Here is a 288358-nt window from a genome sequence, read left to right as displayed (position 1 = left end):
GCCTGATCCCTCTTCTCTGGCACCTGGAAACAGCAAACAGCACCCACAGGGGAAATAACAGCCTTAATATACCTGGGGAAAGGTGATCGCTGCTCCTCAACACCCAAGGAGCAGATGGAGACAGGTCAGCAAGCCCCGATTGTCATCCCAGAGATGTTCTGGGCGGCGCAGGCTGTAGGCCCCAAAACCGCGGCCTCGAGTAAGCCTCCGGCGCCGCTCGGCAGCTCCAGCACACTCGCGGACGGCGCGATCGGCGCCCAAACAGCGCTGACACCCCCAATCCAGCAGGCACAGCAGCAGGCACAGTCCCTGAGCCTGGCAGACCTACAGGCTAATCTGCAGGCAGTCGCCATGGACATTAAAGCGTCCTTTACTGCAGCCATAACAGACATCAGAGCTGACATCCAGGGCATAGCTGCAAGGACTGGAGTCATTGAACAGGCCTCAGCACGCCACTCAGAGGCAATCAAGCAAGTACAAAAAAATGCTGACATGCACCTTTCCCATATCATTGAAATGTACCGCCACTTAGAGGACCTCGAGAATAGGGGGAGGCGCCATAATATGCGGATAAGGGGGGACCCAAAAATGCCGGACCAAATACCTGTAGAACGTACTGCAGAAACTATATTTAATGACATTCTAGAAAGACCCCCTGACTCCCCGATCGAGTTTGAGAGAGTCCACAGAGCCCTAAGACCCAGTGGGAGAGAAAATGACCCCCCCAGAGATATAATTTGCTGCCTGGTAAACTTCCCTATTAAGGAAGCGATCCTGAGAAAAGCCAGGGAGAAAAACAGGGTCATCTTTAATGGCACAGAAATAAAACTCTATCAAGACCTCTCAAAAATAACTTTGCAGCAACGCAGGGCTTTGCGCCCGATCACAGAGCAACTGCTATCGAGAGGGATACCATACAGGTGGAAGTTCCCCTTCTGCCTTTCGGCTACTTCAAGGGGTCACACAGCGCTGCTTAGAACACCCGATGACCTCCGATCTTTCTGTGAAGCCATGAACATACTTAGAACAGAGGTCCCAGAATGGTACAACTCATTTAAAATGAACGAGCCTTGGGTTGCAGTTTCCAACAATCTCACCCCTAGAGCACAGAGACAGAGAGATCGACGCCGTAGATCTCCGTCTCCTCTACGCAACAGAAGAGTAGAAGCCCAAGGAGACCCAGGAATCTCTCCACCCAGACGTAGAGACCGAATGGACCACCAGGACCACATGGACACCTAAATCCGGTTCCAAATTCTGGAAGATTGAAAGCCGAAGACCAGCCCATTCAAAGCTCCGAACATATAAATCCAGCCGCCGCAGATTTACAGTTTCTCTGCACATCTCTCTTTAAATTGTATTAGAGACTGGATTCTGATCTACGCAGGCCCTAGCCTAACCTGACAGACTTATTTTTATTTTTTTACCCCTTTTTTTTCCCCCATGTCTTTCTTTCTTTATCTCCTGCAGAAACTCTTTTCACCTTCAACAAAGAGAATAGAGCTGCATCCCTCCAAGGAGATCCGACCGGCTAACAAAGAACCAGACAAACTTTCTACAAAAAGGTTTGATGTCTTAGATCGTCACGAACTAGACGCATGTAAGTAAGGCTCCCTTTTTCACACAGTTCAAAAAGCAAGAGACAACCGTTTATTCCTTATGCTATACAGTCCATTTGCTTTTACGGTCGGTCATCTACTTTATGTCAGACAGCCTATCTCTTAGTATAACTTTACCATATTATGACTGTTTGATACGCAGACACCCTACTGGGATATACCGAGACACTTTTGGGAGATAATAGTGGACTTCTGGTACCTATAAGGGGTGAATTGCTTAATAGCTATCTCAGCCCAAAGTTGTTTCCGCTTTTTCTGTTAGAAGGGCTTAAAAATGTTCAGACGACTTCCAGTCATACATAGAAAGTATATTAGAACTTAGATGATCTGCATAGGTGTTAAAGACATATGTTACACCTTTGTCTGTTTGTTATGTTTTCTTATTGGGTTGTGTATCCATGCTCGCATCACAAGATTTAATGAGACATGGCAGTGATCAATACCTATTTAGTCCATACACCAGCGCCCTAAAGTGCTGGTGCACGATTAATCTGCTCACCTCAATATTATTGATGACAATGATACCATTTTAATAGACAAACGGCTTTGCGGGCGACGCAATACATGGAATGTAAACCAAATACACAGTTCATACGCTTGATCACTGCGATGCCTCACACAGGTGCTAAAATGTTTTCTTATTTTTGTCCAGTTACAATAGTTGAATAACTTATTTGGTTCTGTTCTGGGTTTTTTTCTTCACTATTCACCCCTTGGGGTATCATGCTGATATAAACTTACACAAGGAAACTGCTCAAACTCTTAATGTTAGACAAGTAATCTATATAATACTAAAGCAACACTCCCACCTAGTGGTCGAAAGTAAAATGGTCATTAATGATCTTTCAAGCTTGATATTTTCGATACCCTCCAAATGCTAAACCATTGGGTGTCTTCCCCTGGCCATAAGCCCTCTTTGCGGTTGTATTTATATGCTTAATCCAGTCAACCACCAATTTAACACATGAGACTCAACACCGTCATTTTGTTTTTTTATTTTTTCCTCAACTTTCCACAAATATCCCCGTGCCATTAGGTTTTTATTAGCATTTTTGCTGTTCCAGAATGCTACTTTCACTGGTTTATAGAACAGAGTAGAGAGATAGGAAGACTGTAGGTAAGAAAGAGTTAAATAGAATACGACTAAGTACAAGAATCTACATTAGATAAGAGTGCCTACTCTGACTGTATACTATTGCTCACAATCAAAAACTAAAAATCCATTTCGAGACTGATTATAGCCACGAACCCACACAAGGGGCAGATTATTTATCCGTCCTTTGACCCATCCGGTATTTTACACACTAGGGTAGACCAGCAGGTCTAAGCCTACCCCCGGAGTTATATCCTTCTAACCTCTTCCTTCCCCCCACCAACCCCCCCCTTTTTTTTTTTGCACAACTCTCATAACACTGTTCATTGACGAGACTTTAGGGTAACTCTCGCTTTAGTTCTCGTGGCATTTTTTTTTACGCTTTAAAGACAGACACAAAAAACTATCCACACACGATCTGCAGCAATGACTTTGAGTAATCAACAGACCATCCCACTATCTGTTAAACTTCTATCTGTAAATGCTAAAGGCCTCAACATACCTGAAAAACGAACCAAATTCCTTAATGAGTTTCACAAACAAAAAGCCAACATCGTTTGCGTACAAGAGACCCACTTCAAAACTGATAGAATCCCGAAATTTCAAGATAGGAGATACCCTCTAGCTTTTCATGCCTCAAACTCAGAAGGGAAAACGAAAGGGATCTCTATACTAATTTCTAATCAGACTCCTTTCCAAGTGCATGACACCCTGCTAGACCCCAGTGGTAGATATTTATTTATTAAAGGAAAATTAGAAAACCATCCAATGACAATTGCCAATGTCTATGCCCCAAACTCGGGACAAGTTACTTTTTTCCGCAAGATTAAGGATTTGCTGACAACCTTTGCCGCAGGCATTTTAATTCTAGGGGGGGACTTCGACATTCCCTTGAATCCCCTCATAGACACATCGAATGGAGCATTGAGCCTTCCTTACAGAGCATTAAGACAAATCAAGCTACAATTGAAAGATTTGTCACTACATGACACCTGGAGAACTCTGTATCCTCAAACCAAAGACTTCACTTACTTTTCCACCAACCATCAAAAATATTCTAGAATCGATTACTTCTTTATATCACAATCTGACCTAACCTTTTTAAAAAACTCGACAATTGAGCCCATGACACTTTCTGACCACCATCCTATAACCACTACACTGACTTTCCCTGAAAAAAAAATAGTGACAAAAATGTGGAGACTCAATTCTGCAATACTAAAAGACCCTGCAGATGTAATCGAGATACAAGATAAGCTGTCGGACTATTTTGTAAGGAACGAAAATGATGAAACCTCTTCTCTAATCCAATGGGAAGCGCACAAATGTGTCATCAGGGGTGAATTCATTAAAAAACTAGCAAGGCTAAAAAAGGAGCGCCAATCGAGAATTAAAATTCTCACAGATCAGATCCACAAACTGGAAATGTCACACAAAAGAAACATAGCTGTTTCATCACTCGAAGAGCTAACCAAGACAAGGGCACTTTTAACAGAGGAATTAAACTTGAAAATAAAAAGACAATACGTACTGAGACACAAGATATACTATGAGCAGGGTAATAAGAGTGGAAAGTTATTGGCCAAGGCAGTTCAAAGTAAAAAAAATATCTTCAACTATACACCAAATTAGAGACAATCAAGGGAAATCACATTCCACAAACGAGGAGATCGCCAAGCAGTTTGAAACATACTATCAATCCCTCTATGACCTTCCGTCAAACCCAAAATGCCCCCAAAATTCAGAGAAAAGAGCAAAAATTATCCAGGATTTCCTAAGAAAATATAGCCCACGAAAGCTAGCTGAAGACAAAGCACAGGAACTTGAAACCCCTATATCAGGTCCAGAATATGACAAAGCCATCAAAGAGATGAAAATTGGTAAAGCACCTGGACCTGATGGTTTACCCCTACAATATTACAAAACGTTCAATGAAATTTTAAAACCAAGGTTCCTGAAAACCTTCCAATCCCTCAAGTCTGAACGCCAACCTCCCAAACAACTACTTGAGGCACACATTACAGTAATTCCTAAAGAGGGTAAGGATACATCACAAGTCACAAACTATAGGCCTATATCCTTAATTAACGTCGATGTCAAGATTTACGCCAAAATCTTAGCCAACAGATTGGTACCACTACTCAATTCCTTTATTACTTTAGATCAGGTGGGATTCATCCCAGGTAGAGAGGGGCGTGACAATACTATTAAAGCCCTTAACATTAATCACTGGTTAACCACTAACAAGAAACAAGGGTTCTTCCTATCCCTGGATGCTGAAAATGCGTTCGATAGAGTGGCCTGGGACTTTATCAATGCAGTACTTGATCACATAGGCATTTTACCTCAAATGAAGGCCTATATCACTGCACTTTACACTAATCCAACAGCTAGAGTACGAGTTAATGGCCACCTATCGAACGCCTTCAATCTATGTAATGGAACAAAACAGGGATGCCCCCTATCCCCTCTACTCTTTGTTCTGACCCTTGAGCCACTTCTAAATAAAATTAGAGCCAACCAGAACATAAAAGGAATTGAGATTCAGAAAAACACCTATAAAATTGCGGCATTCGCCGACGACATGCTCATGTTCCTCTCTGAACCTCACATTTCCATACCAAACCTCTTACAAGACTTGGATCATTTTAATTTATTATCCAACTTAAAAATTAATCATTCAAAGTCTAACGCCCTAAACATCACGTTACCCTCAAGGGTAGTAGATCAGTGTAAAACAAACTTCCTGTTCACATGGGCCAAACATAGTATAACCTACCTAGGAATAGAAATCCCTTCAAATCTAGAAGACCTCTTTAAACTCAATTTCTTGCCTGTACTAAAAGAAACACATGAAGATCTAAAAAGATGGAACTCTCTGAACATTTCTTGGTTCGGCAGAGCCTCCCTAATCAAAATGACAATACTGCCTCGTTTCCTTTACATTATGCAGACAATACCCATCTTCTTACCTCTGTCCTTCTTCTCTTCTTTTCGCAAGGCCTGCTCTAAATTTGTCTGGAGAGGCAAATCCCCTAGGATTAAATTTACCAGATTACACTTACCCAAAAACAGGGGTGGAATAGCATTACCTGATCTTAAAAAATATCACCAGGCAACTCTTCTAACACGCATTGTAGATTGGAATTTACATAAATCCGTCAAGGACTGGGTCTCATTGGAACATATACAGTTCACCCAAGATCTCAGCACCCTACCATGGATCCACCCTAAATACCACTTGAAGATTATTAAGAAGCACCCCCTCGTTGGACCTACTCTAAAAATCTTCCACAGCACATTTAAACCCACAAACACTACCCCATGGCTTAGCCCTCTAACAACTTTGAGAAACAATCCAGATTTTCCCCCAGGACTGGAGAATAACTTTTTAAAACATCACTGGCCTCACAAGCGAATTCTATCCAGACACTTCTTTAAAAACAAGAAGATATTATCTAGAGAGGACCTGAACAAGGACATTAAGCCCTTCTTAATTCCTTTTTGGAATTATATCCAAATTAGACATTACTTGACCAAGACCGACACAGCACATTGCTGGACAAGACCACTCACAAAATTGGAAGACCTTTGCACAAAAAAAACCCCACACAGACATATCATATCATCTTTGTACAACTCACTGTTCGAGGATAAGACGGATTTCTCCAGCTCCTCATGTCAGAATTGGGAAAAATATATAAATACCTCTCTGACTGATGAGAACTGGGAAAAAATCTTCACGTATGCTCATAAGGGGTCACTAAACGTAGCCACACAAGAATGCAGTTTTAAAATCATCACCAATTGGTACAGAACACCCTCTACTCTTCACAAATTCTCGCCAATACTCTCCGACCGATGTTGGAGGTGTAAACAAGAAGAAGGCTCGATGCTCCACATATGGTGGACCTGCCCATTGATACAAAACTTTTGGAAATCAGTCCACGAGACCATTTCCTTAGTCACATCGGAAAACTTTGATTTTACACCAGCACAATATCTCTTACACTTCAACTCCCTCCCAAAGAAACGTTATCTGAAATCGCTCCCAATGTTTATGATCAATGCTGCACGACAATGTATCCCCGCTCATTGGCGCACAAATATTACTCCTTCCAAAATAGAATGGTTCAGAAGAATAAACAACATAGAAAAAATAGAAGAACTCATAAGTATTTCTCAGGAGAGAATAACGAATTTCTCGACAACATGGTATAATTGGATGGTTTTCAAAGAGTCACAGACATACAAAACAATCATTCAGTAAAATTGAAAAGCACCCTCTGCAAGGCTATTAAACATCTTGATAAAGTGGATGGAATATACTGGTAAATTACCCTAAGTCAGACAACTCTCAATAAGCTCCCCCTCCCCATTTTTATTTTTTTCCCCCTTTTTCTCCTCCCCCTCCCCCCTCCCCCCAACCCCTTCTCTACTTATCTTGACCACAAAATAAATATATAACTGAATAACCTGTTTACTGGTCGAGATGGGTTCAACAAAAAAAAAAAAATTCTCTTTGGTGAAATATTTTCTTTCCTTTTATGCTATTTAATGTTCTCTCATTTACGACTCTCTCTCTTCAATTATTTTGTCCGATTAATGACTATATTTTGGCATAAGAGTGTAATCTGCGACACCACATTTTCGGATATTTATAACTATTGTTAACATATACAGTTATATGATGTATCTATACGATGCTATGTTTGATTTCATATTCACCTAATAAAACTTTATGAAACAAAAAAAAATATATATGGTAAGTTGTATTGTGTGTTGCCAAATATGCATAGGTGTGAAGCATGAATTAGACCTAGCACAGTATTATTTGTAAGGAAAAAAGAAAAAAAAGAAAAATATGGAAACAGGATTTTTATTCATCTCAAATTGCGTTAAGCTAAATATAGTCCACACTTCATAAGTAAAGAAGCTTACTATTGTAATAAAAAAGAAAAGTGATCTCATAAGGTATTCAAATGACAAATTTTCTATATGTAGCATCAAATGTTTTTTTTTCACACAGGAAAACAGAGGTGTCAAAGTGAGAAAATGTTATGTAACCTAAGCAACTGTGTTTTATCTGAAATATATTTTTTGACTATAAAGGTCACAATTTGCAAATTAGCAAACTATCAAAAACAACCCAGCCAGTGTATAAAATAAAAAACTTTGCTAGCTGCAATGTTCACCTCTCTGGTGCTGTCTCATTCTAATCTACACGGCTGGTGATATTCTTTGAGTGCAGAGGACTGACCACTACCAGAAGAAGATCCAAATAAATAGTATTTATTATAAAAATCTAATTTGTTCCCATGTAGACCAATTGGGTTTATTTACTAAAACTAAAGAGTGCAAAATCTGGTGCAGTTGTGTATGGTGTATGGTAGTCAATCAGCTTCTAACTTTAGTTTGTTCATTTAAGCTTTGACGATAAAACCTGGAAGCCAATTGTTTTTTATGCAGAGCTGCATCAGATTTTGCAACCTCCAATTTTAGTAAATCAACCTCTGTGTTAGACATGTGCACTGCCGACAAAAGTATTTGTTTTCGTTTTGTTTTTCATTTTTTTTTTCATTTTTTGGGTCAATCGTTATGATCACAATTTGAAAATTTGTAAATTCGAAAGTCCGAAAATCCAAAACTAAGAAAGAAAATCCGAAAATTCTAAACAACAAAAATTCTAAAGAATAACTAACTAACAATAACTAACTATTAAATTATAGGTATTAGAATTGTGTTACGTTCATTAACAGCCAAATTTGAAAGGAAATTCCAATACCTATAATTTAATAGTTAGTTAATATTTTAGATTTTCAAATTTTCGGGTTTTCAAATTTTCGAACTTCGAATTTCCGAATTTATGATTTTCCAAATTTCCAAATTTTCTAATTTCCGAATTTACAAATTAGTGAATTTTCGATTTTATACATTTTCGAATATTCAAATTTGCGAATATTTGGAAAAATGTGTTAAATGGGTTTTCGTTTATTCGGAACAAAACAAATTGCACATGTCTACTCTGTGTGTTCTGAAGGTTTGCCACAGAAATTTAAAGGCCAAATCCACTTTTTTCACAGTGTTAGATGTTACACCCGTATATATATATATATATATATATATATATATATATATTTTTTTTTTTAAAGGGCCCAGAGATCCCCAGTGGCCCTAAGGTCCCCGGGGGCCCTGGATGGCAATCCCCCTTTTTTTTTATAACATTTTTATTTTTTTATATATATATTTTTATTAAAGGGCCCAGTGGTCCCCAGGGCCCCGGATGGCAACCCCCCCTTTTTTTTTTATAAAAAATATTTTTAATTTTGTATATATATATATATATTTTTTTTCATTTTTTATTAAAGGGCCCAGAGGTCCCCAGGGCTCCAGATGGCAACCCCCCCTTTTTTTTTTATAAAAGTGTTTTTTATATATATATATATATATATATATATATATATATATATATATATATATATATATATATATATATATATATATGTGTGTGTGTGTGTGTGTGTGTGTTTTTATTAAAGGGCCCAGAGGTCCCCCAGGGCCCCGGACGGCAACCCCCTTTTATTTCATTTAATATATATTTTTTTTCTTTTTTTTTTTTCTTTTTTCTTTTTATTAAAGGGCCCAGAGGTCCCCAGGGCCCCGGATGGCTACCCCCTTTTTTGGCAACTCCCCAATTCGTGACACCCCCTAGCTTCTCAATTCGCAGCCCCCCCACTTCTCAATTTTCTCAATTAGCGGCGGCACCCCCTGCTTCTCAATTTGAGGCGGAAGCACCCCCCCCAGTTTTCTGCTCCAGGGGGCCCATTCCTGAAGCTGTGTAAGGGGCCCCATAATTCCTGATGGCGACCTTGCAAGTTCTACTGATTGGGTATATCCCCTATAGAAAAAAACAGAAGAAGTAGCAGCAGAAGCAATCTGACAGAGTAAGTGATCTGTTAACTGTTAATTTTTGAACTGTGGTTGGGCAGTGTGTCATGGTGTAGTGGTTAGCAAGCTGGACCACCAGTGCTGACGGCCAATAGGTTCAAACCACCATGGGGCTGCTACAAGAGCAGGGCACAGAGAGATGGACCAGTCATTTATTTATTTATTTTTGTTGTAAAAAAAAAGTTGAAGGTATATTACAAGTGTTACCTTTCTGGACGTTTCGCACAATATGCTTTTTTGGTGGCTAGGTAACCACCCTTAAATGTGGTGGGATTCCTTGATATGGGTTTGCTCTTGGGTTTTTGTGGTCCTCATGGGTTGGCTGCTTAATGGTTGCTATGCAACCGTTGAATTCAGATTACACAACACGGATTCCCGCACATGCGCGGCATATCTGTAACTTACTAGGAGGTCTGTGATGACGTAGTACGCTGAATGTCTGACCTCTCAGGGCTCTGTGTTCTATATCCGACTTCCGTTTTGGTTGCTATGCAACCGTCGAATCCTGTAGAGTTTACGGACCTCCGCACATGCGTAGTATACCCGCAATAGAAGGGGAGGTCCGTGATGACGGCATATGTCGGACGTAATGACATCACGATGATACGTGCCATTCTCGGATCCCTATTTAAAGTCAGAGCTGGATGCAGGTGATTTGTCACTATACCAGACGGCAAATAGGAGCAGTTCCTGCTCTACACTGCACGCAGAAAGGTTAATCCACAGAGGTATGCTGTTACTCTCTGGACCCTTACAGAAGAATCTAACCTTGACACATAGCCTCCTTTATTCCTGTTTGATAGACAGAACCTCTTTTTGGCTTGTGTTAACTAGGTGTATTCTCCGCTTTTGCAGAGATCATAGCCTTAACCAGCAAGGAGGTTAATCTGAGTGGTGTTAAGCACCTACATGATCTGACCGCCAAATCCTCTTGATATATCTGGGATGTGGATCTTATGGAGGTATGATGTATATGTGCATATATATCAATGTAATAAGGTTGTTTTTATACATGTAGAAACCATGTCTGTTAGAGGAAGTTTTTCTTTTAGACACAAAGTGATCCAATAACATTATAATTCTAAATTATACACCCATGTCCCCCAATAGATAACATTTCAATGAGATCTTGCGACAAGACTTTTCTGTGCAACAACCTTCGGCAGTATTGGACTCTTGTGGATGAATGCGGACCCACCTGGTGCAATTCTGTCCTTTGGACTGAGGGGGTATCCTTCCATGATGCAGTTGCCGCCACTGTTCTAGCAGCGTTTATCATATTGATTAACTAGGTATGTTTCCTGCTGTGCAGATACTATGCCATGTGTTTCATCTTTTAAATAAGTGACTGCAATTAATATTAGACCTATTACTCATTAATGTACGGTATTTGATGTCTGTTATATAGTGTGATTACTTCCGGATGAAGCCTCTGACTAAGGGATGGATTTTGAGTCCCGAAACTCGTTGGGTCATCTGGACTGTAACATGTTAATCTTTACTACTGCCATCATTGCTTTTATTGGTTTATGATTATGTTATGTATACTATATTTTAATAACATTTTATTGTAGTTTTACTGAACTTTGTTGCCTCTAAAGTCCCATTTATATGGGGGGTACTACCTTTCTGATTAAATTCTAACAGGAATGTTGGCAACGCTATTAGGTTAATTGGATGTTCTTTCTTATTCTACTTTTCTTCAGCAGGGCCAGAGAAAATGGTCAGAGTTGAATGGGAAGATGGAGCCAAATACAGGGCAATCTTATAAGAAAACCTGTTAAGCTGTGTAACACGATCGGTTTGTGCGATGAAAACAGACCAGTGGACTGTTTTCATCTGACAAACCGATCGTGTGTGGGCCCCATTGGTAAAAAAAAATAGAACATGTTTTACATTTTTCCTATGGATAAAAAACTGATAGAAAATTCCAATTGTCTGTGTGGAACTTCATCGGAGAAAAATCCACGCATGCTCAGAATCAAGTCGACGCATGCTCGGAAGCATTGAACTTAATTTTTTTGGCTTGTCGTAGTGTTGTACGTCAGTGCGTTTTGGCACGGTCTGATTTTTGACTGATGGTGTGTAGGAAAGACTGATGAAAGTCAGCTTCATCGGATATCTGATGAAAAAATCCATCGGATTAGATTCCATCAGATATCCGATCGTGTGTACAGGGCTTTAGAGTCTGCAAATGACTTGAGACTGGGGCAGAGGTTCCCCTTCCTGCAGGACAAGGACTGTAAACATACAGCCAGAGCTAAAATTGAATGGTTTAGATCAAAGTATATTCATGTGTTAGAATGGCCCAGTCAAAGTCCAAACTTATATCAAATTGAAAATCTGTGGCAAGGCTTGAAAATTGCTGTTCACAGACACTCTCATCCAGTCTGATAAAGCGTGAGCTATTTTTCAAAGAAGAATGGGCAAAAATGTCACTCTCTACTGTAGATGTGCAAAGCTAGTAGAGACATCCCCAAAAAGACTTGGAACTATAATTGCAGCAAAAGGTGGTTCTACAAAGTATTGACTCAGGGGGGCTGAATACAAAGGCACACCACACTTTTCAGATATATTTTTGTAAAAAAAATTAAAACCATTTATCATTTTCCTTTCCTTCCACTTCACAATTATGTTCCACTTTGTGTTGGTCTATCACATAAAATCCCAATCAAATACACTTACGATTTCATTTGTAACATGACAAAATGTAGAACATTTCAAGGGGTATGAATACTTTTTTAAGGCACTGTAAATGGGTTTCATTCAACAGGCAGTACTGCCCCACTTAATGCAATAGGGGGAGGGAGGTCCAAGGAAGCATATTTGTAAAATCATATGCTAACCACCTGTTTTTACCAACCCCCCCACAACCACAAGTCTAAACATGCCAGTAAAAGCAGTCAGTTGAGCCATGGCTTTATCACCTTGACCATGTATGCATGTGAAAAATAGCATGTCACCATGAATGGAGCTGAACCAAAACTGGCCTTCACACAGCAATGCACATGGTTACGGCACAGTAGGTCAGCATTTTCAGGGTTAAAACATGCAGTGAGATGGTGACATACTGTATCACTCCCTCAGAGCCTGTCAAACACCAGCAATGACGGATCAACATATCAGTGAGCCCTTTAGAGCCCTTTTAGCCCAACCCTAGATCCCTTTATTTCCATGCACCAGATCATTCCTAAGTGGGGAATGTGTTTTCTCAGTCCCTTTCTCTGTCTCAAAAGTGAGACTTCAGGGACTTGTTTAGACCCCCTGATATTATACCAAAGACTCCCCACCAGCGTTGTGTAAAAAATGATTTTCTTTTTTCTCTTTTTTCCCATTTGCATTTTTCCTGCAGCTATGAAAGGTTCATATAGAGGTGTAATTTCATACATATTTTTTCTTAGTGTTTTTCGTAACACTTGTATTTAAAACTGTTATAGATATTTTTGTTTTTAATATGCATCTAGGTGGGCTGTATTTGTTTGTCTTTTTTCAAATTCTTGTTTTGGTTGTTATTTTTTGGAATCTTTGAAATTAATAAACAGATGTTGACTGCAAAAGTTATTTTTAAAAAGTAAAAAAAAAAAGTTAAAATTAGACTACAAGTTTTAATCAGACATCGGATGGGGCACCGAACTGAGTTTTTGCCCCGGGTGAAAGAATGTCTAGCTTTGCCACTGCCAACAGTTTAAAATTAAAGAGATTGTAAAGGTAAAAATGTTTTTTCCTAAATAGCTTCCTTTTCCTTAGTGCAGTCCTCCTTCACTTACCTCATCCTTCCATTTTGCTTTTAAACGTCTCTTATTTCTTCTGAGAAATCCTCACTTCCTGTTCTTCTGTCTGTAACTCCACACAGTAATGCAAGGCTTTCTCCTTGGTGTGGAGTGTCGAAGGATGAGGTAAGTGAAGGAGGACTGCACTAAGGTAAAGGAAGCTATTTAGGAAAAAAAATGTTTTACCTTTACAACCCCTTTAACAGACAGACTTTGCCATATGACTACATGTTCTATCTCAGCTAATCAGCAATGGTGGAAATCATAGTAGTCACTTTCTTTATATAAACAGGGTAGTTCTGGTAAACTGCCATGAAAACATACAAATCAAAGTATATCTAGACTTCAGAACAAAAATGTCACATATTGCAACCTACTATTCCTTAGATGTGGTGGTTGCATTCGTTTTCATTTGCTAGGTTTCTCTTTTATTTTTTTACCTTGTGATAATGCCAGTAGCTTACTTTCATTCCAAAGGGGGGGATTCTCTCTTACTGTTATACCGTATCTATGAACAATGTGTTCTGTAGAGAAAGTAAATTAGGCAGAGCTGAGAACACTACATCAGAGTTGAGATGATTAGTCCAACAACAGTTGTCACTGTAATTTAAAGAGCTGAGATGTAATAAAAAAAAAGTATTACGTAGAATGCAGTTTATAGTATATATTGTTTGCCTGTGATAGCAGAAGTGGGATAAAAACTGATGAACCTGGACATCCAACAACAATGGTCTGGTTCTGGATCTACTTCTGGAATACAGTTTAAAAACACCCATTGAGCCATTCAACATAGATTATTCACATTTGCAGTTCACAAAGGGAAATGTGAAGATTTCTAATGTTGTGTTCTACAAACTATCTAAATCAAATCTCTGTACAGAGACAATAATATTAGTCTCAGAAGGAGAGCCTGTTATCAAAAGATCATCTCGCTGTCAGAATCACAGGTCACAGCTCAAGAGCAAAGCAAAAGTAGCAGCCATGCTAGGCTGGCGTTGGATACATTTACAGAGCAAGACCTAGCCAGGAGACTGATTTATTCCTGCTTGTGCCACTAGACGCAGCTCTTATTTCACAAGCGCGACATAAGTGTCCAAGCAAATTACTCTCATGGTATTGGAAAAGAAATAACACATGGAAGAATGGCTTATTTTCCAGCCAGCTAGGGCATGATAATACAGTGTATATCTTCAAACAGGGCTGTATTTAAAGCTGACCTTCTGAGGAAAAATGTATGTTCCACCACCGTACTCCTCCCCTCTTCACAACATAAAAAAGTAGACCTTTTTTTGCAAATTTGTTTCAACTTACCTTTTTTTTACGTTATACCTGCCCATAGCTCCCAACTTACCCTGATTTGACTGAGGGAGCTATGGGCAGGTATACCCTGATTTGGAACAAAGTCCCTCTGTCCCTCTTTTCTCCTCAGTTGTCCCTAATTTTGGTGTGATCCATATTGTTGTATATAAAATGTACTTTTTATCTTTAAAAAAGTGTTTCCCAATGCTAAACCTTTCATCAAATTTTAAATTACTACATTTGCAAATTTCATAATCCAGTATAAAGGAATAGTAAAAAAAAAAAAAAGTACTTGTGGGTTTTGGTACATAGTGGCCCAGATTCAAGAAGCACTTGCGCCCGCGCAACCATAGGTTGCGCGGGTGTAACGAGTGCTCCTGATTCAGGAACCTCGTTACACCGACTGCAGCCTAGGATGTGACAGACATAAGCCTCCTTATGCCTTCACATCCCAGGCTGCATTCTTGCGTTGGCCGCTAGGGGGCGCGGCCATTGTGATCGGCGTATAGTATGCAAATTGCATACTACCACCGATTCACAAAAGTTGCGCGGGCCCTGCGCACGCAAGGTACGGAGTTTCCGTACGGCGACTTTAGCATAAGGTTGCTCCTGCTATAGCAGGGGCAACCTATGCTAAAGTATAGCTGCGCCTCCCGCCCGTGAAATTTGAATTTCACGTTGTTTACGTAAGTGATTCGTGAATGGCGCTGGACGCCATTCACGTTCACTTAGAAGCAAATGACGTCCTTGCGACGTCATTTGCCGCAATGCACGTCGGGAAAGTTTCCCGACGGAGCATGCGCTGTTCGCTCGGCGCGGGAGCGCGCCTAATTTAAATAATTCCCGCCCCCGGCGGGATCATTTACATTAGGCAGCCTTACGCCCGGCTGTTTAGCATATCGCCCGCACAATTTACGGAGCTACTGCTCCGTGAATCGCTGGGCAAATGGAAATATTTGCGTGGGCGCAGAGAAAAATCTTTGCTCTTTGCCCACGCAAATATTGCTCCATTCTACCTGAATCTGGGCCAGTATATATAGTACATAGTACATAGTAGGTGAGGTTGAAAAAAGAAACATGTCCATCAAGTCCAACCTATGTGTGTAATTATATGTCAGTATTACCTTGTATATCCCTGTATGTTGTGGTCGTTCAGGTGCTTATCTAAATATTTCTTGAAACTATTGATGTCCTCTGCTGAGACCACTGCCTGTGGAAGGGAATTCCACATATTTGCCGCTCTTACTGTAAAGAACCCTCTATGTAGTTTAAGGTTAAACCCCTTTTCTAATTTTAATGAGTGGCCACGTGTCTTGTTAAACTATTGTTTTATCTCTGGGGTTAATCTCCTTTTTAATGCATGCCAATATTCGATTTGCTTTGTTAGCAGCAGCTTGGCATTGCATGCCATCATCTACTAGGACCCCCAGGTCCTATTCCATCCTAGATTCCACCAGAGGTTCTCCCCCCAGTGTATAAATTGCATTTGTATTTTTTCCACCCAATGCATTTTTTTCCATTTTTCTACATTGAACCTCATTTGCCATATAGTTGCCCACCCCATTAATTTGTTTAGATCTTTTTGAAAGGTTTCCAAATCCTGCGGAGAAGTTATTGCCCTGCTTAGCTTAGTATCACCCGCAAATACAGAGATTGCACTGCTTACTCCATCCTCCAGGTAGTTTATGAACAAATTAAACAGGATTGGTCCCAGCAAAGAACCTGGGGGACACCACTACCAACCCCTGACCATTCAGAGTACTCCCTATTTATCACCACCCTCTGAACTCACCCTTGTAGCCAGTTTTCAATCCATGTCCTCCCCCTTTGGTCAATGCTAATGGAGCTTATTTTGTACAGTGAACATTTATGGGGAACTGTGTCAAATGCTTATGCAAAATCCAGATACACCACGTCTACGGGCCTTCTTTTATCTAGTTGGCAACTCACCTCCTCATAAAAGGTTAATAGATTGGTTTGGCAAGAACGAGTCTTCATGAATCCATGCTGATTACTGCTAATGATACCGTTCTCATTACTAAAATCTTGTATATAGTCCTTTATCATCCCCTCCATGAGCTTACATACTATTGATGTTAGGCTAACTGGTCTGTAATTCCCATGGATGTATTTTGGGCCCTTTTTAAATATTGGTGCTACATTGGCTTTTCTCCAATCAGCTGGTACCATTGCAGTCAGTAGACTGTCAGCTCTGATCTCTGTACAAATGTCAATGGTCCCAAAAAAGTGTCAAAAGTGTCCGATCTGTCTGCTGCTATGTCATAGTCCTGCTAAAAATCACAGATTGCCGCCATTACTAGTAAAAAATAAATAAATAATAAAAATGCAATAAACCTATCCCCTATTTTGTATACGCTATAACTTTTGCGCAAACCAATCAATATACGCTTATTGCGATTTTTTTACCAAAAATATGTAGAAGAATACATATTGGCCTAAACCGATGAAGAAATTATTATATTTTGGGGATATTTATTATAGAAAAAAAGTTGGTGATACAGTAATACCACGGATTGCGAGTAATGTGGTTTAGGAGAGGTGTCTCGCAAGACGAGCAGGATTCAAGCCTCTGGGGTGTGCAGTACCGCATTTGGATATAGAAAAGTGAAGCGCTGTTTATACTTAAAATTGCTTATCAATACAAAAACACCTCTAATAAATAAACAAGTGAAAGAACAGTGAAATGATATTGAACAATTCACCTATTGCGAACAATGCAGTGAATGTTATGCTAACACCTCAGTAAATAAGTGAGCATTAAAATGAGAAGAGCAACAATAACAAGTGGCAAATAAAGTCCAAACGAGTGAAAGCATGTGATCCTGCAAACAGGATATGGAGTATCCAACCACAGGTGTGACCCTCAAGGAAAAAAGACAGCTGAAGACACCACCACCAATGATATGGGGAGGCTTACCAGATGTTGTTGACTTAGAGAGGCATATACCACCCAAGTCAAACAGGGCTTATTGGTCAGTAGACTCAATGGGAACAGCTAGTCCTGGATCCAAACTGGTCACTCAGCATCGACGGGCCCAGACATCAATGGAAAGCAGGAGGTGTATAGAACAGTTTCATATAGAGGACAGAGGCTCGGTATCCACGTAACATGCGTAATATAATGAAAAAACTTGCATAGCATGATACCGTTTAAAAGTAGTATTTAAAAATAAGTTTTAGAAATGAACACTCACATTTGGATGATCATAGGTAGGCTTGACAAATATAAATGCAGGTACATGAGCGATGCTTGTAAATAGGTCAACCCGACATGTTTCGACTAACAGATTATCATCTTGGGTATGGACCCAATTTTGATGGTGACGCCAAGGTTCATAATTTTTTTTATGTATTCAAAATGTTAATTATGAATATTGTTTATTGTTTTAATATTGAATTAACTTATTTATATTTCTGGCCCGCATTTAATAAAGTGAGGCTTGTTTTATTTAGATTATGTTTATTATAGCCCATACAGCCCATACAGCCAAAACTACCTCTTCTTGGGTGGCGGGGGCAGTGCTTTGTGTAGGCAGCCAAATCGTGGATGAATCCTCACTGGCTGCCCTCTACTGACCCTCAAATTCTGACACTGAAACTGCTAAAAGCTTCAAGTCTTCAGGTCAGGGGCCACCCGTCCATTAAGGGCGCACAGGCGTCACCCCCCCCCCCATCCATGCATCCGGCCCCCATGCAGGATTCCAGAGGTTCTAATAGGCTTTAAAATAGGGTGGCCTTGGTGCACAAGCTCTGCAAATCAAACCTATTGGATGCCTAGAAGGAGGTGAGGAGACTCATAGGTAGATTCACAAAGAGTTAGCTGACCTATGTTTAAGTGTATTCTCTAACAGAGATACACTTAAACATATCTAAGATAGGACGGCGCAAGCTGTCCTATCTTAGATTGCAATGTTTTGGCTTACCGCTAGGTGGCGCTTACATTGCGGCCGGCCTAGATTATGTAAATGAGAATTTACGACGATTCCCGAACGAACGCGAGCCCGCCGCAGTCGATTAACGTCGTTTCCGTACGTGATAGGCCACCTAAAGTTATTCCACCTATGAGGTGGAATAACAATGTTAAGTATGGTCGGCGTTCCCGCCGCAAGGTTCGAATTTTTTACGTCGTTTGCGCAAGTCAACCGCAAATCGGGATTTACGTCGTTTACGTACGCGTCAAAATCAATAGGCCCGTACGGTCTACTTAGCTGCAATGCGCACTGGGAAATGTAGTCGCCCGGCGCATGCGCAGTGACAAAAAACGTAAAAAAACGCGAGGTCAAGCCTCATTTCCATACAACACGCCCCCTCCAAGTCATTTGAATTAGGCGCGCTTATGCACGCTCGTTTATGGCTACACCGCTGAAAATTAGCAGGTAAGTGGTTTGAGAATCACTACTAGCCTAAATAATTTACGGCGGTGTAGCCTAAAAAGACTAGGCTAGGCCGTCCTAATTTTAGGCCAACCTACGTGAATCTACCTATCACGGCGGAAGCCGCCGTGATGAAGGAGAGGACACAGGAGCCACTGCCCGATGCCGCCACCTAGATGGGGTAAGTGCTGGACTGGCTGGCAGACAGCAAGCGGGTGGGAGCCAATGGCTGTGCTGCTATCAATCTATCCAATCTGGACCCAAGACCCTGGCTGAAGCTGGTGCGCTCGTCCCCGTCGCTGGAAAGACTGGGTTCAGGTAAGTAAAATGGGGGCTCTGGGGGGCAGCTGCATCACAGGAGGTTTTTCACCTTAATCAAAGATTGATAAATTCACTTGCAATGTGCCTTAGTGCTTGCTAGAAATATTGACTAGTCAATTTCCCAGCACAGCCCCCTTTCTTTTTGCATGTGTAGCACTGGTATTTTTGCCATGTATGCTAAAGACTGCATACCACTAGAGGGAGCCAAATACCAATGTGAACTTTAACTTACACATGCAGAGCAGAAAATGTTTATTTTGTCAAGACTCACTTACCCATAATGCTCACTCACTTACCCATGGACACTAGATGGCTGAACTGCATGCTGGGTGGGTAATAAAAGGCAGAGTGCAGCCATTTTCTGTCTCTTCTGGACGCATGGTCTGCCTGTGAGGATCTGTGAAGGAGTGTTCAGAGAGGGCCTACATCGTGCAGAGCAGAACAACATCCATTGACTCTGCCTTACCACAGTGTGCTGGAGAGGCAGTGTGATCGGGTCTGAAGATCCAGGACCCTTGACGGAGACAAGTGGATGTCCGGTTTGCTTGCGGAGCGGAGCAGCGTGACAGTGCTGACTGGCAGCAGGACTGAGACAGCCGGAGCGGAGGTTCACAACTTTCCAGACCTGGTGTGGTGAGAGGGCTGTCGCCCAGAAGTTATTTAACACCCTTAACACACTTAGACTCATTTCACAGTGTTGCTGGGACCTGTAGTCCTACAGGGAGGCCTCATTCAAATAGACTGAGTTCAATCAGGTTTAAAAGCCTATGCTTCATTGAGGGCTGACTGATGATTAAGGTATACCTACACCGAATGCATCTACAAGTGTGCTGTATAGCAGGAATTGTTATCACTCTTCAGTTATGTTACTTCATTACTTGTTAAACCATTGGATTACAAACACTGCAGTATAATTGCTAGCCGAAGAAAAGAAGACCAGCGACCACACTTCTCACTGGGAGGGTTTGTGCTTTGGATACAGTAAGACAAAAGGCTGCCTTATACCTCAGGGGAAGCTCTTGACAAATTGTATTGTGCTGTGTTGATATCTTTGCATTGGTATGTTTGGTGCGGCCGTACTGGAAGTGGGAAGGTGACCAGTGTCAAGGCATTGTCACTCTGAGCACTAGTCCCACTTGGAGACGCGCCGCAGTAGAGGCTAAAGGGACCTTTAACCTCCCTGGCGGTATGATTCTGTCTGGAATTACGTACCAAAAGCGGTACATTTATTTTGCAAGGAAATTTGGCGTTTTATACTGTAGGCCTGTAATTTTTAGAAATAACTCACTTAAATCTGACCAAGCAAGAGTCTTGTAGGCATCCCGGGTATGATTTTTTTTTTAAAACAAAATTATAAATTATAATATAATAAATAATTATAAATAATTATAACAAATAATAATATAATTATAATAAAAATTATTCAATAATGTAATCAACTCAAAATCACTGAAATTTGCTCAGTTGCAGAATTGTCGCTGCCATTATTTATTTTTTTTTATGACGAATTTCCCCACAAATCGCTATCGCACATTTCTGCAAGTGATTATAATTTATTATCGCTGTTTTCTAGCTGATCTAAAACCATTTTTGACATAAAGGGACACTTTTGGACAATCTACAGTTTTTAGGCAGAAATGACATTTTTTATTTTTATAAAAGTACATGCAGGACACTGGGCAGACCACTGGGGACAAGGGGGTGTGTATTTTTTACATACAGTACTGTAATCTATAAGATTACAGTATACTGTATGTAAAGTGTTTGTTTACTTTTTTGAATTTGGCGCCGTTCTCCGTCCCCGTGCGTCGTAACGTCGCAGGGAACGGAGATCGGCGGCACACGGGGACTGTGAATCGAGCGAAGAGGTCCCGCTCGCTCACACAGCGGGGTGGCATTGCTGGATCCAGGGACAAGGTGAGTAATTTGCCTGTGGATCCAGCGAAAGGTAAGCCGCGCCGCTGCACGTCCACCCCGAGCGTGACTCGGGAATACCGATTTTAGCATTGAAAACCAACCCCGAGTCACGCTCGGGTTTACCGTCAGGGGGGTTATGTGTTAATAATTTGTGTACACTCTTTGCACTATTATAGTAAGTTTGTATGTTGATACAGTTATTATAAAACTACTGTCTCTATACTAGTTCCAGTAAACTTACATTTTGGTTGATCACAATTGGTGTGAGGCTTGTTCATTATTCTAACAGGTGGAACAACGGATGCCCAGATAGCGATAAAGGTACACTATATACACATTTTTATGTGGGATTGTTCTGTTTAGTGAAAGTTTCACATCCACACTGTTACACAGCTGTGTCAAGCGGGTTGAGACAAATTATTTGGGGGTAGGAGAGCAGAGTACAGGCCCAATCAATTACCAGCAGCTCCTTCCGGGGTAAGTGCTATACATGTAATTACCCTCACTTTTTCCAGGAGTGTCCACTGTCTGTGTTGACCCTTCATTAACTTTCTACGTAGTTGCCAGGGGAAGATTTAAAGTAAGTGACAGGTCTGAGTCCATCCAGGATGGCAGCACCTAGGAACAGTTTTAGGGCTTTGGATGTCTACACCAGGGGAGCTTTTACAGGTATATTTCATGTATAATATATGTTAAATGGACACATAATATGGGAATTTTTTTGTTGAAATTAATGGTCTGGTGACATGTTCAGTGTAACAGCTATCTATACTGTCAGCACAATTTTTTTACGATACCATGATAATACCAGACAAAGCATTTTTACAGGCATGCATATTTCTAGGTAGAAATAAAAAGCTCTAACCACAATCAATTGTAAGTATGCAATATAAACAGTACTGACAAGTACATAAATACGGTCTTGGGTGCATTCTTTTTTACTGGATAAGTCACAATTAACAACATTTCTGCATGTGTCTGACTAAACAATAGATGCTTTAAGTCGTTTGGTTGACCTGATGTTCCTAGCCCAGTGTTTTCTTATTTTTGGAGTTATCCCAGTTAGATAAGAGAAAAGAAAAAAAGAAAAATAAAGACAGAGTCTCTGGTAGTAGTTTACAGATAGTTCAATATAATGTATTAAGAGAGGATAAAACACAATGTATTTACTTACAATTGTGAGGTTACTGAGCTCCCCTATGGGGGATCAGACAACCTGGGGTGAAAGTCTGCAGGGAATATAGATGTCCCTGTATGTAAAGTGCTCAGCCGGGTTATCCAGTCAATCCAATGCACTGCAGTTTCTGGATTTTGGTGTATTTACAGCAAGAAATCTTTGAGCTCCAAAAGATAGGAAATGGTGGCAGCACTGCCACCCAAATGTACAGAGATGCCAAGAATTGGATTCTTCGTAAAGTTGATATTTAAAGCGGCTAAATATTACAAAAAACTATCAACATGTTCCGTGGCTCTACACCAGCCCTCAAAATTTGTACTCGCCTGCTAGCATATAACGAGTACATATTAACTGGTTGCGAAAAGCAGAAAAGGTGCCCAATTACGTGGAACTACTGTCTTTCTCCTGTTGTCTCCCAAGTCCCGCCTATCAAAGCGATTGGTTGCTAGCATCCTAACAACCAATCAGGTGCTTGGAGGTCCCGGCATTCAGAGGAGGAATAACTTCCCAGGTTCCGAGTCCGACCTGCTGACAATGGAAAGGAACAGCAGAGGAGTCGGCATTTAGAGCAGGGGGAGGGGTCAGGGATCACACTGAACAAGTGTAGAGGAATGCATTCCAGTGTGTTTTTAATCTGCATCAAAAATTCATGCACAGTTTTTCCATGTATTCCTGCATTATTTTTTCTGTATGGAATGCATCCGGAACATGGCAAAATGCACCAAAAGCACACTGTCCTGCACATGTCCTGAACTACGAGGAAGAAGAAAGAGGGAGAAAATGCACTGTACACACGATAGGTTAGTCTGATGAAAACAGTCTGATGGATTTTTCCATCAGTTATCCGATGAAGCTGACTGATGATTGGTCGTGCCTACACACCATCAGTTAAAAAACCGATCGTGTCAGAACGCGGTGACGTAAAACCCCACGACGTGCTGAAAAAAATGAAGTTCAATGCTTCCAAACATGCGTCGACTTGATTCTGAGCATGCGTCGATTTTTAACCGATGGACGTACCCACAGACGATCGTTTTTTTTTATAGGTTTTTTATCCATCAGATAATTTTAAGTTCCTATTTTTTTAACCTATGGGTAAATAACCGATGGGGCCCACACACGATCGGTTTGGTCTGATGAAAACGGTCCATCAGACCGTTTTCATCAGACTAACCTATCGTGTGTACGCAGCATTAGTGAGGTCATAGCGTTAAGTGTGGGCTGCCTGGGGATTAACCACTTGAGGCCCGCGCTATAGCCGAATGACGGCTACAGCTCAGACCTGAAAATCCAAGTGGGCGTCAATTGACGTCCGTCCCTTTGCTCGCTCCCAAGCGCGCAGCGGGGAAACTCTGTGCTGGCTGTGTCCCTTGGACTAAGCCAATCACAGATCGCCGTGAACGGACAATCTGAGTGGCCATTCGGTAGGCGATCTGTGCAGCCAATGAGAGATGATCTCATATGTAAGCATCCTGTCAGGGAGAGAGGAGACCGATCTGTGTCTCTTGTACATAGGGACACAGATCGGTCACCTCCCCCAGTCACCCCCCTTCCCCCACAGTTAGAACACTAAGCAGTATACACATTTAACCCCTTCCTCACCCCCTAGTGTTAACCCCTTTAATGCCAGTCACATTTATACAGTAATTAGTACATATTTATAGCACTGATCGCAGTATAAATGTGAATGGTGCCAAAAATGTGTCAAAAGTGTCCGATGTGCAGACCAGCGGCTTTCTTGTTATTTGACATTCCCATATCACTGGAAAACTATAAGCAATCCCTACTACGTCATTTAATAACAGCTGCAAAGGCATGCATTCCAATTTTATGGAAGAATACTGCCCCCCCAACAAAATTACAATGGCTTAGCAGAATAAACGAGATACAGATGATGGAAAACCTTACAATGGGAATGCAGGAACGAGAGGAGACTTATTGGAGGACCTGGACTCCATACATAGAATATAGGGAACGTAACCCTTAGGGGGGTGAGGGGGAGAGACTGGGGATGACGCGGTGCGGGATTTTTTTTTGTTTTTGTTTTTTTTTCTGGGGGGTGGGGAGGGGGGACGCAGGGTGAGTGACCAACACTCCCTCGAGACCAAGGTACTGCTCCGAAGGTGGTAGATGAACGCCTCGGGGCCATGAAGGAGATAGCACCCTGGCCAGTATAGGGGAGATCAGAAATGGAACAGGAGGTAGTAACATAGAGATTGTAAGATGTTTAGGTGGTGATATAAATGAAGGTTACAATACTGAAGATATTGAAAGAGTTGTACATGTTATCTTTCTTGTATGTGAAAAGAGAAAAGACACAAAAATAAAGAATTATAAAAAAAAAAAAAAAGTGTCCGATGTGTCCGCCATAATGTCGCCGTCCCAATAAAAATCGCAGATCACCGCCATTACTAGTAAAAAAAAAATAATACAAAATAATAATTCTGTCCCCTGTTTTGTAGGCGCTATAATTTTTCGCAAACCAGTCGCTTATTGCGATTTTTTTTTTTTACCAAAAATATGTAGAAGAATACGTATCGGCCTAGACTGAAATTTAAAAAAAAAATGGGATATTTATTATAGCAACAAGTAAAAAAATATTGTATTTTTTTTAAAATTGTCGTTCTTTTTTGTTTATAGCGCAAAAAATTAAAACCGCAGAGGTGATCAAATACCACCAAAAGAAAGCTCTACTTGTGGGGAAAAAAGGACGTCAATTTTGTTTGGGGGCCACGTCGCACGACCGCGCAATTGTCAGTTAATGCGACGCAGTGCCGGAAGCTGAAATTTCACCTGGGCAGGAGGGGGGTATATGTGCCCAGTAAGCAAGTGGTTAAGAGAGTGTTTGCTGAGCTTTTGCAGCCATTGAACCCTGAAGCAGAACCCTAAAACCTAGTGTGAGACGGGTGTACTAGTAGTGAGCCATCTTGTTGTTTTTAATGATGCCTGAATTATGTACTGTTTACATTCATTTTTGATGAAGAAAGCTTTTTGTTTGCTTGATTTGTTTAAAAAAAAACTTTTACAAGCAGCTGGCTGATGGTCCCAGGCTCCCCATATTACAATCTATAGTACATGACCTACGTGACAGATTGATATACAAGCAGAAGATGGTGATAGAAGTCAAATGCTATTGTGTGTGATTCAGGACGGCCATCACTACTCTTGAGCATAATAGTCTGTGCAATTAGCATAACATTTACTTTACCGCTTAATCAACCAATGACATTTATTTCTTTCTGAGAGAAATAACAAAAATAACAGCATTTAGCTAGAATGCTGAAAGTTATTAATAGTTAATGTTGAACGACATTAATTAAGATGCTTAGCTTTACAGCCAGCCTGCCAGGTTTCCAGCACATCTAAGCTCCTCTCCAGTTATGACTGACAAAGGAGATCTGTCTTTGAATGTAGCTGAGATAAACATTCTACATGACAGGTATTGTCAAATAGACAAAAGGCATGGCATATGACGTATGATGAAGAATTAAAGACGAGGCTGTTTCCACATTGATAATTAGCCAATTTGCATGAATAATTCAGTTCAATGTGGTATCTAGTTACAAAGTCCTGGTGCCATGGGTGCGTGCTGTTTTTGTTCCCCTCTCTGCAGACCAGTTCACATTACCACACTTCGATATTCCACTCTCCTCGGCATGGAGATGAGGTTCTAAAACATTTAATTTGTTTGCTAATAAACTTCTCTATGCAGACGCTTCTAAGCCGGCAGGTAATGGGAAAACAGTCTGATCGCTAATAAAAGCTGATGGACTGTGGCAATTACTAAGAGCTACTGTTCCTGAAGACACAACCTGCAGAAAAGCTTCTCTTGTTCACAAGCCACTCATTTATTGGAAGCGGCTGCCAATCTGACCAGCAGACAAAAGAAGGGAAACAATACAGTGGTAAGTTGGTAACCATTCAATACAGTTTAATAAAAGTTTGATCATTTTACAATTAATATACCAAGTACTAGATAACAGTCATGTTGTGAAACTCCAGCATTCAATAAAATGTAAAAAGCTTTAATGCAATCTTAGGCAGGTGTTAATTCTTCATGACTACCAGCCAGCTCAGGACTGGGTTTTCCATAATTTCTTTTTAAACTTTATGGCCAGGATTCACGTACCTCGGTGCATAGTTATGCCGGCATAGCGTAGCGTATCGAATATACGTAGCACAGAGCGGCGAGCACAGTATTCACAAAGCACTTGCTCCCAACATTGCGCCAGCGTAACGTAAATTCTTCGGCGTAAGCCGGCCTAATTCAAAGTAGGTGGAAGTGGGCGTGATCCATTTAAATGATGCGTGATCCCATGCAAATGATGGGCCAAATGAACGGCGCATGCGCCGTCCCATGGATCGCATCCCAGTGCGCATGCTCAGAATCACATCGGAAATACTCCTTAAGATACGTCGAATCACTGCCTACGACCTGAACGTAACCTATGCCCATCCCTATTCACGTACTACACGTAAATGACGTAAAATATGACGGCTGTTCCCTGGTCCATACCTTAACATGACTTACCCCTGCTTTATGAGGCTTAACTTTACGCCGGACGTAAGCCTTACGCAAACCGCGTATATGATGCGCCGGGCGCAACTACGTTCGTGAATCACCGTATCTCCCTCATTTGGATATTTTCAATGAGGCGGCCAGCGTAAATATGCGCCAAAGATACGCCAGCGTAGGAAAGTCATGTCGGTCGGAGGAAGCCTATATTCAGGCGTATCTAGTTCTATGGGTACGGCGCAGAGATACGACGGCGCACATTGACACTTACGATGCATATCTCGAGATACGCCAGCGTATGTGCTACGTGAATCCGGGCCTATATCTTTATTAAGCATTTTCCATAATACAACTTATCATACAAAACCCACATTACCCTCCCATCCGTCCCTCTCCCTCCAGTATAAGGCAAGGGAAACAGAAGTATCATACGTCTATACATGTAATAAGGACAGGGGGGGAAGATCCCCCTCACCTAATCGGTTTCCTTCAATCCCTGCATACCCCTTCCTTCCTGTTCTTGTTCCTAGACCATCAAGCCGACACAGTTTCACTTCACTCCTTTCATTCATTCCCTCAGCACCTGTCATTCCTCAGGTGACCACTCATCTTTTATCTACTTTCCTGCCCTTCTTTAGCGGTTTATGTTTCCAATCCCCCCCTCCCCCCCACAGTTTTCAGATCTTATCAAATTTCTTGAGTGCACCTTGTCTAATATATGGCGTTCTTTCCTTTAAAATCACCACATTCATGCCTTGTTCCCACTCCCTACTGGATGGAGGTGTCAAAGATTGCCAACTTTGCGCTATAAGTTTCCTTGCCTGAAATAGGCATCTCAAAATTGCAAGTTGGGTATTTCCTGGTTTGCCTTCTCCCTCTACCCAGCCCAGCATGCATAGTATGGGTTCCATATTTATAGAGACTTCAAATACCTGATCTATGATTCCCACTATCTCCCTCCAATAGCGGAATAGTTTCGGGCATCTCCAAAACATGTGTATCACGTCTCCCTCTACCTTTCTGCACCTAGGGCAGCTAGCGTCTAATCTTCGGCCGAACAGGAAAAGTAATGCACACAGTATAGTAAGCTCTGTATAGTAGGAATAAGGGTGACAATAAGACTAATGGAGAAAGTTCCAGAATTCTTTCCCATTGTATTTCAGATATACTTCCCACATCTTTTTCCCATTTCTTCCTATATAGTGAAGCTTTTGTTACTCCCAGACTCCCCTTATATATGCTTGGATAGAGTTTTGATATTAAACCTCTCAGTGTTTTTGCTCTGATAATCTTCTGAAGCAGTGGTATCTTACTCCATTCTATTGTCCTTCCATGAACTGCTCTATCAATGAGTGTTCCACCTGCAAGTATCTAAAGAAGGATTTATTCGAGATTGCGTATTCTTCTCTCAATTCCTGAAAGGATTTCAAATTTTCGTCTTGGTAGAGCTGGGTAATGTAATTTTATTCCTCGTCTTACCCATTCCTTAATTGTCCCCAACTTCTGCCCTTCCCCCAAATAGATTTTTTTCCCATAGGGGAGTATACTCTGTGAGTCCCATATACCCCAATATTTTCTTTACTGCCTCCCAAACTCTTATCATTAAATCTAAGGTAAGTGGCCCATGTGGGAAGGACCCAGCTTCCATTTTTTCCACTAATGAATTATGCGGAGTAATTTGTAGGAGCATCTTCCCCTCCCATTGTCCCTCCTCCTTTTTACAGCCTCCCACATGCTGGAGCTGCGATGCCAAGAAGTAACTAAAGGGATGTGGGAGTGCAACTCCCCCTTCCTGTTTTTGTAATTGTAAAGTGTCTAAGCGGATTCTTGCCGAGCCCCCCTTCCATATTAATTCTCTAAATATAGTGTCTATATTTTGAAACCATTTTTTGTACACCCACACTGGTGAATTGTGTAGAATGTACAACAGCTGGTTATCATTGTAGGTGTCCCTTTAACACAAGTGGGTTATCGGCTTTCTTCTCCCATACTCATGCTGTCAGCGTGAGAAAAGGAAAGCCGATAACCGGCTTGTGTTTACATTGTGATCATCTGTAATTTTTTGCACTTAGCTGATCTCATTGTGAGGGCCTCCGTGATTGGCCCTTTACCTCAATCTGTAATCAGCTGAGTCCAAAGGACTCATCGATTATAGAGCGTGTTGCCCGCATGCTGCAGGTGTTGCGCAGGATGTGCGATCACAGGTTGACATCCATAGACGCCCTCCTGGCAAAGTAAGCCCACGCTGTAGCCCTCTTACGACTATAACATGGGCAGGAAGGGGTTAATAATAAAAACAGCCATAGGAAACCAATGCATTTCAGCTGTCAGGCCTTAGTCATGGAGGTTTACAGAGACCTTTGAGTCTAAGTGATGTGGCTTTGAAGCTGAGGATGATTCATGGAGGTGGTAGCTCATATAAACCTGTTTCAGTGGTGTTGATCCTGCCTGGAAGGATTTGGTACAGTGAAACGAGAAGGGGTAAAAACCCATCCTTTTATACCTTTTATACCAACAGCATAAAGAAAATTTACATGTGCTTAATACATTTTATTTAGACCTATCCTTAAAGTGAGACTGCGGATGCTAAACGAATTATAAATGTTGTGTTCCCTTCTTCAAGCTGATTTAGAATATATTGTTTGTTTTGTCTACAATAAAAAAAAAAAAAAGTTAAATGTATCTTCCTTAATGGTCCTTTGGCAGCTGCTCCTCTGGTTCTTTAAGCTCCTGCCCCAGAATTTGGTGGCCATGTTGTAAGTGGTGACTTCAGTGAGAATGGGGGTAACATCACAAAATAAATACCTTGTTCTTTTATTCACATAGGTAACAGGCATAACAAGTCAACATTCTCCGACATCACAGGACCCCCAATGTAGAGAGAGGTCCCTAAACGTTGGCTTGTGATACCTGATAAAGACCATGATTATCATTATACCAAGGTGTGCTGGGGAAGATCCTTAATTTATGAGGATTGGTGCCACCAACCACTAAATCATCCCCCACCCTACACAAGCCATGGGTGAGCCTGTAAGGAGTGCAAAAAAAAATACATTAAACTTCTCTAGGGACGGTGACATAATTAGACCTGAGACCTACAGAAATAGAGGCTTTGTAGGCTTGGTCGTCACTACCACAACTGGAAGCCACAAAGCTAATTTTTTGGTGCCTGGATGTGGGCTTTAATTTACAGAATAGCTTATCTATCTTATTTTTTAAGTAAACTTCAGACCAATTGCAGTAACATTGAATGTTTGTACCTGAAGGTGCAAACATTCACAGCACTTCTTGCATCCTCTATGCTCTTTTGCAGCTTCTTAGATATGCTATGCATGACAGACTTTATGACCGTAGAATGGGAAGGAAGTGTGAATGTTTGCAATACATCTGGAAGGGACGCAGCAATCTGGGAGTGAAAGTAGGATATGACATCTTAGCTAATGTATACTGCTAAACTACAGTGTAGCATTGCTTGCTCTGAAATTATTACATAATGTAAAAATCTTTTTAACTCAGTTATCATTTCAATGCACTTTAAGTGAACCTGTCTTGTTTTTAAGTTTTATGTATGCTCTTCAATCACAGAAAAGTAATAAACCGGAAAAAGGAGAAAGGTAATTATATTGAGCTGATAAAAAAACATTATATGGTACATAAATCTAATACAATGTTATGTTATCTATTGAAAACATTATAAACGTGAGCTTGAAAAGTAAGTTTACCTTATTAAGAATTTACCTTAAAAGAAAAATGCTTACATGACGCACACATGCCAATGCCTGTGTTTTTATATATACAGTAGTGTTGGCTGAACGGTTTGGCCCAAGCATTAGTTCGGGCCATACATTTGCCTGGTCGACCATTCACCGAACACCCAAATTTGCAGGGTGTTTGGCAGATGTTCACCCCGCCAAACACCCTGACTGCACAGTGCATTCTGCTCCCCGATTGGGCACATTTTTGCCCAATCAGGGCACAGTGTAAGCTGGTTGTTACGGAGCTGAGCCGGAAAGCCAGCCGCGAGTGAGTGAGTGAGTAACTTGTATAGCGCTACAAATGCGAACTAAATCGCCTGAAGCGCTTTTTGCATCCAGTGCCGTCCTGTGTCTTCAGAAGAGGTGGGTCTTAAGTTTTTTTCTGAAGGCCCGATGGTTTTCTTCCATGCGGATATCCATGGGTAGAGCGTTCCATACCCGTGGTCCTTGGACTGCAAATCTTCGTTCTCCCTTAGATTTGTAGTGGGTCTTGGGAATGTGGAGGAGGTTTTGGTTAGTTGACCGGAGGGCGCAGTGTAGGGGTGTAGTGTTTTATTTTCTCGCATAAGTATTGAGGAGCGTTTCCTTGTGTGCATTTGTGAGTGAGGCAGAGGGTCTTGGATGTAACCCGATCCTTCACGGCTAGCCAATGGAGGGTCCTCAGGGACGGGGTGATTGATTCCCAGGTTTTTTTTTCCCATTACCAGTCTGGCTGCTGTGTTCTGGACGCAAAATTTGGTATTTGGGGAGTCCGAGGTAGTTTGCGTAGTCGAGTCGGGAATTGATGATTGTTCCAACTACTACTGCTGTTTCCTCTTCCTGGGATGAAGGGGATGAGTCTACGCAGCAGGCAGAGAAGGTAGTGAGATCCGCTAACTACTGATCCTATTTGTGCTTCCATAGTGGAAACAGCGCCCAGAAGCGATTTAGTTTGCATGTATTGCGCTTTACAAATTTCTCACTCACTCACTCATAGTCATGTTTGAGTCAAAGTTGACTCCGAGGCTTTTGACTTTGGTGCTTGGGTGATGATTTGTCCAAGGATGGTGGGTGGTGTGCATGTTGTCCTAGAGTTTTTCTTTCGGTTTGCGTGGAGAAAGAGAAGTTCTGTTTTGGATCCATTAAGTTTGAGGGAGCTCTCCGTCATCCAATTATCGATCAATAAGAGGCAATTTTCTAGTGTGTGGTTTTGGTCCTTTTTGTCGTGATGTGAAGGTAAATTTGAGTGTCATCAGCATAGAAGTGATAGAGCAGGTCCTGTTTGCTGATGATTTTGAGGAGTGGACGGAGGTAGATGTTGAAAAGCACGGGCAATAGGGGTGATCCTTGAGGGACTCTGCATGTAATAGTACGTTCTTCCTAAGTGAAAGCTCCTAGTTTCACTGTCTGGGATCGATTTTCTAGGAAGGATGCGAACCAGGGTAGATCAGAGTCTGCGACTCCGGCTACTTCTGTGAGATGAGTGAGTAGAGTTTTGTGGTCTACTGTGTCGAAAGCTGCGCTGAGGTCCAGCAGCACCAGGAAACATGATTCTCCATCATCTGCTACTTCAAGGGTGTCATCCCATATTTTGAGAAGTGCAGTTTCTGTCCCGAGGCCTGGGCGGAAACCTGATTGTAGTGGGTCCAGGAGTTTGTAGGTGTCCAAATGGAGTTGTAGCTGTTGTACTACTGCTTTCTCAATGATCTTGGAGATAGTGTTAAGGTGTGTTACTGGTTTGCAGTGATTTAGGTCTTTGGGGTCGAGGTTGGGTTTCTTTACGAGGGATTTGATTATGCCTTGCTTGAGGGAGATCGGAACAATACCTTCTTTGAATTATTGATTTATGAAGTGTGTTATGGTGGGTGCCAAGATGTCGGTACATTCTTTCAGAAATTTTGTAGAAATAATGTCATTTGGTGATGTGCTGTCTTGGAGACTTTTGATGACGATTTTGGTGCTGTCTATGGTGATTAGGACTAGAGTAAATTTCGTTGATTGTAGAGTATTTATGTGGCTTTTTTCTTCTTGCTCTGGCCGAGTGAGGTTGATTGTTTTTTCTGCTGAATTATTTCACGAATGCTTGTGATTTTGTCAATAAACAAATTAGATAGTTCATTGCAGAATTCTTGTGTTTCATTTGCTGGAGGCTCTAGGCAGGTGAGGTTCATAGTCTGAGCGACTAGTTTGAAAAGTTCGCTGGGACGGTTTATGGCTTTTGAGATGGTGTTAGAGAAGTGTTCTTTTTTTGCTTTGAAGATTGCTTTGTGGTATTTCTTGGTGAGTAATTTGCAGTTTCTGTTGTGCAACGTCCTTAACAACTGATGAGTCATCAGTTGTCAATGGGTTTCCTGCTGACAGTTAAATAATTTTAAAAAGTGCTAGTTATTTTTTTTTTGCTGCAGCATGTTCTATGCATGCTACAGATGCACTACTTTACAGGCAGACTAAGGGGAGTGTTTGGCTTGTGTCTGTTTCTATTGACTTCCTACTGTGTGTGTGATCTCAGTTACCCCTGGATTTACTAGCTGTGGTCCTGATTGGTTTTGGGGAGACCTATATCCCTGAGCTTGGTGAGACTGGTTCAAAACAGTCGCCCTTTCTGGTAAGCAGCCAACCACATTAATGGGTGTTTGAAGACACTTTTTTTTTTTTTGGGGAAGATTGGTGTTCTTCACTTTTTTTCTTTGGAATCACCTGGATATACTCTGGAAGTTAACCCTTCACACAAACCTTTTTCATACTATTATGAATGGGACTTTGCCTTAGTTTTTCATTCACCACACTCATTTTTTCTTTTTAACTTTTTTTTTCTTTTTTTGAGTGTTCATTATTATTATTCATATTTGTTTTGCATAGATTACTGTGTTTGATATTTTGATTCAGGGTTCATTACCTATTTGCTTCATATGTATTTATTTTATTTCACAATTAGCGCTGCACTCTTTTGAATTTTAGACTAAGGGGACCCCCAGGCAATATAATTAAAGGGATTTTTAATTTTTATTGTTGCACTGTAAGCATAATTAAAATAATTGCTTCTGAAAAACAATACATTTTGCATTGATGCATGTCCCCCAGGGCAGTACTCAGACCCCAGACCCTTTTTATGGCCAATTACTTGCATATACAGGTAAGCCTTAAAAATGGTCACTTTGAAATTTTCCTGTTCGGCTCTCATAGACTTCAATGGGGTTTGCCGTTCAGGTTAGAACTTTTTCCTTGTTTGGGAGTTCATTCATTGGATTGGATTCAATCATAAATGTAAAAAAATAAAAAATTGAACTGAAGAAATCATACCAATGTATTATAGCTTACAAGTCAATAGATATGATGTCTGCATCAGTTTTCCTTTTTTTTTACTTTTTTCCTCTGTTATCACCTGGTGATCCAGCCAGTAACACACCTCTACTATGGATGAACAAACACAGGGGGCACCTTTGGACAGCAGCATTGTTAAACCGGGGGGGGGGGGGGGGTGTTAGATGCACTAGCACATTTAAATACACTAACAAATTAAACCAAACGCCACCTAATACTTTATATGTAGTTACGGCAAACCGTTTTTTTTTTGTTTTTTTTGTCTTTTGGGGGGGAAAGGTTTAACATGAATAAAGTTTATCATTGTAAGCACCCCTGCTAGTGTTAAATGGTTTGTCTCATCTCTGTAACTGATGCATTCTGTCAGGGAGCTTGTTCTTTTGAAAAACTACAATCTTGCTGACAGAATCACAAGATAGAAGAAAGAGAGGCTAAAAAAAAATGAATGTAGCCATCACGTAAATGGAAAGCTGCAATATAATAAATGTCTGCTCTTGGGTTTACTACTAAAGGAAAATCGACTTTGCTCTACAAGTGCAAACTACAAGTGTAAAGTGCACTTAAAATTGCACTGAAAGTGCACTTGGAAGTGCAGTCGCTGTAGATCCGAGGGGGACATGCAAGGAAAATAAAAAACAGCATTTTAGCTCGCACATGATTAGATGATAAAATCAGCAGAGCTTCCCCTCATTACAGATCTACCCCTCAGATATACAGCGACTGCACTTCCAAGTACACTTTCAGTGCAATTTCAAGTGCACTTTGCACTTGTAGTGCAAAGTGGATTTGTCTTTCGTAAATAACCCCCACTCAACCAGGTATGATATTTGTAAAGATCTCTCCAAAGTGTGGGGAATTCTCATCTTATTCAGGTGTCATTAAAGTGGTTGTAAAGTGCCATTGCTTCAGTTAGACCTGCCATCGCAAGCGGCTCCTGCACGCATGCGCAGGGGTGACATCATCGCGGCTCCGGCCAATCACAGCATCGGAGCCGCGATACCCAGAAGTAAGCTCTGGGAGAGATGTCTGCGGCCGGAGGGGGGTTGAGGATGGCTGCGGGGGCTTCAATCTAAGGTAAGTAATACATAATGAGCTAGTATGCTATGCATACTAGCTCATTATGCCTTTGTCTTGCAGGTATATTTTTTAAGGGTTTACAACCACTTTGAAACATTTTTTCCCTTCAGATAATTAACCCTCACTTCTTACTGTAGTGACAACTCCAAAATGTTTCACTTTCTGCCTCAATAACAATGGTCCTCAGGTACAAATAGAGGGGGAATGATTTATGGATCATGGTCACCAATTATGAGATTCCCATATAATTAGGGGTAGGTCCACCCAGAAAGTGGGTGTATTTGTGGGTAGGATGCCTGGACCATGGGGTTGATCTGGGTGGGACAACTCAAAAGGCAAGGTGGCAGTGTTAAGTGTCTGGGTTCCTACAATGAATATGTTGGCAAGTGTGTGGTAGTAGATCAGTTGGAAGGGTTGGGGCAAATGTTTGCACAAGACCTTAATTATATGTGTATATGTACATGTGTGTGTATATGATGGGACCTCTAAATATAAAAATAAATACTTGAAGACCGGCATGTTAAACCTCTTTCCTGCCCAGACCATTTATCAGTTTTCAGAGCACTGTATCCACATGATTTTTTAAAAAAAATTAAGACAGACAGACCAGCAACCCTCTTCTTGACCAATTATCAGATTTCAGCTCTCTCATTCCTTGAATGACAATTGGTCATGCAACATTGTACCCATATTAAATTTGTATATTTTTTTTAGACAGATAGATCTTTCTTTTGGTGGTATTTAAAGAGGAGTTCCCCCATGAAAAAAAATTAAGTTAGATACTGTAGCCCCTGACTTTTAATATTAGATGGGGGCGTAGATTCTTAAGATTAGTAAGAGCTTTTTAAGTATAGGATGACTAGTGCATGTTTTAGAGAGTTTGAGAAGATGCCAGAAGAGAGGGAGAGATTGAATATGTGAGGTAGATGGGTGTAGGATAGAGCCAGAGGGTGACCGTAGCACTTGAGAGGGAACAGGGTCCAGGGGGCAAGTGGTTAAGCGGACGTTAGAACAAAGTTTAGCAACCTCATCTATAGTGGCAGGTTGAATGAGGGAAGTAATGATCGTACCTGTGGATGTGGAGTGCTAAGTGGAGAAGGTATCTGTACAGTGGAGATCTCCTCATAATTTGTGAGAGTGATTGGTGATCTCCTGGGCAAAAAGTGGAGAGTTAAATGTGGAGAAGAGTTGACAGAGGCGGAATGATAAGTTGTAAATGAGAGTGATAAAATAGGTATGCTTGCCAGTGAGGAGGCAGGAATTGTATTTTTGGAGCACAGATTTATATTGGTTGGAATCTTTCTGAGACTAAATGCCTCGTACACACGATCAGTTTTCCAGACAAGAAAAGTGTGATGTGAGCTTTTTGTCAGGAATTCCGACCGTGTGTATGCTCCATCACACTTTTTATGTGAGAATTCCTGCCAAGAAAAGATTGAGAGCAGGATCTAAATTTTCATGACAGAAAAAATTCCTATCGGGAATCGCGGTCGTCTGTATGCAATTACGACGCCAAAAAACCCACACATGCTCAGAATCAAGCAGAAGAGCCGAACTGCCTATTGAACTTCATTGATCTCAGCTCATCGTACGTGTTGTACATCAACGCGTTCTTGACGTTCGGAATTTCAGACAAGATTAGTATGACCGTGTGTATGCAAGACAAATTTCACCTGTTTTCCTTCTGAAAAAAAAACACGGTTTTCCTGTCGGAAAAACTGATCGTGTGTACAGGGCATTCGTGTTATGCCACAGGCACTCAAGAGCGTGACTTGCTTTTTTTTACTTCTGGTGTCATCTGTTTGGCAAGGTTGTAGGAGTTGGGCCTGATTTTGTGTGTAGTGAGGGGGGCAAGATTGTCCAGTGTGGAGAACAGGGATATATTATAGACACAAGTGGCTCAATTGGGGGCAGGACAGGGGTGAGATTTTGTCATAGAGGTGGTCAGTAGAAGAAGAGAGAAGAGGAGGGTTTAAGGGGGCAAAGGTTTCTATGGGTTCTATAACTAAAACAAGGTCAAGGGTGTTGCCATCAAAGTGAGTAGAAGCATGTATCCATTGCTTCAGGTTAAAGAAGGAGGCTAGACTGAAACATTTGGAAATAGTAGGAGTGTTAGTATTAACAGGGATGTTAAAGTCACTGAGAATTATTGTGGGGAAAATAGGGTAGCCAGGCAGAGAAATCATCAAGAAAGGCTTATACCGGTCCAGGGGGCCGGTAGATTACAGCCATCCTTAGAGAAACTGGAGAGAAAAGACAAATGCAACGTGCCTCAAATGAGGAGAGTGACTGAGAGGGAGGTAGATGAAGTACCTGAAAGGTGCTATGTGGGGCTAGAAGGATTCCCACTCCCCCTCCCTTCCATCCACTGGGTGGGGGGAGTGAGGCCACCATGGGAGAGAGCAGCAGGGAAACAATGTCGGATTCATGAAGCTAGGTTTCAGTAATGGAGAATAGATTAAATGAGTTAGCAATGGTGGTATTTTGGTTTGGTAGGCATGTTTGGTTCCACTCCTGCATTTCTTTTTCTTTTGCTTTTCCAGTGCTCTTTTTTGCCAGACCAACTATAGGTAGGGGCGGGTTTAGGTTATCACCTGCCCCCTATCTATTGATTAGCACGCCTGTGCTCCTTTTTAGGAGGCTTTAAAAATCATAGCTAGGACTGCAGTACACGGAGTGCCTTGACGTTGGCCTACAGCTTACCCAGGTATTTGCAAATATATGCAACTAAACCTCTGTTTTTAATTGCATACAGTTAGACAGATTAATTTGGTTTAGTGCTTTTTTGGTTGGTAACTTTGAGCCTGGCTATTATGGAAACATTTTTTATATTCCATATATATACTTACTTGCATACTGCTAAAAACGCATCTCATTCAAAGTCCCAACTCTCCCCCCTTTTTATACATTTTCAGGGATGGAGGCCTGTGGTAGTGTCTATCACATGCCTCATTCAAAGTCCCAACCCTATTCCCCCCTTTTTAAATGAGTTAGCGATAAAAAGGTCGTGAAGCGAGGCGAGTTTGTTACAGACATTTGCTGCTCTGTAAGGAAGGGCTTTCTAACAGAGCCTTGAAACACATGTAAAGCAAAAGGAAGTATGTAAAGAAACAGGAAAAAGTCAAAAATAAAGAACAAAATGGTGCACGGTGCCACAACTTGGTGATTTTTTTTTCCCCTAATGACCTATTTGACTATCAATTACAATTTAGGCAAATTCAGTTGTTCATTACTGGTGGTTATCCTGATAGGGTGATCTGTCAAAATTTTAAAAGGCTGTCTTGTGACAGAAAGCTATAGAAAACAGAAAAAAAAAAGATAAAGACTGCATTGCAAATATGTTACAGATAGAAAAGGTTCATTATAAATAGGAACTTGTACTTGAACTATTGGCCTAATGTTTTAAAGTCAGTGGCAAAGATCTTATGTTAGACCAGTTAGCAGAATTGACAGCTGTAGTGATACAGAACGGCAGGCAGGCTTTTTTTCCGTTTAATCCACTTCTATATAAGACCCTTGTTACATTGCATACAATATACATTGACAGTTACCCCATCATTAGCATAGGAATTTACTTTTCATTGTAAAGTTCTTGTATAAAACTAAAGTACACAAGAACGTTTCTAGAGAATGTCATTATGGACTATAATTTAAGGGCAGTTGACATCTTAGACAGTTTTCCTGCTGCTGCCAACATATTGTAAAAAGATAAACATAGTGATTGAAACTGCCCATAAAGCACACAATAGTGGTTCGCTGTTAAAACAGCCATTAAATACTTATGGGTTAGAATGCAAACCCCATTGGGAATTAGTTTACTCTTTGTTCCAGTGGAACTATAATCCTTGCTTTGTGAGATTGTATTTAACATAAAACATAACAAGATATTTTCAGTGATCTATATCTGCTTGATTTTTGGCCCCAGTGAACATGCCATAAAACTGCAATTTAAACAAACTTCAAGAAAATTATCTAAACTTTTTCTTGCTGTCAGCTGAAGCTTGTAAATATATATTTGTCTATTAAATTCATAGAGGATAAAGGATTGTACATTTTGCCAATAGTTGAACATTTCCTCGTGTATACAGCCCAATAATATGCATTGTTTCCAAATTTAGATCAAGCTGGTTCTGCTATCTTTAGAAGTGATCAAATGCCTCCGCTGGGTCACTGCTTAATTAAAATTACCAATGTAGGTCTCAGTTAACCAACAATTAATTCCAGCATGAAAAGATTATTTTCCCTCCATAATTCATCTATTTGCCTCTCCATGGGCAGTTCAGCTATAAACATACGTAGAGTTGATTAAACTTAATGTATTTATTGGGAAATTAAATAAACATGTTCTGAACATGGACAATTCAAATGTGAGCATAAGCTGGGATTACATTAATTGAAAATTGCATGCCAATACAATTAGTAGACCCTCTGTTCAAGCTACCATTTACCCCATTAGGGAGAGTACACCTAAATACTCATAAAGCCTCAGAATTTGTTTAATAATGTAATAAACAGATTCATGACTAGGGATGAGCTTTATGTTTGGGTCGAACATGAGTTTGACTCAAACATTGGCTGTTCGCCGGTTTCGCCGAATAGCGAACAATTTGGGGTGCTCGCGGCAAATTCGCAAGTCGCGAAACACCCTTTAAAAGTCTATGGGAGAAATCAAAGTGCTTTTTTTAAAGGTTAATATGCAAGTAGGTAGGTGCTAGATGTGAGATTTTTGAGTAAAGCTGCCAGTGCAGATAAATGTAAGCAGGCCTATGCTGCGAGCTAGGACTGTTTGTTTTTGATCTGGGGGTTTAGTGAAGCAGTGGGTGTGACTGACATGTACTTCAGATTTTGGGCACCTCCCCTGTTTCCAGTAAAAATGTTCTGGAAAGGGCTGAGAGTTCGAGTGGCATGGGGTATATGTAGGAGCTCTGGCCAATCCCCAACTAGGATTGGCAGGGGGCAGGCCACTTTTATGCTTTAGAAACACCCCCATCTGGGGAGGAGCTCGAGAGCTGGGAGGGAGCCTCTCCTTACACGGTCATGGAGAGGTGTCCTGGAATAGGACCTGGAGAAGCAGTTGGTCAGCATGTCCGGATAAATGTTTCAGGAAGGACTCAGGGCAGGAGTTGGTGAGTGAAGCACAGTGGAGATCTGGAAGAGCCATGCCATGGTGAGCTGGGAAGGAGCTTTTCCTGACACGGTCATGGAAAGGTGTCCTGGAACAGGAGCTGGGTGTAGAGCCAGAGGAGAGACTGTGAAGTTTGTGTCAAATCGAGTATTGTTTATGGCCACAAAAAGGGGTACTGCAGTCCCCTGGCCTATTCAGAATCATCAATTGAAACTACTAGGACTTATACAGAGTAAGGCCTAGTGGGCTGAAGATGGCGGGACAGGAGTACTAATCTGTGACAGAAAAGTGATGTGCAGGAGAAGTATCCTGAGGTAAAAGTCTGCAGGGAGAGTGCAGAGGCGGTAAAAGTTCTGAGGTGAAAAGTCAGGATTAGGCTCCAGAATTTTATCTCATCGGAGAAGTGTAAAGTATGAACCGCTATAACATTTCCAGTAATAGCATGAATCGCTATAACATTAACGTAATAATTCATTCTCTGGGCATGTCCCTATTCCCCATCCAAGTTAACCCCCTAATAAAAAAATAACAAAGACAAGCAAAATAATTTTCATTGCCTGAAAGAGTGTGTCTAATGGATGTCTGTGAGCAGGGTGATATCAGTGGATGTAGTAACTCCTAGCAACCACCCGCTTCACTAGGAACACACTATATGTCTCCTCTCCCCTGCCAAAACCTGAATTTGTGTGTTTACACAGATCCTTGTTCTGGCTCTTTATGGAGCGATCGCAGGTGCCTAGCATTGGCATTGACTGCTCAGTACCATGTGGGGACGTGCATGCGTCCTCTATACCCCTTAAAGCGGCCATGGTACAGCTACAGCGATTCACGGAGGGGAGCCATTCTGCCGCCGTCAAACGACAGCAGGCGGTTAAAGAGTAAAAAATATGACAAAGTTGTCAGGACACCGTCCCTCCCTCCCTAACCGTGACAACAAGGCTCAAAGTTCAGCACAACTACTTGGAAATCCGGAGAGTGGTGAGCTAGACCTGGGCTTCTCCATACCCAATTAATACAATTTTGCTTCCCATTCTCCTCTTCCCTTTCCATCAATATATGCCGCTTTGCTGGCCCCTGCTGCCAGTGTCATACGGGTTTGGATTGTATATCCATGGGAGTGGAGGCTGCTTCAATGGTATCTGGTTGACCACTTTATTTGGATACCTACAGTTCTGATGTCTGTTAGACTTCCAAACAGTTTCTCACTACACCACTGTGAACTAATCACATTGATTTCCGTTCCACCCCACAATTGAACACTAGGGTCTGCCAACATTTCCTCAGTGAGATAACTACTGTACTAGTAATTCCCCCAGATTACCAGGGAGTGTCAATGTCTGAATCACACCTTTCAAATCCATCTTACATACAGCTGTGGAGTTGCTCTTACCCTCTAGTGGAAATTCCTTACTAACTAGTTAACAAGTGGATAGCCATCTCAGTATTGTGAATAGTTTGCCCAACAAGATTGGCACACCATCCAGCTGGTCTATGTATAGTGTGAAAGTTGAATGTCTGTGGTAGTTTCCTGTGTCACAACAACTTTGTTATATTTTTAACTCTTAAATGTAATGGAGGATACAGTTTTTATGTTGTATGTGGAATTTTAAAATAAAGGACATGATTTTTTAATAATACTGGTTGCTCCAGATTGAAGAATCCCTTTTTGGACTTTCTCCTTCCCTCTTTTCTGTAACTGTGTGCTTGTGTACTATGTGGGAGGTGCTTTGACTAGGAGAAAGCATTGATCCATGTCCCTGCTTTGCAGAAATACAGGATCAATGTCTCCCCTACTGAGAGAATGGCAGTCTGTCTTGTTTACTTAGGCAGATCGCTATTCTGGCCCTCTGCCTAATGATTGGTGGGTGCCTTGCTGCCATATGTCATTTATATGGTCGGCAAGCGGTTAAATTACATCCTAATCCTGCCTGTGAAGGGGCGCAGCTCTGTAATGTACAGTAAGCACTGCAGCAGCATTGACATTTATAAAAGAAAACATTTCCTAAAAAATAACATTCATGTGGCAGCGTCTTGCAAAAAAAAAAACAGCACACAAACCCTGCCAATGGTCTGCTATGTATTTCGTTTTTTGGGGACCTTGTGGAGGAGTCTATACGCTTTCTTTTTTTTAAGAAGCTGCCAATGTCATTTGTCACCAATTTAAACAAATGTCACTTTTCCTGTAGGACATCCTACAACAAGAATGGAAAGACAAATTGTGAGTTTCCCACCTCCCCCTCAAAATGCATACTAGTCACTTTAAAGAAACCATGGGTTCTTGTCCCCACATTGTCCCTAGGAATGACTAAAGTCATGGTAAATCGCCGCTCCTTTGAACTAAAGGGGCGGGGACAGCAGTGACATCACTGTGCAAATTTGGCCACTGGGGAGCTGTCATTGGATTACCTGGGGGATCGCACACATATTTTTTGCATGAGTTACCACACTCGAAGTGTCTGGTATAAATTTTGGGGGGACTCTACACAATGTATTCTTTCTATAGGATGTGCTACAACAAAAATTAAGTTTCCATGTTTAAATTGCTAACAAATTATTAAAAAATGATAAACAGTACCCAAACGCCTCTTATGTCGCGTACACACGATTGGAAATTCCGACAAGAAAAACGTTGATTTTTTCAGACTAAATTTTGGCTCAAACTTGTGTTGCATACACACGGTCACACCAAATTACGACCATTAAGAACGCGGTGACGTACAACACTACAATGAGCCGAGAAAAATAAAGTTCAATGTTTCCAAGCATGCGTCAAATTGATTCCAAGCATGCATTTTTTTTGCGCTTTGGAATACAGACGATCAGAATTTCCGACAATAACTTTTGCCATCGGAAAATTTGAGAACCAGCTCTCAAATTTTTGCAGTCGGAAATTCCGACAGAAAAAAGTCAGATGGAACCTACACACGGTCGGAATTTTCAGCCAAAAGCTCACATCAATCTTTTGTTACTGGAAATTCAGACCGTTTACGCGGCATTAGGCTGGGTTCACATCTCTGTCCAGAGCGTCTCACAGCAGGGGTCTGATACGTTCCTGTTCACCATTTCAGGTCCGATTTCAGCACAAATTCAGACCTGAAATGGATCAGAAGACGCACAGGACTCCAGTGCAATTCACTCCGCAGCCGCCCAGGAGCTGTGTGAACCGACTCCATTGAGAGCCGGTCTCAGTCTCTTAACATGAAAACTGGATGTGGGGAAATCCGCCTTTCATTTGCAATAGTGTGAACCCAGCCTACAGGTCCCTAAAATACATAGAAGAATCTTGGAGGAGGTCTGTGTGCTATCTATTAACCCAGAATCATTGGCATTTTAATTGGACATATTCAGCCCCCCATTGATTCTTTGTAGTTTGAAGAACCCCTGCTGAACACAACCCAGGGCAGTTTGGCTTCCACTCAGTTTCTTGCAGCATAAAAACAACTGTACCAGTGGCAGTGTGTTCATAAGGTGCACAGGCGCTGCCCCCTTTCTCCTGCCACCCTCTCTATCACCAATAGATAGATTCATGCATTGCGTGTACCTATTTATGGCCGCCGCTGCCACCTCCTATGCAGGTAAACAGCGAGCACCATGCTTGGCGCTCGCAGTTCACCCAGCTGTGTTTGAAAAGTGAATAAATATTCACTTTCCTGACACTGAACCGCAAATCAGGTGCTCGGGTCTGATTGGCTGAAACGACAGGCATCCAATCATAGTAGAGGATGGGAAGAGAGGACGGGAGAAGACATCGAAAAGCATGGAGGAGCATGGAGGACACCGCTCGCCGCCAGTAAGGGCAAGGCATTTGATGATTGATAGGCACAGTGGCTGCGTTTGATAGGCACAGTGGCTGCATTTTATAGGTACAGTGGCTGCGTTTGATGGCACAGTGAGGCTGCAATTTATGTTTTTTTTTTCATAATTTTTCAGTTTGTTTGCACCCCCCCAAAAAATTTGATTTGAGCACCAGCCGCCACTGAGCTGTACCTTGGTTTAATTTCTGCTGCAATTGAGAGCAATAGGAAAAGAGCTAAGATTTCTGTGTCTTTTGTGATTTTTGAAGATGAATTTCCCCAAAAAGACTATTGCCTTGTACACATGACGTTTTTTTCTTGGCAGGAAAAAAAACAAAGTTTTTCCCGACAGGATTCCTCTTAAGCCTGCCTTGCATACACACGTTCAGGCCAAATACCGCCCGTCCAAAGCGCAGTGATGTACACCACGTACGCCGGGACTATAAAGGGGAAGTTTCTTTCAAACTGCGCCACCCTTTGGGCTGCTTTTGCTGATCTTCGTGTTAGTAAAAGTTTGGTGAGAGTCTTCATGCTTTTCAGTGCATTACACGACGAATGTGCTATCTCCATTACGAACGCTAGTTTTATCAGAACAAGCTCTCCCGTCTCATACTTCTGAGCATGTGCATTTTTTCCTCTCGGAAAAGCATACACACGACCAGTTTTCCCCGACTGGAAAAGGTCCGCCGGGAATCTCGGCGGGAAAAAAGAAAACATGTTCTCTTTTTTTCCCCCACAGTTTTCCTGTCGGGAAAACTGCGATGGAGCATACACATGGCCAAAAGCTCTCATGGAAGTTTTACTGCCGGGAAATCCGGTTGTGTGTATGAGGCATAAGGCTACAAAGGTGAATGGATGCATGTTTTAAGTTGGGTTCACACTGCAAATTATATTTGGATTCCACACATCCAATTCGCATGACAGGAGAGTGTGACCGGCTCCCAATAGAACTGGTTAACACACCTCCAGGGTGGCCACAGAGCACACTGGAAAAGGGTCCTGTGAGTCTTTGACTCCATTTCAGGTACAAATTCAGGCAGAAATTCAGACCTGATTCTCCACTGAAACAGAGAACAGGGACGCACTGGACCTTCTGCTGCAAGCTGCGGCCGCAGCTAGCATGAACCTGGTCATAAGGTGTTTTTGTTGCTTACTATGTTGAATATGTGTGCTTAATCTGGCTACATATTCATTTTAAAATAATGCAGCCAGGATCAGGAGGACACATATTAATGGCTTTCTGACTAATACAAATAAAAGCAAGCACTGTGTGATACACAGCAGATGCAAACACAATCAAACACAATCAAGAAAACACACAGTGCCCCAGAGATATGGTGGTTAGGAATCTGAGCAGTGGCCTGAAGCTTATGCATTACACTGATAAATATGACCACATGAACATTTCAAAAGAGATCAATCTAGTACATATGAGCTTCAATTTCTTCAGCCTCTTTCTTTTTAATTTAAACAAACTTTCAGAAGCTTACTTTTAAGACCACCAAGCAATATGTGTAATTACTTTACAGGAGAGTGATTGATCCCCCAAGCAAAAGTTACAAATAACAGACTGCAATAAGTCTAAGACTTCCACAAGAGATAAGAGTAACATATCCATGCAGGCAAAATATCAACAATCTATGGTCCTACATATGTAAATACAATACACTTTTATGTAATGTCTGATCCCATTGTTAAGCCCCCATGGTACACTTTATAGTTATAGTAATATTATTATGGTATGTATGTTGTTTTTGATTAATACCCCTTTCACACTGAGGCGCTTTTCAGGCATTTTAGCGCTAAAAATAGCACCTGTAAAGCGCCTAAAAATCATTTTATGATTGTTATTATTTTCTGATTCTGATTTGAAGGAGAAGCAGGTCCCAACTCTGTAGACCCTTCTTCTCCTATGGGTAACAGGAATGCAATCCTGTGACCCATTTTCAACCAACAGCTGGCTAAAGCATGCTGTCGGCTGACATCACAAGGCCAGTTCAGGCTTTGGAGAGATCCCGACTTTAATGTTGGGATCCACCCAGGTGTCTAGACCAGCATCTCACTCAGCCTCTCAGAGAGCTGATGAGAGCCTGAGCAAGCCGCTTCGCCTCCTCCACAGCCTAGGGTGCAGTGACTGCTGAAGGGGTAGAGCAGGGAGTCAGTGGCTGACAGTGGTCTTTGTTTGCTCAGTTCTTGGTCTAGAGGTGGTGGGGGACAGCTGCAGCTAGGATCGGTGCTGAAGCCATCTAGGTAAGTCTGATTGTTCAAACTTGCAATATCTGTATGTATGTATGTATTTTTGGTAATACAATAAAGATTTTTTTTTCAAGATTCACAGGTATGCAGCCTCCTGGTATTGCAAGTTTGGATTGGCACAGGGACAAACTGGGCTAGCACCCTGCCTCATATTGGAGAAGCAGCTTGTCATTGCTGGCTTACCTGGAGCCAGGGCCGATCTGCCCTATAGGCTCACTATGCAAGGCGCTTAGGGCCCCCCAAATTACTAGAGGCCCTTCCTGGTGAGAAGTCATTTTCGCCCCCTCACCCCGCTTCTCAACTCGCTGGCTGCATGGGAGAAGAGGTAAGAAGTCAGCACCCCCTGCTTCTCAATTTAATGTAAGATGTAATTTCCGACAGCAGAACACCCCCTCCCCCCGCTTCTCAACTTTCTTTCTTTAATGTGACATGTCACTGTCGTCAGCGCCCCCCGCTTCTCATTTTTAATGTGCCATGTCATTTTGCTTAGGGCCCCAGGGAGGTCAGGATCGGCACTGCCTGGAGCAGTAGATGTATGTGCACTTCTCTTTTCTTGTTCAATATTTTTATTGAAGTTTACATAAGAAGAACAGATAGAAAAGCATATAAGCTCATACATGGCAGACATTCGTAACCATTAATCACATATTTAAGCGCACTTCTCTTTTAGGCCCCTTTCACACTGGGGCATTATTTGAGCGTTATTCGAGCGTTATTCGAGCGAAGCCTAATCTGCCATCCCAATGTGAAAGCCTGAGTGCTTTCAGAGCCCTTTCACACTGCCAGTGCCCGAAAATGTGGTAAAGCACCGCTAAGACCCTAACGTTTCAGGGCTTTTTTACAGTGCCTCAGTGTGAAAGGGCAAGGCATTTTTTCAGCGCTTTCAATTCATTTCAATGGAGAGGGGCGTTTTTGGAGCGTTTTTTTCAGCACACAAAAGCTGCTCCAAAGATGCTGCTTGTAGGACTTTTCTCAACGCCCCGCCAGTGCAACGCCTCAGTGTGAAAGGGCAAGGCGTTTTTCCAGTGCTTTCATTTCAATGGAGAGGGGCGTTTTTCCAAAGATGCTTCTTTGCTTCTTGCAGGACTCAGTGTGAAAGGGTCCATTGAGATGCATGGAGAGCATTTTATGAGCGTTTTAATAGTGCTATTTTTAACACTAAACGCTGTAAAAATGCCCCAGGGTAAAAGGGGCCTAAATGTGTTAACCCAATGATCACTCATCTTTATACATCTGTACAGTTCTGTATGTGTGTGCATTTCTGTGAAATATTCTGTTAAATGTAATATTATTTTTATTTGTTGTCTCAAAATATAATGCCATCAGATAATAAGGCACAATTAGTCCCTACTAATGTGAATTTTTTATACTGTAGGCCTGTACCATTGTGACCTTTCAACAAATCTAGGCCTGACTGGATAACTGACATGTACTTTATTTTAATATGAAGAATGAGTAAATCAATTTTCACAAAAGAGAAAATAATGCAAATCTGTTCATTTGACAAACATTCTGGTGATCCTATTTGTCTAATGTTGTCTAGTAAGGTGGACTGAAATACCACTTTTCCCTTTCTCAGTGTAAAGAAAATAAGAGCCTGCTTTAAGGCCATTGGACTTAATAGATTAGAATCCCAATCCCCTGGACAACAATGAACTGATAAAAAGGTAGTGTAATTTTTTTTATTAGGTGTGATAATAAAAAATAGGGCTGCGGAAATGATTGATTAATTCCTTGATTAATCGTTAATTTTTTGATCGATCAAAATTCTTTTGATCGGTACTCACCTCTCTATCGGCTTCCGGGTCTTCAGGAAGTTCCGTCGGAGATCCAGTAACGTCATGGACACCGGCAGGGCTTGCCGTGTCCATCTGAAGGGCTCCTTTGCTGTGCCTTCATATCTGCATGCCGGCGGGACCTTACTATCTGCCGCACGCAAGGGCTGTTACACTTCCCTCTATCACTTCCCTCTATCAACCTGGGATTCTACAACCATCCACTGGGAGTTGTGATAGTTCCCTTCACGGGACATCTACATGCCGATGGTCTGATGTTAGCCCCTCCTCATCTGGATTCAGCTGTGGTATCGTTGTACACATTTTTATACTAGTATCATACTTAGCTACATGTTTTTATGACTGCTTTTGCTACCGTTTGGTATTACTCGCACCATTTTTACAGTTTATGTAGCTTACATCGATTTTATCTCCAGTGCAATATTTATTTTGTTACCTACTTGAAGACTATTAAAGATTTAATGCTATTCCCATAAAGCGCTGCCTTTGTGTGTTTTTGTATCCTGCTATCCATTTTTCCATTGGTTGGTAGCTGCACTGGGAATCAGCCTGCAAGGAGATCAGCCAAAAGTAGTTGGATCTGTATGTGCGTTATAATTAATTGAAATTAGTCGATTAATCGATTTTAAAAAAATCGATTAATCGAACACGAAAATTTGAATCAGTCGCAGCCCTAATAAAAAATAATATATTTTCTTAAAAGGATAGTGGTGTCCCACTCTTCTCCACAATGCATTGATAGGTGGTCGTTGGGCCACTTTTTACCAGTCCATTTTTATGTCAGACACAACAGAATGCACATAGGGTCTGCTCTGCAGAATCACTGATAAGGCAGATTTTATGTTATTCACTCATCTCTAAAGTATATACCCTTTAGGATATCTATACAGTTATTTGCATAAAATAATGGTAAATAAAGCCCATATAAACTTTGCAATTGTTACATGTATTCAAAGATACACGCTGGAATCAGGATAATTACCAACCAGGAGAACATTTCATGAGTTTTCAAAGTTCAACAGTGAGCCAGCTTATAGTATAATATTAATTACATGTTATATATTGCCCTTGTCTTTTTTTCTCAGAATTCATAAGAAAACCTATTTACACGTTAATATTTCTAAATGTGAAGACTGATATAGCATGGCATGAGGAGATAATTGAGGCTTTCCAAGCAGAGCATAAAGGATTTTAGTGTCATCCAGGAGATGCTGTAATTGGCCTCAGAAGGACTTGTTTCTAACACCTCGCTATGTCCTCAACATCCTGTACTGGGAAAGTGACCTGTCCTTGACTTCATGTATAGTGACATGTAATAGCAGCAGGAGACAAAGTATTAACTTGTAGTTCTGGCTAGAATGACACACACACCGCTTCAGTCATACATGATTATTAGGCATGAGAAACCTAATGGCAAGCTGAAGATTTAACTAGGATTAGGCTTAATTAAAACCTTAGGGTATTTGTGAATATAGTGTCACTAGCATTTATTTAATTCACTAGCTTTTTTTCTTTTTTGAAAAATGTTAAAACAGCTTAACTCCACCCTTGACATACAATTACAAATTGGTCACTCAATCAATGTGAAAAACAAACAAACACATTGTTGCATAGGTACTGTACAGAGTTGGGGTATGTGTATATAGATTTTTTTTAAGTTGTTTTTAAGGATTAGCGTGGCAAACTAAATGAAAAATAGCAGGCAAAATACCAGCAGTTTAGCAGAAGAGAACCAAGTGGATGGTATAATGAAAGACAACAAGGCAAATTGCCAGAAGAGTTTGGTTACAATGTATGATTATTTTCTAAATATTAATTATTATAAAATAGAAGACAATTTTGTTATTCCAGAACAGCCAACATTGGTAACGTTACATACAATGATAAAGAATTTGTGGGAAAAAAAAAAAATATTTTAGTGGGCACTATGTTCAGTGAGGGTGAAGGAAATCACAGTTGGCATCAAGTAATGGGGGTATGACAGCTAACAGCAGGGGAAGAGTATAGAGGGTATGACAGCTGTCAGAATGAGCAAGAGAGAAGTGCAGAGGTTTTGTCAGAAGTATGTGCAGAAGAAGAGTGCAAAGAATATGACAGTGGGCAATATGGGAAGAGGAGGGCTGCTGAGGGTATGTAGCAGGCAGTATGCGAGGGAGAAGATTGATGAAAGTTTGATGGTGGGCACTACAGTATGTGCAAACAATTAAAATATGATCTACAGTGAAGCTATAAAGTTTGTTTTATTTTTTATATTTGTAATATTTCTGCATAAGTATGATCAGACCTAACACTAGATAATGGAAGCCCAATTTGTTCAACTACAGGCAAATATTTCCACTAACTGTTGATCAGTCCTGCACTTTAGTCCATTCCTTTTTACAGGACAACTTTAGCTTAGGCATGTTGGTAGGCTTACATGAACGTCTACTTTAGATTCTGACACAGAATTTAAAGGTCAAAGGTCATGACTTTAACTTTCTTCTGCTTTAACTGTTCTTTGGCTGACTGACTTGTGTGTTTAGGGTTTTTGTCTTGCTGTATGACCCACTTCCTCTAGAGCTTTAGTTCATGGAAGGGGAAACTGATATTTCCCTGTGGAATTTGCTTTTACATTTCAGAATTCACAGTTCTAACAACAAAAAGCAAGCGGATCTGGTTCAGAAGCAGCAAAACAGGAAACAGGAAACTGCATTTCACAGATAGGATAAAGTCCTTATGCCAGAATGCAATATGTGCCTTTCATTAAACATGACCAGGGTAGATCAGAGTTCACCTTCTATATTGCTCAGATTGGGCCACCTTCCTAACTCCAATTTCCAATAGCCCCCAAAAAACATAGTACAAGACATACTACTCCATACTACTCTAGGGTGGAGTTAAAATGGCAATAGCAGCCTTTTATTATAAACAGCCCACAACAAAACATAACACAACAAATCAAATAAGGTTGCAGGTCATTGGAGACACCAAATAACCATATATTTGTGGTACCAGTTAGCTAAGTTTTGCCCCCAGCCACAAAACACTCCCTCAGGGACTATTTCAGTTTACCTCAGACACGTACTGTTCTACAGCTATCTGGTAACTGTAAGTTGACTAGACTAACCAGAGGACAGCACAGCCAAGAGAGGTCCCCAACTGTTTTCCAAAAATAACCAGATTTACACAACCTTCAAGGATATCCCAACAGTCTATGTCTACTATTACATAAATCCAGACCAACCAAGGTCAATAAAGAGGGTCATGTAAACCCTGTGCTTATTTAACTACCCTCATAGATATGGGCCTGTCGCAATGCTCCTAACTCAAGCCAAAAAGTTCTATGTTGTTGTCATACATCCACAGAACATTTTTCCAGTAGCTCTCTGACTTTATCAAGCAGTAGATGAGCAGCAAGGTTCTTTTTGTATAATAATGGCTTTCTCTTTCCAACCCTGACATGCACACCATTGTTGTTTATTGTTTTTCTGATGGCAGACTTATAAACACTTACATTCCCCAATTGTGTGTTAAAGTGATTGTAAAGAATTTTCTGTACAATGAAACTGCAGAGAGCAGCCCTGAACCTCCTCTTCTAGGGTACCCCGCCAGCACTCCAGGCTCTTCTACTTCTTGATGTGCCACCATAGGAAACAACTTCCTATTGTGGTAAATCTGCAGGCTCCATCCCCGGCCATGCTAGCCATGTCCATAGAGAGGCTCTGACCTGCCCCACTCCCCCACCACAGGAGATCTTCTTTGTTTGACCCATACCAAATTTCTACAAACCTATGTTGTTAAGATCAGGCTAAGTGAAGACCCATATTTATGTTCCTAAAATAACACAGAGCTTCCCACACTGATTATCATTCAGTTGGCTGAAACTTCTTCCTCCAATTTCCAGTTTAGATTCCCTAAAAATCACAGAGGTTCACATACTTTTGTTACACAACAATATATAAAGTGTAGTTGATACAATAATAGTGCCTACAATTCAAATTCTTCAATTTAGAGATTTCCACTACAGGAATTTTTCCTGTCATTAGATGTCCTTGATTTTTAAAAACAACATTATTAAACCCAATTTCTTTGAGCCCAGGTCCTCTTTGACCATCCCCAGCTTGTGATTGGACAGCAAATATTTCTAAATATAAATCATACAATCATAAAATTAAATTTCAAAACTTTACCATGGAACCATGCTGAAATCTGCTCACTGTCCTTTTCCATGCCAGCACGCAGTGGCATCTGCTCCTCTTTAAACCAACGGATGATGACTTCCCTTGATATTGGCCGAGCTGGTCGTTCCCATACATTTCTTAAAGAAAAACACAGATATTTTACTGCTTATCATATATCCGAGTATCTTCAACACCAAAATGGATATCACACAAATAATTTTGAAAGGCCGAGCCAGCTGCTCCCCCCCCCCCCCTATCGTTCCTATGAGTGGGAGGGGGAAGAGCAGGCAGTGAGCGATTCAGTTCGCATGCGCCGCGCTTTATAAGTTTTTCATTCATTCATTCATTTTCATTCAGTGATGACTGGTAGTCACCAGCTCTCTGCTCACGGAGCTCTGGGAACGGAGTGATCAGCAGTGTTTAATGGCTTGGTTTTCAGTCTTAGAGCAGGAGGGTAGGTATGTTTCTAAAAAAAAAAAAAAAAGTCCCATACTTCTCTTTTAAGCCTCCAAACAGCGACATACAGACTTTATCGAAAACGGGGAAAAAAAGGTTGGTGCTGGAGTTTCACTTGTCTTTTTGAATCAGAAGTGCTATCTCATTACAAAGCCTTTCATCTTTATTTTGTGTAATAGAGTTACTGAAATCTATACAGTTGGACAATATCACAATTTAAAAAGAAAGCTAATTTCCGAGCCAAATAATTTTGTACAAGGACAAGCAACTTAAAACCGATACTGGCAGGTTGATGTATTGACTCACCAGCCTATTTCTTATTTCTCTAAAGATCTCTGCGTCTGAGTTAAGTTTCCTGTAATTTGTTGTCATATTGTTTTAATACAGCTTAGTTCTATTAACACAATATTAGAGTATCTGCTCTGTTAGCTATCAGTCTGGAGGAGGAGTAATTGGATGAGCTTAAGGAAGGGAGAAATTTCAAGGAAAGAAGGGTGGGAAAGACCATAAGCAATATATCAATTTTCACTGTCTAAAGCTGGATACATACTATACAATTTTCTTTAGATCTTTTCCTTTAGATTTACCAAAACTATATAATATGAGTTCAAACTTTTATGCCGCGTACACACCATCACTTTATGTGATGAAAAAAAATGACGTTTTTAAAAACGTCACTTTAATTGACTGTGTGTGGGGGAAAACGTCGTTTTATGTCTTGTAAAAAACGACCAAAAAAAATTGAAGCATGCTTCAATTTTATGTGTCGTTTTTCAAAAGTGCACTTTTTACTTCACAGAAATTGACCGTGTGTAGCAAAAAACGTCGTTTTCTAAGACGTTTTTTCATCCACGCATGCCCAGAAGCTACTTATGAAGCAAGCTTCAATGGTAAAACGTGGTGGAACGTAACCTCACTTTGCAAGATCATTGTGAGAAAACGATGGTGTGTAGGCAACTTCGTCTTTGAAAATTGAAGTTTCAAAAACGTCGTTTTTTACTTCACAGAAAGTGTCGTTTTTTTTCATCACATAAAGTGATGGTGTGTACGCGGCATAAGAGTTTCAAATTGTATGCCATCAGGCAGTCCCTTGCACTACATGGTTTTGGTAAATCTAAAGGAAATCAGACAACAACATTTGTATAGTGTGTATGGGGTCTAAGAAGAAAAAAGGGCAGTCTATGGAATGGGGTCTGCAGAAATTGAGGCTCTAAAACGCATTGTAACCCTCCTTATAATATGCAACTATTGACAGAGCAAGCTTTTCTGGATCACAAGAATATGGCACCCACTTAAAGCTGCACCCCAGGAAAAAATATATGGTAATCACAAAGATGAAATACTATATATGTAAGGAAGTGTTTAACCACTTAAGACCCGGACCAATATGCAGGTACTTATACATACTGTTTGCATCAACATGCATCTCATTTAAACCCTTTCTTTCTTTCAATTTTCAGGGATGGAGGCATGTGTCATCCACATGACTCATTCAAAGTCCCAAAGCCAGTTCCATGTTTATCAATAGGGATGGAGATGCGATTTTGATGCTTATACATTTACCCTTATGCGTTTTTTCCAGTGCTCTTTATTGCTACACCTATTTTAGATGGAGGCTGGCTGGTGACACACACCCCTAGTCACCTGCTCTCCATCTACTCATTAGCACTTGTATGCCTCTACTGAGGAAACTAGAAAAGTTGAGTTAGGACCACAGGAATGCAGAGTGCCTTGTAAGCGGCCTGTGGCTTATCCATATATTTGAAAATGTGTGCAACCAATCCTCTGCTTTTAACATACTAAGTTAGACAGTTGAATTCGGCTTGCAATTTGGTTGGTAAGTTTGAGCCTGGTTATTACGCTATTCTACTTTATTTACTTATACATACTGTTTTCATCAACACGCGCCTCATTTAAAGTCCCAACCCTTTCTTTCTTTCAATTTTCAGGGATGGAGGCATGTGTCATCCACATGCCTCACTCAAAGTCCCAAACCCAGTTCCATGTTTATCAATAGGGATGGAGATGCGATTTTGATGCTTATACATTTACCCTTATGCGTTTTTTCCAGTGCTCTTTATTGCTACACCTATTTTAGATGGAGGCTGGCTGGTGACACACACCCCTAGTCACCTGCTCTCCATCTACTCATTAGCACTTGTATGCCTCTACTGAGGAAACTAGAAAAGTTTAGTTAGGACCACATGAATGCAGAGAGCCTTGTAAGCGGCCTGTGGCTTATCCATATATTTGCAAATGTGTGCAACCAATCTTCTGCTTTTAACATACTAAGTTAGACAGTTGAATTTGGCTTGCAATTTGGTTGGTAAGTTTGAGCCTGGTTATTATGCTATACTACTTTATTTATTTACTTATACATACTGTTTGCATCAACACACATCTCATTTAAAGTCCCAACCCTTTCTTTCTTTCAATTTTCAGGGATGGAGGCATGTGTCATCCACATGCCTCATTCAAAGTTCCAAACCCAGTTCCATGTTTATCAATAGGGATGGAGATGCGATTTTGATGCTTATACATTTACCCTTATGTGTTTTTTCCAGTGCTCTTTATTGCTACATCTATTTTAGATGGAGGCTGGCGACACACACCCCTAGTCACCTGCTCTCCATCTACTCATTAGCACTTGTATGCCTCTACTGAGGAAACTAGAAAAGTTTAGTTAGGACCACAGGAATGCAGAGAGCCTTGTAAGCGGCCTGTGGCTTATCCATATATTTGCAAATGTGTGCAACCAATCCTCTGCTTTTAACATACTAAGTTAGACAGTTGAATTCAGCTTGCAATTTGGTTGGTAAGTTTGAGCCTGGTTATTACGCTATACTACTTTATTTATTTACTTATACATACTGTTTGCATCAACATGCATCTCATTTAAAGTCCCAACCCTTTCTTTCTTTAAATTTTCAGGGATGGAGGCATGTGTCATCCACATGCCTCATTCAAAGTCCCAAACCCAGTCCCATGAATATTCAGGTAAAGGACCAGGCCACTTTTTGTGATTCGGCACTGCGTCGCTTTAACTGACAATTGTGCGGTCGCCCGACGTGGCTCCCAAACAAAATTGGAGTCCTTTTTTTCCCACAAATAGAGCTTTCTTTTGGTGGTATTTGATCACCTCTGTGGTTTTTATTTTGTGCGCTATAAATAAAAATAGAGCGACAATTTTGAAAAAAAATCAATATTTTTTAGTTTTTGCTATAATAAATATCTCCCAAAAATATAAAAAAAACTTTTTTTTTCCTCAGTTTAGGCCGATATATATTCTTCTACCTATTTTTGGTAAAAAAAAATCACAATAAGTGTTTATCGATTGGTTTGCGCAAAATTTATAGCGTTTACAAAATAGGGGATAGTTTTATTGCATTTTTAAAAACATTTTTTTACAACTAATGGCGGTGATCAGCGATTTTTTTCATGACTGCGACATTATGGCGGACACATCGGACAATTTTGACACATTTTGGGGACCATTGTCATTTTCACAGCAAAAGGTGCTATAAAAATGCATTGTTTACTGTGAAAATGTCAATTGCAGTTTGGGAGTTAACCACTAGGGGGCGCTGAAGGGGTTAAGCATGACCTCATATGTGTTTCTAACTGTAGGGGGCGGAACTGGACGTGTGACATCATTGATCGCCTTTTCCTATATCAGGGAACAGACGATCAACGACAGCACCACTGTGAAGAACGGGGAAGTTGTGTCTACACACACCTCTCCCCGTTCTTCAGCTCCTGTGACCGATCGCGGGACTCCGGCGGTGAACGGGTCCCGCAGCCGCGGTCACGAAACTTCGGCTGGGCACTTAAAGAGGACGTACATGTACGTGATTGTGCCCAGCCGTGCCATTCTGACGACGTATATGGGCGTTAGGCGGGCCTTAAGTGGTTAACCTGCTAAAGGATTGGCCTGTGTATACATTCAGTCTTCAGATTTACACATTTCCATAACACAGAACAGTGTGACAGGTGACACCAATTAAGAAATATACTGCAACCCCAGCCTGCTGATTGGACAGTGAAGAAGCAGTAAGAGAGCAATGATGCTTTCCCTGGATTCTCTCTGCTTTTTCCTATTGTCAGCTCCTTTTCAGTATTGACTGACGCTCCCAGTTCTGTCCCTCCCTCTGCCAGTCAGACTTCTGCTGTGCATGTAATTAGAACCCAGAACAGGTACTTTTACCCTAATTGCATTGAAAATGATTGACGGTATTTTAAAGTTAAAGGGGTAATTATTTTTTCCCCTAAATAGCTTCCTTTACCATAGTGCAGTCCTACTTCACTTACCTCAATCTTCGATTTTACTTTTAAATGTCCTTATTTCTTCTGAGAAATCCTCACTTCCTGTTCTTCTGTCTTTAACTACACAACGTAATGCAAGGCTTTCTCCCTGGTGTGGAGAAAGCCTCTTGAGGGGGGAGGGGGTGAGCAGGAGTGTCAGAACACCCCCTAACACACAGCTCCTTTTTTATCTGCAAAGTAGAGAGTGTCCTGACACTCCTGCTCGCCCCCATCTCCCCTCAAGAGGCTTTCTCCACACCTTGCATTACTGTGTGTAGTTACAGACAGAAGAACAGGAAGTGAGGATTTCTCAGAAGAAATAAGGACATTTAAAAGCAAAATCAAAGGATGAGGTAAGTGAAGGAGGACTGCACTAAGGTAAAGGAAGCTATTTAGGGAATTTTTTGTTTACCTTTACAACCCCTTTAATTTATTTTAAATTTCAAACATGTCATACTTACCTGCTCTGTGCAAAGATTTTGCATACAACATTCCTCCTCTTCTCTGGTTCCTGCTGGTGCTCTTGGCTCCTCCTCTGCTCTGCTTATCACTAGACATGTGCACACTGAAATATTTTGTTTTGGAATTTCATTTTCGTCCGAAAAATACATTTATTTAGTTATTTCTGAAATTTGTTTTTATTTATTTTGTTTCGTTAAAAAACGCATTAGTCCGAAAATCCAAATTAATTAAGGTCGAATCTGTCATTGAAGGCTTAATGTGTCCATTGAATGTTCTAAGAGGTTTCGATTAATGCCACAATCGTACATTTACGGTCGAATGCTCCACCCACAAGCTATAGTAGAATTCTAATGTTGTATGACTAGTAGTAGTAATAATTATATTTATTAATTATTATTACTAGTCAACCAACATTAGAATTCTTCTATAGCCTATGGGTGGAGCATCTGACCATAAATGTCAGTTTTTGGTGATCGTAAGTTTTTAGCTGCTTTGTCGAATCTTCATGTCTCTATAATGTCAAATCTTTTCTCTCTATGTCGAATAATCTTGGACTAATAGAGTTAGGTTAGGCGCATTCGACCGCAAGTTCAATAGACACAGATAGCTATTGTCACCGTCATGTCAAATCTTCTATCTATATCATATATTACACCTACGAGTAAGCATCACAGGATGCGAAACATGTCAGCTCTTTTTTCCTAATCCACTTCTTGTTTGACTGCATGAATTTTGGCTGTTTTTTCCATTTGAATTTTTGTTGTTTTTTCATGTTTTGAATAAAGACATCGTTTTTTGAGGAGTGCGGCGATCCAGGATTTTTCTTTCATCTCATGGTAATTGAGCACAGCCAGCACCCTCTTGGTTTGTTGGGACGGAAGCAATGGGGATTGATTGTTTTTAGAGCGGTATACTTTTCTTTTCTATATGAAACTGTTGTCGCATCGAAACGAAAATAAACCATTTTTTATGTCGAATCTTTCGGATTTCCGATTCTGCACGTTCATTATCATTTGTTAAAACGAACACGGAAATACCAGAATTTCGGATGAAAATGACTGCACATGTCTATGTATCACCATAGGAAGCCTTTTCCTATGGTGGCACTCATGTTGGCCAGATCCCAAGCTGGGCTGTGTGCGTCTTTTGACACACATAGTGTGACTCAGCATTGCCACACACTCCCTACTCACTGGATTTGATTGACAGCAGCAGGAGCCAATGACTCTAGCTGCTGTCTCCATGTCCAGTGAGGAGAAAGAGCAGCCCCGCTGTATTGAGATCTTACTCAGGTAAATAATTTGGGGAAGCTGGGGGAAAGAGAGCTGAACATAAAAAAAAACTAAGCCTTTACAACCACTTTAAAATGAAATTATGTATTAATAAATACAAAGCTACATTAAAGGAGCTGTAAAGGCAGATTTTTTTTAATCCTAATGCATTCTATGCATTAATATAAAATGCCTTCTGTGTGTAGCAGCCTTCCCTGCACCCCCTAATTACTTACCTGAGCCACATCTCTGTCCAGTGATGTCCATGAGTCCCTCAAATGTCCGGGACTCTCCCTCCTTATTGGCTGAGACACAGCAGCAGCACCATTTGCTCCTGCAGCTGTCACACAAAGTCAGTTAGCCAATCAGGAGAGAGAGTGGTGGGGCCGAATGACAGCTCCGTGTCTGATTGGACACATGGTGCTACAGCTCGGCTCGGGTGCCTCTATAGCAAGCTGCTTGCTGTGGGGGTACTTGACAGGAGAGAGGGAACAGGAGCACAGAAGAGGGACTCGAGAAGAGGAGGATTCAGGCTGCCAGTGTTTAAAGGCTCAGGATTACTGCTTGAGAATGTGGAGGAAGTGGATAGAGAGGCGTGTCCAGATTCTGAGGATATGTGCTTTTGTGGTTGAGAGAGTAGAGGAGGAGGGCAGATGGGAGTGTCCAGAGGCTCCCATTCATGGTTGGATAGGTGAACTGGGACTTTTATCCAGCGATACACAGGGCACAACAAGGAGGATTGAAACAATACATTTACTGGCAAGGTGTGTTTTTGTGTCTATGTCTGTCTATGTGATTGTGTGTGTGTGTCTATGTCTATGTGAGTGAGTGAGTGTGTCTGTTATCCATATCCCGGAAGAAACAGATGCTAGCTTCATCTGCCCATACTTAAAATGGATGCCCACACACCAGTGTGGGTGTTGTACTAATAAATAATTCCATAGCAAATATAGTCTCTTGTTAAAAATGAACTCCCTAAATCTCATCAACAATGTCTTTGGCTGCAGGATTTTTTTTCTTGTTTTTTTGATTATATACGACTATACTGTATATCTTTCATATATGTATTTGGTTGTTTATCTGGGGTTTAAAAAACTTTAATGCAGTTGCTAAACAGGGGTTATACCTTAAAAATCTAAAATCTGAAAATCATTATGCATTACTTACTCGACAGGTAGTTGAAGTTTGATTGGGGGTGTACTGCAAATTTCTTGAGTAGGCTCCTGCCCATTGTTTAGAGTAGTATTCTGAAAAAGATTACTAAGCCCAGCTACCTTTCCTTTCTGGATGGCCCGAAGAGATTGCCGGTGATATTCAGCTCGTGCTCTGCGGGCTTTATGCTTGCGCTCTTCATCGGCTGCCTTTGACTTGCGTACTGCAACAAGAAGTTAGGTCATTATACATAATTGTTCCTCCAGTGCTATGCAATATACATAATAACACTGCAATCATGGATACATAATCCTACAAAGAAAAATATGAGACTTCCCAATGAATTGTAATACTTGTTTGTTTTAGTAGAAAGGTAAACAAACTATTGATATTTCTTAAATCAAATGAATTTAAAGTTATGAAATGATTCCTCTGCTTATGCTTATATTGGCCACTCATCAGCTGGGTGCTTGATCATCAGTCTCCCATTTGTTATTCTGAACCCATCTGCACATCCATTACAATAGTGCTTTAAGAAGAATTCCAGTTATGGATATTTTTTATTATTACATTGGGCCAGCTTAGATTTATGTAGGACCATACCTGTGGGATCCCTCTAGAAGCTAAAAATCACTGTTAGATACTGATACTACTGTGATCGCCACTAGATTCCAGGTCCTGTGCTTAACATAGGTACCATTCCGAGATAGCTTTGCAGTTTCTCAAAGATTGCAAAGTGTTCTCCAATTAAAAGAGGTGGAGAAATGGGGGTGGTGACATCAGGCTCTCCATCTCATCAGAAAGCCAGTGGAGATCACTGTAGTAATGGTGTCTTCTATAGTGATTTCCAGCTTCAAGGGGTATCCCACAGGTATGGTATATGCATAATTACATTGGTAGAACAATTGGCTGGACAAATGGACTTATGTAAAAATATCCACATCTAGATTTTTTTTAAAGTGGTTGTAAACCTAGTTACACCACTTGTACCTACAGGTAAGCCTGTAATAAGGATTACCTGTAGGTACTGGAAATATCTCCTAAACCTGTACAGTTCAGGAGATATTTAACATGTACGCTTGCGCTGACCTCATCTGCGCATACACACTTAAGAAAGGGCATGGTCGTGCCGTTTCTAAAGGACCCGTGCCGTCACGTGACTCCGGACAGTCACAGAGCCGGAGTCCAGGACCCCGGAAGAAAGAGGGGTGAAGATGGATGTGGCCACCAGCGGGGACATTGTGGGCTTCATTTGCAGGTAAGCGGTGGTCTATGCGATGCATACTAGGCCATTATGCTTTTACTTTGCAGGGCAAAAGAGGAAGTAAAACCCATCATGGTTTACTTCCCTCTTTAGGTAAGGTCTTCCCTGGTGCCTTATTCTGGTGTCCATATTGAGCTCCTTAGATCTCAGGCTTAGGTTGTATGTGAATCCATAGCTTTTCCTCAATTTGAGATTAAAATGACTGTAAAGGTAAAGGTAAACAGCCCGGAACCTCCTCCTCTTCAGTCCCCCACTGGTGATCAATCTTGGCTCCTACTTCTCCAAGTGCCTTCATAAAAAGCCACTTGCTATGGGGGGCATTCATGCGGTCTCAATCCTGATCCGGGATGTGTGTCTATAGACACACACTTTGCAGCTCAGCCCCATGTCTGCTCCTGCCTCACAGCATTTGTTTGACAGCAGCAGGAGCCAATGACTCCTGCTGCTGTCATGCCTGTAGTGAAAAGAGAGACAGCAGGGAAGAGTTGCAGCAGATTGGCACACTGCCAGATCGAGATTGGGCTCAAGTAAGTGTTTAACCATTTGCTGACTGGCTCACGCCGATATACGTTGGCAAAGTGGTAAGTTCCCAACAAAACAACATATGAATGCGTTGTGCCCTTTAAGAGCCAGTGTGTGCCCGCTGCACAGCGGGGGACCCGATGCATGTGGCCGGCAGGCGCATTCGCTGCCGGCCCCCCACGTTTGTGGGCACGAGAGCCAGAATGGGGATCTGTGTGTGTAAACATACGAATCCCTGTTCTGTCAGGATAGAGGAGACAGATTGTTTGTTCCTAGTAAGTAGGAACAGCGATATGTATCATCCCCCAGTCAGTCCCATCCCCCCACAGTAAGAAACACTCACAAGGGAACACATTTAACTCCTTGATAGCCCCCTAGTGTTAACTCATTCGCTACCAGTGACATTTACACAGTAATTGCCCCAGTTGTGCAAAACATGTCGGGTACATAGCCTGCTTCAAGCTCTACTATGCCCTAATTGAATTTTTTTTGTGATCACTATTTACAAGAGTTTTTACGACGCCTGTACCATTTTATATATTTTTTATTTGAATAAACAAATCCATTTTTACATCAAACTATTCTATTTATCTGCACTATGTGGAGGCCTTTCTTGTTTTCTTCTATGGTCTGTATCGGTGTCTGGATTTCCGAAGTTCCGCTATATTAGAATTGGTGACGCCATGGCCTTCAACATCTATCTGATCTGGAGCGGATACAGGAAGTTTTCCTTCACAGGAGTTCTGACCTGTACGTGTGCCTGAGAGGATCTGTCACTGCCTTTTTGACCCACCGCCGCTGGCGTGTGTGTCCATTATATGGGGTAAGAGTATTCATTTCCGTCCCTCCCTGGTATTGGAATCACTCTCCCGGGTGTCGTGTTTGCTGAACATCTCCCACATCCACAGGAATGTTAACATCTTACTGTCTTATATTGGATAATTGGGACACTGAATATCTATATGAACTTGTGAAGTGTTTATTTTCTCCTTCCAAGGATCCTTGATATACAGAACTGTCTATGGACTATACACACTCACTTTTTTCACATTTATGAACAATTTTTTGTATTTCGTATATGTATGCTTTTCATTTGAACACTAGATTACATACATCAGCATTGTATGTATTGGTGCACAGGAATTGTGGTCGAGTTTAGATACATACACCTTATATGCTTTTCTCCTATTGTCACATTTTTAGATTTGGCTTCAATTCACAGCGCTGCATCTGTTTGTTTTTTACACAGTAATTAGTGCATTTTTATAGCACTGATCGCTGTATAAATGTCAATGGTCCCAAAAAATGTGTCAAAAGTGTCCAATCCGTCCGCCATAATGTTGCAGTACCGCTAAAAATTGCAGATCACCGCCATTACTAGTTAAAAAATTATAATAATAAAAATGCCATAAAACTTTCTTGTTTGTAGATGATATAGCTTTTGTGCAAACCAATCAAGTATTTACCAAAAATACGTAGAAGAATATATATTGGCCTAAACTGATGAAGAAATGTGTTTTTTAAAAACATTTTTGGGGATATTTATTATAGCAAAAAGTTAGAAATAATGTTGTTGTTTTTTCAAAATAGTTGCTTTTTTTTGTTTCCATGCAAAAAATAAAAACTGCAGAGGTAATCAAATACCACCAAAAGAAAGCTGTATTTGTGGGAAAAAAGGACAATTGTCAGTTAAAACAACGCCGTGCTGTATCACAAAAAATGGCCTGTGAGGCCTCGTACACATGACCGAGTTCCTCTGCAAAAACCAGCAAGAAACTTGCTGGGATTTTTTTTTTGCAGAGGAAACCGGGCGTGTGTACATTTTTCGACGAGGAAACTGACGAGGATCTTGTTGAGCCAAAAAGAGAGCATGTCTTCTTTTTCCTCGACGGGAATAGGGAAATTTGGCTCGCCGAGATCCTCGACAGCCTAACAAGGAACTGGACAAGCAAAACGATGTGTTTCGCCCGTCGAGTTTCTCGGTCGTGTGTACGAGGCTTGAGTGGTTATGGGGGGGGGGAGGGGGCTGGGGGAAGCTGCTTTTTGAAAGTTTTTTACCTTTTTGCCTTTATAACCACTTTAAATCCCACCTCTAAAGCTAAGCCCCTTCCCTGTCATTCAACTGTCAAATGCATGAGCAATAGAGGTTCTGGGATTTAGCACTTGAACAATAAGGAGCAGAACCTAGAGACAGGAAATTTAGGGCCTTAGGCTTTATGTAAAGTTAAAGCCTTATGTTTCAATTGACCCTAAAATATAAGGAGCTCCACAGAACCCATTTAGTGACTAAAATAGATATTTTCAGGAACCTACACTTCACCAAAGTTTTTACTTGAAGTGGGGTTCCGGGCATAATTTTTATTTTTTTGCAAGCTAAAATTAATCACAATAAATAGTCCCTAAAACGTATTAATAGCTCCCCAATCGTTCCAGAAATCCTTGCAAACACTTCCCTTATATCCTCTAGCTAATGTTGTGGAATTATCCATCATATGTGTGGGCATGTGAAGCCCAGTTCCCTTTTCTTCCTGGTTTTCAGGGAGAGGTGCATGCTGGGCGATTTTTAGTAATGCTCAGAGACTCCTGGGAAATGAGTGTCATGATTCCCCAGGAGGCAATGGGGTCTTAGGACAGGAAGCTGAACCACCTAGGACCAGGAACTAGGCACATTACGAAATCTGCCTAGTAACAGCCAGAGGTGAGTATATTTTCTAGGGTGGAACTCCACTTTCAGGCATTTTTAGTCAAGGTCAGGTTTGCATTAACAAATACAGCTCACAGGCATGTTTTTTTTTTTAACAAAGGTAAGAGCTGCCAATTAGATTTTAGCAAATATCAGTTTAGAACAGACAAAGCTAAGGTTTCTTCTGATTTGTTGGTATTGGAGTTAAAACACTCTAAGCATGTTTCCTAATCTGTTTCTTTTTTTGTTTGTTTGTTTGTTGTTTGTTTGTTTTTTTGTTAAACTTGGTGCAGATGCTTCAGTATAATTTAAGACTGACCAAATAAACTTTAACACCAATTAACAAATTACTTCTCTAGGGATGAGTAATTTGCTGTTTAATTTTAGAGGCAGAGCAAGGTCTGGTTTCAATGCTCAAGGCTAAGATATGCTGGGAAAGACAACTGCATACCCTGCATGGTGCTAATTAGAGGGTATTTTGAACAGAAAAATAACAAAATACCAGCTTTGTTTGGAGGTAGCCTTGAAGTAAAATAATTTAATTACAGGATCAAGCAAATTAGTATAAATGATTTTATGATATTTTTATTAAAATAGAAATAAAAACAAAAACTAGGTGTAAAGCGTGTATATGGATATACTGTATATGTTGTACGTTTGTGTATATACATATAGAGAGAGCGAGAGATAGAGAATAAGATGCTATTCCGTGAAGCCTACAGCTATGCTTTTCCAGAACAGCCTTGAGGGCAAACTAGTACCCCGGGATTTAATGTGTCACTGCTGAGCTAATTAGAGAATTTGTTGGAACATCTATTAAAATCGGTCTGGTCTATGCATCTTTTACAGGAAGAGTATAAGGCTTTTCCATTGAGCATACATTTTGAGCTTTTTTGTCGTGTTTTTTGTGAGTTTCACATTTTACACGCTTGCTTAAAGTATATATAAACCTTCATCTTGTAAAATAACCCATTCAGTTTAACAACATTTGTGTGTAGATATAAAAAAATATAAACACCATTTTTTTCCCCTGTCAGAACTTTTATAAAAAAAAATAAAAAATATGTATTACAAAAGGGGGGTTTGGAACTTTAAATGAGACATACGGCTACAGTAATCAAGTAGAAAAGCAATAATGACAATGCACGTACAAATCGCAGAGCCATTCAAGCTATGGGACTTCTTCCCAACGTTTAACACCATCTTTTACCTCTTTCTACCAAGATTTGTAAGAATTCAAAAGAAAGAAACTGTATTTTTTATGTAAAAATGGTCTATGTTTGAATCAAACTTTATGCATTTTTTTTTCATTCCTAAATAAGGAGACATTTATTTTTGAATGTCAAAATAAACAGAATATATTTTGGAAATATAATGTGTTTGTCATTTTTTTTAAATGCTACAGAACAACTTATACAATTATACAGTATTTAAACAATGATTAGACATATACAATCACTGCATTTTTTTCTTTGGTTGAAAAATCAAAACTGTGACAGAAAGTCAGGTAAATCTGTGGGTGTTGTCACAGATGGGAGATACATTTCTGCCTTGTTTAGACAATACACCAATTATTATCAGGTGTCGGCTGCAGAAGTAGCCAGAAAGGTTTAAGGGTGTTGGAAAACTTCAGCTGTTCAGAATGAGGTAATTAAGGCCTCTATAAATAATCCAGAGGATTACTACTGATTGCTGCATCCTGAGGCTTTTTGAGTGAAGGAGAGCAGTGAACAGAAATACTTCTGAAGAGGTGCTGTTGATTTTTTTGTGTGATAAAAATCAAAAAGACTATTTGTTTTTCTGCTGTAGGACCAGCAGTGTCAGCCCAGCAGTAGGATGTGCCAGACTCCATAGATAGGTTCACGTGGGGTGAAGGTAGACGCCCCAAGTGGCCAGGGTTTATTTTATGTTTGATTTTGTTTATGCTTTTTGGATGCTTGCACTTGTTTCCAGCAAGATGAAAGAATAAACCAAATTCTTTGTTTTCAAACATCTTCGGCTGTTTCTGTATCAGTCCGTGTGTAGTGAACCTATCCAGGGGGTCACACCCCCCGCTACCGAGCTAACCCCTTACAATACACAAATACCAAATTTGTACTTTTTCCCAGATATACTGCAGGGGAACCTCTCCTGCTGGGAATGGTCAGGAAAACATTTCCCTCATGGCAATATGTACATGAGCTGCTTGATTGCACTCTGTAATAACATAGGGAGGGTAGGGAGAACTCTTCTTCTTCAAGATTCATGCCCTCCTTTTCATAAATAATGTTATGTATGTAGGACCAAGCCAGCCTGGATTCTTAACTCAGCGTTCTCAAGGCTACTTTGTATTGTGGTTTGAAAAATACACCATTTGTTTGCCATGAGTCCAAAAGAACATTTGATTAGGTGCTTGGCATGGTTCAGACAGTAGTTGATTTTATTGTTCTTATTATCTAGATTTGTTTTAGCATAAGGCCTATGCAGATTCCCTAAAAGCGCAAAGGCCTCATCAATGACAAGTACACAAGGGAGCTCTGATGTCCACAGCAATAAGTTTATAATTGATGTCACAGATGGTCACCAGAACTAGTGATAAAAAAAAAAAAATGATAATTATAAAATTGAGATCCAGACCCTGGAGGCATTTTGAATGTGAACATGCTTCCTCTCAAGGGCTCCAATGCAGTTAGGAAGGTTGGTCCAGGTTCAAAATACTGCTGCTATTTGTTGCCATACGTTCTCATTCAGTACTGGCATCACTGATGGACACAGTTCTTCTCATATGGCTGTACATGTATTGTGCACAATTTCTGAAATGGTTGAAATTCCAAGTAGGAAGTAATTTTTCAAGGAGGTGTAAGACTGGTCAGTTGCAGGAAACCTATAAAAAGAGTGCAAAAATAATTAGCAACATATGGATTATATAAGTATGATAATGAGCTAAAATCAAAATGACCACATCTATTTAAAAAAATGCATTATGTTTACGTGGAGTAGAAAATTCACAAGAAAATTACATTAAATAATGCATACATAAAAAAAAAAATTGTATGAAAACATAGCCAAATATTTTTTGTAATATTAGGGGGTATGTTATTTATTTCACAGATAAACACTTGGGAATGGTGTTGAGGCTTTGCAAACAGGAAAGTCGGAGTCCGTGCAGAAGCACCAAATATTTGTCTGTGTTCTCATATCATATCATAGAAAATAATAGTTATATAAAAAAAGAATAATCATTTTATATAAAAAAATATATATTATAAAGATTTTAATAATACAGTAGATATGAAATATAAAATAAAAGCTATATTTTGGAGGCCTGAAGGGAGAAAAGAAAGATTAGCCTTCTTACCTCAGGGTCAGTAAATTCAGTTTATTCGGAGGCACACACCTTCTCATGTTAGTGTTCATTCACTGCAGCTGTGGATGCAGCTTGTCCAATAAGTTGTCAAACATGGATGCCTCTTTCTTGTGAAGTTGAACTTCATTGGGTATTGTCTCAAATAAGTATAGTGCAGCTCCACAAAACCTTCACAGGGCCTCTTCAGCAGCACAGGATGAGTCCAGTAGCTGAGACATCTCCTCTCCAAAATCTTCCTCTTTTCATGCTCTCCCATCTACTCACATAGGCAAACATGACAAAGGATGTTCACCATCCTAAAAGTTTGTAGGCAGGTGCAGTCTACTTTCTCCACTGTAGACAGTGCTCTTCCACAGTGCCAGCTGGAGTATAAGTCAAGAGGAAAGTGGTTCCTCTATGACTTCCTGGATCACTGGGGAACGTAACCAATTGGATGCTGCCACCCCATGTGACTCTAGCCATCTTGGGTCAAGCAGAGCCCATTTAAGGTTCTGGCTTCCAAGATTGGTATGCATTTTGCGAATGGGTAGAATAGGGCTAGGTACCTGTCTGTTAGGGACAGAACTAGTGGCAAGGAAAGGTTCTTGACAAGGAAGGAAAATGTAGGGCTTGCAACTTCTTTTGTACAAGATGGCTAGGCTGCATTTTTCCCATCCTATCAGGCGCTGTCAGTGTGGCTGAAACCTGCTCTGTACACGCTGCTGGACCCATGAGTGTTCCAGGCTGAGCTGTCTTCCTACCGGGTTATTGTTAAATGTCTTTGCATTATTTCAATACAAGTTCTTTCATCGCACCTGGACTGTGTGTATTATTGCTGCCGCACCGCGCTGCACCCTACCTACAAGTTGGCAGAGGCTGTCGCTATAGTAGCTCCCAACTGTCCCTGATTTCGAGGGACTGTCCCTGATTTGGAGAAATATCCCTCTGTCCCTCATTCCTCCTCATTTGTCCCTAATTTTGGTCTGATCTATATAGATGTATATAAAATGCACTTTTTATCTACCGGTATCAAAAAGTGTTTTCCAGCGCTAAACCTTTCATTCTGATTTCAAAATTGTTGCATTTATAAATCCCAAAAGCCAATATAAAGGAATAGTAGTGGTAAAAAAGCACTTGTGGGTTTAACCAATCTTGTTTTTTTTGTACAGTTCACTAGACATGTGCACACTGAAATATTTTGTTTTGGAATTTCGTTTTCATCCAAAAAATAAATTTATTTAGTTACTCCCGAAATTCGTTTTTATTTATTTTCATTTTCGTTAAAAATTGCATTCATCCGACAATCCGAATTGGTAGAATCGGTCATTGAAGGTGTCTGTCGAATGTTTAAAGAAAATTTGACGGAGCAGCTAAACTGTTCGACGCCGCAATCGTACATTTCACGTCCAATGTTCCGCCTACAAGCTAGCTATAGTAGAATTCTAATGTTGTATGACTAGCAATAATTATTATAACAAGTCAACGAACATTAAAAAATGTCTATAGCCTATGGACGGATGCATTTTACCTGAAATGTACGATTGCAGCGTCATACAGTTTAGCTGCTCCGTCAAATCTTCTTAGAACTTTCGACAGACACCATAAGCCTTCAATGACAGATTTGTTTGTATGTTTTTCGCTGCTTTGTCGAATCTTCGTCTTTCATGTTGAAGTGTCTACTCCAACAGTCAGCCGACTTTCACATTTGTTTCTCCAAGTGCAAACTTCTAACTATTTTACTGCTCCTCCTCTTTGGTCACAATCAGCCAATAACATTCATCATCATCATCATTTTTATTTTACTTACTCCGCCCAATTCCAGCATCGATCTTTTCTCTCTATAATGTCAAATCTTTTCTCTCTATAATGTTGAATCTTTTCTATCTATAATGTCAAATCTTTTCTCTCTATGTAGAATAATCTCGGACTAATAGAGTTGGGTTAGGCACATTCGACCACAGGTTCGATAGATACAGATTGTTATTGTCAGCGTCATGTCAAATCTCCTATCTATATCGAACTGTTGTTGCAACAAACAAAAACAAAGCATTTGTTTATGTTGGATCTTTCGGTTTTCGGACTCTGCGCTTTTGTTATCGTTTGTTAAAACGATAACCAAAATACCTGAAATTCGGACGAAAATGCATTCGGCCGAAAACAAATGCACATGTCTACAATTCCCCTTTAAGGGGCGTGGAAAGGGGTGTGTCCTATGCCTGCATACTTTTGCTGATAGGTGTCCCTCATTCTCATCTCAAAAAGTTGGGAGGTATGGTCGCAATTAAGCCTAAAACAAGACACAGCAAGAACACTGCAAAACACACTGGGGTTCATTTGCTAAAACTGAAGAGTACAACATCTGGTGAAGTTCTGCATGATAATTAATCAGCTTCTAACTGCAGCTTGTTCAATTAACCCCTTCCCAACCAGCCACTGCAGTTACACTGCGACAGGTTGGCACTGCTGCGCAAGCCATTGTAGCTGTATGTCGGCTCTTTAGGAGACCCTGCACAAATACCGTGTGACATAAAAAAATTGCAACAATTGCTATTTTATTCCCTAGGGGCTCTGCTTAAAACAATATATAATGTTTAGGGGATTTAAGTAGTTTTCTAACAAAAAATATTGATTTAATCTTGTAAACAAAAAGTGCCAGAAAAGGCTTGGTCCTCAAGTAAATATGTAATTTCACTGATTATTTATGTCCTGGCTGCAGTTTTCTCTTATAGTAATGCAAGTAATATTTGTTTTAGAAACATGAAAAACATTCATTTTATTGGCCCTGCATGTTTACTAGAAGAACACTGAATGCAATTTCTAGACAGGAAGCAATGGCTCATGGATGCAGAGCCATTTTTTTCACATCCACTTACATTGCTCTTGCCACTCCTCCTCGTCGTTCTCATTGCGTTGATGTTGCTGCTGAGCTCTCTTCAGACTCAAGTATAATTCTTTTGCACGTAGCTCTTCCCGTTGGCGAATCTGTTCCTCACCCTTCCTCCTCTCCTCCTCCTCTCTTTTCTAGAATGGGTTAAAATGAGTCACAAAAATGTGTTAAAAATATAATACACCCCCGATCTTTCCATACATTTTTCTTGGCTTTCTAGACCCTAATAGGCTCTGGTATTAACTACTTGTATTTTATGATTGTCCTAGGTAGGGATGGGACAAACGGACCCCTGTTCGGTTAGCACCAGAACTTTCGAACACCGCAAAAGTTTAGACCTGAATAGCGAACCCCATTAAAGTCAATGGGACCTGAACATCAAAAATCAAGGCTTAAATGCAAGTAATTGGGCATACAATGGTTATAGGGGTCCGGGTCCTGCCCTGGGGGACATGCATCAATAAAAAAACAGTTTGTGAAAAACATAATTTTTAAAGGAGCAGAGATTTTTATAAAAATTTCATAAAAATAAAAGATTAGAGATTTCATAAAAATAAAAAAATCCTTCCAATATAGTGCCTGGGGGGTCCTCTTAGTCTACCTGCAAAGTGGCAGATTTGTACCATGTCTAGAATCTGCTGCAACAATAACTTCATTTATTCATTAAAAAAAATAATCCCCTGCAAGCTGCCTTTATTTTGCTCAGCAACAGCTGGGGAGCCAGAGTGTATGAGGAGGCCACAATGTAGTGCACTGGAAACGAGATTAGAGATTTTAGGGATACATTCTGGTGTCACTTTGACTTTGGGTGGAAGAAAAATTGGTATGTGGGTGTCGGAGGCACCTTCCCATCGTAACCCTATAGAGATAATCTTGATGAAAGCAAGAATTGGCCTTGCTGTAAAAAATTGCAATGATATACACCTGTCAAACAGTTGCTTAAAAAGTGGTCTTTGGGTGTTAATTGTGCCCATGAAACCTATACCAAAAACATTCTTCCAGATGTAATGATTGACCACCCTCAAAGCTAGGCAGTCTCGAAGTCCTGCAGAGATTCTACATCCCAAAAAGACTTAATTAGTGACATCGGCATCAGGGGCATCATAGCTGGTAATCCAGGACTGATTCATTTTTATAAAAGTCGAACTGTCCACAGAGTCTGTGGACAGATGCGTTCTACCAACATCTGAATCCAATAATGGCTGGGCATCATCAAGAAGCAAGTGGCTGACGCTGTGGTCAAATAACTCAGCTGACTCCTTCATGGCTAATGTTGGGGCTATGACAGGAATAGATGTGGTCATTACACTTACACTATCTCTAGACTGACACTAAACGAATATTCTACACCAGGGGTGTCAAACTGGCGGCCCTCCAGCTGTTGCAAAACTACAAGTCCCATGAGGCATTGCAAGGCTAACAGTTACAAGCATGACTTTCACAGGCAGAGGCATGATGGGACTTGTAGTTTTGGAACAGCTGGAGGGCCTCCAGTTTGACACCCCTGTTCTACACTGACAATTGAAGCAAGATAGCACAGTATAGCACACTAACTAACTAATAGCACTGAACAGAGCCCTGTTCTATCTCTCTCCACACTGAAATCACACTGAAAATGGCTGCCATTAAATACATATTTTATACTGTGGGACAGGAATGAGCCATGATTGGATAAAGTCATGATGACAGTGTCCAATCATGACTCTGACAGGGCTCTGTGAGCAGTGAAATCAGTGAGAGCTTCAACCAATCAGGGCTTGCAATGCACTGTTCAGTGCTGCAATGCATCGTGGTCAGTTTGGGGTACAAACAAAGGGTCAAACCACCCGTTTGTTCGGATGTTGGCCAAATGTCCGAACAATGAAAGTTTGGCCCGAACTTATGCTCAGGCTGAACCGTTTGCCCATTCCTAGGCCTAAATACTAAAATGCTGAGATTATCTTTGTGATACTACACTGGGGTTGCACTGGATATTTGACTTTTTGGGGGCAATATGTTTATGAGACATACAGTACCATTTTTAATGTAACTGGATGTTTATTAGAATTATCTGTTCTTATTTACTTACTGCTATGTTTTCTATATATACATAAATAAATATTTTAAAAAGAAATGTACAAAAAATGTTTAACAGTTAATGTACATCTTCGTAAAATAGTTAATAGATGTTAAATAGGATTTTATTCATGATATATACAGGTGCTTGCCTTCATGTCAAAATTACAACAAATTACGCAGATGTTTCATATACAGCAAATAATTATCCAAGGGCATAACTATAACAACCGCAGGCTGTGTGACTACAATGAAGCCAATAAGCCCTGGGGATCCAGGATAAGATAACTGCAGTTTTATTTTTCCTGGCAGAAGAAAACAATTTGGATAAAATGAACCCAAATACACTTTTTATTTTTGAGATGATTATATAGACATTTATAGTGTGATTGTTTTTACAGTAAATAGAGACAGGTATTGCTTGGAATTTATATAGGGATGCTATTTTGGTGAAATGTAGTATACTGATAGATTCCAGTTAAAAAATATAAGGCACTGTATGATTCACTAAATAACTTGCACATATAGGTCATTCTGTTTGTTTGCCCACATCAATAATCCTGTGTGGATCCAGAACTGTTGTTTATTCAAGCCATAATTTGTGGAAAGCTAGTAAGAGGAGGACTATAGAAAATTCTTAAAGAGATTTGTAGATTTAGGCATCTCAGACTGGTCTCTGCTTTAATATGTGATGTTATGTGTCTTTTTTAATGTGAGCATGGAAAAAGATGCTAGGTCACAGTAGTACCACCTGTTCTTGTACTGATATTTGCCATTCAGCTGTTTGATGTTAATATAGGCTGAGAGGCGCAAAGAGAGACTCGGGTGTTTCAAAATTGTATGTATAAAGGAAACATTGTGGCTAAGCCAATCTAAGTGTCATACAAGCAAGGATATCTTAAACAATATTTTGTGATCTGCAGGTTGCATAAAAAACATATGCAGGGGTAGAACATTGTAACTCTACCCCAAAGGAGCCTCTGTATTTAACTAGTTCTTTCTCAAAAAGTGCAAAGGCTACAAGTCACACAAGCAACAGTCCATTTACCCCGGCTCCACTTTTTTAGATTTATTGGTTGCTCAGGAGAGGAAAAAAAGGGCATGGGATACTCAAAAATTCAATTAGCAGAGGGCACTATTCTCTTGGTAAAGGTAACACAGTCTAGCTATCACAGCTGGGAACCATGAGGTAGTTTACAGAACAGTCTATTTTCTCATATCTGGGGACCATGAGATAACTCCAATATAGCTGGGGACTATGAGGCAGATCTCTCTAAATAAGCTGTTTAAGAGCCGGTTCACACAGGCGGCACGACTTTGGGGGCGACTCGGCAAGGCGATCTCAAGGTGACTTGAGAGGCAACTTGCAAAATGACTTCTGTATTGAAGTCAATGCAAGTCGCCCCGAGTTGCCCCCAAAGTCGTACAGGAACCTTTTTCTAAGTCGGAGCGACTTGCATCGCTCCTATTAGAACGGTTCCATTGACTACTGCTGACCGCGACTTGTCAGGCGGCTGAGTCGCCTGACAGGTCGCCCCTGTGTGAACCGGCTCTTAGGGAGTGAGTAAGGGTCTCTACTCAAGTCCTAGAGCAGCTACATTCTCAAACACAATCACTTGATAGAGAGATCTAGCATTCAGTCCAGAGGTGCTTCAGAGGCAAGCAGCCCCCTGAAACCCACAGATCTATCCCTTTCAGGGGAAAGACATTCTCCTCAAAGCCTCAGGCTATTTGCTGCCTCCCAGAACACCGTATGGGCACACCTCCACCGTGGTTGGCTAGGAAGCTTCTCTCAGAGGCAGGGTGAAACAATCAAACTAGCTTGTGAAACCATGAACAGACCAATACAAATGATAACTGCTTCTCTGATTACAGAGAAAAAAAAATGTGCCCAGCATCCTTTACTCAGAGGGCACTACATCAGCAACCGGGTTCTAATCATGTTCTTTCTTTATTGCAACAGGCAAAGAAACAAGTTTCAATCAAAACTCAATTTGCATCCTCTCTATAACAAAGTGACATTAATCAGGATACTTCAGGCTAAAAAAAATAAAGTTCATCTTGAGAGAAGAAATAATCCTCCCTGCAAGGGTTAAATGCTAGGGAAACAGGAACGGCTGTTGCATTTACATCCCCTCATAGCCGACACTCTCCTTCCCTCATTCACCAATGCTCCGGCATCCTCACTTTCAATACAGGGCTACTCTGCTTTGGTATTGAAGATTTCAGAGGATCTGTGACCACTGAAGGATCAGGGAGAAGTGGCTGCAGTGAGTCTTACACACCGGAGGGAGTCTGCAGGAATGGAAGATTGGGTAAATAAAATTTATTTTTGTGGCCCGTTAGAACTAAATGAGCACTGCACCCTTGCAGTGCAAGGGCATCCCCCACTGCAAGGGAACATATTTCCTTTCCAGGGGGTCCAGCTTTAATATTCCTTGTATCTCATATGAGGGAATATATTCAATTGCACCACTTTAAAAGGGTCCAGTAGGATTTTTTTGGGAAGCTCTTCTTCTACATAGATTGTTCACAAAGCCAATGTGTTTCGGGGGCTTTAGCTCAGCCTCATGCATCAGGGCTTTAAAAAAACACATTAAAACAATGGGCCTGATTTACCAAGCCTTTACTCCATGACTCATGGAGTAAAAGCAGGAGTAGCAGCCGTTTTGCCATTTACTAAAGAAATACGCTGCTAGTGCAGTGTATTTCCCTAGTTACTAATGTGCTCCGTGCGCCCAGGAGAGGGTGCATTGTGCACCAGTACAGACCTGGCGCACGGCACATTAAACGCACATTAAACTATAAATTGCGGGGGTTTGGGCGGGAGTTTATTAAGGGGGGAGGTGGGGGGATGCAGGGGAAGTGAAGTGACATGTGTTTTGAAGTGTTTGGCGGGCCGAATTGAAAGGGAAAGTGTTTTTTGAAAACAGATCCCCGTACGCTTGCACAGTGCGCCTGAACCTCGGGAGGTTCATTTGCATACTGGGCATGTGCAGAGAGAAAAGTCAGGGATTCCCGTGCGCCTTGTCAGTACGCCGTGAAAATCTTGGTAAATACCAAGCGGCGTACCCGTGAATGCGCTGCGTGACGCGGCGCACGGGAATCTCCGAGCTGTTTTCAGCCCTGAAGGGGAACTCGGCGCCAAATTTCAAACTTTAAATCGGCGCGGGTCCCCCTTCAGGGCTACATTAGGCTCTTAGGCTTGGTCCGGAACGTGAGGGGTTAAACCCGCGCCGATTCGGCGCGGGGGTCCCCCCCAGATCCAAACCAAGCCCTCATCCCAAGCATGCAGTCTGGCCCGGACAGGAATGGGGGAGGGGACGAGCGAGCGGCCCCCCCCCTCCTGAGCCGTACCAGACCGCATGCCCTCAACATGGGGGAGTGTGTGCTGTGGGGGAGGGGGGCACTGCCCCCCCACCCCACAGCACTCTTGCCCCCATGTCGATAGGGACAAGAGCCTCTTCCCGACAACCCTTGCCATTGGTTGTCGGGGTATGCGGGCGGGGCTAATCGGAATCTGTGAGCTCCCTTTAATAAGGGGGCCCCCAGATGCCGGCCCCCCACCCTATGTGAATGAGTATGGGGTACATCGTACCTCTACCCATTCACATGGGGGAAATGTAAAGTAAAAAAAAAACACCACACAGAATAAAATATTTTATTAATCTGCTCCGGAGCCCCCCCTTTCTTCTTTAGCTCTCTTAGAAGGGGGGGTTTCTTCTCTCCCGATCTTCCGCCGGGACCCTGGGCTTCGGTGATTTCTGCCGGGGGAGGGCGCCATCCCTCGGTCCTCTCCGGAGCCTTCCGCCGGATGCCCCCACCCCATTTAAGCTCTTTTTCATTAGGGAGGGGCATCCGGACTTCGGGGTCTTCTGCCGGGGGATGGCGCCTATCCCCCGGTCTTTCCGGTGCCTTCCGCCAGGGTTCCGGTCTTCCTGGTCTTCTGCCGGGGGTGCGCCAACTCCCCGGTCTTTTCTCTTCTGTCTTCTCTGCTCCCTCTTCTGCCTGGCTCCCCCGCGGAGCCAGGGCTTTCTTCCGTCTTCTTTCTTCTCTCTTCCTTCTTCTGCCTGTCTCCTCCGGGAGCCCAGGGCTTGTCTCCGCTGTCTTCTCCCTTCTCTTCCATTGGATGTTGACACGACGAGGTCCGGCGCTGGAATGCCGTCTGAGCAGTGGGCATGGACTTATATAGGGCAATGCCACCATGTGACCTCAACCCATGTGACATCACATTCCCATCATGCCCAGGGAATGTGATGTCACATGGGTTGAGGTCACATGGTGGCATTACCCTATATAAGTCCATGCCCGCCGCTGACACGGCATGTCAGCGCGGAACCTCGTCGTGTCAACATCGAATGGAAGAGAAGGGAGAAGACAGCGGAGACAAGCCCTGTGCTCCCGGAGGAGACAGGCAGAAGAAGGAAGAGAGAAGAAAGAAGACGGAAGAAAGCCCTGGCTCCGCGGGGGAGCCAGGCAGAAGAGGGAGCAGAGAAGACAGAAGAGAAAAGACCGGGGAGTTGGCGCACCCCCGGCAGAAGACCAGGAAGACCGGAACCCTGGCGGAAGGCACCGGAAAGACCGGGGGATAGGCGCCATCCCCCGGCAGAAGACCCCGAAGTCCGGATGCCCCTCCCTAATGAAAAAGAGCTTAAATGGGGTGGGGGCATCCGGCGGAAGGCTCCGGAGAGGACCGAGGGATGGCGCCCTCCCCCGGCAGAAATCACCGAAGCCCAGGGTCCCGGCGGAAGATCGGGAGAGAAGAAACCCCCCCTTCTAAGAGAGCTAAAGAAGAAAGGGGGGGCTCCGGAGCAGATTAATAAAATATTTTATTCTGTGTGGTGTGTTTTTTTTACTTTACATTTCCCCCATGTGAATGGGTAGAGGTACGATGTACCCCATACTCATTCACATAGGGTGGGGGGCCGGAATCTGGGGACCCCTTTATTAAAGGGGTCTCTCAGATTCTGATAAGCTCTCCGCCCGCATACCCCGACAACCAACGGCCAGGGTTGTCGGGAAGAGGCTCTTGTCCCTATCGACATGGGGGCAAGAGTGCTTTGGGGTGGGGGGGCAGTGCCCCCCTCCCCCACAGCACACACTCCCCCATGTTGAGGGCATGTGGTCTGGTATGGCTCAGGAGGGAGGGGGGCGCTCGCTCGTCCCCACCCCCATTCCTGTCTGACCAGACTGCGTGCCTGGGATAAGGGCTTGGTTTGGATCTTGGGGGGGGGGGGCACGCTATTTTTTTGGGCCCCGGTTTAACCCCTTATGTTCCAGACCAAGCCTAAGAGCCTGGTATGCACCTGGAGGGAACCCACCTTATTTTTTTTGGGGGGGTCTGGAGTTCCCCTTCATGAACAGCGATCTGTCATTTACACATGTCAGTCCCATCCCCCCCCCCCTACAGTTAGAACACACCCAGGGAACATATTTAACCCCTCCCTCGCACCTAGTGTTAACCCCTTCCCTGCCAGTGGCATTTTTTGAGTAAGCAATGCATTTTTTACAGCACTGATTGCTAGAAAAATGCCAATGGTTCCAAAAAAGTGTTCGATGTGTCCGCCATAATGTCGCAGTACCGATAAAAATCGCTGATCGCCCCAATAACTAGTTAAAACAAAAAAAAAAAAATTTGTAGACGCTATACCTTTTGCAAAAACCAAACACTAAACGCTATTTGCGATTTTTTGGAACCAAAAAGATGTAGAATACGTATCGGCCTAAACTGAGGGGTTTTTTAGTTTTTTGAATATATATTTTTGGGGATATTTATTATAGCAAAAAGTAAAAATAATTTTTACATATGTGGGCGGGACTTACGCAAGTCCCGCCCACATATATAAACATCGTTCAAACCACACATGTGAGGTATTGACGCGTGCGTTAGAGCGAGAGCAATACTTTTACCACTAGACTTTCTTTGTAACTATAAACTGGTAACCTGGAAAAAAAAATAAAAGGTCGCCTATGGGGATATTCACGGAATTCATTTTGGCCCCATTGCAGGAGTGTTTCCAATAGTAAAGCGTGACATGTAAGGTATCTATTTACTCAGTGTAACATCATCTTTCACATTATCCCCAAAAATTGGGCTCACTTTTGTGTTTTGTTAATTTTTAACCACTTGAGCCCGGACCATATTTCTGGTCAATGACCGGGCAAGTTTTTGTGATTCGGCGCGGCGTCGCTTTAACTGACAATTGCGCAGTCGTGCGACGTGGCTCCCAAACAAAATTGGCAACCTTTTTTTTCACACAAATAGATTATTAAATGTGCGTGTTTACTTCTGTCTTTAACACCTCCCCTTCAGGCTGGAAAGCATCAGATCAGGGGAAACAAAAAAAAAAAGCTCTCATTCCATTGCAGCTTGGTTCCTACATGTGTGATGAACTGAGCATGCTCAAACACTTAGAAAAAAAATATCCTTTCTTTTTAAAAGGTGAAAAACACTCATTGGATGCTCATAGAGCGTGGTTTGGGTTAATTGCAGGTGTGCCCAATTACAAGCTCACCCAAACTAGAGACTGCAATTTGTTCATGTGATTTCAATTGCTTCATTACTAGCACTGTTATAAAAAGCTTGGATCGATCAGTCCTCAGCTGCCCTCAGAAGGGGCAGGCTGGCAGAAATGCTGTTGCTAAACACAAATGTGGTTTGTTGCATGGGTTTTGTTTTATTTTGCCAATGGTTTTGGTTTATTTTTAAATAATGTTCACTTTGATGTATTTGTCTATGTGGCCTTATTTTATGAAAAATGTGTAAAGCTATGGTTAATTAGTATTTTGAAATGTATTTTTGTTTGTTTGTCTTTTTTTGCTTTCCTTGTTTTGTTGACCAATAAAAATTACTTTAAAATTGTTAAGTTTGTCTTTTGTTACTTTTTCATGCTACATATGTTGACAGCTGCAGCTGAACTAGGTTTGGGCCTAACAAATTATGTGTGATTTTTGTCTAAGCTTCTTTCCTGGTGTGTAATCATGAAATGTTTGCCATGTTTATTCTCCCTGACTTTAAAGACATAAACTGGTAAGTATTTTATTTATTCTGCAGTGGTCCTCAGCCCTCAAGTACCCCCGACAGGACATGTTTTGGGGATTTCTCTTATCAAGAATTGCTGTCCAGACTATTTTAAAGCACATGTGCAAGATGAAGGAAAACCTGCAAACATGGCCTGTGGGGGGGGGGGGGGGTTTGCTATTGGTGGACAGGCTTGACGTGCTGATTTACAGCACTGTGCTTAAATCTAGCGCAAGGCAATCCTATTCAAATTGTGGGTGTTTGAGGGAAGCCAAGTGAGTGTTAGAACCCCTGCTTTGTGTTTTTTTATTTTTGTGTTGAGTTTGTGTCCCTTTTCTTAAAATTGGCTTCACTTCCTGTCACACAGCTGAACAGGAAGTGAGGTTAAAACCCTACCAGTGTCATTTCTTGGGGACACCGGTCAATCTAACTAGTGTCCCCATTAAGCAAATTGCACTCCAGCACTGCTGTGTACACCCCAAATCATGGGTCTTCAAACTACGGCCCTCCAGTTGTTCAGGAACTACAATTCCCATCATGCCTAGTCATGTCTGTGAATGTCAGTGCATTACAAGGCCTCATGGGATGTGTAGTTCTACAACAGCTGGAGGGCCGTAGTTTGAGGATCCCTGCCCCAAATGATTATTTAGTTTGGGGTTTAGTAAAGGCAAAGCCACTCTGCAGTACAAGCATAGTTGCTGAAAATCTGAGAGGAAGCACTGATGGTTTTAACATCCAATCCTGTAGAAGCAAAGTTGTTTTGTTTTCTTCCTTGCTTTGCACTTGTAGGAGTGGATTTGCCTTTAGTAAATGGACCCCAAAGTCCAAGATCCCTAATAATTTGGGGTGTACACAGCAAAATGCTAGAGTGCAATTTACATAATGGGAAACTATTTAGATTGATCTCTGTGTCCACAAGAAAATATATTAGTAAGGTTTTACCCTCACTTCCTGTTTGGCTATGTGACAGGAAGTGAATGAATTAGAAAGGGTGAAGACACCTCACAAATGTTGTCACTATCAGGGGTGCAGACATCCCCCAAAAAATGAGCAGATAATACTTATTTGCAAATTAATAATTTTTTAGTTAACATTGGGTGGGGTGCTCTAACACACACATTCCTACATATTAGCAACGCTCTATCCTGGCCTATTGGCATGGTTATATTTTCTTAGGGCTCTCAATAAAACTCTATGAAATTTGTGCTTAAACTAGAACCAGGGGCGGACTGACAACTCATGGGGCCCCCGGGCAATAGAAGATTATGGGGCCCCTCTGGCTTACAGATGACCACCACGCCAGGAGGTAGTGCAGAGGCGGGCAGCTAAAATCTTGGGATATTCACATTAAAAGCATGTCATTTTCGGACATATCAGGGACAGATCTAAAAAAAAAACAGATTTTTACATACTGTCCCTGGTTTTACTGAGCCTGGCAACCCGGATGGGGCCCCCTAGTGGCATGGGGCCCTCGGGCAGTGCCCAAGTGACTCAATGGTCAGTCCGCCCCTGACAAGAACTATAATCAACAAGTTTTATTTTCTTTCATTTTGGATAGAGTGAGGGAGGGTTATAGGCCCTGTCAGTTTATTTTGTATTATCTGTGTCCAATTGGGGAGATTTGCCTTCACTTCCTGCCCCATAGCCAAACAGGAAGTGAGAGAAAAACTATGCAAATTAACCACTTCCCGCCCAGCCTATGGCCGATTTACGTCCGGGAAGTGGTTACACAATCCTGACAGGACGTCCTGCAGGATTTCATGCCGCACGCGCCTGTGGGGGCACGCAGCGCGGCGATCGGTGATGCGGGGTGTCAGTCTGACACCCTGCATCTCCGATCTCGGTAAAGAGTCTCTCACGGAGACGGAGACTCTTTACCACGTGATCAGCCGTGTCCAATCACGGCTGATCACGATGTAAACAGGAAGAGCCATCGATGGCTCTTCCTCACTCGCGTCTTACAGACGCCAGTATAGGAGAGCCGATCGGCGGCTCTCCTGACAGGGGGCGTTCGCGCTGATTGTTTATCAGCGCAGCCCCCCCTCGGATCACCACACTGGACCACCAGGGATGCCCACCCTGGACCACCAGGGTGTGCAAAAACAAAAAAAATATAGAACAAAAAAACAAAAAGCATTAAAAAATAAGAAAAAAGATGCCAATCAGTGCCCACAAATGGGCACTGACTGGGAAAATCAGTGCCACCCCACAGTGCCCATCCATGCACAGTGCCCACCTATCAGTGCCCACCTGTGCCACCCATAAGTATCCATCAGTGCCACCCATAAGTGCCGCCCATAAGTATCCATCAGTGCCACCCATAAGTGCCGCCCATCTGTGCCGCCCATGAGTGCCCATCAGTGCCGCCTATGAGTGCCCATCAGTGCCGCATAGCAGCGCCGCCAATCAATGCCACCTCATCTGTGCCGTCAGTACTACCTCATCGATGTCCATCAGTGCCATCTCATCGGGGCCCATCAGTGCCGCCATATCAGTGCCCGTAATTGAAAGAGAAAAACTTATTTACAAAAAAATTAACCTAAAAAAAGAAAAAGGTTTTTTTGTTTCAAAATTTGCAGTCTTTTTTTAGTTGTTGCGCAAAAAAAAAACGCAGAGGTGATCAAATAACAACAAAAGAAAGCTCTATTTGTGGGGAAAAAAGGACGCCAATTTTGTTTGGGTACAGTGTTGTATGACCGCGCAATTGCCATTCAAAGTGCGACAGTGTTGAAAGCTGAAAATTGGCTTGGGCGGGAAGGTGCGTAAGTGCCTGGTATGGAAGTGGTTAAGGGAATCCAGTGCCCCCCCAGAACTAGTGTGTGGGTCCCCTGAAAATTACTGGGCGGGGTTATACAAAAACAGGGTGTGACCTTGACAGGAAGGGGTTGGTCATTTTTCTATTAGGAGGTGCAGATATGTAGTCAGGCCTAGGGCAGAACCAAACCTTAATATACTACTGCATATTAGGGCTTATTTAGACCGGAACCGATTTACAGCGTGTTTTTATATTGTGGGAGGAAACCCACGCAGGCACAGGGAGAACATGCAAACTCCATGCAGATGCTGTCACGGGCGGGATTCGAACCAACGACTCTTTTGCTGCTAGGTCAAAGTGCTATACACTACACCACTGTGGTGAACGAACATGATTGCAGCTGAAAGCATGAGATCTTTTTTTTTTTTTTTCAATACCATGCTTTCCAGCCTTATTGACCCCGCCTCTCTCCATAAAGAGGACCTGTCACACACTAGTCCTATTACAAGGGATGTTTACATTCCTTGTAATAGGAAGAAAACTGATCATTTTTTTTTTATTTTTTTATTTCAGTGTAAAACATTATAAAACTAAATAAAAATAAATAAGAAAACCCCAAAAAAAAATTTAAAGCGCCCCGTCGCGACGAGCTCGCGCACAGAAGCAAACGCATACGCGAGTAGCGCCCGCATATGAAAACAGTATTCAAACCACACAAGTGAGGTATCGCCGCGATCGTTAGAGTGAGAGCAATAATTCTAGCCCTAGACCTACTCTGCAACTCAAAAAATGCAACCTGTAGAATTTTTTAAACGTCGCCTATCGAGTTTTTTAAAGGGTAAAAGTTTGACGCCATGCCACGAGCGGGCGCAATTTTTAAGCGTGACATGTTGGGTATCATTTTACTCGGCGTAACATTATCTTTCACAATATAGAAAAAAATTGGGCAAAATGTATTGTTGTCCTATTTTTTAATTCAAAAAAGTGATTTTTATCCAAAAAAAGTGCGCTTGTAAGACCGCTGCGCAAATACGGTGTGACAAAAAGTATTGCAATGACTGCCATTTTATTCCCTAGGATGTCTGCTAAAAAAAAATATATAATGTTTGGGGGTTCTGATTAATTTTCTAGCCAAAAAATTGTGATTTTCACATGAAGGAGAGAAGTGCCAGAATTAACCCGGTGGGCAAGTGGTTAAAGTACTCATGGCTATAAAGAATAGAGGCATTGCTCATTAAAAAAAAGGGGGTCCCTCCAAATTAAATTACCATGCCCTTCAGGTCTGGAATGGATATTAAGGGGAACCCCGCCGTAAAAACCAAAAAAAAAAAAGACGTGCGGTTCCCGGCAAATATCCATTCCAGACCCTTCAGGTCTGGTGTGGATTTTAAGGGGAACTCCACCCCAAATTGAAAAAAAAAATGGCGTGGAGTCCCCCTAAAAATCCACACCAGACCCTTATCCGAGCACGTTGACCTGGCCGGCCGCAGAAAAGAGGGGGGGACAGAGTGCGGCCCCCCCCCTCTCCTGAACCGCACCAGGCCACATGCCCTCAACATGGGGAGGATGTCCCCATGTTGATGGGGACAAGGGTCTCATCCCCACAACCCTTGCCCGGTGGTTGTGGGGGTATGCGGGCGGGAGGTTTATCAGAATCTGGAAGACCCCTTTAACAAAGGGGACCCCCAGATCCTGACCCCCCCCCTGTGTGAAATGGTAATGGGGTACATTGTACCTCTACCATTTCACCCCAAAAAAAATGTCAAAGTGATAAAAATGACAGTAGCCGGTTTTTGACAAATCTTTTAATAAAGTCTTCTTTTCTTCTTTCCTTCGGGGTTCTTCCGCTGCTTCATTCTTCTCGTCCACATCTTGCCCGACGTCTTCTTCTATCTTCTCCGTCCGTCCTTCCGCCTTCTGGTCCCGCATCTTGCCCGTTGTCTTGTCCTGTCGCCTCCTCGTCCGCATCTTGGGTCTTCTGCGGTCTTCTTCTCGGTCCGCCGCCTTCTCGTCCCCTGCGTTTGAATTGTAATTGGCCGCCGTTTTCCCGCTCCTGGGACCCGCCCCCCTCTGACGCCACAAGTAAACTCCTTAGAAGGTCATGTGCGTCAGAGGGGGGCGGGGTCACATGAGTGTGACACGGCGGGAACTTCTTCTCCGGGCGGCGCGATTGAAATTGAATTCCCCCGCTGTGTGACGCTCTGCGACCCCGCCCCCCTCTGACGCACATGACCTTCTAAGGAGTTTACTTGTGGCGTCAGAGGGGGGCGGGTCCCAGGAGCGGGAAAACGGCGGCCAATTACAATTCAAACGCAGGGGACGAGAAGGCGGCGGACCGAGAAGAAGACCGCAGAAGACCCAAGATGCGGACGAGGAGGCGACAGGACAAGACAACGGGCAAGATGCGGGACCAGAAGGCGGAAGGACGGACGGAGAAGATAGAAGAAGACGTCGGGCAAGATGTGGACGAGAAGAATGAAGCAGCGGAAGAACCCCGAAGGAAAGAAGAAAAGAAGACTTTATTAAAAGATTTGTCAAAAACCGGCTACTGTCATTTTTATCACTTTGACATTTTTTTTGGGGTGAAATGGTAGAGGTACAATGTACCCCATTACCATTTCACACAGGGGGGGGGTCAGGATCTGGGGGTCCCCTTTGTTAAAGGGGTCTTCCAGATTCTGATAAACCTCCCGCCCGCATACCCCCACAACCACCGGGCAAGGGTTGTGGGGATGAGACCCTTGTCCCCATCAACATGGGGACATCCTCCCCATGTTGAGGGCATGTGGCCTGGTGCGGTTCAGGAGAGGGGGGGGGCCGCACTCTGTCCCCCCCTCTTTTCTGCGGCCGGCCAGGTCAACGTGCTCGGATAAGGGTCTGGTGTGGATTTTTAGGGGGACTCCACGCCATTTTTTTTTTCAATTTGGGGTGGAGTTCCCCTTAAAATCCACACCAGACCTGAAGGGTCTGGAATGGATATTTGCCGGGAACCGCACGTCTTTTTTTTTTTTGGTTTTTACGGCGGGGTTCCCCTTAATATCCATTCCAGACCTGAAGGGCCTGGTAATTTAATTTGGGGGAACCCCTACACATTTTTTTGTTTGTTTTATGAATGAATCCCTTTAGAATTGTCAGAGCCGACAATTCATTATAGCCGCGTGTGAATTTTTAAATGACTTTTTTCCTTCAGAATGTCACTTTGTGCAGGGGGAGTTCTAAGTGCGGGAAAAATGCGCTATTTCACATGCTGACATTACACCCCCCCTAGGTACGAAATTTAAAGGAATATTTCACTTTTATTGTTTCACTTTAAGAATTATTAATTTCACTGCTCCCGAAAAAACGGCCGTTTTAAAAAATAAAAAAATCATTGATACATGTTCCCTGGGGCAGGACTGAGGTCCCCAAACACTTTTTAGGACAAAACTTGCAGATTAGCCTTTAAAATGAACACTTTTGATTTCTCCCATAGACTTCTATAGGGAGTTCGGCGCGGCTTTACATATTAGTTTCAATGCGCCGGCTGCTACGCTGGTTCATGCGCCTGATTAAGCCTCCACCCGGAGTACTAATTAATGCATGAACCAGCGCAGCGCACATAGCTTAGTAAATCAGGCCCACTGTGTGCTGATTCAGTAGTAAAAGTATTGAGAAATATAACAGTGTGGTATCTTTGGGCAGGAAAGCATCCATGCTGCCAATCTTTTAGTGTGTTTCAGTATGATAGCATTCTATGTACATTGCAAGACACTGTAGGCATGTTCAGGTGTGGGTCCACTCATTTTCTGAGATTTCCCTATCGCGCAATGCCCACAGTCTTTTTTTATTGGTCACTTACAGCGCCTTGAAAAAATATTCATACCCTTTGAGAGAGACTAAGACAAAGTGGCACATAATTGTGAAGTGAAAGGAAAATAATAAATGGTTTTCAATTTTTTTACAAAAAAATATCTGAAAAGTGTGGTGTGCATTTGTATTCAGCCCCCATTACTCTGATACCCCTAACTAAAATCTAGTGGAACCAATTGACTTCAGAAGCCCCCTAATTAGTAAATGGAGTTCACTTGTGTGTAATTTAATTACAGTATACAGCTTTACTGTGAAGCCCTCAGAGGTTTGTTAGAGCACTTTAGTTAACAAACAGCATCATGAAGACCAAGGAACACACCAGACAGACCAGGGATAAAGTTGTAAAGAAGTTTAATTTATTTGTATTTATTTATTAAAATGCTTAACCTACACAGTCTTACACGAAGCCCTCGATGCGCAAAATAAAAGACATTGACCATAGGTGTGCGCAGCCTATTGTATTAGGGTGTGCACCCCAAAGCTCAAACGCCTGGTACCAGTCACTGTGTTCATTCACAAAGGTAAGGGGTCGGTAAATGACATTATCACTTCCCCCACTAATCCTGAAACATCATCTGTGTTTGCCCACAGCAGCAGCCGTAGGAGAGGAGAAAATCTGGCAGCCCTGCAGTAAGAACCACACAGGGTGATTAGGGTGTGCCTGGGCACACCTGGCACATCCTGTGCGCACGCCTATGACATTGACATTAAAAGACCCTAGAAAAAAACAACCTACCAGAATGACAACGCACAGAGTAAAAACCTGGGGGTCTATCTGTCACACCCCATTAAAATTAGGTGACTCCAAAAGCTTGTACAAAAGGTACGGTTTTCAAATCCTTTCGTAATTTCAATGAGTAATTCTCAAGTCTCAGTTTGAATTTCAGAATCTTCAATTTGGCCAGATTCGCCGATCTCAAGGACCGGGTAGGTGCATACTTGATGAATTTTTCCTTCAGGTACTCTGGGCCACTTCCATGCAATGCCTTATGGACAAGACATTTGAAAAGAACCCATTCTTTAACGGGCAGCCAATGTAGGGCTCTAAGATATGGAGTGATGTGGTCACGGCGACCAACACCCATCAGTAACCTTGCTGCGGTATTCGGATTCTCCTGGGCATACAGCTTAAGAAAAAGGCCTCTAACATAAGCCTTATGGGCATTCCATAATGTAGATTTGTTGACAACTGACCATGCATTAATGACAAAATATGTCTATATTTCCCTCTTAACCTGTTCCTGGTACTTTGGATTGGAAAGAATGGCTGTATTCATGTGCCATATGGTGTTTTTAGTAGCCCTAGGCCCATGTTAAAGCAAAATGGTAACCGGGGCATGGTTTGACCATATTATAAGTCCTTTGGTTACCTGCAATATGGATTGGAAGATGGATCTGTGTACCAGGAAGAGGTAAATCCTGGAATAGGAATTTTGAGATTCCAAGTAGTGTAATCTCTCTCTGTGCCGTGTAGGCAATGCCAGGGGTCATAGAGGTCTTCAGATAGGATCATGGAGGACAGAGTGGTGGATCGTTGCCTGAGGGGGCTGGAGTCCAAGGCTCTTTCAGCTATGTCACTAAAGTCCCCACATAGAATGATTTTCTCTTTAGAGAATGGTTGCAATCTGGCCATAACGGATTTGAAGAAGGTCTTATGTTTCGTATTAGGGGCATATATGTTGGCTATCGCCAATGTGGAGTTATTAAAAGAAGCAGAAGGGATGAGATATCTGCCCATCGGGTCAATTTCTATGTTATGAAGTTGGAATTCTATGGAGTTGCGTATAGAAATCATAACACCCTTGGATTTTTTAGGTGCATTAGCAAAGAATTGATGGGGGAAGAGCCTGTGCTGGTATGTTGGAGCTCTGTTTTGCGCAAAATGCGTCTCTTGAACACATACTATATCCGATTTTTGGGATATTGCTTTCGTCTGGATCGTTTGAATGGGCTGTTCAATCCCTTTGTATTACTATTAGTAATAGTAAGTGGCATTGTAAACAGGAACTGGAGTTGCTTACTAGGTTCAGGGAAGGAGCCCTGAGGGTACGGGTAAGTTAAATAACTGTGCAGATTAACAAGTTACAGATATCACAGAGCCTTAACAATTCTATAGTTTAAGAAAAGTATAAACTATGCATTGAATATGCAGTATAACAGAAACTGAACAACAAGCACTGGAGCATGTGCTTAGCACACTTTGTATTCGGGTGTGTGAAGAGATGTATTTGATGGTTTTTCCACTGTAGTAAGTCCACCGGTATAGCTAACAATAAAGGCTATGGTGGAGAAGATCTTTGGTTTCCTCCCTCAGGCAGCTCTCGAGCATGTTGTGGGTTTTGTGGCAGGCATTTGATGAGGGGATAGGAACAAGTCCCCAGTTGTGGAGCTGTTTATACCCCTCTTTCGGTGAGGTGATAGCCACCTTCTGACCTTGATGCGTGACAAGTAACTTGGTTGGGAAGTCCTATCTATTGATCAACTAATTATCTTGCAAGACTTTAGTGACCAAGGTGAATTCCTTCCTTCTTTGTGTGGTAGCTGGTGATATATCCTAATAGAGTTTTACCCCTGCACATGAGATCCTCCAGGAGCTCATCTAGTCCTAGCCACAAATCCACAGCTGTGGGTCAGCGGTGGCAAGGTTTCCCTCTCTCTGCTTCAAAGGTCTTCTCCCATCACCCTGGCAGTTTAGCCCTGTAGATGGTCCTTTAGTTCAGCTCCTGCTCAGCACTACATCTCTGCAGATCAGGGGTGTCCAGCTCCGAAACTCCAAGTGCACAGGGCCCCACCCACAGCTGGCATTTAAAGAGGAACTATCTCTACCCATTACATCACTACAGGAGGGGCAACAACTAAAAGGGCACTAAGACCTGCCAACAGACTGAACTGCCCAATATGACCTAGCACAGCTCCACTACATGGATCTGTGCAGCTTCTAATAAGTTGGTGTATCAGCACTTTAGTCAGGGGTCCCTACTCCCCCTTGTAAGTCACACCCTCTTTACTTTATAAAGATTAAGAATATCAGCAGGGCAACATTTACATGTATTGCCTGCCTTCTCTTTTTCTGTACCAGCAAAAAAAAAATAACAGATCCCAGGAAAACTGGAAGAACACGAGGCTACATTTTCCACTTCCCCTGCATGCAACCTGTCCATGTATACTGTCTCCCGGATCCTTGCACTCCCCCACAACCTAAGGCCCATACACACAATAAGAAAATCGGACAATAATGGCTATACAACGAATGGTCGGCCAACTATCTGATCGTTAGTATAGTGCTTTTAACAGCTGATTTTGACTTTTCCAATAACAAAACCTAAAGGTGCATGCTAGATTTTTTTTATCAGAAGTGAATACAACGTCCGATTTTCATTTAAATAGTACAGTTTTCATCCCAAAAAAATTGTAAGAGCAAGACTATGCATGCTCGGAAATGAAAGAAAGCATTACAAAACAATTCAACACATTACATCACTTCCGAAGTTGTATTCTGTCTTCCGAGAATTTTCATAAGTAGAGTAACATCTTCATTTTTGATATTAGACTGACATGCAAAAAACGTACGATTATGTTTCCGATATTCTCATGTGTACCAATCTTTAGTAAGCATGAATGAAATAAGGAGTAGAAGTCTAGGACAGTGTTTCTCAACTCCAGTTCTCAAGGCGCCCCAACAGGTCATGTTTTCAGGATGTCCCTCAAATGAAACGGCTGTGGTAATTACTAAGGCAGTGAAACTGATCAAATCACCTGTGCAAAATAATGGAATGCCTGAAAACATGACCTATTGGGCAGGGGCGTAACTAGAAATCTCAGGGCCCCATAGCAAAATGCTGTATGGGGCCCCCCCCCTCCAAAAAAAATTAACTAATGCCATTGAACAACACATCTGGGGTAAAAACTGCACATACACTGACCTACCCGACTAATACACTGACCTACTGTACCTGATTCCTACACTGACCACTACACTGACCTTCCTGATCCCTACACTGACCTAATTGATTGCTGCATTGAAATACCTGACACTAACCTGATCCCTACACTGACCTACCTGATCCCTACACTGACCTACCTGATCACTACATTGACCTACCTGATCCCTACACTGACCTACCTGATCACTACATTGACCTACCTGATCACTACACTGACCTACCTGATCACTACACTGACCTACCCGATTCCTACTCCCCCATTGGGGGAGCATGTCACATCTTCAGCTCTGAGGGGCCAATGCTGGGACCTGTAGTCCTTCATTAGGAGGATGAGGTCAGTGGCAGACTGGCAGTGCTGGGGGCATGGGTTAAGTGGCAGTGCTTAGGAAGGGATGGGATCACTAACTCCCACTTGCTGTCACTAAGGATGAGCTCCAGCGTGTTTGCATGGTGCAGAGCCCGCCAGGAAGTCTGCACAGCACTGCGCTAATCACAGCCAGGGAGACATTGTCCCGATGCTCGGCTGCAGAGATCGGGGAATATCTCCCTGGCTGTGATTAGCACAGTGCCGTGCAGACTTCCTGGCGGGCTCCGCACGTGTAGCATGCGAACACGCTGGAGCTCATGCTTAGCTGTCACCTGTAAGTCAGTGTCCACTTGGCAGGGGAGAGGGGCTTGGTGATGGTGAGAGAGAAGGGGGGTAGGAGAGAGAGAGAGAGAGAGAAGGGGTGGGAGAGAATGAGAGAGAGAGAGAAGGGGTGAGAGAGAGAAGGGGTGAGTTGGTAGAGAGAGGGGGTGGATGGGAGAGAGAGGGGCTGGATGAGAGAGAGAGGGCTGGATGAGAGAGAGAGGGCTGGATGAGAGAGAGAGGGGCTGGATGGGAGAGAGAGGGGCTGGATGGGAGAGAGAGGGGCTGGATGGGAGAGAGAGAGGGGCTGAATGAGAGAGATAGAGGGGCTGGATGAGAGAGAGAGAGAGGGGCTTGATGAGAGAGAGAGAGAGAGAGGGGCTGGATGAGAGAGAGAGAGGGGCTGGATGAGAGAGAGAGGGGCTGGATGGGAGAGAGAGGGGCTGGATGGGAGAGAGAGGGGCTGGATGGGAGAGAGAGAGAGGGGCTGGATGGGAGAGAGAGAGAGGGGCTAGATGAGAGAGAGAGGGGCTGGATGGGAGAGAGAGGGGCTGGATGGGAGAGAGAGGGGCTGGATGAGAGAGAGAGGGGCTGGATGGGAGAGAGAGGGGCTGGATGGGAGAGAGAGGGGCTGGATGGGAGAGAGAGGGGCTGGATGAGAGAGAGAGGGGCTGGATGGGAGAGAGAGGGGCTGGATGAGAGAGAGAGGGGCTGGATGGGAGAGAGAGGGGCTGGATGGGAGAGAGAGGGGCTGGATGAGAGAGAGAGGGGCTGGATTGGAGAGAGAGGGGCTGGATGAGAGAGAGAGATGGGCTGGATGAGAGAGAGAGGGGCTGGATGGGAGAGAGAGGGGCTGGATGAGAGAGAGAGGGGCTGGATGAGAGAGAGAGGGGCTGGATGGGAGAGAGAGGGGCTGGATGAGAGAGCGAGGGGCTGGATGAGAGAGAGAGGGGCTGGATGAGAGAGAGAGGGGCTGGATGAGAGAGAGAGGGGCTGGATGGGAGAGAGAGGGGCTGGATGGGAGAGAGAGAGGGGCTGGATGAGAGAGAGAGGGGCTGGATGAGAGAGAGAGGGGCTGGATGAGAGAGAGAGGGGCTGGATGGGAGAGAGAGGGGCTGGATGAGAGAGCGAGGGGCTGGATGAGAGAGAGAGGGGCTGGATGAGAGAGAGAGGGGGCTGGATGAGAGAGAGAGGGGCTGGATGGGAGAGAGAGGGGCTGGATGGGAGAGAGAGAGGGGCTGGATGAGAGAGAAAGGGGCTGGATGGGAGAGAGAGGGGCTGGATGAGAGAGAGAGGGGCTGGATGGGAGAGAGAGGGGCTGGATGGGAGAGAGGGGCTGGAAGGGAGAGAGAGGGGCTGGATGAGAGAGAGAGGGGCTGGATGAGAGAGAGAGGGGCTGGATGAGAGAGAGAGGGGCTGGATGGGAGAGAGAGGGGCTGGATGGGAGAGAGAGGGGCTGGATGAGAGAGAGAGGGGCTGGATGGGAGAGAGAGGGGCTGGATGAGAGAGCGAGGGGCTGGATGAGAGAGAGAGGGGCTGGATGAGAGAGAGAGGGGCTGGATGGGAGAGAGAGGGGCTGGATGGGAGAGAGAGGGGCTGGATGAGAGAGAGAGGGGCTGGATGGGAGAGAGAGGGGCTGGATGAGAGAGAGAGGGCTGGATGGGAGAGAGAGGGGCTGGATGAGAGAGAGAGGGGCTGGATGAGAGAGAGAGGGGCTGGATGAGAGAGAGAGGGGCTGGATGAGAGAAAGAGGGGCTGGAAGGGATGGGAGAGAGAGGGGCTGGATGGGAGAGAGAGGGGGCTGGATGAGAGAGAGAGGGGCTGGATGGGAGAGAGAGGGGCTGGATGAGAGAGAGAGGGGCTGGATGGGAGAGAGAGGGGCTGAATGGGAGAGAGAGGGGCTGGATGGGAGAGAGCGGGGCTGGATGAGAGAGGGGCTGGATGAGAGAGAGAGGGGCTGGATGAGAGAGAGAGGGGCTGGATGGGAGAGAGAGGGGCTGGATGGGAGAGAGAGGGGCTGGATGGGAGAGAGAGGGGCTGGATGGGAGGGAGAGGGGCTGGATGAGAGAGAGAGGGGCTGGATGGGAGAGAGAGGGGCTGGATGAGAGAGAGAGAGGGGCTGGATGGGAGAGAGAGGGGCTGGATGGGAGAGAGAGGGGCTGGATGAGAGAGAGAGGGGCTGGATGAGAGAGAGAGGGGCTGGATGGGAGAGAGAGGGGCTGGATGAGAGAGAGAGGGGCTGGATGGGAGAGAGAGGGGATGGAAGAGAGGGGGGGTGGAAGAGAGAGAGAAATTGACCCCCTAAGCTGGCCTGCAGTCCTTCCTGTACACCCTGTCCCAGCCCCTGTCTGTGGGTAGGTGTGTGTGATGCACCTACCTCCAGACCATCCTTGTCCTCTGTCCTCGGTCAGCCTGTTTTTTCTTGCTGACAGGCACAGCTGGAGCAGACGTTGGGGGAAGGTGTGCAGGCTCTGGGACTGGGAGGATGTCACTGCTGCTCAGGTCAGGTCTTCTCTCTCACTCCCTCTCGCGCTGTTCCTTCCAGTCAGCCTCCTGCTGCTCACCGGGGCCACCACTCTCTGTTGTTGGCTGCTGTTCTCAGATGCTGTTGCTCTCCCTCACAGTTGCTGCAAATGTGTCCCTCTCTGCTATGTCAGGGGGCGGCCTCGGTCGGAGCTCAGCTTTGTTGGGCCCCAGGAGACAGAGCTGTAGCGCGGAGGTTGGAGGAGGAGGAGGAGGAAGTGAAATCCTCCCGCGCTTTCAGCACTGAACACGGAGGGGTGCACTGCAGCCGTGATGTCACTAGTTGCTACACGCCAAGCGGCACAGGCGTTAGCAACCAGTGCAGCAACCACCTCCTCCCTCCAGCGCAGCGTAATGACCAGAGTCTCTCTCTCACCACCACTGATTATACCGATGTGAGAGAGAGAGACTCGGTCGGGACTGCAGTCAGATTTTCGGGCCGGGCCCCACTCGGCTGCGGGCCCCATAGCGCCCGCGTGGGTCGCTATGGCGGTAGTTCCGCCACTGCTATTGGGGCACCTCAAGGACTGGAGAAACACTGGTCTAGGACATGCAGCTGTGGGAGTGTCTAATGATAGACTGGTTTCTTTAAATGTATCTAACTACACATGGGCATATCCCCTGGTTTGGATGGTGATTGGTATTTGTGTGTCCATTCAAAGCAATTGGTTGTGAGTGACATCACCCTTAGGTGCAAATGTTTTTTTGGAAAGTGAGTATAGAATGCCTAAAAATTGGTTATACAATTTTTGTGCCTTTTCAAATGTTCCCTGTGTAATCTTTCCTAACGTGAGTATTTCACTCTTTAGCTTTTTATATCTAATATGGGGGCTTACAACTTGGTTCACAGGAAAAATACTGGAATCATTTGTAATACGCTGTGTTACAGTCTTACTCAGGCTGGCCCTTAGCTCAAAAAAGTTTAAGCTGAAAAAAGGTTGGGCACTTTGCTTTTGCAGGCAGTGTACGTCCAATGGGAAAAAGTATTGCATGCATGCGGTCACAGCAATAAAAAGTATTAAAGCTCCACATCATTATGTAGGGATTACTTGACCCACATATGACTATTTTGAAAGTATGGTTCTTCTTGCACTTGGAGTATAAGGGTCAATCATGTTAGCAGGCTGAAGAAGTGCCTAGTGCTGTACTTGAGCTGTTTATATACACCAAATGTTATTGAATTTTTGGGCCTTCTCCAAGGGTAATTGTTGTTGAGAACCACGGCTGGCTTCATAGCCCCAGCTGGAATTATTTGCAACCTAACCATGTTGGAACTCTTCTCAATAATAGTTGTCATAGGGTTATAGGAAAAAAAATGCAAATCAAGTGTTTGGACAGATATCAGTCTTCTATCTCTCCATCGATGCTATCCTTGCTACTACAGGCCCCGTTCCCAGACGAATCCTAATATGGGGAAATGCGTAGGGTTAAGCTACAAGTCCTTGACGTCATCACGTTCCAGCCAGCTGGTGCGAACCACAGCTGAGTTTGAAAAATGTGTCTGTTCCTATGGATGTCAATATTTGTTGAAATTTGAGCAAATGCATTTTTAAGAAGACATACTGCACCATGAGGATTTTTTCTTCTTCCCTCCATTAATTATTGATCATGGGATACCATCTCTGCATTCGATATTGGGTGCAATACGAGACAACACCTGTTTTCACTGTTGGTGAAGGATCGATAAAGCTGATTGCGTCAGAGATTGGGTACATACCTAGGATTGCCTGTAGGAGTCTAGGATCGATCCATGTGTGGGGAGCACTGCGGATAGATTGACCATTGGCAGATCGGCCTGGTTCTGAGCATTATATCTTCTGGATCTGGTAAGCAGCCATTGTCTTACTAATAGCTCGCTGGATTTATTTTATTACATCATCCATTCAGCATACCTGTTGCTGTATTTCTATTCCCATTCTGTGGTTGTTTGATGGACTTATCAAGTTTTTTGGACTTTTTATTTCACAGATTCACAGTATATAAATGCCATGTATGGTTTATTTGCACAAGACCAGTGTCATTTCACATATGTTCTTTTGTGTCGATATTTGTTTAGGATATTGGTATAATTTCTAATAACACATTATTTGTATGATATAATTGGTATTTATCTTCTTGTTTATTGATTAATAATGTTGCGCATTTTTTTATGTTTCTTTTCCACTGTTTATGAGTCTTATTCAGGTTAATTCAATTGCAGCACCTAGTTCACGTATTTATTTAGTCCAGGTTCAACCCTTAATCACCTGGTCATCTTAGCACATTTTAGTTCATTCAGCGCACCAATTTCACTTAGAATTTTGGTGGGCAGTGCAGATTTTTTCCTTTTTTCCATTTGTCCTTGCTACTTTACCTGGTTCATAAATGTCCTTACTTATATCTTGTTTAAGTCAAAAGATTTATAGAGGTACTAATGTTATTTCTGATACCTTTTTGCACAACATTCTATCATCACCCTAGCTTGTCTACTGATAAATATGGTGTGAGTGGTTATCGTTGACTCAAGGGGCCAGATTCACGTAGCTCAGCGGATCTATAGATCCGCTCGATCTACGTGAATTAAGATCCGCTCCCGCAAGTTTAGGAGGCAAGTGGCTAATTCACAAACCACTTACCTCCAAACTTGCGACGGCGGATCCTAAATCCCCCAGCGGAATTCAAATTCCGCGGCTAGGGGAGTGTCATATTTAAATCAGGTGCGTTCCCGCGCCGATTTAAATGCGCAGGCGCCGTCCGCGAAATTTCCCGGCGTGCATTGCTCCCACTGACGTCGCTAGGACGTCAGTGGTTGCGACGCTTACGTAAACGACGTCCGTCTGTATTCGAGAACGACTTACGCAAACGACATTAAAAAATTCAAATTCGACGCGGGAACGCCGGCTATACTTAACATTGGCTGCGCCTGATAAAAGAAAGGGTAAGTATACGACGGGTACGCCGCTACGGAAACGTCGTAAGAAGACTGCGTCGGGTCCGCGTACGTTCGTGAATTTGCGTATCTCGCTGATTTACATATTATTTCTTGTAAATCAGCGGGAACGCCCCCGGCGCCATTTTTAAATTTAAAAATAGATCCGACAGTGTAACACAGTGTAACACTGTCGGATCTAGCCCTATCTATGCGTATCTGATTCTATGAATCAGGCGCATAGATAGGACCAGTTTACGTCAGAGATACGATGGTGTATCTGTAGATACACCGTCGTATCTCTTTGTGAATCTGGCCCAAGGTCTTGTTTAGGTCTTGGTACTCACCAAAACAGATCTACTTTTCTTACAGAGAAAATACAACAATGGGTCTGAATCTAGAATGCAGTAGAAAAAAAAATATGAATTCCTTTTCTGCCAGGCTTTGCTTTACACTTTTGACCAAAGTTGACTACATCATTTTTGTGAATTTTCACTTTATCATGTTTGCTATTTTTTATTTTCAGCTTTGATAGTTTATAAAATACCCCACAAATAATATATTTTCTGAAAACACAGAAGCTGTAAAATAAAATGAAGGTGCAGCTGATTTTGTAAATTCTGTGATAGTTACAGGTATATTAACATTTCTGGAAAAATACGCTGAAATCAATATTAGCCCATGAAAAAACATCATAGCTTACAAAAATTTCTAAATCGAAATTATACATTTGGATTGATTTAAATAAAAAACAAATATGTTTATATTTTAAATTGTGCTTTTTATGAAATAGTAAAAAGCAAAGGTACAAAAACTGTAAATTAGCACCGTCCACTGAAAAGCTAAAGGTTGGCTTCAAACCTATGCCTTGTGTTAACATTTGATCCCCAGTGCTGTGTATGCACTGTGTTGATGTGCATTATGATAAGATGGTCCGTGTGTACGGTGTGTGTATGTGGGGGGGGGTGGGGGTGTTTAAGTCTAGGGTCACATCTATGCACTGTAGAAATGCACATGCATTGATGCTTGTTTTTACATGTGTTAACATCCTTTGCATTAGGAATGTCAAACCATTTGCGTGGACTGACCAAACCACAGAAAACTGGACCAACATGGTGAAATATTGCATGTGTTCCCAAAATTGCAAATGCAAGTGTAGCACTACCCCCGGAGGAGCTGCTGGTTTGTTTTGGGTGGCAAATTTACCTTGTGGCTCTCCGAATTCCTAGGGGTATATGGTGCATATAGCAGAAGTAAAGGAATGTCCGCAACAGGTGTCTTTTGCTGTGCTCTTTATTACCCAGCCGGGTAAAAACAATAAAACTTGTGGTGAAGAAGGTAGAGTTGAAGGGAGAAGGAGAATAGCAAATTCAGGCGTAGCAATAGGGACAGTCCTGCTCCCACCTGTAACACTTCTTGCACCACTCCTGCTTGAGTGGGAATAGCGTACCTGGACAGGCCTCTCTCACTGACCTGGCAGCCAGAGTATCGCTCGAACCTTTGTGGAAAGGTCTCTGCCACAGACCCTCCTGGATATGAATTCAGTGAGAAACCTCTGCCACAGGCCCTCCTGATTGTGATTGCGGAGATAAACCTCCTTGGTAGAATTATGCCTTGATCTCCTTCAAATTGCCTTCAGGTACCGACTGACAGGTGACCAGCCTCTCAATGTCCGGATACCTTGATCCTCGGTGGATTGTCGAGACCCTATTGGATCGCCAGCCTCTCATTGGCTCTCCTCAGATGGACTCCCCAACAGCTATACCGCTTGGGATCTTCAGGATTGGGAACCCAGTCGACCACTGGGCTCCCGGCCACGACTTAAAGCAGGAGTTCAGCCGAATTTTTTTTTTTAAATCAATGCCGTGCTTACCGTTGTAGAGATAGATGTTCTCCCGCCGCTTCCGGGTATGATCTTCAGGACTGGGCATTCCTATTTGATTGCCTTCCGACGGTCGCATACAGCGCGTCACCAGTTGCCGAAAGAAGCCGAACGTCGGTGCGGCTCTATACGGCGCCTACGCACCGACGCTCGGCTACTTTCGGAAACTCGTAACACGCTGTATGCGACGGTCGGAAGCATGTCAATCAAATAGGAACGCCCAGTCCCGCAGCCCATACCCGGAAGCGGCAGGAGAACATCTATCTCTACAACAGTAAGTACGGCATTGATTTAAAAAAAATACCCGTTTCTGCTCCCCTTAATTAGCCTAAATCTAATGTTAAAAATTTATATTTTGGGTGAACCTCCACTTTAAATGTTCCGGACCAGCCTGGTCCCAGAACCAGGAACTCCGCGTGGCACACACGCCCTGGCCTGGTAGGCCATAACGCCGGGGCGCCGTGGTGCAGACACCCTAAAGGTGGATGCCGCACTTGAAGAAGAACCCAGAACGAATGGTGTCTGCCCCATAAATACCCTCCCCCAGCATGCACAGCGAGGCTCAACCATCCTGATTGGCTGCTGGGAAAGAGCACCCAAACCTTGACTCCACTGCTGCCATCTACTGCACTGGGGTGGGAAGAACACCCCAGCACAACAGAATGTGCCCACAGCACAGGCAATCTGAGACAGAGACCCAATTTGAACATTTTAACCAGATCAGAGTTTAACTACACTCTGATCTCCCTCTAAATTTAAATAGCACCGGTACTTTGAAGTAGCCAGGCGCTACACAAGCATATTTATTTATTATTTTTACTGTCATGGAGAGGGGCTTTGGAGAGTCATTCAGACCTCTGAAATTTCACTTTTGAGACAGATTTTTTTTTCTCTGTAGCCCTGTACTAACATTAAACAGGAAGTGTTCTGTACGGATCGCTTTCTATTCATTTGTAAATGGAAGAGATAGTAAACATGCTAACTGCGTCTGGTGTGAACTGGTCCTAAATGTCATTTTCTAGTGAATGTTTGAGCATGACTGGTGGCTATGGGGCAGTGCAGAAAGTTCTTGCTTATGACACATTAATATATAAGCCAGTATGTTATGGAGGCTTTTCCCATCTTTCTCATACATTAGGGATTTTTTTTATTTGGTTTTGTGTGTATTATCCTCCCACTGTCTACAGATTTAACATATTCAAGACTATTGAAAATGAACTGATGTCTTAGCTCGCCTGCATTTTATGGAAACGTTTTAAAATAATGGAAGGTGCATTACTGAATAGGTAAATTATAACAGAATTCTGGGAAAAGTGCTACTTTAGCAGCGCATTAGTTCAACATGATTAACATGGTTATAATGAACACTAAATGAGATTCTAATGATGTGAAGGAGTAAGGAGTCGCTGAGAAAGAAAAGGAGAGGGCGGGCTGGCAGTTTTATGAGAACAGTTCATGTGAGCAGGAGAATATGAACTGCATTGTTGAAGAAATAATAATCCAGATATAATGTGGCCTGCAGTACCGCACTATTCATTGTCTGATCCTTTCACTAAAACCTAAAACCTTATGTAACAAAGGGCGCCTCCACCAGGTCACAGGGTTAACACTGAATGAAATAATAATTCTGAAATATATGATAAAAAAAACTGTCAAATAGCTCAATTTTCTGGACAAAGCGTCTTTAATACTGGACAATATAATAAGGTGATTTGGTGTCAAACAGTTTAAAGAAGTGATATCCATACCTATCCTTAGATACCACTAACACACTTTCTATCTCTCCCCAAAGTCAATGGTAAAAAAAATAATGAGATTCTTTAGAAATGTTTTGATTACCGACTGTACTCTTATCTGAACATGACCTGAGCTATATGAGAAAAGGCTTGGAAAAACTGCAGTCTGCCCAAAGCGACTCTACTGGCTGAAAAATCCACATAATCTGAAGTGTCGGATGCCTGTTTGTTCCCCCTCCTAAGAACTCATACACACGGTCGGTTTGGTCCGATGAGAATGAACCGAAGTTAATTTTCATCGGACCAAACCGACCGTGTGTATAGGCTATCGGTCTGGTTTCCTTCGGTCCAAAATTTCTAAACATGCTTCAAAACCCAACCGATGGACTGCTGCCCCATCGGACCAAACTGATGGTTAGTACAGAAAAGCATCGGTTCAAAACCCGCACATGCTCAGAATCAAGTCGACGCATGCTTGGAAGCATTGAACTTCGTTTTATTCAGCATGTCGTGTGTTTGACGTCACCGCGTTCTGACCCGATCGGATTTTGGACTGATGGTGTGTACACATATCAGGCCGTACGGCCACTTCAGAGGTGAACCGATGAAAGCGGTCCGACGGGCCAGTCTCATCGGTTTGGTCCGACCGTGTGTACGGGGCCTTAGTGCTTTGGGATTTCTTCCTTTGACCTCTCTGTCACAACAGGGCCCAGCGGACGACTAGGAAACCAACAAACTCAGAGTCTGTCTAGTTGCTGAATGTCAGAGCGTCTAAAGACAGCAGGCACTGGTGGTATCGGCAGTGGTAAATATGAATTATTTCTTTGCAGGTAGGGCTTTCATTTGGAAATTTTAAAAAGCTGTCACTGTAAGCAGGCAATTTCTTAGGGCGCGTTCACACGATCGGTTAAACGGATGAAAACGGTCTGATGGACCGTTTTCATCGGTCCAAACCAATCGTGTGTGGGCCCCAGAGGTTATTTAACCTTCGGTTGAAAAAAAGCAAACTTGCTTTAAAATTTAACCGATGGATTGCTAACCGATAGGTCCAAACCGATCGTTAGTATGCAAAACCATTGGTTAAAAACCCGCACATGCTCAGAATCAAGTTGACGCGTGCTTGGAAGCATTGAACTTCGTTGTGTGTTTTACGTCACCGCGTTCTGACATGATCGTTTTTTTAACCTATGGTGTGTAGGCGCAACGGACCATCAGTCAGCTTCATCGGTTAACCTAAGACAACCTAAGATAACCTAAGACAGCTTTAAAGTGTTACTAAACCCAGAACAGTAAAATCATGCTTGATACACTCACTGTGGAACTTAAAGCTGAGCTCCACCCTAAAGTGGAACTTCCGCTCATCGGAACCCTCCCCCCTCCGGTGTCACATTTGACACCTTTCAGGGGGGAGGGGGTGCAGATACCTGTCTAAGACAGGTATTTGCACCCACTTCCGGCCACACAGTCTGTGGGTAGACTGCGGGCAGAACATCAGATCCCGCCCCCACGGCTCCCAAAACATAGCGGGAACCAGTGAGCATGGCGCAGCGTGACTCGCGCATGCGCCGTAGGAAACCGGGCTTCCTACGGCTTCCTTGGTTCCCTTACCAAGGATGGCGGTGGGGGCAGCAGAGTGACGAGTGATTGCTTGTCTTCTGCTGCCGACGTCGCTGGACTCCAGGACAGGTAGGTCTCCTAATATAAAATATCAGCAGGCTGTAAAAAGGCTGTTTGATCCTGTTTTCTCCGATCCTCCGCTTCTTCCACTGTCCCCAACCAATATCCTGACAGAACAGAGGCTTGGGGACAAGCTGCACATGCTCTGGTGTGTATTGCTAGAGAGCTTTTTCATTGACAGATCCCTGTCGATTTTAAATGTGGCTGCGGGCGAGAGCAACCCAACTTGCATTCACAGTGAGGTCTCAGGGGGTGGGGGGTGCTAGAACATCCTAAATACGGGTGTAACATGTCTTAACAGTGAACTTATCCTTTTTACTGCTGTTCATCAAGGCCTTCAGAGCACGATTAAACATATTTAAAAAAAAAATTATTTTGTCTTAACCACTTCAGCTCCAGAAAAATTGGCTGCTCAATGACCAGGCCATTTTTTGCGATTTGGCTCTGCATCACTTTAACTGACAATTGTGCGGTCATGCGACACTGTACCCAAACACAACAGACGTCCTTTTTTTCCCACAAATAGAGCTTTCTTTGTGTGGTATTTGCTTATCTCTGCAATTTTTTTTTTTTTGTGCTATAAACAAAAAAAGAGCGACAATTTGGAAAAAATTTTTAATGTTGTACGTTTCGCTATAAAAAGTATCCTCAATTTTTTTTTTAAAAAAGCATTTTTTTCCTCAGTTTCAGCTGATATGTATTCTTCTACATATTTTTGGTAATAAAAATCACAATAAGCGTATATTGGTTGGTTTGCACAAAAGTTAAGGGGCCAGATCCACATAGCGAGTACGCCTTTCAAATTACCTGCATCGTATCTTTAGTTTGAATCCTCAAACCAAGATACGACGGCTTCTGGATTCTATCAGACAGGCGTACGGCTTTGTACGCCTTCGGATTGTAGGTGCAATACTTTGGCGCCCGCTGGGTGGAGTTTGCGTTGTTTTCCGCATCGGGTATGCAAATGAGCTTTTTCAGACGATCCACGAACGTACGCGTGGCCGTCGCATTCTCTTACGTCGTCTCTAGTCGGCTTTTTCCGGCGTATAGTTAAAGCTGCTATTTTGCGGCGTATAGTTAGACTTGCCATGTTAAAGTATGGCCGTCGTTCCCGCGTCAAAATTTGAATTTTTTTTTTTTGCGTAAGTCGTCCGCCGATTTGAATTCCGCCGCCAGAAATACACTACGCCGCCGTAACTTACAGCACAAAATCTTCCTGGATTTGACTTAAAGCCAGGTAAGATACGGCGGCATAGCGTATCTCTGATACGCTGCGCCTATCCAATTATATGTGGATCTGGCCCATAGCGCCTACAATATAGGGGATAGATTTATAGCATTTTTATTATTATTATTTTACTAGTAATGGTGGCGATCTGCGATTTTTATCAGGACTGCAACATTATGGCGGACCCATCGGACACTTTTGACACATTTTTGGAACCACTGGCATTTTTACAGCGATCAGTGCTATAAAAATGCACTGACGCTGTAAAAATGTCACTAGCAAAGAAGGGGTTAACACTAGGGGGCGATCAAGGGGTTAATTGTGTTCCCTCATGTGTTTCTAACTGTAGGGGGAGGGGACTGGCCTAGAGGAAATGATAGATTGTGGTTCCTAGCTATTAGGAACTCACAATCTATCTTTCCGAACAGAACAGGGATGTGTATGTTTACACACACACGTTCCTGTTCTGCCTCTCGTGCCCGCGATTGCTCGTGGCCGCCGGAGGCACGTGCGCCCGCTATCCTGCTTAAAGGAGCCAACGTACAGCTACGCCAGCTCGTGTGAACTTTCCAATCTGCCGCAGTATAATGACGGCGGCTGGTCGGAAAGTGGTAAATCTGTCCCTTTATTTATCTTACATTGGAACTGAACTCTGCCTTCTGCTTGCTTTTTATGGCCACAGCTTTCAAAAGACTAATCACTGGAGATGGGCCTCAGGTTAGGGCTGAACCTATATCCAGTTAAAATGATACCTGTTCAGAGTTTGAGCAAACTAATGGCATGTTTAGTCATTCACTGAGCCCCAAAACCCTGACTGTGCAGGAAAAAAATATTTGGTAGTGGTATTACTAATGATCCTAAATATTACAGCATGGGCAGGGCACCTGGTTGTTAGAGAGCTGTGAATGTTACGGAATCGGGACTGCAAGTTTCCGAACAACCTTGACTCATCGTCCGAGTCCATTCAGAAGATGGGGATGAATGTCTGACATGGAAATTAATCCATGGACCATAATTGGTCGATGGTCATGGCAATATTTGGCCAATGGTATTAACCAAATATGGATGTGTCCATATTTCATGAATGACATCAGCAACCATCCCTGCTCATTTGCTGATACTTCAGCTCGTAGCCAGGAAACAATCAGTCGGAGAGCATAGCAACAGGGAGTGGACAGGTCGTACAGGTATCAGTGTTTTTTATTTGGTGGCGATGTTTATTGTGATGACAAGGCTCTGCATCACTGGATGACATGATTGAAAATAGATTTACGGGGACCTTAGTGTTGGTGGGACAATTTCATTTTTATTTATTAATAGATTATTTATAAAGTGTGTTTACATACATCTCTTTTTTGTGCATAAGCAGGGGTATCTGTGGGTCTCCTTATTTTTAAAGGGGGTTTTCAGATTCTGATAAACCTGCCATGCAGACTCCCCACAACCATGGGGGGCAAGGATGTGGTGAAGAAACCCTTATCCTCATTAACATGGGGAACCTACTTTGTTGCCCCTTGACATCCATACCAGACCCTATTCAAGGATAAGGGTCAAGTATGTATTTTTAGAGAAAACGTCATGCCATTTTTTGTGGGGCCCCGGATTAACATCAACACCCGACTCTCATCTAATATAAGGGTCTGGTATAGATAAAGTGAATTCCTGGCCACTTTGTTTACAAACAGAATTAAGCAGCTAAGAGCAGTCATTTAACTGCTTTATTAAGCATTTATTAAGCATTATTAAAAAAGATATATAAAGTTACTTAGGGCAGCGACCCACCCCATGCCAATTTCATACCTCCCAACCCGCCCGGATTCTGCGGGAACTTCACGCAAAGACTGCATCCTCCCGCAGTCCCGCAAAGTGGTTAACTTTCCCGCACAGGAAGGAGAAGCAAACTTTCTGAGGGGAGACATGCGAGGAGAGGAGAACTGACAGGCTGTGCAGTGGTGAGTGGCAAGAATTTCACATCCATCCACGGCAACCCCCCCGCTCACCACCCGCGATCATCGCCCCCCCGCGACATAGTCGCCCCCCACCATCGTCCATGCCCCCCTCACTCAACAACTTTGATCGGCCACCCCCCCGCTCAACAACTTTGAGATTGGCCCCCCTCTGCTCAACAACATCTATTGGCGACCCCCCCCGCTCAACAACTTTGATTGGCCACCCCCCACCCCCCCCTGCTCAACAACCCCCCCCTTTCAACAACTTTATATATAATTTCATAATTGCTCACATTCTTGCATAAATCTAGTTCTAACTAGTTAACAGGAGAACTCCAACCAAAAATGTCTTCCCTACTAAGTCTCCTGAGACATCTTGGCCTTTTATGATGTGGGCACTGTTATAGAAAACTATTCAGAATTTAAATATTATTGGCATCAAAAGAGTTTTTTTGGTAAGAGCGTTGCTTAATTGTTTTTTTATTTTTAAAATACTTTATTTGTGGGGTATTCTACTGATGACACTGGAGATATAACCTAACAGAATGTTGTTCTCTTTGGTATACCAGCAGCAAAGCTGTTAAATAAGGTTGCATTTCTATGGTTTGCAAAAGCAAGCAATTGGCAGATCTTTCTGACCTCTGCTTAGTGCACTTAAACTGCCAGGTGGGACTGTGTGCACTGAGCTAAACACTTCTGTGTTCACTGAGCATTACATTTCTTTATATTAAACAGAACAGGCTGCCATAGGCTATTTATTCACAGCCAGAGGCCTTAGGACTAGACCAGTCACACACCATGGATGCAGAATGTTCTGCTTTGCATCCATCTCCTTTGCAGATCTAAATTTAAGTAAACATTTAGTATGAAAATAGCACCAGCTATTTGTCGAAATAGTAAATTGTCGGTATACAGTGGGGATCGAAAGTTTGGGCACCCCAGGTAAAAAATTGTATTAATGTGCCTAACAAAGCCAAGGAAAGATGGAAAAATCTCCAAAAGGCATCAAATTACAGATTAGACATTCTTATCAAAAAAAGTTAGATTTTATTTCCATCATTTACACTTTCAAAATGAGAGAAAACAAAAAATGGTGTCTGCAAAAGTTTGGACACCCTGCAGAATTTATATCATGCACTGCCCCTTTTGCAAAGCTGAGACCTGCCAGTGTCATGGATTGTTCTCAATCATCATCTGGGAAGACCAGGTGATGTCAATCTCAAAGGTTTTAAATGCCCAGACTCATCTGACCTTGCCCCAACAATCAGCTTGTTGGGGCAAGGTCAGATGAGTCTGGGCATTTAAAACCTTCTCCAGCTTTGTGAGCATCGACTATTTTCAGTTTCAGTTTTTGGGTTCTTCTAAGCAGTTGTCTAGAAAACTGAAACTGAAAATAGTCGATGCTCACAAAGCTGGAGAAGGCTATAAGAAGATAACAAAGCGTTTTCAGATGTCAATATCCTCTGTCCGGAATGTAATTAAGAAATGGCAGTCATCAGGAACAGTGGAAGTTAAAGCAAGATCAGGAAGACCAAGAAAAATATCAGACAATACATCTCGCAGGATTGTGAGAAAAGCAATTCAAAACCCACGTTTGACTGCACGATCCCTCCAGAAAGATCTGGCAGACACTGGAGTTGTGGTACACTATTCCACTATAAAGAGATACTTGTAAAAATATAGTCTTCATGCACGAGTCATCGGAAGAAAACCTCTTCTACGTCCTCACCACAAAAATCAGCATTTGAACTTTGCAAATGAACATATAGACAAGCCTGATGCATTTTGGAAACAAGTTCTGTGGACCGATGAGGTTAAAATATAACTTTTTGTCGGAATGAGCAAAGGTACGTTTGGCGAAGAAAGGGCACAGAATTTAATGAAAAGAACCTCTGTCCAACTGTTAAGCATGGAGGTGGATCAATCATGCTTTGGGGTTGTATTGCAGCCAGTGGCACAGGGAACATTACACGAGTAGAAGGAAATTTTGGATGGTAACTTGATGCCATCTGTGAAAAAGCTGAAGTTAAAGAGAGGATGGCTTCTACAAATGGATAATGATCCTAAACACACCTCAACATCCACGGGGGATTACATCAAGAGGCGTAAACTGAAGGTTTTGCCATGGCCTTCACAATCTCCTGACCTCAACATAATTGAAAATCTATGAATAGACCTTAAAAGAGCAGTGCGTGACAGACAGCCCAGAAATCTCAAAGAACTGGAAGACTTTTGTAAGGAAGAATGGGCAAAGATACCTCAAACAAGCTTTGAAAGACTCTTGGCTGGCTACAAAAAGCGTTTACAAGCTGTGTTACTTGCCAAAGGGGGCAGTACAAGATATTAACTCTGCATGGTGCCCAAACTTTTACAGACGCCATTTTTTTATTTTCTGTAATTTTGAAAGTGTAAATGATGGAAATAAAATCTAACTTTTTTTGACATATTATAAGAATGTCTAATCTGTGATTTGATGCCTTTTGGAGATTTTTCCATCTTTCCTTGGCTTCGTTATGCACATTAATACAAATTTTTACCTGGGGTGCCCAAACTTCCGATCCCCACTGTAAGCTAAAGCAGAACAAAATTCAGTAAATTGGAAAGGTGAACAGACATATTTGAAAATAAATAACTTGTTGAAGGATAGAAAGAAGTTCTACAGTATAAGGCAAACTGGGCCACTTTCGACTACTGAACCATCATTTCAGTTGCCTAAAAGGGAACAGGTATAATGACTATCTTTGAAAAAGCCCACTTATTAGGCAGTTGGAACTGGATCTCATAAAAGAGATACGACAGCGTATCTCCTGATACGCCATCGTATCTCTGAGATACGACTGTCGTATCTATGTGCCTGATTCATAGAATCAGGGGGCCAGATTCATGAAGCACTTACACCGTTTTTTTGGTAGATGCGCGGCGTAAGTGCAGATTTGCGCCGGCGGATCGCTGCGCTGTACCCAGAGAACCAGATTACGCCTTCAAATAGACTTCATCGCCTCGGTGTAACCTTTCCACGCCGGTGCGGCGTTGGCGCAGATTTAAAGGGGTAACTTTGCACCAAACTTGCAGAGGTCAGCTGGAGTGCAGCTAAAGCAGCAGCGTTACAAACAAACTGAGCAACAACACTTGCTGGACAACACATCTGTGTGCCAACATGCCAGGGGCAGCCACTCTGTGGCCCATAGAGGCGGTCCCCATGTTGGGAGAGGCCCTCAATAATTACAGCCCTCTCCTCTGGGCTGAAATTGGTCATCCGCCCACCTGAGGATTCCTCATCAGCCATAACTGCCCCACCACAATGCAAACGACCTAGCTTGGAAAAAAAAAGCTTCAGTACATTTGCACCTGCAGGGCGGAAGTCTGGGCTGATTTATGGACTGCGCGTTGGTAGTGGGCCGGCGTAGCTCAGGGGTCACGCCAGGGCGCAGTTCTGAGCATGTGCAGATTGGGGCATTTATCCCTGGATGTCACTGAGCATGTGCGGTCTAAGATGCGCCCCGGCGTGACCCCTGCACCACGGTCGGCACTTCATTAGCATAGGGTGACTCCCATTTGGCCTTAGCCCGCCTTACGCCGTCTAAAATCCGCCCCGCTGGGGCATCGTAGACAAAAAAAGTTTCTTGAATCACCTAACTGCCGCTCCGCGCTGGACCGGTGTAGTCTAAAAATGATGCACCACGCCGGTGCAAATCTGCACCATTGTACATGAATCTGGCCCAGGTTACGCATAGATCTCCCTAAGATCCAACAGGTGTAAGTGACTTACACCGTCGGATCTTAGGCTAGAAAAATTCTAGGCCGGCCGCTAGGTGGCGATTCCATTGCGGTCGGCGTAGAATAAGCAAATGACTAGTTACGCCGATTCACAAACGTACGCTTTGCCTGTCGCTGTAAATTTACGTTGTTTCCGTAGAGATACGCAGCGTAAAGATAAACATGCCCTCTAGGTGGTCTAGCCAATGTTAAGTATGGCCGTCGTTCCCGTGTCGAAATTTGAAATTTTACGTTGTTTGCGTAAGTCGTCCGTGAATGGCGCTGGACGCCATTTACGTTAACGTCAAAACCAATGACGTCCTTGCGACGTCATTTAGCGCAATGCACGTCGGGAAATTTTAGGGACGGAGCATGCGCAGTACGTTTGGCGCAGGAACGCGCCTAATTTAAATGGTCCCCGCCCCATTTGAATTAGGCGGGCTTGCGCCGAGCAGATTTACGCTACGCCGCCGCAACTTTACAGGCAAGTGCTTTGTGAATCAAGCACTTGCCCGTAAAACTTGCGGCGGTGTAACGTAAATTTAATATGTTACGCCGCCGCAGAGTAAGCCGATTCTACCTGAATCTGGGCATTAGTTCCTATTGGATTAGTTCCTTGCTTGGTCAATACATTTTGATGAACAGCCATCTCTAGATCATGATTAATCAATTTTACATTTTTAAATAATGGATTTACCTTCTCCTCTAAAGGATCTTCGATGTTTGGTGTGTTTTTCTTTATAACCTAACCCTGTCTGGTTATTCTTTTCATTTGTTTTGATATTTATTTATGATGCTTTTTGTGTCGTATCCTAGAATCCAACTATAGCAAATATATTTTTTGGGTTTTGGCTAGAATGTAGAAGAGTTATGTCTGTATAACTGATGCCCCGACCAAATGTCACAGACCCCCATACTCAAGAGGACTATGTCCACCATATACGCTTCCTTTGTCCAGTACCAGCACGATCCAACACCTCTTAGCCCACCCAGTTACTAGCCATAACTCAGTGAAAGAAAACATAAGACTGTTTATTCAAACACATGAACCAACAGATATACACTCAGGGATATACACTCAGGGACAATCCCCTCTCTTTGCATAATGACACAGAGCTACATTCAGTAATAATAGACACACACAGGTGTATTCAAACGCTCCTCGATAGATTGTCTTATCAGCAGGGAGGACTGTTGGAGGAATTCCCCCTCCCTCCTCCTTGCTTTTCCGGTCTACATGGTAGGAACACAAATACATCCCATAATAGGTTGCTCCCAAGGCAGACTCAAATAATAAAACAATGGGATACAGACACGTAGAAAACACATAACAACAACCACCTCAAAAGATGTAGTAGACAAAGGTGAAACCATCCATCGTCATACATTTCTTGAAGGATATTGCTCACAAACATTAATGTCCCAAGTGAATGAACCCCTTCCTTTTTTTGACCCAAACACAACGGCCCAGATTCACGTAGATCGGCGTATCTTTATGCCAGCGTAGCGCATCTCATATGCGCTACGCCGACATAACTGTGAGAGGCAAGTACAGTATTCACAAAGCACTCGCTCCCAAACTTGCGCCGGCGTAACGTAAATTGGCCGGTGTAAGCCCGCCTAATTAAAAGTAGGAAGGTAGTGGGCATGTTACATTTAAATTAACCGTGACCCCATGTAAATGAAGGGCCGAACGAACGGCGCATGCGCGCGCATGCTCAGAATCACGTTGCATATACTCCCTAAGATACGACAGCCCAATGCCTTCGACGTGAACGTAACCTACGCCCAGCCCCATTCACGTACGACTTACGCAAACAATGTAAAATCCGACGGCTGTACCCTAACATGACTTGCCCCTGCTTTATGAGGCTTAACTTTATGCCGGACGTACGCCTTACGGCGTAGATTACAGCGACGGGTGTAAGTACTTTCTTGAATCGGCATATCTAGCTCATTTACATATTTGACGCGTAATTCAATGGAAGCGCCCCTTGCGGCCAGCGTAAATATGCGCCCAAGATACGACAGCATAGGAGACTAACGTCGGTCGTATCAAGCCAAAATTCAGGCGTATCTTGTTTCCTGAATAAGGCGCATAGATACGACGGCGCATCCGTGGGCTTACGCGGCGTATGTGAAGATACGTCGGCGTAAGTCCTTTCTGAATCCGGGCCAACATATAGAACCCTGTATAACACGGTTAAAGTGAAATTCTGAGTCCGGTGTGATTGTATGGTGAGTCTGGTAATGACAGACTCAACTGGGTTCTCAGCCCACCATGTTAATGTCAAAAAGTACATATGTTTATTGACAATTAAATTTTTTTTATTATTGAGTAGGGGTACTTGTCTAAACCACCTAAATATATATACCGTATTTATCGGGGTATTGCGCGCTCTGGCGTATAGCGCGCACCCCTAAAGTGGACCCGCATTCCTGTAAAAAAAAACATTTTAGTACTTACAGTTTTGGTGTCTTGCACGGCGTCCATCGGCGGCCTCGTCGGGTCCGGCGTCCGTTCTTTGGCTTCGGTGGTTTCCTCCTCGTCGGGTCCGGCGTCCTTCTGTGGTGTCCTCCCCGCTCGATCCCCGCTTCCCGCGCTGTACGTCCAGGACGTGACCGCTAGAGGAGCCGAGCCTGCCCGACTATACACGAGTGTACTGAGCTCGGTATATGCCGGCACAGTAGTTCAAACTCGGCGCGGGAAGCAGGTATCGGCGTATATCGCGCACCCACGATTTTGCCCTGAATTTCAGGGCAAAAAAGTGCGCTGTATACGCCGATAAATATGGTATATATATATATATATATATATATATATATATATATGTGTATATATATATATATATATATATATATACACACACACACTTCCCTTTGGAGTAAAATTTACCCCACCTGTATGTGCATATATAAAAACATTGTCCCCTATGACAATGAGTATTCAACGGGAAACTCAACTCGAAATATGCCTTAGGCCCCGTACACACGAGAGGATCCATCCGCTGGAATTGATCCGCGGACCGGCTCCAGCGGATAGATCCCCTGGTGTGTACAATCCAGCGGATCTGTTTCCGCGGATTTTTATCCCCTGGGATGGATTTCAAGCGGATAAAAATTTGAAGACATGCTTTCAAATCTATCCGCTTGAATCCATCCCAACGGATTGATCCGCTGGTCTGTACAGACTCACCGGATCAATACGTCCGAAGGGATCCCCCGCATGCGTCGTAATGATTCGACGCATGCGTGGAATTCCTTATATGACAGCGTCGCGCTCGTCGCCGCGTCATCATCGCGGCGACGGCAAGACACGTCATCGCGAGGGGATTTTGGCGCGGATTTCGATCCGATGGTGAGTACACTCCATCGGATCCAAATCCGTGGAAATCCTCTTGTGTGTACTAGGCCTAACAGAGGGGGGCGGGGTTTCCCGTCACGTCACTGGGAAAGCCCAGGTTTTTTACCTAATGTCAGAGGGGGGCGGGTCTCACGTGACGGGTGGCCCTGTCCTCAGCTACATAAGAGACCTGTCAGGCTGCCGCAACGTTATTCCCGGGTTGTCTCCGGTGGAGACAGGATGCTGTTCCTCGCTGCACTGGACATCATTGCTGGAGCCTGGAGAAGAGATCATCCATCGCAGAATACCGACAGCGCTGAAGTGGAGACTGAGAGTGGATTATCACAATCTTTTTTTTATTTTAATTTATTTTATTTTAATAAAGGACTTATCCCAACGGTGTCTGTGTGTTTTTTTTACAATTTTTTACACTTTCATTGTGGAATGGTAGGGGTACAATGTACCCCTTACCAATCCTCATGGGGGGGGCGGGATCTGGGGTCCCCTTTGTTAAAGGGGTCTTCCATATTCCGATAAGCCCCCCGCCTGCAGACCCCCACAACCACCGGGCAAGGGTTGTGGGGGTGAGGCCCTTGTCCCCATCAACATGGGGACATGGTGCTTTGAGGGGTCACAGACCCCCAAAGGATCCTCCCCATGTTGAGGGCATGTGGCCTGAAACGGTTCAGGAGGAGGGCGCTCTCTCATCCCCCCCTATTTTCCTGCAGCCTGCCTGGTTGCATGCTCGGATAAAGGGTCTGGTATGGATTTTTGAGGGGAACTCCACACCATTTCTTTTTATTTGGTGCAGAGTTCCCCTTAAAATCCACACCAGACTGGATATTTGGGGGGAACCTCACGTAATTTTCTTTAAAGTTTGACGCAGGGTTCCCCTTAATATACATACCAGACCTGAAGGGCCTGGTAATTGAATTTGGGGAGACCCCCACACTTTTTTTTTTATATCAATGACTTTTCTCTGTATTGCCGGGAGCCGACAATTCATTATAGCCGTGAGTACTTTTAAATTACTTGTTCTGCTAATATTTGCTCATAGCTGAGCTCCTCCAAGCCTCTTATCAGTTTGGTTGCCCTTTGATGAACTTGTTTAAGTTCCCCAATATCCTTTGTGCGAACTTGTGACCAAAACTGAACTGAATATTCCAGATGAGGTATTATTAGTGCTTTACAAAGGGGGAATATTATGTCTCACTTCCTGTAGTCTGTACTCCTTTTTACAATTTATTTTTTTTGCTTGGTTTAGAAGCTGCAGCTTGGCATTACATGCTGTTTTAAATCTATTATCTACCAGAACATACAGATCAGTGGGGGGGGCGCAAACAAACTGAAAAAAACAAACAAACATCAATTGCAGCCATTGTACCCATCAAATGCAGCTACTGCCCATCAATTGCCGCCACTGTGCCAATCAAGCGCAGCAACTGTGCCCATCAAACGCAGCCACTGTGCCATCAAACACATCCACTGTGCCATCAAAAACAACAGTCACTGTGCCATCAAATGCAGCCACTGTGCCCATCAAATGCTGCCACTGTGCCATCAAATGCAGCTACTGTACCCATCAATTGCTGCCAGGGTGCCCATCAATTGCTGTCAATTGCTGTCAGTGTGCCCATCAATTGCTGCTTCTGTGCCCATAAATTGCTGCCAGTGTGCCCATAAATTGCTGCCAGTGTGCCCATCAATTGCTGCCAGTGTGCCCCATCAAATGCTGCCAGTGTGCCCATCAATTGCCGCTACTGTGCCTTATCAAATGCACTTGCCTGTCTCGCATCGTGTCAGCGGTGATTTCCTGCACGTCCTCCATGTCTTCTTCCGTCCTCTCTATCAGGCGTCCAATCACAGGACCTGATGTTTCAGCCAATCAGGTTACAGGTAACAGACCCGAGCACCTGATTGGCTGAGAGGCGGTTCAGTGTTAGCAAAGAAAATTCCTTTGCTTTGCTAACACAATGCTGAGTGAACAGCGAACGCACAGCATGGTGCCGCTGTTCACCTTTTTGGACGCCTATGGCTCTAATCAGGTGCTTCCAAAAAACACCCTCGTCGCTGTAATTCAGGTGCCCAACGCCAGAAAAGGGTTCGGACACCTGAATAGGGGGTGTCAGCAGCAACCATGCAATGCAATGCATGAATCTATCTATGGTGATAGAGCGGTGCCAGGAAAGAGGGGGCGGCGCTCATGCTGCCCAACAAACAGAGCATTAAGGTCTGTTTATAAGTTGTTGACATCTTTTTAAGGACATTTCTTCCACTGCATAGTTGGGTGTCATCTGCAAACACAGTATCTGAATTCAGTTTTCCATCTGTTGTATTTAATCCAGACATTTCTCAGTCACAGATAATATGTCTTGATGTTTTGGTCACTGTCCAAGTGGAAGAGAAAATTTAATCTAACCTGTACTATAAAACAGCTGAAAGTGCCCACCCTAGGTGCATGATTATTAATATTCCAGTCTCACAGTTTATGCAAGTTTTTCATATTTGCAGTGAACTTAATAACTGTGATGCTCAGATTCAGAGAATGAAACAGAGATTTAGAATGGGTATATTCTAACGATGTAATAGAGATGGCCTTAACTATTGCAATTAAAGAAAATGGGTATGCAGTTTCCTTCTGACCCTGGGTGCAATATGCTTCCATTCTCTCAACACGATGTGTTCTACTTGCGTTCTACTTCCCATTATTTTTCCCTTGTTAATGTCAGTTTTTCTGTAGTAGGTTATACACCATACACCTCTAGGATGTACTTGTCGCTGCCTGTGGGAGATTGTGTAACTGATGCAAATATATTTCTTTACAGAAGCTTAAGGCTCCATGCACACTAACGCTGATAAAAGCTATAAAAAAAAAAAACAGCAGCTTTTTAGGGGGCCTTTCAACGTTTTTTAGCGTTTTTGCAATAGCTTTAATCAGCGTTTTTCAGTGTAGCTTTTTTTTTTTTTTTACTTTTTTTTTTTCAATGGATTAAAAAATGCTAAAAAACGCTGGCACTTGCGTTTTTCAGAGTTTTTCAGCCTTTTTTCCGCCAAAAAACAACACTTTGAACGTAAATTTCGGGCATTCAGAAAAAAGCCAATAAACTCCAAAGCTCATTAACACTAAAAAACGCCCAGGTGTGCATGGGCACATAGGCTAACATAGAGTTCAGTTTATGGCCTATAGGAAAAAAAAGCCAAAACGCCAATAAACTGCAGTTTATCAGCTTCAGTGTGCATGGAACCTTATCATTGAAGAATAAAACACTTTAAATAATAGTACAGAAAGACCTTTCCAAAATAAACAACGTAGTTGACATTTTCTACCCAACAACAGCAACAAATTATCATTTAATGATTTTATATTCTAATTTAGTAGACCAATATTTTTTGAAAATTAGTACTAGTAATAATACATTTGAAGTGGAATAGAAGCCTTTAAAGTGTCTCTTTCAATAAATTCCTGAAATCTCACAGAATACAGCAACTTTATAATTTTTCAGTAAAGCTCTAACTTACCTTTAAAGTGCCATTAAAGCCATTGTAGCAATTTTGTATGTAAAATCAGGAAATCTAACATTGAAAGCAAAAATCTATAGCAAACATGTAAAATGTTTCCCAATTTTTTTTTTGTTCATATGACATAAACTTGTTTCTCCCTAATTCTGTGTGAGACCAGGGGATGGAGCAAGCCAAAATGCTCTGCCAAAGCTTGCAAACGTCACTCTTTATTCTATCAATAATCGCATTCTGCCTCCTTTCAGCTCCAGTTTTGTTTAATTTATTCCTTCCCCAGTCACCTCCTATTCTTCCTTTTCTCCTAATGTTCAATAGTCAACTGTCCATGATCATCTGTAATCAGTTGCATTTCCAGCTAGATGGAAAGATAAAGCCTCTATCAATCATTCCTGCTGGAGTTGCCCTACAGGCACACATAGACGATCATGTGGGCAGAGAACAGAGGGGATGGAGCAGATGCCCTTCATCCTCCTTGGGCTTCCCCTCAGTCACGTTGGGTGGCTTCCATAGTAGAAGAAATGATGTGAAAGGCTTCTCCCTGGGAACTGGAACAGCAATGCATAATGAGAGGATTGGCTGCTTCTGAGCAGTGCATTCTAAGCCCAGATTGGCTTAAGCTGGGCTGGTCAGGTGCAAAGCTTTGCCCAATCAGGGCACAGTGAATAGCTGGTTGTTAAGGAGCGGGCCAGGAGGCTGCCTGCTGCATCCTTAACAATGGATGAGTTATCAGCTGTCAACGGCTTCCCCGCTGACAGCTGAATGAAGAAAAAAAAACATTGCTGGCCATACAAAAACATGAAAAAAAGTGGCGTGGGGGTCCCCCCCAATCCATACCAGGTCTGTTGGGTACATTTATGAAGGATAATTATTTACATAGAAAAATGTGTGGTGGTTTTTTTTCAACATTTTTTGTCTTTTTCTGTTTACTTAGTAAAAAATAAAAAACCCGGTGGTGATTAAAAAAAACAAAAAGAAAGCTTTGTTTGTGTGAACAAAATTATAAAAATATGGCTACAGTGTTTTATGACCACGCAACCATCATTCAAAGTGTGACAGTGCTGAAAGGGGAGGAAGGGGGTGAAAGTGCTTGGTATTGAAGTGGTTAAACTGAAAGAATTTACCATTTTAACCACTTCAGCCTTGGAAGGATTTACCCCCTTCCTGACCAGGCCATTTTTTGCAATACAGCACTGCGTTACTTTAACTGACAATTGCGCGGTTATGCGATGCTGTATCCGAATAAAATTGATGTCCTTTTCCCCCACAAATAGAGCTTTATTTTGGCAATATTTTATCACCTCTGAATTTTAAATTTTTTCACTATAAACAAAAAAAGAATGAAAATTTTGAAAAAAATAAAAAACAATATTTTTTACTTTCTGGTCCTCCAATCAGTTCCTCCCAGTTCAGCGGTGCAGCAGGACGCTCTCACCTTAGTCTGCTCACTTCAGGGCTAGAGAGAGCTGGACGCTCTCAAACGAGTCGGCTCTCCCCAGGGACAGATCAGCCAGGCAGGGTCCTACCAGCTCTCTGCTGCAGCACTCAGTACAAACACCTTCCCCGTTGGCTTCCCTCTTCCTCCGCCGCCGCCTCCTCCCGCAGGCCTCCCTGCCCGGCAGCCTCACAGGTAAGGCAGTTTCTCCCCACCTCCATCCTCCTCCGTTGGGACAGTCCGCCGCCGTCCTTTTCAGGATAAGCCACGGCTGCGGCCCAACAAGAACGGAGCAATGGCCTGAGGTACCTGCCTGACCGGTACTCCCCCACACCCCCCAGCCCACCCGTAGCAGCTCCACGCCACCGCTCCCGACAACCGCAACCCCCGGCCCGGACAATTCCGGCAATAGTTTTGCGGTGGCCGCAGCTAGGAAAGCCCCCGGCTTCAGCCGGGGCCTAGCGACGCGCCACGCATACACCATTGAAACCCCCCCTAAACATCATCAAACTCACTAATCCCGCACAAAGACCTCCACCATCTCCCCGGTGCCCCAGGAGGATCTCCACCACCTCACCTCGCCCCCCCCCCCAGAACCTCAGTTACCGGCTCGGGCCTAGTTCCACATTTTGCTACACCCAAACAATAGTGTTACCCATTCCAATCACCCCCACTCACCCTCCTCAGCCCTATTGCTGGGGTTTTCGTTCTCACCCGCCAACTTAGGGGTGTGTATACCCCAAGCCCACCCTCCATTAGCTCTTTCAGCTATAAATCTAGGGACGCCCACCATTCACTACTTGATCCAGGCTTTGCTCGATCGCCCTTGAGGGATCAGGAATGAATTTTTTCCCTATCGCTGCAGATTGGCACAGCACGGCCAGGGGTTTTCGCCTTTCTCTGGATCAATGGGGAGGGAAGGTTTAGCGAGTGGAGGCCCACTTGGAAATCTTCCTCCCATTAATCATCAAATACCCCCCCGATCAATATCACTTCCCCACGTTTCTGCGAATATGGCTAATCTGAAATACACCGCAGAAACCATCCAGGATCTAAAACCATTTGCCTCAATATTACCAGAGGTCACCATAAAAGCTCTAAGGAGTATGCAACTGTTAAGAATCGATCGACGATTGACAGCCAAACATTATACCCATTCACCCCAGCCTAAGCGCATATCATGCGCTTTGGTCAACACAAGATCGGCAGTAAAACACAGACAAGAAATCCATGATTTCATCCTACAATATGACTTAGACTGCCTCTTTATCACAGAAAGCTGGCTTACAGCCTACTGTAACACCATTCTAGGAGAATTGGTGCCAGCAAATTACCGCATTCAAACGCAAAACGGATTGGGGCAAAGAGGGGAAGGCCTGGCGGTGAACCACAAGATTCACCTCTCGATCACCAAACCAGTCCTTCAAAACTCGCTTCCATTCATGGAAACCCTCACTCTGCAACTGCATACAAATCCCCAAGACACTGTCCATATTCTACTCTGCTATAGACCACCAGGTCCAAAAATGCACCTTCTTATGTCATTGACTGAGTTCATCGCCACTTATACCCTAAACATCAAACACCTCTTGATGCTTGGGGATTTCAACCTGTGGGCTAACTCCTCAATGGACCCCGTCGCCGACGCCTGCATCGACCATCTGGAAGGATTAGGTCTGCAGCAACTAGTACATGGGCCCACTTATACCTCAGGACAGATCACCATGCTATTAAATTCACAATTACCAAAAACGCCCCCCTCAAAAAATAAGATAAAACCGGTGACAACTCACTGGACTAGATCTCAGAAGAAGCTCCACTCGGAACTCTTCAAAACAATACTAGGGAACAAAATAAAAACAATCCAACAATAGCAAACAGCCACAGAAACACTCTACACCATCAACAAGGCTCTACTACAGTCAGCTGACTTAGTAGCACCAAAACGCAAAACTTGCATCCGGAAAAACAACTCCAGCTGGTTTAATGACCAGCTGTTGTTGCTAAAGCAAGAGCGTAAAAGAGCAGAAGCTGCTTGGAAAAGAAGCTCTTCAGAGGTAAACTACATCACCTATAAGATAATTACCAAGAAATACCACAAAGAAATCTTTATGGCCAAAAAAAATCATATCTCCAACATCATCACAAATGCCCAAAACCGCCCCCACGAACTCTTCAAACTGGTCACTCAGACTATGAACCCAACTTGTTTAGAGGCCCCCAATTCCAACTCACAAGAATTTTGCAACGAATTATCGGATTATTTCATTAATAAAATTTTAAAAATCTGGGTAAGCATTCAGTAAAATAGACCCCTCATCAACCCCTCCCCAAAGCTCAAACCAAACACCCACATAAAACCACCACAATCAAGTAATTTCTCTCTAAAGCCCATTTCCATCGAGGCCACAAAAAATATCATCGGTACTCTGCAAAATAGCACAGCGCCCAATTATATCATCCCCACCAAACTGCTGAAAGAATGTGCCGATATATTGGCACCAGCTATCTTGCAGCTCTTAAACCAATCATTCAAGGAGGGCACGGTGCCCACCTAGCTGAAACAAGGTATAATAAAACCAATTCTAAAAAAAAACACCCTCGACCCCAAAGATCCAAACAACCGTCGACCCATAACAGGCCTAAATGTCTTCTCCAAGGTAATGGAGAAATAAGTTGTACAACAGTTACAACATCATTTAGACACTCATAAATTACTCGATCCGTTTCAATCGGGTTTCCGTCCTGGTCACGGAACAGAAACAGCGCTGCTCAAAATATGGGATGATGCCCTCGAGGCAGCAGACGAAGGAGAATCTTGTCTCCTGGTACTGTTGGACCTAAGCGCTGCTTTCGACACTGTAGACCATGGATTACTACTGACTCGGCTAGCTGAAGTAGCCAGAGTTGCGGAATGTGATTTAGCATGGTTCTCCTCCTTCTTGGAAAACCGATCACAAATAGTGAAACTGGGGCCTTTCACTTCTGAAAAATGGACGGTATCATGTGGAGTCCCTCAGGGATCCCCTTTGTTGCCGGTTCTGTTCAATATTTATCTCCGCCCTCTTTTGGAAATCATCAGTAACCAGAAGTTACTTTATCATTCTTATGCAGATGACACACAACTATTTTTTCGCATATGCAACAAAAAGGATCATTATCTCGGATTAGAGAAATGTCTTACTTTGATAGAAAACTGGATGACAAAGAGTTATCTTAAACTCAACGGTTCGAAAAACAGAACGTCTCCTGTTTCACGCCAACCGGAAAAATCATCCCACGACAACATGGACACCCCCCTCCCCATTCTGGGAAAAACTATCACCCCTAGCACCAAAGTCAAAAGTCTTGGAGTAATTTTTGACACCAACATGACAATGGATGCACAAATAGGGTCAGTAGTCAGCGGATCGCACCATCTGCTGCGCCTACTATGCAGACTCACCCCCTTTATTCCGAAAGAAGACGTTGCAGTCGTGGTGGGAACAATTATCAATTCCATCAAAAAGAGAAATGCATCCTCACATGTAGTGCGCATGTGGATGCATAATGATAACACGCATGCCACGTCCTAAACACATTTTGTAAAGAGAAAATGGACTGGGGCTAGTCATGGACTTTGCGGGCATTATATGTTGGTAAAAATACAAGTCAGCACCAAAGTGGATTTTATATAAAAATACTATTTATTACAAAAATATATTTTTTAAACAAATTAAAAAATATTCTCTTTCGGAGAATATTTTTTAATTTGTTTAAAAAATATATTTTTGTAATAAATAGTATTTTTATATAAAATCCACTTTGGTGCTGACTTGTATTTTTACCAACATATAATGCCCGCAAAGTCCATGACTAGCCCCTAGTCCATTTTCTCTTTACAAAAAATTATCAATTCCAGACTTGACTATGCAAATGCCCTCTATCTCGGACTCCCCAAATACCAAATCGCTCGTCTGCAAGTCGTTCAAAATACGGCCGCTCCACTTGTGACTGGGAAAAAAACATGGGAATCAATCTCACCTTCACTGAGATCCTTTCATTGGTTGCCAGTAAAAGACAGAATCACTTTCAAGGCACTCTGTCTAATGCATAAGTGCATTCATGGAAACGCCCCCCAATATCTATGCGAAAAAATAAAAGCTCACAACCCCAATCGTATTCTGTGATCCACCAATCAAAACCTTGTCCAGATACCCATAGCCAGATACAAGTCCAAAGGAGATCGAAGGTTTGCAGTCCAGGGACCTCGACTATGGAACGCTCTACCAACCACCACTCGATTGGAGTTGGACCACTTGGCCTTCAGGAGAAGGATTAAAACCCATCTCTTCTGAGGTCAAAGGGTTTGACTCACTGAATGGATACAGCGCCCAGAGGCGATTCAGTTCGCATGTGTTGCGCTATATACGTTTTTTTTAACTCACTCACTCACGCTATAAAACATACCCAATAAAAAAATAATAAAAGTCAAATATTTTCATAAATGTATACCAATATGTATTCTGCTACATGTTTTTGGTAAAAATAAATAAAAAATAAGCATATATTGATTGGTTTGCGCAAAGGTTATAGCGTCTACAAAATAGGGGAAAGATTTATGGCATTTTTTTTATTATTATTATTTATTTTTACTAGTAATGGTGGTTATCTGTGATTTTTAGCAGGACTGCAATATTGCAGCGGACAGATCAGACACCTAGCTGATTTTTTTTGAGTATTTTTTGAGTATTTCATAGTGAGCTAGCATGCTATGCATACTAGCTCATTATGCCTTTGTCTTGCAGGTTTTTAAATTTTTATTTAGAGGGTTTACAACCACTTTAATGCATATGGAATAGGCAGCTTGCACATCTGAAAAAACACCATCAATTCTGAAAGATCTATCCAGGTTTTGAAGCAGCATATGTTCCCGCCCAGACCATGTATTTTTCAGGGAAGGCACTGCATATTTCTGCAGAATAATGCTAAACTGCATACCTCACCTATGACAATGGTAAGGCTTCATAATAGAAGAGCACAGGTGCTTATAACTGGCCTGCCTGCAGTCCAGACCTTTCACCAATTGAAGATATTTGGTGCATCTTAAAAGGAAAAATACAACAAAAAAGACCGGCAACAAAACTCCGGCAACTGGTCTCCTCAGTTCTAATTTTTTTTCTCGAAATGGTACATTTTCTCAGTTTAAACATGTGTTATGTTTTCTACTTTCTATTGTGAATAACGTCCCAGCTTTTTTGAAATTGGGGTTGTATTCCTAATTACAGTACCAGAACTGACAGCCTCACAAAAACAAATAAACCTCGAGACTGAGGCTCATTTTCTAAAAATGTAAAAAAAAAAATATGTATGCTTTCATGCACACACAAACAGTATCATTTTGTCTGACTGACCTACACTAAAGAGGAGCAACTTTAAGACATCAAACCCCTTGGTCAGGACTATGAAATGTATAGCATAATGTAGTGCAGGGTCAAAATCCCCAGGAGCCCCCCATTACATCAAAGTCCCTAGTATTCTCTTATATATCAGGGGTTATCAGGGTTCCGAGAGACCCTCCTTACATTAGTTCCCCTTTAAATCACAGCATCTCCAGAATTCCCTCCAAAGTCCACGGTGTTCACCATTACACAAGAGTCCTTAATGTTCCCGTTTGCATCAGTCAGGAGAGCTGGCCTTTACATCAGAATCCACAGACTTCCCCCTTACATTAGAGTCCTCCTTACATCAGAGTTTCCAGTATTCCCAAAGCCCCCCTTACATCAGAGCCCACAGAGTATCCTCTTACATTAGAGCCCACAGAGTTCCCCCTTACATTATAGTCCACAGAGTTGCCTCTTCCATAAGAGTCTATAGAGTTCCACCTTACATCAGGGTCCACAGCATTCCCCCTTACATTAGAGCCCCCTTACATCAGACTTCCCAGCATTCCCAGAGCTCCCCTCACATCGATGTCCCCAGAGTTTCCCCTTACATCAGAGTCCCCAGAGTTTCGCTTTACATCAAAGTCTGCAGGGTTCCCCCTTACAGTAAGGCCCCGTACAGACGACCGAACATGTCTGCTGAAACTGACCAGTTTCAGCAGACATGTTCGGTCGTGTGTAGGCCCGAGTGGGCAGGATTCCAGCAAACATTTGCCCGCCGGGCCTTTTCCCAGCGGGCAAATATTTCTGGACTTGTTTTAAAACAGCCCGCTGAAATCCTTGCCTCTCGGACATGTTCGGTCGTCTGTACAGACCTACCGTACATGTCCGAGCGCCCGCCATCCCTCGCATGCGTCGAATGACTTTGACGCATGCGTGGAAGCATTTAACTGGCAGGGCCGCCCACGTCACCGCGTCATCGTCGCGGCGACGGCGCGGACAAGCCCAGCGTATTGTTTACACGCGGATTTCTGTATGATGGTGAGTACAGCCACCATACAGAAATCCCCGGGCATACATGTATGGTGAAAACGGTCCGGCGGACCGGTTTCATCGTACATGTATGCTCGTCTGTACGCGGCCTTAGGTGACCAGATTTTTAAAATGAAATCCGGGGACATATTTTTTCTTCACTAGTAATGGCAACAATCAGCGACTCTCTACCCGCCTCCGCCCGCCTCACAGCCTCTCAAGTCTTACTCTTCGGGCCTCGGCTACTACTGGATGGGGAGCAGAGGAAGATCACTCCGCCAGGGAAGGCAAGGAGATAGGCAGGTGGCTGGCCAGGATTTGAGCCAAAGCAGAAGAACATGTGAGCGGAGCTGAATGGGCATGCGTCCGAAACTGCAGAAATATTCCCTCCGCTTCGACCAGCACATGATCATCAGAAGGGGCACAGATAACGGGGAAAAATACAACCCCTCTATGCTAGTAGACATGGCGGAGTGGGGGTGTGTAATTCTAACTTTTTTATTTTAATTCTGCACTGATTGCCTTTGAAATTGCCCCTGTTCCCTATTAAATCCAATCTGGGGACAAAGCCAGGGACAGACTTGGCCCGGGGACAGTGTTCTCAATCAGGGGACTGTCCCCTGAAACTGGGGATGTCTGGTCACCCTACTTACAGTGCAAGGGGAAACTCTGTGGACCCTGATGTAAACAACAATGTGGACCCTACAGTAAAGGGGAATGCTGTGGACTGTGATGTAATTGGGAATGCTGCAGACTCTAAAGGTAAACTCTGATGTAAAGAGGCCTCTTATCACTAGAGCCCTCCTTACATCAGAGTTGCTACTTACATTAACATTTGCAGATTTCCTCCTTATATCAGAGTCCGCCCTTTCACTGTAATGGGGAACCCTGCGGACTCTGATGCAAAGGGGAACTCTGAGGACTCTGATGTAAGGGGAAATTCTGGAAGCTCTGATTAAAGGGGAAACACTTAAAAATTCTAATGTGCGGGGGGGGGGGGGGTGTTGCTCTGGTGACCAGAGAATGATACATCAGAGTTCCCATTTACACCAGAGACTGCAGAGTGAATACACTAAGGTAATGGGGGTCACTGATGTAAGAGGGAACTGGAGTCTCTGATATATGTCTGAGCACCTTCTGGGTGAAGTGGGATCTGGGACTAATTACCTGGAGAAGGATTATGAGGGGCTCAGTTCCTCCTGATTTGACTGTGCTACTTGGTCTGGACAGATGCTGGGAAGGCAAAGAGTCTAAAGTGTCCAGCGCCTCTTGGGAGTGGCATCCTGGAGGTTCTGGAGTAGTTCAGGAGTAGTGTTATGGGTGTAGGACCCCACTGTAAAACAACACTAGGCCACATGACCTCAGGGTTTTATTTCTAAACTTTCTTTTGACTGAGACCAGGGCAACTTTTGGCACTGGCAGCTTTTTATTTTAGTTTATTTATTCTTCTTACATGTATGTCACTTTGCATTTATATGTGTTTTCTTCTCTTTTTTTTTACCTGGATTGTAGGGCATGGATCTTCGGCATACCCTAAAAGCCTATGGGGCAGATTCACAGAGATCGGCGTATCTCTGTGCGGGCGTAATGTATCTCATTTACGTTACGCCGCTGCAAGTTTTTCAGGCAAGTGCTTTATTCACAAAGCACTTGCCTGTAAAGTTGCGGTGGTGTAGCGTAAATCACCCAGCGGAATTCAAATTCGGCGGGTAGGGGGCGTGTTTCATTTAAATGAAGTGCGTCCCCACGCTGAATGAACTGCGCATGCGCCGTCCCTAAAATATCCCAGTGTGCATTGCTCCAAATGACGTCGCAAGGACGTCATTGGTTTCGACGTGAACGTAAATGACGTCCAGCCCCATTCACGGACGACTTACACAAACAACGTAAATTTTTACATTTTCGACGCGGGAACGACGGCCATACTTAACATTGGCTGCGCCTCATAGACCCAGGGGCAACTTTATGCCGGGAAAAGTCTAACGTAAACGTTGTAACTTTACTGCGTCGGCCGTGCGTACGTTCGGGAATTTGCGTATCTAGCTAATTTGCATACTCAACTGGGAAATCGACAGAAGCGCCACCTAGCGGGCAAAAGAAAAGTTGCATTTAAGATCCGATGGCGTAAGAGACTTACGCCTGTCGGATCTAATAAATATCTATGCGGAACTGATTCTGAGAATCAGTCGCATAGATACGATGGCACTAGGCAGAGATACGACGACGTATCTGGAGATGCGCCGTCATATCTCTTTTGAGAATCTGGGCCTATAAGTCTAGAAGGAGGATGCATGGCCATTAGTTTTCTTTCCTTCCCTGCCTCAGAGTGACTTTCTTTAGAAGAGAGGATCAGGATTTTGTGGGGTATTCTGGCTAAGTGTGCCTTGCCCCAGCCTGGAGTCTTACACACCGGAGGGTCAGGGAAGGGTCCTTCTTCTTCAGGAGGGGACTATTTGATATACCTTAAGTGCGCTTTTTAGTTTAGTTTACATTTTGTCTACCACAGGCTTGAATAAGGAAAAACAAACTGCAATATACACACAAAGTGGGGAGATGCTCTCAATTTATATTCATTTTAACACCTGTCAGATAGACAGGAGATAAAAAATCTCCAAAATGGGGGAAAGATACTAATAAAAAGTTAACACAGGTTAAAACCCACTATCCAAAATCCAGTGAGCTGCAGAAGGGTTTTAGAATACATTTTAGTCCAAGTCCTCACTGAAGATGGGCACAAAACAACAGAAGATCAGAGTTTGTAATGTTAAGACAAATAATCAGGCCCGTCTTTAAGGCAGGGCAAAAGGGAAAGCTGTCCTGGGCCCTGTCATTGTTGTGGGGCCCATGCTTCATACTTTCCAACTATCTCAGTTTAAATTCCCTTGAAGTTTTAGTCCTGTGCTGTGTCCTGATATCTCAGTGTGAAGTGCTGCTACAAATGCTGCCCAGCTCTGCCCTATTGTTGTGTACAGAAGACTCACCTGCAGACTCTGTTTATATGTAAATAACCGTCATTCATATGTAAATAACGGGAGCATTCATATGTAAATAGCGCCAGGATTCATATGTAAATAGCTGAGGTCGGCAGCATGCATATGTAAATCAAGGCGACATTCATATGTATATCATGCCCCTCTGCAGTGAAGAGCTGATGTGCTGTAACCTCTAGCAACCAATCAGTGAGCAGTATTACTGTACAGTAATCTCTAACAACCAATTAACAAGAAGAAATCATGTGCTGTAACTTCTAGCAACTAATCAGTTAGCCGTAATGTGTGCTGTAACCTCTAGCATCCAGTCAGTAAGTGGTAATGATATGCTGTAACCTCTGGCAACCAATTGCAGTCACTGCCTGATCTGATACAGTAAACTGGTTTTAAAGCGGAGCTCCACCCTAAAGTGGAACTATTTGCACCCACTTCCGGTCACACAGTCTGCGGGTAGACTACGGGCAGGACGAACCCCCCCCCCCCCGTTGTGTTCTGGGAAACACACAGCTCCCAGAACACAGCGAGAATCAGTCAGCACAGTGCAGTGCAACTCGCGCATGCGCCGTAGGGGACCGGGCAGTGAACCTGGAGCGCTTCACTTCCTGGTTCCCTCACCGAGGATGCCGGTGAGGGCAGCAGAGTGACGAACCATCGCTCATCCTCTGCTGCGGACGGTGCTGGACTCCAGGAGAGGTAGGTGTGCTAATATTAACCACTTGCTTACTGGGCACATATACCCCCCTCCTGCCCAGGTGAAATTTAAGCTTTCGGCACTGCGTCGCTTTAACTAACAATTGCACGGTCGTGCGACGTGGCTCCCAAACAAAATTGACGTCCTTTTTTCCCCACAAGTAGAGCTTTCTTTTGGTGGTATTTGATCGCCTGTGCGGGAATTTTTTTTTTTTTAACAGAAATGTTTTTATTAATAAAAAAAAAAAAAAAAAAAACAGAAAGCAAATCAACAAAACTGTGGTACAGCAAGGTTCAATATCCTAAGGAGTAGTACATACAGATAATCATCATGATAGGTACAGAGTAACACACTAGAGGTAGATCTGCACGGGTCTAGGTCGGGTTGTTGGGCAGGATGAAGGTCAGCTAGTTAGGCTGCAGGGCGGTAAGCCTTGTTTCAAACGAGGGGGGAGTGTATGCCCTCCACATAGCTAGAGGAGAAGCACTATGGATCCATGGGTCATACAAAAAACAGTTACTAAACAGAAATTGCCCTAGCCGCCACCCACGACCCCCAGACTTTGTCAAATTTTTGGGGGCACTTGCGGCCCATATAGGTCAATTTGTAGAGAGGCAGTAAGGAGTCCACCAATGTAAGCCATTGAGCCACCGTGGGGGGGGGGGTCGCCAGCTTCCACTGACGTAGCAGCGTTTTCCTGGCATAGAGACAGAGAAAGAATATTAGCAAACCTGCGTGAGTAGACTGTGTCACACCCTCTGTGATACCGAGAAGGAGAATCTTGGGATCCAGTGGTACCCGGAGTCCAGTAGCAGCGTTAATTTTCTCCACCACCCCCTCCCAGTATCCTCGGATGACCAGACAATCCCATATGACACGATAAAACGTTCCCGTCTCCCTCTGACATTTAGGGCACCGGTCTGACTGGGTGCGGAATATCCTGGCAAGGCGCTGGGGGGTGTAATAGGCCCTGTGTAAGAACTTCAATTGGACAAACCTGTCTCTAGCAGATATGACCGTCGGTATGTATTGGACCAGCGCAGACTCCCAGTCCTCTTCTGAGAGGTCGGGGATGTCCGCTTTCCAGACTCGGTGGAGGGGAGAGTCCCCCTTTGAGTCTTCACATGTGAGTCGGAGGTAGGTGGAGGATACTATTCTATCAATTCCGCGGGATATAAGGAACCTCTCTATCCTATGTGGTTCAACTATGGTTGTCCTGGAGAACTGTGCCTGTGCCGCGTGTTTCAGCTGTAGGTACCTGAACAGCATCCATGAGGGGAGCCCAAACGTTGCGCGTAGCTCCGGAAAGGGGAGCAGCGCCCCAGCAGGCATAATATGTTGTATTTTCACTATTCCGTATCTGGCCCAGACACTAGGGTCCGGTATGGATCTGAAATGTGAAAGTCTTGGGTTGCCCCAGAGCGGGGCGTGAGGTGAGATGGAGTCAGGGCTCGCGACCGCTGCAGTGACCTTCTCCCAAACCTGAATCGTGGTGCGCATCGGGAGAGTAACCTGTGGGGCTGCCCTGGGTCCTCTATAGACCAGGTTGGTGAGGGCTGAGTAGGAGCCCATAACCGCGGCCTCCAGGTTTACTGCTGGATTGGACCTAGTCTGCTTGAACCACCACCGGACCGTGACTAATACTGCCGCCCAGTAGTATTTTTTGAAGGAGGGTAAGGCCAGTCCCCCTGATGACAGAGGAAGCTGAAGCTTGCGTTGTGCTATTCTGGGAGCTCCCCCACCCCAGATAAATGAGGAGACTACGCCATCTAATTTAGCAAAGAAAGAGGCAGGGATAGGGACCGGAGTATTACGGAATATGTAGAGCAACTTGGGAAGGAACACCATCTTCAACAGGTTCACCCGCCCCACCGGAGTGAGGGGTAGTGTCTTCCAGGCCTGGCATTTTGCAATTAGGGTTTGTAGGACCGGGTACAAGTTATCCTGTAGGTATTGACCTAGGTTGTTGCCAATGTCTACTCCAAGATAGCGGAATTTTGAAACCCTACTCAGCGGCGTCAGGGCCGCCGAGGGGGGGGGCGAGGTCAGACAGGCGGAATAAACTAGATTTGCCCCAGTTAACCCAAATCCCGGAGAACCCGCCGAACCTATCGACAATCTCGAGGGCTGCCACTAGGGACTGAGAGTCATCACCAAGGTACAAAAGGGTGTCATCCGCGTACAGCGACACCCTTTCAGTCAGTGGTCCCACCTCCAGGCCCCTCACCTCGTGCGTCGAGCGAAGCATGATAGCCATGGGCTCGATGGCCAAGGCGAAGAGCCCCGGAGACATTGGGCAGCCCTGTCGCGTCCCCCTGTTTAGGCGGAATGGGGCTGAGATGTTACCCCCCGTGCGCACCCTGGCCATGGGTGACCCATACAGCAATCTGATCCAGTCAATGAACTTAGGGCCAAACCCAAACTTAGTCAACACTCGCCACAGGAAGGCCCACTCAACCGAGTCGAAGGCCTTCTCTGCGTCGAGTGAGGCCACCGCCCCAGTAGTATTCTGCTCGCGGAAGATTGCAATATTGGTGTGGAGCCTGCGGATATTTATATCCGTGCCCTTTCCCAGCATGAATCCCGTCTGGTCACCATGCACCAGCGTGAGAATCACTGTGTTCAGCCCATTGGCCAGGATCTTGGTCAGGATTTTGGCATCCACATTGAGCAAGGAGATAGGCTGATAGGATGAACACAGCTCCGGGTCTTTCCCAGGTTTAGGTATAACAACGATCACCGCCTCCATCATGGAAGCCGGGAGGCTGTGGCGCTCCAACGCTGCAGTGAGCGTGGAATAGAAGTGGGGGCCTATCACCTCACGGTTAGACTTGTAGAACTCTGTGGGGAGTCCGTCGGGACCAGGGGTCTTACCTGCCTGCAGAGACTTAATAGCACCCTGAACCTCCTTTAGCGTGATGGGGGCTTCAAGCGCTCGGCTAGCCGCCGAAGTCAGGGAAGGAAAGTCCAGGGAGATCAGGAATGTATCCAACTCATCCAGGGTATATGCTGCCCTGGATGTGTAGAGTTCCTGGTAGTATCTTTCAAATCTGGCATTAATCAATAGTGGGTCCGAAATTAAGACACCATCCTCATCCCTTATATTAGCTATACACGAGCTACCCGACCTTTCAGTTGCCAGCCAGGCCAGCAGTCTACCTGCTCGTTCCCCCTGCTCAAATATTCGCTGAGTCTGAGCGAGAAGGAAGCAACGGCATGAGGCAGCACGGATGAGTGCCAACTCCCTGTAGGCAGTAAGCATGTCAGCGTGCGAGCCTTGGTCAGGTGAGTTTGCGTATCTATTTTCCAATCGCGTAGCCCGTCTCTCAGCCTCTGATAGTTCCAACTTGGACTCCTTCCGTACTTTGGATATATTAAATTGATACCTGCCCCTGGCGTAAGCCTTAAAAGCGTCCCATGTCACCTCAGGGGGGGCCGAGTGGTCATTGTGGGCCCAATAGTCCTTAAGCTCAGAGAGCATTAGAGGTTCCAGTCTGTCGTCAGTGATCCAGTATCTGGATAGACTCCACAGGCCCTGCGCGGCGGCAGAATCGGTGGAGAGGTCCAACATAACCGGTGCATGGTCCGATATCCCCCGTGGCAGATGAGACACCGCCACCACCCTGGACAAGACCGGATCGGTAACATAGATCAGGTCTATCCGAGACATGGTCGCATGGGTCGCAGAGTGACACGTATAGTATTTGTCGTACGGGTACCTCCACCTCCACACATCGCTCAAGCCATACATCTCCGCCCAGCGAGAGAGCGCCGAGCAGTGGCGGTTCGTCCATAGAGGGCGCTGGAGCGCCGCCCCCTCTGGCTCTCACCGCCACTGAGTCAAATAACATAGATTCATGCATTGCACGAATCTATGTTATTTTCGCCGCTGCAGCTGTTATTCAGATGGTCGGCGCTCAATTTCCGGCCATCTGAATAACGCCAGCTGGTTGGCTGTAGGGAAATGTCTATCAAAGCCAGCGGCTCTGACAGGCTTTCCCAATACTGCCCGGAAGCTTATTCTCGGAGCGCACAGACTGTACGCCCCTTGAATAAGATGACAGGCGTCTCAGCCAATCAGGTTGACCGGTTCTGGCTACCAGGGTTTCTTTAGCGCGAGGACTCTGGACCCAGTGAGGTGGGTCTCCTGGAGTATACAAATGTGCGGGTGGTATCTCTTCAAGTAAGAGAACACCAGGGACCTTTTAAATTTAGAATTTAACCCGCGCACGTTCCAAGATAACACTCTCAAGGGAGCCATGGCAACAAGGGGAAAATAGGCATTGCTCCACCGTCATCCGGACCCCCGCCCAGCCCCGCAGGCAGGAAGTACAGAGTCATTCCTCCCAGCAGCCACCCCACACCCATCAGTAGTAATAGGAAAAAGTGATGCATATGTCCATACTTAACATTGAATGATCCATAGCCGTACCAAAAACAGAAGAGAAAAAAAATAAAATTAAAATTAAAATTCCCTCCCCCCCACCCCACGCAACCCCCAAAACTTTGGCACGTTTTATATCCCAAACAATACATGACTACCAGTCTCTGGGAAGCAGTGCACCAACAGGGCGCCTAGGAGGCCCAGCAGAGGATGCTCGCCAGACGAACCAGCATCCTTGCCACCCGCTTCAGTAAACAAATGAAAGAAGAAAAATCGGAGAAACAGTTAATATTATCATTTTCCCTGACGAGGAAGTCATTCACCCAGATGACACTGGGGGCACATTCTTGTAGCGGCAAGCCGCATGGCGGTTCAGTAACGGTTGCAAACAATGCCATAACAAAGTTAGTTCCCCAAATACAGGAAGGAAACTGTCCCTAATCCCCGGCACAGGGGGTAGTAGGTGCCGGAGCAGCCACACCCCCGGGTACCCCAATACTCACAGGAGAGTCCTCGATCGGCAGTCCTAATGCAGGTAGGCCACTCCACACGAAGGGGAACAGCCAAGCAGTATCAAGAGGGATGTCTTGAGGAGCATCCCACCCGCAGCCAACAACAGGAACAAAGGCTGCAGCTCTCATCCTGCAAGAAGTGGGGGGGGTCACCTGAACAGGGCACCAGGTGCGCACAAGGCAGATACAAGGACAGCCAGAGAAGGGGACCGAGTTGGCATGGGAACAAAAAGAAAAAAACAGAACAGCGGTTCCGGCTGTAGGAGTTCAGTGGCGCGGGAGAGTTTCCAGCCACGCAGCCGCTTCATCTGGGACCGTTAAAAAGCGATGGGTCTCTCCGTCCTGGACCCGTAAACGGGCCGGGAATAGCATGCTGTATTTCAAACCGCGCTGGCGCAGGGCTTTCTTCACATGGTCGAAGGATTTTCGTTGCTTCTGCGTCTCAATGGAGAAGTCGGGAAAATCATCAGGCGGGCCTAATGGGGAGAAGGCAGCTTGGGGGAGCAGCTGGCGGAGAAGGCGCTCAGTAAACGCGGTGGGGTCGGGATCTTCTGCTCGCTCAGGGAGGCCGATAACACAGAGATTATTTCTCCTATTGCGGTTCTCCGCTTCCGCACGATGTTCCAGGGCTCTGACCTTGGTGGTGAGGGTGCGGAGAGAGGAAGCATGGTCTCCTAGCACTTCCTCCGCATCGCCCACCCGGCGCTCAGCCTCCGTCAGCCGGGTCCTGATCTTGTCCATGTCTTTCCGGATAAAGCCCATCTCCAGCTGCATGGTGTCAATCTTTTCAGTCAGCGTGGACTGGCAGGTCAAGATGGCTTGTATCAGGGCAGCAAAGTGATCCTGGTCCTGGATCGCCGGGTCTGCGTCCTCGGTCTGCGACGCCATGTTAGACACCACGAGGAATGCGGCCTTCCTGCCGCCGGAATTAACACGGGGTGAAGACGGCTTTTGATAAGCGACTTTTTTCCGCTTACAGGGCATACCAGTCCAGGGGGCAATCAGCTAGCAATCCAGGTCGTCCAAAACAGGATAGTCCGCAGGGAAACAGGATATTTAGCAGGTATGGCAGCGGAGCTCCTTCACTAAGCGTCCAGTCCGGTCGCCATCTTGGACACGCCCCGCGGGTTTTTATTTTTTGCGCTATAAAAAAAAAGAGCGACAATTTTGAAAAAATACAATATTTTTTACTTGTTGCTATAATAAATAACCCAATTTAAAAAAAAAAAAACATTTTTTTTTCTCAGTTTAGGCCGATACGTATTCTTCTACATATTTTTGGTAAAAAAAAAATCGCAATAAGCGACTGGTTTGCGCAAAAGTTATATCGCCTACAAAATATGGCGGACACATCGGACACTTTTGACACATTTTTGGCGCCATTCACATTTATACTGCGATCAGTGCTATAAATATGCACTAATTACAGTATAAATGTGACTGGCATTGAAGGGGTTAACACTAGGGGGTGAGGAAGGGCTTAAATGTATTCCCTGAATTGTGTTCTAACTGTAGGTGGAGGGGGGGTGACTGGGGGAGGTGACCGATCTATGTCCCTATGTACAAGGGACACAGATCGGTCTCCTCTCCAGAGACAGGACACTGTCTCTGTGTAAAACGGCAATGAGAGATTATCTCATATGTTTACATATGAGATCATCTCTCATTAGCCGCACAGATCGCATCGCAAACGGCGACTCTGATTGGCCGTTCGCGGCAAACTGTAATTGGCTGTGTCCAAGGGACACGGCCAACACAGAGTTTCCCCGCTGCGCGCTCTGGAGCGCGCGTGGGGAACGCCCTAAGGGGCGGATGTCAGTTGACGTCCAGTTGGATTTTCAGGTCCGCTCTGTAGCCGTCATAGCGCGGGTCCGAAGAAGTTAAAAGTCAGCAGCTGCAGTATTTGTAGCTGCTGGCTTTTAATAATTTTTTTTTCGGCGGACATCCGCTTTAAGTCTAGCTGATATTTATTGTATGTCTCAGAGCATCTGGAGTGCAAGATTGCATTGAGGGGCCCCAAGAAAAAAAATTGCCCAGGGTCCAATCAACATTAAAGATGGCCCTACAAATAATAGTAAATAAAATAAAATAAAAGAACAAAAAGGCGAAAAGCAGGCTTTAGATGCACACTTTGCAGAAATATCAAGGACTAGCTTAGTATTCACTTATATATAAAACAAGCCACCTATATGCTATTATTGTATGTCCACCTATTTGTGAGATTTGTATTTGATATAGTATTCTTGCAAGGCCTGCCTTTGTTTTATTTTTAACTGAAAGCTTTCCATGAGGATGCCTACTGGTAAATGCACTACGCTGAAATCAAATTGATCCACAATGTGATGCCCATAAAACCGTGCTTTGGACTGGAACATAAACAACCCTTTTTATGAGACAATGACATGAGAAAATGTGTTTCTCCAGGCTTCATAAATGTGCAAGTTGGAAAAGTAGTATTGATGTTGGGGTTAATATTGGCATAGAGGAAAATTGACCATGCTTCACTTTGAGAATTGCAAATCTAATTGATCTGCTGCAGCAAGCTTTCAATTCCTGAGCAACTGTACAAGATGGGACGTGCATGAGCTGCTAAAGCAGGGCTGGGCACACTGCAGATTGACTCTGAATAAAACAACTCAGCAAAATGCTTAATTATGAAAACAATAATGTAAGCAATGAAGGTTCGTAAAGGTAGGTGCACCTTTGCTTGAGCAGATACGTGCGATCAGGCACATCACAATAAATAAAATGCCTTGCTGCTTTACAAATTATCATCACTGTCTTATTTTAATCATTTGATATCACTGCTGACACATGCTATGTTTTTGCTGTACGCTTCATTAGGCCGGCTTTTTTCTCTTTACCTCCAATGGTACATATAAGCTGATTATCATTCATAAAAGGATGTCTGTAGGCAAAGAGAATCATTCATGTATATGTCTTTGTTTTCAGCTGCTATGTAAACAGATAGCTATATAATTAACTTTTATAGGGAAGGTGCAGTTGGAGATTATTTTTACATTTAGACCTCTGTCACTTACTATAACTATTCTCAGCTGTAGCCTTGGTATTTTATATTGCACATTTAAGAAAGGCTGCAGTATTTTACAAATAGCAGAAAATAGGATTCAGTTAAATTGTGCTGAAGGTTTTGTGAGGCATTATCTAAATACAATACAATCTATAATTCCCCAAAGTGTGTTACAGTGCCCACCAGAGATGTAAGTCAATAATGGAGGTTGCAGAAGGCTGATATCAACATAGATTCAGGTACTTACACCAGCAGCAATGTCATTTATACAGCGATCAGTGCTATACAAATGCACGGATTACTGTGTAAATGACACTGGCAGGGAAAGGGTTAACTACTAAGGGGCGAGGAAGGGGTTATGTGTGTCCTAGGGAGTGATTCTAACTGTGTGGGGGCTGGGCTACATGTGACATGACACTGATCACTACTCCCGATGACAGGGAGCAGGAGATCAGTGTCCTGGCACAAGGCAGAACAGGGAGATGCCTTGTTTACACAGGCATTCCCCTGTTCTGCAGCTCTGTGACACATTCGCGGGACACCAGCGGACATCGAGTCTGCGGGGCACGTGGGCACGGTCACAGAGCTTGCGGCGGGAATTTCAAAGCAACGTACCCATACGTTGCTTTGCGCACACCAGCCATTCTGCCAATGTTTATCTACTGGCGGCGGTCATTAAGTAATTAAACATATATCTTTTTTTTTATGCACACATAACTGCATTGATTGGCGTTTTTGGTTAATTCCTGTGGAAATACTATGCAATGCACATGAAAGTGTTTGCATAGTCTTAAAATAAGTTTTAAAACATGCCCTCACTGACCTCTTTAACTACAAGCACAGTGGAGCAATTTAGCCTCAAAATTCACAACTGAATCACTGAAGTCCCTCAAGTTGTCCCCTCATTAAGCTCATCTTGATCCTCCCTCCCAGCAGTGACTCAGCAGCCTTCCAGCCTTCCTGTCTGACCTGTCTGCCTCATTATTTATTTTATAATTTTTTTTTTCTAACGCCAATTTACGCAGTGCTTTAACTATACATTGTACATTCACATGAGTCCCTACCCTCAAGGAGCTTACAACCTAAGGTCCCTAACACACATTCATACATATACTAGGGTCAATTTAGACAGGATCTAAATAACCAACCAGCATGTCTTTAGCGTGTGTGAGGAAATCAGAGTACCCAGAGGAAACCCACGCAGGAGCAGGAAGAACATGCAAACTCCAGGCAGATGGTGTTGTGGTCAGGATTCAAACCAGTGACCCTTTTAGCTGCTAGGTGAAAGTGCTAACCACTATCATCTACTTCACCCTTCCTTCTTAATCCTAGTTTAAATACTCATTCAGCCTTCCCATAAATCCTAGTGCTAGGGTTATTGCTAGGGTTAGTGCTAGTGTTATGCTTACTGCTAGGTAACTTAAAAAAAAAAAATGTATGCATTTTTTCAAGATGTACTGTGTTGTTCTCACCCAAACCGCAACTCCCCATTTTTCTCATCCAGGCAGACCTTTGCATTTTATGGCCCCTGATCCACATTGGCTGTCCCTGTCTGGCCCACATTGTCTCCTTTGTCAGGATGTCTCTTTGAGCCTGTCAGCTTCCTTGCCGAGGTGGCTGACAGGCTCAGAGAAGTACACTGACAGATGTCTGTGTGGAGAGCTGCAAACACTGGACCTGTGCTTGTGTATACTGGTCCGAAAGACTCTGGAAGATAAATGGCAGAGCTGCAAGCACTGGAAGGAGACTGCTGATCGGTACAACTGGTAGGCTCAGTTCTGGCAGGAGAGTGTTTAGACTTTCCTAGGAAATTGACAAGGAGATACCTTGAGGCTCTTCCACCATTCTGCTTCCTATCGAAGTTCTCCTGTTAGCGACAGAATGTTCCTATTCTTCACTCCAGGATCTGCAGAAATCCCAACTTTACTGAACTTAGGCTCTCGCCTTTCTGTGCTTGCACCTCTGTTAGTTTTCTCTCTGAATCTGTCAGTTACACATCAGCACTTAGAATGGCAGATTGGTTGTTTAATTCCTGTGCCTGTCAGCTCCTTTACTCTTTTTATCAGCCTGCTCTACACCAACATTGTGACCAGCAAATCAATAGAGGAAATTTCTTTACTATTGCTTCTAATAATTGTGAGTGTGAAGGCTCTTTTACAAGTAGTTATAGTCAAGTTCCCCCTGAAAAAAAGCCCTTCCTAGCGCCAGTTGTTTGTTTCTATATGTTTACTGAGCAGAATTAGGTTCAGTCCTCCACAACAGTCCCAGTTCCTCATGTGGAAAGTTAATTGCCCACATCTGTACTAAAGGTGGGTTTGTCATCTGGAAACTGGGTAATTGTAGACCTGCTTGGAAGACAACCTGTTGTATATGGAAAATAGTAATCTCACCTATCCAAAGACTGTACAATATGTATGAATCTCAAAGGGATTGGATTTTAAACTTTCTTTAGCAAGTAAATGGTACCTAATTTTTCCTCCCTGCTCAGCCACACACCCCTTGTTAAAGTTTTAGATTTCTGGCACCAATTTTTTTACAGCTTGCTGCCTGTGTACCGTTGTTAGCCATCATCTGTCAGTACAAGGCTCTTTACAGAGACACAAGTACCACCAGGTTCAGGCTTAAAGGCTCTTCTACTGCTTGGCTGGAGGTTCGGGACTTTGAAATCCTGTGGCAGAGGATTCCTGGACGCATCCACGTTCACTCAAAGGTCTGTGGCAGAGACCAAGTTCACTCAAAGGTCTGTGGTAGAGACCAAGTTCACTCAAAGGTCTGTGGCAGAGACCAAGTTCACTCAAAGATCTGTGGCAGAGACCAAGTTCACTCAAAGGTCTGTGGCAGAGACCAAGTTCACTCAAAGGTCTGTGGCAGAGACCAAGTTCACTCAAAGGTCTGTGGCAGAGACCAAGTTCACTCAAAGGTCTGTGGCAGAGACCAAGTTCACTCAAAGATCTGTGGCAGAGACCAAGTTCACTCAAAGGTCTGTGGCAGAGACCAAGTTCACTCAAAGGTCTGTGGCAGAGACCACGTTCACTCAAAGGTCTGTGGCAGAGACCAAGTTCACTCAAAGGTCTGTGGCAGAGACCAAGTTCACTCAAAGGTCTGTAACAGAGACCAGGTTCATTCCAAGGGGTCTGTGGCAGAGGCCATCTGGACATTAGTTTGTGCATCATCCCGGCTGCTGACCAAGTGAGAGGGGACTGTCCGGGTGAGCAATACCCTATCAATAGCTGAGAGTGGAGACTGATTTATTCTGTACTGTGTGCCTGAACCTTCCCCTGCTCTTCTCCTCCCTTCTACTTTCTCAATTTCAGGTTACCTTGCAGTAAAAGAAATACAACCTAACTGTTGGAGGTTTTACATCTGCCTGGACATTGCATTTATTACGGACTTTCCCACCCTGACAACAAAGCTACAGAGGTAACGTGCAAACCCAAAATCTAACCAGCAGCTCCTCCGGGGTAGTGCTACACATGTATCAATAGCCTTGAGGAACGGGGAGGCATTTCCCCTGAAACATGTTGGCTCAGCCTTTTTATTCTTGATTCTCAATCAAAGACTGATATCCTTTCATCAAATGTGACAACACTTTGACACCGGGTCTCATCTTTTCTTATCTAAATATCCCTTCTATTGAAGCAACACAAGAGTCAGACCAGTTCAGGTAGCAGCCCAGACTTCCAAAGGGAGTCATAAACCTCCATTTATCCACGTAATTACTTACCACAGTCCAAAATAATAAAATCTGTCCAGTTTGGTCCCTAGCTCAAACCAAATCATGCTCGGTCTAGATTAGAGGATGGAGGGATTGATTCAAAGCCTTAAATGTTGACTTGTTTGTTTATTTTACATTTATGGAATTTGTGCAAAACTGAGCAAATCATGAATCCTTATTGCCTGGATTCACAAAATTACTCAATTTTCTGCAGATTAGAAACGTTTACCTGGGCAGATTAAGGTGAACAGAAAATGTGCAATTTTTTTTACATTTTACTAGATGCTGCCATCTGGATCTAGTCAGCTGTCCCAACCTGGAGTGAATCTTTAATGGAGTGAATCAAGAATGAATCTTTGTGCAGAAGGGTGTAACAGGTGATTAGCAGTAAATACAGTCCTAGTAAAGATTTAATCTTCTTTCTGAACACAAGGTTTTGGAGATGCAAGTATCAAACATTATGCCATTATAAGTGCTAAAGTGAAACAAATAGTTTTCATTTGGTTGATGGTGAGGAAATTATTTGCATAAGTCTGGAAAAGTAAATGCTCTTTAATGGACTTGACATTTTTTTAACTACACTTTCTCAACTTTAAATATGGTCCACTCATCATTTTAGGAGGGAGATTTGTGGAGTGTTAAATATTTTAGCATGGTTAAAGCACGCTTGTTAAGTGTTCTGCATATAATTCAAGTCTTTGAATCGTTAATGAAGGCATAGAGCTCTGGGAATTGTATTCAGTGCATTACTGATTTTAGTAGACACAAAATGTAAAATACTGAGAAATATTGATATCATTTGGACTTGAAAAGAACTACCAATCTAACAATAATCAAAAGAAGATATATATTAATCAATGGTACACCATATATGTGTATATATTTTTATATATATATTAGGGCTGTGCAAATTAACTTTTAATCAATCGATTAATCTTAAATTTTTTTGATCGATTAAAATTCTTTTGATTGCTACTCACCTCTCCGCTGGCTTTAGGGAGTTCCGTTGGAGATCCAGTAACATCACGGACAACGGCGGGGCTTGCCGTGTCGATCTGAAGGGCTCCTTTGCTGTGCCTTCATATCTGCATGCCGGCGGGACCTTACTATCTGCCACATGAATGAATGAATGAATGAAAACTTATATAGCGCAGCACATGCAAACTTAATGGCCTCTGGGCTGTTACACTTCCCTCTATCACTTCCCTCTATCAACCTGGGATTCTACAGCCATCCACTGGGAGTTGTGATAGTTCCCTTCATGGGACATCTACATGCCGACGGACTGATGTTAACCTCTCTTCATCTAGATTCAGCAGTGGTATTGTTGTACACATTTTTATACCAGTATCATACTTAGCTACATGTTTTTATGATGCTTTTGGTACTGTTTGGTATTACTCGCACCATTTTTACAGTTTATGTAGCTACATCGATTTTGTCTCCAGTGCAATATTTATTTGGTTATCTACTTGAAGACTATAAAAGATTTAATGCTATTCCCATTGAGCGCTGCCTTTGTGTGTTTTTTGTATCCTGCTATACATTTTTCCAGTGGTTGGTAGCTGCACTGGGAATCAGCCTGCAAGGAGATCAGCTAAAAGTAGTTAGATCTGTATGTGCGTTATAATTCATTGAAATTAGTCGATTAATCGATAAAAAAAAAGGTTAATCGAATAGAAAATTTTTGATCAGTAACAGCCCTAATATATATATTAGTATAACGCGCAAAAAGTCCTCGAGTATAACGTGCAAAATTTTATACCCAAAAAAAAGATCAAAGTTTGGGTGCGCGTTATACTCGAGGACTTTGCCGCTACCGCCGCTGCTACCGCCGCCGCACACGCCGCTGCTACCGCCGCCGCCACCGAAGCCACCAACGCCGCTACAACGTTAATCACGCAGCGCGGGGGAACATTAGACAGCTTTCGTTTGAATAGCTGTTTTCCCTGCCGCGCGTAGACACTCCCCCTTGGACGGATCTGTCCAATCACGAGCAAGGGGGAGTGTCTATGCGTGGCAGGGAAAACAGCTGTTCAAACGAACGCTGTCTGTAATGTTCCCGCGCGCCGCACGCTCAGCCTATCAGCGGCCGCAGCAATGTCCCGTCGCGGCCGCTGATAGGCTGAGCGCACTGTGAGTCACCGACCCCCAGGAAGTGGAAGAGACCGGGACCGGAGAACGGGACGGCGATATCGGAACAACGGGGGATCGTAGGCAGGTAAGTGAAAGTTTATTTTGTATAGTTTTACAGCCCGGGCACAGCGGGGGTTAAAAGTTTTAGCTTAGAGAACTCCTTTTTAAAGGTAAGGGCACATGGCTGGACATACAAGGGGCATGGCTGGACATACAGGGGGCATGGCTGGACATACAGGGGGCATGGCTGGACATACAAGGGGCATGGCTGGACATACAAGGGGCATGGCTGGGCATGGCTGGACATACAAGGGGCATGGCTGGACATACAAGGGGCATGGCTGGACATACAAGGGGCATGGCTGGACATACAAGGGGCATGGCTGGACATACAAGGGGCATGGCTGGACATACAGGGGGCATGGCTGGACATAAATGATTTTTTGGCAATTACAATGATTTTATACCGATTTTTAATTGAAAATTAGGGGTGCGCGTTATACACGGGTGCGCGTTATACACGGGTGCGCGTTATACTCGAATAAATACGGTATATATATATATATATATATATATATATATATATATATATATATATATATAGGCAGTTTTTATTTTTTCAGAACCAGTTATAAAACACTGTCAGTAACAAAATAGCTACAAAAAAAGGTCAAAGTTCACATAAATGTGTTCAATTCTCTGTTTTATATATAGCTCAAGAGAGGATATACATTGTTCTTAAGATTTCACAACCTAGATGGTAAAAGGAAACATATTTAGTTTAAAACATTGTGTATGAACCAAGAGGCTGACATATGCTACAACAAATGGTGCAGTAATAAAACATGCTTTTAAATGCTTCAAATATTATTCAAAATATTGATTTATAAAGAGCAGCATTGTTAAATTGCTAGCAAGGATTTTTCTAGTTTTAAAGAGACTCTGGAAAAAGGTGGACAAACTGTGGTAAGTTTAAAGTGCAGGCCTAGCCTACCTCCACCCCATACATTCCTATAGTTCCATCCTTTTGATATGCAGCCTTAGGCTTCATTTCCATGGATGTTTTTGGAAGTTTTTAAATTTTCCTGAGCTTTTTTTGCAGCTTAAAAACGGCTCTCCATGTTAGTCTATGGCCTCATGCCCACCATGACGTTTTTGAGCTGTAGATGGCTGAGCCATTTTTAAGCTGCAAAAAAAAACAAGGACCAGTGCGTTCTGAAGCTCCAGCCTTAGAGCTGTAAAAACGCCAGACGTTAAAAAACGCTAAAAAACGCTCAAAAACATGGACAGGCGTTTTTAAGATGTAAAAAAGGCTAAAAAAGTGGATGTAAAAACGTCCATGGAAATGAAGCCTTACCAGCCAAAAGGGATAAGCAGTCAAGAAAGGGTACGCAATCTTTGGCATTATCAAAAGTGCCAACATGTTACCTGTCAGAATGACCTGGGATTTGGATGTGACAGAATGCTTTGGGAGGCTACTGCAAGTATGTGTACCTCCAGGTGTCTGCAGAAGTTCTCACTTTTCAGTCATTGATAGACTTTCTTTAAATACTAACTACTTTACACTGAAGGGATAAAAAGAGAAGACTGCACTTCTCCAAGTCCTGAGCATATTCCTTTGGTCACCATTCTGCAATCTGCATTGGGCCATTCCACTCGGCACATATTATAAAAATGAGAGACAAAGCCACACTTCCATAAGGTCCCACCATGAAGTTTAATCCAAACAGTAGGCTTCTGACATAGTCAATGTCAATATTTTACCTTAACAAATGACTAACAAAAGATATATTTTTCCTATGCAGGAATTGTGTTCATACTTACCTTTCATTCCCCCTGCCTTTTTTTTTTAAACTGCCAGGAGTGAGCAAAGCTCTAGTCAGAGATTAAAGGCCAAATTCACCTTCTCCAGAAAATATCCTTTTCCGGGGCTCCGGTAGATATTTTAAGCTCCTCCCACCCGTACTATAGCAGAATGACGGCTACAGCACGGGCCTTAATTGCCGGGGGGCCTCCCGAGCTGCCTGGATCAGGCTTTGCTGGGGATTTTGCGCCTTCCTCTGGATCAACTGTGGGTGAAGGATTGTATATATGGGATTGTATTTTTTTGGGGTTGAACTAGATTTTTGACTTTTTTTCAACCTGATTAACTATGTAACTATGTTTTTAAAGCAATCTACAGAGCTTGCCAGAACCACCACTAGAGGGAGTCTATTCCACATTTTCACAGCTCTTGTTTCTCGCTCTTGTAATTCTCGGAGGAAGCGTCCAATGTTTTTCATGTACAGTAATTGCAACAAGGGAGGATGTGGGAATTACATACTGAGAGTTTTTCAGACAGGTTTCCAGGGAGGGCCCCTGTGGACTACAGGTATAACAATAAAATGAATAAACATTTCACAAAGCTGCACAGTTTTTTAATACTTACTGGGGCCACTTGACTGCATAGATTATTTTCTGGAAAAGGTGACAAGGCAGTGCAATGGTCACAAATACACATAAAAACAGACTTTGCTAACTGATCAGTTTTTTTGCCTGTCAAAAGATTTTTTTTTACTGTCCAGCCAATGATTTACACAGCCCTACAAGACAGCACAGTCAGGGAAGTGGCCCCATTTACGTTACTGCAGCTAAAGCGATACAGTTGGGTCCGGCGCTATGGCCACAGTCTATCATTAATTAAAGAAGAAACAACACTAGAGTGAGTTTATCCCTCTGCTATCTTCCATCTGCAGATTCCTTGTCAACCCATATAAAAACAGCACCTCTACACGTCCCTTTGTGTTTGTGTTATAACAGTGACGGCTGGTGCTCCAAATATTTGGGGGGGCGCAAAAAAAAACGGAAACATTCGGGAAAAAAAACATCAATTGCAGCCTCACTGTGCCCATCAATTGCAGCCTCACTGTGCCATCAAACGCTGCCACTGTGCCATCAAACGCTGCCACTGTGCCATCAATTGCAGCCACTGTGCCCATCAAATTCTGCCACTGTGCCATCAAACAGTGCCACTGTGCCATCAATTGCAGCCACTGTGCCCATGAAATGCTGCCACTGTGCCATGAAATTCTGCCAGTGTGCCATCGAGTGTGACCAAGCATCATCGAGCTTGCCATCTGCCTGGCACTTACCCTGTCTTGGTGAGGCAGCAGGTGACGGCAAAGAGGGGGGTCCTTCAAGCCAGCGTCTCCTGCCGTCCTCATCTCCCGACTTCCATCCTCTACTCCTGATAAGTGTCCAATAGCGGCGCCTTTCGTTTCAGCCAATCAGGTGACAGGTAACAGACCTGAGCATCTAGATGGTGAAGAGGCGGTTTAGTGTCAGGAAAGTGAATATTCATTTGCTTTCCTAACACAGCCGAGTGAATTGTGAGTGCCTTTCATGGTCTATGGCTCTAATCATGTGCTTCAAAAATACCCCCCCCGCCGCTGTAATTCAGGCACCCGGCGCCCAAAAAGGGGACGGACGCCCGAATGGGAGGTGGCAGTGGCGGCCATGAATAGATTTATGCAATGCTTTATGAATAGATTTATGCAATGCAGAGGGGTTGGCTGGAGAAAGAGGGCGGGTACGTGCGCCCTTAAAGGAACACTAAAGGCAAACATTTTTTTTTTTTTAAATAACAAATACTTACCTCCACTGTGCAGCTCGTTTTGCACAGAGTGTCCCCTAACCCTGTCTTCTGGGGTCCCTCTGCGGCTGTCTCGGCTCCTCCTCGCAAAAGCTTTCCACCTTCATGCGAGCGAGCTCGCATGGTGGAAAGCTTTTGTGAACGCGCTCCCGTGATACAGCGGCGGGCATAGCCTCTGACTGTATCACTCGGCCCCACCCCCTGGCGCGCCGGGTCATCCGCTGTGATTGATAGCGGCGCCAGCCAATGGCTGCGCTGCTATCAATCCGTCCAGCCTAGCCAATCAACGGCCAGGCTGAGAACCAAAGAGGATCACGTGGACACGCGCTGGACTTTCGAGGGGTCAGGTAAGTAAAACCGGGGGTTCGGGGGGGGGGGGGCGGTACCGCCGGATGTTTTTTCACCTTAATGCATAGGATGCATTAAGGTGACATTTTTTATACCTTTACAACCCCTTTAATGCAAGGGCCGCCACTGCTCTATAAGCTTTTTTATTATTGTTAAGCCATTCAGATTTCTGCATCCACACAAACATTAGGCAATCCCCACTGTCAGAATACACTGATCAGCGCTGCAGCTGATTGGCTGCAAGCCACTGATTCAAGAAAGTTTTCCAGTAGTCTCATTCTAGCGATTGGCTTTTGTCTAATAGGGAACTACATGCTGATTAAAATCCATCAGTTTCCTGCTGAACTGATATGTGCGTACCCAGCTTACCTCTCCCTGTCTGTGATCTCAATAGTTTTAAAATAGGCTTATGGCAAGCCAAATTCACACTTACACTAGTTATATATTTTTAATGAACTGCATTAATTGGTGTTATGTTCTATGCAGCAAAAGTTTAGCTTTACAATTGACAAATAATTACCAAGTGTACTAAATCGATGACCCAGAACAAGCGCAAAAGTTCACACTTTAACAATCCACTGCCTTTATGTTTTAGATTTGTGACTCACTTAATAACAAAGCCATAAGATGAGCATGGCAGCCATCGATCTAGCAGCTAATTAAGAAAGGCATCAATGACAGCAGCCATATTTTTGTCACTAAAGATTTACTCTAAAGGAGAGGTGTTGTAATGTTGTAGTATTGTAGTATTCTGGCCACCCCACAAAGACCACCCCACTGGAACTGGGGTACTCTGATAACAATCATGGAAGGGCTCTCCACAGCAGCTGGTCCTCTGGAAAACTGCATGCTATTAGGCTGCAGCGGGATTGCCTGCATACCAGTTCTGACAGTGTAGGACCTCTTAACTGGCTGAAGATCTCTTGCCCAGCTACCCTTGCTTCTGCCGAGGGAGGAAAGCTGAGAAATGTATGCTCCCTGGTTGTGTCCAGAAACCCAGGGAGTTGTGGGAAAAGTTGTGCCTGCATCTGAGTGTGGTAAAAAAGTTTTAAAATGGCAATTCTTTCAGGATCAGATTTAATAATATTTAAAGTAAACAATAACAATTAAATATTCCTTTAAACATTGTACCGGGGGGGGGGGGGGGGTCTCCTTAGTCTGCCTGTAAAGTAGCACATTTTCCCCATGTTCATAACAGTCATAATAATTATTCATAATAATCCCATGTATAAATGTCACTGGTCCCAAAAACGTGTCAAAAGTGTCCAATCTGTCCTCCGCAATGTCATTGATCACCACCATTAGTAGTAGAACCAACTGAGCAACAATCTGATCATGAAGAAACTTCTTGATCCCCTTCAGTCCAGATTTCGCCTTCAACACTCCATGGAAACTGCTCTCCTTAAACTCTCAAATGACCTACTAACAGCTAAAACCAGTGGACACTGTTCTGTACTACTTCTCCTGGATCTCTCTGCTGCCTATGACACAGTGGACCACCCCCTCCTCCTCAATAAACTCCACTCCTTTGGTCTCTGTGACTGTACTCTTCGCTGGTTCTTCTCATCCTACCTATCCCACCGATCTTTCAGTGTCACGTTCAACTCTACTTCCTCATCTCCTCTTCCTTTCTCCATTGGGGTCCCCCAAGGTTCTGTTCTTGGACCTCCCCTTTTCTCAATCTACACCACCTTTCCTGGGTCAGTTGATTGCCTCCCATGGCTTTCAATATCATATCTACGCTGATGACACCCAAATCTATCTCTCCACCCTCCAGCTCTCTCTATCTGTTTCCTTACACATCACCAACTTACTAGAAGACATATTAACCTGGATGTCACATCACTTCCTCAATCTCAACCTATCCAAAACCAAGCTCATTATATTTCCTCACCCCGGGTGCCACTTCCTCTGATTTCTCTGTGAATATCAAAGGCTCAACTATCAACTTGTCCCCCCACACCAAGGTCCTAGGTATAATCCTGGACTTTGAACTAACCTTTCAGCCCCACATCCTATTGCTATCCAAAATTGTCCACCTCAACCTCCGCAACATCTCTGAGATACAGCCCTTCCTAACCAATGTCACCATAAAGCTTCTAATCCACTCCCTGGTCATCTACCACCTTGACTACTGCAACTCCCTCCTCATTGACTTACCGCTAAATAGGCTGACCCCACTTCAGTCCATCACGAACATTGCTGCCAGCCTTATCCACTTCACAAACCGCTCAGCATCTGCGATACCCCTCTGCCAATCCCTCCATTGACTGCCACTCAGCCAACAAATTAAATTCAAAATACTAAATATAACTTACTAAGCCATCCACAACCTAGCCCCAAGCTACATCACTAACCCAGTATCAAAATACCCCTATTCAATCTCTTCGCTCCTCCCAAGACCTCCTGCTCTCAAACTCCCTTGTCACCTCATCCCATGCTCACCTTCAGGACTTCTTCAGAGCCTGTCCCATCCTCTGGAATTCTCTACCACAATCTGTCTGATTTTCTCCTACTTTATCCACTTTCAGACGATCCCTGAAAACGAATCTCTTCAGAGAAGCCTATCTGGCCCCCACCTAACAACTGTACATTTATCTTCTCCATCAGCACACCCCCCACAGTTATTTCCTCTTGTATCTCTTGACATTCCCTCTTAGATTGTAAGCTCTAAGGAGAAGGGCCCTCTGATTCCTACTGTATTAAAGTGTATTTTATGCATAAACCTTTTGGTAATATATAAATACTCTAAAGTAATAATAATAATAATAATAATAATAATAATAATAATAATAATAATAATAATAAAAATCACTGATAACCGTCATTACTAATAAAAAAATAACAATAATAAAAATGCCATAAATCTATTTTGTAGACGATGTAAATCTTGCGCAAACTAATCAAGAGATTTTTAATTTTTACCAAAAATATGTAGAAGAATAAATATCAGCCTAAATTGATGAAGACATTTGTTAAAAAAAATGTAATTGCACAATTGTCAGTTAAAGCAACGCAGTGCTGTATAGCAAAAAAATGGCCTGGTCAGGAAGGGGGCAAATCCTTCCGGGGCTGAAGTGGTTAAACATAATATTAGCATAACACTATCACCTAGTGGAAGAACTAGTAATCACAGTATAATATATAATAGTATATGGTTGTTGCACCTACGTTTGTCCTTATATGCAGTGTGCTAACATAAATTGCTATTCAGAATATCTGAACATTTCTAGAAAGTATTGGAACTGAGGACAATATAGGCTAAGCACAGCTCTGGGGACAGAATACTTTTCTACATAGAACAAAGTGGATGTCCTGTCTGTAAATATTTTGAAGGACACAAGCAATAGCTTCTACTTTAGATATGGTCGACCTTTAACCAGTTGCCACCCAGCCACAGTACATTTGCTGCAGCAGGACAGCATGGGCAGGCTGGATCATGTACATGTATGTCATCCACCTGAATGGCGGGCCACTTCTGCGACTGTTGTGTCATTCATAACAGCTGTGAATCCTATAGTGATGTTGTGATTTGCCCGCAGCTATCATATGGTACCTGGGCTAATAACAGTACACAATCGTAATAGTAATCACAGCTGTTATGAATCCCAGTCCTGACAGTTCAAAACATTGATCATCACTGTAAAAGCAATCAAAGTGTAAAAAAAAAAAAAAAAAACTCTAATGAAAGAATATGCAAAAAAAAAGACAAAAAGAAAAGGAATGTTAACCGCTTGGCGCCCGCCGGCCATCAAATGATGGCTGGATGGTGCGGCTCTTGTTCTGGGTGGGCATCATATGACGTTCTCGCCTTCATGAGCCACTAGGGGCACGTGCGCGCCACCGGTGGGGCACACGTGCTCTCGCAGCATCACTGGGAACCCAATGTGCGTGCCCGGTGGCCGTGATGTATGCCGGGCACCCGCTATTGCCCAGTAACGGAGCAGAAGCGTAGATCTGTGTGTGTAAACACACAGATCCATGTCCTGTCAGGTGAGAGGAGACCGATGGTGTGTTCCTTGTACAGAGGAACACCGATCGGTCTCCTCCCCTTGTGAGTCCCCTCCCTCTACAGTTAGAATCACTCCCTAGGGCATATATTTAACCCCTTGATCGTCCCCTAGTGTTAACCCCTTCCCTGCCAGTCACATTTATACAGTAATCAGTGCATTTTTATAGAACGTATTGCTGTATAAATGTGAATGGTGCCAAAATAGTGTCAAATGTGTCCGATATGTCCGCCGCAATATCGCGGTCACGATAAAAACCGCAGATCACTAGTAAAAAAAAAAATAATAAAAATTCTATAAATCTATCCCCTATTTTGTAGAGGCTATAACTTTTGCGCAAACCAATCAATATACGCTTATTGCATTTTTTTTACCAAGAATATGTAGAAGAATACATATCAGCCTAAACTGAGGAAAAAATTAGTTTTAAAAAAATGGATATTTATTATAGCAAAAATTAAAAAATATTGTGTTTTTTTTCGAACTTTTCAATCTTCTTTTGTTTATAGCGCAAGAAATAAAAACCGCAGAGATGATCAAACACAGCCAAAAGAAAGCTCTATTTGTGGGGGGGGGGGGGAATTATTTGGGTACAGCGTTGCATGACCGCACAATTGTCATTCAAAATGTGACAGCTGGGTGGTGGGGTTGTGTGACTTACCAGTGCTCATCAATGCTAACCAGTAAACACACCTGCCTGACACTGACCATTACACTGACCTGCTTAACCTACATACACTGACCTGCCTGACCTACATACACTGACCAGTGACCTGCCTGACCTACATACACTGACCACTGACCTGCCTGACCTACATAACATACACTGACCAGTGACCTGCCTGACCTACATACACCTACTGGTGACCTGCCTGACCTACACACACTGACCAGTGACCTGCCTGACCTACATACACTGACCTGTCTGACCTACACACACTGACCAGTGACCTGCCTGACCTACACACACTGACCACTGACCTGCCTGACCTACACACATTGACCACTGACCTGCCTGACCTACACACACTGACCACCTGCCTGACCTACACACACTGACCACCTGCCTGACCTACACACACTGACCACTGACCTGCCTGACCTACATACACTGACCAGTGACCTGCCTGACCTACACACACTGACCACTGACCTGTCTGACCTACACACACTGTGACCTACTGACAATGGCATACATATTACACACACACTGTGACCTACTGACAATGGCATACATATTACACACACTGTGTGTCTGACCTACCTCAGCCCTGGTGTGCAGGCAGTCAATCATCAGCGTCGGAGAGGAGCTGGAGAGGAGAGCCGCCCACCTGAGCGGGGATGTAGCGTTCCCGCCTGCAGGTTAAGATGAATGTCACCATCGTTACGTCACACGTCCCGCAGTCCTTGCATTGGCACTGCAGGCTCCAGAAGGTTGGACCTGCGGCACTCGGCCACTTTTGGACGCTATTGCACTCGGCCACTTTTGGCCACACTCGGCCACTTTCGTCCGCTCTGGCACTTTCGGCCGCACTCGCCCACTTTCGGCTGCACTCACGACCAGGTCACATTCGGGGCTTCAGCCCCCCTAGCCACCCCCTGTCAATGCCGCTGACTGCCACACACACGTAGGAGCTGCTGGTTTAGATTTTGGGTCTACGCTCTGCCTATCAACCCCAGAAGTTTGGCTCGAACCCTCCCTTGGCACAACTGGACAACACAACTGTGACAGACTCACCCGGGACAGGGGGCTTTTGGAGGGGACTGAATGCTAGCCTCTTACCTTGCGATCATGGGCCCTGGCATTTGGGGGGACGGTGCTCATTGTGAGCTGTATGCCTGGGGACCCTGTATATGCCATATTAGAGTGACTGAGTCATACTGTTGGGACATACAGTGTAAGGAGATGCTCATGCCATCCCCTCCAGCCATCTGTCTGTTCTCTGTGCTAAATGACCCTGCTATTGTGTGAAGATGTCCTGTGTTTACACTTATGATAATGTGTATTGTATAGCAGGTGAGCGAGGAGACATGATGTCTACCCTGAAAGGTCATATCTATGAGTCATCTCGACTGTCTAAATCAGCCGTCACTAAATGGCGGCCCGCGGTCCGAGTCCGGACCGAGTGACGCTTCTTCCCGGACCGCCAGTATAATGTAAATGGCAGCGTTGGTTTGCTGGGATCGCGGGTTTCCTCAGCAACCACTGACGCTGCGTGCATGTGCCCGCCCCCTGCTCCTCACCGCAGGTCTCGCCGAAAACAAAAGTTGACGGCATGACGTCACGCGCGCCCTGCCCCCCTGCTGCTCACGGTTCCCGGCTCCCCCTGCGAGTATAGGCGTGACGTCACGGGCAGGCCCCACCCCCCGCTGTTCACGGTTCCCGGGTCCTGGCTCCCAATGTCTCGCAGCTTCCGCCCCTTCGATATTTAAGATGTGCCCTCCTGCATGCAATGTATGTGTCATACACTTAACTAATGATCAAGAATTTTTATTGTGCACACTGCTGGGCATATATAAATTAAAGGTCAGGCTGATGGGCACCTTTTTTTTATTTTAAGGGGCACTCTGATGGACAAATTTTATTTTAAGGGGCACGCTGATGGGTATATTTTTTATGTGCACACTGATGGGCATATTTTGTTAAGGGGCACACTGATGGACATATTTTGTTGTGCCCATCAGAGTGTCCCTTAACATAAAATGTGGCCATCAGTTTGCACATTAAAAATATACCCATCAGCGTGCCCCTTAAAATAAAATGTGCCAATCAGAGTGCCCCTTAAAATAAAATGTGCCCATCAGCGTGACCCTTATTTTATGTTAAGGGGCACACTGATGGGCACATTTATATTAAGGGGCATGCTGTTGGACATATTTTATGTTAAGGGACACTCCGATGGGCAAATTTTTGGTAATGAGCACTCTAGTGGGCATATTTTATGTTAAGGGGCACATTTTGTTGTGCTCATCGGAATGCCCCTTAATATAAAATTAGCCCATCAGGGTGTCCCTTAACATATAATGTGCCCATCAGCGTGACCTTTATTTTATGTTAAGGGGCATGCTGATGGGCACATTTTATGTTAAGGGGGACTCTGATGGGACATCTGATGCAAGGAGGCACTCTGACGGGAATGCCTGATTTAAAGGGGCACTGTGATGGGGACACCTGATGTAAAGGGGCACTGTGATGGGGACACCTGATGTAAAGGGGCACTGTGATGGGGACACCTGATGTAAGAGGGCACTGTGATGGGGACACCTGATGTAAAGGGGCACTGTGATGGGGACACCTGATGTAAGAGGGCACTGTGATGGGGACACCTGATGTAAAGGGGCACTGTGATGGGGACACCTGATGTAAAGGGGCACTGTGATGGGGACACCTGATGTAAGAGGGCACTGTGATGGGGACACCTGATGTAAAGGGGCACTGTGATGGGGACACCTGATGTAAAGGGGCACTGTGATGGGGACACCTGATGTAAAGGGGCACTGTGATGGGGACACCTGATGTAAGAGGGCACTGTGATGGGGACACCTGATGTAAAGGGGCACTGTGATGGGGACACCTGATGTAAAGGGGCACTGTGATGGGGACACCTGATGTAAAGGGGCACTGTGATGGGGACACCTGATGTAAAGGGGCACTGTGATGGGGACACTTGATGTAAGGGGGCACTGTGATGGGGACACCTGATGTAAGAGGGCACTGTGATGGGGACACCTGATGTAAGAGGGCACTGTGATGGGGACACCTGATGTAAGAGGGCACTGTGATGGGGACACCTGATGTAAAGGGGCACTGTGATGGGGACACCTGATGTAAGAGGGCACTGTGATGGGGGACACCTGATGTAAGAGGGCACTGTGATGGGGACACCTGATGTAAGAGGGCACTGTGATGGGGACACCTGATGTAAAGGGGCACTGTGATGGGGACACCTGATGTAAAGGGGTGCTGTGAAATTGTACATTTCTTATGTTTTAATAGAAATACAATGACTACAATCTTTCTCAGAGTCATAACACAGACTTGAGATTCGGACCTCGGCCCAAAGAAAATTTTGGCGACCGGACCTATTTGAATTTTAATTAAGTACCCCTGGTCTAAATGATTTAGTTAATTAGGTCATTTAATTTCAGGTTAATTTATGTTCTGGTTACCTCCTCTTTAACTGTATATAAGGCTGGCATTTTGGTTCTATAAACACTCCGGGCCAGATCCACAGTGAGAGTACTTTCAAATTTCCCGCGTCGTATCTTTAGTTTGAATCCTCAAACCAAGATACGACGGCATCTGGCTTTGATCCGACAGGTGTACGGCTTCGACGTCCGCTGGGTGGAGTTCGCGTCGTTTTCCACGTCGGGTATGCAAATTAGCTATTTCCGACGATCCACGAACATACGCGCGGCCGTCGCATTCTCTTACATTGTCTCTAGTCGGCTTTTTCCGGCGTATAGTTAAAGCTGGTATTTTGTGGCGTATAGATAGACTTGCCATGTTAAGTATGGCCGTCGTTCCAGTGTCGAAATTTGATTTTTTTTTTTTTGCGTAAGTCGTCCGTGAATCGGGATGGACGTAAATCATGTCTAAGTTAAAAAAATTACGTCATTGCGACATCATTTCGCGCAATGCACGGCGGGAAATTTTGAAACGGAGCATGCGCAGTTCATTCGGCACGGGGACGCGCTTCATTTAAATGAAACATGCCCCCTAATCACCGATTTGAATTCCGCCGCCAGAAATACACTACCCCGCCGTAACTTACGGCGCAAAATCTTTGAGGATTTGAAAGAACGCCAGGTAAGGTACGGCGGCGTAGTGTATCTCTGATACGCTGCGCGGATGCAGATCTATGTGGACCTGCCCCTCCATGTTCAGCAGACAAACAAGTCTTGTCTCGTTGTGTGCTTGTGAGCAGCTGGAATATCTGATATCTATATCCAGACTGATAGAAAGCGGTATAAGTCGGAAACACTCAGGCAGGATGTGGGACGTTCCGTTACAACGATTGTGGAACCCACTGACAGTTGGAAACCACAATGATATCATACAGTAATAAATATACAGTTAAATGTTATTACCTTGTACTGACCACCTGTCCAAATGGTAATAGATACGGCTCCTCACAAAATGCAGTCTAACCAAGAAGTGTTTACTTGATAGAGAAAAGATGAAACAGAGTTAAACAAATAGCAGTTGACTTCTTACAGGGCTCTGCAAGAGTCAATGGTAAGAGATTAAGGAACAAGTTTAACCAATACAAGCTGAAGTCAGGCCTATGCAAGAACGCAGTGAAGAGATTTCTCCAATGCAATACTATCAGCACTGGAGTATCTCTCCACTAGGCCTCACCCAGCTCTCAGGGACAACAATACTGTACAAATGAGTATAAAACAATTATACTATATATGTGAGTCTATATACACTTTGACTCCCCGGGTAATTCTCAGACACTTTTCCTACTAGGAAGTCCTAAATGCAGCACCGCAGTTTTTCATACTCCACGATTGTGCTCACCTTCCTTCAGTGGACACCACTGTCTACACCACCGTTTGTCGCTTTAAACAAGCTGACCTTCTGTTTCTGTCTACGAATCTGAGTTGGAGCAAGTACACCCACGGTGAGGTTCCAGTCCAGGCTTACAGCCATCCATCGGGATATCCTGTGTTGAGTCTACTATTGGGCCATCGTCCAGCCGAGCAGATTCGAGTGGAGTCCTTCCATGCGTTTACGATCTGTTGTCGCTGACAAGCAGATCCACGCTATCCGGTAAGAGTATTCCATCTACTCCTGTCTTTACCGTGCAGAAAGTCTTTCCTATGATGAGGATGTGGCCATATACCTCCTATTGATGGACTTTTGTTTTGTGTTTCTTTCATTTTAATGGACACTTATTCACAGGCCACTGTGATCCTATCACATTGATGCATGGTTTTTCACTTGTATACTCCTTATAAGTGTTTCTTATTAGCGCTACAGTGTACATATTTTTTCACTGTTTCTATCCAATTTTTGTCATATTGCTTGTGTAGCTGCTCACTTTATATATTTCCAGATTAGCGCAGTTTTCTCCCTTTTTACTTTTCCTACTATGTTTTTTTTTTTTTTAATAATTCTTTATTTTTATTTTCCGTATATTTCTTCACATCACTTACATATACATTCGACTTCCGTCGAAGACAGTGTACATCACATTTATAGATACAAACAAGACAAGTACAAGGGAGAAAAAACCCTATTAGGGTATTCCTTCTTTTATATTCTTATGTGCTTATCGTGTTTTCCATATTTATTTCGTGTTTGATCGTGTATGTGTTTCCTTTTTCCTAGTGTATGTTTATATATATATAAATATTAAAAAAAAAATATTACGTATCTACGTATTTATTTTATTGGTGATATCTATGTGTCTGTGTTTATTTTGTGTGTGTTGTCTTATATCTCTAGTGTTTGAGGTGTTCCTTATATATTTCCCTTTGTGAATTATTTACATCCACCAAAAAAAAAAAAAAGGTAGGAAAACCCCATTATTTTTCTTTCCCTCCCCCCTTTCTTTACCCCTCCCCCCTCAATGTCCATTTCCTCCCCTCTCCTCTCCCTTGGGTAGAAATGACAAGTGCGAGTAGATGAGAACAAGGAAAAAATAATAAATAAATAATACCAAGAGAAAAAAAAAAGGAAAATTACATAACATTCATCCAATATTGTAGTTTGTCTTCTCCAATAAGCATCTGATATGTTTTTAGAGAGAGGAGTGAGTATATGTGGCTCCAGAAAGGAATACGAGAGGTAAGGAGACAAACTCCCTTCATTACTCCTATTGCATCTGTAGGGAGTGGTGTTCCCAGTCTGCCCATATGTTATTGAATCTTGCCTGTTTGTCTCTGATCTTAGGTACCCATCTCTCTGCCTCCATTATTGAATTAACTTTGTTTTTCCATTCCATAAGGGAGGGGCATCTGTTCTGTTTCCAGTACCTGGGTATTAACATTTTAGCTGCGTTTAATAAGTGTGGTATCACGCTTTTCTTATAACTATTCATAGATCCTGGTGTTCCATGAAATTTTCCTACTATGTTAGTTCAGTTAGTCAGACTGAATCCTGTAATCATTCCTTCGGGTTAACTGTAGACTTCGCTAGCTTTAGTTGGTACACATTAACAATTTGTAATCCAATAGGTATGAAGAAGCGAACATTCAGAGTAAATATGGCGTGCTGGCGACACAGGCGCCAATTCTTTCAAAGCACAGTCACTGCCGGATGCAATGTATCCCTGCACGTGGCGTGTTAACCTCCAGACAATAATAGTAAGTCTATCAGATCCACCTTCCTGCGATACAGTTATTATATCGTTGGGCAGGTGCCCTCTCACCCAATTGAGCCCTTGCCTCTCCATGATGTTCCGTCTGTAGTGTCTCAGTTGTCGGCCTCTCTACCACTGGCAGTCCCTGGTCCTCCGCGCAGCCGTCACAAAGCGCTGTTGAATGGGCATCTCTGGTTGCTGTAGAGCGTAGGCCAAACACTGCGTCAAAGATCCCCCTCAGAATAGGCAATCCACTCTGGCAACTGTAGGCCTAGGCTTCTTAGGCCTAAGTGCCCTCATAGCAGGCCCCAGCACAGGCTTCCTGCTTGCTTGAAGTTGCCGCCCCAAGAGGCCAGATGCAAGCCTTCCCTTCCTTTAAGTAGTTCCTCCCAGAAGGTTGTGCGCGATACAATGCACTCTGGTAGCACAGTAGCACTGTGGGCATTGTAGTCTATTAAACACCCAAGGCCTTGGAGTCTTTATCTCCCTGTACATCAAGGTCCATAATGCACTGTTCTAGCATGATGAAACCGAACAAGTCGCAGCAGTATAACCATTGAACACCAAAGGGAGCTGAGTTCCTTTTCAATTACAAACTGTAGTCTATTAGCTGTGTTGCAAAGTGACACCTTGCTACATAGTGAACATTTTTTATTGTATTTCTTCATTAAAAAAAATAAAAAATCACAACTTGAAAATAGTCAACATGCCTCTTACTGAACACCTCAAACTGTCTACTTTATGAAAAAGGGTCATTTGTGGGGTATTTTTACTGTCGTGGCATTTTAAGATCCTCAAGAAATTAAGTCAGTACATCAGGATTGATCCATTTACAAATATACTGGGGCAGATTCACATACAATTGCATGGGCGCAGCGTATGTGAGATGCGCTACGCCGCTGTAACTTACTTTTGAAAGCTTTGAATCCAGAAAGAATTTGCGCCTTAATTTACGGCGGCGTAGTTTATCTCTCGCGGTGTAACGGTGCCTAATTCAAATTGTCGAGTAGGGGGCGTGTTTAATTTAAATGAAGCGTGTCCCGGCGCCGAACGAACTGCGCATGCAACGTCCCTAAATTTCCCGCCGTGCATTGCGCTAAATGACGTTGCAAGGACGTCATTGTTTTGATGTGGACGTAAATTACGTCCAGCCCCATTCACGGATGACTTACGCAAACAAAAAAAAATATTTTCAAATTCAACGCGGGGAACGACGGCCATACTTAACACTGCGTACGCCACCAAATAGCAGCTTTAACTATACGCCGAAAAAAGCTGAACGAAAACAACGTAAAAGATTGCAACGGCCGCTCGTACGTTCGTGGATCGTCGGAAATAGCTAATTTGCATACTCAACGCGAAATACAACGGGAGCGCCACCCAGCAGACGCCGAAGAATTGCATCTAAGATCCAAAGGCGTACAAAGACGTACGCCTGTCGGATCTAACCCAGATGCCGTCGTATCTTGTTTTGAGGATTCAAAACAAAGATACGACACGGCAAATTTGAAAGTACGCCGGCGTATCACTAGATACGCCGGCGTACTCTCTTTGTGGATCTGCCCCACTGTATATACCATAGTTTGTAGGCTCTATAACTTTCACATAAAACAATTAATATAAACATATTGTTATTTTTTTTGTTTACCAAAAACATGTAGTAGAATACATTTTGGCCTAGGTTTATGATGAAATTTTATTTGATTGAATATGTTTTTTTTATAACAGAAGGTAGAAAATATATTTTTTTCTTTTCAAAATTTTTATAGCAAAAATAAAAACCCAGTGGTGATCAAATGCCACCAAGAAACAGTTTTATTTGTGTGATTTTTTTATTTACGTATATGACCGTATAATTGGCAGTTAAATGAGTGCAGTGCTAAATAGCAAAAAATGGCCTGGTCATGAAGGGCCTAAATGTCAGGTCAAGTGGTTAATTTGTATGTGTATTGCTCATAGATTAATTAACTGTACAAAAGAAATCATGAATACTGTAAAATGCTTGAACTGATTGTAAGAGTTAAAAGAATTTTCCCAAATAACTCCTAAGAATTAGGGATTCCCACATTCTATTGTTCCCTTGAAATACAGTAACAGCATGACTTCAGACTTAATAATGTCCACACTTCTCTGAATAACACCTATGAGACTACCAACTAGAGACTTTTCTGTTCCCCAAGTGTGTAAACATTGTAGTAATCTGTTTTATGTAAGGTTTAAATAAGAATAAAAACACCTTCTTTTTGCAAGTCATAAAGCCTAAACAACGCAGCTACTGCTGTTCATCTCCATTACTTCCCTCTTACTTTGGATGCACCATGAATCCAAAATGCATGACTATCTCAGGGAGGTCAGAGGTGTGTTTTGTATTCAGAGTAAGAAGCAGTATGGCAGCACACAGTGAAACAATTATTGACATATCAGAGGCGTCCGCAATAACTGAAAAAGGAAAGGGTTGCTTTATAAGAAAACCTCAATGGTCTTTATTTAACTACCGTATTTATCGGCGTATACCGCGCACTTTTTTGCCCTGAAAATCAGGGCAAAATCGTGGGTGCGCGGTATAGGCCGATACCCGCTTTCCCGCGCCGAGTTTGAATACTGCGCCGACATATACCGAGCGCAGTACACTCGTGTATTGTCGGGCAGTCTCAGCTCCTCCTGCGCTGACGTCCTGGACGTACAGGACGTCAGCGCAGGTAGCCGAGCATTGCCGACAATACACGAGTGTACTGCGCTCTGTATATGTCGGCGCAGTATTTAAACTCGGCGCGGGAAACGAGCGGGGAGGACGCGAGGACGCCGCAGAAGGACGCCAGACCAGACGAAGAGGACACCTGAAGCCACAGATGGACGCCGGACCCGACGAAGAGGACACCCATAGCCACAGACGGACGCCGGACCCGACGAGGCCGTCGCGCAAGACACCAAAACTGTAAGTACAAAAAAAACTTTTTTTCCACAGGATTCGGGGCAACTTTAGGAGTGCGCGATATACTCGGGAGCGCGTTATACCGCGATAAATATGGTATTTGTTTAAGTACACCTGTCATGATCTGAGTTCAAGGGCTGCCGCTGCTGGTCTTCTTTTGAGAATGCTAGTTGCCTGAGTATTATACCTGGAGCAAGCATGCTGGAAGAAAAGTGTAATAAAAAAGATAAAGCTAAAGATATTTTTTCTTGTTTTGAGTCAGCAGATCAGAAAGCGGTGAAGCCAAAACATCAGCATAACATTCCTGAAAAGCAGAAGTCATCTTGATTTATTTAGAACAGGTTTCCTTTAAATGTATATGTTTTTTTAACTGATAATTATTTCACTTTTTTTGTTTGCTTTTTTACAATGTTTGTAATACAAATAAACATTTATTTCTCAAGAAAGGATTCCATGACAATTATAGGTTATCTGAAGAAACAACAAAGGTAGGAGCTGCTTGCCTTGAGACTCACTTTATTTATTTATTGGAACATCAGTTGGAGCTATCCAATAAAGGATGAGCACATCTTGGTTCTTTGAACAAAGTCTACACGTTTATTAACACATGATCTGGATCTCTGATCCCTGACTCATAAACGTGTTTATCTAACTTTTCTTTTCAAATAATGTATTGAGTTTTACAAGGTACAAGACAATTTGTACATTGGTAACAAAGGCAGTAAAATCATAAAAATAAGTACAGATTGTGACAGACCTAGTCAGGACAGAGGCTTTTGGAGAGGACTCTTGCCTCTTGCCTTCCGATTATGGGCCATGGCCTTAAATGAGAAATGCGGACGAGTTATTTCGGCAGACGGACCTGGAACCTTAAGACTACTTTTCCAACATCCTCGAGTTGACCAGTTTGGGGTCCCACTGTGGCTGTTGGACTGTTTCCCAGGGGGGAGTATTGTCATGAACCTTGGAATACTGAAGTATTTCTCCTTTGAGTCTATTACACAGTGGTGGATCTTCTGTCCTGTCTTAAGGCTACCCCCCCCCCTTCAGATGGCTCCATGGTCTGGAAGAAAAGCATTGTTCTGTGTTTGGCTGTTTATGTACTTTAATTACCCCCTGTGTCATTACACATATCAGTCCTCCTATTCAAGCTATCGAACCAATCCCTGCTGACCCTGTATCAAGTCCTCATTTGCATGGCCAAGAGGACCTAATAGAGAACTAGAACGTATTTTACAATTGACCAATAGGAAAGTGGTTGATGGGGCAGGGTGTTCAAACTGCTATGTATAAAAGTGTGTGTGCATCCAATAAAGGAGATTCCTGTTTGAACTTACTATACAGCCTGCCTGGTGTTTGTTCTGAGCCACAAATGGATTCGAACCGCACATAGCTGTAGTTCCAATCCCGAAGCATCGGATGACCAAACCATCAGACTTTGCGATCTGCAGTCTGATCCAATAGTAGCAGAGGAGTGTCGGGAGAGTGGAACCGAGCAAGCAGGGGTTCGTTACACAGATAATTAAACATTATCAAGCAGGGGTTCGTTACACAGATAATTAAACATTATTAAGCAGTGGTGAGTTAATAAACTGATTCAGTGAATATGGTATTGTGATATAATAAAATATCAGTTGTGAACTTTGTGAGCTGTTTATATTTCAAATGTATACAAAACAAATAAATTAAGAGAGTAAATATGCCAGTGGGTGTTTAGGCGTAGTTAGTTTGGGACAGAATGGAAGGTTGTCAGATCTCATCAGGACCAGGTTCCGACACTATGGCCTGGCTTATGCCGGTGAGAGGAACAATAATATTATCCGTCCCTAATGTTCCCTTCTGAAATCAAATAATATAGTAGACCAAAAAAAAGTAAGAGGGGAGGAGAAAGTAAGTGTTGGTTGGGGTTCGGGAGAAAAGAGTTCGAAATCTCAGTAAGGTAGAAGAATCAAGATATCCACTCATATGATAAATGTAACATGGAGGAAAATATTACTTGTATTCAAGTTAGTAGCAATTATCGAAACCTGGGGAGTAGGTAATAGTCAACTCAAGTTTTCCATATGGGTTCAAATTTGGTGTGTTTATCTAATTTTTAGCTTAAGCTGTTGAGTATTTTTACCTCAGATAACAGTGTAAAAAAAGGTGAAAGCTCTACCTCAATAGGAGTCTAAAATGCCTTAGTTTTCTGTTTACTTTTTTTTTTTTAAACATCCACTTTCCCTTGCCTTCCACCCTAAATGCCTAGGCAAAAGTAGCATCATAATTTTGACAAGATCCTTGGGCATGCCGAGTAGCTCCACTCTTGTGAGACACTACTGTACTGTGCTGTTCCTCTATCTAACCAAATGAGATTCTCATGCATGCCAAGTAGCTAAAATCTCACAAGAAGATGCTACTGTACTGTGCTGAAACGGGGGAGAGTAAATATATTTGGTAACTCCCCCATGGGTGTTTTTCACATTTTTCTGCAGTGGGTTAAAATAGGGAAAAGGCTTGTGCAATATTAGTGGATCTAAATTTGTTCTGCACTTCTATGACCCGTTTTCAGCTGACGGCAGGCTAAAGATGGACCGGCAGCTGGCTCAGGCTCTCAGAGAGCTCCCAACCCCTCCACAGCTCAGTGCTCTAGTGTGTGTGTGTGTGTGTGGGGGGGGGGGGGGCAGATCAGAGAGCCAGTGGCTGACAGTCACAGACTTTGGTCACTGAAGGCTGAGAACCAATCGATCAGAGGTCTTTGATCACTCAGTCTTAGAGCCTTTGGGGGACAGATGCAGCTTCAGACCAAGGCTACATCCACCTAGGTGAGTATAAATGTTTTTTTGTTTTGTTTTTTAGAAGCCCATGCTTCTCTTTTAAGTATCATTTGTAAATATAAATGCACATAATGGATGTCTTACATGTTTATATAACTGTAATGGTAATTTTTTTGCATCAACAAGATAGATTGTTTAAGTTACAAAAATTGACTTTAAGATGTATTCAGACCAAATGTTTGGAAAGATTAGATTTAACCATTGTCAGATTTATTATGTTTTTTTTTTTTTTTGTCTGTGTTCCCACTATGGGTATTTACCTTCTCTACCTGTCCTGGCGATCATTTTAGTCTAGATAAAATAAGAAAAAAAGTGAAGGAAAATCCAAATTTTGAGTTGTTTCCAAAACAGGAATAAAGGGAAAATGTTCAGTTGGGACCATGTGGTCCAATGACAACTGTCTACAAGAGGTTTTCCTCATATTGGAGTTTTCCTTTCACTTCCTGTTGTTTCTACAGGACAGGAAGTTAAGAGAAATCTCCCAAATAAGACACAGATAGAATAACAAGCTGACAAGCACCTAACAATTCTATTCTCTATATTAAATATAAAAATGGATTTGTCTTTAGATATTCCTAAGATAAACAGCATTAAAATAATAAATATGTTCACCAAAAATACAATATATTATCCTTTTAAATAGAATACACTTAGCAAAAGGGCATACATTTCTCTATATGAGTTAACGAGACACACAATTTTACAATTTGCTTTAAAGGTTACAAGCCAGAATCCAGGAAACAGAAAAATAAACTTTAAGATTTTTAAATGAGTTTAATTTTTTTTCCTGTCAGATTTACTGAAATAATTACTGCAATATGTTGACATCCCTGATTTTAATTAAGAATGTACGTTTCCCTCCACTGGTTATGAAAAGCTATATACGGGGAGTAAATTACTTCTTATTTTAGTTAGTGTTAAACCCAGAATCTTTCTTGCATCACAGCAGGTCACAGCATGTAGTATTGATTGGTCAATGTTCTTGAGCTGGGACAATATCCTTTTGAGTGCTATTTACCAAAGGTCAAGAGACAGCTCAAATACAATATGTTACTATCAATTTATTCTGCTTTTCCAAAAACGGTGCAAGCTTCATACATAGCAATATACAGTATTCAGCCGCAAAACTTTGGCATTTAAGAAATCCTAATGCCGCGTACACACGATCATTTTTCGGCATAAAAAAAATTTCCATTTTTAAAAACGTCCTTTAAAATGATTGTGTGTGGGCTTCACATCGTTTTTCGGCTTCTGAAAAAACGCAAAAAAAAAAAAATTCAAACATGCTGCATTTTTTAACGTCGTTTTAAAAAATGTATTTTTTCGGGTTGTAAAAAATCGTGTGTGGGCTAAAACAACGTTTTAAACCCGCGCATGCTCAGAATCAAGTTATGAGACGGGAGCACTCGTTCTGGTAAAACTACCATTCAGAATGGAGTAGGCACATTCATCACGCTGTAACAGACAAAAAAGCGCGAATCGTCTTTTACTAACAAGGAATCAGCTAAAAGCAGCCCAAAGGCGAACAGAACTTCCCCTTTAGAGTGCCGTCGTACGTGTTGTACGTCACCGCGCTTTGTTCATAATTTTTCAAAAACGATGGTGTGTGGGCAACATCGTTTTTAATGATGAAGTTGGAAAAACGTTGTTTTTTGGACATGCTGAAAAACGTCGTTTTTTTTTATGACGAAAAACGATTGTGTGTACGCGGCATTAGATAAGTTCAAAACTGTTCAACTTTACAATTTTATGTTAGCAATTCCAATAATTAACTGTGTGCTTTATTTGGCTTAAATTATATGAACTGTAACAAAGAACTAGATCTCTTCCCTAAGTGTAAAATTACAACAAATGAGTATAACTGTGTGTGTGTGATGGGACCACATAGCAAAACGTTTTAGTGGATCCCCAAGTTCTCCAATTTCCATATACAAGGCATGCCAGTTCTGAACATTTGCCACTATGAAACTGTAACTGGAAAGCATAATGGTTGGCTTTATAGGAATCTTGTAAGGATATTTCAATCTTCATTTTATCTCAGACTCCAAATCTATCCTTCAATTTTGCTGAGGGCTGTTCAGACTGCCCTGGGTAACCATGGTCTGTATTGGATAATAGCGTGATGCCCTCATTCTGTATATTAATTTTCCTAGGCAGGGTTTCTGACAACCGCAGAAATCACTAGAGACTGGGGACATTGCTCAATGCTCTTTGGTTCCTAATTGTTAACGTGAGCAGTGCTGGGACAAAGTATTTTAACACTTAGGGCAAAAAGGTTGAAGTATGCCCCCAATGAGTTGTGAACTACTTCAGCAGTATAGGTTGCATCTTGCAAATCCTGCCACTATCCTCCTGAAGGTAGCTACCACTTTTACCCCAATCATTTGTATTTTTTTGTTGGTTGTCTTACACGTTTTGTCACTGTGTGATTAGTAGGGTGTAGGTCCTCGGGCCTGCCCTGAACATCTTGGGAGTGGGTGGACAAGGCCTTCTGGCTTAGTTGACCTGCTCTAGCCCCACCTAGTACTTGGGTGGGTCTGTTTCAGCAGACCTTCCAGAGAACTGGGTCCGTCTGGTTTCGGCCAGATGGACCAAGTGAGTACCACAGTCCCCGTCTGGAGCCTAACGCCCCGAGGGATCAGGGTAAGGTCCTTCCTAGTGGAGGACAAGTGCACTTTTTTGGGCACCGGGTGGAGTTTTAAAAAAAATGAGTGATAGACCTGTAGATCCTGCCTTCCTCTTCCTGATATGCCCAAGACATTTGTCACTTCTGCCTACCACTTGGCCCAGCCTTGGATGCAGGACAGTGACAGCTAAGTTTCAGAACTAGCAGTGGGCACAAGGTGATCCCCAGTACACTTCAGTAAAATAAATAATTATCTAAACCCAAGAGCAAAAATACAATGTATTGCAGACTATCAGTCCTTAGATATTTAGATATTTTGTCTGCCTTGTCTTTTTCTTATGCATTTCTTTTCTATTTTAGCCCAATGGTGCTGGAAATAACACACTTCCTATCCTAGGGGGATAATGTTAATTTACTGTACTGGAATAGGAGCAACAATAAATATGTTAGGGCTGCAAAACACCTACCCTCACAACATAAGGGAGGGGTGTGCCCTATAGTTTAAAGAAATTAACTGGGCAGGGCTAATAATAATTTGGAATTTAGTGCAGCAAAGGAAATATAAAGATATATACAGTATGTGTGTGTGTATATATATATATATATATATATATATATATATATATATATATATATATATATATCCATTCAAACACTTTATTGTCATGCCTTTGGATAATACGTTACATATGTGGAGCAAATCAGAACTGCAGATGACTTTCCAACACCCTCAAGCAAAAACAGAAACATTGAATGTACTAAGTGCATGGAAAAAGAGATTATGTTATACTGTAGATACAGAATAATAGTCACATTATACCCATAAAAATGTTGCAGCCTATCCCCTAATAGAACACAGGCACTATATGTTTCTGAGTATAAACACAAACTGCAATTTAATGGTCCCTACCTTTAGTTCTTCCTGGAACTTCTTTTCTAGTAGTTTTGCTGCTTTCCGATCTTCAATTTCCACCTTCCACTTTTCAGCCACTATCCGTGCTTTTTCTTTGGCCATAGCATCACGAAACTTCTTCTCAATTTCTGCCTCTTTTTTTTTCCTTTGAAAAATATCAAGTTGGTACTGGTAAAATGTATGCAAACCACTAAAAATTCACTTCTCTTATATTCTCTAGTTTGGTCTTTTATATATCATTGAAAGTGTCCTCTACACTTGCTCTAGTATCTCAAAAAGCCCTCCTATATTTTATCTTACATTTTCGGTCGAATGCTCAGCCCATAGGCTATAGAAGAATTTGAATGTTGGTTGACTAGTAATAATAATTTATAAATATAATTATTACTAGTGTCATACAACATTAGAATTCTTCTATAGCTTGTAGGCGGAACATTTGACAGGAAATGTACGATTACGGCGTCGTACAGTTTAGCTGCTCCGTCGAACATTCGACAGACACCACAAGCCTTCAATGACAGATTCGACCTTAATTAACTCGGATTTTCGGACAAATGCATTTTTGCAACAAAACAAAATAAATAAAACTAATTTCGGGAGTAACTAAATAAATGTATTTTTTGGACGAAAATGAAATTCCGAAACAAAATATTTCAGTGTGCACGTGTCTAGTCTGACGATCTCCCTGATAAAGACTTGTGCGGTTTTGGGGGCAGAAGGTGTTCCTTTCAAGGGAATGAAGTGTGCCATTTTCGACAGCCGGTCAACGAAGATGGCAGTATGACCCTCCACGGGAGGGAGTTATACAATAAAGTCCATGGAAATTAGTTTCCAAGGCCTATCTGGGATGGATAGCGGTTTGCGCAGACCCCAGGCCTTGGTTCTAGTACGTTTTGCTGCGGGTACAGGTAGTGCATGATTCCACATATTTTTTACAGTCCATTGCTACTTGTGGCCACCAGAACATGCATTGCACCAGCTCAGATGTCTTGGAATGCGCCAAAGTGATTCAGAAGGGAGCGAGACTTCAGAAGAAGCTTGTTTAATCTGGCATAGAAGATCTTCTTGTAACAAGAGAAAGTTTTCTGTGGGCAAGACAGTGTCTGGAGATGCAGGTGTTGTTTTGGGGTCATTAAACAAGCTTCATATTCTTTGAACCGGGCCGATAAGTGACAGGGAAGGAGAATCTGGAAAAGAAAAATGCCCACCTGGCTTGACGCGGTCTTAATCTTTTTGCAGATCTCAGGTATTCCAGATTTTTATGGTGTAAATCAGGATTGGGTTAGCTGCTCCTTCCAAAAGATATTGCCACTCCTCCAATGCAGCTTTTATTGCCAACAGCTACCCAGTCCCCTACATCATAATTCCGTATGGCAGCAGACAATTTACAAGAGAAGAAAGCAATAAGGAACAGGAGAGTCTTGGGGCTCTGGCGTTGCGAGAGTACTGCACCGACATCCACTTCAGAAGCATTGAATTCCAGGACAAATGGTAGGGTAGTATCATGGTGTTTTAACACAAAGGCAGAGGTGAACTGTCTCTTGAGGGTGTCAAAGGCAACTTGGGCTTCAGGGGCTTATTGAAACCGAACCTCCTGCTTGGTCAACTGTGTAATAGGACATATGATGGCGGAGAATCCTTTGATAAACTTCCGGAAAAAGTTGGCAAAGCCTACAAACCATTGAATCCCCTTGTCTGCAGTAACTGGCCATTCCAAGATAGCCGAAATCTTTTGGGGGTCCATTTTAATGCCTTCGACTGAAATGATCATACACAGAAATTGTATACTTTGTTGCTCAAATTCAAATTTTTCGGGCTTGGCGTATAAACCATGTTACAGGAGCCGCCCTAACACACACTGGACATGTTTGTGATGACTGTGAATGGAGACAGAGAAGATCAGAATGTCATCCAGGTAGACGATGATAAACAGGTCCAGGTAGTCTCATAAAATGTCATTAATGAAGTGCTGGAAAGTGGCAGGGGCATTGCTGAGCCCAAACGGCATTACCAAGTACTCAAAATGTCCAAATTGGGTGCGAAAAGCCGTTTTCCATTCGTCACCTTCCCTGATGCGAACCAAGTTATAGGCCCCTCGAAGGTCGAGTTTGGTAAAAATAACTGCAGCCCCAAGTCTCTGGAATTGTTTGGGTACTAGAGGAAGAGGATAATGGTTTTTAAAAGTAATCTTGTTTAGTTCCCGGTAATCAGGTCCGGACTGGGACAAGAAATAGGCCCGGGCATTTTAAACTGGACAGCCCATGCCCTGGGGGGAGTAGATCAAAAATGTGGGGCGGGAGTTCGCGGGGGGGGGGGGGTTGGTGACCAGATAGTCATCCCTAGAACCATCCCAATACAGCAAAGAGACATCCCCAGACCAGCAAAGAGACATCTGCAGACCAGCAAAGAGACATCCACAGACCAGCAAAGAGATGGCCGCAGACCAGCAAAGAGACGGCCACAGACCAGCAAAGAGATGGCCCCAGACCAGCAAAGAGACGGCCCCAGACCAGCAAAGAGACATCCCCAGACCAGTAAAGAAACGTCCCCAGACCAGCAAAGAGACGGCCCAAGAACAGCAAAGAGACATACCCAGACGGGTAAAGAAATGGCCCCGGACCAGCAAGAGACCGCCCCAGACCAGCAAAGAGATGGCCCCAGACCAGTAAAGAGACATCCCCAGACCAATGAAGAAATGGCCTCAGACCAGCAAAGAGACGGCCCCAGACCAGCAAAGAGACTGCCTCAGACCAGAAAAGAGACAGTCCCAGTCCAGCAAAGAGATAGCCTCAAACCAGCAAAGAGATGGCCCCAGACCAGCAAAGAGACGGCCCCAGACCAGCAAAGAGACATCCCCAGACGTGTAAAAGAAATGGCCCCGGACCAGCAAAGAGACAGCCCCAAACCAGCAAAGAGATGGCCCCAGACCAGCAAAGAGACATCCCCAGACCAGTAAAGAAACGGCCCCAGACCAGCAAAAAGACGGCCCCAGACCAGCAAAGAGATGGCCTCAGACCAGCAAAGAGACAGTGCCAGTCCAGCAAAGAGACAGCTTCAAACCAGCAAAGAGACAGCTTCAAACCAGTAAAGAGACGGCTCCAGAACAGCAAAGAGATGGCCCCAGACCCGCAAAGAGACATCCCCAGACCAGTAAAGAGACATCCCCAGACCAGTAAAGAAACAGCCCCAAACCAGCAAAGAGATGGCCCCAGACCAGCAAAAAGACAGTCCCAGTCCAGCAAAGAGACAGCCTCAAACCAGCAAAGAGACAGCTCCAGACCAGCAAAGAGATGGTCCCAAACCAACAAGGAGACATCCCCAAACCAGTAAAGAGACTCAAGACCCCTGAAAGAGAGAACAGGTGGCACAGGAGTGTACGGTAGCACAAGTGTCTGGCAGGATCAACAGCTGGTGGCAGACAGAGGTTCCAGAGGACTCTTGTAACTGGATCAGCAGACTTGGCAGGAAGTAGGAGCAGACTTGTAACAGGAGACACTCGCTGGAGACAGGTAGAAGGCTCCAAGGGATAAAGCACAGGAAGGCCAGACAAGACTCTCTAATTACGGATGGTCAAATCAGCCTTAGTACATCCACCTTTGGCAAGGTCCAAGGGAAACAGCAGTAATAGTGTAAATTCCATATATGGTTCCTTCAAACTTGGACTCTGGTTATCCAGATACTCCAGCCGTGACTTTTAAAAATCTGCCTTTCTATACTTCAGCTCAAATGGGGATGAACTTCATTTCATGACAACAGGACTGAGTGTGCCGTTCTCTGAACTTTTGTGCCCAACGCTCCTCAAGAAGCGCTGGGCAGACAAGTTCAGAGAGTGACACACTCAGTCCTGTATAGCGGTGTGCGGGCAGTGAGGAGAGAGGAGGCCACTTGGGGCTTGGATCTAGTTTAGTTTCACAGTTCTGATTGTCAACAAATAAAGTCCATCCCATGTGAGCTGAAGTATAGAAAGGTGGATTTTTAAAAGTCACAGCTGGAGTATCTTAATAACCAGAGTCCAAGTGTGAAGGAACCAAATATGGACTATACACTAGGGATGGATGAACTTTGGTTGTTCGGATGTTCTTGCGAACACCGAACAATATGCTGAGTTCGGGGAAAATTTAAAAGCCGCGGAACCCTGTTAAAGTCTATGGGACACTAACATGAAAAAACAAACATGCTAATTTTAAAGGCTTATATGCAAGTTATTGTCATAAAAAGTTTTTGGGGACCTGGGTCCTGCCCCAGGGGACATGTATCAATGCAAAAAAAGTTTTAAAAACTAAAGTTTTTTTGGGAGCAGTAATTTTAATAATGCTTAAAGTGAAACAATAAAAGTGAAATATTCCTTTAAATTTTGTACCTGGGGGTGTCTATAGTATGCCTGTAATGTATCGCATTTTTTCCTGTGTTTAGAACAGTCCCTGCAGCAAAATGACATTTCGAAAGAATACAATTCATTGAAAAAAACAGCATGGGATCCCCCCCCCAGTCCATTACCAGGCCCTTTGGATCTGGTATGAGTATTAAGGGGAACCCTGAACCAAAATTTTTAAAAAATTGCGTGGGGGTCACCCCCAATTTCATACCAGGCCCTTCAGGTCTGGTATGGATATTAAGGGGAACCCTGTGCCATGTTTTTTTTTTAAATGGCGTAGGGTTCCCCCAAAGAATCCATATCAGACCCTTACCCGAGCACACAACCTGGCAGGCCGCAGGAAAAGAGGGGGACGAGAGAGTGCCCCCCTCCTGAACCGTACCAGGCCACATGCCCTCAACATGGGGAGGATGCTTTGGGGTCTGGACCCCAAATCACCATGTCCCCATGTTGATGGGGACAAGGGCATCATCCCCATAACCCTTGCCCGGTGGTTGTGGGGGTCTGTGGGCAGGGGCATTATGGAAATCTGGAAGCCCTCTTTAACAAGGGGACCCCCAAATCCCTGCCCCCCTATGTGAATTGGTAACGGGGTACATTGTACCCCTACCATTTCACCAAAAAGGTGTAAAAAATGGGGAAAAAAACAAGAGCTAGCTTGGGACAAGTCCTTTATTAAAAAATAAAAAAATAAAAAAGTCCAGCGATGTAATCCATCTCGACCTGATGATACCAAAAAAAAAGCCGCTACTGATGCCTCCATAGGAGGTTCCCATTGAGTGACGCTTTCCTCACTCTGACAGCTTTTAAATAGCAGAGGGCAGGGTCACCCGGTTATGTATGTGGGTGACCCCGTCTCCTCTAACACCACAGGGAAATGCCGTGGGGCCACCCGGTGACGTGTTTGGGTGACCCCGCCCCTCTCTGCCACCATGGGAAACACCCATGGTGTCAGAGGGGGTGGGGTCACCCACACATGTCACAGAGTGGCCCCCTGCCCTCAGCTATCACAGCGGTAGACGCGTCATTTGGCTGGAGCCGCTCATGGAGGCAGAGCTATTGCTAACTGTTATGGGGTGTGGCTACGAGTGACAGATCACTGATCACTGCTCCCGATGATAGGGAGCAGACGATCAGTGACAGTGTCACTAGGCAGAATGGAAAGATGCTTGTTTACACTTGCCTCTCCCCATTCTGCAGCTCCGTGACCCGATCGTGGACACCGGCTGACATCAAGGCTGCGGATCCCGCAGGCACGGTCATGGAGCTACGCATTGTACCCAAAGGGCCTGGTAATGGACTGGGGGGGAACCCATGCCATTTTTGTTAATGACTTTTATCTATATTGCGGGACCGGACAACTCATTATAGCCGCAAGTAGTTTTAAATTACTTTTTTCCTTTAGAAATGTCATTTTGCTGCAGGGACTGTTCTAAACACGGTAAAAATGTGCCACTTTACAGTCATACTATAGACACCCCCCAGGTACGAAATGTTAAGGAATATTTTTTTTTTATTGTTTCACTTTAAGCATTATTAAAATCCCTTCTCTCAAAAAAAACTGCCGTTTTTAAAACTTTTTTTTTCATTGATACATGTCCCCTGAGGCAGGACCCAGATACCCAAACACTTTTTATGAAAACAACAAAATTTTTCACATTCGTGTCTCATAGGTTTTAACGGTGTTCGTGTGTTTGAACACATTTTTTGCCTGTTCGGCAAGTTCTGTTGCACACTGAACCAGGGGGGTGTTCGGCCCATCCTTACTATACACCATCACTGCTGTTTCCCTTGGACCTTGCTGATTTAACCTTCCATAATTAGAGGGTCTTGGTGTTAGGGTAAGAGTACATATTAAATGGTGTGTCGGTGGCTCTCTTAGGGTGGAGGATTTACTTTTTCAGTTCCCTTTCTTGCACTATTTGAGGAGTTTCTGTTTGTGCCATAGCGATTAGCCTTTGTGCACTTAGACTGTATTGAACTACTTTTTTACACTGTATACACTGGTTGTATATTTGATTCTTAGCGCAACTTATTTCTCTCTTTACGATTTTTTGTGTTATATCTCACATTATATGTTGCTGCTTTGCATTTGTTTTGACATAAGCGCGATATTACTTTATTTGTTTCTTTGGACATCTAATGATAAGGCATGCTTCAATATATCACAGTTTTTGGTTTTGGGCTTAATACTTTGGATCATATTTTGTGTTTAGGTTCAATGGTACAGAAAATATTTAGGTGAGCCTTGAACTGTAATCCTTGCTGCAGGACATGTTTCCTATCTGTAATCATATTTATTTATTTATTTATTTAACAATTTAGATATTGTAATTTAGATAAAGAAGATATGCAGTTATACTTCAGCCTGTACTGTCTGGAGTTCAGGAGCAGTTCTATACTCTAATAATTTCTGACTTATAAGTAAAATGCTGATTGTTTAATTGTTAGCTTTTAAAGTTAGTCTAAGCACTCTGTGTTTTATACATGCTATGCTAATAATTTGCTTTTGGGAAGAGGCTGTGATCAAAACACCCTTGTAGCAATTCCTGATTCACTAAATGTTCTTTATTAAATGCAACTTAGACACGAAAGGCTGGTACACATTGTAAGATCTCCTCAGGCTGAACAAAAAAAATCTGAGAAGTTTGCAAGGAGGTCCTGTACTAACGATGTTTTGTTATTAAAGTGAGGGGGTAGGGGACAAGGAAGAACCAATGGGAACTCAACACTTGTACTTTGAAACAAAAACTACAGTTGAAACACATAAAGGGATTATGATAAGCAGGTAGGCCCTCCTTACACATCTCCTGCTGGGATGTGTCTACACACCCTTTGTCTACATGCCATGACCTAACCTAATAAAAAACAAGAGGGGGATGGGGGAGAAGGGATGCAACGAATATGGAGAAATGACATTATCCCAATGTAATTTTGTCCCCGAGTCTCTCGGGGAGAGTCTCTCTCTGCTGGGTCATAGTCTTTGGGTAGGAGGCCAGCCCACAGCCCCCTCCAAAACACACAGTGACAGTGGGTTCTGTCACACTACTGTACTGGCTGATTTTGGCCAATATTCAGCCTTTGTGTAAGGAGCTTTAAGTTGGGTTCACACTGATGCGCTGCGGTTTGGCCTCAGTACAGATGTACAGTATGCATGGTTTTCATGCATTTTACTCATGTTTTTAGCTTATGTTCTATTAACTTCTATTATGTTATAAAATTTTGCTTTTGGGAAGAGACTGCAATCCCACACCCTTGTAGCAAATCCTGATTCAATAAATGTTCCTTCTTAAATACAATTTGTATGGTTAGGCCGGGTTCACACTGGTGTGCTGTGGTTTGGCTGCAGTGTGGGTGTATATGTGGTATCCATGCTTTTTAACCTTGTTTTTAGCCACAATCCTATTGACTTCTATAAGGTTGCACATTTTTGCTGTGTGTCTGAAAGCTCACCAGAGGTCCTGCATGCTGCATCTTTGGTGAGATTTCAGAAAATGCAGCAGAGTTCAATTTAATAGAAGTCAATGGGATCATGGCAAAAAACACAAAAAAAGCACAAAAAAACACAAAAAAAAAACACAAAAAAAAGTTTGGCCTGTGCTGTGGCCAAACTGCAGAGCATTAGTGTGAACCCGGCCTTAGGAAGAAAGCTGGGTTGTGATCACATCAATGTAAGATCATCGCTCACCATTGCTCCTCTGCCTCCTTTTGTGCTTGCTGCCTGGCTCTCTCAGCCATGATCTCTTCAGTTATTTGCTCATATGGCTTGTCTCCATTGGCTTCCCCCATGATCCATACCCAGACTTCTCCATTAGCTCCCTGTAGCCATTCAATGTGCTTAGAGTTATCTGTAGGAAATAAAAAAATATACATGAACGCACAAAATATTAAGTGGACATAAATTAAGCTGACAGAAAAGAAAATGTAGAAAAATAAATGGGATTACTAATCTAGGGTTTGCACATTTCCTGAATTTGATTTAAGCTGATTCAAGTTGTTCTAATATTTCATTTTCTAGTACTGGCTTTTTTACCATTTCCTTCTTATCCCAAGAGACAGCGGCACAATAGGTATAACGGATGGTAATTACTTAGTTCAAGGGTCACCAATGTGCATGCCATTGCTCACATACTGCTTGTAACAGCTCATATGCCTTTCAGAAGCCCTTAGGTGTCTCAGGAGGGGGAGGTCTTAAAAATAATGCTCAGCTCTGCAAACAACAGTCTGATATTCTGTATCATGAGTATTTCAGTATTCAAGGAGCCTGTTCCCATTTGAGGATTGTAGAAATATTATTGAAGATTAAGGAGCAGCCTTACCAGCTCCATTCTCGATCCACCTGTTAAAATAAGAGAATTTTCCCTCCTTATCATCACCTGTGTAATATCAGTACTGGAATAATAACATGAACGACATTCGCTCTCTTTAGACATCTGGTGAGAGACTTAAAATGCCCATACACTAGTAGCATTCAGGTCACAATTTTTTGTTTTAAGAACATTGATTTCATTTTCTAATGGTTGCTGGGGTCAACACACAATCGCTCAGAGAAGAAAAGAAGGAAAGGCTCTCACTATACAAAAAATCTTGGTTCTGGTTTATTTAGTTCTCTAATGTACAGACTGTTCCACCTGGTGTACAGACGCCCCTGTGAGTAAGCTCTGGATCAAGTGAAATGTTTTAGACTTGTGTAGACTAGATTCAGATAGATTAGCGGATCTTTAGATCCGCGTAACCTATCTGATTTACGATCCGCCGGCGCAAGTTTTTGAGGCAAGTGCTGTTTTCAGAAAGCACTTGCCTCTAAAGTTGCGCCGGCGGATCGTAAATCCCCCGGCGGAATTCAAATTCCGCAGCTAGGGGGAGTGTACTATATAAATCAGGCGCGTCCCCGCGCCGATCGAACTGCGCATGCGCCGCCGGCAAAATTTCCCAGCGTGCATTGCTCCAAATGACGTCGCTAATGACGACGTGAACGTAAATTACGTCCATCCGTATTCGCGACCGACTTACGCAAACGACGTAAAAAAAATCAAAATTCGACCCGGGAATGACGCCCATACTTAACATAGGATACGCCGCATATAGCAGGGGTAACTATCTGCCGAAAAAAGCCGAACGCAAACGACGTAAAAAAAAAAGCTTTTTTGCATTTGCATATTCGTCGCGTACAAAAAACGAAACGCCACCTAGCGGCCGGCCTGGAATTGCAGCCTAAGATCCGACGGTGTAAGTCACTTACACCTGTCGGATCTTAGGGAGATCTATGCGGAACTTGATTCTATGAATCAAGCGCATAGATACGACGGACGGAACTCAGAGATACGACGGCGTATCAGGAGATACGCCGTCTTATCTCTATCTGAATCCAGGCCTAGGTGTCTGCACATTGGCAAACATAATAAATCTGAACAAGACTTTTACACGTTGAGCAGATCCACTTCTTCTTTGAGAGGTTGTGTGTTGAGTCTATAAAGCCCCTGGTGACCACTGGGAGCCAGCACCCTGAGTCAGTGGGTTAGGTAGAAGGTGTGCCGATAGTCAAATACTATTGCTTGTATCACGTTAATGTGGTCAAAATTATGGTTATTTTTTGTTGAGAAAATTCGAAGGGGCAGTGTGAAAAAGTTTTCTTAACCCCCTTGGCGGTAAACCCGAGCGTGACTCGGGGTGGGTTTCCAATGTTAGGATCGGTATCCCCGAGTCACGCTCGGGGTGGACGTGCAGAGTGTGCAGCGGCGCGGCTTACCTTCTCGCTGGATCCACAGGCAAGTTACTTACCTTGTCCCTGGATCCAGCGATGCCACCCCGCTGCGTGAGCGAGCGGGACCTCCTCGCTCGATTCACAGTCTCCCTGTGTGCCGGCGATCTCCGTTCCCTGCGACGTTACGACGCACGGGGGCGGAGAACGGCGCCAAATTCAAAAAAGTAAACAAACACTATACATACAGTATACTGTAATCTTATAGATTACAGTACTGTATGTAAAAAATACACAACCCCCTTGTCCCTAGTGGTCTGCCCAGTGCCCTACATGTACTTTTATATAATAAAAACTGTTCTTTCTTCCTGCAAACTGTAGATTGTCCAAAAGTGTCCCTTTATGTCAAAAATGGTTTTAGATCAGCTAGAAAACAGCGATAATAAATTATAATCACTTGCAGAAATGTGCAATAGCGATTTGTGGGGAAATTTGTCATAAAAAAAATAAAAAAATGACAGCGACAATTCTGCAACTGAGCAAATTTCAGTGATTTTGAGTTGATTACATTATTGAATATTTTTTATTATAATTATATTATTATTTGTTATAATTATTTATTATATTATAATTTATAATTTTGTTTTAAAAAAAAAATCAAACCCGGGATGCCTACAAGACTTGTTTGGTCAGATTTAAGTGAGTTATTTCTAAAAATTACAGGCCTACAGTATAAAACGCCAAATTTCCTTGCAAAATAATTGTACCGCTTTTGGTACGTAATTCCAGACAGAATCATACCGCCAGGGAGGTTAAAGCAGAGTTCCACCCTAAAAATGAACTTTCAACAGCTTGCCTTTAACCACTTAAGGACCCCTTCACACCGATATACGTTGGCAGAAGGGCACGCGATTGGGTCACAGAGCTGAAGAACGGGGAGAGGTAAGTGTAAACAAACCTTTCCCTGTTCTTCTTAGTGTGGCTGTCACTGATCGTCTGTTCCCTGTGTTAGGGAACGACGATCAGTGACGTCGCACACACAGCCACGCCCCCCCACAGTAAGAACACTCCCTTAGGGCACATTTAGGGCCCGCTCCTGGTTAACCCCTTCACTGCTATTGTAATTTTCACAGAAATCAGTGCATTTTCATAGCACTTTTCGCTGTGATAATGACAATGGTCCCAAAAATGTGTCAAAAGTGTACGATGTGTCCGCCATAATGTCGCAGTCACAAAAAAAAAACCGTTGATCGCCGCCATTACTAGTAAAAAAAATATATATGAATAAAAATGCCATAAAACTATCCCCTATTTTGTAAACGCTATAACCTTTGCGCAAACCAATCAATAAACACTTATTGCGATTTTTTTTTACTTAAAATAAGTAGAAGAATATGTAACGGCCCAAACTGAGGAAAAAAAATGTTTTTTTTATATATTTTTGGGGGATATTTATTATAGCAAAAAGTAAAAAATATTGCATTTTTTTCAAAATTGTCGCTCTATTTTTGTTTATAGCGCAAAAAATTAAAACCGCGGAGGTGATCAAATACCAACAAAAGAAAGCTTTATTTCTGGGAAAAAAAGGGCGCCAATTTTGTTTGGTAGCCACGTCGCACGACCGCGCAATTGTCAGTTAAAGCGACGCAGTGCGGAATCGCAAAAAGGGGCAAGGTCCTTAACCTGCATAATGGTCTGGGTCTTAAGTGGTTAATAGTGTACATCTTAACATCTTAACAGTGTATAAAGTTTTCTTAATAGTGTACATCTTAACCTCCTAACAGTGTAAATACTGTATTTATTGGCACATAACACTTACTTTTTTACTCTGAAAATAGAGGGTAAACTGTGCCTGTGTGTTATACGCTGGGGGCTGTGGAAAGTTTTTATTTTGAAACTTCCCTCTTTTCCCCTCTTTTCCAAAATGTAATGGTAAAAGCAAAGGAATTTTTAAAGTGGAGGTTCCCCCATAAAAAAAAAAATTAAGATTAGATTCATGCTCATTTTGTCTAGGGGAATCGGCTATTTTTTTTTAAAACAAAGCTGTACTTACCGTTTTAGAGAGCGATCTTCTCCGCCGCTTCCGGGTATGGTCTTCGGGTCTGGACGTTCCTTCTTGATTGACAGGCTTCCGACAGGCTTCCGACGGTCGCATCTATCGCTTCACGAGTAGCCGAAAGAAGCCGAACGTCGGTGCGGCTCTATACGGCGCCTGCGCACCGACGTTCGGCTACTTTCGGAAAATCGTGACGCGATAGATGCGACCGTCGGAAGCCTGTCGGAAGCCTGTCAATCAAGAAGGAACGCCCAGACCCGAAGACCATACCCGGAAGCGGCGGAGAAGATCGCTCTCTAAAACGGTAAGTACAGCTTCGTTTTTAAAAAAACTAGCCGATTCCCCTAGACAAAATGAGCATGAATCTAATCTTATTTTTTTTTATGGGGGAACCTCCACTTTAAGTACTTTCAAAATATATTCTCTAATGCCATACATGGGTCGAATTTCGAAAGAATCTAAGATTTTATTGTTTGACGATTTTCATGCGGCCATCGAATTTAATAATCGGACATGTTGCAATTTTTTTTTAAAAACAAGCGATTTTCTAATCAATGATGGGAGAATCATGCGAGAAATGTAATCGAAAAATAAATGCGCATGTGCAAGAAAAGAAAATTCCCGGAAGGAAAAGAAGATTCCCAGACACAAATTCTTTTCTATAGAAAGACGAGGTGAAATTGGAGGTTTGGTTGGTCGAATTTCGAAATCAATGGTGGCACCATCGGATCACAAAATGCACAAATTTTCCAATTTTCAAAAGAAAATTTTTTCGAACTTTGACCCGTGTATGGCCAGCATAAGTCATTGAATGTAAGGAGAATTTATGTATGATTGTTCGTACAAATATTCATATGAACATTTGTTTGAAAATTTACTATTGCATTAGAAAGTATCCCACCAAAACCTAACTTTTACTGCAGGAAACGGTTGTTGCTTGATTTCAGGCTCTGTGCAGCCTTGGGAAAAAGCAGTTAGCCAATTATATAAACAGTATATAATATTTCAGTGGATGCTCTGAACCCTCAAGTTGCGGCATTGCAAAAAAGGGACTTTTTGTCAATTCTAGAAAATCGTAGTGACTGCAGACAGAAGTGGAAAGTGATTTGTAAAAAAAAAAGATAAAATGGCTTGTGTAGCAATTATACATGTTTTAAGATTTTTTATGCAAATGTGGTGCTTTTTTTAGGGGATGTAGATTTTCGAAAATTTTATTGAGGTTATGTTGTATCGCATTTCACCTACAAATGGCATTAAGTCAGTTTCATTCAATAGCACATATGCCAGAAATATGTTATATAACTTAATTTAAATGCACAAAAGTAGGGAAAAAATAAAAGCTTTTAAAGAGAATGCTTTTCTTACAGTATATGAGAACCACAGAACAGAAAGTTGTATCAAACCTCCATATAACCTTGGAAATTAAACCAAATTTTTCGCCAACAAAGCTCTTTTCTATTTCAAAGTATTGTTTTAATTCTAATTGTTTAAATGATTATACACAGTAAATAGCAGCACATTTGCAATTTACCGTATGCAGCTGAATATAACAGGGGAAAAAAATCTGTTAATAAAAAAAAAATAAGTGTTCTCTATGAAATTTCTAAAAACTGTTTTGTATTAACCTTGAATGTAACCTTGGTGATTGAAAGGCTTGCACTACATCATCAGTGTGCACTGTCCTGGACTAAGATTGTGCAATTTGTCATAATCAGCACTAGATTTCCCACTAGGGGAAGTAAATACTTGTTCTGCGGATCCTAGTGGTTAGGGTCAGTAATCAAATCTGATATGTCAATTTGTGACTAATTGGCTATGAATGCTCTAGTAACTGTATTGATCAACACTGACCCTTAACACTGAGCTATGTGGTTCTTAAGGAAATTAAACTGGAAGTAGCACAGTGTTCTGACGTCATGACTTTTTTTTTTAGCTTCAAGCCTATTTAAAAAATGGGGTTTGGGCCCCCTTTTTTAGCAATTGTAGCCTTTATAACTTAAAGTGTATGCAAACCCAAAAGTTTTCATATATATCAGCCTCTCACTCATTGGATGTAATTAGTTTTCTTACTCAGGCTTTTTTTCTTCATTTTTACTTTGTAATGCAGCAAACAATATACTTTCTGTCCCTTCACGACTACACTAATTTCTCAATTGCATCTATAGAGGTAGCAATGGTTGTCTCAAAGTTGGACTTCAAACCTCTCTGTGTTTATTTTAATCACACTGAGGTGCATTGAGAGGAGCAGGAGAAAACATTGCAAACTGTTAGCAAACTTGGTCGCAGTACCTACTTACCAAACTATAAATCCCATGATTCAGTCCTCTACAGGAGGTCATGTCACAGACCTGAGGGTATCTTAAGAAGTTTCCACTTGTTTTATAGCTCGCTGTATGATGCTGGTCTGAATGGGTCCTTTGATGAGCTGGGGGAACCTGTTTGCCGCTCCTCTCAGAGGTTGACAGGGAGGACTTAGATAAACTTTTGACATCCTTGGAAATAGAGGCTGTGATGTATTCCCTAACTAATAACAAATCCCTGGGACATGGCAGCTTACCAGGGGAATAGTATAAGACTTATGCTGCCTTATTAGTTCCTAAATTACATCAGTTATTTACCCATTGTTTGGAGGCTGGGAGGTTGCTTGATAGTATGTACCAAGCACACATTGTACTATTTCCCAAACCAAGAACGGATTTGACCTGTTCCTCATACAGACCCATATATTTTCTGAATTACTATCTCAAGATGCTTACCAAAGTACTAGCCAACAGAATTATGAAGGTGTTACCATCCCTTATCAATATTGACCAAACTGGCTTCATGCAACAGGTTAATCCACAGACATTAATTTCAAGCAAGTTTTTACACACCTCAAACTCCCCCCGACGAGAGTCCTTGTAGCCCCCGATATAGAAAAGTCTTTCGACACAGTCCATTGGAATTATATGATGCAGGTCCTGGAACTTTTTGGTTTTGGTCCTGTAAATAAATGGATTGGCTTGCCATACAAGGCTCCTATGGCCTATATCAAGCTGAATGGTAAAATATCATCCCTATTTCCAGGTAAAAAGGTGAACGAGGCCTGGGGTGCCCACTCCCCCTGCGTTGTTCGCTTTAGTCATTGACCCACTAGTTGAGGCATTACGTAGATCATTGATGTCTTGGGATTCATGTGGATTCCATTGTAGAAAAATTAGCACTCTGTGCCCCTCATTTTCGGCAGCATTGCAAATTCTAGATCTCTTTGCGGCTCTCTCAGGCCTCCATGCCAACTGAGACAAGTCACTTATCTTACTGATAGATCCAGGGGCAATGACGTTGGTCGACCCTAATTCACCATTACAGTGGACGAACACCAAGTGATATCTAGGGTTAACATCTCCTCTAATGTCCATGATTTCAGCAAACTTAGTCTGTCCCCAGCACTACAGTGGTGCAGGCAAAGGTTGAAGGCTTGGTCTCATCTCTCGCTATCACTCATAGGGAAAATGTATTTACTTGCTTTACTTACTAAATGAAAATCCTCCCGGTTTTGCTGTATAATCTATGACATTCTCCAGTCTAGATACCAAAGTCCTTTAAACAGTTGGACTCACTCAGAGCCTCATTCCTTTTGCCAATCACACCCAGTCAGATTTAGTAAAAAACGAAAGGGTGTACTGGCCTGTCTACACTTTTTTACATACTACTTAGTGCCTGTACTCAACCATGCCCATAATTGGCTCGCCTCAGATGATACAAATGCTTCAATAGTTCTAGAAGCAGTATACTTGGGATCCTTTGAGGCCCTTCGAAATACCCTTTATAGAGGATCAAAAGTCTTCTATCCATCCTTAACTCTGCCAATGAAGGTGGTTATTAAAGCTTGATACATTACGGTGATTAAGCCCAATCTCATGAAAGCAAATTAGTCCCCAAATACACCACTTTGGTACAACCCAAATCTGATGAAATTGCAATCCTTGCAACACTCCTAACTAATGTAGATCTGAGCAATGCGTGTTTAGTGTTATAGGTTAATCTTTTATGCACAGAGTTATGTGCAATTGCTAGCCAGGGTATGCCCCAATGGCTATGTTTTGTATCTTAACAAGTCATTTCTAATAAAGAGAATTAATTTAAAAAAACATCTGGCTCTTCGGAGGTTAACAGCTCCTGGTCTTCAGGCAGAACTGCAGTACAGACAGTCTGACAGGGACATGCGCCTCATTTCTCCCCCACTGGGAACAGTTCTTTCATTGATTATACTGCTTGAAACTTGACTTATGAATGGGGCAGAGGATCCTGGGACTTATCTGACCTTTTCCCATTCACAAATCATCTTACAGGCAATGTAATCAGTGAAATAGGAGGAGGGGGAGTGTCTCTGTTGGGCCATCTGTACTGCTGTTCTGCCTCAAGAGACTTAAAGTGGTTGCATGGCTTTGTTTTTATAATAACAAACATGTTATACTTACCTCCACTGTGCAGTTTGCTTTGAGTGGCCCCGATCCTAGTCTTATGGGGTCCCTCTGCGGCTGTCTCGGCTTCTCCCCACAAGAGCTAACCCCCTTCATGGGAAGCCCTCTCCCAAGGGGGTTCGTTTGCGGGCATGCTCCTGTGATACAGATGATGGCTATAGCCGCCGACTGTATCACTCGGCCCTGCCCCCGGCGCGCCGCATCATTGGATGTGATTGACAGCAGCGCAAGCCAATGGCTGCGCTGTTATCAATCTATCCAATCTAGCCAATCAAAGGGCAGACTCCGTGGAGAAGAGGATGCCGGGGGACACCCACAGCAGGTGAATGGGCTCAGGTAAGTAAAACTGGGGGACTGGGGGGGCCGTCATTGCCAGGTGTTTTTTCACCTTAATGCATAGGATGCATTAAGGTGAAAAAACACAAACCTTTAAAACCCCTTTAAGGCTTTTTTTTTTGTTTTGTTTCCAATATTTCTTTATTTTAGTGTTGGAAAGTTGACACAAAAGTTTTACAAGATTGTATAAAAAAGAGAGATGAGATTATATGGTATACACTGGCGGACACTTACTACTATCAGAAGGTAGTTTTAACAAAAACATAAAAAGATCACAATTGTTTTTAGTTCCATTCAAAGAAAAAACAAAATGCAGCGCTCTGAAAATTAATTCCAAAGTAGTACTGTATGCATAAACAGTGCTATTTATTCCATTAAGTTAAGAAACGATTGAGCAGTCGAAGTTTAAAATAAACGGTAGTGAACCTTACTGCACCCCACATTTCTATCACCTTCCAAAAATCCATAAGGCGAATACCAATCCCCCTGCAAGACCCATAATATCTAGCACACATAGTTTTACTAGTGGCCTTTCGATGAACATAGATTTTTTTCTGCAGTCCAAGGTGTGCCAACTTGCTTCATATATTAGGGACTCAAGCCACATCATAGAGATTGTTAAGCAATACACATGGGAAGATACATATATCATTAGACGTTACATCCCTTTACACCTCAATACCTCATGAGATAGATCTAGCAGCTGTACAATATTTTTTCAATAAACATGGAGACACTAATTCTGAACAATCACAATTCTTGTTAGACAGTATCCAATATAATATAAAGGATAATTCTTTCTTCCAACTTAAGGGCACGACCATGGGGGCCAATTTCACCTCAGTGTATGCCAAACTTACCATGGGCCACTGGGAGGAGGGGCATATCTGGATGGACAATCTGTATGCTGAGCACATTGTACATTAGAGGTACATTGACTATATTGTGCTCATCTGGAGTGGCGGCCTGGACCTGTTAACCTCCTTTGTGGCCCACTGTAACAACAACGTGTTTGGACTGTCATTCACATATGTGATGGACCCTCATGAACTGGTCTTTTTGGACTTTTTGGTCCTATGTCATGATCAACATGTGATCTTTACAAAAAAAAAACTTAAAAGCGTACATTCCTACCTCCACTACGATAGTTGTCATCACTCGAAATGGAAGAATAACATTCCAAAAGGTCAATTTAGGAGACTCAGAAGGAATTGCACCAAAGTAGAGGAATATACTGCTCAGGGTAATCTAATGAAAACTAAATTCAAAGAGAAGGGTTACCCAGTTGACTTGATTGAGGAAGCGTTTATCTCTCAACTGGACTTGCCCCTTAAAATTACAACTGACAAGGTGAAACAATCTGAGAACGTGGCCAGATTTGTAACCCTATATAATGACAAGTACAAGTCTATCTCTAATGTCATTCGCAAGCATTATAACATTTTATTATTAGATCAGCGCCTTGCCCCAACATTGCCCGCCTTTTCGCAAATTACTTTTAGAAAAAAATCACACAGGAAAGAACATTCTAGCTCCCAGTAAAATGTTAACCCTGAACAAGAAACCTTTGTTCGATATAAGACTTTGACCATAGGATAGGCATCTTTCAACGTTGTAAGTTAAGTTGCCTGACTTGCCAGTTCATAATGCATGGTAGTACAAATATTATGATCAACACATGTAAAAACTTTTAGATTAAAAAATTCATTACTTGTTCAACTGAATTTGTGATTTATGTTCTATGTTGTCCGTTTAATATGTTTTATGTTGGACGGACTATACGTACTTTAAGAACAAGAATTGGTGAACACCGGAGGTTTATACACCAAGGATGTGATAAACATAGCGTCCCACATCATTTTTTAAAAGCATAAAAATAATATTAAATGCCTCAAGGTTTTTGCCATCAGCCAATGAGAGATTTTCTCTCCTTTGCAGGAGAGATTTTTTTTTTATTTTTATAATTTGGTCGCTTTTGCCCCATGGCTTAAATGAAGAACTTGAGATTAATATCCTTATTTAAAGGGTATTACATAATCAGCTCCTCTATAGCCCCTGGGGGTGGTCAAAGTTCTCCCACATTTGCTCTCCAAACTAACTTCAATAAGCCTCCATAGCCTCAAATTCTACCTTATTTTTTGTGAATTTGATGATGTTTAATCATATAACATAAGCTGTTATAAGGTATATTACAGTGCCATACAATGATGTTATTGTTTGCTTATCTCCCTCTTCTATTTTTCCTTTTTCTAGATGGAAAATATACAGTATTGTGCAAAGCTCACCATGCCTTCAATTCCACCACTCCTTCAGATACCTAATTTAAAAAATCATAGCTGCCAACACCCAGTACAAATAAGTAATTTTTGGATGTAATCTTTAAAATGCAGTATGCATCATGATGACGTTTCATTTAATGTATCAACTTTTGTAATTTAAAGGCTGTCAAAATGTGAGCTTGTACACAATTATATTTTTTAGATTAAGCTGATGGTTAAAAAATTTGAATGCAATATGATTAAAAAAAATAGGATAATATTGTCTGTAGAGAGACCCGAAGCTTTTAACCATTACAGCGCTTGAAGTTTAGAGCCAGAAAGAAGACAGTCATCTCTGCAATGAAGATTTTTCCAGGATCCAGCTGCCTGCACAATGTGACGCATACGGTACTTAGTTTCAAGTAAGTTTGATGTGACTACATAAGATTTAACAACCAAACCAACATTTTCTCACGTTGATATCATAAGAGTAAAGCGAAATAAACATGGTTTACATACAGCACACCTGGGCACAGAACATTAATTTTACACACATATTTCATCAACAGTGAGGTGGTTGTTGGTCCTAATATACATTTTGCATTGAAGTTCATATTTCTTTATATTTATAGATATATATTGGGTTGATTTACTAAATGAGTTAAGAACATTTTAGTTACAAATTGTGTAAATATTCAATTCAATTAGGAAATCATGTGAGATGCAAATTCATGTTTACATCTGGGCTTATTTACTGAATGAGTTGATAATTCTCACACCAAAAAAAATGTGTGAATATTTACTTTTCAAATTCTTGTTCACTTATCCAACAATACCCAGTTGTGTGCAAATGAAATAAGTTAACAGGAATATGCTTTTTCACATTATTGAATTATTGAAGTAAATATGTATACAATTTATCGTACTAAGATTTTCAATTTCTTTTGTAAATCAGGCTCATTATCTAATTTATTATACTGTATAATTTAAAAATAATTCCAGTGTAAATATACCATATATACTCGAGTATAGGCCAACATGAATATAAGCCGAGGCACCTAATTTTACCACAAAAAAATGGGAAAACGTATTGACTCGAGAATAAGGGCTACAGTTCTGAGTCCAAGGGACCTACGACCGGCCTGTACTGGGTCCCCAAATTCACTGGAGAAATTACTGTTTAACATGGGAGTCTATGGAAGGGGTGCCCGGCTTTGAAAAATCGGTGCTCCCTGGCTGTATGTCCCCCGGACCTACGGCCGGCCGGTACCGGGTCCCCAAATCCAGGAGATCAGGTGCAAAAAGGTGACTTGAGTATAAGCCGAGGGGGGCATTTTCAGCACAAAAAATGTGCTGAAAAACTCGGCTTATACTCGAGTATATACGGTACATAAAATGTTTTTGACTGAACAGTTTCTTGACAGAAACTCTACTATAAACAGTGAAGGGCAGACCATTTACAGTTATTTCCCTATGCCTTGGAATCTTCATTTCCAATGCTTGCACTTGCAACCTCATTCCTGTGGCTATAGCCAAGTGTTACGGTTTATTACTTGTTGGTCGCTGGGGCTGCAGTGTATTGTTAATCAATTGTTTAATTCTTTTGATGATGTTTAACTTGCATACACTTAAGCCAGCCATCGATGGTACAAACTTCTTTCCTGCAAACATGGTTGCAGCAAAGAAAATCGCTTGATTTCACCATCAACACCGAATGTGGAGCCATTGTGTCCTCCCAGCGGGTGGGGGGCTAAAGAAGCCATCCCAGCCGGGAGAACACACAGTGATTATTGCTATCTGCTATAGCTGCTGCCAATAATTACATGAAATATCTGACAGGCTGGTTGTACTCAAGTTGATGCATCGATCAACTTGGGTGCAATCAGCCTGCCCATACATGGTTCAAATTTTAGCCAGTTCCTGCTGATGTAGAGAAAGTGTGTTAGAATTCAGAAATCATACCCAGCACTGTAGAATGGACAAAATAATTTGCACAGATGACAGCATATAAAGTAATTTACAATTTAGGAAAGAAAGTGTAGCATCACATTTTGAATGGTTAAAAAAACAATTTTACTCACTCCAACTCCTAACTTCCACTTGTCAGTAAATGTAATGCAACTATGATTTTGAATAAGGGAAGGAATATGCTAATATTACTAAGACAGATAACCATTGTCTAGATGCTTAGGAGTAATATTTCTCAGCATGATGTAATAAAAAATGGGACTTGTTCCAGTGTTCAACCACAAATTGCCTTTTTGTGCAATACCACAACGTACATAAACATTTATGCAAATCTTTAGAATTGGCTATTTATTATACTCAGAATTCTTTTGCAAGGAAGCAGCAATTCTGTCTTAAAGAAAATGTGAACTTGAGTATAAATAAGGAACCTTGCTTTTTTACCAGTGTTACGGGAAACATTGACAGGCCAATTCCAGTTTTGTAGAAAGAAAAAAAAAAATCTCCTCCAGGTCAAAAATAATCCTTGCCAGAAAAGGTCTAATGCAGATGCACACTTGCATCAAGTCAAATATCTAAAAGTTATTAAATCTTATCTTCAGGCTATAAGCACATTTATATTTTAATTTATAATCAATAATATTATTCTCAAATTGCAAAACTGCCTAAGGAAAGCAGAATCATACTACCCCAGGGGCGGACTGACCATTGAGTCACTTGGGCACTGCCCGAGGGCCCCATGCCACTAGGGGGCCCCATCCGGGTTGCCAGGCTCAGTAAAACCAGGGACAGTATGTAAAAATCTGTGTTTTTTTTAGATCTGTCCCTGATATGTCCGAAAATGACATGCTTTTAATGTGAATATCCCAACATTTTAGCTGCCCTGCCTCTGCACTGCCTCCTGGCGTGGTGGCCATCTGTAAGCCAGAGGGGCCCCATACTCTTCTATTGCCCGGGGGCCCCATGAGTTGTCAGTCCGCCCCTGTACTACCCTGTATTTATGTGCTGTTACTACTTCATAGTCAAGACATCTGGTTGGAGTGGGTTGACCAATCTGCACTGCTGTACTAAATTTGTGAAAATTATAGTTCCTGATCTGACCGTAATATGTCAAGGGTGTCTGTATCACAAACCTAGCTGGATAGAACCACAAATTATCTGACAGGTTGGTCAGTTTGCTGGCAGAAACTATTTTCTCAGACATTTATAAAACCTCAATCTACAGGCTGCTGTTAGACCAGCTATAAAGACACATTTGAAAGTGGAGAAGAACATTATCCAGTAATGCTAAAGATGATGAACTACAACAAACCCACATAACTTAGAGAGGAGGGGGAGGATTGAAATTGTAATTATTATATGATAAATTTCAATAGGAAAAACGATTAAAAATGGTGGAACCAATAAAGTTAATGTGCACCTGTGCCCAGACCATTCACAATAAAGTTTTATACATATTCCTGACAAGCAATAATAGAACTTTAAAATAAGCTATCCTAACCATTCTCCATGCACTCCAAAGAAATGTATCCTACAAAATCATTAACAATTACAACAAAGACTCTAAAGATTTGTGTCCATTTAAAGTAATGCAAAAGGATTTTTGACTTTAGCACCTCTGTTATATAATTTGGAGACTCTTTACAATGCATATAGCTACAGTACATAGGTGAGTGTGGACTTTAAAGTGTATTAACTGCTTTTTCAGTATTTGGAACTTTAATGTCTGGGCACTGGTTGACTCTACCTCTCACACAAGCGTATATAGATGGAATTGGAAAATATTAGCTCATTGACTTAAACAGATAGCAGGCCTCTCATGCCTATGGGTGGGTTTTAAAGGATTCATATTCTGCTTAAGATTTATTAGTAAAAGCCTGGGAAGTTAAGGTAAACATGTGTAACTCACAATTTGGCTGTATGCCTTCTTCCTGAATGTTTTTAGTAGGCATGCTTTTCTTCTAAGCTCATTTTCACTTCTCTATATATCAAGTATTTTTTGCATGCTAGAAAAAAAAGCTATGAAAAGTAGGTTCCTATTTGCATTTTTTGGAAGTATAATTATAATCTCATATATCAACCAGGTCATGGTTACATAGTTACATAGTAGGTGAGGTTGAAAAAAGACACAAGTCCATCAAGTCCAACCTATATGTGTGATTATATGTCAGTATTACCTTGTATATCCCTATATGTTGTGGTCATTCAGATGCTTATCTAATAGTTTTTTGAAACTATCGATGCCCCCCACTGAGACCACCGCCTCTGGAAGGGAATTGCACATCCTTTCCACTCTTACAGTAAAGAACCCTCTACGTAGTTTAAGGTTAAACCTCTTTTCTTCTCATTTTAATATGTGACCACATGTCTTGTTAAACTCCCTTCCGCAAAAAAGTTTTATCCCTATTGTGGGGTCACCAGTATGGTATTTGTAAATTGAAATCATATCCCCTCTCAAGCGTCTCTTCTCCAGAGAGAATAAGTTCAGTGCTCGCAACCTTTCCTCATAACTAATATCCTCCAGACCCTTTATTAACTTTGTTGCCCTTCTTCGTACTCTCTCCATTTCCAGTACATCCTTCCTGAGGACTGGTGCCCAGAACCAAACAGCATTCTCTAGGTGCGGCCGGACCAGAGTCTTGTAAAGTGGAATAATTGTTGTTTTATCTCTGGAGTTAATCCTTTTTTTAATGCATGCCAAAATTCAGTTTGCTTTGTTAGCAGCAGCTTGGCATTGCATGCCATTGCTGAGCCTGTCATCTACTAGGACCCCCAGGTCCATTTACATCCTAGATTCCCCCAGAGGTTCTCCCCCAGTGTATAAATTGCATTTGTATTTTAGCCACCCAAATGCATTATTTTACATTGAACCTCATTTGCCATGTAGTTGCTCACCCCATTAATTTGTTCAGATCTTTTTGCAAGGTTTCCACATCCTGCAGAGAAGTTATTGCCCTGCTTAGCTTAGTATTGTCCGCAAATACCGAGATTGCACTGCTTACCCCATCCTCCAGGTCGTTTATGAATGCATTAAACAGGATTGGTCCCAGCACAGAACCCTGGGGGACCACACTACCCACCCCTGACCATTCCGACTACTGCCCATTTATCACCACCCTCTGAACTTGCCCTTGTAGCCAGTTTTCAATTCATGTACTCTCCCTATGGCCCATGCCAACGGACCTTATTTTGTACAGTAAAAGTTTATGGGGAGCTGTGTCAAATAGCTAATTGGGCCCAATTTGTACATTTTCATTTAGGGGGTGTACTCACTTTTGTTGCCAGCGGTTTAGACATTAATGGCTGTGTGTTGAGTTATTTTGAGGGGACAGCAAATTTACACTATTATACAAGCTGTACACTCACTACTTAACAATGTAGGAAAGTGTCATTTCTTCAGTGTTGTCACATGAAAAGATATAATAAAATATTTACAAAAATGTGAGGGGTGTACTCACTTTTATGAGATACTGTATATGGGTTGTATTTTTTTTAGCAGTCTGATGGTGTGGAGCTGCAGATGATTATAATTCTATTTGTATAAGGTCTTTATATATCTACCTTTTCTGTCAATAGCCTCTCTTATCACAGTTCTGCCCAAGCACTAAACCTTCAAAATTAACCACGTGTAAATCATGTTGTGAAAACAGATTTAGATATTTTGCATTACATGCAATCTGACATTTCTCTAAAGCCTTAAGAAGGTGTTTTACTTTACTTTTGGTATCAAACAGCAAACTTTATAGATGTTAACGAATTCATTCTTTGAAACTGTATTTGAATTGGTAATATACTCTAGGACCAACATGAAAACAGCATGAATTCTGAATTGCACTCTTGCCTTTTTTGTCTGTTTTCTTCCTGGGAGTGCCTCTGCTTGTCAGACTCTGTGGAGTGAATCTAGAATTCACAGAGGAAGCCAGAGGAACTGAACAGACAATCCCCTGATAATAAAGTGACCTCTAGCAAGGAGGAGGAATTTTAGCAATCACCACAAGACATTGATTAGTAAAGCTTGTATGTGTATGCATATTTATGCCAGGGCTTAGGGGAAGAAAAATCCACAGCACCATCTACCAGTATAAGATATTATATCACAAGATTTTCTTGATCAAAGCATATAGCACAATTCAACAGTTCTGTTAGGATTAGTGCTGTCTATACACTATCCGAAAAATCATTCAAACTCGTTTTCGAATAACGAACACTCGGCCCTGAGAAAAAATGATAATGCCATCATGTAATGAGTGGATTTTAATCGATAAATCATTCAATGGACATAAATCAATCGTTTTTTTTTTTTGTTCATTTTGTTACATATGCCCAGTACATTTTTTAATGCAACAGTTAAATTTTTTATGGGCGAAAAAACACATTAACCTTTCAAATTATCGTTCATTCAGCAGAATTTTCAACTTGTTCCTTCGATCCTTCATCTCTGAAAAGTTAAAACGGATTCTCTATTTGTGCCCATTAACTGGGCAAAAAATAAACAAAAGATCCAAATGACAGATTTTCAAACGTTTATTCAGCTAGTGAACATCCAGCATAAGGCATTCATTTACTAGGTTAATTATTTATTTATGATTCATAATTATGAGGTGCAGATATTTTACCTAGTTCTTTATAGAGTACATACAAGCATTTTCATCACCCATTTTGCCCTGAAGTAGCGCACCACCAAATATGTCTATGAAAACTGAACATGCTAGTGCTAGGTTTCCCAGGACTGGGGATGGGGGCAAGGCTAGGGGGGAAGGGGCAAAATCCATATATAGTATGTGTGGGGAGAACAAACAACTCCCAGGGCCCAGAGCTGGTTTAGCTTTTCATACTATACACTGTTCTACATATTTGAAGTTTATTAGCTGAAAGTCAACCTTTTTTAAGATAAAATGGGCACCTTAATGTGAACAGCTGTCCAGGCTATTGGCATTTAACCAGGAGCAGTCCATTAGGGGCGCAGGGGTGCCGCCCCGCTGCAGGGCGCTGGGCTCATACTTTTTTGTTTTATAATTTTAAGCCACGTGATTAGAGCCTGAGGCTTCTAATTGTCTTGAAAAAGTTTGGGCTTGAGGCGCAGAGCACTGCGCTCCGAACCCACCAACTTGTGACCATAGCGAATTAATATTCGTTATTGTCTTTCGGCTTCTCCTCTTGGTCAATCAGGAGAGGAAGCGGATTGGTTTGGCAAGGAGCAGAAGCTGAGGAAGCTGTGGAGAAATTAAAACTTTTTTGATGGTGGTGCTCTCAACCTCACCCTGCACAGCATTTTTCTAGCTTGTAGCACAGCAATGTAACTGCTAGCAGAGTGTTTTTCTTAGGGCCTCGTACAGACGAGGGGACAGTCCGCCGGACCGTTTTCAGCGGACATGTCCCCTCGGAGATTTCTGTCTGATGGTTGTACACACCATCAGACAGAAATCCGTGCGGACAGACAGCGCGGTGACGTGTCCGCGCCGTCGCCGCGATGATGACGCGGCGACGTGCACGACGCTGGAAGGTCAATGCTTCCACGCATGCGTCGAAGATTCTGTGGCATGAACCATCTCTGGGCCTGTCCCTGCCCAGCTAAAATAATCTCTGCTTCAGTGTGGCTCTTGTCCCTTAGGCCTCGTACACACGACCGAGTTTCTCTGCAAAAACCAGCAAGAAACTTGCTGGGAGATATTTTTTTGCCGAGAAAACCGGTCGTGTGTACATTTTCGTCGAGGAAACTGTAACGAGAAACTCGACGAGCCAAAAAGAGAGCAAGTTCTCTATTTCCTCGACGGGATTCTCAAATTGGCTCGTCGAGTTCCTGGTCGGGCTGGTTTCCGACGAGAAACTCGAGCGTGTATATGCTAAAAATTAGGAACTTGTTTTAAAATTATCTGATGGATAAAAAACCTATAGAAAAAAATGATCGTCTGTAGGTACGTCCATCGGGTAAAAATCCATGCATGCTCAGAATCAAGTCGACGGATGCTTGGAAGCATTGAACACGCGTTCTGACACGATCGGTTTTTTAACTGATGGTGTGTAGGCACGACTGATCATCAGTCAGCTTCATCAGATAACTGATGGAAAAATCCATCAGACCGTTTTCATCGGATGGACCGATCGTGTGTACAGGGCATTAGAGGGTACTAGTGGTTTATAGGACAATCCAGCAGATGAGGGCATAGTGGAGGAGGAAAAGGGGTTGGAGCTGACAGATCTTGCATCTTCACCACCAGCTGTATGGAGATGTGGTGGAAAAACAAGCTTTAGCTCTGAACCCTGTCCTGCATCCTTCCTAGTTGCAGGCTAAGTTACCCAGTGGACTGTGAATAAAATATATCCTTTCATAAAAAATAAATAATAATAAAAATGCCATAAATATATCCCCTATTTTGTAGACACTATGGCCCGGATTCAGATACTCTGAGTGTGCGGGGTCGTATCTATGCGCCTGATTCTTAGAATAAGTTACGCATACATTTCCCTAAGATCCGACCGGCGTAAGTCTCTTACACCGTCGTATCTTAGGCTGCATATTTACGCTGGCCGCTAGCTGGCGCTTCCATAGATTTACGCGAGGAATATGCAAATTAGGTAGATACGCCAATTCAGAAACGTACGTCCGCCCGGCGCATTTTTTTACGTCGTTTATGTAAGGCTTTTTCTGGCGTAAAGTTACCCCTCATAAAGCAGGGGTAAGTCATGTTAGGTATGGACGTCGGAAACACACGAACAGCGTCGTATTTTACATCGTTTCCGTAAGTCATTCGCGAATAGGGCTGTACATAAGTTACATTCACGTCGAAAGCATTGACAGTTTGCGGCGTAATTTGGAGCATGGGCACTTGGAAACGTTCATGGACGGCGCATGCGCCGTTCGTAAAAAACGTTGATTACGTGGGGTCACAAGTAATTTAGATAAAACACGCCCACATCATCCACATTTGAATTAGGCGGGCTTACGCCGACACATTTACACTACGCTGCCGTAACTTAATGCGCAAGTTCTTTCTGAATACGGAACTTGCGCCCTAAGTTACGGCGGCATAGTGTATCTGAGATACGCTACGCCCGCCGATAGATACGAAAATGTATCTGAATCCTGGCCTATAAATTTGTGCACCCCCCTTTCCTTATGCTGGGAAGAAGCTGGGTGCATTGCTTGAAATCAGAAAGTAAGGCTCTGGAGTAGGACCAGAGGAGGGCTGGAGCTCTTCTGCAGCTGCAGGAGAGGTGCAAGGGCCACATGAAATGGCATGGAGGGCCGGATTCGGCCAGCGGGCCTTGTGTTTGACACCTGTGATATAGAGGAATGAGCTGGTCCAGTTAGGGGGTGTAAAAGCTGTTGTTTCACTGTAAGTCACACGGTATATGCTTAGGATGAGTGGAGCAACCTTAGAAGACGTCCATAGTGTGCCGCTGCATGCATGCGCCTCTGTTCAAATCAATGGCCACCTTCCCTGTTTGCATATAACCAAGTCTTCAACCCTGGACACAGACAGTCCTTGTACAGCATTTCTGGCTGCAGCTAACCAGCAAGTTTGTATGTGGCCATAGTAGAGAGTTCAGCTGCATCCAGAGGTGGTGTTCAGCCACCTCTAAATGCAATAAACAATCTGCCCCCGGCAGCCCATGTAAATGTAGCTGAATAATATAATTTTCATGTAAGGTAATTATTTATCTTAAAGTAAAAGTGTGTCACATAGTTAAATAATTTAAAGCCACTTACTTTACAGAAAAGGCAGCACTATAATTTTAAGTAAGTGTTTTCCTAGCATAAAATGTATACATAAAGCAGAACATACACTAATCGCACTCTATTGTTACTATATTACAAAGGTAATAAGACATCTTCTTTCGAGTAAATAAGCATTAATTATAGCATACACTGCTTGAGCTATAGATTGTCATTGTATTGTTTGCAATATTTCACTCTTAACAAATGCACACATTTTATATATTGTAAAATATGACCTTGAATTATCTGTTTACTAGGAAATGTTTCCTGATCCTCATTAGAGAAAACTCTGCACCAGGAGTAATATGTTATCTACGTGTCAAATTAAAAATAGTGCCTCTGTGTATTCATTTTTTTGTGGAATATTCAGTTTACATCTGTATATCCTCTGTTACTAATTAAAAGAGAAGATCTTAAAAAGCTCTAAGCCCATGCAGTTAATCATTGGGGTCAGCAGACTACATGGCCTGTCTTATTTATCATAATTCTCACTGTTATGACATTACTGACAATTCCCTTTTCTGCTTTACTTTCCCAGTTTTCAAATAATATCAACCACTTCAAGGTGTATTGCAATGATATAAAGTACAGTATATTTGATGTGTTCCATGGCTACTGAGAAGCATAGCCATGAAACAGCAAATAACCCAAATAACATCTATATCAGACCAACTTCTTTATACTTCTAACATGTACAGTCCGCATTTTTTTTTTTTTTTACGATGTACATACCGTATAATCTATGGGCCAAATCCACAGACATGCAGCCTAACTTAACTTTTCAGAGTTAAGTTACACTGCCGCAATTTTCCGAAGTTAAGTACCGATCCTCAAAGCACTTACCCGGAAAATTGCGGCAGCGCAACTTAACTCCGTCCATCGTAAGGCGTTCCTAGTTTAAATGGGCGATTCCCATTTAAATTAGGCGCGCTCCAGCGCCGGACGTACTGCGCATGCGTGTGACGTCATTTTTCCCGACGTGCAGCGCGCGAACGTAATTATTTTTTTTTTTTTTCATATTTATATACTTTATTTTTCTTTTTGTTTAGGATCAGAATTATTCAAAATTAACATTACATTTAGCCTGTTCATAACTTAAACATAAAGTTACACATATATATTTCTCCTCGCAACTTCTAATTAGTGGCTAATCCTCTCCGGGAGTCCACGGAGTCCTGGTTTATGCTCCCTTCTGATCCTTAATCCTTCTATATTCCCTACCCCCTTCACACCCCCGCCCGTTTGTTCCACACATCAAAAGCATCCCCAAAACAGAAACAAACAAAACACAAAAAAAAGAAGAGAAAAAAAAAAGGGGAGAAGGGGGGGGGGAGAAAACCCCCCCTTCTAAATTCCCATCTCCTCTCGTCCTACATCGGGGCTCACTCCCATATGTTTCATTCATATCCCTCTTATCCCTTTCCGGTCGGTTAGGCTCCCCCTTCAACTCCCTACTCCTCCATTAACCTCTTCCCTTCTTCCGTTTTTATAAACTGGTTCCATTCTGTCCATGTTTCCACATACCGCTCTCTTTTGTTCTTAGAAAAAAGGATTAAGTCCTCCATGGCTCCAATCTCTCTGACTCTATTAAGCCATCTTGCAATTGATGGTGGTCTACTATCTCTCCACTGAAGTGTTATTCCCATTCTAGCCGCATTTATCAGATGTCGTAGTATCGACTTTTTATATTCTCCTACTGGGATTTGTGAGCTATGAAGTAAAAATAGAAAAAAATGGAGGATCCCCCAGGGTGGGGCTTTTTAGGCAACAGTAGTACAAGTAGTCATGGTAGATACAAAATATATAATAGTTTAATAATAACAGGACGGTATCAAACAACGTTCAGTAAACGTATATAGTACAAAGGTTTAAAGACAACACATTAATGGGGTGTATTGGAAAAAAGGTGAAGAGTCCACAATATAAATACTGGGCCCAACGCGTTTCGGGTTATGAAGTAAAAATAGGGCTGGATCATCCGAAATCTGGAACGTCGTAAATTTTTGAGCTATTCTCCGCACTTCCTTCCAATAACGTTGGACCTTTACACAGGCCCAAAAGATGTGCAGCAAGGTACCCTGCTCCATTCCACATCTCCAGCAGTACTCTGAATTCTCTCTAGACAGTTTATGTAACTTTACTGGAGTATAATACCATTGGGACAGTAATTTATAGTTACATTCCTGTGTCCGTGTAGAGATTGAGGAGTTTAATGCTAGATACACTGCATGACTCCGTTGGGTCTGTGTAAAGTTCCTCCCTAGGTCTCTTTCCCACTTAATAATTCCTGGTAGCTCCACATCTTCCTGAGGGGAGTTTAATATTTTATACATTTTTGAACTCACTCGTTGTATTGGCTCCTCTTCATCACAATATTTTTCAAATTTTGTTAACTGTCGCCTAAATTCAGACGGTTTTCCTAGAGATCTTAAAAAATGTCTGATTTGTAATGCTTGCCAGATACTCAGCTCATAGCCACCTCCTATCTTCGTCAGCTTTTCGATTGATGGCCAGTTATCTGTTTGCAAAAAATGGGATACCTGTACCTTACCCCTCTCAGTTAGTTTGTTAAATATTGCTCCCACTGTCCCTGGTGCAAATCCTGGATTTCCTAGTACAGGGAAAATGGGGGAAAGATTTGAAGAAAATTTGGGGTTCTTACATATTTTAGCTGCAATAAATAATGTTGACCCAATTATGGGGTGTTTCTTCATCTTACTTGGCAGTAATTTGTAACACCAGGGAGCTTGACGTAATGCTATTGGACAGGACTGCTGTTCTACTTCCACCCATCTTTTGTATTGTCTATTCCTACACCAATCTATCAGTCTCGTCAAATGGGCTGCCTGATAATATTTAGCTATATCTGGGACTGCCATCCCTCCAAAACTCTTGGGCAGTCTCAACACCTCTTTTTTTATCCTTGGCTTCTTCCCAGCCCAAATAAACCTCATCAGAAGTGAGTCCAGCTGCCGAAGAAAGGTCGGGGGTATTTTAATTGGTAAGGTCTGGAACAGATACGTAATTTTTGGAAGTATACTCATTTTAACTATATTGTTTCTACCAAACCATGAGTGTAGCCCATGTTGCCATTTCTCCAGCAGCTTTCTTATTGAGCTACAAAGGGGTAAGAAATTTATTTTAAAAGTTTCTTGTATGTTTGCTGGAATTAGAGTGCCCAAAAACTTTAGCTCGGCCTTCCATTTGAATCTAAAATTTTGTTGCAAGATTTTCTTTCTTAGATGGGACTGCCACACACATTGCTTCCGATTTTGCCTGATTTATTTTAAGATTAGTAAATTCGCTAAATTTTGAGATTTCTTTGATTAGATTGGGAAGAGAAACATGTGGATTAGATATGGCAAACATCATGTCGTCAGCGAATGCAATTATCTTATGGCTGCCCTCACCTATTTGAATACCCTGTATGTCTGGGTTTTGACGAATTTTATTTAGTAATGGTTCTAGAGATAGTACATAGAGTAACAGGGACAGGGGGCATCCCTGCCGCGTTCCATTGGTAATTGGGAATGTCTTAGAGAAGATCCCGTTAACTCTCACCGCAGCACGTGGGTCTGTATATACACTTCTAATCCATCTCATCATATTCTCCCCCAGGCCCACGTGTTGCAGTACAGAGAACAGGTACCTCCATCCCACTCTATCAAAGGCCTTCTCGGCATCAGTATTTAGGAACACGGCAGGGATATCCCCCGCTATAGCTCCTTGGACCAAGTTAAGGGCCCTTATCGTACCATCTCTTGCCTCTCTCGTGGGAACAAATCCTACTTGGTCCATGTCTATCAGCTCAGGAAGCCACACCTGTAACCGACTCGCCAGGATCTTCGTGAACAGTTTTAGGTCAGAGTTCAATAACGAGATCGGCCTATAACTGCTGCACTCCGCCGGGTCCTTCCCCTCCTTGGGGATCACTGTAATATGGGCTAATAACGCCTCCGGCGGAAATGCAGCAGACCGACCCATCTCCTTAAACACCCCCGCCATCCTACTTCCCAGTACTGATATAAATTCTTTATAGTATCTCATTGTGTAGCCATTTGGTCCCGGCGAACGTAATTTACGCCGGGCTTTGTGGATTGCGACGGGACAATAAAGTTGCGACGGGTGAAAAAAAATTTACGCGCCAAAAAAAAAATTCAAATTTAAAAAAAAATAGCGGCGATCGAAGAAAAGGTCTGGTTTTACATGGTGTATTAACTTTACACATTGTAAAACCAGCCCTAATTTTACGTGTGCAAATCGTAACTTACGCAGAAAACACAAAGCTTAAAAGCTTTGTGGATCTGCTTAAGTACTCATTTGCATACGCTAGGCGGCATTTCTAATCGAAATGCCCCCAGCGGCGGATGCGGTACTGCATCTTAAGATCTGACAGTGTAAGTGTCTTACAGATGTCAGATCTTATGCCTAACTTTGGAAAAATCCTTTTGAGGATCGTTTCCAAAGTTAGGCACAGAGATACGCAGGCTGAACAGCAGTTCCGCCTGCGTATCTCTTTTGTGGATTTGGCCCTATATTTGCAATCTGGCTTTCCGGGTACTCCTCCCCGCGGGAGTAGGCGTTTCTATGCTGAGGAGGAATGTCCTCTGGGAGGTCGCCCAGATGATTGACGTCCTTTCAGAAAAAGTTCCCCCCGGCGGATAAGGCCCCGCCCCCCATATTGCGTAGGCGCGTCACGAGTCACAGCGTTTCCGAAAGAAGCCGAACATGAAGAAGCTCTATACTGCACCTGCGCAGTCAGCTCTACACGGCTCCTAGTCGGTGCGCAGGCGCCGTATAGTGCCGACTCGTAGCTCTGCATGTTCAGTTTCTTTTGGAAACGATGTGACTCGTGATGTGCCTACGCAATACGGGGGCGGGGCCTTATCCGCCGGGGGGAACTTTTTCTGAAAGGACGTCAATCACCTGGGTGACCTCCCAGAGGACATTCCTCCTCAGCATAGAAACGCCTACTCCCGCGGGGAGAAGTACCCGGAAGCCAGATTGCAAATATAGATTATACGGTATGTACAGCGTAAAAAAAAAATGCGGACTGTACATGTTAGAAGTATAAAGAAGTTGGTCTGATATAGATGTTATTTCGGTGAACCTCTGCTTTAAGGAACATTAAGAAACAGAGGACCTTGTTCAATGAAGACTTGTAAGCTGACAATTGTATTTATTCCTGTGTGAATTCCAAAGCACAGGCCTAGTCAGCAGCTTGTTTGGCAGCCACTGAGCTGTCTTGCCCTCAGATCTTAGGTAGATGTCCAAAGGTAGTGATGGTAAATCTTGGCACCCCAGATGTTTTGGAACTACATTTCCCATGATGCTCCACTACACTGCAGAGTGCACGAGCATCATAAAAAATGTAATTCCAAAACATCAGGGTTGAAAATAATAGGTGATCTAGGTAAAGACGCCCTCCTGACTATCCACCGTTGCGCTGGCTGGAAGAAATTGTCTGAACGATCCTAGCCGCTGCTTTAAAATTAGGTAATGTGAAAAATAAATATAGTGACTGAACCCACTTAAAAGTGTCAGCAATCTTTAGCAGCGCTTAAGTGAATAAATGTATATTCCTCTAATTAAGTAAACACAAATGATGAATACATAAATAAATAAATGTAACTCATGTGAAAATAGCTTTCAAAAGAGAAATGTATAATAATAATGAACCCGTGAAAAATTAATGATGTGAAAAGCATAAGTAAAGTTCATAAGTGATATGTGATCTTGAAATCTTCAAAGTCTTCCACCACACCAAATGTGTTTAGTGATTCCTTCACCCATCAAATTTGCCACTCACCAGAACAATGGGCCAGATTCACAAAGGAGATACGACGGAGTATCTCAGATACTCCGTCGTATCTCTCAGAGTATCTATGTGACTGATTCATAGAATCAGTTACGCATAGATAGCCCTAAGATCCGACAGGTGTAATTGTTTTACACTGTCGGATCTTAGGATGCCGCCGCTGGGGGGAGTTTGCGTCGTAAACCAGCGTCGGGTATGCAAATTAGGAGTTACGGCGATCCACACCGTTTTTTCGCGTTTGCTACGTCGCTGCTAGTCTAGTTTCCCGTTGCAAAGTTAGTCGTCGTTTTGGGTGCCCTAACTTTACACAGCACATGTATGTGCTGTATAAAGTATGGCCGTCGTTCCCGCGTCAAAATTTGAAAATTCACGTCGTTTGCATAAGACGTCTGGGAATACAGAAGTACGCTACGCACGTCGCCGTTCGAAAAAATTACGTCACTTCGTGCAAAGCACGGCGGGAATTTCGAAACGGAGCATGCGCAGTAGGTCCGGCCCGGGAGCGCGCCTAATTTAAATGGCACACGCCCATTTAAATTACGCGGGCTTACGCCGGAGGCCGCCAGCGTAGGTTTTCATTGCAAGTGCTTTGTGAATCAGGCATTTGCGATGAAAACTCTACGATACGTTACGCCGCCGGACTTCTACGTGAATCTGGCCCAATATGCCTAACACTCGCGTGCTTAGGCTAAAAAGCTAAAATCAAGACCTCTCCAATAGGTTTAGACAGGATTTCCGTTTCCAATAATGTGATTCAAATAGCTCCACATAGATAATAAGAAAAAAAGGAAGTGCACAATAGTGTAATACCCTATGGTCAGTTTTAATACAACACCACACACAAATCTTCAAAAGTTGCACTCACAAACAAAAAATCCAGCAGTGAATCACAGCAAGCAATCCCAAGAAAAGGATGAGGAAAACTTAAACACAGGAATTTATAACCTGAGTAAAGCAATATTGAGCCCGAAAGAACTCAATATATTAAACACAGGTTTAAAATGTGCACCAAGGAAGGCTATGAATAAATTCGTCATTTATATTGATACGCATAATTTCATCAGATCATTAAATATGAAAAAATACTTTTTGAGTCATCCAGCCGAATCTACTATGAGGAGCAATACTGTAACTAATAAAATTGACAGTGGTCTCAAAAATAGATCTCTGTTCAATCCCCAGAACTCCAATAACCATTACATCAAAGTATTCAAACAATTGGTGTTGAAAGACATAGAGGAACTCCCCCATAAAAAGAAAGTGAATCCAGAATATATAATATAAAATAATAAGGACATCATCATCCATCCAGCGGATAAAGGGGGAGGAGTTGTAGTAATGGATAAAGCTTTCTACCACAACCAATTAACAGAATTGTTGGGAGATCGTATAACTTATATAAGATTGGGATCAGAGTCCTATAAGCTTCAACTTGACGCTCTGATCAACTGGGGGTTCCAAACCAATGCCCTCAATGCCAAAGAGAAAAAACACCTTCTGTGTGTAGGATTCCAGTGATTTACACGCTACCAAAGATCCATAAAAATGCAACAGTGCCACCTGCTCGCCCGATCGTTAATGGCATTGGATCTGTGACTGCCAGATTGGGTGAATATCTTGATAAGTTCCTTCAACCCAGTGTACGTGAGACAAAGGCTTATCTCAAGGATACAGCTGATTTGCTGTTATCCTTGAAAGAGGTTACCATCAATCCAAATTCCGAAGTTTATTCAGTGACAGCGGATGTACAGTAGCATCCCTGTACACAATAATACAACATGAGGACGCTGCACTGGCACTAAATTGGGCACTGAGTAAAAGAGAGGATATCCCATACACACAAAAGAGATTTTTGGGTCATGTTTTGGAGTTCTGCATGTCGCATAATTATTTTTGGTTTTATGGTTTCTTTTTCTCCCAGCAGGTTGGCGTGGCAATGACGGGTTCATTATTATTATACATATGTAATTTTTGTCCTTTATAGCATTTCTCTTTTGAAAGCTATTTTCACATGAGTTACATTTATTTATTTATGTATTCATCATTTGTGTTTATTTAATTAGAGGACAATACATTTATTGACTTAAAGTGGAGGTTCACCCAAAAACTCAATTTTTAACATTAGATTGAGGCTCGTTTTGTGAAGGGGAATCGGGTGTTTTTTTTTAAATCGAAGCAGTACTTACCGTCTTAGAGATAGATCTTCTCCACCGCTTCCGGGTATGGGCTGCGGGACTGGGCATTCCTATTTGATTGACAGGCTTCCGACAGGCTTCCGACGGTCACATACTGCGCGTCACGATTTTCCGAAAGTAGCCGAACGTCGGTGCGCAGGCGCCGTATAGAGCCGCACCGACGTTCGGCTTCTTTTGGCTACTCGTGACGTGATGTATGCGACCGTCGGAAGCCTGTCAATCAAATAGGAACGCCCAGTCCCGAAGACCATACCCGGAAGCGGCAGGGAAGATCTATCTCTTAAACGGTAAGTACTGCTTAGATTTAAAAAAAAACACCGATTCCCCTTCACAAAATGAGCCTCAATCTAATGTTAAAAATTGTTTTTCGGGTGAACTCCCGCTTTAAGCGCTGCTAAATATTGCTGACACTTTTAAGTGGGTTCAGTCACTATATTTATTTTTCACAAAACATCTGGGTTGTCAGGGTTCACCATCACTGTGTAAGGTCTCTGAAGAATCCATCTATCCACTTCTGAATGAAATTGCTGAACAAGATGGTCTCTGCCTTTGATGTGGTTGTGTATTTTCAGTTCTACTCTAGGGAGTTACATAGTTACATAATTAGTCAGGTTGAAAAAAGACACAAGTTCATCTAGTTAAAAAAAAAACATACAATCCCATATACACAATCGTATACCCAAAGTTGATCTAGAGGATTCCTTTTCTATATGATCTAGAGGATTGCGAAAAATCCCAGCAAAGCATGATCCAATTTGCTACAGCAGGGGAAAAAGATTCCTTCTTGATTTCGAGAGGCAATCGGATTTTCCCCGGAACAACTTTACCTATAAATGTTAGTACCCAGTTATATTACATACACCTAGGAAAGAATCCAGGCCTTTTTTAAAGCAATCTACTGAGCTGGCCAGAACCACCTCTAAATTGAGTATATTCCTTATTTTCACGGCTCTTTCTGTGAAGAAACCTTTCCGTATTTGGAGATGAAATCTCTTTTCCTCTACATGTAAAGAGTGCCCCTTGTTCTCTGTGATGACCTTAAAGTGATTAACTCAAACATTCACTATATGGACACACTATGTATTTGTACATGTTCATCATATCCCCTCTTAATCTCCTCTTCTCAAGAGAGAGTAAATTCAGTTCCTCTAATCTTTCTTGATAGGCTCCTCCATGCCTTTTATCAGTTTGGTTGCCCTTCTCTGCCCTTTCTCCAGTACCCAATATCCTTTTAGAGAATGAAGAAATAATTCCGGGTGGCTGCACTTCCAAAAATCCTTTAATTGAAACTTAATATGTCAAGTGGTTGACAGATGGAGTAGGGGACAAAGAGGTAGGTGCTGTTTGGGCAAATGTTAGCGATTAGTCATTACCTCCTTTTAGAGAACTGGTCCCCAAAACTAAACTGCATATTCCAGATGAGGTCCTACTAATGATATGTAACTCAATATTCTGTTGGCCTGTGTCCACAGTTCCTGTTTTTTTATGCAACTGGATACAAAGGTCAGGTTGGCTCTGGAGTGGTGGATCTCTTCCCGGATGTTGGATGTGAGAAAATATTTCCTTTCAATAGCTTGGAAGGTCCTGATGGCAGATACTAGCTTCAGAGCAGCCATCAGAAATTTTTGGGCCCCTTACACAGCTTTAGGCCTAGGGCCCCTGCCCCCCCCCCCTGAGGCTGACCACCAACATTCCCCAGGGCCTGTCCACGGGCCATCCCACCGAATACGCACTCAGCCCCCCCTCACACCTGTACGCACTCAGCATCCCACATCTGCATATTTGCCAGCCCCCTCTCACCTGTATATGTCAACCCCCTCACTCCCGAACACAGTTAGCCCCCCTCCACACACCTGTACACACCCATCCCCCTCCTTACACTTATATGCATCAGTCCCTCTCCTCACACCTGTATATGCCAGCCCCCCTCCTCACACCTGTACGCACTCAGCCCCCTCCTCACACCTGTATATGTCAGCCCCCTCACACCTGTATGCACTCAGCCCCCCTCCCTAAGTCCTGTATATATGTCCGCCCCCCTCACACCTGTGTATATGTCAGCTCCCCTTCACACCTGTATACATGTCAGGCCCCCTCCCTTACACCTGTATACATGTCAGTCCCCCCCTCACACCTGTATACATGTCAGCCCCCCTCACACCTCTATACATGTCAGCTCCCCATATATACACATCTGTAAACACACAAAGCTCTGGCCCTTCCCTGTACACATACAGTCCCCCTCCCTTTCCTTCACAGCCCCTACTTGTAAAGGTGATCTTCCTACCTGGTCCCAGCGCCTGTTTCCACAAAGCTGACATGTTGCTGAGACACAGAGGGGTTGCAGCCGATCACACTACATAACCCAGTTCATGCAATGCAACACACAGGGGTGCACATGCACATAATAAGCAGAGGTGGCAGTAAAGAGCTCGATGTCTGAGCTCAATGCCACAGAGCAGATGCTGCAGAGATTGTTTCTGCACTGCTCAACAAGGCCCCCCTTCACCCACCCCTGCATTCTCCTAGCCTGGTTGAGCCCCTCCAGATGCTTGGGCCCCTTACAGTTGCATTGGCACCCCCTGATGGGAGCCCTGACTAGCTTAACAAGCTGGGAAGTTATTCTGGAGAACCAGTTGGTTCAGGGAGCATGGCCAGTGGAGGAGCAGACTTTACCGATCAACTGTGGGTGATTCACCTCGCTGTCCAACATTGGTCCAGTTGCCTTTTTAGTCTCCTGGTTTGAGCACAGTCAGACACTGCAATGGCAATGGCATAAACAAATCACTAGGGTGGGACAAGAAGTTGTTCCATCCAGCAAAAGAAAGACATTATCGTGCCAAAAAAATGGGCAGACAGTTGCAGATTCATTGCAGACACATACTGTATTGGGGAGGGTGGTGGGAATTATTTTGCACAAATTGGTTTTCACTTCCACGTGAGAGGTTATTTATTTTTATTTTCTAATTAATGTGACTAAATTCACTATAATTTGTTGTTCTATGACAGTAAAACATGGACATTTCCAAGGGGCTGAAAACTACCATAAACAGTGACATGGGGGTCAGAGGATGGACCCACAGAGGGAGGAAGGAACAGGTTTTAAACATTCCCTAAAGAGTCTAATTCTAAGGAGGCTGATTGAGACTGGAGCACAGGCTACCAGAGAGGTGAGTGTTATGTTTCTTCTCCTGCAGGAAATTTTCATCTGCAGTCTATTATGCCCTGTACACATGATCGGAACTTCCGATTGGATTGTACAGGAATTTCCATCGGAATTCCGTTCAAGCTGTCTTGCATACACTCTGTCAGACCAAATTCCGACCATCCAAAACGTGATGACGTAAAACACGACGAGCCGAGAAAAATGAAGTTCAATTCTTCCGAGCATGCGTCGACTTGATTCTGAGCATGCATGTTTTTTTCTCCGTTCCACACAGGCGATAGGATTTTTTTTCCTTCGGAAAAAAAATGAAACATGTTCTATTTCTAAACTCCGATGGAAAAAAGTCAGATGGGTGCCACACACAGTCGGGAATATCCGATGAAAAAATTCAGTCGAAAATTTTGATCGTGTGTACAAGGCATTAAAACTTGAGAGGGTTGCTCCTGTCATAAGACAATCTGCTGCCTGTAGACAGAGGGCGTATTTATAAAGCAGTAAATGTGACCGTGTATTAAAACACATGATCAGGAAGATTTGCATGTAGTGAAATATACTGCTCTAGAAATATAACCCTAAGGCCGGGTACACACGGGCAAACATGTACGATGAAACCGGTTCGTCGGACCGTTTTCACCGTACATGTCTGCCCGGGGACTTCTGTACGATGGCTGTACTAACCATCGTACAGAAGTCCGCGCGTAAACAATACGCGGGGCGTGTCCGCGCCGTCGCCGCGACGATGACGCGGTGACGTGGGCGGGCCTGCATTTTAAATGCTTCCACGCATGCGTCAAAGTCATTCGGCACATGCGAGGGACGGCGGGCGCTCGGACATGTACGGTAGGTCTGTACTGATGACCATACATGTCCGAGCGGGCAGGATTCCAGCGGACGGTTTTAAAACAAGTCCAGGAATATTTGCCCGCTGGAAAAGGCCCAAATGTTTGCTGGAATTCTGCCCGCTCGCGCCTACACACGACCGAACATGTATGCTGAAACTGGTCCGCGGACCAGTTTCAGCATACATGTTTGGTCGTGTGTACGGGGACTAAGCGTGCACATACCTAGACACACTGGGGTAAATTCAGAGAGCAATTACGCCGGCGTATCCATAGATACGCCGCGTAATTGCTAAGTTGCGCCGGCGTATGTACTTTCTGTATTTAGAAAGCTAGATACGCCAACTGTAGCCTAAGATACGACTGGCATAAGTCTCTTACGCCGTCGTATCTTAGGGTGCATTCTGACGCTGGCCGCTAGGTGGCGCTCCCGTAGTTGTCAGCGTAGAGTATGCAAATTGCATACTTACGCCGATTCACAAACGTACGTGCGCCCGGCGGTCGTTTTTTATATCGTTTGCGTACGTCGTTTTCGGCGTAAGGCTGCTCCTGCTATTAGGAGGCGCAGCCAATGTTAAGTATGGACGTCGTTCCCGTGTCGCGATTTGAAAATTTTACGTCGTTTGCGTAAGTCGTCCGTGAATGGCGCTGGATGCCATTTACGTTCACGTCAAAACCAATGACGTCCTTGCGACATAATTTACCGCAATGCACGTCGGGAAATTTTAGGGACGGCGCATACGCAGTACGTTCGGCGCGGGAACGCGCCTAATTTAAATGATCCATGCCCCCTACGGAATCATTTGAATTACGCGCGCTTACGCCGCCCCCCTTTTACGCTATGCCGCCGCAACTTTACAGGCAAGTGCTTTGTGAACCAAGCACTTGCCCGTAAAACTTGCGGCGGCGTAACGTAAATGTCATACGTTACGCCGCCGCAGTTTTGCGCGCCTCTACCTGAATCCACCCCATTGTAATTTATTTATATTAAGTATCCTGCCCTTGTCAATGCAAAATCATGTTTTTGTTTTATTCCTCTGCACTTAATTTGGTATTAAAAAACGATGGTTAACCGTGAGTACGTGTTCACTTTGCTTGGTAAACATTCTCTGGTCTTTTAGCAAATGAACCCTATATGCCTCCATGTCTTGTGATATTTTCCATCTTCCGATAAGTATTGCTGCAGGGCATGACTCTTTGAACCGCTTTCATGGTTCAGTCATTAAATATTCACCTCTTGTTCCCATTGCTATGATTATTTCCTGGACATTTTCCCTGGGACTCCATTGTATAGTGGAAAGGAGATAGTCCTGGGGTGGTGAAAATGTTGATTGCTGTAGGATTTTTTTATTGTATTTTAAAGACAAAGCTAAAATGCCATTGAGAGGGCAAGATACTTAATATCTCTGGAGGTAGTCTGATTTTCCATACAGTTACTAGAGGAATATGTAAATGTACACATAACTAAACCCTGGTTTTGTAGAACTCTCATCAAAAATGTATTTTAAAGCAGTTGCAAAGATCACTGATTACCTGTAAACGTTTCTTTTTCTGTGCGGATAGCCCTTCATTCTCTGGTGTTTGCTAATCTTTTAGGGTATTATACTGTACTAAAACATCATGCCATCATTTTGCATAGACCAATCACATACATTTAAACACTTCCCCCAGGGCGTAACTAGAAATCACAGGGCCCCATAGCAAAATGTTGTATGGGGCCTCCCCACAGCCGACCTAGTGTCAATGCAGCGTGACCAGTGCTCCATACAGTGTGACCTGTGCCCAATGCAGCGTGACCTGTGCCCCATACAGCATGACCTGTGCCCAATACAGTGTGACCTGTGCTCCATACAGTGTGACCTGTGCCCAATGCAGCGTGACCTGTGCTTCATATAGTGTGACCTGTGCCCAATGCAGTGTGACCTGTGTCCAATGCAGCGTGACCTGTGCCCAATGCAGTGTGACCTGTGCTCCATAGAGCATGACCTGTGCTCAATACAGCGTGACCTATGCCCAATGCAGCATGACCTGTGCCCATTACAGCGTTGCCTGTGCCCAATACAGTGTGGCCTGTGCCCAATACAGCGTGACCTGTGCCCAATGCAGTGTGACCTTTGCCCCATACAGTGTGACCTGTGCTCAATGCAGCATGACCTGTTCCCAATACAGCATTGCCTGTGCCCAATACAGCCTGGCCTGCCGGTACCCAATACAGCCTGGCCTGCCTGTGCCCCATACAGCGTGATCTGTGCCCAATACAGCGTTGCCTGTGCCCAATACAGCCTGGCCTGACTGTGCCCAATACAGCCTCATCTGTGCAGAGGAAGAGACAAGCCGGCCAGATCAGCAGAGAGCGGGATTGCCCACTGAAATATCTTTCATTTGAATTTCCCGTCTTCCCGAGGCTCATTGTCACATAGCCCCACCTCTTGGCCGGATGCCTTTGATGACGTCACATGTTTCGCATTGGACCGGCGTTCTTTCTATCAAAGGCACCGGGCCAAGAGGTGGAGCTATGTGACGTGAGCCCCAGGAACACTGGAAGTTCTAATGAAAGATATTACAGCCGGAAATTTCACTCTCTGCTGATACAGACAGCTCACCTCTTCCTCTCCTCTCTTCTCCCCTGGCTGGGAGACCAGGTAAGTATTGCTGCAATATTAAAAAGGAAAACAATGTTCCACATGTATCCAATTTTTAATACAAACCTAACATTCATAAATAATATTTAATAACAAATTCCATACGATTATAAGTGTATTTAAGATATTTTATGCATGATTGTTACCTGTAAAAGCTACCCTTGTGTAGACATTCAAAAGCCCACAGACTAGATGCTGCCATCTTGGATGTCATGTCAGCAGCCCCAGAAGATTCAAAACTGTCAGTTAGGCCTCGTACACACGGCCGAGGAACTCGACATGCCAAACACATTGAGTTCCTCGGCCAGTTCAGTCCTGGAGCCGCCGAGGACCTCGGCGGGCCGAGTTCTCCCATAGAACAACGAGGAAATAGAGAACATGTTCTCTATTTCCTCGCCGAGGTCCTCGTCGGCTTCCTCGGCCGAAAGTGTACACACGGCCGGGTTTCTCGGCAGAATTCAGCCAGAAACTCGGTCGGAAGCTGAATTCTGCCGAGGAAACTGGTCGTGTGTACGGGGCCTTAGGTGACACTGCATAAAAAGGAGGCGAGAGGAGGGCTGGAGGAGCTGGGCCAGCACAGGAAGTAATTAAATACTCCCAGTGGAGGGGAGGGGATAACATGCAAGGAGGGAGGTAGGGGCTGTGCTAGAGAATTTACTGGTCAAAGTTCAAAGGCACATCACAATCAAGAAAAACTTTATATAAATTGAAGAAAAAAAACACTGCAATTACATATTTCAAATAATGACTTGTCTGTGCTTTTACAGCATTTTTTTTAAATGGGGACAAGGTCTCTTTAATGCTACGTTAACCTTTTACCATTGCTATATGGATCCTGTGCCTAATTCTTATAATTCCTGTAATGCTTAATTTAACCACTTGCTTACTGGGCACATAAACCCCCTTCCTGCCCAGACCAATTTTCAGCTTTCAGTGCTGTCACTCTTTAGGCTCATACACACGGTAGGACATCCAACAAAATTTCCCTTGGATTTTTGTCTTAATTGATTTGTCCGATCACACCCATAGCATACACACGCTCGGACTTTTCTGCAAACTTTTCTAACACTTTCCCAACATCACGTGGTTTTACTTGCTCTTTACCGCCACCCTTTGGTTAACTTCTGCTATTGTTGGTTGAGTTTAACATTGGTTCTGATCATGCGCATTTGTACTTTGTCCAAAAGTCCGATGGTTTGCTGTACACACGGTCGCACTTTGCACAATCGGACTTTTCGGAACAGAAAGTTGGTCCGTTCACAGACCCAACTTTTTGTCCGATTGAAGCCAAAAAAGTTGGTCCGATGGAACGTACACACGGTCGGACAAATACGAAAAGTGCCGGATTTTGAAGTTGGTTGGGCAAAAGTCCGACCGTGTGTACGGGGCTTTAGAATGACAATTGCGAAGTTATGCAACATGACATGTAAAGGTCTGCATCAGGTAACAGAAGCCGGCGGTTTTTCCGTAGTTTACCTTGGACGTGTGTCTGGATGGGCGTAGATTACGTTCATGGCGTAGGCAGTGATCCGGCGTATCTTAGGTAGTTGTTCCGATGTGGTTATGAGCATGCGCACGGGGATGTGTCCACGACACGACGCATGCGCAGTTCGTTCAACGTACTTGTCTGGCTCTCAAACCATCATTTGCATGGGGTCACGCCTCATTTGCATGGGTTTGCATGGGGCAAGCCCACTTCTACCTACGCCGGCCTGTGCCTTCGAAATCTATGTAACGCCGACACAGCTTTGGGAGCACTGGCTTCCTGAATTCCATGCTTGCCTCTCTGCGCTGCGTCGGGGTAGCGCACATTGAGGTGCGCTACGGCGGCGTAATGTGCGCCCGTTCTCTGTGAATCCAGGCCATTGTGTTTGCTTTACTAAGGTCCCTTTCACACTGACTGACCAACCAGGTCCGCCAGTCAATTTTTCAGGTGGACCCGACTGTACCATCCATAGCTCTCTGATCCATTCCGCTAAAAAACAGACGGATGGGGATGTGTTCCCCATCCGTCCAGCTGATCGGATGACAGTCAAATAGAAATGGACAGGCAGTCCATCTCCCTCCCACCACCCCATATAGAAGAATGGGTTGTGTCCGTATCCCTCCTGTATAGCTGAGGGGACTCGGACCTGTCATCCGGCTAGGCGGGGGTCAGCGAACAGATCCCTCGCTGAGCAGATCCACTTGGTGGCAAGGGGCCTTACTCTGGAGAAAATCTGGTTCAGCTGTGCATGGTAACCAATCAGCTTCTAACTTCAGCATGCTCAATTAAGCTCAATTAAGCGCAATAAAAAAACAAAAAACTAGAAGCTGATTGGCTACCATGCACAACTGCACCAGATTTTATACTCTCCAGTTTTAGTAAATAAACCCCATTCACATGAATGCAATTTCACATGGGACCTAAAGCACACAGAATTTCAAGACAATGGAAATTACATTTTTCTCTATGATGGCCATTCACATCAATGCAGCACAGCATGACACATTTGTGGAAAATGGTCTGGTGCTGCCTTTTTTCAGGCTGTCATGACTCCTTAAATCTCCTTCTCCTGCAGTGGTATCAACAAGACATAAAAGTACATAAAAAATGCTATACGATCGCACTGAAAAATGGAAATCAGATCATACTGCAGCTGTACTAGTGTGAATCTATCCTTAATGACTGTTTGGAATGAAGGATAGATTCACATCACTTCACCAACACGAAAACTTGTGGTGTAGTGATGTGTGCCTGCAGAGTGCGGAAAAAAAGAACTCATAGTGAGAGAAGTTACCCACCCTTGCGTGAGACATAGGGCGTAGTTTGGCGCCAAAGGACAGAGTGATTGCCCACCCATGAGAGAGAGTCCTGCAACCATGTCTGTGCCACTGAGGTTATTTGAAAGGCTGAGACCCCCGATGTCTGTCGCGGGAGTCAATCCGATGACTGCTGCTGCCGGAGTCCCCCTAACCGATACAGGTATCGGAATGAGGACCCAGGGGAAGTTCGTTCTATTCTCCAGTGGTAGTGTGGAGGCCCTCGGACTGTCCTGCCCCCGCTATTCGGAGCTGGCCATCCGGATTTTGCCATTTTCTCAGTGTAAGAGATGTCAAGACTATTTGTTTCGAGTGGAATCACCTGCTGAGTCTCCCCGGGAGTATCGGGTGGATTGGATCACCGGAATGGTAACCGCAGAGGAAGAGGTCCCATGCCCTGAACCCTCCTCCACTGTTTCTACCGCCGATCCTGACACAGTGACTGTTTCCTCCATGTTGACCCTGCCATCGGCTGCTATCCCGATTGTGTCACCGGAGGTAAGCGACACTGAAGATAAAGCGAGTGTGCCTGCTGTGAAAGTGGATACTACAACCGAGACAGTATGCATGACGGTGGTCCCTGCTTGGCTCACCTCTGGAAAGATGGGCCCCGTCAAGGTCTTCCACGGCTGTGGCCGAGACCCACCTACAAGTACACATGACAAGGTCAGTACCTTTGCTGGAGAACATGTGTGTTTGCCTGCGGAAGAGTATGATACCTCTGATATTGACTCTTCATCTGATGTTGGAGATGACAAATGGTTTGAGCCGCAGCTGCCCGAGTCACAGTGGGGCAGGATCTCCCATGCTTCCAAACCTCGCAAACACAAGAGACGCTCTGGGGATGCCGCGCCATGGGCGGATGTCCCGCAGCTAACCTGGGGAGTTGAGGTGCCAAGCACCAGTATTGTTGAGGAGATTGTTCCCGTCTGCTGCCTTGCCTGTTACAAAAAGAGCGCCTGACGCCATTGTCATGCCAGGACTTGGCCCGGGACTACGGGTGGGAATTTTCATACGTGCCTCCAGCTCTCATGATGTTGATTGAAAAGATGAGAGAGGACTGGTACAAGGATTCAATTTGGGACTACTTGGAAGTACCAAAGGCCGACCGCGGCACTGAATATGCGTTCATCTGTGCCGGTCACCTGTTTGAGGGCTGCCTAAAGGAGTGGAGCCCTGGTCGGTACATCTACAGTTACAAAGTGGTTCTCAAATGTCCCGCAAAAGTGGATCAAGTTTACTCTATAACCACTGCAAATAACAGAGGAGACATCATCACTTTGCCTGACCCAAGATTCTACAAGTAGGCCCAATGCCTACAGTGTCACCTTTGTTTGCTGCTTTAAAAGAAGTTATGGACGGGAATGATCGTCCCTTTTCAGTTTTGTTTTCATTTCCACAGTATCCACATTTGTCTGTATGTGCAGAACTTCGGGGGTATGATGGGTTAATAAGATTAGGGTCCCGCCGGCTTCTTCACATCATAAGAAAGAAAAAAAAAGAAGAGGAAACATTTTTTTTTTTTATTTCTCTTTTTCTCCTGGTTGCTCTAATTTGAGCATGGACTGCCTTATGGTGGTAGTACCAGCGCACTGACCGCTAGGGGCAGTGTTCTGCAACGTCTACCACCGCAGAGACTAACTTGTAAATACACTTCTCATGAGCTTTGCATTTTGAGAAACTCTCAGCACTTAGTTTCTTTGATGTGTCTCTTTGGGAGGAAAAGGAGGCTTTGCCTTCTACAGGGGAAGGTGCAGCTTCAGTTTCACCCTTAGTGACCTTAACTGTACTGTGATGTATATTTGTGTGTATGTTTTTCAATTTTTTTTTATATTTTACAGGTCATGATCTACTATCAAAACTGTTGGATAATGGGGCAGGATAGACAGTTAGGAATGTTTTATTTGTTCTAATGTGATATTATAAGGATTGTACAAAGTATGTTTTATATTGTTATATTTCTCCATCTTTATATTTTTCTTCTTTACTGTCAGGCAGATTCAGGTCAGGTATTCAGGCTTGAATACATTTTTGTTGGGACACTGAGGACAGTGTCTGCTCAGGTGGGGGGAGTGTGTAGCGCCTGGTTAATTCAAAGTACCGGTGCTATTTAAATTTAGAGGGAGATCAGTGTGATAATTAACTCTGATCCAGTTAATGTGTTCAAAAATAGGTCTCTGTCTCAGCTTGGCTGTGCTGTGGGCTCATTCTGTTGTTGCTGGGGTGTTCTTCCCACCCCAGGTCAGTAGGTGGCAGCAGTGGAGTCAAGATTTGGCGGCTTTTCCCCAGCAGCCAATCAGGAGGACTGGGCCTCGCTGTGCATGCTGGGGGAGGGTATTTATGGAACAGACGCCATTGGTTCTGGGTTCTTCTTTGCGTGCGGCACCCACCTTTAGGTTGACTGCACCATGGTACCCCGGCGTTATGGCCTACCGGGCCGGGCCGGTGTGTGCTACGCGGTGTTCCTGGTTTCCGAACCATGTTGGTCTGGGACATTTGAGCTGTGACAGGGAGCCCAGTGGTCGACTGGGTTCTCAATCTTGACGATCCCAAGCGAGATACTTGTTCGGTGGGGAGTCCATCTGAGGAGAGCCAATGAGAGGCTGGCGAACCAATAGGGTCTTGACAAACCACCGGAGATCGAGGTATCCGGACACTGAGAGGCTGGTCACCTGTCAATCGGTACCTTAAAGCAACTTTAAGGAGACCCAGGCGTAATTCTAACAAGAAGGCTCATCTCCGAAATCACAATCAGGAAGGCCTGTGGCAGAGGTCTTTCCCTGAGTTCATTCCAGGAGGGTCTGTGGCAGAGACTTTTCCCCTAAAGGTTCCAGTTCATTGCAGGAGGGTCTGTGTCAGAAACTTATCCTTAAAGGATAAGGATACCTTCTTCATCACAAGTTTTATTGTTTTTACCTGGCTGGGTAATAAAGAGCACAGCAAAAGACACCTGTCGTGGACATTCCTACTACTGCTATATGCACCATACACTCCTAGAAATTCGGAGAGCCACGAGGTAAATGTGCCACCCAAAACAAACCATCAGCTCCTCTGGGGGTAGTGCTACACGTGTAGGTTTAGGAGCTATTTCTTGGACCCACAGGTAAGCCTTAATCTAGGCTTACCTGTAGGTCAAAGTGGTCTGTAAGGGTTTACAACCACTTTAATACATAAGTGAACAAACAGCAAAACTGTAACATGCCTGGAAAGCCTATCCAAAACGTTGAAGACATAAGAAATCAGTAAAAAAAAAATACAATAGGAATATGTGTTTGGAATGTAATGATTGAGATTAAAGAAATACACTAACCATATATAGGTCTACAAAACTTCCATAATACAAGCCATAATAGACAAAGGGCAGATATTTTTGCTACAATGGGAATGAGAATAAGTGGCACTTATTTTGAAAGAAGAAAACATAAAGGCTCATGAATTACCCTGAACAAAACTAATGCAAAACAAGCCAATCATAAATAGGACAAGAGCAAATGTAGAGAAATATAGCGTGGCAGATAGTGAAGGTAAAGAAATCATTTTCTACATTCTAATGCTTTTATCTCTGATTGTATTGTAGCCAATTTATACAATTTACTCTGTATTCTTTTGAAAGGCATGCCAAATTACATGCATTTACAATGACATACATTGAATAAAGAGATATCCCATAGGCTTCTTTCATTTTATTTCACCTGTCCAGCCTTAAAGTGACACTATCCCTATTATTTGTGACATATTAGGGGTAAAGGCATAAACATACAATACTATGAAAATGAAATTAGCTAAATCTTACCTTATCTTTGCTTTTTATTAGCAGAAAGGAAATCATAAATCAGTTTGTAGGCAGGTGCCTACAAGGGAAATGTATTGTTACAGCAAGTGAGCTTAGGCTGCCAAGGCCAGAAAAGAGTTACAGTACACACGCTCGGTTTACTCGGCAAGAACCAGCAAGGAAACTGCTGGCAGAGCTTTCTTGCTGAGTAAACCGAGCGTGTGTACGAGGCTTTCAGGTTTCTCGACAAGAAAACTGCCCAGAATCTAGACGAGAAAAATAGAAAACATGTTCTCTATTTTCTCGTCGTGAGATTCTCATCAGTTTTCCTGCCGAGAAACCTGAGAGTGTGTATACTTACATGTCGCAGTGGAAACCTGCGCATGCTCGCAATGACTTTGACTCATGCGCGGTAACTTCCTAGGCATAGGTAGGGTGCAGCAAGATGGCGGCAACGGCATCGAATGTGACGAGCGCATGCTCATCGTACGCGATGACGTCACCGCATTCTTGCCTTTCAAGAGAACCGCGGCTTGCCAAGAATCTCATCAGGAAAAACAAGGGTTTTTTCCTGACGAGATTCTGGCCCGTGTGTACAGGGCTTAACAGTTGTTCTCAAAACTTTTCATACCCTGGAAGAAATTTAGAAATCTTAAAAATATGACTATTCAAGCCAAAAAATGTATTTTATTTAAGAATAGAGATCATATGAAGCCATTTATTATCACATAGCTGTTTCGCTTCATTTTAAATCATAATGATAACTGAAATCACCCAAATGACCCTGATCAAAAGTTTACATACCCTGGGTGTCTGGCCTTGGTAAAGACACTCAAGGTGACACACACTGGTTAAAATTGCACTTTAAGGGCAACTCAAGGTTAATTTACCACATCTGTGGCTTTTTAAATTGCAATTAGTGTCTGTGCATAAATAGTCAATGAGTTTCTAAGCTCTCACGTGGATGCATTGAGCAAGCTAGATACTTAGCCATGGGGAGCCGAAAAACTGTCAAAAAACCTGCGTAACAGGTAGGGGAGGGCTGGCAGCCTTAGGCCTGGGGGGAAAGTCCAGTCAAGTGGCCCATTGAACCATCAACAAAGTCTAATAAGTGCCCATCAACACAGCTTCACCAGTGCAGCCTGATCAGTGCCCATCAACGCAGCCTGATCAGTGCCCATCAATGCAGCATCACCAGTGCACTACCCATCAGTGCAGCCTGATCAATGCAGCCTGATCAGTGCCCACGGGATGTGGGGGGTCAGCTGGGGGTGTCAGGGTCTGTGTGTGTCTCACCTTAGCAGGTCCTTACACTGTGCATGGCCTCTTGGGGGGGGGTGAGGATGACAACTCAATGCAGCCTCATCAGTGCAGGCTGATCAGTGCCCATCAGTGCAGCCTGATCAGTGCCCACAATGCAGCCAGATCTATGCCCATCAATGTAGCCTCACCAGTGCAGACAGTGCCCATCAGTGCAGCCTGATCAGTGCCCATCAACGCAGCCTGATCAGTGCCCATCAACACAGCCTCACCAGTGCAAACAGTGCCCATCAGTTTGGCCTGATCAGTGCCCATTAGTGCAGCCTCACTAGTGCAGACAGTGATCATCGGTTGCATGCAGCCTGATCAGTGCACATCAATGCAACATCACCAGTGCCAGTGCCCATCATCAGTGCAGCTTGATCAGTGCCCATGGGATGTGGGGGGTCAGCTGAGGGTCTGGATCTGGCCCACAACCAGGTCCTTGCACCGTGCACGGCCTTCGTGGGAATAAATCCCAGTCACCCCATGCATCTTCTCTTCTCCCTAACTAAATAATAACAAAAAAGAATAGTTCCAGTTAGATTTTTTAAGAGGTTATCATCACAGCAACTTCTTGTACAAACAGCAAAGAGCTGTGGTGCCCACATTGTCTTTTACATATTGTCTTCGCCAGCTAGAGTACAACTAATGTCTAACTACAAATCATCTCAATCACTGAGTGTAACTTCCTGGGGGAACATGGCTGACTACTGTGTTCATCCAAGGTGTAGAAACACTTGTTTTCAGTACTCACATCCTCTTTTTCAGAAAAGGAAATGCTCTTTCTACACTGCCACCGACTTCAATACCCACACTCCTCTATCTTCAATCATACTGTATAAACTTCTGCCAAATGACCTTCCTTCATTTACCTGAACAATCAGACAATTCCAGATGAGGTGGCTTCTACCTCTGAGGGACCCTTACAACCTGACACTGGCACTCAGTTCCCACATAATCCGCCACAGTTGGACAGATGCTCCTGCTCACACTGTGAGACTTCCAGAATAATCACCTATTCATGATTCCCCCGGAGGTGACGGGCCTGGAAGTGACAGGCTGCACAACCAACCACCCACCCCCCAATCCCCCACCCCTTCCCCCGGGAGGCATACCTTCCAACATTTTGAGATAGGAATGAGGAAAACCTACTAACAAACATATGTAGGCATAGGGCACGCCCCCTGCCACACCCCCTTAACCCCCCTGGCAGTATGATTATGTCAGATTTTAGGTGCTGAAAGCGGTACCGTTATTGTGCATGGAAATTTGGTGTTTTATATTGTAGGCCTGTAATTCTTAGGAATAACTCACTTAAATCTGTCCAAACAAGAGTCTAGTAGACATCCCGGGTATGATAACGTTTGAAAAACAACATCATAAATTATAATATAATAAATAACTATAAATAATTATAACAAATAATAATGTAATTATAATCTACAGTTTTCAGGCAGAAAGAACAGTTTTTATTATATAAAAGTACATGTAAGACACTGGACAGACCACTAGGGACAAAAGGGGGGTGTGTATTTATTTCATACAGTACTGTGATCTGTAAGATTACAGTATACTGTATATATTGTGTGTATTTACTTTTTTTAATTTGGCGCCGTTCTCCGCCCCGTGCGTCATAACCCCATCAAATGCAGCCTGTCCCCCATAAAATTCAGCCTGTCCCCCATCAAATGCAGCCTGTCCCCCATAAAATTCAGCCTGTCCCCTCATCAAATGCAGCCTGTCCCCCCCATCAAATGCAGCCTTTCCCCCCATCAAATGCAGCCTTACTTTACAGTTAATAAGCGGTTGGGGGGTGGTGGGGGGCGGGTGCCGCCGAACGAGAGAAAAATAGATCACTTAGCTCAGCTGCGTGTGTTGTCCTCCAGGCTCCTTGTGTCTTCTTCCACTGGTCCACTCCATACTCATACTTCCTGTCTTCTCTCTATCAAATGCAGCCTGTCCCCCCCATCAAATGCAGCCTTTCCCCCCCATCAAATGCAGCCTGTCCACCCCCATCAAATTCAGCCTGTCCCCCAAATGCAGCCTTCCCCCCCATCAAATGCAGCCTGTCTCCCATCAAATGCAGCCTGTCCCTCATCAAATGCAGCATTTCCCTCATCAAATGCAGCCTGTCCCCCATCAAATGCAGCCTGTCCCCCATCAAATGCAGCCTGTCCCATCAAATGCAGCCTGTCCCCCATAAAATGCAGCCTGTCCCTCATCAAATGAAGCCTGTCCCTAATCAAATGAAGCCTGTCCCCCATCAAATGCAGCCTGTCCCCCATCAAATGCAGCCTGTCCCCCATCAAATTTTTGTTTTTGTGACTACAGGAGGGGGGGCAGCGCCCAGGCGCCCCCTATGGACGGGCCGCCACTGTTATTATTATTATTAGTATACAGGATTTATATAGCGCCAACAGTTTATGCAGCACTTTACAATGTAGTGGGGGAACAGTACAATTACAATACAGCTCAATACAGAAGGAATAAGAGAGCCCTGCTCATGGTGCTTACAATCTAAAGGGAGAGGGAGGTGGTACAAAAGGTAATAGCTGCAGGGGCATAGAGAATAAAACACATACATGGGAGTTAGAGGCAGGGGTCAAGTCCTGGGGAAAAAAGTGTGGGAACTCCCACCCAAGATCCACTCCCCCACCAAAAAATAAAATTATACACTCATATGCATAATTACTAAACCGCATATTTTTTTTTTTCGATCCACTGTACCTTAGTAAGTTCTTTCTAAATCCCGGGATAACTCACGGAAGACCTCCGCAATGTCTCCTGGGAACAATGACAAAAGCTCCCAGGAGACATTGCAGCAACGAGGAAGTGACGGAATACCCGCATACTACCCGATGAATCCATATACAGGAAGCGGCCAGTAACATAAAGGATTACTAAGTTTCGCCTGCCCCTGACAGTGACTTGAGCTGGGCATCGCTGCTTAGTGAAGGATTGGCTTGGGCGGCTCGGCTGCTCTAGTCCTGCAAAGGGAACTGAGTTCCTGCTGTCAAAAAAGTGCAGGAACTCCGTTCCCACGCGTTCCCGCAGGACTTGAGCCCTGGTTATTGTATTTATTTTTTATTTATTACTATTTGTTTGTGAAGCGCACATAAACCACCAGTCGGTGGTGCCATAGCGCTTTGTGACAGATTGCCCGGATGTTCTGGCGAGGGTAGCATACATAAACACAACTGCTGCAGAGCAGGAGGAGATAGAGAAGAAGAGAGAAGAAGAGAAAAAGGAGAGGGAGAGAAAGATTTAAAGGTCAGCGAGTGGATGAACAGAGGAAAATTGTTTTGAGCAAAGTGGAGAAGGGTTAAAACCTCTATCAGGTCGTGTACACACACTAAGAAAATCCGACAACAGACCGTTGCCCGCGAAAAATTTTAACTACTTGCCGACCTGCCGCTGTCAGCCCATAGTTCTACGTCGGCTCTCTCGCAGGCAACTAGGGGCACGCGCCCCCTGCTCGCCCCCGACTCCCGTGTGCGTGCCCGGCGGGCGCGATCGCCGCCGGGCACACGCGATCGCTCGTTACAGAGCGGGGACCGGGAGCTGTGCGTGTAAACACACAGCTCCCGGTCCTGTCAGGGGGGGAAATGCTAATCCTCTGTTCATACAATGTATGAACAGAAGAGCAGTGATTTCCCCTAGTGAGGCCACCCCCCCACAGTAAGAATACACCCAGGGACATACTTAACCCCTTCCCCGCCCCCTAGTGTTAACCCCTTCACTGCCAGTGGCATTTTTATAGTAATCCAATGCATTTTTATAGCACTGATCGCTATAAAAATGCCAATGGTCCTGTCAGGGACTCACCTCTCAGCCTCGTCAGCCTTCCAGAGGGTTAACACAACGGGGCGCATTTGCGCGCCATTACGCGCCTACGGTGCGCACGCGTGCGTCAACGGCGCGCGCATGCACGTCTAGATCGCGCACGGCGGGAGCGCACGCGTACACATTGATTCCTTGGCGCCAAAACGGCTTTAAATGGACACTGACAGCTCCAGCACATTGCTGTCTGATCTACAGTCTCTGAGCGTTCGTAAAACCTGAAAAACCTGATTACCTGTTGAAACCTTCTGACCCGGCTTGTTTGACCTTCCGCACCTCTCCGATCCTGACCTCGGCTACCATTGACTTACCCTTTGATTGATCCACCGCTGCCAGACCTTCCTGCCTGTACCACGACCACTCTCTTGCTTGTCCTACCTAATTACCTGAACTATCTGATGTGACCCGGCTTGTCTGACCCTGCTTCCGTCTGCTGTCTATTAACCGGCTTACCTTCTCAGCTTGCTACCGCAAACCTTCCGTTAGGGTCGCTGACCCCCGCTTCCAGCTTCATCGGTTCCAGCCTTACCTTCCAGCAGGGATCTACATCAACTTCATCTATTCAGCACGCCGGCACTCCTACCCCGCCAGGCTCCTGAGTCTGCTGTTCCCAATCCAGCAGCTCCCGAGCCGGAGCTGTAAGAGAGGCCTCCTCCTACAACCGGGCTCTACGTGGTACATAACAGGTCCCAAAAATTTGTCAAAAGTGTCCGAAGTGTCCGCCATAATGTCGCAGTACCGAAAAAAAAACGCTCTATTTTTGTTAAAAGCGCAAAAACTAAAAAACGCAGAGGTGATCAAATACCACCAAAAGAAAGCTATATTTGTGGGAAAAAAAGGACGCCAATTTTGTTTGGGAGCCACGTCGCACGACCGCGCAATTGTCAGTTAAAACTACGCAGTGCTGAATAGCAAAAAGTACTCTGGTCTTTGACCAGCAATATGGTCCCGGGTTTAAGTGGTTAAAGCCTGCCACCTAACATTTGTCTGCGGAAAATCCAACAACAATTATCTCATGAAGTGTACAAACGGTTGGATCCGCCAACAGCCTGTCATCACGCAATTCGAAAATCCGATCGTGTGTATGAGCCTTTAGTCTATCAGCAGCATTCATAATAGTCTGAAGGGGGGATAACCTGTGTAAAGGTAGGCCAGTGAGGAGAGAGTTGCAGTAGTCAAGGTGGGAAATAAGTTGTTTTGTGGTGTCGTTAGTCGGGAAGGGGCAAATTCCTACAAATGTTGGAGAGGTTAATGCGGAAAGATGTAGCCACCTTTATCCTTTCTGTCCTAAAAAAAAGTTTTGCTGTAGTTCTACTTTAAAAAGAGAATCACTCATTCCAAAACAAAAATTGGATAGAGAAATTCTGCTTAAAAAGAGGCTACAAAGGATGCTGTGTTTCTTCCCTGACATGTGCGAGCAGTTCCCTTTTCACTCCCGACGCCAAGCTCAGTAAAAATTCATAGCTTAGTATGGCTTGGAGTACCATGGGAAGACTCAAACCACCTGTCTGACCTTACCCCGAGGGCTTCGCCTTGCTGTTCATTTCACTATATTAACTAGTTCACTTTTCTGGGGGATTTGAAGCCGGTCTCAAAAGACGGCACTTTGCGACCATGACCTATGTAGAAAAAGGACATGCTGACATTACTGCGCAGACCACAATGTTATCCTTATCTGGAACATAGGGCACTCATCTGCAATTATGTTTTCTAATACAAAAAGTAGTTACGGATCTCAAATGGTGATTTAGAGACATCTTCTCCAGCACAGCAATCAAGCTAGGGATTTTCTTCATGATTATTACAATAATGATTTGTGAACCTATTACCTGTAACTGCTTGTGACTAGTCATATACTGAAAATAACAAAGTAATAGCATGTGAATGTGTTGAGTTAAATATAGCGATACAAATCATTAAACATAAAATTCACCGTTATAATACGTTTTCAATATTTTTTTGATGACTAAAAAAGGATGTTTTCTGCTTTTTTTTATATAGTATTTTGAAAATAGAGATGATTCTGCTAATATTGTATTCTGTATCTTAATCACTTCTTTGTTGCTCTTCCCAGCCCAGGCAATCAACAATCAGAGAATATATATGCTGGAAATCTAGCTGCTAGGGTCAATGAGGCATAGTAAGTGATCTGCTGGGATTAGCAGGTAGGCAGAAGAATGTTATATTATTTTCAAATTGCTAGGGATGAAAAAAAAATAAAAAAATGGAATGATACAAAAGTGCAAATGTTCACTCAAAGCAACTGCTTGCATTTAGAATTTGCAAGGTACAGTATGTCAGTGCTGGACATATGGACATTAAATATGTTTGATCAGTAAGGTTTTTTGGGATTTAAAGGGGTTGTAAAGGTACTTCCCCCCCCCCCCCCCCCCCCCCTAAATAGCTTCCTTTACCTTAGTGCAGTCCTCCTTCACTTATCTCATCCTTTCATTTTTCTTTTAAATGTCCTTATTTCTTCTGAGAAATCCTCACTTCCTGTTCTTCTGTCTGTAACTCCACACAGTAATGCGAGGCTTTCTCCCCGGTGTGGAGAAAGCCTCTTAAGGGGGCGAGCAGGAGGGTCAGGACGCTCTCTACTTTGCAGATTGAGAAAGGAGCTGTGTGTTAGTGGGCGTCCTGACACTAACATCTTCATTCATATTTTACAAAAGGATTTTTGTTATAGTTTGTTATAACATTTTGCAAACAGGTAATTTTTCTCCTTCACTGATGTGCTCTGATAAGGCTGCACTGATGGGCACTGATGAGGCAACACTGATGAGCACTGATACAGTAGGTGGCACTAATAGGAAAGCGCTGGTGAGGCTGCACTGGTAGGCAGCACTAATGGGCACTGATGGGTGGCACTGATGAGCACTGATAGGTGGTACTGATAGGCTCTGAAAGGTGTCACTGAAGGGCACTGAGAGGCAGCACTGATGGGCACTGATATGTGACAGTGATGGGCACTAATAGGCAGCACTGATAGGCACTGTTAGACAGCAATGATTGGCACTGATGGGCAGCACTAATAAGTGACACTGGTGGGCACTGATTGGCAGCACTGAAGGACACTGTTGGGACTGCACTGAAAATCAGGACATTGATAAGACACCTAGCAGCTAGGGCAGTCACTCTGCTGCAGCAATGCTACTCCTGATATGATATCTCCAACATCACCAAATTGGGCATACTTATTGGGATACAAATCATTAAGTTAAGCTTTAAAGCTGAACTTGAGGCAAACGGCAAAGTATATAGATAAAATACATTAATGGGAACTTTCTTCCCTGCCAAAAGATTTGCATTTGTCCATCCAGTTCATACATTTACATAGCTCTGCTACAGAGCACAGCCATTTCTGGCAGGAGATCCGTTTTTTCTTTGCTGCAGTTAATTTCTTCTCCAACCTGTAAGGCTGCGTACACACGGTTGGTCAAAACCGATGAAAACGGACTGAAGGACCGTTTCATCGGTCCAAACCGATCGTGTGTGGGCCCCATCGGTCAGTTTTCCTTCGGTCAAAAAATTTAGAACTTGCTGTAAAATTTAACCGATGGACTGATAACCGATAGGTCAAAACCGATGGTTAGTATGCAAAAGCATCGGTTAAAAACCCGCGCATGCTCAGAATCAAGTCGACGCATGCTTGGAAGCATTGAACTTCGTTTTCTTCTGCACAACGTTGTGTTTTACGTCACCGCGTTCTGACACGATCGTTTTTTAACTGATGGTGTGTAGGCACATCAGACCATCAGTCAGCTTCATTGGTTAACCGATGACAACGGTCCTTTGGACCGTTCTCATCGGATGGACTGATTGTGTGTACGAGGCTTCACTGGTCAGTGAAAGATGATGTACCACATTAACATGCTCATCTCTCTGTCCCTTTGCACTTTATTCCTTTCAATATGTCCCTTGTTAGCACATGAACAGTGGCGCACACCAGAATGGTTCCTTGTGCAGCTTCTCCCCCTCCCATTGCGATCTCTGCTGTACAGGAGACTGCAAGAAGTGCATATCAAATCAAATTCAGGGGAACAGGGGAAGTTTCACTTTTCTGCCTCCTCCCCCATCCCTCTTCAAGTTTTGATACATAATTTTTGGGAATAAATGGATACCTGGTTTTGACAGGTGCCCTCTCCCACTATGTGATCTGAGCAGAAGTTGGCCCTCCTCCCTCCCTGCCTGCAGCACCTTGGGGCTCATTACAGATCCCAGAAGATTGTAGGACCGCAGTGGGAATAAGGCTGTAAAGCCACAAGTAGTCACAGCTGGCTTATCACACTAAAAATGCCAGTGTTTAGGATTCGAAGGCTGGTGAAGAACCATTGAGGACGGCGCTGAATCCCTGGACAGGTAAATGTATTTTTAATAAAAGTCAGCAGCCACAGTATTTAGCTGTGGTGCTTGTATTGGTCCAGCAGCACACCAACACCTTTGCAGCCATTGTGCTATACGCTGGGTTTTTGGGGTGCTCCTGCACCTTTAAGAAGGGGTGGCTCCCCTTCAGTCCACCCGTCCCTATCTATCCATTAGAATGCATGTGCCTCCACTGTGGGGACGCTCATTGTTTTAGTGTTAGGACCACAGATTACAGGGTGCCTTGGCGCGGCTCTGTGGCTCACGCATGCGTTTGCAAATGCGTGCGGACAAAACCCCTGTTTTTAACGCATACTGTTAGACAGGTTAATTGGTTGTTCTGCGAGCTGGTCGGTAAGTAGGCTTGGTTTTTCCCTGGGCATTCCCCAGGTTTTGTTGTTATCCACAGTATTTAGCTGTAGCTTTTATTAATAAGTAGAAAACGGCATGAAGTGGCATTTGAGGTCTGTTCTCCCTAGCACCGAGCCTACACTTGAATTATAATGCATTCTCAGGGGGTGTGTCCATGAGAATTTGGGCTCAAAGGAAGTGCGTTGAGTGGTGCTGGACTACATAGCAGGGAACGTATAGGAGAAACAACCAGAGGGGAGTTTAGAATTCCAATGATTGCTTTTTTTTATTTAATGTAGCACATACCCCCGGAGGAGATGCTGGTTAAATTTTGGGTTTGCACGTTACCTCTTAAAGCGGGGGTTCACCCAAATTTTTTTTTTTAACATTAGATTGAGGCTAATTACGGGAAGCAGAATCGGGTGTTTTTTTTTAAAATCAATACAGTACTTACCGGTTTAGAGATAGATGTTCTCCGCCGCTTCCGGGTATGGTCTTCGGGACTGGGCCTTCCTATTTGATTGACAGCCTTCCGAAGGTCGCATACAGCGCGTCACGAGTTGCCGAACGTCGGTGCGGCTCTATACGGCGCCTGCGCACCGACGTTCGGCTACTTTCGGAAACTCGTGACGCGCTGTATGCGACGGTCGGAAGGTTGTCAATCAAATAGGAACGCCCAGTCCCGCAGCCCATACCCGGAAGCCACGGAGAACATCTATCTCTAAAACGGTAAGTACTGCATTGATTTAAAAAAAACACCCGATTCTGCTTCCCGTAATTAGCCTCAATCTAATGTTAAAAAATTATTTTTTGGGTGAACCTCCACTTTAAGCTTCGTTGTCAGGGTAGGAAAGTCCATAATAAATGCAATGTCCAGACAGATGTAAAATCTTCAACAGTTTGGTTTTATTTTCACTGAAGGGTAACTTGAAGAAGAGAAAGTAGAAGAGAGGAGAAGAGTAGGGGAAAGTTCAGGCACACGGTACAGAGTGCTCAAAAAATAGTCAATCAGTCTCTTCCCTTAGCTATTGAGTGGGAATTGCTCACCCGGATACTCCCCTCTCACTTGGCCTAGCAGCCGGATGATGCACAAACTAATGTCCAGACAGTCTATGCTACAAACTGTTGTGGAATGAACTTGGTCTCTGCCACAGACCTTTTGGATGAACTTGGTCTCTGCCACAGACCTTTTTGATGAACTTGGATGCGTCCGGGAATCCTCTGCCACAGGATTTTAAAGTCCCGAACCTCCAGCCTTGCAGTAGAAGAGCCTTTAAGCCGAACCGGTGAACCAAAGGGCTTTCAATGTAGTGGATCCCTCCTTAATTAGGTTACCAGGTGTAACAGGAGTCACTTTTGGGCATAGATTGAGCCAGGAAATAAAGAGACATATATTGGATTGTTTTAACATGGACAGTAATCTACCATATATTCTTCAATGTATGTAAAGAATATTGTGACCCTACCGGTCAATAATGACTATTTTCAATGATTAGCCCTGGCTAGTGAGTTGTTAATTGAATCGGGCTTCTGGAAGACCATTCATTGTGCGCATGCTCAGAATCAAGTCGACGCATGCTTGGAAGCATTGAACTTCGTTTTCTTCTGCACAACGTTGTGTTTTACGTCACCGCGTTCTGACACGATCGTTTTTTAACTGATGGTGTGTAGGCACATCAGACCATCAGTCAGCTTCATTGGTTAACCGATGACAACGGTCCTTTGGACCGTTCTCATCGGATGGACTGATTGTGTGTACGAGGCTTCACTGGTCAGTGAAAGATGATGTACCACATTAACATGCTCATCTCTCTGTCCCTTTGCACTTTATTCCTTTCAATATGTCCCTTGTTAGCACATGAACAGTGGCGCACACCAGAATGGTTCCTTGTGCAGCTTCTCCCCCTCCCATTGCGATCTCTGCTGTACAGGAGACTGCAAGAAGTGCATATCAAATCAAATTCAGGGGAACAGGGGAAGTTTCACTTTTCTGCCTCCTCCCCCATCCCTCTTCAAGTTTTGATACATAATTTTTGGGAATAAATGGATACCTGGTTTTGACAGGTGCCCTCTCCCACTATGTGATCTGAGCAGAAGTTGGCCCTCCTCCCTCCCTGCCTGCAGCACCTTGGGGCTCATTACAGATCCCAGAAGATTGTAGGACCGCAGTGGGAATAAGGCTGTAAAGCCACAAGTAGTCACAGCTGGCTTATCACACTAAAAATGCCAGTGTTTAGGATTCGAAGGCTGGTGAAGAACCATTGAGGACGGCGCTGAATCCCTGGACAGGTAAATGTATTTTTAATAAAAGTCAGCAGCCACAGTATTTAGCTGTGGTGCTTGTATTGGTCCAGCAGCACACCAACACCTTTGCAGCCATTGTGCTATACGCTGGGTTTTTGGGGTGCTCCTGCACCTTTAAGAAGGGGTGGCTCCCCTTCAGTCCACCCGTCCCTATCTATCCATTAGAATGCATGTGCCTCCACTGTGGGGACGCTCATTGTTTTAGTGTTAGGACCACAGATTACAGGGTGCCTTGGCGCGGCTCTGTGGCTCACGCATGCGTTTGCAAATGCGTGCGGACAAAACCCCTGTTTTTAACGCATACTGTTAGACAGGTTAATTGGTTGTTCTGCGAGCTGGTCGGTAAGTAGGCTTGGTTTTTCCCTGGGCATTCCCCAGGTTTTGTTGTTATCCACAGTATTTAGCTGTAGCTTTTATTAATAAGTAGAAAACGGCATGAAGTGGCATTTGAGGTCTGTTCTCCCTAGCACCGAGCCTACACTTGAATTATAATGCATTCTCAGGGGGTGTGTCCATGAGAATTTGGGCTCAAAGGAAGTGCGTTGAGTGGTGCTGGACTACATAGCAGGGAACGTATAGGAGAAACAACCAGAGGGGAGTTTAGAATTCCAATGATTGCTTTTTTTTATTTAATGTAGCACATACCCCCGGAGGAGATGCTGGTTAAATTTTGGGTTTGCACGTTACCTCTTAAAGCGGGGGTTCACCCAAATTTTTTTTTTTAACATTAGATTGAGGCTAATTACGGGAAGCAGAATCGGGTGTTTTTTTTTAAAATCAATACAGTACTTACCGGTTTAGAGATAGATGTTCTCCGCCGCTTCCGGGTATGGTCTTCGGGACTGGGCCTTCCTATTTGATTGACAGCCTTCCGAAGGTCGCATACAGCGCGTCACGAGTTGCCGAACGTCGGTGCGGCTCTATACGGCGCCTGCGCACCGACGTTCGGCTACTTTCGGAAACTCGTGACGCGCTGTATGCGACGGTCGGAAGGTTGTCAATCAAATAGGAACGCCCAGTCCCGCAGCCCATACCCGGAAGCCACGGAGAACATCTATCTCTAAAACGGTAAGTACTGCATTGATTTAAAAAAAACACCCGATTCTGCTTCCCGTAATTAGCCTCAATCTAATGTTAAAAAATTATTTTTTGGGTGAACCTCCACTTTAAGCTTCGTTGTCAGGGTAGGAAAGTCCATAATAAATGCAATGTCCAGACAGATGTAAAATCTTCAACAGTTTGGTTTTATTTTCACTGAAGGGTAACTTGAAGAAGAGAAAGTAGAAGAGAGGAGAAGAGTAGGGGAAAGTTCAGGCACACGGTACAGAGTGCTCAAAAAATAGTCAATCAGTCTCTTCCCTTAGCTATTGAGTGGGAATTGCTCACCCGGATACTCCCCTCTCACTTGGCCTAGCAGCCGGATGATGCACAAACTAATGTCCAGACAGTCTATGCTACAAACTGTTGTGGAATGAACTTGGTCTCTGCCACAGACCTTTTGGATGAACTTGGTCTCTGCCACAGACCTTTTTGATGAACTTGGATGCGTCCGGGAATCCTCTGCCACAGGATTTTAAAGTCCCGAACCTCCAGCCTTGCAGTAGAAGAGCCTTTAAGCCGAACCGGCGAACCAAAGGGCTTTCAATGTAGTGGATCCCTCCTTAATTAGGTTACCAGGTGTAACAGGAGTCACTTTTGGGCACAGATTGAGCCAGGAAATAAAGAGACATATATTGGATTGTTTTAACATGGACAGTAATCTACCATATATTCTTCAATGTATGTAAAGAATATTGTGACCCTACCGGTCAATAATGACTATTTTCAATGATTAGCCCTGGCTAGTGAGTTGTTAATTGAATCGGGCTTCTGGAAGACCTTTCATTGTGTGCTATTGATGATAGATGTGTTGTGACTCTAAAGGTCAGACGTCTGTGCAATGTGGATTGTGCAGGTGAATGACTTATTGTCGGAGACGTAACGTCTGGGGGATAATTAACTCCTCTATGTAATTATCTAAAAGAATGTGATTGAAGCTCATCATGTGATGTATGGGTGGTTTTGTTCCTTTGAGTACTGTAACATGCTGTAACTGTTTAAAAAGCTGAGAGCTGGCCATTAAAGTTGTCTTGCATTTGAAACCAGTATCGGAGCAAGTCTCGTTATTGAGGTAATTCTTATGGAATGGTTCGGGTCTGCTGGATGGTTGGAGTGTCTGAAGCTGTCGTGGGTTGATGGAAGGTCGTAAACGGTGATGACCGTTACACCAGGCCTCACCCGAGACACTAGCACTTTGCCAGTCTCCTCCAGGGCAGGTCCTCCCCCGGTTTCCTTTATTAAGACAGCTTCCTCCCTTGTGGACAGACAGCTTGGGATCCCCTTTTAGGATTGCAGGCCCCAGCCAGCATAGTTGGGCATACTCAATAGCGAAGCAATCCCATGCCAACGTGGCCCAGAGGTCAGATTCACACACACGCACCTCCCGCCAAGAGGGCCACGAGGCGAAGAACCCCGATCAATGGCGTCTGCCCCTTAAGTACCCCTTCCCAGCATGCACAGCAGGGTCACCACTCCCACTGTACTGTTGCCGAGGAAAAAGAAAAAATGGAGATGAGAATTAGACATTAACCACTTAAGTCCCGGACCATATTGCTGGTCAAAGACCGGAGCACTTTTTGCAATTCGGCACTGAGTCACTTTAACTGACAATTGCGCGGTCGTGCGACGTGGCTCCCAAACAAAATTGGCATCCTTTTTCTCCCACAAATAGAGCTTTCTTTTGGTGGTATTTGATCACCTCTGCGGTTTTTAGTTTTTGCGCTATAAACAAAAATAGAGCGACAATTTTGAAAAAAAATTATATTTTTTATGTTTTACCATAATAAATGTCCCCCAAAAATATATAAAAAAAACTATTTTTTTCCTCAGTTTAGGCCAATACGTATTTTTCTTAAAAAAAAATATAGCAATAAGTTGTTTATCGATTGGTTTGCGCACAAGTTATAGCGTTTACAAAATAGGGGATCGTGTATGGCAATTTTATTAATATTTACTAGTAATGGCGGCGATCAGCGATTTTTTTCGGTACTGCGACATTATGGCAGACACTTTGGACACATTTTTGGGACCATTGGCATTTTTATAGCGATCAGTGCTATAAAAATGCATTGATTACTATAAAAATGCCACTGGCAGGGAAGGGGTTAACACTAGGGGGAGGGGAAGGGGTTAAGTATGTTCCCTGGGTGTGTTCTAACTGAAGGGAGGGTGGACTCACTAGGGGAAATGACAAATCGCTGAACATTGTATGAACAGACGGTCAGGCATTTCTCCCCTGACAGGACCGGGAGCTGTGTGTTTGCACACGCAGCTCCCGGTTCTCGCTCTTTAACGAGTGATCGCGGGTGCCTGGCGGTGATCGCGACGGCCGGGCACGTGCGCGGGAGTCAGGAGCGAGCGACGTAGAGCTACGGGTTCTCACGCAGGAGAGCCGACCTGCCGCCGTAGAACTGCGGCGGCTGGTCGGCATGTAGTTAATAACACGCAGACTACTTTTTATTCACTGTTTCTTCATGAATTTTGAACATATGGTTTAAAACTGACCAGGTGGTCTGAGTTTTTCAGCTTTTCTCTATTGCTGCCCAGATAATATTATTTCCCGCAGGAATCTATACAAACACGCATTACCTCTATCCCCATTACAGTCAAGGCAATCTGTACTCTTAGTAAAGCTGTGTGGTTTTGTAATCTTTTTATAAAATGAAACACAACTACAGACTGTTGGTCTATATAACTCAGAAATAATAGTCTTGCCTGTCCCCACCTGAGACTTAGCTACTGTTACAACAATGACTTGACTAATTACAGAGTGACTGGTTAGTTCTCAGTTGGGAGAAATTAGATCCTAAAACATGCCCATAGAAATGTTAGTGATATACCCCCAGTCCTGCTAGACATCTGTTCTTACAAAATGTTGTTATAGGAATGTATTATCACCGCAAGTTTGCGTGTTATTTATGTTTAATTAAACATATCTTTTGCTGTAATGTATGTAACTAAATCCCTTTGTGTATAGTATGAATTCCCTTTTATACCATTGTCACAGATACAGGTGTACCAGTTGGAAGATTCTCCCTTTATTCCTGTTCCAGTGACAGCTGTGAAATTTTGTATAGGTTTTAGGTTGCAAACACTTTAAAGTGGCAGACAAGCATTTGCAATATACCTTGTCACCTTAAAGCAGGGGTGCCCAACCAGTGGCCCGGGGGCCACATGTGGCCCGCGGAGCCCTCTAATGTGGCCCGTGACCTCCTGCTCTGGAATACATTAGAATAGAATACTGTTATTAAAGATACATTTATTACTAAAATCACAGGGCCAGATTCTCAAAGGGCTTACGACGGCGCAACGCCATTTGCACCGTCGTAAGTCCTAATCTGGCCCGGCGTATCTATGCGACTGATTCTTAGAATCAGTTACGCATAGATATCCATTAGATCTGACAGGCGTAAGGCCCCATACACATGATAGAATCCATCCGCTGAAAAATCCCAGGGAATGGGTTTCAGCGGATAGATCCTATGGTGTGTACACGCCAGCGGATCTGTTTCCGCGGATATTTATCCCCTGGGATGGATTTCCAGCAGATAAATATTTGATGACATGCTATCAAATCTATGGATCCGCTGGTCTGTATAGACTCACCGGATCCATCCGTCCGAAGGGATCCCCCGCATGCGTCATAATGATTTGACGCATGCGTGGAATTCCTTATATGACAGTGTCGCGCACATCGCCGCGTCATAATCACGGCGCGACACGTCATCGCCAGAGGATTTCGGCGCGGATTTCAATGCGATGGTGAGTACACTCCATCGCATGGAAATCCGCACAAATCCTCGAGAGGATTTATCCGTGGAAACGGTCCGCTGGACCGTATTCGCGGATAAATCCTCTCGTGTGTATGGGGCCTAAGGCTCTTACGCTGTCAGATCTTAGATGCAATTTAGTTTCCCGCCGTCGTCGACGTCGTTTTCCCCGTCGTCTATGCAAATGAGCTATTTAAGCAAGATTCCCGAACGTACGCGCGGTCGACGCAGTGAATTTACGACGTTTCCATAGCATTTGCGACGTGTAAAGTTGCCCCTGCTATATGAGGGGCAACTAATGTTAAGTATGGCCGTCGTTCCCGCGTCAAAATTTAAAAATGTACATCGTTTGCGTAAGTCGTCCGTGAATGGCGCTGGACGCCATTTATGTTAACGTCAAAACCAATGACGCCCTTGCGACGTCATTTAGCGCTATGCACGTCGGGGAATTTTAGGGACGGCGCAGTACGATTGGCGCGGGAACACGCCTAATTTAAATGATCCACGCCCCCTACCTGGATCATTTGAATTAGGCAGGCTTGCGCCGGAGGATTTACGCTACGCCGCCGCAACTTTACAGGCAAGTGCTTTGTGAATCAAGCACTTGCCGTAAAACTTGCGGCCGCGTATCATAAACGAGATACGTTACGCCCGCATAGTTTTACGCCAGTATACGAGTGTACAGTGTATATATAGGCATATCTGTTCTGCAGTGGTTACTGGGCTTCTTTCAAACTGATCCACAGGTGCAGAGCAGTGCGGGCTACCTGCACTAAGCCGTAGACTTCTATTACCTGTGAGTTTGGCGTGCTTTCTGAAAGTGCATCACACCTACAGGATATAATAGAAGTCTATGGCAAAGTGCAGCTAACCTGCAGGAAAGCCACAGATGAAGTGTGCTGCACCCGTGATGCGGATTAACAACCGTGCATCAGTATGAAAGCAGCCTTAGGCCTCTTTCACATAGTCAGTCCGACCAAATCGGACCCTCCTTTTTACCTCTAAGGAATGGAAGATGTAAATGGACTTGTGTTCGTTTACAAACGCCTACCTCTAATCCAATAAAAATAAAAGAGTAGAGTGGGCTCTATAGAGCTGAGTGGGCTGCCATCTACCCACTCCGCTCATTGTGGCCTGCAACCGGTTACCAAGTTGCTTAAGTGGCCCTTGCTCTTCAAAAGGTTGGGAACCCCTACCTTAAAGCAAAGATCTATTTTTTATTTGCTGTCACTGCAATATTCACTGTATCCCAGGTGCTGTCCCACCTGGGGCTCTGAATTCCACCAACGCTCGTCTTTTGGGTTGACTCTTTATCTGGAGTTCTGTTCTAAAGTCTAAGGCGCTTATCACACATTTGTAAACTGGTGCATTTTGTTGCAGATAAAAACGCTTTTCGGATTCCTCCCCCCCTTCGGTGTCACATTTGGCACCTTTCAGGGGGGAGGAGGGAGAAGATACCTGTCTAATACAGGTATTTTGCTCCCACTTCTGGGCATAGATACCTGAGCCACCCGCAGGTATCTACGCTACTTCTGGCACCTTCTCCATCCCCACAGGTCCCAGAAGATAGCAGGGACCAGTGGGATCAAGCAGCACGAGTCGTGCAGTAGGGAACCAGGAAGTGAAGCTGTTCTGTCCACCAGACTTATATTCTGATTACCTGTATCTGTGTTGTTGAAATAAGATTTAAGGTTAAGTGCTCACATGTCCTCTGTTCTCAGCTGCATAAGGGGCTAAGAGAGCTGGGGGTGGAGACTTCAATAGTGCATGTCAGCAGGAGTCAGAGAAACAGCAGTACAATGATCTTCCCACTGAAGAGCTGTGCAGGGGGCGTGTCAGCACAAGCCTGAACATTGGAGAACAGCACAGCAACAGAAACAAATGTGACCACACTAAGATCAATGTGCTTCTATGCCCAGTGTGGTCAGTTTGAAATAGGAAAGCAGGGGGACTGGCAGGCCTATCAGGTACTTAACACAAAAGAAACAATGCAAAGAGAATAGTATACGTTTACATACAAGTACATGGCACAACAGACACATATCAGGAATATTAAATGCTGAAGTAACATACACTTTACAGGATGTGTATTCTTGCTTAGAACTTGATGTGTATTGTGGATTTCTTCCAGATCTGTGCAGAATTCCAGTGTGAAACTTTGCCATCCTTGCTTGTGCAGCTGTTTCCTGAAACCAGGAGGGGGGTGCATGCCCCGGGTGACGCATCCAGGGGGGTGCCGCTAGGGATGTTGCCCCCACCCACACGGCAAACTGCTGCTCTAAGGGTGTCACTGCCGCTCAGTCAAGTGTAATGGACAGGTAGCGCCCGTTGCATAGTTTGCCAAATACCGGAGTACCAAATAGGAGGGAGGCTGCCCAAGTGCACTAGCGCTGAATAACCCTGCTTCCCCCACCAGCCTGCACTATAGAAAGGCATGCCAGAGTGACGCTTCAGCTACTGTTGCTAATTTGCTAAGCAACAGTAGCTGCAGCGTTGCCCTGGAAAAGCCAATACTTTTCTATAGGATGGCCGGGCGGGAGGAGCAGAGTGATTCAGCGCTAGTGCGTCTGTGCGATCTCCCTCCCATCTGATTCTTGGGCATTTGGCAAACTATGCAGTGGGCACTGCTGTCCATTACACTTGAACCTGTGGCAGAGACACCCTAGAGCAGAGGCATTCGGTGCAAGCGGAACCACCGGGGGAGTGCTGTGGGGTCTTCCTCCTAGTCCTGCCCAGTGCCCAAACAGCCTATGTCTTTTCTGAGTATGACATCCCAGAGAGGGGGAGGCTGAAAAGAAGGCGCTGGACTGGGGAGGGGCGGAAAAGGCCCTGGGCTAGGGGGTGCAGTGGAGGCCTTAAACTGGCGGGGCTCAGAGGAGGTCCTGGACTGGGGGGTGCAGTATAGGCCTTGGACTGGGGGGTCTCAGAGGAGGCCCTGGACTGGGGGGTGCAGTATAGGCCTTGGACTGGGGGGTCTCAGAGGAGGCCCTGGACTGGAGGGTGCAGTGAAGGCCTTGAGCTCATGGGGGGTGCAAAGGAGACCTTGGGCTGGGGGGTGCAGAGGAGACCATGGACTTGGGATCTAAAGCCTGGGCTGAGCAAGAGTCTGCCTGGGCCCTGGAGGGTGAGTTCACAGCATAAATGGGGACATGTATCAATTGTCACAAGTAATGCCAAACAGGAGCAGAGAGACAGGTTATGTGATAGATTTATTAAAAGAGAAGTACAGACACAGCTTGTATGGTTGTACTTCTGTGGATCACAGCCGTGCAGATTGTTTTGCACTCCTGTGACCCCTTTTTTTCAGCTGACAGAGGGTTGAAGCTCACTGGCCCAGATTCACTAAAGAGATACGACGGCGTATCTCCTGATACGCCGTCGTATCTCTGTTTTAGGGTCTTATTAACTATGCGACTGATTCATAGAATCAGTTACGCATAGTTAGCCCTAAGATCCGACAGGTGTAATTGTTTTACACTGTCGGATCTTAGGATGCAATACCGCAGCCGCCGCTGGGGGGAGTTTGCGTCGTAAACCAGCGTCGGGTATGCAAATTAGGAGTTACGGCGATCCACAACGGTTTTTCGCGTTCGCTACGTCGCTGCTAGTCTAGTTTCCCATTGCAAAGTTAGTCGTCGTTTTTGGTGCCCTAACTTTACACAGCACACGTATGTGCTGTATAAAGTATGGCCGTCGTTCCCGCTTTGAAAATTTGAAAATTTTTCCTTCTTGCGTAAGACGTCCGGGAATACGGAAGTACGCTACGCACGTCGCCGTTCGAAAAAATTATGTCACTTCGCGCACAGCACGGCGGGAAATTCAAAAGGGAGCATGCGCAGTAGGTGCGGCGCGGGAGCGCGCCTAATTTAAATGGCACACGCCCCTTTTAATTACGCGGGCTTACGCCCGAGGCCGCCGGCGGAAGTTTTCTCGCAAGCGCTTTGTGAATCAGGCACTTGCGATGAAAACTTGCGGCGGTGTAACGTATCTACGTGAATCTGGCCCACTGTTAGCTGATGTCACAGAGCCAATCCAGGCTGAGGAAAGATTGCAGCCATGTGTTTGGGATCTGCCCAGTGCCCACATGCCCGGACCAGAAACCCAGTTCAGGCTCTCAGCCATGCTGCTGAGAGCCTAAGTCGACCACTCCCTCCACAGCCCAATATTTCAGTGAGTCACGGGTGGGGGTTAGAGTTACAGCAAGAGCCAGAGACTGACAGCCCCTGGGGGTGCAAAAAAAAATCATCAGCCAGATGTGCTAGCTCCACCCTCTAGACTGATGGTGTCATGCCTACTTTTTCATGGTAACGGCTATATTTGCAAAGGCATTCAAAGTGGATTTACATCTACTGTGGCTATAGAGGAATATATTTAAATAAACCTTTGTGCGTCTGGAGTTCTGATTTAACTGTTTAATGGATTTAAATAGCTCTTGAGGGCCAGATTCACAAAAGAGATACGATGGAGTATCTCAGATACACCATCGTATCTCGGATTTTTTCTGGTCCTATCTATGCACCTGATTCATAGAATCAGTTACACATAGATAGGGCTGAGATCCGACAGTGTCACACTGTGTTACACTGTCGGATCTTTTTTTTTATTTAAAAATGGCGCCGGGGGCGTTCCCGCTGATTTACACTGAATAATATGTAAATCAGCGAGATACGCGAAATTCACGAACGTACGCGGACCCGACGCTGTGTTCTTACGTCGTTTCCGTAGCGGTTTTCCGTCGTATACTTACCCTTTCTAAAAGCAGGGGTAAGTATTGTTAAGTATGGCCGTCGTTCCCGCGTCGATTTTGAAATTTCCTACGTCGTTTGCGTACGCCGATTCACGAACACGCGCGTCGCAAGTCCCGCTCACGTCGCAACCACTGACGTCCTATTGACGTCAGTGGGAGCAATGCACGCCGGGAAATTCCCCGGACGACGCATGCGTATTTAAATCGGCGCGGGAGCGCGCCTGATTTAAATATGACACTCCCCTAGCCGCGGAATTTGAATTCCGCTGGGGGAGTTAGGATCCGCCGTCGCAAGTTTGGAGGTAAGTGTGTTGTGAATTTGACACTTGCCTCTCAAACTTGCGGGAGCGGATCTTAAAACACATAGGTTACACGGATCTAAAGATCCGCTAACCTTTGTGAATCTGGCCCTGAGTGTTTTTATTTGCCTTTTGCACTGTGCTGAAGCTTCTTAATCCAATATTTGGGATCCTCAGTCTTCCGAAATCTTGCCTGAGGGCCCCTGATGTCACCCTTGTCAGAGTGTAAGTTAACTATATTTTTTTAAAATTTTCTCCTAGTGCTTGATTCTTTTTTTGGATATTTAACCACTTCAATACCGGGCTTTAAAACCCACCTCCTTCCCGGGCCTATTCTGGCACTTCTCTCCTACATGTACAAATCATCATTCTTTTGCTAGAAAATTACTCAGAACCCCCAAACATTATATATGTTTTTTTAGCAGACACCCTAGGGAATAAAATGGCGGTCATTGCAACTTTTTATCTTGCACCGTATTTGCGCAATAATTTTTCAAACGGCTTTTTTTTGTAAAAAAAATGGTTTCATAAATTAAAAAATAACAAAACAGTAACGTTAGCCCAATTTTTTGGTAAAATATGAAAGATGATGTTACGCCGAGTAACTAGATACCTAATGTGTCACGCTTTAAAATTGCGTACACTCATGGAATGGCGTCAAACTTCGTTACTTAAAAATCTCCATAGGCTACACTTTAAAATTTTTACAAGTTGCCAGTTTAGAGTTACAGAGGAGGTCTAGTGCTAGAATTGTTGCACACGCTCTAACGCACGCGGCGACACCTCACATGTGTGGTTTGAACGACGTTTACATACTTGGGCGGGACTTACGTGTGCGTACGCTTCTGAGCGCGAGCTACCGGGGACAGGGGCATTTTAATTTTTTTATTATTATTTTTTATTTTTTATTTTACATATTTCTTTATTTTTTACACTTTTTTTTACACTTTTTTTTTTTTCAATCGCTTTTATTCCTATTACAAGGAATGTAAACATCCCTTGTAATAGGAATGTGTGTGACAGGTCCTCTTTAAGGAGAGATGCGGGGTCAATAAGACCTCACATCTCTCCTCCAGGCTGGAAAGAATGAGATCGTGAAAAAAAATTCACAGATCTCATTCAAACTAGCCGCAATTGCGGTTTGTTTACTTACGGGGACCCGGGCGTGACGTCATCACATCGCGCCCGGGCCTCCGACGGTCATAGAGATGACTGGTGACCAGATGGTCACCAGTCTTCTCTATCGCAAACATCCGGCGGACGGCGATCATCTCTCCGGGCCCCCGGTGGGACGGGAGAGCCCGGAGAAGCACCGGATGGCGGCGGGAGGGGGGGATGTCCCCTCCCGCCGCCTGTAAGAACAATCTAGCGGCGGAACCGCCGCTATGATCGTTCTTACGGTGCGCAGGATCGCCGCCGCTAAAAAATGATATCTCAATGATGCCTCCGGGTGCAGGCATCATTGAGATATCCCCCCGCAAAGCCCAGGACGTCATATGACGTCCACCCAGGATAACAGGTCCCCGTTTTGGACGTCATATGACGGCGTGCGGGTGTCAAGTGGTTAAAGAATAAGGGGGGAAGCCTTGCATTTTGATGCAGGGTCTGCTTTATTTTACATTGTTGCTTTTATGCCGTGTTGTTAAATAATTCCATGAGTGAGGATGTTATATGCAATTTGCACTTTTGTACAGTGGTAAGAGCTATAATAGACACCAGCTAATGTAGCCAAAATGAAAGGATGTTTCCTGTGACTGATATATAATTATACCGAGGGAATATCACAGAGACAACCCATATCATCTTGACTTTATAAGTGCATAAAATGTGTAAAAATAGCTGTCAGCTGCATTGGCTTTCTTCAATACATTTTGGCATATGTGTAACATTTTCATCAACTATAATAATAAAATAAAAATCATCCTTCACTTTTATGACAATTGTCTTATTTTCTATTCTCTAGAAATATTTCTGTAAAGCCTATAATTTAAGGGCTGAGTTATGATAAAGCCAAGTTTCCAATGGATTAAATTGATATAGAAGTAACATATACACTTCCAGTGTTATAAATAGACAAAGAGAAACCATATAAGTGTTCAGTCGGCTTCAGTAGGTAGGCTTCACAAGCTTTTTATTTCCTATGTACACACGATCGTTTTTTGGGTTGTAATAAATGAATTTTTTTTTTATGTCATTAAAAACGATCGGGTGTGGGCTCCAGAGCATTTTTCACGACATAAAAAATGGGCATTAAAATTTTTGAAAATGCTCTAATTTTTCACGTCGTTTTTAACGTCGTAAAAAATGGTCGTTTGTGGGCTTTAACGACGTGAAAAAAACGTGCATGCTCAGAAGCAAGTTATGAGACTGGAGCACTTGTTCTGGTAAAACTAGCGTTAGTAATGGAGATAGCACATTCATCACGCTGTAACGGACTGAAAAGCACAAATCGTCTTTTACTAACACAAAATCAGCAAAAGCAGCCCCAAAGGTGGCGCCATTCGAATGGAACTTCTCCTTTATAGTGCCGTTGTACGTGTTGTACGTCACGGCGCTTTGCTAGAGCATTTTTTTTTTCACGATCGTGTGTTGGGTTGAAAAAAACGTTGTTTTTTCTAGACCATTAAAAATGTCATTTTTTACATCCCGAAAAACGGTCCTTCCATCCCCAAAAGTGCTCGATAACACCATTTGCAGTGACCTGTATCTTCCTGTACCTAATTAAGCAGTTCACCTCAAGGGCACATAGAAAACATTGTGTGTCATTTAAATGTAATACACTTGTATGTATTTTCCTGCAATGTTGAAAGTTTAAAAGATAACTCCACCTTGGTGGGAAAAAATAACTAAAAAAAATTATAATAACAATAGGGATGAGCTGAACACCCCCGGGTTGGGTTCGCAGCAGAACATGCGAACAGGCAAAAAATTGTTCGAATACGTGAGTGAGTGAGTGAGAAACTTGTATAGCGCAACACATGCAAACTGAATCGCCTCAGGGCGCTTGGTATCCATTTCCTACTGTATTTTGCTTTCAGAATAGATGGGTGTTGAGTTTTTTCCTGAAGGCCAGGTGATTCACTTCCGTTCAGATGCTGGTTGGTAGAGCGTTCCATAGTCTAGGTCCTTGGACTGCAAATCTTCGTTCTCCTTTGGACTTGTATCAGGCCTTGGGTATTTGGAGTAGATTTTGGTCGGTGGATCAGAGAACGCGATTGGGGTTGTGACGTTTTAATTTTTCACATGGATATTGGGGGGCACTTCCTTGAACGTATTTGTGTGTCAAGAATAGTGCCTTAAACGTAATTCTGTCTTTTACAGGCAACCAGTGGAGGGCCCTAAGGGAGGGAGAAATTGTTTCACAGGGTTTTTTTCCTGTTGTCTACAAGTCGTGCCGCCGTATTCTGGACGACTTGTAGACAAGCAATTTGGTACTTTGGGAGTCCAAGGTAAAGGGCGTTTGCATAGTCGAGTCTGAAGTTAATTATCGTTCCCACCACGACTTGTATGTCTTCTTTTGGGATGAAGGGAACAAGTCTACGTAGCAGGATGCAGCAGATGGTGGGCTCCGCTGACTACTGTACTTATTTGTACATCCATTGTCATGTCGGATTCAAAGGTGACTCCGAGACTTTTGACTTTGGTGCTGGGGGTGATGGTTTGTCCCAAAATGGGCGGGGGTGTCCATGTTGTCGTAGCCAGAGGCGTTGCGGGGGGGGGGGGGGGGGTGCGGGCCGCCCCGGGTGACACCCACTAGAGGGGTGACACCATCCCGATTAAAAAAAAAAAATATATATATATTTTTTTTTTTTTAGCTGACATGTGGGGGGGGGGGGGGGCGGCTCGGAATTGGAGCGCCGAGCGCCGTGGTACAAGAGGAGGGGGGGTTGCGGGATGACACCGCAGCACCATCCATCCCCTCCTCTCACAGCCACGGGCTGTTAGCGGTGGTCGGCAGTCGGCACACAGGCACAGCCCACTCCTCCTTGTGTGTACAGAGGGGGAGGGGCAGAGGGGACCTTCTGTCCATGTGCCGTGGCGCTGCATGCGATGATCTGAGGTACTGAATGGGGAGGGGGGGTGTTTGCACCTGGGGGGATTTCACTGAAGGGGTGGGGGGATGTACTAAGGGGGTGTTTGCACTGAGGGGGTTTTCACTAAGGGGGGTTTGCACTGAGGGGGGTTTGTACTAAGGGGGGGGGTGTTTGCACTGGGGGGTTGTACCGAGGGGGTTTGCACTGAGGGGGGGTTGCACTGAGGGGGGATTTGCACTGATGGGGGTTGCACTGAGGGGGGGTGTCTGCACTGAGGGGGTGTCTGCACTGAAGGGGGGTCTGTGTAACATGTAGGGGTCCAGAGGTGCAGGTGGCTGTGTAATGTAAAAGGGGTGCAGTGATGCAGGGTGCTGTGTAATGTAAAGGGGTGCAGAGGGCTGTGTAGTGTAAAAGGGTCCAGAGGTGCAGGGGGCTATGTGATGTAAAGGGGTGCAGAGGTGCAGGCGGCTGTGTAATGTAAAAGGTGTGCAGTGATGCAGGGTGCTGTGCAATGTAAAAGGGTCCAGAGATGCAGGGTGCTATGAGATGTAAAGGGGTCCAGAGATGCAGGGTGCTATGAGATGTAAAGGGGTGCAGTGATGCAGGGTGCTGTGTAATGTAAAGGGGTCCAGTGATGCAGAGTGCTGTGTAATGTAAAGGGGTCCAGAGGTGCAGGGTGCTGTGTAATGTAAAGGGGTCCAGAGGTGCAGGAGGCTATGTGATGTAAAGGGGTCCAGTGGTGCAGGGGCTGTGAAATGTAAAGAGGTGCAGGGTGCTGTGTAATGTAAAAGGGTCCAGAGGTGAAGGGGGCTGTGAGATGTAAAGGGGTCCAGTGATGCAGGGTGCTGTGTAATTTTAAAGGGGTCCAGTGATGCAGGGTACTGTGTAATTTTAAAGGGGTCCAGTGATGCAGGGGGCTGTGTAATGTAAAGAGGTCCAGAGGTGCAGGGTGCTGTGTAATGTAAAGGGGTCCAGTGATGCAGGGGGCTGTGTAATGTAGAGGTCCAGAGGTGCAGGGTGCTGTGTAATGTAAAGGGGTTCAGTGATGCAGGGTGCTGTGTAATGTAAAGGGGTCCAGAGGTGCAGGGTGCTGTGTAATGTAAAGGGGTTCAGTGATGCAGGGTGCTGTGTAATGTAAAGGGGTCCAGAGGTGCAGGGGGCTATGTGATGTAAAGGGGTCCAGTGGTGCAGGGGGCTGTGTAATGTAAAAGGGTCCAGAGGTGCAGGGGGCTATGAGATGTAAAGGGGTCCATTGATGCAGGGGGCTGTGTAATGTAAAGAGGTCCAGAGGTGCAGGGTGCTGTGTAATGTAAAAGGGTCCAGAGGTGAAGGGGGCTCTGAGATGTAAAGGGGTCCAGTGATACAGGGTGCTGTGTAATTTTAAAGGGGTCCAGTGATGCAGGGTACTGTGTAATTTTAAAGGGGTCCAGTGATGCAGGGGGCTGTGTAATGTAAAGGGGTCCAGTGATGCAGGGTGCTGTGTAATGTAAAGGGGTCCAGTGATGCAGGGTGCTGTGTAATGTAAAGGGGTCCAGAGGTGCAGGGGGCTATGTGATGTAAAGGGGTCCAGTGATGCAGGGTGCTGTGTAATGTAAAGGGGTCCAGAGGTGCAGGGGGCTATGTGATGTAAAGGGGTCCAGTGATGCAGGGTGCTGTGTAATGTAAAGGGGTCCAGAGGTGCAGGGGGCTATGTGATGTAAAGGGGTCCAGTGATGCAGGGTGCTGTGTAATGTAAAGGGGTCCAGAGGTGCAGGGTGCTATGAGATGTAAAGGGGTCCAGAGATGCAGGGTGCTATGAGATGTAAAGGGGTGCAGTGATGCAGGGTGCTGTGTAATGTAAAGGGGTCCAGTGATGCAGAGTGCTGTGTAATGTAAAGGGGTCCAGAGGTGCAGGGTGCTGTGTAATGTAAAGGGGTCCAGAGGTGCAGGAGGCTATGTGATGTAAAGGGGTCCAGTGGTGCAGGGGCTGTGAAATGTAAAGAGGTGCAGGGTGCTGTGTAATGTAAAAGGGTCCAGAGGTGAAGGGGGCTGTGAGATGTAAAGGGGTCCAGTGATGCAGGGTGCTGTGTAATTTTAAAGGGGTCCAGTGATGCAGGGTACTGTGTAATTTTAAAGGGGTCCAGTGATGCAGGGGGCTGTGTAATGTAAAGAGGTCCAGTGATGCAGGGTGCTGTGTAATGTAAAGGGGTTCAGTGATGCAGGGTGCTGTGTAATGTAAAGGGGTCCAGAGGTGCAGGGTGCTGTGTAATGTAAAGGGGTTCAGTGATGCAGGGTGCTGTGTAATGTAAAGGGGTCCAGAGGTGCAGGGGGCTATGTGATGTAAAGGGGTCCAGTGGTGCAGGGGGCTGTGTAATGTAAAAGGGTCCAGAGGTGCAGGGGGCTATGAGATGTAAAGGGGTCCATTGATGCAGGGGGCTGTGTAATGTAAAGAGGTCCAGAGGTGCAGGGTGCTGTGTAATGTAAAAGGGTCCAGAGGTGAAGGGGGCTGTGAGATGTAAAGGGGTCCAGTGATACAGGGTGCTGTGTAATTTTAAAGGGGTCCAGTGATGCAGGGTACTGTGTAATTTTAAAGGGGTCCAGTGATGCAGGGGGCTGTGTAATGTAAAGGGGTCCAGTGATGCAGGGTGCTGTGTAATGTAAAGGGGTCCAGTGATGCAGGGTGCTGTGTAATGTAAAGGGGTCCAGTGATGCAGGGTGCTGTGTAATGTAAAGGGGTCCAGTGATGCAGGGTGCTGTGTAATGTAAAGGGGTCCAGAGGTGCAGGGGGCTATGTGATGTAAAGGGGTCCAGTGATGCAGGGTGCTGTGTAATGTAAAGGGGTCCAGAGGTGCAGGGGGCTATGTGATGTAAAGGGGTCCAGTGATGCAGGGTGCTGTGTAATGTAAAGGGGTCCAGAGGTGTAGGGGGCTATGTGATGTAAAGGGGTCCAGTGATGCCAGATGCTGTGTAATGTAAAGGGGTCCAGAGGTGCAGGGTGCTGTGTAATGTAAAGGGGTCCAGAGGTGCAGGGGGCTATGTGATGTAAAGGGGTCCAGTGGTGCAGGGGGCTGTGTAATGTAAAGGGGTCCAGTGATGCAGGGGGCTGTGTAATGTAAAGGGGTCCAGTGATGCAGGGGGCTATGTGATGTAAAGGGGTCCAGTGATGCCGGGTGCTGTGTAATGTAAAGGGGTCCAGAGGTGCAGGGGGCTATGTGATGTAAAGGGGTCCAGTGATGCCGGGTGCTGTGTAATGTAAAGGGGTCCAGAGGTGCAGGGTGCTGTGTAATGTAAAGGGGTCCAGAGGTGCAGGGGCCTATGTGATGTAAAGGGGTCCAGAGGTGCAGGGTGCTGTGTAATGTAAAGGGGTCCAGAGGTGCAGGGGGCTATGTGATGTAAAGGGGTCCAGTGATGCAGGGGGCTGTGTAATGTAAAGGGGTCCAGTGATACAGGGTGCTGTGTAATGTAAAGGGGTCCAGTGATACAGGGTGCTGTGCAATGTAAAGTGGTCCAGAGGTGCAGTTGTGGAGAGGGGTACACAGTAGTAACAAAAAAAAGATATTGAAGGATGCAAAGGTATGCAGGGGGCACAGTGGGGTGTTTTTACATTTTAACGTGGGGGGTGCCAGATATTGGATCCGGCCCGGGTGCCAAATGCTCTAGGTACGCCCCTGGCCTATAGGCTCCTGAGATGTGAATTCCGGTTCTGGAGAAAGAGAGGTGGGGGGAGGGGACAAAGAAAAATGGAGAGAAAGAAGAAGGGATAGAACTAACAAGAAAGATGGATAGGGAGAGAGAGAAAAGGGGAAGAAAGGAGAACAGAGAGCAAACAGTAGGGTAAAAAATATTTGAAAAATGTTATTGGGGGGGTGACACCATATTTTACCGCACCAGGTGACACCAACCTTAGTGACTCCACTGGTCGTAGCCAGTCTCTTTCGGTTGGCGTGAAGCAGAAGAAGTTCTGTTTTTGAGCCATTGAGTTTAAGATAACTCTCCGTCATCCAATTTTCTATCAGAGTAAGGCATTTCTCTAGTCCGAGATAATGATCCCTTTGATTGCTGATACGAAAGTAGAGTTGGGTGTCATGCGCATAGGAATGGTAGAGTAAATTCTGATTACTGATGATTTCGAGGAGAGGGCATAAACGTGAACACTGTTAAAGTCTATGGGACACAAACATGAAAAAAATGCTAATTTTAAAGGTTAATATGCAAGTTATTGTCAGAAAAAGTGTTTGGGGACCCAGTCCTGCCACAGGAGACATGTATCAACGCAAAAAAAAGTTTTAAAAACTGCATTTTTTTCAGGAGTAGTGATTTTATTAATGCTTAAAATTAAACAATAAAAGTGAAATATTCCTTTAAATGTCATACCTGGGAGTGTCTATAGTATGCCTGTAAAGTAGCGCATGTTTCCCATGTTTATAACAGTCTCTGCACAAAATGACATTTCTAAAGGAAGTTTTTGCGGCTATAATGAATTGTCGGGTTCCGGCAATACAGATCAAAGTAATTGAAAGTCATTGAAACAAAAATTCTGTGGGGGTCCCCCTAAATTCCATTATCAGGCCCTTCAGGTCTGGTATAGATATTAAGGGGAACCCTATGTCAAATAAAACAAAAAAAATTACGTGGGGTCCCCCCCAAAAATCCATACCAGACCCTTATCCGAGCAGGCAACCTGGCAGGCCGCAGGAAAAGAGGGGGGACGAGAGAGCGCCCCCTCCTGATCCATACCAGGCCACATGCCCTCAACATGGGGAGCATGTCCTCATGTTGATGGGGACAAGGGCCTCATCCCCAAAACCCTTGCCCGGTGGCTGTGGGGGTCTTCGGGTGGGGGCTTATCAGAATCTGGAAGTCTCCTTTAAGAAAGGGGACCACCAGATCCCGCCCCCCTATGTAAATTGGTAAGGGGTACAATGTACCCCTACCATTTCACAAAAAAGCTTGGGACAAGTCCTTTATTAAAAAAAAATTAAAAATATTCCAGTGATGTCAGTCTTGATGTCCAGCGTTGTAATCCATTCTCGATGTCCAGCGATGATCCATTCTCCAGCGATGCTCTCTCCAGCAAAGAACGACACACGATCCTGCCCGCACTGGAGGCACCCGGCCGAATGACGCGCAAGCTGTTTAACACTTCTTTTATAACCGAGGGGGGTGTTTTTTATGACAATAACTTGCATATTATCCATTAAAATTTGCATTTTAGATTTCTCCCATAGACTTTTAAAGGGTGTTCCGCGGCTTTTTGAATTTGCCGCGAACACCCCAAATTGGTCGCTGTTTGGCGAACGGGCGAACAGCCAATGTATGAGTCAAACTCATGTTCGACTTGAATATAAACCTCATCCCTAAATAACAAAAAAACTTTGAGAGTATAATTGCTACACGAGATGCTATTAACTGCTTAAAGGAGTTGTAAAGGAAAACATTTTTTTTGCTGAAATGACTGTTTACAGGGTATAGAGACATAATAGTTAACTGATTCCTTTTAAAAATTATTAAAAAAAAGATAAAAATCAATCATAAAATGTACCTACAATTTCAGTTTCGTTTTTGCATGCTGTTTCCTGCTTCTGTGATGTACAGAGACACAGAGCCAATACAGGGCAGTGATGGTTTGTAAAACAAAACTGATTGGTGCTAAGTGGTTTTAGACACACAGTAATCACACCTCCGTGATTAGTGACCACATAGAGAAAGCTCCCAGTACTGTGGTTATCAGGAAACAGGAAGTGTGGAGATCAGAGAAGAATTACAGCAACTTGAGATCGAATACTGGACACTTTTATCCCCCTCCTGCCCAGGCCAGTTTTTAGCTTTCAGAGCTGTCGCAGCTTGGATGACAATTGGGCAACACTGTACCCAAACTAAATGTTTATCATTTTGTTCACACAAATAGAGCATTTTTTGTTTTAAACCACTGGGTTTTATATGTTTTGCTAAATAAACAAATAAAGACTACATATTTAAAAAATAAAAAAAAATCTTTGTTTCTGTTATACAATTTTGCAAATAAATAATTGTTCTTTATAAACTGTTCTGCTACATTTCTTTGGTAAAAATAACTGAAATGAGTGTATATTATTTAGTCTGTGTGAAAGTTAAAGAGTCCACAAGCTATGGTATATTTCTTGAGGTGTTAAAATGCCAGGCCAGTAGAAATACCCCCCAAATTACCACTTTTTAAAAGTAGACAAACCAAGGTATTTAGTAAGAGGCATTGCGGGTCTTTTGACGTTTTTTTTTTTTTGTCATAATGTTTTGGAAAATTTCACAATTTTTTTTTTCTTTTTTTGCATACTGTTGCCAGTGCAGTACAGCATAAGATCTTCTATTTTTTTATTATGTTTTTTTTATTTTTATTTTTTAACAGAGCACAGTGACCAGAGAAATATAATGTTACCAATGTGTACTGGTCTGGGGAAGTGATCATGATCTTTTATTTATTTTTACACATTATAATTGCTTATAGCAGTGTATTACAGCATTTTACTCAATGAAACTGAATCATTCAGTCTGTTTTGCTGTGATTAGCTGTGATTGGTCAAAGCTAATCACATGGTACAGATGGGCTGTGTTTGGCCCTGTCTGTACCATGTGATCAAATTGACAAATCACAGCTAGGAACACATTTGTACACATTGGATGGCTTGAAAGGAAGCCATTCATTGTGTGCAACTGTCATGTGACCTACTGTGATTCATCACGGTGGTCAGATGGTACCGCAGCAAGCTCTGATACTCTGATTGGTCATCGGCTGTGTGCAGTGGACACAGCTGATAACAGATCACTCCGATGCGTGGCCCCGCGATTGGTGCATCCTGACAGGACATCAAATGACATCCAGTCAGAATAGAAAATCCACCGCCCAGCCATCATTTTTCTATAGGCCAGGTGTGAATTGGTTAAATAAAAAATAATATGATTAAGAAATAACATACAGTATATCCTGATAGTGGTCTACAAAATGAAGTTTAGTTCTATTTCAAACATCTACTCATAGGGTCAGATCCTCAAAAGGGATACGCCGGCGTAACTGCTGTTACGCCGTCGTATCCCTGTTTCTAACTATGGAACTGATCCACAGAATCAGTTTTCCATAGTTAGGGAGAAGATCCGACATGTGTAAGGGACTTACACTGCCGGATCTTAGGATGCAGTACCGCATCCGCCGCTGGGGGCATTTTGTGTCAAAATGCCGCCTCGGGTATGCAAATTAGCACTTACGGAGATCCACGAAGCTTTTCAGCTTCGTTTTTTTCTCCGTAAGTTTTAGTTTGCAAATGCAAAATTAGGGCTGCTTTTACAAAGTGTAAACTGTTTACACCAGACCCTTCTGTCCAGCGACGCGATTTTTTTTTTGTTTTGAATTTTTTTTTTTTTTGCCGTATCTTTTTTTTTTCCCGACGCAACTTTATTGACCCGTCGCGATCCACAAAGCTCGGCGTAACGTAATTTTGCGCTATGCACGTCGGGAAAATGACGTCACGAGCATGCGCAGTACGGCCGGCGCGGGAGCGCGCCTAATTTAAATGGGAATCGCCCCCATGAAAAGAGGAACGCCTTGCGCCGGCGGAATTTAAGTTACACAGCCAAACATTTCTAGGTAAGTGCTTTGTGGATCGGGCACTTAGGTAGAAATTTTAAGGCAGTGTAACTTAAATGGGAAAATTTACGTTACGCCGGATCTTTGTGGATTACCCCCTATGTTTTTTTTTAAAGGTAAATTTTTATTTTGAAATTTTTGTACATACAAAACAGACAGTAAAACAAACACACATCCTAGGCAAACATCACCCGGTACATCATTTTACAAAACTTTGGTAGCTGGTACACATTGAGCATTTTCATAAAAACACACAGAGAAAGGTGGGAGAAAAACAACAGAATCGTTAATTTACTCACTTAGTTCTATTCAACGGGCAGAGGTATCAGTCATCAGTCAAAGTTCAAGGAGCAGGAGATATGGTGCTCTCGGAATCAACCCAAGAGCCCCAGACCTTCAAGAATTTTTTTGGACACCCTCTGGCCTCATACGTCATCTTATACAGCGGTATAGCACGATTGATGGTGGTGAGCCAAAAGGTAATGGTAGGTAAGGATGGAGACTTCCAGTGGAAGGTTTTAGACTTCTTAGCATAGAACAGTACTATCCGCAGGAAGGTTTGCATATTCTTAGATATAGTCTCGTCATCAATGTGCCCCAGTAAACACCTCAGAGGATTACATATATTGTGTATCTGTGTCAGTGACCTCCGACCAGAACTTTCTAATCGGAGCACACTCCCACATCATATGAAAGAACATGCCATCGGCCACGCCGCATCGGGAGCGTAGCGCTGAGGGAATTCTGCTCAGTCTGAACAGTAAGCATGGTGTGAAGTAGGATCTATATAACAGTTTGGTCTGTATTACCTTGTCACGGGACGAAATGACAGAAGGGACCTGGAGGGGCAATACCTCCTGCCAGATCTCCTCCGTCAGCTCAGGGATGTCGGCTCTCCAGCTAGCAGCCGCTTTGCTCAGCCTTTGAGTCGTAGTGTGCAGGAGAGACCCATAATATGTGGAGACTAACTTGGTGTGCGAGGGGTCAGTTAGTAGTCGCTCCAGCCGAGAAAGCTGGACGACTATGTTACGAAGGCCAAACTGCGTTGCTGCAGTGTGGCGTATCTGTAGGTAAAGGAAGTAAGCCGTGCGTGGCAGATTATAGTCTCTACAAAATTCCTCAAAAGTACGAAACACATTGCCTGAGAACAGATGTAAAATAGTTTTTACCCCCCTTTTCGACCAGTATCCCCCATTTGATCTACGGAAAAATTCCGGAAGGTTTGGACTCCCCCACAGTGGAGTGTTCGGTGAGTATGTATTACTGCTGGAGGGAACTTGCAATTTAGTGAGTTTAATAATCCGTAGAGTCATAGCTATAATACTCGTTCCCTCCCTCCCCCCAAGGGACATACGATGAATCAAATTTTGCAGGGATTCATAGGAGGTAAGGATGGCTGCCTCCAATGCAATGGCTGCATTGTTGGCTTTGGGGTAAAACCACCAGTGTACGTGGGCCAATTGAGAGGCAATATAATACGTTTGAAGGCAGGGGAGGGCAAACCCGCCCTCCAGTACTGGTAACTGAAGGGTGTCCTTGGCAATCCTGACCACACTCTAAGTTGTTTAGCCCTACCCAGTGTGGCTATACACAACACCTGTAACTCCTTGGCACCAAAATATAGCATTTATTTTATGTTATACACTACAATTTTCCTGTGTGCATTATTATTATTATTATTACACAGGATTTATATAACGCCAACAGTTTGCTAAGTGCTTTACAATATAAAGGGAGACAATACATCAACAGTACAATTAAAAAACAAGAGGGTTAGAGGGGCCCTGCTCCTGCAAGCTTACAATCTAAGAGGGAGGGTCTGGTGAAACAAAATGTAGGGACTGTGAGGGATGAACTGATGAGGGGAGTAGAAGATTTGGTTGTTGGCTGGAGGCAGAATAGGCCTCCCTGAACAGATGTGTTTTCAGGGATCGCCTAAAAGTGGACAGAGTAGGAGTAAACCAGACAGATTGGGGTAGTGAGTTCCAGAGCATGGGAGAGGCTCTGGAGAACTCCTAGAGACGAGCATGGGAGGAGGAGACAAGGGAGCTCGAGAGCAGAAGGTCTTGAGACAAGCGGAGAGGACGGTTTGGGTGATATTGGGAGATAAGATTGGTGATGTAGCTCGGGGCAGAATTGTAAATGGCTTTGTATGTTATTGTTAGTGTTTTTAATTGTATTTGTTGGGCAATAGGAAGCCAGTGGAGGGATAGCAGAGAGGAGTGGCAGACCCCGAACCATTGGTAAGGTAGATGGGTCTTGCAGCGGCATTCATGATAGACTAAAGAGGGGATAGCCTGCAGAGATGTAGGCCAATGAGGAGGGAGTTTAAACAGTCAAAGGGAACAATAACAAGGGAGGGAATAAGTTGCTTAGTGGTGTCAACGGTAGGGAGTTTTTTGGAGATGTTTAGAAGGTGAAGTTTGCATGATTTGGATAGTGATTGGATTTGGGGATTAAAGGACAGGTCAGAGTCTAGGATTACACCTAGTACCTTGGCATGAGGGGAGGGACTGATGGTTGCATTATTGATCTTGGTGGAGAAGTGGGCACGGGCTGGAGAAAATATTATGAGCTTTAGTTTTTGATTATGAGCATAAGCCCATAGTCTGATTTCTGCCATGCATTATTCAGTATTTATTCAAGAGTATAAGTGTTATATGACTCAAACAAAAAGATTTCAAATAGTTATAGTAGCAGCATTTAAATTATACACAATTATTTTTTATATTTGGGCAAAAGCTAGTCTTTTATAGAGCCGTTTGTGTGGAATTTAACTGTAAGAACAACAAACTACAAATTGCCTTCATTTGATGATCATCATCCAAAAAAGATAAAAATAAGTACAGCTGCTTCCAACAGCTGAAGGTCAGAATTCTTGTTCAGTTCAACTTCACTCTTCAAAAATGTGATCAAGTTATACAACCATATATAATTATGGCTGTGGGCATTTCTGCTCTGTGCATGGTTGTCTACTATGGTACTGAGCAGGATAATATTAAAAAGATGAAAAAACGGGATAAGCGAAAAGCTAAAATTTCTGCCCTGTTTAATCAGCAAATGAAGTGTAACTACATAGTAAAAATTGACAGGCATGACTGACCGAGTCACTAAACTCAATTTTATGGGTATTCCACCTTGAAATACATTTATTTCGATATTACCATATCAGTCATTGTAAAAGGGGAGAATGGATTAGTCCATGATGAATCAGTTTTCTTTGCTGGAGATGGATGCTCAGATAATGAGTGATCCATATATTTTTTTGCCTGTGACATTGGCAGACCTCTTTCTCATCCTTAGCATCCCCTTGGATTAAGGAAACAGCTTATTACCACCTGGTTAAACCTGACAATTCATATTCTGCATTTGTTTCCATGTGTGAACTACTGAGTGACCACAGTGCTTGTGCTTTAGTGTTCACCGGCATAATTTTTTTCCCGTCAAAACTAGGACATTTTTAATGATCCTTAAAGTGATTCTAAAGCCTAGTGCTTTTTTTTATTTTTATGGCATGTCATATTTACCCTCTCTGTGTAATGGTTTTGCACAGAGCAACCCTGATCCTCCTCTTCTCAGGTCCCCCGCCAGTGCTTCTGGCTGCTCCACCCTACAGAGTGTCCCCATAGCAAGCCACCTTCTATGGGGGCACTCGTGCATATGCTCGCTCCCAAGCCCTGCTCTGTGTGTTCATAAGCCCCGCCCTGTTCGCTTGTCACTGATTGACAGCTGCAACCAATGGCTCCTGCTGCTGTATCTGAGAAAGGATAGAGCAAAGAAAGCCTTGGCTCTCTTGCACATTGCTGGATTGACATCAGGCTCGGGTATATATTTAGTGGGGTCTGCGGGAGGAGCTGCATGCAGAAGTTTTGTTTACCTCACTGCATAGAATGCAGTAAGGTAAAAAAATAACTTCTGCCTTCACAACCATTTAAAAAAAATGCAAATATTTAAAAAGTTATATCTTATTTTCAACATTGAATATTTGTTGTCTGCTACAATCTTCTACAAGAATTCCTTATTTGCAAGAAATAACAATTGTGGTGTATTTTGTTAGCATGCTGTTTATAAAGATATAGGTGCAACCACCATTCTCATATATTACACTGTGATTATATATTACACTGTGATAAATAATTCTGCCACTAGGTGGAGGTGCTAAAGCTTATTGCAAAGGAGTACCTAAAAGGGACAGCTACCTCAAAATTAGTATAGCAATAATTACCTCATGTATGCTAGTCTAATTACCTGAGCTATATTGCCTCTCATATGTGTGCATTGCTACAGGTACATCTATAATTACAGCTCATATCTACAACTATATTTACCTGAGCTATATTGCCTCTCATATGCAATAGTTTATATATCTACTATATTCACCTCAAGTATGTTACTATAATTACCTGAGCTATACTGCCTCATATTATATATACAAATAAATACCTTAAGTATGCGACTATAATTACCTGAGCTATATTGCCTCTCATACGCAAGTACTATTACTCAACTAAAGTACCTGTCATATGCAAGTAACAGTTGTCTCTACAACTTCTATTACTACGAGCCCAACATAAGTACAAATCCTCATAGGCCTTGTCCTAATTGTTTGAACATGTTCGCTCTAACTTTTCTATGCTAGGGGTCGATGCTATTTCATAGCATCTCCCCTAGTGGCCTAATACATCTCTAAATGCCAAGGTGATATGATGTAGAGAACCCCCAGACTCCTGTTGCAAGGAGAGACCCCTGGGGTCCCTTACTAATAATCACCTGCATGTAGTGGCGTATTGGGATATTGTCCTTGAACTAATTTTAAATGCTAAGCTCTGGTCGCATGCTGTAATGCTTCCATGCTTAGTAGCTCAACGTCTTTCTTTATATGACACAGAGATGATGTATAGATCCCCCAAACTCCTGTTGCGAGGAGTGACGCCTGGGGCCTAATACTGAGAAAATCGCATTGAAGTCCTTGCTAACTGCAGTTGTGGTTCACTCCGTTCACCAGTGCTGTTACAGGGAGTAACTAAAGAAAGTACACAGGAGAGAAATGCTTAGCAACAAATTGTACTTAACCTGGAAAGCTATACCAGACTAAACTAATGAAAGGCCAGTACGTGCAGGACTATAGGAATCAACCTTTGAAATAGTCACCTTGGAGCTATAGAAGAAATAAAAGACTTTCATATGGTAGCACTGTTACTCAGTGGTCTCCCAGATAACTTGTTCCAGCACTGGCTGCTTGCTAAGGTGATGAACTTAGCCTGGAATGTATTAAAACAAAGCCTGTGCATGAAAAACAGAAAATACAAATAGTGAAAATTATTCTACTGCGATTCTGCACAAAGAACCACCAACCACGATAAATGTTTTGAGTGCATAAGGATCACTTTAAGGCAAATTGCTGAATTTGGAAAGCTAGAATTAATCAGAAAAGGAGACAAGTTAAACAAAAGTCTAACAGTGTTAAAGAATACTAGAAGATGCTTCAGATACTGAGTGTGTTTTTCACTCCAAAGTGAGCACCTCATCATTTTGTACCTGGTGCATTGACTCTGAAGCTACAAGTCATATGATTAATTATAAAAAATGTTAAACGCAAGTTGAGAAAATGGTCAAAGCTACCATTTTCGGTGCCAGGGAGAATAAAGTTAATTAGGACAGTAGTGTTACCCAAATGTGTATATGTATTCTCACATTCTTCAGAGGTTATACCAAAATCCATATTTAAAAAGTAAAAATTGCAATTTATAAACTTTATTTGGGTTAATGCTAGATCCAAACCTAAAATAACAACATTACAACGATCGAAAACTGAAGCAGGGATGGCGCTTCCAGATATATATGTACCGTATATTACCTGGCAGGGCAGTTAAAACAGCTACAGACTTGGAGAAGACAGTAAACAGCAGGAGGAGTGGAAAAGTACCTATTGGAAATACTCCAGGTAGAGGATTTAGTGGTAGGACTGGAGGCACAAACAGCAAGGTTACCTAAAATTAAGATTCCCATGTCTACAATGGTATGAGTGGGGTGGAAAGAAGCTAAGAGAATAGTAGGGTTTAGGAATATTTCCCAGGAAATAGACATCTAGAATAATCCAGCATTTGAATAGCTGAGAGGAAATCCAGATGGAAACATAAATTTGTGATTGTATTAGATCAGTTGTATGAACATAGAACTTTGAGAGTATTTGAATACCTGAAGAAACAACATAATATAGTACAGAAACACTTTTATAAATATTTAAAACTAAGACGTGCCTTGCAGGCACAATTTGGCAAGCAGGTATCAAAAATACCCCCTTTTGGGGGGGCCTGAAGGGGCTGATATAAATATTGTACTAATTTCTATTACAAGCTAAAATAGGTAAAGAACCATTGAAAGTAAGAGACAAATGGCAGGTTTTAATCCCAGAAATGACAGATGCAAAATGGGAGGAGATATGCTCCTTGAATTTGTTGGTATCACCAATAGACAAGATGACACAATTGTATATAATGCACTAGATATATCTTAGCCCTTTTAGACTAAATAAAATGGGGAGAAGGTCAACATCAGAATGTTTGCGATATCATTAGATAGAGATTAAGATGAAGTGGATTTCTGCCATTTGATTTGGTCATATAGGGAGGTAATGGGATTTTGAAGTCAAGTAATAAAAAAATCTATCTTAAATGATTAAAAGACCGGTGCCTTGTACCCCTGAAGTATGTTTGTTGGGGGTGTTGAATGATGAAGAATGGTCAAGACATTTAAAGATCTTTTTGCAAAAAACACTTTTTCAGGCTCAAAAGCAAATTTCTAAGAGATGGAAAAATATATCATAGCATATGAAAAATGTATGTCTGAAAGTAGGGGAAACCTACAGAAATATCAACAAATTTGATGTAAATTGTGTAGTATGGAAGGGACTAGTGAGAAATAGAGTAGATAAACAGAGTGAGTAATGTAGAAAATTGTAAATGTAATTTTTATTATTATGTATGTTTCTGATATGCAATAAAGAGTAAGGAAAAAAAACACTTAAGCAAGACAGAAAGAATTGCAAGACCTAATGGAGAGTATATGGTCACAGAAGCATTGGTACACTGCCTCTCAGACAGTCACCAGAAAGAAACCTATCATAGATGTACTATATGTTACAGCTCCTGACTTGAAGCTTAGCAAGCAAGTATTTGATAGATATGTGCATTCGTTTTTGACCGAATGCATTTTCGTCCGAATTTCAGGTATTTTCGTTATCATTTTAACAAACGAAAACGAACGTGCAGAATCTGAAATCTGAAAGATCCGACATAAAAAATGCTTTATTTTCGTTGCTACAACAGTTTGATATAGATAGGAAATTCGACATGACGCTGAAAATAGCAATCTGTGTCTATCGAACCTGTGGTCAAATTTGCCTAACCTTAACTCTATTAGTCCAAGATTATTCTACATAGAGAGAAAAGATTCGACATCGAGAGAAAAGATTCAACATTATAGAGACAGTGTTGGGGTAGAGTAGATCATTCGACATGAACAACGAAGATTCAACAAAGCAGCAAAAATGCCAAAACGAAGTGATGTAAAACACTACGACAAGCCGGAAAAAATTATATTCAATGCTTCCGAGCATGCGTCGACTTGATTCTGAGCATGCATGGATTTTTCTCCGATGGATGATCTGAATTTTTCTATTGTTTTTTTATCCATAGGAAAAATTTAAAACATGTTCTTTTTTTTTTCACCAATGAAAAAAAGACCGATGGGGCCCACACACGATCGGTTTATCCGATGAAAACAGTCCATTGGTCTTTTTTCATCGGACAAACCGATCATGTGTACACGGCTTAAGAGAAGCGCCTGCTGGGAGTGCTGTATAAACTGTGGGGTAGATTCACGTAGATCCGCGTATCTTTGCGGCGGCGTAACGTATCCGATTTATGTTACGCCTCTGCAACTTAGACGGGCAAGTGCTGTATTCTCAAAGCACTTGCTCCGTAAGTTGCGGCGGCGTAGCGTAAATCGGCCGACGTAAGCCCACCTAATTCAAATGTGGGACAGGGGGGCGTGTTTTATGATAATGTTCTGTGACCCGACGTGATTGACGTTTTTCCCCGAACGGCGCATGCGCCGTCCGTGGAATTTCCAAGTGTGCATTGATCCTAATATGCCGCAAGGACGTCATTGGTTTCGACGTGTACGTAAATGACGTCCAGCCCCATTCACGGACGACTTACGCAAACAACGTAACTTTTTCAAATTTCGACGCGGGAACGACGGCCATACTTAACATTGGTACGCTGAACTTACGCCACCATATAGCAGGGGTAACTATACGCCGGGAAAAGCCTAACATAAACGGCGTAACTGTCCTGCTTCGGCCGGGCGTACGTTCGTGAATTCGCGTATCTAGCTCATTTACATATTTCGACGCGTAAATCAGCATACACGCCCCTAGCGGCCAGCGTAAATATGCAGTTACGATCCGACGGCATAAGAGACTTACGCCTGTCGGATCTATGGGAAATCTATGCGTAACTGATTCTATGAATCAGGCGCATAGATACGACGGTGCAACTCAGAGATACGACGGCATATCTGGAGATACGCCGTCGTATCTCCACTGAGAATCTGGCCCTGTATGTTTTATTAGCCAGATCACTGTGTTTCAGCAGCAGGATGGGGACTTCCTGGTTCAGTGCTGCTCAACCATTCGCAGGAAGCTTTGTGTTTCATCAAAGAATACAGGGCTTCCTTTGATTAGCTTTAGTGGGAAAGGCAGGCAAATGACATCTTGATCTCCAACATAGCCAATCAGTACGGTACAGAAAGTCTTATTTGTTCAGGCAGCTGGTGAGCTTGTCAGAGAGTTTAGCCTAGCTTTGATGATACAGAGAGGCAATTTTTGGAATGATTATTAAGCCCTCCTTTCAGAGCAAATCTTTGCAGAATATGAAATGTATATATTACAAGTAACTGTGTTCTCACACTTACATTGAACTAATCAGATTTCATTATTTTTTTTTAATAACTTCTCTATTTTATAGATATGATGAATTTATGTAGAATATGACAACAGCTATGCTGTAAAAGAGTGGAAACTATGTTATTTTTATAAATAATCCCAATGATACCCACCCTAACAATGCCTGGGTCCAGCATGGAGCAAACATAGAATACATATATTTGCTCTGTATAAGGTTCACACAAACAGAAATAATTACCCGTATATACTGGAGTATAAGCCGACCTGAATATAAGCCGAGGCACCTAATTTTACCACAAAAAAAATGGGAAACTTAATGACTCGAGTATAAGCCTAGGGTGTTCATCTGCATGCCTCATTGTGCCTCACTTTGCCTCACTGTGTCCATGTGCATGCCACACTGTGCCCATGCCTCACTGTGCCCTTGCCTCACTGTGTCCATGACTAGACTGACATTTAACCTGGGAGTCTATGGAAAGGGGTGCACTGCTTTGAAAAATCGGTACTCCCTGGCCGTAGGTCCCCCAGACAACAAACTGTACACACTTGTAGAGGAAGAGAGGCTACATGTGTGCCAAGTTTGGGGTCCAGGGGACCTATGGCCGGCCGGTACCGGGTCCCCAAAGTCCGGGAGATCAGGCGCAAAAAGGTGACTCAAGTATAAGCCGAGGGGGGCATTTTCAGTACACAAAAATGTGTTGAAAAACTCGGCTTATACTCGAGTATATACGGTAGATACACTGAAACAAGATATACACGGAAGATGTAAACTGGCTTAACATTATTTGTTTCTATTCCCTTAATTACAACCCATCTAAAAGGCCATCACAGACTCATGGTATCCCCTGCCAACACCTTTTTAAAATTGTCATTCTAAGGTAGATTTTTCAATATACCTTAGAAGAAGATTGGTATTTGGCTGCTTAATAGCTTATGGGGAAACCTGGGTCCTCTTACAGCAACCTAGTTGACTTTCCAGCAGACTTGTTTATAAAGGAAGAAGCTAAAGGTAATAAGCCAAAATGTTATGAATGATTTAAAAAATGTATGGAGAAATATTTTTGTACAAAGCACCTTTTAAACATGATGGGTGATGAATTCAGTAGCACACTTCTGATTTCAGTATGGTACTATGCAAAATACAGAAATTTAGAGAAGAGACAAGCACTGAAGCTAAATATATGAAGTGACCATTGAAAAAAAAAACACCATTAGCTGGATTCACATAGATGAGCCTAACGTTAGGCAGGCGTAGCGTATCTCATATACGCTACGCCGCCGTAAGTTAAAGAGGCAAGTGCTGTATTCACAAAGCACTTGCGTCCTAAGTTACGGCGGCGTAGCGTAAATGTGCCGGCCTAATTCAAATTGTGAAGAGGTGGGCATGTTTTATTCTAATGAATTGTGACCCGACGTGATTGACGTTTTGAACGAACGGCGCATGCTAGTGCGCATGCTCCAAATTACGCCGCAAAGACTTATTGGTTTCGACGTGAATGTAAATTACGCCCAGCCCCATTCACGGACGACTTACGCAAACGATGTAAAAATTAAAAAAAATTACGCGGTTCCGACGTCCATACTTAACATTGGCTGCGCCATCTTTTTGGTGGAATAACTTTAGGCCTGAAACGCCTTGCGTAAACGGCGTATCTTTACTGCGACGGGCAAGCGTACGTTCGTGAATAGGCGTATCTCACTGATTTACGCATTCTAGGCGTAAATCAGCGTACACGCCCCTAGCGGCTAGCCTAGACAGCTAAGATACGACAGCGCCCGCGGTCGTATCTTAGCTAGATTTAAGTGTATCTCAATTTGAGAATACACTTAAATTTACGATGGCGCTGATTCAGAGTTACGACGGCGTATCTACTGATACGCCGGCGTAACTCTCTCTGAATCTGGCTACATGGCAACAAAAGGTTCCTTACAAGGACAAACATACTATGAGTATAATGTCAACACCTATTAGATATGCAGCACTAATGCAAGGCATATTGTCATCAAAAGTACCACACCCTTTCATGGCCAGAAAGATATCATGTCTGGTAGATGCTGCATTACTGGTCAGTGAACCAAGCCATGTGAAATTGATTACTCTTTTACCATTGATCTTGGACTAGGGAAGAAGTCAGCTTTTAAAGACTATCTTAATCACATCTCGTATATTAAAAAGACAGAAGACAATCAATGGTTACAATTTTTTTTTTTTTTAGTAGCATCACTTATTGGTAGGTTAAAAAAGAAAACTAAGTTATTTATATCACAGAAGCTTCACATCCAAAGAAGAACTATTTTCAAGGATATATCTAAATTAATCAAGTCAATAATTGGGCATTCCTGGAAAAAAAAAGTTATTGTGAATGTAAGGGTTCCAAAATAAATAAATAAAATATTTAGACTGTTCTTATAACCATCCCATGAATACTGCTACTCCATTTATTATTGAGGATATTCGTTTCGCAGGCCATACAGCCCTAAAGGGACTGGTATTAGAGATTATGGATGCTGCAATAAAAAACACCTTTAGAGAATGCTTGTTTATTGGTTGACATGCAGATGCTTTGGCTTCAGTGCTGTCTAAGCCACTGAGCCAGAATTTTTATAGAGATAAGGAACATGTTTATGGTGCTCATTAGCTGCTTCTCGTCTGGCCGCTGTGAGTGGCCCTGGTACCATGTGATCGCTGTGATCATTCACAGCAAACACAGATACATTAGTAAACAATGCTGTCATTGTGAACCCTGTACCATATAATAGCTGCTATCAATCACAGCATCACAGTAGTAAACAAGGCTTCATTAATATAACCTTTTGACAGTGTTATCGATTGCCTTTTACAGTGATGATCACTATAATAAGCAATCAAAGTGTAAAATCCCCGACCACCCCAACAGTAGATTTTTTTTTCTACATGCTGTCAACACCCAGTGTCAATAATCACCGCCACACCAGTCATTTTGTACCTAATCACCAGTTACAGTGTCCCTGATCACCGCCACACCAGTCATATTGTTCCTGACCACTGCCGCACCAGTCATATTGTCCTTGACCGAAAAAGATCTATCTGTCTCAAAAAGATAAAAATGGAATTTGGGTATAGTGTTGCATGACTGAGTAATTGTCATTCAAAATGTACCAGCACTGAAAACTGAAAAATGTCCTGAACTGGAAAAGGGTCAAAATGTCTGCACTTGAAGTGGTTATCCCCTTCATGCCGACCTTACGCAAATATGCATTCTTGGCCTGAAGGGGTTGTACTGGGGTGATGCCTGCAGCTGCAGGCATCACCCCGGTACCGGTTTTTAGAGCCAGCCGTTGGCTTTCTTGGGATAACAACCATTGTGGATAAAAGCTGCTCAGCTGTTATCCTATGGAGCGGGAGTGGGCCCACCCATCCCGCCGCCTTCCGCGGCTCTCCCAGACTCTCACATCCCACCGGAAGGCGAAAGGTCCGAGCGACCAGCCGACACATCCGCCGGCTGGAAGACGCAAACAATGCGGGAGTCGGCTTCGATCAGGTCTTGGACCTAGTAAACTGGCAGTGATGTCGTGACTTCATTTCGGGTTTACTTGGCTGCCAAATGGTGCAAGTTTTTAATCCCTATTATTCCAAAATGCAGATTTTGGTGTATTGAATACTTTAAAGGGGAAAAGAGGGATTTTGGGGTCTTATAGACCCCGGATCCCTCCATAAAGAGTACCTGTCACTGCCTTTTACTGTTCTTGTGACAGCAATAAAAATAATCAGAATTTTTTTTTTTTAAGAGAAAATAAATAAAGAAATAAAAAAAATAAGAAAAAAATTCAATTTAAAGCATCCAATCCCTCCATGCTCGTGCGAAGAAGGGAACACATATGTAAGTTGCACCCGCAAAAGTAAATGGTGTTCCAACCACACATGTGAGGTATTGTCGTGATCGTCAGAGCAAGAGAAATAATTCTAGCACAAGACCACCTCTGTAACTCTAAACTGGTAACCTATAAATTATTTTAAAATGTCACTTATGGAGATTTTTAAGTATCAAAGTTTGTCGCCATTCCATGAGTGTGTGCAATTTCAAAGCGTGACATGCTAGGTATCTATTCACTCGGCGTGACATCATCACTTTCATATTATGCAAAAAAATTGGGCTAACTGTACTGCTTTTTTTTAATTCATGAAAGTGTCTTTTTTACAAAAAAAATGCATTTGAAAGACCGCTGCGCAAATACCATGTGACATAAAATATTGCAACGATCATTATTTTATTCTCTGGGGTTTCTGCTAAAAATATATTATATATATATATATATATATATATATATATATATATATATAATGTTTTGGGGTTCTAGGTAATTTTCTATCAAAGAATATGGATTTTAGCTTGTAAGCAACAAATGTAAAAAGTCCGCCGAGAAAACCGAGGGGAAAACCGAGAACCTGCTCGGTAGCTTTTTCCCCCTACACACGGCCGGGTTTTCCGGCAGGAAAACTGCCATGAGAGCTTTGGTCGGGAAACCCGGCCGTGTGTATGCTCCAGCTCAGGTTTTCCCTGTAGGGAAACTGCCGCCTAAAAAAAAACGCCAGGAATCCCGGAAGGGAAAAAAGAGAACATGTGGTGAAAACTGCGATGGAGCATACACACGGCCGGGATTCCCAGCCAAAAGCTCTCATGGCAGTATTCCTGCCAGGAAAACCGGCCGTGTGTACGCGGCATTAGGAGTAAAAAAGTTTTTTAAAGCATGTTTGATCTAGGTCTGTGATTTGAAAATACCTAAGTTAGCAACAGTCAGGCATCTAGTATTTTCAAAGAAAGGACAGAAATAGCCACTCCCATACCTCCCCTATGAATCTAAATGATTCCGTAAGATAATGCACAGATTAGAATAAATGTTAAATATGAGTTCACTCTGACATATGCACTTTATACACAAGAGAGATGAAGGGGACACAACAAAATCAATACATCACTAAATTATGTACGCAAGCATCACAATAAGCTTAGTAATTAAAGTTATGCGCTTAAATCAATGAAAAATGACAGTCATCTACAACACGCCTATGTAATTATCGGCCTTTAAGTCGTAGTACGTAGCTATTAATTTAGTAAAGTAACCGAAAATCTATAATGAGGTTTGAAATAAACCTTCTTTGTCATGTCTTTTATTGAGTTGTGAAAAGAGAGAAATGGCAACAGAACAAAAGCAGAACTGTGGAACATGATAAAAAGCAAAACTATAAAAAAACATAATAACCTGATAAGAACAAATGTACATTGATAACCAGGACCAAGTTCTTTATAGGGGGGGGGGGGGTCCATAGACTGTATATATCATAAATAGGCTTTTGAAATGTATGTCCCCTGTATACTTTGTTACAAGGTGGGGCTCACTCTGAACAGTGCACATAGGGTAGGAGGTAAGGATTCAGATCACAAGTAGTTGTGAATAAGAGAACTTTTGGGCCTAGTTACATTATTATTGCATTATGCGTATGTTTCATTCATTCTGACGTTAGCGTCATAGCTCCCAACTGTCCCTGATTTTGAGGGACTGTCCCTGATTGGGAACAATGTCCCTCTGTCCCTCACTCCTCCTCATTTGTCCCTCATTTTGGTCTGATCCATATAGCTGTATATAAAATGCACTTTTTTTTTTTTAAAGTGTTTCCCAGAGCTAAACCTTTCATCCAATTTCTAAATTGCTGCATTTGTAAAGATTAAAAGCCAGTATAAAGGAATAGTAGTGGTAGAAAAAGCACTTTTGTGTTTAACCAATCATTATTTTGGTACAATTCTCCTTTAAGGGGGTGTGGCTGGGAGTGTCCTATACCTACATACTTTTGTATATAAGGTGTCCCTCATTCCCATCTCAAAAAGTTGGGAGGTATGGTTAGCGTGTGTGCACTAATGTGCTGCAATGGTGTGAATAGGCCTTTAATGATAAGGCTGCTGTAATGCATAATGGTAATCATGAACCTCTTTACCCCCCAATGATGACGCCAGAGTCAGGGATTATGAAGGACTATATATGTGTCGTCTATTGGGGGGGGGGGAATTAGGGACTGTATTTATGGATGCAATAGGAGTGGGAATTAAAGCTGAACTCCAGGCAGCTGCTAAGTTTACAGCTTTCAATGCCACTGGTTCCTGCTCTTTCTGTTCTGCTTTCCTGTACTTCCAGTCTTTGCAGGAAAGAGCTAACAGTGCAGTCTCCAGGCCGTCAGTAAAGCAGAGTTCCGCCGTTTTTTTAAGTCAGCAGCTACAAATACTGCATTTGCTGACTTTTAAAATAAGGACACTCACCTGTCCAGGGCACCCGTGATGTCGGCATCCGAAGCCGATCCTGTCCTTCGGCTCCAGGGTGCTGTCGCCGCAATCTTCCGTAAGGGAACCAGGAAATTAAGTCTTGCGGCTTCACTTCCTCGTTCCTTACTGCGCATGCGCGACTCGTCCTGCGCAATCCCACTGGTCCCTGCTGTAACCTGGGATGTGTGTGTCTCCCAAAAGACAGCAGGGGGGCGGAGGAGGCGCCAGACGTGGTATAGATATCTGTGGATATCTATGCCGGGAAGTGGGAAAAAAATACCTGTATTAGACAGGTATCTGCTTCACCTCCCCCTGAAAGGTGCCAAATGGGACACCAGAGAAGGGAGGATTCTGAATAGAAAAAGTTCAATTTTTGAGGGGAACTCTGCTTTAAACTAGAGAAAAGAGAGAATGAGGGACAATGCGAAACAGGGGAGCGCCTTGTCATCCTAGGGTACAGGGCTGTGTGTTTCTATTGATGCACATAGCATAAGAAGACACAATGCTAGTCCTCCATGTAAGGGTGGTGCCATAGGATTATGCAAGAGAAAGGAGCCACCCTGAAACAGGCAACCTGAGGCAGAAGTCATGGCATGAGCATAAACTGGAACATAAGCAAGGATTAAAAGATAAAGGATATGCATGAATTTTTTTCAGAATCATACTTACCTAGGTTGATGCCGCATCGACCCCCTGCCGGCTCTAAGACTGATTACTGAGCAATCCAACACAGCCAATTGCTCGGTTTTCAGAGCTCCTTGAGCAGAGAGCTGATGAATGTCAGTCACGGCTGTCTGCTTTGCCCCCTCCCCTGCTTCCCCTGAGAGCTGGGCTGTGGAGGGGGCGGGATCAGCCGGCTCAGACTCTCAGTGACTCGCAGAGAGGCTGTCAGAAACCATGAATCAGACCGAGACAGAAGTACAGTTAAATCACACTTGTTTAATAATAAAAATAAAAAGGTATACAGAGTAAGCGTAGTCAAAACATAGCCAGATTTCAGTAATCGGATTGGGTAGTCTGCCAAGAAATGTTCAAGAGCCAGCGATAAAGGTAATAGTACAGCAAGCAGGATCTGTAGCCAGAGGGAACATTAGTCAAGCAGGTCTTTAACAGGAATGCAGGATGAACTGGAAGGCTTTAAGTAGGCAGAGCTGACGGGCAGGATCATCAACAGGTGGATCACTGTGGAGAGATGGGAGCTGGCAATTAGCTGACAGCTGAGCTGCCAGCACAGAGAAGGAAGGGCTGAGCCCAGCCCTGACAGAGGCTGAACAATGTGCCAGTCCAGGTCTAGACTTCAGTGTTGTTGTCTTGCCTAAACCTGGACTGGTCCCATGACATCAGCTGAAAGCTGGCTTCAACCCGCTGTCTGCTGAAAACAGGTCACAGGAGTGCAGAACAAACTGCACTCCTGTGATCCACAGGAGAAGTCCAGCTGAACAAGCGTTGGCTGTACTTCTCCTTTAATATTACTTTAAAAAACACTTAAAGAGCTTGCGAAGGGACAGTGAAAGCAGAAGCAGGAGACTGATAATCTCATCCTTGTTATTCTGCTCTCTTGTTCTATCAGCATGTTCCTTGTAGCAAATTAGCAATGTTGCACATCTGACTTGCTCTTGGGCTGCTTCTCCCATATCCAGTCTTGAGCTCTGCTGTACAGGGAATTGTAAGAGGCGGATGCAGATTTATATTCATGTGCTTACGCAGCTTGCTTTCAATCTAAATGCAAGCATCAATTTGCATATTTTATATTCGCCTGTTGTTCAGCTGTAATACTGCTGCTGGATGAGGCACTTAAGGAACTGTACATATGATACAGTCTATGGCTGCTGCAATGTAAATGTGTCATGGATATGTAGTATGTCTGGCAGCTTACCTTCTCTCCATGTGTTCATTAGAGGCCAGACTCCCTTATCTGGCAGCTTTATCATCTCTCCTCCCTGCATGGCCCCACCCCAGGCCATCCCAGGAACTCTATATTAACCACTGCACTGCAGGTCTGCTTTGCTGTTCAACGGTGTTTGTTAGCATTGTGTGTTTGGGTTCCTGTTTGCCGTCTGCTACGTTATCTCTGTGTACCGACTTTGGCTTGTCTCCGACTTCTCCTGTTTGCCTGTGACCCTGAACCTTGGCCTGTCCCTTGGTTAATCCACATCTGCTTGTTGCCCCGACCTCGGCTTACCCTCCACTATCGCTTGTGTCCTGTGTGCTGCTTCCCCTCTCTCCCTACGGAGCGTGACCTAGGGGACTCCAGGGGCCGTGACCTGGATCCAGCTGCAGCGAAGGCCATCCTAACCACTAGAGGCTCTGGTGAACACCAAGCTGGGTCTTAGACTCCACGCGCTGGGGAATCTTGGGCTCACGCTTCCTGTCCATCCGCAGCAGTCCGCTATAGGGTTCACCACCTTGCGGTGCACCCCTGACTCCAACAGGGTGCATTTGTCATCTGGCCACAGGTGACCTGACAAAATGTTTGTGTGAATCGGGGGAGGATGGTTGATATATAAGAACTGTATATTGCTGCCTTGGGGGAAGTTAATTTGTTAAATATGGCTATTGTCATTTGAGATCTAGAGTTGTTAAGTAGTAAGGGGGCCATAGTGCTCATCTGTAAGGATATACATGCCTCCTGCCTTAACTGTCAAATGTCTCCCCTCTGTATGTTATAAGAACTGAAAAACTGCAGATTCTGTGGGTGGGTCTGTTGTCTGTAGCTCTGTGGGTGGAGTCGTGATGTCAGTAGACTCCCCGCCCTCCTCTACACTCCCCTTGTCAACATGCATTTTTTTCCTGTGTATTCCTTACAATAAATTCTGCTATGATCACTAACATCCAGTCAAAATCCAGAAAAGTAACTACATGACTTCAGAAAAGGAGTGGGGGTTGGAATTAAAAAATAATGCCTGTCTCCAGGCTAGTGCATGAGATATGTAAATAACCTGTCACTCACAGCAAGTGGGCGGAATGGACTAAGGTTTTTTCTCTGCAAGTCCGTTTTATGTCACTGAACAATAAAAGAGGATTGCTCAGAGCTGGATTAACTCTGTGTGGCAAAACTGGGCACAGATGATAGGAAATCTTATACTGTACATTGTGACGTCAAAAAAAAATCGGGTTTACATCCACTTTAAATCTTTACAGCCCAGCTTGTGTGGTGACCATGGCCATCAGAAGTCCTATGGTCGTGGGGGTTACCTTGGTTCTGTTCACTATAGTGGCTAGCACACCATAAGCAAACCATCCCTACTTGAAATCCATCTTGGCTTAACCTAGAGACCCCACAGTCCCAGAGCACGTGGCTACTGTTCAGGAGATGTACCCTATGCTTGAAAGAATAAGGCTATCCCGGCTGTACTAGCTGCAATGCTTTTCAACACTTGCTGAATTAACAAAATACATTTTAATTACATCAGCCAGGCTACAGCAATGGCAAGATATCGTCTTACAAACAGAGTCCACCAACAAAATTCCATAACCAAGATCCCTTCACCATAAGAGAGAGTATTCTGAGATCCGTGCCTTGTTTTCTTAATGAAAAGTCCAGGTATTCCTCTTAGGGAGAATGCTGCCATTCTTACCTCCCCAAAGACTAGGGAGAACGTGAAGAGAGGAGAACCATGCAGAGAGGAATCCATCCACTACATTATCCTGGATGAGCTATTTCACACACAGCCATTCACACACAGAGCCGTGACTCGCTGGATCGAGAGGGGGTTTAGGTAAGTATTAGGGGGGTTAGGGGAGCTGCTGCACACAGAAGTTTTTTTGTCTAGAATGCACTAAAGCAAAATTCTTTGTATCTTTACAACCACTTTAATGTCATAAGCAAAATCATCTGTCATTTACTCAACACATGCCAAAATTCTCCCCATGTCTTTGGGAACCCTCAAGACAGTGTTACTAAATTTTATACTAAAGTAGTCCAATCACAAATGAAACACCAGAAATTGTAGGCACCACATTCCAAACAAAAATATTAGAAAATTGAGGGTAAAGGAGGAATAAGGGATTTTTTTTTCGATGCAATGAATATTTGTATAACAATGATAAAGAACTCTTTAGTCAATGTATAAAAAAATATATATATTTATTTAAATATACATCAATAAAATGCTGATCCTAGTAAATTCACATAGCAAAATATGGTGGTCACAATATAGCGGGTTGTAATTAAGCCAAGATGAAAAAGTCACATGGTCCCAACATGTTTCGCTAATAAAGCTTCTTCAGGGGAGTGCAATGGCAAATCATGCTATTACAGCTATGCAGATGAAAAGACATACAATTAGTATTACAAAAAATCCAGGCCTTTCTTAAAGCAATCTACTGAGCTGGCCAGAACCACCTTTGGAAGGAGTCTGTTCCACATTTTCACAGCTTTTACTGTGAAGAAACCTTTCCGTATTTGGAGATGAAATCTCTTTTCCTCTAGATGTAAAGAATGCCCCCTTGTCCTCAGTGTTGACTGTAAAGTGAATAACTCAACACCAAGTTCACTATATGGACCCCTTATATATTTGTACATGTTGATCATATCCCCCGTTATTCTCCTCTTCTCAAGTGTGAATAAATGTAGTTCTTCTAATCTTTCCTCATAGCTGAGCTCCTCCATGCCTCTTATCAGTTTGGTTGCCCATCTCTGCACTTTCTCCAGTTCCCTGATATCCTTTTTGAGAACTGGTGCCCAAAACTGAACTGCATATTCCAGATGAGGTCTTACTGATGATTTGTACAGGGGAAAAATTATATATCTCTCTCTGGAATCCATACCTCTCTTAATACAAGAAAGGACTTTGCTCGCTTTGGAAACCGCAGCTTGGCATTGCATGCCATTATTGAGCTTATGATCAACTAAAACCCCCATATCCTTCTCCAAGATTAAAGCATTAGCTAAGTTCCAAAGCAAAATAATTTTAAACTTTGAAAGAGAGAAAGCGAGAGAATAAATACTGGTAAGTCTCTATAACATTAGAGACAGTAGCGGATAAAAGTCTCACCATGTTAATTACTTGTAAAGATGCAATATTAATATCCAGGACGTTTTTTTTCTTTAACTGAAAAACTTATAAAGAAAGAAAAAAGAAGGAAAAAATAAGGAGTTGCAGGGGGGTTAAAAGAGACATTGCAGATACAGAGTTAACAATCCACCAGGCCATATGTATGGAAGCTTACCATACAGTTGCTATAAACCGCCATGCACAAGTCCCCCTGCTCTCAGCACGGCATAGCCACGAGAGCAGGTATTTATAGCGTCTAACGTCACCGGGAGCGAGACGGGCAGATAGGCGCAATTGCGCATGCTCGTGAATCCCGACAGGTCACCAGACTACAAAACCCAGGATGCATAGTGTCGAGAAGGGGGAGTAGTGCTGAGCTCTATGCCAATGACACTGGTAACCAAGGCAACACCCTTCCCTTTTCACAATGCTCCAATCACAGGATGAAAAAGATGGACACGGAGAGCCCCGCCGGTGTCACCAGATCTCCGACGGAACTCCCTGAAGCTGGCGGAGAGGTGAGTACCGATCAAAAGAATTTTGATCGATCAAAACAATTAACAATTAATCAAGGAATTAATAGTAACTTTCCACAGCCCTAATATATATATATATATATATATATATATATATATATATATATAGTCATGGCTGAAATTGTTGGCACCCCAGAAAATTTTCATGTTTTGCTATACACATGTTTATTCCCTTTGTGTGTATTGGAACAAAACAAAAAAGGGAGGAAAATAAGCAAATTGGACATAATGTCACACAAAACTCAAAAAATGGGCTGGTCAAAATTCTTGGCACCCTTAACTTAATATTTGGTGGCACACCCTTTGGAAAAAATCACTGAAATCAGTCGCTTCCTATAACCATCAATAAGCTTCTTACACCTCTCACTCAGAATATTGGACCACTCTTCCTTTGCAAACTGCTCCAGGTCTCTCTTATTGGAAGGGTGCCTTTTCCCAACAGCAATTTTAAGATCTCTCCACAAGTGTTCAATGGGATTTAGATCTGGACTCATTGCTGGCCACTTTAGAACTCTTTAGCGCTATTTCTGGGTGCTTTTTGACGTATGTTTGGGGTCATTGTCCTGCTGGAAGACCCAAGATCTCGGACGCAAACCCAGATTTCTGACACTGGGCTCTACAGTGCGACCCAAAATCCTTTGGTAATCTTCAGATTTCATGATGCCTTGCACACATTTAAGGCACCCAGTGCCAGAGGCAGCAAAACAACCCCAAAACATCATTGAACCTCCACCATATTTCACTGTACGTACTGTGTTCTTTTCTTTGTAGGCCTCATTCTGTTTTCGGTAAACAGTAGAATGATGTGCTTTACCAAATAGCTCTATCTTGGTCTCATCTGTCCACAAGACGTTTTCCCAGAAAGATTTTCTCTTACTCAAGTACATTTTGGCAAACTGTAGTTTTGCTTTTTTATGTCTCTGTGTCAGCAGTGGGGTCCTCCTGGGTCTCCTGCCATAGTGTTTCATTTCATTTAAATGTTTGACGGATAGTTGACGCTGACACTGATGCACCCTGAGCCTGCAAGCTTTCATCAATTTTTCTCTTCCGTCCACGCCCAGAGAGATTAGCTACAGTGCCATGGGTTGCAAACTTCTTGATAATGTTGCGCACTGTGTTGAAAGGCAAATCTAGATCTACGGAGATGGACTTGTAACCTTGAGATTGTTGATATTTTTCCACAATTTTGGTTCTCAAGTCCTCAGACAGTTCTCTTCTCCTCTTTCTGTTGTCCATGCTTAGTGTGGCACACACAGACACACAATGCAAAGACTAAGTGAACTTCTCTCCTTTTTATCTGCTTTCAGGTGTGATTTTGATATTGCCCACACCTGTTCCTTGCCCCAGGTGAGTTTAAAGGAGCATCACACGCTTGGAACAATCTTATTTATCCACAATTTTGAAAGGGTGTTAATAATTTTGACCAGCCCATTTTTGGAGTTTTGTCTAACATTATGTCCAATTTGTTTGTTTTTTTCCTACCTGTTTTTGTTTTGTTCCAATACACACAAAGGGAATAAACATGTGTATTGCAAAACATGTGTTACTGCAATACTTTTCTGTGAGAATTACTTGATTTTCTGGAAAAATTGCTGGGCCATGTAAATATATTGCTGGGCCATGTGTATATATATATATATATATATATATATATATATATATATATATATATATATATATATATATATATAGTGATGGCGGGACTCTGTGCTATGTGAACAATTGCTGGTTTATGCCAGATTTTGGAGAGAAAGACACATTAAATGCACAGCTGTGTCTTTGGCTTTTTATTTCTGACCTGACATGGCTCAGGGCCCCACCCAAAAGACAGGAAGTCTGTTCCTGGGAATCAGGTGGATTCCCAATCCCTCTGAGAGGAGTCAGAGATGCTGCATGGGTGCAGCTAGATCATGCATGTCTGCAAGAGGCAGATGTCGTTTGATGATTGAGCAGCAAGACGCTTATTAGGAGAAAGCTAGGTTTGAGCTTATCCCTAGGAAACTGTTTGTTCTGAGGAACAGAACTTAGGCCTAGCCTAAAGGCCTGAAACAGCCGGATGGCAAATATGTAAGCCAGGAGGATAAACTGTTGGTTATGCAAGATGCAGAAATACTGTTGTATTTGTGAACTTTTGTGCTTTTAAATAAAAGTGGGCTACCAGGCCCTTAAAAGCTCAGTTCTGGACTGGCGTACTCACAGGAAAATGCACCTACCGCTGGAGTCTGATCCCCCCCAATCTTACAATATATATATATATATATATATATATATATATATATATATATATATATATATATACATACACAGTATACACAGCTGTGTTGAAGATAAATTGGGGATATGGGGAAAACAGATTTAAAGGTATTTTTTTATCCAGTAATCGAAGCAGAAACATACTGTAACAGATGTATAATCTACTCATTTTGCTAATTTTTGTGATTTATAACATAAAATGGTTTTGTCTTGAAACTGTTAATACGATGTGAAATGTCTAAATTCCTATAAAGGAGAACTTCTACAGACATACCTATGAATTGAATTATAAATGTCTTTACATCAGTTAACATTTTTATTTTAGATATAGTGGTTTTTGCCATTCACATTAAAGTGTGGCTGTGTTTAAACATGTAAGCCATTCTTAATACTATTCAGATTTCAATGGTCCATGATAAAGGACAGAGCAGTTGAGTATCATATTCTTTCCAAGTTCATTTCTTGAACTAATAAGCTTGCTTTGAAAGGCAATCTCAACCCAGCATAATTGAAGAACATTACAACCTAATGTGCTAATTTAATTTGAGAATGTTATTCTTGCAAATCTTTATCCGGGTATAAGCCATCCACAGAATCCCTGTGGAACATCTGTAGCACATTTTCCAATCATGTCGCCGTCGAACGGGGGCTCACTATTGATAACAATGATAACGTGAACCATTGATTTGATTGCTGCATTTTCCTCCACAGGGCTGAGGCTCATCAATACTATTAAAAGGAGAACCTCATTGTAGAGAAAATTGTCGGGTGAAGTGGGGTTATTTTAAACTGCAGTTTGACTGTCAAGATAATGTGCAAGTTAAAGTAAAACTTCACCTAACAAAATGTGCACAGAATTCAATCAGCAAGTAATACAAAGAAATGCCAGGAGGACGGTAAAGGAGCACAGAATGCTTTTTTTTTCTTACATTCCAGGCAGTTAATTGCTAATTTTTGTCTTTTGGAATACATTGTAACTCAATACAATTAAAATTAATGGATCGGTGTTTCTGAGGCGTGTTTTCTTCTGGTCCACCAAGGTAATTAAAAATATATTTTCCTAAATGAAATTGTAAATGCACCCTTTTCCATAGGCTTTGAATTCTGCTGTAGAGTCTGTGGGAAGCAATGCTGTCCATGGTGCTGAATTCTATTCAGATTCTTAAAGGGGTTGTAAAGGTTTGTTTTTTATTTTCAAAAAAGGTTCCTTTAAGCTAGTGCATTGTTGGTTCACTTAACTTTTCCCTTGATTTTCCTTCTAAATGTTTTTTTTTTCTTTGTTTTCTTTGTCTGAATTTCTCACTTCCTGTTTCTCCTCAGTAAGCTGTTCTGGCTGACTAACCACCGATTGAATGATGGTGGCAAGTTCACTGAGGAGGAACAGGAAGTTCCAAATTCAGACAAAGAAAAAAAACATTTAGAAGGGAAATCGAAGGAAAAGGTAAGTGAACCAACAATGCACTAGATTAAAGGAACCTATTTAGAAAATAAAAAAACAAACCTTTACAACCCCTTTAAAAGGTAAAAAATGTTTTCTATGAATGCATGTATTCTAAGTTTTTGTATAGTTAAAGTGGTTGTTAGGGCAATATTAAAAGACTGGCATAGCACACTGTGTATGTTGTATTTACAAAAACGAACGCTGTAAATACTGAATTTCAGCTGTCTTCAGGCAGGTCACATCACTCACGGCTGCTTTCCAGCTCTAAAAGATGTCTTCTGTGGGAGGGGCTGTGACCTCCTTCTGACATCAGAGGGAAATCACGTTGCCACTCGTCTCCCCTGCAGAGGCCACCGATTGGAGTTGGAAAGCGACCACGAGTCACGTGACCGGTCTGAAGACAGCTGATATTCAGCTCTTACACGGCTCTTTTTTTTAAATACAACTTACACAGAGTGCTATGCCAGCATCTAATAGAGGGGCTGGCAGTGACAAATGTTATATTTTATTATTAAAATAATAGCAACGGGGGTGGGGCTGGGCCGGAGACAGACAGCGAGGGAGCTAACAGGCAGGAAGGAGGGGGTGAGGGGGACGAGAGGAGAGCAGAGAGCAGGCAGCCTATCACAGAGGGAGGCACTTTAACCACAGTGATCAGGGCAGATCTGCCCTGGTTATCATCATCTGATTAGAGAGGGCATACAGGAAGTAGTAGGTTTAGGTGTTTTGTTTACAGTTCAGAGGGGGGCAGATTACACAGCACAAGCGCTACGCTGTGTAATCTGATTTAGAGGCCAGAGTCTGCTTTTTTTGGGGGGGGATTAACAAACAATTCAAGAAAGAAACGTTTCATAAGATTTAAAAAGAGGAATCTAAACATGTATGGAATTCAGTGAAAACCATTTAGTTATTCTTTTAAAATTAAAGTGTATCTAAAGCTGAGTGATAAATAAGTAGTTAGAGCTTTTGTCTGGTTTAATTGCTGCCTGTGTCCCCAAAAGATAGAGTCACACTTTTTATTTGTTGAAGTGAGCATTGCCACTGGGTCTGAAAGTTAGGGGCATTTATGGAGTCCTTGGTCCCCACTGTATCCCTCCTGATATGATATTATAGGTTAATCTTTGATGCCTATTTGACTGTTTTGTAATTACAGTATATCCTGAAATGTATTAGTCTATTCATGCCTTTATGAACCGTATCCTTATAAGATGTACCAATGTCCCATATGTCTTTATTTCTTTTTTCTGAAGCTATCTGTACGGTAATGTTTTCTAATTTTATACACAATAAAAAAAAGGGCATTTCCCTCACTTTGGAGAGATTGCCTCCAATCTTTTTCTGTTGTGTCTACAGCGCAGCAATTAAAGGGAAATGTCCCCTTTGGGACACAGATGGCAAAACAACCATGCAGGAGTTTTAACCATTTAAAAATAAAAACAAACAAAATAGACGTTTCATATACTTTAAAGTATAACTATAGGAAAAATAAAAAATGCATACATGATGCAGTTTGTCTGTGGCATTAACACAACAGTTTTCATTGTTCTAAGCCCGTCCATGGCATAATTGTTTTAGCTATTGATTTGCTGTTCTGACAAGAACCCTGTTCATTCTGTAGCATTGTTTCCATGTGAGCAGTGTAGTTTTAAATGGACTTTAAGGGCTCATTCTCACTATCTGTGTTGAGCTGCATTGATCTGCACAGATCAATGTGGCCTTAGCACTAAGGCACATGGGTCACAGTTGTTTTCTATGTACCTTCACACCATAATGCTGTGGTGAGGTGTGAAGCATTGCATGCATATGCAGTATGCCTGAATTTTTATGCAATACAACTCATGGCACCACAGCACATCCCAATGTGCTGAAGTGCATAAACGTCAATAAAGTTACGCGCTACCCCTTTTAGCTGCAGAGGCAGTGGCTGGGGGTGTACAGATGCTGTGGTCATGGTGCTTTGCTTTGTGGCCATGACAGGAATTATACCTCCTTTTGAACATGACCTATTCAAGTGAATGCAATGCACACAGTTGCTTTGTGCTAGTGCAGTGTTTAAGGTGTTAAAACAAATGGTGAAAAGGTTTTAGGATGCCTCCTTCTTGCCTGTCAAATGCTTTCTGAAGAGTGATCTGAATTTGAATCGTTCTTCAGAGAGCAAAGCATATGTGAATGAAGACCTTAATCACATGTGTTTACATTTGCGGTTGCTACTTACGTATGTGTTCACTTCCGCGCACAAGCACAGGGGGATGAGGCTCTTTCAAAAATATTTATAAATAAATAATTATTTATTTTATTTTATTTTTAAACTTTCCTTTGAAAAAAGTTTTCTGATCACTTTTATTGCTGTCAGAAGGAATGTAAGCATCCCTTGTGAAAGTGATAGGCAGTGACAGGTACTCTTTATGGAGGAATTTATAAGACCCCAAATCCCTCCTTTGCACTTAAAAGCATTCAAAACGCAAAGTTTAGCTGTTTTAAACATTTGTTTAAATTTGGCGCGTTTAAGTCTTCTGTAAACCGGAAGTGATGTCATGACTTTGCTTCTGGGTACTAGATTCAAGACCCGATCAAAGCGACAAAGAGCCTTACACCTGTCGGATCTAATGGATATCTATGCGTAACTGATTCTAAGAATCAGTCGCACATATACGACGGCCCAGATTAGGACTTACGACGGCGTACATGGCGTTGCGCCGTCGTAAGCCCTTTGAGAATCTGGGCCACTGTTTTTTAGTCTTAAAGTGGATGTAAACCTGATTTGTGAAATTTAAGCTAGGAACATATATCTGCAGTATTTTGTTATCTCTCTTCAATGAGCTAAGTCCTGTAGCTCTCTCCTGAACCATTCCTCTGTTATCAGCCTGATAACTTCTGACAAATTCTCAGACTTTTTAGACAAAAGCAGCCTGAATCTTCTGTCAGGGGGGGTTGCTAAAATAGATTAGCAGGGAGCTGGCCCTGTTACAAAACACCTCTGAGAGTCTCTGTCTATGATGAGAGGGGGTGTGTGCCTTTCCTCCAATCAGCAATGTTAGCTATCTTGGCTGTATGCCCAGACATCACACTCTGTGTTAACCAGGAAGAGAACATCTCCTAACACAATCTCAGCTTTCTAAACATATATAAATGTAAAACCTATGTAGGGAGATTAGTTTCATCCCTGTGTATCATCTGAGGCCGTTCACTTCACTGGGTGTATGGAGGGTTTACATCCACTTTAACACCCTCCCTGTCCTAGAGTGACAACACTTCTCAGTACAATTGTCACCTTAGGACTGGAAGTGAGTTAATGGCAGGATTACCAGGTTACAGTAAAAAATAAAAAAAAAGTGTGAAAAATAAAAAGAATGCACCAATTATATCTAAGGACTGCTAAACTGCAATACTAGCAATTTGTATTCTTGGGTTTAGATAAGCTTTAAGTAAATACAGTCTCATATGTTTTATTCAATTGAAAGTTCGGAGAACATCCTGTGTACATACTACAAATAATTTTAGCATGCTTTTCTTTTGCTCTGATCAACATTTGAGCAAGACTCCTGGGGTGTACAAAAACAACAATACTATCTATTCATTTTATATAACCTCTAATATGCCAGAAATGTATGGCTTGAGGGGATCTGTAGTGGCTTAAGTCCATTGGGTGCATTTTTATTCTACACATTAAAAAAAATGGAAAGATGATCTAGCAGCGAAACGGTTTATTTACACTTGAGTAGAAATAGGCCTATCAAAAACACGTTTCCTTGTATTCCAGAGAGCTTAGCTCCTATGAGTGATGACTAGACTGTAATATCATTTTATATATGCCACTAAGCTGTTCACATGTTGCATAGCAACAGGTACACAATGTATTTCTGTAAATCTAATGAAAATATTGGTACCATATAAAGGGATGCGTTGCTTCAAAGATGTTTATTGTGCTAGCAAGGTTAGTCTAAGTTCAAACATGACTTGCATTATTAAACCAAAGTTTCAACTATTTATTTTATCTAAGACATGAACATTTTATATTGCCTTCAACTATCATAATCTTCACATGTCCTTTATTTTATGTGTCTTATCAATAAAGCAACGCTTTTATGGAAAGAACATTGTTGGATGATGGTCTCAGACTTCGTAAGGAAATTTTTTTTATATTGCGTATATATTCATTAAAAATAAAACAAAATAATAAATAATTCCTTGACATTTCCTTGGCTGCATCTACTGTAATGCACAGGATTTGAAAGCTTAACAATGAAAAAATCAAAACTTTAGTACATATTGCTACTAAGATACTGTCTATTTTCTGGCATCAGTGACAACTGCAGCGATGCAGAAGGAATGTTTGTAGAAATCCACGAGTCTCTTATGGTGCATGTGTAGGATTTTGCCTTTCATATGAAAGTAAGGCAAAACAAATAGTTTAAAATACAAAAGCTTTTGAAGAATGTTTATAAATTAAGTCCATAAAATATATATCATTTTAATCTTATTTTAAATGTAAATATTCTTTATTAGTGCTATTCCGCTCAGTCTTTGATGCCTATGGCTTTCTCAGAATTTTTATTCTGGGCATCTACATTTAGATCATATTCTAAATGCTTTCTCAATTTTGGCACATGAATATACAGTATAGTGCCCCAGGACAGTGTAATTTGTGACAAAACGCGCAGGAAAGGCGGCGTTCTGACGTCACTGTGTTTGCGCCAGTCCTGGATTATGGGCTGCATTGTGAGCCAGCCAGCTTGTTTTGTTCTATGTGATTTTTATTCTCTTATTAATGTGAGTGCAACATCTATTTTTATATACAATAAACCCTAAGATTTTACACTAATAAAGGTTTATTTCTTTTTTGAAACCCCTCTGTGATCGATTCACAGCATGAACCCCCTGGATGATCAAGGGCCCCGGCCGGGTGTAGAGCCACAAGTGTCTTAGACCTTCCATAACAGGAGGTCTCAAGAGCTGGTAAGCCATCATTCTATGGAGGTGGAGGTTGCTTTTTCTCTACCGTCACAACTTTTTGCTGTGAAGTTATCCACAGTATAAGAATTATATGGAAATCATGTCACCTTATGGGCTTGTTTTTGCACAATCTCTTATAGACTTTTCACTACTCCAATTAATAATATAATTTTTTATGTTAGTGCAGTTTTATTTTGACTTATGAATTTTGAAACCTTAGCTTTATTTTTTGGATTAACGTGAGGCAGTATTATTTATAAAATATATATATATATTTTTTCACATGGACAGATGCAGCCTTGTTACAAAATGGATTTAAGCCTATACCCTAATGGGAAGTTATGTGTCAGTGAAGACTATGTCAACCAATGCATTTAACTAACCTGTGGATGCTGTGTAGTAATTTGTTTGAAATTAAAATTTATATGTACTGTATATCAAAAACCATTTGTGGACCAAGTAGAGGAAAATTAGAATCCTGGTCAAAGATTTATTTTGTGCCTGCTAGGTAGGTTCAAATACTCTATTGGTTCTGGTGAACCCTAATGCTGAGACATATCGTGATGGGACATCCAAAACATTACATTGTTCACCAGAACAACAGGTAAGAGGAAAGTTTTCAATGAAGGCACCTGTTTCGCTGACAACTGTAATAAAAATAGATTTGACTATACATACACTTTAACAGATTTTTTTTATTATTATTATGGTTACTTGTATCAGTATTTTAAATTATACAGTCCTATAGGATACCTTAGTCTAACTGAGAAAAAACAAAAGTTATGATAATAATAATAACATGGAATTGGAAAAAAAATCCTGGACTGCCACACTCTGTTAAACAACGTCTTTATTGGATAAAATCAAATCAAAACATACTCCAAAATGGTGCAGTCAAAAAGAAAAGGTGGATAACAGGACAAAAAATGGCTAACATGTTTCACATCATAAGATGTTTACTCATCTTACGATGTGAAGCATCTTACGATGTGAAACATGTTACCCATTTTTTGTCCTGTTGTCCACGTTTTCATCTTGACTGCATCATTTTGGATTATGTTTTGATCAGATGTTATCCAATAAAGATGTTGTTTAACAGAGTGCGGCAGTCCAGGATGTTTTTCCGATTCCATGCACCCATGCAGAGCCAGCACCTCTCAGTTTCAGTAAGGCGTTAGCAATTCGAGGGGTCGGTAGCTTTTAGAGCGGTATCATTCCTTCAATAATAATAACATACAAAAATACATGAAATTAGACAAATGAACCTTCATGAATGTGGGCATGACAAGTCTGCTTTCAGGCCAAGTTTACATATGTGTTTTAACCGCATCCAATTTGCATGACATGTAATTGTGACCGGCTCTCAATGGAGCTGGTTCATTAATATCCAGAGCAACCACGGTGCAGTTTCCGAAAGCATCCTGTGAGTTTTTGTGTCCGGGTTCAGGTGCCAAAAATTCAGACTTGATTCGCACCTGAACCAATGAACAGAATGAACAGAAACGCACCGGACCCAGGCTGCAAACCGCAGCCGCACATATGTGAACCCGGCCTCAGAAGCATCTGGCATTTTACAGATTTTTACACACAAGACAGCTGCATGTTAGTTAATGTGTCCATGCACATGCAGGCATTTAACACATATATTTGCATGCTGCATTAAAGGGGGTGGGGGATATTCACGCACACTTTCCTGTAAAAGCATATTTGCACTTACTTATGTGTGTATATGCGCATAAATGCATGTTAATGCATTTTAGAGACTAGAATAAATTATTTTTCTAACCAACAGAATAAATTTACATGCATACATCTAAATTTACATGCATACAGGCATAAATGACATGCGTGTGTAAATGTGCATAAACACGCACAATTAGGCGTCAAAACAAGCATTTTTAAGCTTGCTTTTTCTATCAGCTTCTAGCAGAAAGATCAAGCGTACACAGGAATATTTTATTACGCCTATGTGCATGTGGCCTTAGGGTCAAACAGATTATATTTTCCATTCCAAGTAGTGTTGTCTTAATTTCAAAATGACTTACTGTGTTGGAACTTGGCTTTGATCTTCATCTTCGATTCCTCTTTGTCCAGCATTTTATCCCATTCATTCCAACGTCTTATTTGCTCTTCCCTCATTTTGTAGAAGAGGATTTGTTTCTGCTCCTCATTCAGCTCAGCCAAAAGATCAGGGTCGATGTACATATCCCTTAAAATCTGCTGCAACATGATGGTAGGGAATCCTCTTTATGATCAAACACACAAAAATAAACTTATTCCCACCAAATTCCTGCAACTGTCATACTTCCATTTTCACAACCTGTGAAGGAAGTGCATTACTAGAGTGGACATCATGGTGAGAATTAAATAGGGAACTAGGAGCAAAGTTATTAGAAAACTAAACTGACAATGAAGAGGCTATAAAGACGTCAAGTAAAAATGCAAAAGCCTCAGGTGAAACGGGTAACTCTAAAAGGCATAACAGTAGTACACACCTCTCTATGGTTGGTTTGTTTCTGGCTTTGAAGCAATGTGTGCTCAGGATAACAATGTTTTCAGTGATGTCATGGTTAAAGTAACAGCTACACCGGCAATATCCATGTCAAAGCTGTTCAGCCTTCAATGGCAACTGGTCTCTGGTGACAGACAGGAAGGCTTGGTTTTGTACTGAGTGCCATCCGATTACTGCATAGGGCAGCCTTGTGCTAGGCGACAGGGTATGAAGTTTCACTCTTTGAATAACCATTCTGTTGCTGGAGGAACTGCAGTGCCAGAACACAAAGCAAAGATGTTCCTGTAAATTTTTAAGATATAACAGAGGAAACTAAATATAACTTTACCAAACAGAACCTGCTAGCAAGTACATCACAGTACAGTACAGCTAAAGTAAATCCCTTATAATAGGTAGGCACAGTGCCTGTAAATGTTTATGGGACCCTAAGACCCCTTTCACACTGGGGCGTTTTTCGGGCGTTTTTTAGGCGCTTTGGCGTTTAAAAAAAGCCTGTAAAGCGCCTGAAAGAAGCCTCATCTGCAATCCCAATGTGAAAGCCCAAGTGCTTTCAGAGGCCTTTCACACTGCCAGCGCCTGAAAAACGCTGGCAAAGCGCTGCTAAGACCCCTTTCACACTGAGGCGCTTTTCAGGCGCTTTGGCGTTAAAAAAAGCTTCCTCAATGGGAAGGGGGCTTTAGGAGCGGTGTATTAACCGCTCCTAAAGCGCTGCAAAGAAGCTGCATGCAGGACTTTTTTTGACGCCCTGCCAGCTCAGCGCCTCAGTGTGAAAGCACTCAGGCTTTCACATTGGGATTGCAGATGCAGCTTCTTTCAGGCGCTTTTTTTTAACGCTAAGACCACTTTCACACTGGGGTGTTTTTCAGGCGCTTTAGTGTGAAAGCACTCGAGTTTTCACATTGGGATTGCAGATGCAGCTTCTTTCAGGCGTTTTACAGGCGCTTTTTTAACGCTAAAGCGCTTGAAAAATGCCCCAGTGTGAAAGGGCCCTAAAGGAAAAAGACAAGGGAGTCAGAAGAGAGACACGTGTGTTGTGTTAGGATAAGGATGTTCCTGTTAAATGTAATGGTTGATTATCTTGTCTACTGGTTGTTTTGCTTGTAGGGTTACTGTTGTGTGTTTTTTTGTTGTACTTTTAGTTATTTTATTGTGCTTAATTTGGTTAGGTCTATGTTTTTATTTATTTTATGGGAAATAATGGAACTATATAGAGGGATAATATACAAATCTCACTGTCAGGACCCAGGTCTGAACCTGCAACTCTCTGTTGTGTCTCTTCTTGCTGAGCCACCTACAAAGCTGAACTGCTCCCTGGACAATTCTTTGATTGATCCTGGCTTGAACCTTGTTTCTTTTGAACTTTGAACCCTTTGCTCCTTGCATGAATTTCTTATTTTAGCTATGTCTTTGCCGGATTATTGTGCTCTCCAACCAATATATCACTGTTGTCACTTCTGCTGCCGTCTGTATTGTTGCTACCAATCTGTACTGACCTTTGGCTTATTCCTCGACTATGCTTTTGCTTGATCCCAAGCTTTAACCACTTGTTACTGACCTTTGGCTTGTTTACTGATTATACTTTGGCTTGATCCCTACCTGCTATATCTGCTACTAAACCCCGTCTTGCTTACCTCCTGGTTGGACAATCCTGAGGACCGTGACCTGGTACGGTCAGCAAAACCCGTCTCCACCTTCAGGAGCTTTGGTGAACAATGGTTAGTACTTATACCCCACACCTCAGATGAGCCTGCACCATCTGGCAGGGTGATCTGCTTGTGTATTTATCCTACTGGTTAGTGGGAGCCTCTCTACTGCTATAGCTACTGGTCTCCAAGCCTGACCCTGGATGTCTAATTGTACATAGTACGCACCACACTAACAAGAAATAATATACACACCCCCTGGTCTGGCAGGTCAGAAAGTGTTTTAAAGAATGTGTACTGCCGTTTGGTAATAAAAGTACTTATTTTCAAAGATCCAATTGCAATAATCACAAGACCCACACTTGTTTACTGTGGGTCATAGCTTAATTAGTACTCCAGATGAATCCTTAATTAGGCGCATTAACCAGCGTAGCAGCGGGCACATTGCAAGTAATATGTAAAGCCGCCGCCGAACTCCCTATAGAAGTCTATAGGAGAAATCAAAAGTGTTCATTTTAAAGGCTAATATGAAAGTTTTGTCCTAAAAAGTGTTTGGGGACCTGAGTCCTGCCCCAGGGGACATGTATCAATGCTTTTTTTTTTTTTTTTAAACGGCCGTTTTTCGGGAGCAGTGATTTTAATAATGCTTAAAGTGAAACAATAAAAGTGAAATATTCCTTTAAATTTCATACCTAGAGGGGGTGTAAAGTTAGCATGTGAAATAGCGCATTTTTCCCGTACTTAGAACAGTCCCTGCACAAAATGACATTCTGAAAGATAAAAAGGCATTTAAAATTCACTCGCGGCTATAATGAATTGTTGGCTCCCGGCAATTCTGAGAGGATTCATTCAAAAAAAAAAAAAATAGCGTGGGGGTCCCCCCAAATTCAATTGCCAGGCCCTTCAGGTCTGGAATGGATATTAAGGGGGACCCCGCCGTAAAAAATAAAAAAATTACGTCGGGGTCCCCCCAAATATCCATACCAGACCCTTCAGGTCTGGTGTGGATTTTAAGGGGAACTCTACCCTAAATAAAAAAAAAGGCGTGGAGTCCCCCCAAAAATCCACACCAGACCAATTATCCAAGGAAGTTAACCTGGCCGGCCGCAGAAAAGAGGGGGGGACAGAGTGCGGCCCCCCCTCTCCTGAACCATACCAGGCCACATGCCCTCAACATGGGCAGTGCCCCCCTCCCCCAAAGCACACACTCCCCCATGTTGAGGGCATGCGGTCTGGTATGGCTCAGGAGGGGGGCGCTCGCTCGTCCCCACCCCCATTCCTGTCCGGCCAGACTGCGTGCTTGGGATAAGGGCTTGGTCTGGATCTGGGGGGAACCCCACGCTGTTTTTCGGTGTAGGTTTAACCCCCTACGTTCCAGACCAAGCCTAAGAGCCTGGTATGCACCTGGAGGGGAACTCGCAACGGTTTTTGGTTTGAAATTTGGCGCAGAGTTCCCCTTCATGGTCAGCGTAAGCTGCAAAACAGTTCGGGATTCACGTGCGCTGCGTCAACCCGCGCAATTACAGCTACGCCACTTGGAATTTACCAAGATTTTCCCGGCGTACTGACAAGGCATGCGTGAATCTCCGAAATTGCAGTGTACGCATGCCCAGTATGCAAATGAACCTCCCGAGGTCTATACAGGCGCACCATGCGCCCTCTCCGGGGCGCACTAGGCATTTTAGTAAATAAAGAAATACACTGCACTGCCGGCGTATTTCTTTAGTAAATGTAAAAACGGCTGTTACTCCTGGCTTTGCTCCATGAGTCATGGAGCAAAGGCTTGGTAAATCAGTCCCATTGTTTACTATTTCCTATTTTTTCCTGAAAATTACTTCTTGTGAGCCTATCCCTGATGGAGCATGCTCTTTTATATGTAACCTATGGAAGATCTCTTACATATTTCCTCACCATTCGATCATTTGCCAATAAGTACCAATGTTTCTGTAAAATATTAAAAAAATATGAGTGCTATCTTGTAAATTTTTTAATAAATCTCACTATCTCTGATTGTGGCATTCTATTATTTATGGCCTTATGGCATTATCGCTGGCACTGATCTTCTAGCATTTGGTGAGGCGGGGTGGTGCCATAGGGGTATATAGGGAGTGGGTGCTCCAGACACACCAAGCAGGTGGTTTGTGAGGAATATACCATAAGTGAAGGGAGGCAGCAGGTGAGGGGCTTTTGGCACAATAACTGCCACCATTTTGCAATATCCTCTCACTAATTTGGCTATGCATAATTTCCTTACACTTTAGAGCTGTGACACTTGGCAAAGGCATTGACTTGTTGTAACCATCTATCCTAGGCTTTCCTTAGGAGTGGTGCATTAGGGAGTGTGTCTTTTTGTAGAGATTTCTTAAACTGAATTAATTATACAATGAGATGTAATGGATCCTCTGTTTGCATAGAGTAGGGGCTTTTCAAAAAATCTGGAAATTGGCATGCTTATGTATGTATTAGTTTCCAAGATCTATCTAGACCTCTGCTGTTTAGGTGAAGAGTGAGCTTTGAGCACATGTAGGCATGCCTTAATACAAGGATGATTTCATGTCTTTCTTTTGGCAGAATATGCAAGATCACCTACATCAAGGGCATGGCCCATATTATATATATGGCTATTTATGCAAGCTTATCATTAATAAAAGGTCCCCCTTGAACTAGAATTAATACATTTGTAAGTACGGGATGGAATATTAGGTGGTCAATCAAAATATACACAATTCAAGTCGTAATACAGAGGTCATACATACTGATTTCCTGGGTATTTAAACTTATTAAATCAAGAAGTTCTTGAGGGACACTATATATTGTGAGCCCTAATTGCACATCTTAAGACATTGATTCTGGTAGAGGTGTCCCAAGTTTCGACTGGTCCCATGGTTTCCATATTTTATTGAATTGTGGGATATTATCATTAAACAATAGCCGTAAGGTGTTCCATTCTATGAATATCAGCTATGAGCTGGAGGAATCTGGACCGAGGAGGTATATTGGATAGCCAACACAGTGGGATAATTCTCTTAGCAGCTAAAAGGATGTATGAAATCAACCGTTAAACAGGTTTAGTAACACCAGTAAAGGGGAAACCCAATAAGTAGTGAACTGGGTCAAGCGGAAGGGACACATCCATCATCAGAGAACATTGCCAAAAGATATGGAACAACAAGCCTATATCAAGCCCACAGTGTCAACACATCACAGAGTTTGAGGGGTCATATTTGTAAATAACCTCAGGGGTACCTCAGGGGTCTTGTACCAGAGCATGAGAATTTTATTGGATGTCTTCCCCTGCACTACACATTTGGAGGACTTAAAAGTGGAGGACCAGATCCTATTCCACATCAAAAGAATGTAGACTGCGTGTAACTGGGTGAACTAAGTTACAGAGATGGAACAGGGAGGCCTGTCAGATATAGACGGGTTGAATAATATGTTCATAAGGGGAGGACAAGATGAGGAGAGGGAGAGTTTCTGGAGACAGTTGCGCCAAACAGTAAGGGTGAAATTCATTGGGCCGTGCACATGAACCTAGGAACAGGATACATGCGGGAAGGGTGAGACCATAGTAAGGAGTTTGGGTGGACAGGATATAGGGCTCCTTTCTCAATGTCTGACCAGTGATTAGGGGCCTGCATGCTGGACCAGGAAACAACTGTCCTTAAATATGAAGCGTGGTAATATTTAATAATATCCAGAGCTCCCCAAGCCCCCTTCAATCCCAGAGAGAAGACCACGAGCTTGCGATAAGATGTGATTTTCTGTTCCAGATGAATTTAAGGAAGCTCCTTTGAATAACTTTAAGTTGGGGTAGAGGTATGGCGACTGTTAAGGTTTCGAAAAAATAGAGTAGCCTAGGCAAAATGGAAATTTTCAGAACGTTAATTCTACCTAAAAGAGAAAGGGGATACTTAGCCAATTTTTGGAGGGATCTAGTGATGCCTAGGGTTAATGGGGGGTAGTTTGCAGAGTAGAGGGACGAGTAAGTGGGTCTAAGATGTATTTTCAGATACTTGAGGGAAGTTAAGCACCATTTATAGGGGTACGCTTATATAAGCTGGGCCAGAAGGGCTGGTGGAATATACAAAGGTAGGGCCTCAGTTTTGGTTGTGTTAACCTTATACCCTGATATGGCACCAAAAGAGGCAAGCAAATTATGTAAAGAGGTGAGGGATATCAGTGGGTTAGTAAGGGCTAGCAATATGTCATCTGCAAACAGTGACAGCTTTTATTCCCTCTGTCGCATCACCACCCCACGAATGTCCGAATGTAGACAGATGGCCTCAGCGAGGGGTTATAGGCATAACATAAAAAGCAACAGGGAAAGAGGACATCCCTGCCAGGTGCCATTAGTCATGGGGAAGCAAGGCGACAGTAAGGAGGACATCTGGACTTGGGCTGTAACCTGTGAATGCAAAAATAAAAAAACAAATCAACCAGCGCAAATAAAACCTAACAAAACAGCAGCTGAAAACACTGAGGGTCAAAACATCAAATCCCCAAATAGACAGGTAAAAAAGCAGTGCAGCGCAAACATGTAAAAAGACGAAGGTAAAAATGACACTAAGAAAATAGATGATGAAATGAGAACAGTCCACGATCTTCACTATAAAAAACACCAATCACCCAATCCGGTCACGCGCCATTCGTTGAAGCTATGGGATAGTTTACGTGGTCCTTTTAAATTGGTTTCTCCCCATACCCCTTTACTTTCCTTTATGGGTCATCCACTTTTCTATGTAAGGCAAGGTGAATTTGCACTTCTCCTTAGTAGTATTAAATATACAAATATATAAAATATAAAATGTTATAGCAGATAACAACCTGTCAATAAGTGGTGATGAAGGGTTAAACCCAAAACCCCAATCAGACAGCTCAAGGCTCTAATTAGATATAACAATGAGTGAAGAAAAAAAGGTTTGTGATAGAAAACTTCTAATACGGTGCTGCAATAATAAAATCTGCTGGAATATTCAGCAAGCAAATAGTGTATGTAGGTGAAAATTCTGCGCAACCCACAAACATATATATGAAAATATCAAAAAGAAATAAATGAGCAAAAATAGAAAAAAGTCTATATCAAAGCCATCTATGTGAAAAACAGTCCAAAGTCCAAATGACATTCCTGGTTTTGACAACAGCGATCGTCTTTCTACACCCACTTTTCTACCCTGCCCTTACCCTGCCCTTGAACTGAATTCCTTTCGACTTTGGACTCTGGCTGGGTTGCATCGAATTTGCGATCTTGTTAATACCACCTATAAAACTTTCCCAGTTCTTCAGGCTCAAGCCTCATTGCCCTCCAATGAATACTTTTGTTATTTCCAAATAGTCCATTTTGTCCAAACAGTGATAGGTGCCTGCTCCTCCCTAGGTAGTATGTCTTTCTTTGAAAATATTTGTAAGTCAGACCCACATGCCCCAGGAATCATCTCACGTATATACAGTCATCTCACTTCCCCACCAGCTGATCTTCCCCTTTATGCTGCACAGTTGTCCAAGGATTTGCAGATTAGTCTGGATGCAGGTCGAATATTTGGGCTAGCACAAAATCCTCCACACAAAATGTAACTGCTTTGGAGGCTAATTACAAGGTCCTCATGCGGTGGTACCTTGTCCCCGTGAGGATCTCTAAATTTTTGCCATCTTATCCTTCTG

The 288358-nt window shown here is 43.2% G+C and overlaps 1 protein-coding gene and 1 long non-coding RNA gene across 2 annotated transcripts; both read right to left on the bottom strand.

Annotated features, from left to right (window-relative positions):
• Positions 1-52310: 52310 nt before the first annotated feature.
• On the bottom strand, positions 52311-70821 carry LOC120909075. The gene is made up of 3 exons (XR_005741220.1): positions 70628-70821; positions 59976-60183; positions 52311-52454 (listed from the first exon to the last, which is right to left on the bottom strand). It is a non-coding gene; the product is annotated as an uncharacterized LOC120909075 (long non-coding RNA).
• A 91330-nt stretch (positions 70822-162151) lies between these two features.
• On the bottom strand, positions 162152-281322 carry SH2D4B (SH2 domain containing 4B). The gene is made up of 4 exons (XM_040322199.1): positions 280588-281322; positions 173353-173512; positions 165287-165434; positions 162152-162202 (listed from the first exon to the last, which is right to left on the bottom strand). The coding sequence occupies exons 1-4, from the start codon at positions 280769-280771 to the stop codon at positions 162152-162154; spliced, it is 543 nt and encodes a 180-aa protein (XP_040178133.1). The 5' UTR covers positions 280772-281322.
• Positions 281323-288358: the final 7036 nt, after the last annotated feature.

The sequence above is a fragment of the Rana temporaria genome, chromosome 8, assembly GCF_905171775.1.
Source record: "Rana temporaria chromosome 8, aRanTem1.1, whole genome shotgun sequence".
Taxonomy (NCBI): Eukaryota; Metazoa; Chordata; class Amphibia; order Anura; family Ranidae; genus Rana; species Rana temporaria.
Note: the sequence above shows the minus strand (reverse complement) of the source record. Positions and strands in the feature narration are given on the sequence as shown.

Coding starts and splice junctions, on each gene's coding strand:
- SH2D4B (XM_040322199.1), bottom strand. CDS start 280,771: ATGTTGCAGCAGATTTTAAGGGATATGTACATCGACCCTGATCTTTTG. Junction 165,435..173,352: donor AAGGAGGCAGAGGAGCAATG/GTGAGCGATGAT, acceptor TATTTTTCAAAG/GAAAAAAAAAGAGGCAGAAA. Junction 162,203..165,286: donor AGTTCCAGGAAGAACTAAAG/GTAGGGACCATT, acceptor CCTGTCCTGTAG/AAACAACAGGAAGTGAAAGG.